Source organism: Bombyx mandarina, chromosome 06 (genome assembly GCF_030267445.1).
Source record: "Bombyx mandarina strain Sakado chromosome 06, ASM3026744v2".
NCBI classification, from domain to species: domain Eukaryota; kingdom Metazoa; phylum Arthropoda; class Insecta; order Lepidoptera; family Bombycidae; genus Bombyx; species Bombyx mandarina.
In genome coordinates, this window is record NC_143213.1 from 7,813,578 (window position 1) to 8,037,262 (window position 223,685).

At 36.2% G+C, this 223,685-nt stretch overlaps 6 protein-coding genes and 4 long non-coding RNA genes across 38 annotated transcripts; 6 read left to right on the top strand and 4 right to left on the bottom strand.

The window, feature by feature from the left end:
• Positions 1–15,321: 15,321 nt before the first annotated feature.
• On the top strand, positions 15,322–39,417 carry tau (microtubule-associated protein tau). 6 transcript variants are annotated; one of them, XM_028169742.2, is made up of 10 exons: positions 15,323–15,464; positions 26,783–26,896; positions 29,802–31,212; positions 31,356–31,399; positions 31,473–31,632; positions 32,072–32,280; positions 33,155–33,340; positions 33,697–33,726; positions 35,281–35,451; positions 35,770–37,008. In XM_028169742.2, exons 2-10 carry the CDS (start codon positions 26,873–26,875, stop codon positions 35,833–35,835), a joined length of 2,301 nt encoding a protein of 766 aa, XP_028025543.2. In that variant the 5' UTR covers positions 15,323–15,464; positions 26,783–26,872; the 3' UTR covers positions 35,836–37,008. The 6 variants fall into 6 exon arrangements, with proteins under 6 accessions (XP_028025542.2, XP_028025544.2, XP_028025543.2 ...); XM_028169741.2 differs by lacking the exons at positions 35,281–35,451; positions 35,770–37,008 and adding an exon at positions 38,122–39,417 and having other exon boundaries at positions 15,322–15,464; XM_089728285.1 differs by lacking the exons at positions 35,281–35,451; positions 35,770–37,008 and adding an exon at positions 34,379–35,269.
• On the bottom strand, positions 18,591–20,585 carry LOC149502816 (uncharacterized). The gene is made up of 2 exons (XM_089728286.1): positions 20,409–20,585; positions 18,591–20,194 (listed from the first exon to the last, which is right to left on the bottom strand). The coding sequence occupies exons 1-2, from the start codon at positions 20,470–20,472 to the stop codon at positions 19,986–19,988; spliced, it is 273 nt and encodes a 90-aa protein (XP_089584412.1). The 5' UTR covers positions 20,473–20,585; the 3' UTR covers positions 18,591–19,985.
• Positions 39,418–40,227: 810 nt separating the features above from the next.
• LOC114239565 (uncharacterized) lies at positions 40,228–137,475 on the bottom strand. 23 transcript variants are annotated; one of them, XM_089728294.1, is made up of 21 exons: positions 137,155–137,475; positions 130,941–131,005; positions 70,937–71,099; positions 69,713–69,959; positions 65,705–65,800; positions 60,288–60,543; positions 59,949–60,135; positions 59,698–59,854; positions 57,303–59,612; positions 56,868–56,991; positions 56,349–56,597; positions 56,156–56,261; positions 55,385–55,637; positions 54,674–55,093; positions 53,830–53,971; positions 49,564–49,672; positions 47,305–47,418; positions 46,136–46,219; positions 44,554–44,706; positions 43,616–43,681; positions 40,228–43,076 (listed from the first exon to the last, which is right to left on the bottom strand). In XM_089728294.1, the coding sequence occupies exons 2-21, from the start codon at positions 130,972–130,974 to the stop codon at positions 42,905–42,907; spliced, it is 5,442 nt and encodes a 1,813-aa protein (XP_089584420.1). In that variant the 5' UTR covers positions 130,975–131,005; positions 137,155–137,475; the 3' UTR covers positions 40,228–42,904. The 23 variants fall into 23 exon arrangements, with proteins under 23 accessions (XP_089584420.1, XP_089584419.1, XP_089584416.1 ...); XM_089728293.1 differs by lacking the exon at positions 137,155–137,475 and adding an exon at positions 131,189–131,354; XM_089728290.1 differs by lacking the exons at positions 130,941–131,005; positions 137,155–137,475 and adding exons at positions 111,082–111,351; positions 111,847–111,958.
• A 1,909-nt stretch (positions 137,476–139,384) lies between these two features.
• Positions 139,385–160,263, top strand: LOC114250826 (lysosomal proton-coupled steroid conjugate and bile acid symporter SLC46A3). Its single transcript, XM_028184864.2, has 9 exons — positions 139,385–139,949; positions 141,611–141,830; positions 142,274–142,567; positions 144,611–144,763; positions 150,052–150,244; positions 152,171–152,272; positions 153,210–153,347; positions 158,338–158,421; positions 159,901–160,263. The coding sequence occupies exons 1-9, from the start codon at positions 139,906–139,908 to the stop codon at positions 160,209–160,211; spliced, it is 1,539 nt and encodes a 512-aa protein (XP_028040665.2). The 5' UTR covers positions 139,385–139,905; the 3' UTR covers positions 160,212–160,263.
• Positions 160,264–165,115: 4,852 nt separating this feature from the next.
• LOC114250821 (uncharacterized) lies at positions 165,116–165,937 on the top strand. The gene is made up of 2 exons (XM_028184857.2): positions 165,116–165,274; positions 165,497–165,937. Exons 1-2 carry the CDS (start codon positions 165,168–165,170, stop codon positions 165,726–165,728), a joined length of 339 nt encoding a protein of 112 aa, XP_028040658.2. The 5' UTR covers positions 165,116–165,167; the 3' UTR covers positions 165,729–165,937.
• Positions 165,938–175,258: 9,321 nt separating this feature from the next.
• LOC149502817 (uncharacterized) lies at positions 175,259–176,977 on the top strand. The gene is made up of 2 exons (XR_016323234.1): positions 175,259–175,377; positions 176,574–176,977. It is a non-coding gene; the product is annotated as an uncharacterized LOC149502817 (long non-coding RNA).
• An 8,447-nt stretch (positions 176,978–185,424) lies between these two features.
• LOC149502818 (uncharacterized) lies at positions 185,425–187,263 on the top strand. The gene is made up of 2 exons (XR_016323235.1): positions 185,425–185,647; positions 186,847–187,263. It is a non-coding gene; the product is annotated as an uncharacterized LOC149502818 (long non-coding RNA).
• A 10,233-nt stretch (positions 187,264–197,496) lies between these two features.
• FaMeT7 (putative proline-rich receptor-like protein kinase PERK11-like) lies at positions 197,497–202,199 on the top strand. Of its 2 annotated transcripts, XM_089728311.1 has the most exons (5): positions 197,497–197,656; positions 198,165–198,386; positions 199,084–199,301; positions 201,421–201,570; positions 201,989–202,199. In XM_089728311.1, the coding sequence occupies exons 1-5, from the start codon at positions 197,647–197,649 to the stop codon at positions 202,076–202,078; spliced, it is 690 nt and encodes a 229-aa protein (XP_089584437.1). In that variant the 5' UTR covers positions 197,497–197,646; the 3' UTR covers positions 202,079–202,199. The 2 variants fall into 2 exon arrangements, with proteins under 2 accessions (XP_089584437.1, XP_028040661.2); XM_028184860.2 differs by lacking the exon at positions 197,497–197,656 and having other exon boundaries at positions 198,155–198,386.
• Positions 202,200–206,864: 4,665 nt separating this feature from the next.
• Positions 206,865–208,190, bottom strand: LOC149502819 (uncharacterized). The gene is made up of 2 exons (XR_016323250.1): positions 207,825–208,190; positions 206,865–207,474 (listed from the first exon to the last, which is right to left on the bottom strand). It is a non-coding gene; the product is annotated as an uncharacterized LOC149502819 (long non-coding RNA).
• Positions 208,191–212,763: 4,573 nt separating this feature from the next.
• Positions 212,764–218,503, bottom strand: LOC114250818 (uncharacterized). The gene is made up of 3 exons (XR_003625065.2): positions 218,115–218,503; positions 215,109–215,454; positions 212,764–213,623 (listed from the first exon to the last, which is right to left on the bottom strand). It is a non-coding gene; the product is annotated as an uncharacterized LOC114250818 (long non-coding RNA).
• Between the last annotated feature and the right edge of the window lie 5,182 nt (positions 218,504–223,685).

Consider the following 223,685-nt stretch of genomic DNA (forward strand, 5'->3'; position numbering starts at 1 on the left):
CCATACAAGCAAGAGATAGACGAAACGAAGCCACTCCAATTCTCACATTTGACTGTGGGATATTTTTTCCATCGCACGACATCATAATATTTACATCTTTCAATTAACATAATATTTATATTACATAATAAGGACGACATTAGATAGAATATATTAAAAAATTCACAATTGACTTCCACGGTGAACGAATAACATCGTGTAATAAAAATCAAACCCGCAAAATAATTTGCGTAATTACTGGTTGTAGGACCTCTTGTGAGTCCGCACCAGTAGGTACCACCACCCTGCCTGTTTCTGCCGTGAAGCAATAATGCGTTGAAGTTGTACTGTTACAAGTGAGACCTTAGAACTCACGTCTTAAGGGAGGTGTCAGCATTTACGTTGTAGATGTCCATGGGCTTCAGTGACCACTCAACACAATGTGGGCCGTGAGCTCGTACACCCATCCAAGCTTAAAAAAAATACCCGTAGCGACAAAACAAAGTATCTGTGACATGTTTAATCATTTAGATTATTGGGATTCAACAAATTAACTTTCAAGGTTGAAATCTTAGTTTTCCTGCAAAAATAAGTGACACTGGTTTTAATGATAACTACGATGATACGACAAAATGTTTCAGGTACATCTCTATATATAAAAATGAATTGCTGTTCGTTAGTCTCGCTAAAACTCGAGAACTGCTGGACCGATTTGGCTAATTTTGGTCTTGAATTATTCGTGGAAGTCCAGAGAAGGTTTAAAAGGATAGATAAATATGAAAATGCTCGGAATTAAATAAAAATAACAATTTTGTTTTCCCTTTGATGTGTTCCCCCCGGACGGATTCCTTTTGTTTGTTTTAACTTTATTTTATACAAAAGTTTAGGTCTTTTATTTATCGATTGAGACACTACGAAGTCTGCCGGGTCAGCTAGTTCTGAATAAAATATTAAAGTTTCTGCCGGTTTTTTTATTAATGTCAAATAAGTCTACACTAATTCATACAGAGCGCACGTTGGTTGTTTATATACCTAAATATTTCCATCACGTTTTTATTATTCGAACTCTAGTAGTTTTGCCGTAAGTATAGTATCAAAGTAACTTCCATGCTCCTTATTCGTTTAAATGATACATTCTGATCAGCCATAACAGGAATTAAATTGGACGATATATTTCGCCCACTGGTGTGTTTGTAGTCAATATAATTGGAACGATTAGCACAATTTAGCCGCGACATTGCGTGCAACTTACCATTCCGTAGTTTGAGCAATTAAGCCCCGTAAAATTGCTTAAAGAAGAATTTGTTTGTTTTTTTTCGATACAAATAATGTTATTTGGAAGCCAAGAAAGGAAAAATGATAATGTATCTTCAAACAGCGATTTTAATGAATCAGATAAATAGAGAGAATAAAAACAAAGCTAAACTTAAAATTGTTGTATATCTTTTCTCAAATTAACTGTGAATAGTTCTTTGTTGATTTTGTAGTTTTGTTAACAAGATAGAAAAGAAGGAAAAAACAGTTTTGTAACTATCGTAATATATTATCTAACTAGGATGGGCAGCGTTCGGGAATCTTCGACAAATCATCTCATTCCAAGTACCGCAGTGTGTTGTCAGTGTTGACATATGGAAGCGAGAGCGTGGTCGCTGACAACGGGCCTTATCAGAAGGCTCAAAGTCACTAAAAGAGAGATTGAAGGGCTATGCTCAGAGTTTTCCTTCGAAATGGAATAAGGGATAAGGAGATTCGCAGAAGAACCAAGGTGTATAGTATATAGCCCGAAGGATTGCAAGATTGAAATGGCAGGGGGCTCGGAACATTGCTCGTAGAATAGATGAGCTCTGGGACCGGAAAGTTCTCGAGTGGCGACCGCGCATCCGAAAGTGCAGCGTGGGTAGGCGGACGAGGTGGATCGACGACCTGCTAAAAGTTGCGGGAATCTGCTGGTTGCAGGCTGCGCAGGAGCGGTTATTGCAGGGAACCTTGGAGGAGGCTTATGTTCAGCAGTGAAGGTCCGTGTGCTTAAAAAAACTCTCATAAAATGTTCATTTTTATTACCATAGATTTTTATTTATTTCTTAATGTTGTCTATTTAATCAAAAACGCTCAGGATGATAGTGAACGCACCATGGTATGTTACAAATCAAAGAATCCATTATGATCTTGCCATAAGAAAAGTCAAAGATGAAGTAATCCATCGAGCTAAAGCCTATGTGTAAGATTGGAAGCCCATCCGAATAACCTTGCTAAGGATTTAATGGACAACCAAATGACTACAAGAAGACTCAGAAGAAGAGTGCCTCGAGATCTACTAAATCTACTGTAGATTAATTGATATGGACATTCCAATGGACATTGTGCATGCACCGCGGTAATTGTTTTTCTCAAAACTACCGTTGAATATCTTACGACAACTTACTGAACAGAATTAACTCAAAAAAAAAATTGTCTTTTAATAAATAAAACACACATTCACATTCATACATCACGCGTTCAAAGGTTTAAATCTAATCAAAACTGGAATTTTCTAATGGGTTACGGATACCGGAAACACGCACGAATCACATACAAAGTAAATGAAATGCTGAATGCGTTCTGTTGGATCCTGCATTTTCATTTTCTCGATACAAATCGTGATCGTATCAAAGCCAAGTGAAATCGAAAACATCGGTTCTCAGTACGATGTACTTGGAGATGTAAATTAAGTGTGTACATCGCCAAGTGAGTGTCCGTGATTTGTCCCGCGCCGAACGCGTGAGGTCGCATATGAATTAGTGTATCGGGCGCGGTCGTATTACTTTTACCTTTACAGTAGGTATAATGTTATCTTTATGAACCCAAACGTACTATTGTGTTATTTAACACATAAAATATACAAATGACGACGCAAAAGTCTTAGTATTTTAGAAGCCGTCGTGGCCTAAAGGATAAGACGTCCGGTGCATTCGTGTTGAGCGATGCGCCGGTGTTCGAATCCCAGGCGGGTATCAATTTTTCTAATGAAATACGTATTCACCAAATGCTCTCGATTGACTTCCACGGTGAAGGAATAACATCGTGTAATAAAAAGTAAACCCGCAATTTTTATTTGCGTAATTACTGGTGGTAGGACCTCTTGTAAATCCGCGTGTGTAGGTACCAACACTCCGCTTATTTCTGCCGTGAAGCAGTAATGCGTTTCGGTCTGAAGGGTGGGGCAGCCGTTGTAACTATACTTGAGGCCTTAATTTATATCTCAAGGTGGGTGGCGCATTTATGTCGTAGATGTATATGGGTTCCAGTAACCACAAAAAAAAAGGTTGTAATGTTTCAATAGCCAATTGTGGATCTTTTGTTTTGAGCTACTGGCGTAATAAAAGTCGATGTTATAGTACCTAATTGTAAAGTTGTAGGTCGTTTTTGGAGTGTCTATGTGCTTTTTTTGTCATTGCCACAAAATGTTATAGCATTTTAATAAAAGCTAAAACATTAATTTCACTATCTAGTATATGTTTAATAGTAGTCTTAAAGCCTCAGGAGCTTGTTCAAAGACCTAAAGGGCGTTACTCATTTTAATGGGTTTTTGTGTTTCTATTTATTTTGAGAAAAGGTAGGAAACCTTGTAGTCGGAATATGAATTTTTTGTCATAGCAAAACGTCTGCCGGGCGTACCAGTATAATATGTGTATATTCCTTTAGTTTGAAAGCCAATTCAAAATATTGTATAATAACAAGTATGAGTTGTCGACTCTCAAACAAATCAATCATATTTTTTTTATAATTCTGATATTAAATTAATATCTTGAAAAATATTAGGAACCTAAATATTTGGGTTATCCAAAAGCTGTTTATGTACATACATGTATTCTATCTTGAGCAACTGTATTAAGGTCTAGTACAAACAAGAAGAATTCTTGCATGAAGCCCTCAATAAATCAAACAATAAAGTCTTGTGCACACTCTTTGCCTTTTGTAACGACAGTAACGCGTTTACTGACTGTGCTCTGTTTACCTGCTGATAAGATCGCAATCAGGTTATCTGAAGTAAAGCAGGACGAATATAGTGTGACCTGTCTCTATACTTCGTATTTCCAGCGATGATGTAAGTTTTAGTTGGATTCCGATTGTAACATACTAAGGTCACCGGTCGCTTGCTACATCGGTATACATAGTATAATCTTAGATTTTACCTATTATTAATGAGATTTATTTAATCGGTTTTCATTTTAAACTTATATAGTTGACCTGCTTTTCTAATTGAGTTTGAGATAGCTTAGTCTATCTTCTATCTATCTATTTATATATATAAAAATGAATTGCTGTTCGTTAGTCTCGCTAAAACTCAAGAACGGCTGGACCGATTTGGCTAATTTTGGTCTTGAATTATTTGTGGAAGTCCAGAGAAGGTTTAAAAGGTAAATAAATATGAAAATGCTCGGAATTAAATAAAAATAACAATTTGTTTTTCCTTTGATGTGTCCCCCGTCGGACGGATTCCTTTTGTTTGTTTTAAGTTTATTTTATACAAAAGTTTAGGTCCTTTATTTATCGATTGAGGCACTACGAAGTCTGCCGGGTCAGCTAGTAGAAAATAAAAGAAATGGAGAAAACTCTTTACTGTTCCACCTCTTAAATTATTAAAAAATTTATCGTGACAAAAACATTTTTATTATTAGTATCAGAAGCAAATTACCTCACGCTACAATGTAAATTATCACAAGAACGAACATGATATAAACAACTCAATTTTTGACAAAGTTTAGCTCTGTATTTTTCTACTTATACGTGTGAGCTTACAAAACGCCTCGTCACCAGAGAAGAGCGAATTTTCTTGATACCGAAATGTATCCACGAAAATGTTATTAATGTATCTTGTAGGTAAATTACGTCATCAATTAATAGCAGGCATAGGAATCAGTCAACGTCAATCGAAGCCTCACAGTTAAGCGACATTAGCTAATTTAAAACAGGTAACGAACAAAATGAGTCAACAAAACGTTTATCTGTATGCGAATGAAAATATCGTATGCTTATTATACATATTTATGAGGAAAGTACTAATTAAAATGAGGTTTTATTATGCAGTCGAAGGTCGTTTTTGATTATCTGCGTAATGTTAAAATTTACGTACGTAGGTACCTATTTTTAAGTAGACATAAAATTTATCATTCAATTTTCGAAGTTTATTTTAAGGCACGCACACTATATTTTAAGGCAAGCACACTTAATTTGATCATGGTTTTAAAGACGACTGTTTAAGTTCCAAATTGGTAAATCTCAAATTTGCAATGCATAATTGAGTGAGAGCGGAGTCATCAAGGGAAAAAAATATTTCCACAACAAATCTAGTCTGAGCTAAGATATAGCTAGAAGATATAGCTAAGATAATAAGTTCCTTTAATGAAAACACAAAAATATGATACAAATGATTTAGTCCGATGATGAATCTGGAAGTGCTTTATTTAAGCTGACGGAATCCCCTCATAGCTTATCGAGTAAACTAATCGATATAATTATTGTTTCGACATTTATCTATTATTCACAAAATTTATTATTCAGTACTTAATATTTGTTTTAATGAAATTGAGCTATTTGGTATTTTATAACCTTTTAGATTTCTTTTTTTAATCAATTTCCATTTAATAATAAACCCAAGACCAAAAATAATTTTCTAATAATTAATTAAAAACTAATTTTAAAATATACGGTATTCATTTATCTTTGTATGTAACTAAAGGTCCGTTTTATTGAGTATTAGCATCAACAGTTCGATGTTTTTAATTGAGCTTCAATTAAGTTTACTGCAAAATAGTTGAAGAAGTGTTTTTGTTATGATATTTTTCCAAATTTTATACTTTAAATGCCTCTCCTGTTAACTTGTAAAAATGTCGCTTAAAAATAATTTCACTACTCAAAAATAACGGGTAGTCGTATAATATTTTCACATTAATAGACCAGGGTAGAAGCCTTTAAAAATAATGAAAAGTGAAAGAAAATAATAGTAGTATAAAACCCATTACAAAAGGAGGGGAATATTATAAAAATGAAAGGAAAAATAATTTACGGGCGATCTGAGGTCGGGAAGGGGTTGGGGGGGGTAGGTTAAGGGTAAAAAACGGTTTTTCTCGATTTCCGGCAAAACTAAAAGTCCTATGGAAAAAAGTCAAACGGCAAAGTTGTAGGTAACAAAAAGATCTAGCACTTTTGTATTTACACTTTTTTCACATAACCTCAAAATTTATGTAAAAAATTAAAAAAACCAAGTTTTTGGTTTTTTATTTTTATCTTTTTCAAAAAAAATTCTTTTTTCACGAAATTTGCTGAAAACTTAGCTTTTTATGTCCCAAATACGCTGTAATTTATTTGATTAGAAATATTTATTTTTTCACCTTATTTTGAATTAATATCGAAAAAGGACCCTAATTTTCAATCGAAAATTCACCCGTCAAAATATCAGCTTTTTTCAAAAAGTTGGTATGTTTTCTGCTCGTTGAAATCTCTACTTTCCGATGGTGAAAAAAAAATATATGTTACTATAGTAAATCTTCTCAGAAAATGCAAAAAATCGAAAAAAACTCGAATTCAAATATATTTTTTTAATTATTATATACAATTTTTTATTTTAAAATTTATCATTTAATTACTCGAAAAACATAAGATTACAAGTGACATTGATAAAAAAAAATTGCAAATCAAAATATACTACTATAATTGACAAACAAATAAGTTAATAAAATTCATATTTAATAAGACATCTACAATATTTGGAGAAAGTTGTCGAATCTTCTTTAAATTATATGCATAGATGCCTATTTATAACTATTTTTAGATAACTTATATACCTGAGTGACCTACGAAAAATTTTAGCACATCAAAAGGTATTTGAAATATATGAAATATCATAATATTTATTGGTGGTAGGATCTCTTGCGGACTCTGCACGGGTAGGTACCACCACCTCGCCTATTTCTGTCTTGAAGCAGTAATGCGTTTCGGTTTGAAGGGTGGGGCAGCCGTTGTATCTATACTTGAGACCTTAGAACTTATATCTCAAGGTGGATGGCGCATTTACGTTGTAGATGTCTATGGGCTCCAGTAACCACTTAACACCAGGTGGGCTGTGAGCTCGTCCACCCATCTAAGCAATAAAATACATAACAATCAGCCAAAAGTTAGTTATTAAAAATATATTTACGATATATATTTTATATATATTTATATATTTTTTATAGATTTTTAATATATTGTTTATGTATTTAGAAATATTTTTTTTCCTGGGAGTAACTAAATTTGTTTGTGCAAAATTAAGGAGATTATTATTTTTTAATAACTAACTTTTGGCTGACTTTCATGTATATTTCATATATTTCAAATACCTTTTGATGTGCTAAAATTTTTCGTAGGTCACTCAGGTATATAAGTTATCTAAAAATAGTTATAAATAGGCATCTACGCATATAAGTTAAAGAAGATTCGACAACTTTCTCCAAATATTGTAGATGTCTTATTAAATATGAATTTTATTAACTTATTTGTTTGTTAATTATAGTATTATATTTTGATTTGCAATTTTTTTCTATCAATGTAACATGTAATCTTATGTTTTTCGAGTAATTAAAGTGTAAATTTTAAAATAAAAAATTGTATATAATAATTAAAAAAATATATTCGAATTCGAGTTTTTTTTCGATTTTTTGCATTTTCTGAGAAGATTTACTATAGTAACATATATATTTTTTTTCACCATTGGAAAAAAGAGATTTCAACGAGCAGAAAACATACCAACTTTTTGAAAAAAGCTGATATTTTGACGGGTGAATTTTCGATTGAAAATTAGGGTCCTTTTTCGATATTAATTCAAAATAAGGTGAAAAAATAAATATTTCTAATCAAATAAATTACAGCGTATTTGGGACATAAAAAGCTAAGTTTTCAGCAAATTTCGTGAAAAAAGAATTTTTTTTGAAAAAGATAAAAATAAAAAACCAAAAACTTGGTTTTTTTAATTTTTTACATAAATTTTGAGGTTATGTGAAAAAAGTGTAAATACAAAAGTGCTAGATCTTTTTGTTACCTACAACTTTGCCGTTTGACTTTTTTCCATAGGACTTTTAGTTTTGCCGGAAATCGAGAAATACCGTTTTTTACCCTAAACCTACCCCCCCCCCCAACCCCTTCCCGACCTCAGATCGCCCGTAAATTATTTTTCCTTTCATTTTTATAATATTCCCCTCCTTTTGTAATGGGTTTTATACTACTATAATTTTTTTGGTTTTAAAAATTATCGACACTGGTCTATAATGGAATTGAGACAATAAAATCAATCACGCATTTTATAGTCCACGAGAACCAACAGTAAATTTTAAAATAGTAAGCGAGATGATATATTTATAACCTTCTGGAATGGTATCGAAATGGATAATATGACATGTGTGAAGCCACAAAGTAATCAATGCTTTAAGAGTGTAACGCGTACTAACCGTTCTAATACTTCAATGTTCTAGATTAATTAGGAGCCGATTGACAACCTATATTTCAGAATGCAGGATTAAATTTGCATAAGCTTTCAGATATAATTCAGTCTTGAATGATAAACGAGCCTGATATTTTAGGAGATATTACGCACAAGTATATTTCTTTTTCTTAAATTATTTTCTAATTGCAGAATGATTATCTGGTTATCGTCGCCCATGGACTTCAGCAATGCCAGGGGCAGAGCCAAGTCGCTGCCTGCAACTTTGATGTAACGATCAACATTTTTATATTCTTTGTCCCTGTCTTCTACCACGAGCGAATTCTAATTGTCACATTACTTTTGAACTAATAAAATATTTACTCTAATTATTGTAAGCATTTGTATGTAGGTTATCTGCGTTTTAAAAACCTGGATAGTATGCTGCTATTCATTTAACATATTAGACCACGGACGTACTCCTCAGAGTATTTAAGATAAAAAAGTATATTAATATTTCACGATGTACAATGTACCTTATTCACAATTTTATTCAGTATAGTAGAGAATAATATTGGATACGTGTTATGATTGAAGCGTAAATAAATCTAGTACACCGCCATCTAGCGGCTTATACTAAATATACTACAAGTTAAATGGTTTGTTTCTTAACTTTATAAGCTTGAGGAAAATAAATAGTTTTAGTTCATTTGAAAGCTAGCAGGTGGCAGTAATCGTATCAAAATGCTCCCAATAATTTCAAAAGTTTAATCTAAATATTAATATATTATTTAGATCTTATCATAACGCTTTTAAGGGCTTAGTATGATATAGTAAATCTTTAATTTTTAAGTTTCAACAGTACCCACTCCTTTTTATTATGCTTTTATTACGTACTAGTGGTACCGCAGTAGTCAAAATTCGACTTTACTTAATTGGAATTGGGTTGAGTTATGTTAAATTATTTTGATTTGACTTTTTGTTAATAATAAAATACCATGTATCAAAATTAATTGGAATTGTAAATTTGTACACTATTATGATTGTATTTTATACTTCTATAATCACAAATTTCGCCATGACTACACTGTAAAAAATATTAACAAAGACAAACAATATTTAATCTATTCTCAATTTGACAACAGACGTCAAGAACAAATGTTTGACATTATTTATGCATGCGTGTGTGCGTCAAATACACCATGTATTTGACGCACACCCGCACACAGTGTGGGTAATGTTGTCTTTATTGATTTAATGTATCTTTTATGCATTATTTTAAAAATTTTTTTTTATCATTGTGCACTTTTTCTCTATATTCTCTATAAGTGTGGAAAATTTCATACTCCTCCGTCCGCGCAATTTTCGTAAAAAGGGATACAAACTTTTTGCTTCACGTATTAATATATGTATACCTAGATGCTAGTATCCGTATTATTAGTATGTACTTAACGAACGAATCTTTGAGCATGATTTTGACTCCTTTCAAAATGTCGGATTAACTCGAAATTAAGTATACTTATTACGGACCGATGATTCAATTGAATTTGAATTCAATACATATTTTAAACAGTTAGACCCGTTATTTACTTTCGGCAGTCTAAACAACAAATTCATTTGAGCACCTTTTTTTTCCCTTAGCAAATTGTAAACTGTTGTATCCAATTAAAAATAGAAAATAAATTTTGTTGTATAAATTTGTTTTTCAGTTCTTTTTAAACTATTATTTATTTTAAAAAAAATTAAAAAGGTCAAAATTAAACCAATGAGAAGTCTTCTTTTTACTAAGTTTTTATTAGCTTGATTCGTATCCATCTAATGTAATGGAATCTTTCAATGCAATTTCAAAAAGCTTCAAGACGATTAACTTTAACTTTTGTTCATTTATCAAAGACTGACTATACCATTTTTTTTGCAAAATTTGCCTGATATGCAAAATTGTTCTTTTTTTTATTGCTTAGATAGGTGGACGAGCTCACAGCCCACCTGGTCTTAAGTGGTTACTGGAGCCCATAGATATCTACAACGTAAATGCGCCACCCACCTTGAGATATAAGTTCTAAGGTCTCAGTATAGCTACAACGGCTGCCCCACCCTTCAAACCGAAACGAATTACTGCTTCACGGCAGAAGTAGGCTGGGTGGTGGTACCTACCCGTGCGGACTCACAAGAGGTCCTGCCCTCAGTAAGTAGTATTAAGTAAGAAGTATTAAGTTCAGGTTCTCATTTTATTTTTAAGCAGACTGTTTCTAATTTTCAACATGTGAACTGTAATAAACAATAAGACTTACATAATAATGAATACAACAGTGGATGAAATAATAAATGAAAATAAACAGACAATTTGTTACAAGCGTAATTTAATTTATATTGCTTTTGAAGACAGACGACACGGCCCACCTGACGATGAGTGGTCGCCGTGACTCACGTTGCATATGCCAGCCGTTGACTATCGCTGAGGATTCTCTTGAAACATCGATTCAAGAAGGACATATTATAATTAAACGTCACCTGGACCCAAACTATTTATGATACGCATACTGAAATATATTCAATATATACAAAAATACATGAAAGACTGGGACAAAGAGCAAACAAATCCGTTTGAATGTTATCTCGATGTCGGAATCCAAACCACGACCCACGGTGCGGCAGTCAGGGGCCCTAACCATTCCGCTACCGAGTCAGTCTTAGCACTCGGGAAACAACACTGATCAAAACTTATACTATAGGTGGGTAATATGTGGAAAAAAGATCTCTGGAAAAGCTTCGTCTTCTCAGTCGTTTGCACTTTTGGCAAAGTGATCGCGGTCATCAGTTCGGGTGGTGGTGCGACTCACAAGACTTCGCCATTCCTCTGGAGAGGCACTCAGGTTTAATATAGAGGTTTCTAGCCGTAGAGATGGTCTCTGCACCGGTGGCGAAATATTACCGACTTAGGCATTCAACAGAGAATCGGCAGCAGGTTTTTCTGGGTGTTATATTGCTCTACTGCCGCTGTCAAGCGACATTAACTGGTAGTAAGGTGATTTGTAAGCGCGCATGTGTAGGTACCCCCATTCTGTCTATTTCTGCCACGAAGCACTCCGATCTGAAGAGTGGGATAGCTGCGATACAATATAATGAGGACTCGACGTCATATCTCAAAGTGGAACATGAGTATGCTCATCTAAAGCAAAAAAGAACAGCGATCATTAAAACACATCGATGTTAATTCAATGCATTATTATCTTAATTTACGTATATATAACAATGATACCGTCACGTTGGTAACAATAATGAATATTGTACTATTATATTCGATTCTACGCAATGACCGACTTAGACAAAAAGTATAAATTATCGATTGACCGATAAAAGGCACCGTAGAGACACACATTTTAGGCAAACGAGTCTGAGCAGCACGCACAAATGTCAAGTAATGTATCAGGACACGCGATACCGAATCGGCTTCCTGTTTGCGAGTGAGCACGTTTGGAACTCACCGGTCGTAATTTTCAAGGACTTAACGGAAACCATAACTCCAAAGTTTTGATGGCACGAAATTTCTGCACGCCCGAAAAAAAAGCCCATGTGCCATTAGGGTTTGATTAAATAGAATGACTTCAATAAAAAAAAAAAAACTATCTACAAATTGTGTCATTTTTCGCTGTTCATAATAAAAATAATATGCTATAACTTAACGAAAGTAAAATTATGTGTTTCAAATGAAATATTAATTAATAAGGATAGATTATTTTCGTACATATTTCTTTTAATTATTACGATTATAAGGAATCGAAGAGGAAAACTTAATAAAAATTTGTGGTCTTTTGAAATTACTATCTAAATAATATTGCGTAAATAGCTTCACATTCTGGTTATTGAGTTGGTTTCCGAGGTAAATTTAAAACTTCGACAAACTTCGTTGTTTAATGTTAAATATTTACACATTTTAATGCGGATTTATACCTCAAGACGTGTATGACGTAGGTATTAAAAATTGTTAAAATTAGATCACTATAAGATAATTAGAAGCATACTGATAGTATTTTGTTGTTTTTTGTTCAAAAAAAAAATTGGCTTGTAATTTTTTTTTTGCCAAATTCTTCGTTCATGTTATCAACAAATATCAACTTACTTCATGAGTTTGGTTTTAGTATCTTCGAAGACAGACTTGTGTGGCTACTGAAGCTTACCGATTTCAGCAGTTAGATTTATTTTTTAAACCCGCTCGTTCGAATTTAGGTGCTTACTCTCCCTTAAACAGAATCCTTTGGGATTACAATAATGTCCACGGTAGCGCGGTCTCCGTCAATGTTCCTTCGGAGTTGTCCGATTGCGCTGAACTTATTTTAAGTGAAATAGATGTTTTTTCAAATTGTCTCACTACTTACAGGAAAAATCTGTCGCGGATCATCTCCCAATTAAATTAATCTTAAGCAATGAATGAAATGTATCCAAATCTTAGCTGTATATTTTATTTTTATTTTTGTTGTTAATGCAATGTCGATTGCACCTATAATTGAGGTGACATCTGCCATGAACTTTTGTCAATTTGTCAATGTTTTGTATTGATGATCACTTTGTTGGTGCAACTTATTAAATAAATAAATAAATAAATAAATAACCTCCTTTTCAGTAGGAGAATTCATATTTTCATAGTTTATGATTGATAAATAATTAACAACGTGTTAATTTTGTTACAGGTACTTCCCCATGTTCTCGTTTAAAATGGTTTGGCTCATCTTCGTCGTTTTACAAGATCAAGTATTGCAGTTTAAGCAATCTAAACACAAATGTGGCTATTTAGTTACTTATTTTTACCATCTTTATACATTTAATAGATACTAATACTCAGCTATTACTCATCTATTATAACATAAACAACGCTTATTGAAAAATATTCAATTGGAAAAAAAATATTAGCACACATCACACATCAAAATAGATTAGTTTTATTTTTGATTCGTATTAACTAATCCGGATTTCAGATATAGATAAATTTAAAAGTAAATTGAAAACGCGTGTGGCTCTGATAAAAATTATCATTTTAATAGATAAAATCGTGTCCTAAATTTTTTTATTATTTAACATTAATACAGTTTACGTATCTCATGTTTAATTTATAAATAGAGATAACACGAATGACACTAATCCTTTTCAGTGCATCGTAATGCAGTTGTGAATATTGGTTATATTTATTTATAGTAACTATAAGCCTATGATAATATTATTTATTTAAGGTTCTCCGTCGAAACTCCTAGAATAATAAAATCTACCTAAATCTCACTGTAAAATAAATATGCAAGTACTTTATAGTCTAAATATAATTAGTTACGTAACTAAGATTTAGTATTTTTTTTAAAGTTCCATTTGCATGCAATTGCGGGTGAGGAAGCTTTTTTTTTTTTTTTGTCAGGAGGAAATCGCCGGACTTCCGCCCTCCACTGGGGACGGCGGGCGGAGCATGTCGGAGTCGAACCGACTAAAACCTCCTGTCGCTCAACAACCAACGTCCAAACCTCACATGAGACAGAACTCATGAAAAGGCAAAGGGGGAAAGCGAAGTGTTTAGTGCGGAGCACATCTCTCCCATCACCGTCCCCCTGGGGACGCCGGACTGGCGGTCGTCGGCGCCACGACCACCAGCCCTCTCGGTCGGCAGGCTATCCGGAGCCCGCCTAGATGGCGCCGGTTAGAGTGAGGAATACCCCGCTGGGTCAGAACCAGCGTGGGTCGAGGATAGCCGGCCTTCCATCACCCGGATGCTCTTGCATAAAACGCGTGCAGAGCAGCTTGCACGACGTCTTCTTAGGTCCCCCTCGCCGGTCCCCAGACCGACATATGAGGGGGACCCGTGGGTGAGGAAGCTTACGGCCTATCTGATGTTAATTATGTAGTTACCGAACCCCGTACACGTCACAGCGTGAATACCGCCACCTACAATGAGACATGAGGTCTAAGCCTCAATTGTTTTGCTTAACAGCTGTTCCATCCTTCAAAGTGGAGCGCAGTACTCATTAATAGCAAAAATAGGCAAAATCTACAAACATCTTTATACATCTTTTTTTATTTAGGAATATATTTCAAAAGTAAATTTTCATTGGAATTAAAAAAATACATTTTCCAAATTTCCATATAATATAGTCAGTATATATTATCTCATAGGGTGTTCCGTTCTTAGGGTGCGCGCGCAAGTTTTTCAGAGCGCAGGACGATTGAACTTTCAGAACCTAAGAAACTTTAGATATGGGCAATTTTTTTATTTAATTTTACTTAAATAAACATTTAACCCCTTGGGTGTTAAGCAATTACTAAACTCACACTGAATAGACATTAGCACTGAATTTCGTTCTTCACTTGAGATGTGCGTTGAAAGTCTTAATTTATTTGAGGTAACTTCGAACCGTGACATCTTATTCGCTTTAACAATTATAAACTTATTTAATTTATTTTTATTATATTAATTAAATTGGCTAATTTGATTCTATTGTACGAAATTATTCCTTAAATGTATAATCGACGCATAGATACGCGTTAGTTTATTGAACACATACTAATTACTCAGTAATGTATTATAATACTACATTATGATCCAATCACGGCATTAACTTACATGACTACAAGTACCCCGGCCGAAATACCGGTTAAGCCAGAAAGGTTCTAAAATTATTAAATCAATTATGTACAATTGATTCTCGGAACTACTGAGTTATTCACTACACGGAATCATACCGTCATTGAATTCAACAAATGATTAGGAAGGATGATCAAATTATGCTGATTTTTTCGCTTTTTAACAAACATTGTGTACCTTTAATATTAAACTTGTTTTTTATCGTATAAGTTTTATTTTCATGAAAATATTAGAAAAACAAAAAAACATTGACGTATCTAAAAATTTCCGAGATCTTCACGGAGTCGGCTTGCCGATAGAGGCCGTACGTATCACGGCACTTCAGGTTAAACTGGCGTCCATTGCGGGACGCACCCCCTTTCAGAGTTTTTCAATATTAATACCCAGAGTTTGAATAATTAAGGGCAGTTCTTTCGTCACTTTTGAAGCTAGGTAAGTCATGCGAAATACACATAGCACTATAGACGCTTCGTATAATTGCATCTCGAACATTCTGCTTCATTCGATCATGTCGGTGTGTCAGTTGCTGGACATTATGTTGTAGATATCGATCCTGTCCACACGAATTATTGCACATGTACCTACATGGACTCTGTAAATAGCGGAGGTTGTTTGTTAGCACACCACCCTGTGCGTGTTTAAGTAAAAGGTACTGCGTAAAATGGACACGCACGATCCATTCGCATCGTACAATACAATTTCGTTTTAGATATTATGTTAACATACAGAATTTCTTTTCAATGATAGATATATCATCATTATGGACGATTGATCCAATCGATCTTTATCGTTACGTCATTTTAGATTTATTTACTTTAAATCGAAAAGAACGTCACAAATACCCATTCAATTATTTCTTGTCTGTATCAATAAGAATGATACAAATAATCACAAATATAATCATGAATACGGATGTAATTTGAAGAACGTAGTTTTTTTCAACGTGAAGCTTATGATTTCGATTTGGCCCCGTAACTGAATGATTTGAACAATTATTTCCTATCACCCTTACTTAGATTTAGTTTTGATTTTCGTTTTTGTGAGCAACTAATCAATCTTTTGGGATTTATGAAAGTATCGCAAAATAAAATTCAAATTCTTAGCTTGTAATTTGTAGTTTTCGTTCGATCAAATCTTATACACTGGAAAAGAAATATATCTACCCGTTTTCAATTAATCTGTAAATAATAATACGTAAAGAGAAACAGAAACTATATTTAACTTTGGAGATGACTCAGTCAGAGTCATGGACGAAAGACATTTGATCTTGAGACAAACACTGTTTATTGGCACCCACAACAAATTACTCTTTTGGTCAGTTTAACTCCATATTACGTACATTACGTAGCTATTTGTTTGAAGGTGAACTGCGCATTCGTGTTTTAAGATATCGTGGCTTTTAGTAAAGTATTAATTGAATGTTTACATTATTTAATTTTTCTGCTTCTTGCAAAAGCATGTACTTAATAGAAACGTTTTAAAGCTATATAAATAAAAACCCTGTGAAATATTATTATGATATTCAAAGCGGGTATTAAAATCGGTATCCAAAAGAAGATTGAAACTTGTCCCATTTTAGTTCTTTTGAACAATATTTTATTATGTAACTATACTTGAGATCTTAGAACTTATATCTCAAGGTGGGTGGCGCATTTACGTTGTGGATGTTTATGGGCTCCAGTAACCACTTGACACCAGGTGGGCTGTAAGCTCGTCCACCCATATAAGCAATAAAAAAGAAAAGAAAAAATAAGGAACATTTGGAACATAATTATGATGAAATATTCACACATCTTTAGCGATGGGTTTTCAAAAATTACCTTCATAGTTGTAGCTCTAGAATGAGTACAAACGGAAGATTTCCGTGTTCTTTGTAACTTCAAGTCTCCAGTTCCACTAGAAAATAATTACTTAGAAGTTACTTAGAAGTAATTATGACCTCAACGTAAGATAAAATAGATAATTTGGAACGTCAAAAAAAACCCACAAAAAATGTTAGGTTGCTTCTTCATAAGCTATATCTCAGAAAACCACTATCATCAAAACAACCGGATCTATGAAGTCGTTGATATTTTTAAAAAAGAACGTTTTTACAATAGTTGAGAATAAAATTTATTGTAACTATTGTTTCCCTCAAAAATTTAATGAAACAACGTGAGAAGTGAATCCATTTTAAAATCGAGTAATATAAATTTAAATTGTATCTTATCTACTTATCACAATTAAAGATAATCAGGACAGCTATTTTATCTTTCACTTTTACCTACGAAACGGTATCATAGTCCAAGAGACTTCTTGAAAAATATCTAATGTCCTATCTATTCTAGTGTAACTAAGCTATTTAAGTTCGGGGTAAATAATTTTAGTGAAGTTTGCGGTAATGAGTCTTTTTTTGTTATTTCGTCGTTCGTTTGTGTTTTTGTTAAAACATTTAATCATAAATAAATTAATTTTAATACATTGGCTTTAATCGGGCCTTCTTTTAAAGTATATTTTCGTTTGATCACCGGCTTTATTCTAAAATTGTTTATGACCCCAACGTGGGTGACCATTTCATTCTAAAATTAAACGTACCACATTTTATTGGAACGCACAAAAAAAAAAATTAAGTAAAGCTCTTCAGTAACGGTATTGAAACTCTGTTTTGAATGTCAAGAAATATTCCAGTTCGGAGAAATTCAAGAGATTACGATGATGTACTTTTATTTCTCACTCTTTGTACAAATTCATTTAAATTAGAATTGGGAAAATACACGTCATTGACCTTGCGCTGTCACACCGATGAAACTCCGTATACCTACCTACACTCATTTTGTGAATCTTTAAATTAAAAGGAACAGGTGTTTTACAATTACGTTAGTCATCAACGTCTTTCGTGACTCAGCAGTGAATACCGAACGAAAACGTAAATACTCACCCCTTTCTTTGTAATTTTATTCAAGATATCAACTTAAATCCAATATGTATTTGTTTAATTAAAAAATTGTTATTGTACATTTTTAATAATTTAAACTTTTAAACTGGGAACAAATCACGCACGGTTATCCGGCCTCGAATTAAGATTCCCTGTGTGTTATGGGTATCGGAGATTGACATACATACTTATATACGTTTAATTACGTATGTACATATATATGAATATATGTACTGATATATGATGACATCCAGACAAAGAGCAAAGAAACCTGTTCATCACATAAAATTAAATGCTTGTCCGATCTGGGAATAGACCTCATGACCCTCGACGCACTGCTTCGCACTGCCCCGACCAGTCAGTATAACGTTAAATTATAATTAATTAATTAATAATTGTAACAATCATAATTCTGAAAAACTATTTTTGGACGCCTGATGAAAGCCTAATCTGAAATTTTGTGTCAGCACTATTCACCTACAAAATAACCCACATTAGTATGTAATATAAACTCATTAAAATGATTTGCCTTTTATTACACTACAAATTTAATCGTAAATCAAAGGTCCATCCTACTAATTGAAGTATAATGCCGATAATAGAACCAGTTAATGTTTAAACCATTATATTAAAACAAATAAACATGTTTAATAATATCTCATTTATTTTGATTCTTTAAAAATATATTTTAGACCTAACCCACAAACATACTTTAGTCATCATCGTGAAAAAAATACAAAATTTAGTTAAAAGTAGATTTGCTCTCAATGAAAACTAGGCAACATAACATGACGTGTATGTATTCGCTAAAAAAAGAAAAGTATGACAATTAAGGTCGCAATATTATTTGGAAGAGAAAGACCCGTGGAATCATGCCTTCGTTAAGACTTCTAATTTGTTAATACTATGTAGTTTTACTTATACTTAGGCAAAAGTTACCATAAGATTGACATGAAACATGTACTTGTTCCGTCAAAAAAAACATCTATTCGTTCTTTCACGTATGGAACTTAATGGAAAAAGTACGTCACATCCGAATAAATGAATAGAATCGTAGCGTGGAACGGAAGGCCTTTGTCTATCGCTTGACGAGATTGGCATTGTGAAGTAATTGTGGTCAGCATTATACTAAAATGTGTTAATTAATCTAAGACTATTCCTTTATTTTCCTGTATTTTCTTGATTATGTCCACATAGGTATAGGTATATTAAATTATTTTCATTTTTTATCAAACGAATCTAATTTAATAAATTAGGATTTAATGTTTTTATCGTTATAATGAACCTTTAAATTATATTCGTGTTAAAGTCATTGACCCATATTTATTTTTGTAATAAATTGAGTTACATTACATGCTTTCTTCTAATTGTACGACGATGTACGTCGCATATTTGCTAGCGTGCTAATGTTATTTGAATGTCGTTGTCACGGAAACCGAAATTATGACTTATTAAAATTTTGTTATTCTTATTTTTGGAGGCGAAGATAACGATATATTTTGGATGGAACTGAATTGAAATTAAATATATTTATTTTTTTGTATAATATATTTTTTGCGAAGTAAAACACGATATTTACATCGGAAGAACTGTTTCAGTCACAAACATTAAATACAACAGAGATCTATTTAGACAAGATGAAAAAGTTCTTACTATCATTTAAAAAAATAGATATGTACATACATAATACTACATTAACAATAAACAATACAGCTGCTCCAATTACAGACAATAACACACTGTATATCTAATCACATATTCTCTTATCGATTACTATCGTCATCGATAAGTTCACATTACGATAGTTACAGCAATCTTTAATAAAACTTATCAACCACAATTTACCGAAAACTGACGCAAATCGAGTGACGCCGAAGTTTTCTCTCGATTCGTCGTCAACGATACACGTACATAGTTATGTATACATCGTGGCATATTTTTGTACGACTCCAAAAAGCCCGTGTTCTGACAAAATGGCATGCTGCCATTTATAACAATACTTTTATTCTAACGTCTCGAGTAGAAAAATACCCTATTCCTTACGGAAAGAACTCGTGGTGTTGAACTTTCGATTGTGGAGGCGGCGTGGGAGGGATGTCCAGCGGAGGCTTCAGTAGCCAAGGATTAGACTTGCTTTGAGGTGTTGCGCCCTCGATTTTCTTCTGACCACCTGAAGGAGTGAGGTGCAACAACGGAAGCTTGCTTTTTGGACACATCGGGGGAACCTCGGCTTTTGGCTGCATACTGCCTGATTCAAAAACAAAAAAGACATTTAAGTTTTTCCAAGCTTAGTTTTATCATTTAGATATCTTTAATTAATACATAGTTAGTACAATAATCCGTTTTAGAAGTTTACGATTTAACCAAAGAATTTAAATTACTACTGAAACTATTTAATAGAAATATATTTCATATTTCGTTATTTCAAAGAGATACTCTAAATAAACAACAACGCAACTTACTGTTTGTGTCCAAATGTATGTGTTTTAATCGTTGCGTGATTTGTTCTTCACCGTTTACAAACATTAAGATTATTATTTAAACAATCGGTCAATTCGACTCGGCGGTTTGATGTGAAGTGTACAATGCTTTAGATTTCTGCTCCGTTTTATATAAAGTCTGAGTCACTTGGCAAGAAAAACTCTATCTGAGACCACGTCACTCGTCGTCTGACGCTGAGCGCTGTGACGCCAGTACCTCGTTCACCCTCACCGCTCTTCATTTTAAACATTGTGATTTATTATATATGTGTGCTGGTTTCTATGTTATTTACATGATTTTTATGACATACGTCTTGGACATCTCAAATCTCTGAATAAAATATAACTAAAATTAAAATCCGGGGAAATAGTTTTACGTATCAATTGTTCGTTACGGCTTGAAGAGTGCGACGGCCGTAATGCATGCAACACAATTCGTCTTTTCACATTAAAAGTGTACAATTTCCAAGAATATTCGAAATTGAGTTATACGGAATCATTTGGTATCACCAGTATTTTTCTCATAATATAAACACTGTCAAAAGAGCGTAGTTTAGTTTTATTTTTTTTATTTTTGGGTAACCTATGTTTTGACTACTATTAAAAAATGAATACATTATTTTATCTTACTTTAAAAGACAGATAACGTAATTGGTAAAATAAGGAACTTCGTTCCAAAATAAAAAAAATAATATTTAAGCTTTTAACATTTATTTAACTAACACTTTTAAAACACTCTCCTGTAAAATGAGTAAGTTTTGAGATTATACAGTTTTAATGCGAGAAGACGAATTGAGACTTTAACCTCAAATCTTAAGATGGATGGCGCCATGCATGGTGCGATATTTATGGGTCTGGTAACCACTAGCCACCAGGTAAGCCGTGAGTTCGTTCACCTATCTATGAAATAAAAACAAATATAATAAAAACTTTCACTATTCAGCATTGGGATATGAGACCTGAAATTCAAACTCAAGTATCATAGTTCGTCTTTGCAAAAATAACTAGGAAATGAATTTTAAGTGAAATTTCCAGTGGAGTGTGAAAACCGTTTATTTAAATTGGCAATTTAAGTCTTTAATTTCTTTTTTACTAGTATGCCATTGGACTCACACTCCAAATAAGTTTTATACCTATGATTTTTAATTGACGATTCTAAATGATTTCATTTTGTCTTGTTCGTTTATATTCGTATTTTGTAAAGCAAATATAATGAACTTTTTTTTCTGCCCCCTAATCCACTAATGTAATAATTAAACCGTCATTTCTTTAAACTCACTCACACATACGTGACGCTGTAATACAAAAACATAGATAGTGAACAACATTATCTTAAGTGATAAAAGTTTTGTATTTGTGGCCATAGTAGACATGTTTTGTATCACGTTGTCTTAAACTAAGTGGCATTTAACTTTTTCACCGCAAAAACAGGTTAAATTTTCTAACGGTTTAGCGCCAGACAGTTTTTTAGAAGTAATTTAGATCTTGAACTGTCTATAATACGGGAAGATCACGGTCACATTTTAATGACGTCTTTTAAAATACTATTAACTAAAAGAGATGAACAGTAGTTATTGCTGAAAAATATCTTTTTTATTTATTGCTTAGATAGGTGGACGAGCTCACAGCCCACCTGGTGTTAAGTGGTTATTGGAGCACATAGATATCTACAGCGTAAATGCGCCACCCACCTTGAGATATAAGTTCTAAGGTCTCAGTATAGTTACAACGGCTGCCCTACCCTTCAAGCCGAAGCGCATTACTGCTTCACGGCAGAAATAGACAGGGTGGTGGTACATACCCGTGCGACCACAAGAGGTTCTACCACCAGTAATTACGCAAATTATAATTTTGCCGGTTTGATTTCTTCTGTATAAAAATGTTTAAAGCACGAACGCTCATTTTATAGAGCCGTTGGAATACATAAATTATTTTACTACGAGCTCACCCTCCTAAAGTGCGTGACTCCCGAGAGAGCCACGGTGTCTGCCAAATATTTTCTTGTGAACTATACGCGTTCAAATTGTGACCTGTATTCATCGAAATCTGTACGCACATAGAGGACTGAAACTTATAGTACATACTAATCAACTAAATATAAACTGAGTAGGAAATAACAAGAATCCAGATCTTTCAGAATATTTATATAAACAAATAAATAGGTTTGACGTCGTATAGATGGTGAAATTATTTCCTTGTTTACGTTTCTTTCTTGACATGTTTTCTGGGAAAACATGTAATTTGTTAACGTTAACTGTTTGTAATTTGCACTTAACTTGAATCGATTCTAGCTGTAAATTTCTAGCATAGCGCCTAGAATAGATAGATCTTATAGGAATTTTTTTGTAGTGGACAACACGTTTTTTGTAACTGAATTCTTAAGTCGCCGAATTGCTTTTTTTTATCCTACCTAAGCTGGTAGCCTAGAGAGGCTATTCCAGCGGAACCTTAACTAGTAGGTGAGCTCACGGGGCTCAAACCTGACGACGATGCTAACACGAACACTAGCAAGAGTCGTGCTTCGCAGAATCTACCACCGGATCGGAATCGCGACCCACTGAGAAGATCCGGCGAGAAACTCAGTGGGCTGTGTCTGAGAGTTAATTTACTCGTCGAGCCCTTCGTCGCAAGCGATGGGTTCGACGAGAACGGTGACCGGTGCTTGAAGTACCTAGAAGCACCGTTAGTGGATCGGGGGGATCCGAGATGACGTGTTTTGGGCGACGTCGACTGCTTTTCATTCTGTCCGCAGGATCGGGAATGTAGTTACCGGCGGCCACGATGAGAAGGTTCTCGTGTCGTGCCGCTTTATCGAAGTGGGGCGAATTGCAAAATAGAAATGCCGCATTTATTACTCCATGAATAATCTTGAATCGGCAAAAGTACAGCGATTTCTTAGATCTCTTGGTGTCGGTAAGCTTGGTGACAATAATAATGCATTCATGATGACTGTCAATAATCTCAATGCTCAGTTTGCTAAGTTACCAGTCATACTGAATAGCGGCGTCAAATATTCCACTTTGACGTCTTTCCCAGTTGTTATTTAATATTTTATCTTTTACACCAGATTCCGAGCGAGCATTCCTATCAAAATATTCATAAAACTTATCAAGGTCGCATTTTTTTCATTTTTTTAGAGTAATTTGCTCTAATCTGTACCACATGCATTTTCTTTCCCTTGATTCCAGTAACCTCACATCACTTTGTAAGAAAGCTCACATCCTCCCGCTACCCAAAGTTCCCAACCCTTTTATCCAATAAAAATACTGTACTTTTTCCATTCGCCCCATTCTATCCAAATTCGTAGAAAATACAATTCAGAAGCAACTGTCTCTTCGTTTTTCCTCGAGCACCCTGTGCGATTCATAAAATATCTAGTTTTTGTTCTGATATCACCTGTCACTACTACAGTGACTACTACAATGACAGGCTTTCCAAGGTGATGGAGCTGTTATAGCGGGTTTCGCTACGTAGATTTAAAAAAATGAAATACAAAGTTATGGAGGCCCGATGCTAGTCACGCGCACTGATTTAGAATTGGGAGTCGACCGCTCCGGTCGGAGGATAGGAGAAGGCTTGATCGCTCAGGTCGGGAGTTGGCAGAAGACTGACCGCTCAGGTCGAGAGATGGTAGAAGACTCCACCGCTCAGGTCGAGAGATGGTAGAAGACTCGACCGCTCAGGTCGAGAGATGGTAGAAGACTGGCCGTTCGTGGGGCGGACGGAACAGGAGAGCTCGGGAATGCTGATCGTGCAGCTTGGTTAAGGCTGTCAGCCAAATAGTATTCATACTCCTGGCATTGCTGAAGTCCATGGGCGACGGCCCTCGCTTCGCTTCGGAAACTGTAATTTATTATTGATTTCTGCACTATTTAATGGATGTTATTATACATATAAACCTTCCTCTTCAATCACTCTATCTATTAAAAAAAATCGCATCAAAATCAATTGCGTAGTTTTAAAGATTTAAGCATACATAGGGATATAGGGACAAAGAAAGCGACTTTGTTTTATACTATGTAGTGATAATAAATTCCATAACGCAATCTCTGTTCTCACATTTTAATTTCTATGCGAAAAGTCTGAATGTGACGACTTGCAATCGCGTTACAAAATAGCGACTTTTACGATTCTTTGGCTCTTTAGCTGTTCTCGCAGTCCATTCTGGAATTTCTTTCTGCATTTTGCACATGCTGGCACCTCTGTTGATGTTTTTAAAGAACGAACAAAGGAATTTTCTGTCATTGTAATTGCTGACGTACATGTTTTTTTTTGGTAAATTGATATGTATTTTAATAGTTACATATTATACCAGATGATTGAATGTATTTGTGCTTATGTGAGAGGGAGAGAAGGAGAGAGAGAAGGACAGAGAGAGATTCTATAAATATATTTTTCTGCTAGGAAACAAGAGCACATAAATACAATAAATGGGCTGCTGTAGTCTGCAAGTGTCTAAACGCTTAATGAAAAAAAAAGTGATATGGTTGTATCATGCAGATTATTTTATTTTTTGAAAGGATCATTAAATTTATCAACAGGCACTTTGAATTAAAAAAAATTCGGACATACCCATTACTTATTAGGTACTTATTGCGTTACATGTAAACACAAAGAAGAAGTGATTGACGTAATCTTGGAAATATAATTTTATGCCTATAATCTTAATTGTAAGGATTATTCTGAGTTCTTAAGTAAGCAGATTTAATATATCTCAATGTGACTTAAGATTAGTCTGATGTGTTTTAATTTTTTTTAGCGTGGGTTCAAATTTTATAGTATAATTGTGAACTTGTTTGGTTGTTTCATTCGTGTTTACATTTGAAGTGTGGTAACTCAGTTGTTTTATATTAAACTAGCTGTACCCGCAACTACATTCGCGTGGAATTTAACAAAACATTACTTTATATTATAATAATTTTAGATTTAAAAAAAATAGAAGTAGCTTATGATACTTCTTATTGCATCAGTCGTCTGCCAGTGGAAGTCCCGTCAACGGTCCAGCCGTTCCAGAGATTAGCCAGAACAAACAGACAAACAAAATTGTAAAAAATGTTATTTCGGTATATGTATACCATATACCATATATACAATCATATGCATGGAGTAAAAAGCTATTTTAATATTACAAACTGTCACTTCGATTTTATTTATTTGTATGATGGTCCATGACTTAATCGTCTTTAACTGACTTTGGCTGTGCCGCTCTCGCACTGTGTAATAATGTTTGCGGGTTCACGTTTTTATTACGAATTGGTTATTCCAGCCACGGGGACATCTTGTTGGGAATTAGAAATGGCGGCGCCTCGATCTGTTATACTAAGAAATTGATATCACTTTTAAATGTTTAGAAGATTATTCTTAAAATGGGTGAAAACATAATACACAAAATGTAGTTTTTAATTCAGTGTCATCGGTGATGTTTCTACCAAACTGATTTGTATTGTAATTTGAAAAAAAAAACTGACCATTCGAATGTGTTGACAGGGTTTTCCGTGTTCAGTACTTTGATATAGATTGCATATATGTAATACGCGACCTAGCCGCGTTCCTACTCGGTCGACTCTACCCCATGAATTGCAAGCGAAGTAAATTGTCTCTTTATAACAAGGTGACACTGTACAAAACATGCATACGTTCTGTCTTGACTTATGCAAGTGTAATGTTAGCTCACGCGGCCCGTACACACAATAACTCTCTCCAGGTCATCCAATCTTGTTTCTGCAGGATAGCCGTCGGAGCACCGTGGTATGTGAGGAATGTAGATTTACACGACGACCTAAAATTAGTACTGATACGTAAGTATCTTAACGAAGTGTCAGAACACTACTTCGACAAAGCGGCGCGACACCAAAGCCCTCTTATCGTAGCCGCCCATAATTACTTATCCGATCGCGCTTAAATTCTCTCAGGTTGAGCCCGTGAGCTCAACTACCCATCCGCGCGTAGCTGAAATAGCCCCTTAGGCCACCATATATGTAGGTATGAAAAAAATATATATGTAAAAGATCACCGACATAAATACATCTCCAGGTCTTGTACAGAGATTTGAATATATACCTTTTAATAGGAAGCACCGAGCCACGACCGCGTCTTGAAAATTCGTATTCGGAAATAATTAAGGTCATTGTTTAAATCAGTTGGAATTTACCGTTTGTCAGACGGTTCTACCAAATGTTTCGCTTGATAGTCGTAATTGTTTCATTGTATCACAGCAGACGCAAGTATTGTAGTTCACGCAGAATCGGACCATTGTCTCACAAGAAATAGAAGCCTTACACCGAAGCACCATTATGGCAAAACGTAGTCTACGTGTTGTTTTATGACTGATCAAATCTTTTTACTATTTTTTATAGTTTCAAGATAAGAAATTGCCTCGTGTGAAGAATTTTTGGTTAAACTGTACTGTTTGAAGATTATAAAATTTAAGTTAAGCCCCGAGAAATATGGAGGCAAATAATGCAAGCCGGGTAAGAGGACTTACGATCGATGTCACCTTGGCACGACCGCAAAACGTAAAAAGCTGCACAAAAATCACTCTTCAAATTGTTTAGAACCTATATATCGTTTTTCAAAGCTTTTCACGGTAATTGCTTAAATTTCCGGCTGAAAGAACTCAATTTTCGACTTTCATTGTAAGTTTGAAGCCGGCTATCATAGCTGTGTAAATCATGGCCATGAAAGTCTGAAAACCGTAATAAGCGTACAAGGGAAGCTTTTGAGTATGTTTATTTTTTAAATAATCGATTAAACAACCCTTAGAAAGTCATACCGATCGTTAAAGATTGCCAAAATAAATTTTATTATTGATAAATCTATCATAAATATGCACAATTCATGTCAGTGCTAGACGGATTGCAGATTTCTGTACCATGTTAGTCAAATGCACGAATCTCGAAGACAATAAACAGCCAGACATGCAATGTTATTGTATTGATGATCGGTTATCTATAAAGGCTGGCGAAATGCTACAGCCTTTTCATGTAAATTTCTTAGATCGGTAAAACTAGAATCACGCGATGAGGACGTTTACCTCACTCAAAACAAGCAAAAACAAGTTAGTACAAAGCTTACTGAATACCTGAATACCTATTGTTACGATGTACATACTAGTGTTATAGTTACGTGAAAACTCTTCAAACTTTTGAACAACTTCAGTGCAAATATTCAAGGCATTGCAGTGCATACAATTCCAATAAAGTGCTAGTAGAAAACAATGAAGAGTCTGCTAAATTTAAATATTAGGGTTGACGCCAAATTGAAATCTAAATCTTGCCAGAAAACAATGTTACGACGAATACTAATTTATACATGACATTAAACAGGGATTTTTTTTAAAGTTTCAAGACTTTATGGAAACGTGCTACACTAAAAAAGCCTGCTTGCGTGTCACGGTCCTATTTCAGTTACAATAAAACCCTGAACAGGCACCATTTTACGATGCTTTTAACGACCACAGTCAATATATCTGATACCTATTGGATGCTACCTACAAGTTTGAACAGTTCTAGTAACCTGGTACCTATGACTAGCCGAAGGTTTTGTTTAATTCATTTTCTTATGTTTTAAGATTAACCGCCTGTCTGACTTTAATTGTCTTTGAGACTAGGCTAGGAATTAATGGATTAAGATAGATCAGAACATCACTGTGAATAAGTCGCAATAGTAGGTCGAGACGACCTGGACCTATAGTACATCATTATGTATATGCAGTCGACATCAGTGCGCCATTTCGCGAAAGCGGCACGACACTAGAACCCCCACATCGTGGCCGTCGGTAACTACATTCCTGATCCTGCGGACCGAATGGTAAACAGTCAACGTTGCCCAAAACATGTCGCTTCGGATCCTCCCGTTCCATTAACGGTGGTTTTAGGTAGATAGCACAAGCACCGGTCATCGTACTCGTCGAACCCATCACTTGCGACGAAGGGCTCGGCCAGTAAAGTAACCCACGGACAAAGCCCACTGAGTTTCTCGCCGGATCTTCTCTTCGAGTCTCGCGTTTCCGACCCGGTGGTAGATTCTGCGAAGCACTGCTCTTGCTCAGGGTCAGTGTTAGCAACTTCGCCAGGTTTGAGCCCCGTGAGCTCACCTACTGGTCTGGTAACGCTGATATAGCCTCTCAAGGCTATCACCATAGGTAGGTATAAAAAAAAAGCTCGACTAAATTCTGATGATGGCTGTTTAGACTGTTATGACGCTAGTTCCAGACCTTTTGATGGGCGTTAGACCTAGACTTTATGTTTCAAAGTAATAATATTCACGTTTGAATGTCAATGCACACTGTTAACCACTTAACATGATATGAGCTCATTCACCAGACTATGCGATAAAAAAATTTAAATACCTTATAATATGTTACTGAAATTGTATGTATATGTACATGAAATAGTTATTTTAATAATGAAATCTGATGTTTAGTAATCCGCCATTAGCTTTAATGTGTGATAAGGTAAATTTGAGGAATGTGTACTTAAAAATTTACAAGCCAATATATGTTTTTGTCTTTAATAATCTTTATTTTTTAAAGTAACAACAACAAACGGTGTAGTTAATAATTTACTACCACAAAGTGGCTTTTAGATATGCCATTGTCACGATACTTCACAATCACTGTGAAATATTTCCTTCCGAAACTAACGTTCTTTTGTTTTATGGTGAGGAGTGTCTATTTTTTCCGCCGACAATAGCTAACTGACTAACTGACCTAATGGCCGACTTTGTGACAGTTTATAAATCTTAATGGTACGTTCAAATCAGCATATCTTGTGCGTTCGAATCTAACATAAAATAAATAATATATAAATCAGAAACAGACTTTCTCTCCTATTAGTAATGTGCGTCTTCATGCGTCACTGACCCATATTATATAATGCAATAAAAATTTATAATTTTAAAATAAGTAATAACGATGAATAAATTTCTATTATAGTTTGGTCACGAAAGTAGGTCATACCTACATACGTAATGGTCCTAATGAAAATAGGGTTTTAATACCATTTTTGTGAAATAAATTATCATTTATAACTTTTCAAGAATTGCTAACGTTCATGTTGTTACCGCTCTATTACAGGTCTCAATATTATTATTTTATCATTGGTTTAAAGCATTGCAACAACAATCGCTTTGATTTTTTCAGGAAATTACACCGGAATTTAACATGGGATTACCTATCATTGTAATTTTCATATAAAAGCCCTCGTAATTGATAAATTTACAAATGTACAGAGGATTTAATTTTTAGTTTGGCTTACTGTGACAGCGAAGTTTTTTTTATAGTTTTTAACTATGTTTATCGTATTTTATTATAAGTAGTTGTTCTTTAGGTCTATTCTTGTACTGTTTTTTAAATAATAAAAATTATTGTCTAAGGCAACGGCAGAGAGCGTTCTCCAAGGCGCTACCACTGGGACAGTCGGTTCCGATTTATCGGGATCGGCGCAACCACCTCCGATCCGCCCACTTATAAGGACAGATTCTCGGCCCAATTTTGCACCACAAGCGAGACCTGCAGCTCCTCAGCAAGGTCAACTTAGACCTAATTTTCAGCCCGGTGGCTTAATAACTGGGCCACAGTCACTCGGACCTAGAAGTGGCGTGTCAGCACCTAGGAATTCGGTTCCTTCAAGTCCACTGGGACCTCAACAAGTAAGGCCTCCACCATTGCGGCCTTTTGGACCACAATCTATTGTCTCTCAACAAGGTCCAAGACCTCAGTCACCAACACTTAGAGCTCCTCCTCCGAACAGTCTGCAATTTGGTCCCAGACAACCTGTCAGTGGGAATATAATAACGCCCGACGGCAACAGGCCTCTTGCTACCCAATTGCCCAACGGGGCAAACAAAAACGGAGCACCGCCAGGGCCTGGGCAACTTCCTCGGCAACCCTCGCAGGGAGCTGAATCTTTTGGAATAAATAAGAATAAAGTCGTCAACCTGGAGAACCAAAGCGATAACAAAAATGAAAATCAAAACGGAAAAGAAGCAGATAGCTTTGACGCGCCGGGGATGGCCAAAGGACGAAGTTATAGTATTGCTGCCGCTCCTGGTGCACCAAGCCCGCTTAAAGCAGAAGATGATCGACGCAAATCGGTTAGCGCCATAGGTGGTAGATTAGATGAGTTTGGCATTCGAAGTCCGGGTCTTGGGCTGATACAAGAGGGAAAAGATAGTAAGGACAATTTGCGTAGTTCAAAGGAAAGTATTCGATCTGTGTCCTCAAGTGATGGAGCTAAAGATGTTGTTGAACGTCCTGAATCGCGGTTGTCAGCAACGAAAATGACCGATTCTTTTATTGGGTGTTTTCCTGCTGCAACAGCCAGTAAGAAGGTAGATGATGACGATGATGTGATTTCACAAAATAATGGAACTAGTAGAAATATTTATATTGATTCTGCTAAAGCTCCAGCTAAAGAAGATTTATCTGAACGTTCACCTTCACTGACTCGCAGTGATGATTCTCCTGAGCCTAAGCAAAATTTATCACAAAGCTCTATTTCAAATAATAAATCGCAAACTATTACACCAGAGCCGCAACGTCCAAAAACTCCGAAGAATGAAGTTAAAGCCGTAACACCGACGCATATTAAATCTCAAGTGAATAACGACCCTAAATTTGTTGCCACTCCGACTAAAGTTGCACCTAAGTCACCAATCCCCGATACAAAACCACCGAAATCTGCGACGCAAAAACCAAATGAGCTTAACACGTCTATTATAAGTTCTGATTCTAAGAAATCAACACCTCATAAGTCCGCATCGGCTCCCAAATCGCGTCAAAAAGGTAAAATTATAAGATCTTAATTTATTTTAATATTAAAGTTGACTTATAGGTGAGCCAAACCTATTTAGGCAATAAATCATATTTACTGTTCGTTTTTATGATTAGGCAGTTTTCTGTTCTACAAATTACAATTTGTTTCACAGAGGGAGATAACGACAGCGGAGTTGACGAATCTACACAAGGAAATGTGAGTAATTAAATGATACTCAAAATCTTTATCATGTTCGATTTATGTGAACGACCTGTATTTTGTTTGCTAGGATCTCAATGGATCTCCTAGCTCTCCGAACAAGAAAATCGTAAACAAAACGCCAACAAAAGAAAAATCGAGTAACAGTCTTAGGGCGAGCCTTTCTCGATCATCGAGCAAGAGTGCAACAGCCAAAACTCCAGAAATTCCTACCCCGACCGAAAAGAAAAGTAAGCAAATGTATTCCTTGTATACAATATAATGAAATATTTTACAGCTTTTTTGGTAAAGTAAATCGCGAAAATATTTATTATATCAACAACTCACGAAATTCGAAGAAAATACTACACGTAATACTAAATGGGCAATGCGATAAAAGACTAAAAATCTTATGACCTAAAATGATTTTTAGGACTTTAAATTTACTTAAATGCGGGCTTCTAAGTTCTCGGTATACAAATCTTACTCTGTTAGAGGCTAGTCAAATGTTATTCCGACACTTAGACTTTTCGGATCTAATGTCATTCCTCTGCCTTCTACTATTTATCTTCACACACCGCGCGCGTGAGTTTTGTAACAGCGTTTGGGTCCTCAAGGGCAGATCTCCTCACAGAAAATATTAGAAACTGCGGCCTGCCCTTAAAATTTTATAACTCTTAAAAATTACAGAAGTACCGATGAATAAAGTTCAAGTTGGGAATGCGCCGTCGCCAAATTTAAAGGCCGTGAAATCCAAGATAGGATCTCTGGATAACGCCACATACAAACCCGGGGGTGGTAAGGTTAAAATAGAGAACAGAAAACTGGAGTTCGGAAACATCACACCTAAAATTGCGGCTAAAAACGAAGCGTACACTCCTAGTGGAGGAGCTAAAAAGGTAAGGTACTATAAAGCGTGATTTTCACTTATTTTGTTTAACTGAACAAATTGAGTACAAGTAAAATATTCAAACTAATGATATTTAGTGCAGTAGATATGATAAAGTATCGTTGTCGATGCAAAATCAAACTTTATCTTGAAATGATTTCATGTATGATAATGGTTAGTGGTGTGGGTACTAATTTTTGTTAAATGTTATTGAATTTAATTAGACAATTTGGCATTTGAGTCTAGGTTTTTTATCGTTCATGATACGCAGCTGACAGTCTACTTGATTTTTTCTAGCTACTATATCCCATAGAAGACTTGAATATCAGAATCTACATTATTTCTTCATGGTGAACATATCGTGAAATACGTATTTCCATTAGACATTTCTACCATTCATAGGAAAATTATTGCTTTCCTACGGGATTCAAACCGCTGCTTTAAGCACGAACATTTCAGTACGTAGGCACTTTATTAACGTGCGTTATTATACGCTATAAACTAATAAACTTCCTCATTCAATAGACCCAGCTATGATTTTCGCCTGTGTCATCGGTATTGAAAACCTACTTAAGATACATGTATCAATGCACCCACGCACAGAATATCTTTTTTTTTTAAATAGCCATGAGTCACAGCCTGACCTTATTGACCAGCAGTCACAGTCCGTGACTACTATTTCAACGAGACAATCAAAAATGAGAAATTGTTTCAACGAATGGGTGTATTTTTAGACAGATTTAAGGATGTGTCTAGTCACATGTGATACATAGCATAGTAGAAAAAACTATCCAATTGGAGTGAATCAACTCATAATAGGTACACTAAAGATTTCAACACATGATATTTATATACTTTTTAAATATACGTTTAATGAAATTCAGATTGTCACTAATAAACTGGAGTGGAACGCAAAATCGAAAATCGGTTCCCTCCAGAACGCTTCTTACAAGCCCGGCGGCGGTGATAAGAAGATCGAAACAGTCAAGCTAGATTTCGGCGAAAAGGCAAAATCGAAAGTTGGCTCCACAGCTAATATCACCCACAAGCCCGGCGGTGGTGCAATCAAGGTAATTAATTACATAGGATTAATTCGATAAAAAAAGACATAAAAATTGATTAACATTCACCCACGTTACTTTATTGAGAAAAATACAGTGAGTATTTGTTTAATTTTAAAGGTAAAAGTAATCTTTAAATTGAGCTTTATGTATCAGATAGATACTACCAACGCCACACGAGTATGTCGGCCTAGTAATTGGATATAATATGTATATTAGACAATTGTAGCTTTAGAAGTTATTTTCACTTTCAATGTGTCGCACGCTGGCCAATTTTACGGTTAAAAGATTTGTATATATCAACAATCAATAACATACTCGTAGATTAATTAATAGTAAAACGATTGAACGCTGTTGTCTTTTAGACGTCATTGGATAAGAACGGAACGAGAACAGTGAGTAATATTTATATGAAGTTTGTGTAGCACATCGACTACTTATTGCACAATTTTATTCTAATACTAGCGGCCCGCTCCGGCTCCGCTCGGGTCTTTAACAAAAATTTCAACGATATTTCACGATGTTTTATTTTTAAAATAGAAGAACTCTTATTGCGGCATAACTATAATAGTTCGACATATGCTGTCAAGACACTTTTTGTAAATAATAATGTGTTCTGCAAAGTCGTAGTACATTATTTTATTCTATCATCAATAGTTTTCGCAGGGCACGCGATGTAAAGAATATTTTAGGTAATTTTTTTACAGATTGGGTTACATTATTGGAGTAAGAATCCCTAATTTTTTTCAAAAAAGATTATAGCTCATGTCACTCGGGAATAGTGTAGCTTCCAAACAGTGAAAGAATTTTTCAAATCGGTTCAGTAGTTTCGGAGCCTATTCAATACAAACAAACAAACAAATCTTTCCTCTTTATAATATTATTATAGTATAAAAGTATAGATTATGGCACGGAAATAAGTGCTTCCGTGAAAATATTAATACGTAGGTTAATGCAACCAACGGATTGACGTCAGATGCTGATATAAAAAAATTAATTAAATGTACATTACGGGGATTATTCCTAAAATGATCTTGTTGTTTCTAGTTTGTTAAGTGGGCGTTGCCAAGATGGAGAGCGTCTCATAAACATTTTTCCTATCATTCTTTATGGAGAAAGGTCAGTTGGGCGCAACTTTGTGCCTGATCGACGAATGGCATGAACAAATGTTTGTTTATATGGAATGATAGGTTATGTGGCTGTCTAATTTTGCCAAAAGTTCACTGACACAATGTTTAGATCAAATAAAATAACTCACTCGTAAATTTGAAATAAAAATAATAAACATAAATAAACTATTGAAATTTTAAATAATAAATAAGCTTGATAAAACGGACAATAAGTTTAATTTTTTTTTTAATTCGACACTGAAAATTGGCACATAAACTTAATATTATCTGAATTAAATTAGGTGAATGTATATCCAGTCGGCACGCGCACACAAACACATACATCGTTTTGCACGCTACGAAATCAATAAAAACTTCTCTACTAAAAAGCTACGAATCGTACACGACAGCTCACCACATAAGTTTCAGCAATACAACATCACAACTCACTGTTTTATTGAAACTTTTACAACACCACTGAAATTATTTTAGTTGAAAAAAATCACTTTTAATTCCGGTGATAGGCAGTTCGTTATTATTGTTACGTGTAACAACATCGGTGACGATTATTATTGACAAGAATATAAAATCTTCGGATGAATTGCAATTGAATTATGTATCACCCAAAATTAAAAACAAATATGTCGTTGAAACAAACATACCGTATTTACCGAGTAAAAAAAAAAAATTTTAAATAGAGTCATCACCTCCCTATGTCCCAATTCGCAATATTTCAAGTTACATAGGCATTTTGTAATACGCCGAACGGATTCTATTTCCTTCTGTTGCACCTTGTGTCATATAGAATTTTATACATCTGCACACCAACTTTCTAAACAGATCGAAAACCAAAAATTGGAATTCAAAGCTCAAAGTAAAGTGGGTTCCTTGGATAACGTAAAACATAAGCCAGGAGGTGGAGACATCAAAATATTTGAAGATAAAGAGTATATCAAGCAGATGACTGGGCAGTCGCCATTGCCAACAAGTCGCAGTCACTCACGGCAGGAGGTGAGGGCTTGAAGCCGGAAGCAGGCATTTTGATCATGGCGTTTTTTGCTTTCTTTGTTTTCTTGGTGGTGGTTAATCACGACCTCATACACTCGTCATTTTTGTTTCAGCCAGAATATTTGTACAAGTTTTATTGATTCAAGAGGTATTCGTTTTTCTCTGCGAAACTTGCAACTCATACATTCATTTTTGTTTTTCTGTTTGGTTTTCTATTGCTCTTGTGTCTAACATAGCGTTTTGTTTTTGTTTGATTTTGAATACGTTTTGTTTTATAATGTTGTTTACGTGGTGATTGTTAATTTATTTTTTCTGCTTTAGAGTCCACTTCCACCAGCTTCACAGCTGCCGAAATCGGACGAAAACTTGAACGAAGAGCAGAGTTAAATCACTACCAGAAAGACCTCGCATTTTCATCTATATTTTAGTCATAAAATGTACTAACAGTCTAATATTCAATTATAGTCCATTGTGTATGTTTTCTGTTTGTTGAATGTATTGATATTAACTAATGTTTGTTGAATGAATGATTTTTGTCAAAATTAAAATAGATAAAGTCAATAATTTGTGCATATCCGTTTAGCGTCTAAATAAGTTTGGATTTTGTAAGGAAGGTAAAAACTGTTTGATCTTTGATTACTTTAGTTAATATGTACTAATTACTTTATTTTTACTGTCAATATTACCTAACCATTATATTACAAGAGTGCCAATTTACTGTATGTTAGAAAGATTGTATTTTATTGGATTATATAAACAAAGCTATATAACTTGTCGACAAATTATAGTCTCCTTTAATTTTCATTGTGTTTTACTTTGTACAGAGGCAGTAAATGCGATTTGCACCTTATCAATGTAAACAGCAACAGTAATAGACGAGAGTAGAGACACAGATTATTAATAGCAATTTCAAATTGTAACGTGCTTGAAACTAATATTGAATTGTATGTTATTATCTTATGCATATTATTATATTATTAGAGAAGTTCTTTTTTTAATTTTTCGTTAATCCCGAATAGTGTAAAATTGCACCTTTGTATTGTACCTATGTTTTATTATTTGGGTAGTAGCCGTTTGAATAGAGTTCTTGACACAGCCCACACGCGAGCAATGAAATACATTAGTTATTGGTATTAAGTTAGTTAATCAAAGTTAGCTTTTTTACAGCTTTAAAGCTCATAGCGTTGAATAAGTTCGCGAAAACTATTTTTTTCGTTCGATAGCTGTGGCGAGAACAGAAGGGGCTCGGGATGGACTGACCAGATTAATAGAATTTAATGTTTTTTATTATTCTAGAAGTACGTGTAATTAGGATTAGGTAGTATTTATTGATTCGATGTTTAAATTAGTCACAAAACAATATGTAACCTAAATTTTCCTTTGAGAATGTATGTCACTTGTATCGCTGAACTATCTAGCTTTGATAAAATATTTTTTACCGCTTCGCAATTACCATTTACATTGGCAACGTAGATATTAACTGTAGAATAGACAAACAATTGATTCGAACATACGTACGTATTACGGTGATTATTTAATACAAGTTTAACATCAATAAAATTTGTGTTTCATTTTCGTTTCTGTAAGGTTTCATCTTAAATGCGACCAGTTTACAGAACCATATAATTTTGTATCTGTACCTATCTTAGTCCCAAACACATGCACCAGCACAAAGTAGAAAGAGGAAAATTCATTTCGGAAACGTAAGGTGAGTCATTTATTCTTTACTATATTTACTTAATTATTTTCATTATCTTTGATGTTAGTTTTGGAAATCACAGTCGTTTTAATTTGTTCACATAGTTAAATAACATTTATCGATGCAATTTCATATTTATGTCGAGTTTTTGTTAATCATTTCACGTTTTAAGTGTCGCTTGAAAATTTCACCAAAATTAAAACAATTGAAGATTTAGTATGGAACTACTTAAAATATTATTCAATCATTAGGTAAACTTATTTGAAACAACGACTTCAAGTCTAAAATTATAGCCGGAAAAATTTGAACTGTTTGAGCAAACAAGTTTATTTATTACGTAGGCCTCTTAAAATGTAAGATAATTGCTGTAATAGTTCGCGTTGACTGATCTCCGGTATTAAATATCAGTTTTCGTCTTACATTTTTTTCCTACCGTTGCTGATAACCTTGAGAGGCTATATCAGCTTTATCATAGCGTGTAGGTGAGCTCTCGGGGCTCAAACCGGAGTGTTGCTAACACTGGCCCTAGCAAGAGCAGTGCTTGGCAGAAATCTACCACCGGATTGGAAACGCGACCCACTGAGAAGATCTGGCGAGAAACTCAGTGGGCTGTGTCTATGGGTTCGTTTTACAATCATCTTGCGAACAAGGCATTTTTTGTATCATTGGACTATTTGCTCACGTATGCAAAAATAGTTCAATTCCATTTTCTCTAACATAATATTGGTTTTTTATTTTATTTTTTATTGTCCTTGCAGGCAGACGAACATACGGCCCACCTGATAGTGAGTGGTTACCGTCGCTCATGAACTTCAGTAATGTCAGGGACAGAACCAAGTCGCTTCCTACCATAAACCAGAAATGAAAAAGAATTATCCTGTTCATTATAAGTAAAATAATAATAATATTAACCTAACAATATATGTTTCACTATATTCCTTATATTGTTTATGATATTTATCATGTGTAAACAGGATTACTACGAGAGTGAATGGGAAGAGGATCGTCCAATCTCTCGATGCAGATCGGCGCGTACCCCTCGTACACCAAGAGCGTTGTCGCCTCGTCGCCATCTCCCTGAGCTAGACGAGGTGTTAGTTCAGCGGAACAATGAGAGAAACAGACGTGCTGCTCGTCCAGTCAGCGCGAGAGATCCACCACGTTCATCGTGTTCAAGACGAGCTTCAATCACACAGCGTCCAGCTTTTTCCATTTATTAACTATTATACGTGCATGTCATGCTTAATGCCCATTAGAAAAGTTCTAGCACCGTATTTTAAAGTTAATAGGAAATTAGAAGTTCACTTTCGTGTTCACTCAAGCTCATCGAAGTTCAGTATTTTCTAGGGTTTTTGCGAGTCGTAGACATAATTAAAAATTAGTTTCAAAAGTACAATATGTCGCGCTTTTTATTGTCATTTTATATTATTTCCGACATTCCGAATAATTTACTGTTTTCGTGGCCTAGGACGACTAGCGTGTTAATCGTTGATATTTGAGCAATATGATTGATTGAATGTTCAACTTTAAATTATACAACAAAATAATTAGTATTCAATAATATTTGATCAAAAGAACGCCACTTATCACTTATTTATACAATTCCAAATGAGTTGAATTACATTTTCAGTTTCGTTGGTAAATTTTAAATTAAGGCTTGTGCAGCCGCAGCTGTCTCCGTGAAATTATTGATTAGTTATGTGATCGAATACACAATTTCAAAGGTAGCGGAATCCTTTAAATAAAAAATATAATTACACACCTTAATAGGTTAACATCGTCTTCACTATTAAAGATGGAGAAACGTAGTTTTAGCACAAATTATATCTGGGCATTGCATTCATGAGATAGTAACTTGTTTTAAAGGAATCGGTAGAAGTTTTAAAGCATCTAAATGATGCTATTAGATATGAGTCGACTATTATCAAAGCCGGCAATGTGACTTTTGGACAATTATTGGTAAATCAGAAAAACGAATTATTGACTTTGTATTCCATTGGCAGTCACAAAACTCTTCTGAACGACATCTTAGATAAATAACAGGTTAAGTATTAACCTTTATTTAATGCAGGTTTTGAACAGTATTCTTTGAAGGAGACGATTATATTCAAATCAATCTGTATTGACATATCAATAACATTCTTTTGTCCAAATGCACAGATTGCCACCTTTGATAATAGACGACTTATATAGTGTTGTTTCAATTGCACCAAAGGAGAAATTGTACGAACATTTAGTACAAAAATGATTAATAAAATGATTCACAAACATTTGTTGTTTTATTCCAGAGGCTCCCAAACTTATTCTGTCTACTGCCCACTTTGAGTATAAAGTATTTTTTAGCGCCCCCTTTTTTCCACCTACTTGAAACCACTATAGTGAGAGCTCAGTCGGTGTGTAAGTCCTCCTAGATGAAATTACAAATCACCTCCTAAGCCTCTACACAACGCCCACATTTTTTTCTGGGTCTCTTAACGCCCCCCTTTAGGCCTACAGCGCCCACAAGGAGGCGTTATCGCCCACTTTGGGAAAGTCTGTTTTATTCGAATTGTTTTGTAATTTGTTATAGAAATGTTTTGTGGGCCCGAATAGTTCGTATCAGAGCTCCATCTATTTCTGCTGCTAACACAGATTTTTATAATCGGATAAAAGTTACTTGTGATGTTAGTGTTATCTAAAAAAGTTGATCGATTGACAAACAAAGCAGAAAATTACACATAGCTATCTTTGTCTACTTACCTATAGATAATATCTTCCATTAGGCATAAGGTGGAAATGATTATATTGTATATAATGGCCGTTCCACCCTTGCAACTATAAGACTACTTCGAGCAAAAATAGACAGTACAAAATGTGTCGATATTCTTTCATTCTTTCCAAAGATTCCTAGTTCAAAGAAAGAAAAAATATTAATGTTAATTACTTTTTAATATTAATTAAATCTGGTTTTATTATACGATTCTATGATTATTAATGAAAATTAGGAAATTAAAATCTTTATTGAAATTATAAAATAATATATCCTTTTTAGTACTACATATTTTCATTAGTACCATTGGAGTAAAAATGAAACAACCATATTTTGATATAATATATTTCAATTGGTGTACATGGTTATGCATTACAATATTTTATCGATTGTTAATTCATTAAATTATGGCACTTAACATAAATAAAATATAACAATACATACATATTCGACAAAAAAAATGTCTAAGCGAAATAAATACATACAATACATATAAATCATTATTAATATTTTGATTTTTCGAAATAAACTTAAATTTAAATATTCGGAATTTCATTCTCAGTCGTTCGTTGCGCTTCGTGTCATGACGAAAGCCTCTTTTTTTCATTATATTTACGTTTATTTTTTTAAGAAAATAAAGTTTTAAACTCAAATTCAACTCATTGATCCCAATCTTTAAAATATAAATAAAAAAAATCTTACGTACGAAAGAAAATCGATAAAATTAACAACCTTTTGTACCTATAAGGACAACTGGCTCACCACATCTAACAAACTTAAGAACGCGCAGGATGTCATTATATAAAAACCTGTTCAACATGATTCAATAATATAAACTGTCGATAAAAACTTACTACTACTATCGACCTCGCTTAAGGTTACTGCCAAGTACATATTGGCGAGAGCTATTTTGCAGAAGCGACAATGTGTCAACTGTCTAGCGATCGCAAAGCTGCGTATCCATTCTATATTTTACACAAATGGTTGATTAAGGCATTTTAATACTTTAACGGCTATCATAAATAAATTTGTGGAAGCATCGACTATATTACTAGTTTATTTAGACGACATAATGATTACTTTGACTAATGCAACAAGCACACACATTATAATGTTTCATAATTTTAATACATACAAAGGCCACATCACATCATTCAGTCACAAAGCGATTTAATGATAATGAATACGATTATTGTTTTATACAAATGTCATTAAGGTTTCTCATCCAGAGAATTAAGCTAAATTTTAACTACGAATCCAGTCGCTAATACTAATTTATTGTATTATTTTTGATAGTTATGGTTCTAATTTGTGTCAACTTACGTCCAAATTAATTTTATTGAGATTTATCGAGTCGTGGAGCCTCTTTCATTCTTTGTTGGTAGAACGCAGTTGGCAAGTAAAAAAGGGCCGCTTTGAGAAAGCAATACTAAAAAGATACGGTTACATTTTGATTATAATACTCGACGAGCACGTCCAACTACGAGAGGAACTGTTTCGTGCTTCATTACATCATCGATATCTAAAACGTTTAATTTAATTGTAAATATAAATACAAAAATTTACATAGATAAATGGATAATGAATGAGTATTAAAATTCATTAAGCTTTCAATATAATACCATACGATACAGCTTTGCGTAAACGATTTGAGCAATGCAATACGATAAATACCAAAAATATCATTTTATCTTCGCTTCCCGGAAGCTATGATATGGCTATTATATCACAATAAAACCAGACTTAGTTTCAGATAAAAATCTGTTTAATGGATGTGCGGCGGCAGATCGACTAAGATACGAATAAGTATTCGTTTGTCGTTCTGAAAAGTACAGTGATGAGAAGGAGGATGGTGTGTTGGATGGGTGCATGCAGTTAGGTATAATAGAATGTTAAGCCCAACACCGCTTTGTCCTTGGATTTTGTGGTAAGCATCAGGAAAGGTACATAGGTGGAGGCCATGCCATTAGTAAAGAAGAAATATTAAATAGTTCACAAATCCCTGTTTTCCGCCTTTACCAGATTTTTGAGGAAGGCAGCTTGGATTGGCTGCATGCAGTTACCAAGTACAGACGTTAATACGATCCGTGGATAACTACATGATGATCGTATCGAATATATCTGATTCGTTTGAAACTAAACATTGTTTGTTGCAACGGTTAATTGCAAATAATAGCACAATATCATATTTATATTTTCCCTAAACATTTTCAACTATGAAGTAATTTGTTTACACATTAATATATTTTACAATATTCAATTATTTTAACATTATCGTTTATGATTAGACATCGATTTAACATATCAAACATCGAATACATTTTTTTATTAAATGTCTTTCTCTCGGCGGCCATAATGATTCACTAATTTAAATACACTAATATTTATTCGTTATATGAGATTTTGTCGCTATAACAACACGTATATAGTACGTATTCTATATCACATATTATCGAGACAAACAATTACCTGCTAATGATTCCGAACCGCCAGTTGGGAACGCTTTCAACATCGCCCGTGAATGTATCTGCAACTTTTGTATCCTATATATTTATATACAGTTAGTTAAGGGTTTGTCGAACCTTATCGTAAGACTAGACTTTACTACAATTCATAAACACGAGACTTCGCTTAAGTGATGTTGAGATTATGTTCGATATCGAGAGACAAGGAAACAACAAAATTAAATAAATTACACAAGAATAGAGTAGACAAAAATCGAACGAATTAAATGTGACATTAAGGTATTAAATATTTACAGTCTTTGAACATTCTCTGAGTTCACCCACTATTCGCACTGGACGCGTTACTTCGACCTAAACACAACGTAATAAAGTTCCATTTTCATATCACATTCATGAACTATTGCACGTTATCACTCAGAACCAACCGACCATAAGTATTGAGCGTCAAAACGCAACACACTTCACGTTAAATTACTTTCTCGCATTGAAGTTCATGCGTAACGGTCGCCAACACGGCTCCCATTCGTGATCAGGAGGCCAATATCAGAAATCCTCTAAGAGCACAGCATCCCTGGGTACCAGACCCTTTTGATCACCCCTGCAGCAGAGTAAGTACTGGTCGTCTACCTCCAAGACTAGCCGGAGACGTTCGCCCTCGTTGAAAGCTAGGTGACCGGAGTCAGATGGCAACCGATGCCATAACGTCCTCACGTATCTGTAACAGATATTCCTGGTCACCGTATCAGGTGTGAATTGAACTGGTTGGTTAGTGTGCGTTATACCGAAGAGAGATTTACCACAACCATTCTACTAGTATATAAGAGATTTGTTTGCAGTGAGAGCTGTAAGCGCGAGGCGATTCTTCCAGCACCGATTCCCTTGGCATGCTCGTTCAAGGCGTGTATACTTCTACTCTACAAGTGTACTCGTGTTTAGTGCATTAGGGTGTAAGGGTAGCTCTCCCGAAAATAATGCAAATGTAGCAAAAATCCATGATATAATTTTAAAACCGCAGCGGGATTCAATTAGATTATCAGTTTTTTTTTTAAATGATGTTTATCGAATGCGCTCGTTGTACTTCAAGTTTTGTACGCTCTACATTCCGGATTCGCAGAGTATTAAATTCCTAAAAATATATTATAAAATCTTAAGTTTAAATGCGGTCGTGTATTATCAAGGTTTTAGATTCGGGAGTGATCGCCAAACACCCTATAGATTTCGATTATAGTTCCCCGAGTTAACAATCAGACTTACTTGTCCACCTTTAGGGCTGTGCCACCACGAGTTCTAGTTGCAGAGGTAGAGACAGCGCGCCGTGACCTTTTAGTATCGACACAACTTATTTTAACTACGGTTGTCAATGACCAGTAGCAGCCCTATTCAAATTGTCTTTAAAAGTTACGCGTTGTCTATGGATTGATTTTTTTAGTTCAAAACGCCATCTATTGATAGCGATATGAAAGCGTTCGCCTTGGTATGTTTGTGTTGGAATCTTTCTTGATTCCGGATCGTGTTAACGTAGACCGTTGGTCACCGTTGAATGCGACGAAGAGTTCGACTTGTAACATAACCCACTGGGTTTTACATCTTCCTAATGATTCGCGATTCAAATTTTCTCTGACAGCCTGTGTGTGGAGCCAGAATTCCCATCAAGGCTACTGCTATATATGTAGGTGGGCAAAAGAAACTACATTCGCAGATCTGTATTTAGAAATTAATAATAATTTTACGAGTTTTCGGTTTGACAGTATTTTTGTGGTAGAATGTTCTCGTAGTAAAACTATTACCATAACATGGTACTTATTCTCGAATACCTTAAATATTAAAGGCTAATTTAAAACTGAAAATCACACAAATATTGGTATTTTTTTTTTGTTAATGCCATGGAATCTTCTTGTTTCTTTGAATTTTTGGAATTTATCATGGGAATAAATGATTATCATAGTAATGAGAGCGAAGGGAGATCTTCTCTTGTCTCGGAGGGCATTAAACTGCTTTCAGACTACGCTATAATATACATAGTATATAGCTCATAGCACAACAATATCGCACACCATACATTGTTATGGACACCTTCACACTGTACTGTACATTAAATTATTAGTTAAGTATACGTTGCTATACTATATGGCATTATTGTATAGCGTAGTCTGAAAGCAGCTTTAGTAGTACGTGGTGCACGTGGAACTTACTTGTTCTTGTGGTGTGAGGTGTTGGCGCTCGGGCGCGTGGCGGAGGAGGAGGCGGCGCGGCGGGGTGCGGGGGGCGGCGCGGGGCGGCCGTACGGGAGGGACGCGGGGCGCGGGGCGGCGCCGCCTGGCCACGCGCCGTCCACGCGAGACGTTCTGGAATGTTCACAGTATTGTGGATCTTATTATGATTTTACATAATAATATATGTTACAATACGGCTTGTATCCGTGGCCTAGAAAGTTTAGTGCAGTCCAGATTTCATCTCATTTTCATATGTTATTGAATTAAAAAAAAAAAGAATGCAAACGCTTTGTGTTTTAAATGAATGATAATAATAATAATACATATTTACTAAACAAAGAAAAAACATATTTCAGGTTATTAATAAAAATAGGTACCTATTTCATATAAGTACCTAATTAGGATTTCTGAAAAATTTACGGAGTGAGCATATTTTAGATAAACCGCTCCCCAAGCACATAAAATATAGCCGTAAATCTAGCTTTAAATATTTAAAACTACAAGTCCAGTGCGTGTGTAGTTATGCAACTGTCGTTCGATTCGATACTGGGGGACAATAATAATTAATATTTCTAGCACGTTCTGGCAGTTATCGATTGCACAAATATTTTTTAGAAAATTTAAACCCTTGAATTGAAATTTATTGAAACTTGAAACGAGTGGGTTTTGATAGCGACTTAACATAGCAATAAATTAGGAGCGCCAAAAATATGACTTCTTTATCAGACTAAAATTGAGATTATTTTAAAATTAATCAATTTAATATAGGTATCAGAGTGAGTGTATCTGCGAAAATGTCATAATTAAAAAAAACATAGTTAATAATATTAATATCCAAGTGTCTGGTAAGATTAAGCACTTCATCGTTAAAATGTACAGTTAATACGAAACGTTTCATGCAGATCATGCTTTTATGCAATCGGACCAGTGATTCTCAACCACTGTGACGGACTAATTTGGGCGCCACCAAATTTTACATTCAAAATTATTACCATACTATTTCACGGATTGTTCTTATCGGTTAACAAACTTTTTTAAGCTTAACGTACGTAACGTAACGTTGTTCGACGTTTCGGATACTCCAGTTATTTAACTTTTAAACTTTACTCCGTCTTTGCGGAAAAAGGGTGCGTGTACTTATGTACGCGCGTAAGAAGTTATACTTTACTTTTATTAAATTTATTTCTTTTTTATTTATTTAAATTTTAATCAATTTGCAAAAAAAATCGATTAAACAACATCCTCAAACACGCATATTGGACATCCCTTTTCTTGACATCGTATAAATTCGGTAATTCTCGGTACGGTTCGGAAAGTTCACCTGCGGCTATATTCAGACTCGCCAAGTTACGTCGGTCGTATTGTAATGAGCGATTTAGTGGGCAACTTCATTCTGTTAATTTTGTGTCACGGTGCGCGCGCATCGTAAAATTTCACTCTCATTCAAAAGGTTGAGAATCACTGATTTATTAGACAAACGGTTAATGACAACAGATTTAAATAAGGACACGAGCGGGTTTATTGTGGTCAGTAATGTTAGATCCCATCTATGTGTACATACGGCGATCTCTTAGAGTTTGTCACGTTTTTAACGTCTTTCGTTCCATCTGTCATCGCATTGGGTCTCTTCGTGTGCGGTATAATTCTGGATTGTGCAACATAAAAACCAAATATAAAAAACCATTGGTGAGGTTCTAGAACTTAAAAAAAATATGTAAATACATAAATTAATTCGATATTGATTTTAAATACAGTGCAACGTTGATATAACAAATCGGAAGTGAACAAGTAAATATTCTTTATATCAAGTAATTTAGTAAACTGAGGTTTGATATATTAAGGTTATGTTGGTTTAGCATTTGTTATAGAGATAAAAATAGTTTTATTCACCTCAACAGTATGTGTTCATCTTGATACAGCGAACAACTTCTACTAATAATGATAACACTTTTAATCAAATTACTGTATGTATTTTATATTTAAAAACAATTAGGTAGGTTGCAATTTTTCTCAAACCTATCGAGACTAATTCACATACTAATTTGAGGTGTTTACACTTTCTTTAATAGTTGAAAATTCGTTATAAAGAGGTTTTTCGCTAGAAATCTTCGCAATATAAAGGTATATTTTGCATAGACTCTTATGGACAATTAAAGGGGATAACGAAGACTTTGTTAAATCGAGGACGTCGTTATATTGAGGTTCGTTATATTAAGGTTGCACTGTATATAATTAGATAAATTTTATTACACCTTCTATTCACTAGAGAAGTGCACACCAACACCTTGAGTGGTTTAAACTAAGATATCAAATGATTGTAACACATAATATGTACCCTTATAATCAACTACAATTGTAACGCTAAAGCATATTTTAATATTTTATAATCCCAAACTATATAATAATAGAAACCGTAACCTTATTAAAAATTATTATAAGCCGTAGGTACATTGAGAAATTGTTTTTTAAGCATAAATTTTGACACCAGAAATAAAGATTATATACTTTTAGTATACAACTATTGGATTCATATTTCATGTATGTATGTATGTAATTTTTTTCGGCTCTCAATACTACTATAATCTCAAAAAAATATTTAATGAAATCTCAATCTAAAAGTTACGACATATTGATATCTATAAGTTACAGGACAAATTTGAATTCGAAACTAGACATTGTGCGTCGAATGTCAAGAAGTTTTATTAAAAAAAAAACAGTCTAAGGAATTACCTGTTGACGGTTTGTGAGGGTTTTTTGTTGGTCGTATTCGTGCGTGAGCTGGCGGGACGTTGTGTGGTCGCAGTGGTCGGTGAGGTACCCTTGCGTACTGGTACCGGGATGCCCCTTTAAAGAAAATGACCAGATGAATAGTCGTGACTCTGCCGTTTATTTGTATAAAGCCAGACTGTCGGATGACATATTGCAAGAGAACTACGAGCTGGGACACACACAGTGCATGTTTGTATCAGTCATACAAGCACCGCTCACCGTCCTTGCCGAACCCATCGCTTGCGACGAAGGGCTTCGCGAGAAAATTAACCCATAGACACAGCCCACTGAGTTTCTCGTCGGATCTTCTCAGTGCGTCACGTTTCCGATCCGGTGGTAGATTCTGCGAAGCACTGCTTTTGCTAGGGCCAGTGTTAGCAACACCTCCGGTTTGAGCCCCGACAGCTCACCTACACGCTATAGATATAACCTCTCAAGGCTATCAGCATAGGTAGGGAAAAAAACATACAAGCGATCTTTCTGGATCGCTTGTATGTTTTTTTGCCTTGACGTGCTTACCCTAGGTTGTTCACTCACTGTTGTGAATATTTTGTTTTATTCAATCTTCATTACATTCTTTTTGTCTGCCTACTGCTAGTAATCTCAAAGGGTTACACTACCGATGTGTAGACGAACTTACGGGAGACTTTACTAACATCTACCCTAGTAATAGCAGCGTCTCGCTGATCCTTTCACCATATCGGAATCGTGACCCATTGAAAAGATCCGGCGAGAAACACAGTGGGCTACATCAGGTAAACTCAACAGTTGCATAAACATTCTATCTCTCGGTTAATGAAAAGCTATTCATTATATTCATTATATTTGGCTAGTCTTTTTATTGATTGGTTTAATTCACTGTATCTAGGAGATCAGGGTCTAGCTTTAAGTATGTTATAGTTGTTTGTTTAGGCAATAGACCACCGAAGTCATGGTCAACGCCTACCAACATGATTGTTTGATTGCCGACTAGATACAGCTCTTATATAGCAACACAGAGAAACTCTATTAATCTGCACATTGGTTTCTGTAAGTAAAGATACTCAGTAACGAGGAAGAACAGAATTGGAAATCACGGTCATAAGACAATCTCATATTATAGAGTAACTAATTGCGATGAAATTTATAAGATGTAGAGTTGCTAAAACCAAGGAAGAACTAGATAGACTATTCACGTCTGCTTATTCGCGCCAACAATTAAAAATACGCTATATATTTGACAGTGAATAAAGTTCTTAAATCGAAACTAAAACAATGAGACAATTTTAGAAGATTAACGACTTTGACCTCGCATTAAAATATTTGAAAAGCAAATGTATTTTATTACGAATGTTGTAAATATATCTTTAGAACTCTTAGTCACTCTAATACGGGGGGTGTTTTGGAATCGTTCCCGAAAGCGAAAACAGGTGCTAGCCAGTGCCGCTGGTACGAAGGAATTAATAGATCGATGAAATGAATTTTAAGAACAATTTCGATGGCACAATCACGAGTCCGTTGAAATTCCAAAAACATTAGTTTAGCGAAATGTTTCGATTGGATATTTTCTTTTAAGTGTAATCGTATCAGTAACACTAACACTAGCTTCTGTCTTCGTTTCCTCACACCCTGTATGTTAAACATTTAGTCTTTCAATTTTGTACTCGTTAATGTCAGAAACACCTCGCACTGAAAAACCCCATTGGATGTTTCTTGTATTAAATTTCTGAAATAGCTTTGTTCTCCTGAATAATAACGTAACGATAATAACGGGACAGAAATAATAATACTGTTCATATGTCACGATTTTCCCGAGAAATCGTTTGACGTCATGACCTACTACAAACAAGCAAATTGGAGTTCCACATAATATCTTTATCAGATAATTCCTAACGTTTCTATTAGTGGCAAGCAGCGGTTTGGCTGTACCTGCTAAAATAAAAAAAATAAAAACAGGAAGTATTAAACTAAGTTTTTAGCCTCGTATGTCAAATGTTAAGTGACAGACTTATTCTAAATCAAATCAAATCAATTTTTTTTTATTCAACATAAATGAATGTAAACAATTGTTGAACGTCAAAAAGAACTACCGCCAATTCACAAAAACTAGCCTCCGTCCTGAGAAGAACTGGCAAGAAACTCAGCGGGCATGTCTTTTTTTTTAAACATTAGATTTTCTTTTAAATTTTTTTTTTTTTAGGTTTTTTTAAACCTATAGAACAACAATAGTAAATCACTGACCGATGCGTGTTCTTGGCGGGAGATTGCAGTGGGGGGGCCTGAGGCCGCACGGGCGACGACACCGGACGCGGGATCTTCGAGCCTCGGGCCGCGGCAGGGGAAGTCTCTCCTGGGAACGAACGTGACGTCATCATTAACAACGTGTACTTACCATTATGCTGCTAACGTAGACGTATTTGTACCTGTCTGTTTCCTCTATGAATATTACTTTTGTATTTTATACGTTGCAATAATTAGGAACGCGAAGTAATTGTGGCCTAAAGGATAGGACGGAAATGTTCATTTCGATTGACTTCCACGGTGAAGGAATAACATTGTGTAACAAAAATCAAACCTGCAAAATTATGATTTGCGTAGTTACTGGTGGTAGGACGTGTTGTGAGTCCGCACGGGTAGGTACTCACCACCACGTTCTGAAAGGTGGGGCAGCCTTTTTACTTTAAAAACTGAGCCTTAAAATTCATGTCCCAAGCTGGTCGGTGTTATTGACGTCGACGATGTCTATTGGCTCCGGTGACCACTTATTACTTTATTTTATTTTATTTTATTTTATTTATTGGGTACCAACATGTTATACATCAGCACAGAACATTACAGGTATCATATACATTGATTTCACACTAAATGCTAACACAATTACAGGTACCGACTGCATGCATAAAAAAAGCGGTTCATTATATAAAAAACAAAGAAAAACTATATATAACATTACATGAAGACCCTACATTATTACACATTCACTACCAAATATACTATTACTTAATTGAAAAAAAACTCATTGAGCAAGGCTGTAGACTTCTCGTCTAAAACTGTCAACAGTGCCAGCAAAAACGTCCAGAGAATACTTGTTATGTAAATTATTTAATTCCCCAACTAGTCTGCTGAGAGGCGCGTTCTTACCTAGGTTGGTGTAGAATCTGGGAACCCTGAACACCATCAACTTCGAAGCCCTTGTCGACGTCAGCGGCACGTTAAAGTTCAGAAGAGATAAGAGATCAGGGGTATCGTATTCTCCGTTAACAAGTTTATGCAGGAACAATAGATCGAGAGTGCGTCTCCGCTCCGAAAGAGAGCTCATGTGGAAATACTTTAACCTCGCCGGGTAACTCTGAATGGTTCTAGCAACATTGCAGGAGAAAGCAAGGTGCCACAGAAAACGCTTCTGGACCCTCTCTAACTTCTTTTTGTACACGTCGTAAAAAGGGTTCCAAGTGACACTGCAGTACTCCAGGGTGCTACGAACGTAAGAGTTGTATAGCAATATTTTTGTTTCCGGTCTAGTAAAGTCCCTGCTGTTCCGCAAAACAAAGCCGAGGGACTTGAAAGCCTTCGAGCAGATCTTCTCAATATGGACGTGAAATCTTAATTCTCTGTCGACTTCTACGCCGAGATCCCTAATACTATCGACCTCTTTTATGATGCTATGGTTTATAGTGTAGTTGTAGTAAGTTCTAGTTTTTCTTCTGGAAAAATGAATTGTATAGCATTTGGCCGGATTGAGGTCCATATTGTTGCGTGAACACCATGAAACCAGGCGGTCAATGTCGTTCTGCAGGAATATCACATCCGACGCACAATTTACAACCCTGAAAATCTTCAAATCATCCGCAAACAGATAATGTCTGCAGTGGTGAAAGCAATCACCAATGTCATTTATAAATATATTAAAAAATAGAGGACCGAGATGGGATCCCTGTGGCACGCCAGAGGGTGTCGAGAAAGGGTCAGAAAAAAAACCCGATGCTACGACCATTGATTGCCGGGCCGAGAGATATGATGAACACCAGCTCAGCAATGGCTCAGCGATGCCGTTATCAGAGAGCTTCTGCAAAAGGATCCTGTGATTCACGCGATCAAACGCTTTGCTAAAATCGGTGTACACAGCATCAACAGCCGAGCGCCTGTCGACCTCAACGGCAATTTCGTTAATGAAAGATGTCAGGTTTGTTGACGTAGATCTAGACTTTGTGAAACCGTGTTGATGAGGGCTGATTAGATTTTTGAAATGCCAAGCCAAAATCGGGTGGAGAAGTTGCTCAAAAATCTTTGCAAATACAGCAAGAATTGAAATAGGTCGGTAGTTCCTGATAAGATCCTTCGGGCCGTCCTTATGCAAAGGAACAATCAACGCCAGCTTCCAATCGCTTGGGAAAACACCGGTTAATAACGATTTGTTGTATATAAGACGCAACGGGTGAGCAAGTACTGTAGCGCATCTAGAAACAAATACTGCAGGAAGGCCATCCGAACCAGCTCCCTTATTCAGATCTAGTTTTTTTAAAGCTTTAAGTACATGTGCGTCATCAAATTGGATAACCGACAAGTAATTATTTAATAATTTTGCAACGTGAAGGGCCGAGGAGGGTAAAGAACTACTATTGTATACAGAACAGAAGCTATGGGCAAAGAGGTACCAGGGGGGTGGGTCATGATTTCGTCCAAACATCTTAGCAATAATAAAAAATAAAAAAGTTACGAGCTTATTTGATTTTCTTTGGTGAATAAAACCTTTATTTGTTGTTGAGAACAAAACCATCAGCAACACCAGGAGCAAAGCCAAGCCGCTGCCTACAGCAAAGTTCGAAGCGTACGCGTGCAAATCGGAATGAATTCACGTAAATGTAGTTCATGTTTTACGTCAATCGTTTTAAATGCCATGACGTTAATCGTCACTTTGTTTTTATAAAAAAATCTATGAATTTTAATCGACTCACACGTACAACATTGTTTGGGTTTAATGTAAAAAAACAACGCGAACATAATAGTTGAATCAACGCGGCAACGCGACGGTAGGATGCTTAAGTAACTACTGTTTGAGTAGTTGCTGTGTATTTCTTTGAATTATATTGTATTTTTTGGTTCTCTTTATGTTATTATAGACAATTCTACTTTACGTGTGCATGTCACTGAACTCCTCCTAAGCGGCTGGACCGATTTGAATGAATTTTTCTGTATGAGTTTTTTGTATGCGTTTGCGACATTTCGCTTAAAACACGACATCTATCTATATCTTAATACGTATGTATACGAGGAGTATGAAATTTTCCACACTTATAGAGAATATAGAGAAGAAGTGCACAATGCTAATTTTTTTTTTTAAATAATGCATAAAAGATACATTAAATCAATAAAGAATACATTACACACTACCATGTATTTGACACACACACATACTCTTTGTTTATTGTCAAACTTTTGTTATTGCTTAAAGTCTGTAGTCAAATTGAGAATAGGTTTGTATTGTTTATCTTTAATATTACGAGTATTTGTCTATAGTGTAGTCTTAGCGAAATATGTAACAATAGAACCATAATAATGTTGAAATTTATAATTTCAATTAATTATAGTCGAATTTCGACTACTGCGGGACCACTAGTCTTTGTAATTGGAGGAGCGTCTTATTTGATATTAGCATCAACAGTTCGATGTTTTTAATTGAACTTCAATTAAGTTTTATTCAAATAGCTGCAAAAAAAATATTTATGTAATTTTTTCACTAATTTTATTAGATCATGTATTGGGAGTTTGGTTTTTCTTGTTTTGTTACACAATATTAGTCCTTCGTAGTGGTAATCGATCGTGAAGCTTTGTTAAGGACGAATTTATTTATTAAATTTTTTTTTTTTTTTAAATGTTCGTGCTTTGGTGTTATACACAAAATAGTACACCAAAGGTTTTACCAATCGAGGTACGGATACTCTCGTGATTTATAAATCTAGATATAACTATTTAATAAATTTTATATTCAAGAAATGTTACATTAAGAGTCACTTCCCGTTAATTGAATTTAATTCATTGTGTCATAGAATTTAATGTGAAATTTGAATTAGTTTTACTTTATTCGTTGTAAAATCGTTTTTGCTACTTTAAAAATATTTCTGTTATTAAAATTCGTTGCTAAAATGATGACGATGTGCATAATCTCATTAATGAACGATTAAAATAATAAATTAGGTATTTTGTATTGAATTATGATTTATAATCTCGTGAAGGATAATTCTCATTTTCGATGGTTCTCAAATTACTACATACCTACTTATAAAACAAAGCCGCTTTCTCTGTCCCTATATCCCTATGTATGCTTAAATCTTTAAAACTACGCAACGGATTTTGATGCGGTTTTTTTAATAGAGTGATTGAAGAGGAAGGTTTATATGTATAATAACATTCATTAAATAGTGGAGAAATCAATAATAAATTACAGTTTCTGAAGCGAAGCGAGGGCGGGTCGCTAGTAAAATAATAAATGCAATTATAAATTCTTACCGGAAGGCGTGACTGGGCTCTCGGCATTACTAAGCATCTCCCATTTGAGTTGGAGGCGGCGGAACTTGCCGGTGGGCGCGTTTCCGCTTCCTCCGCTGCTCGCCGAGCCGGGCCTCCATTGTTCCTCACCGCTGAAGTCCAACTGGATATTCCATATTTCATTTAGCAGCGTTTCTTAATTAATGTATTTTTTTATTGCTTAGATGGGTGGATCAGCTCACAGCCCACCTGGTGTTAAGTGGTCACTGGAGCTCATAGAAATCTACAACGTAAATGCGCCACCCACCTTGAGATATTAGTTCTAAGGTCTCATGTAAGTACCACGGCTGCCCCACCCTTCAAACCGAAACGCATTATTGCTTCACGGCAGAAATAGGCAGGGTGGTGGTACCTACCCGCGCGGACTCACAAAAGGTCCTACCCTACCACCAGTAAATATAAGCAGTAAATATAATTGAATTCAATCAAAATTGCAATTGATTCGTGGTTATGGATTAATTTTATTTTATTGACATTATATTGGTGGCAAACATTTTATACTTTATTATTCAAAAAACGTAAAAAATTCAAAACACAAAAAAAGACATGCACCGTAATTTCAGTTAGAGATCAACTTAAACAAAATAAAAAAATAAATTGAAAAAAAAACACAAACACAAACACACATACACACATCTGTAAACACACGGATCGATAAAGAAGCGAAACGCGCAAATCATATGTTAGAAAACTAACGAAGCTGCAAGCTCAAGCTGTAACTCAACCTGCGAATGGTACGCAAACTCTAAGAAGACTACGGAAAAAGCACAACGCGCGTCGGACACGGAGCCGGGTCTCCAGTTACCTTCGCTTCGCCGCCGGGGGCTCTGGGACACGGTTTGTTAGTCTCTAAGCTATCTGTGTAGTCGTCGCTGTCGTCGAACACTAGTCTGTCGAAGGCCTGCATCAGTTTCGAGCCCAAGTGGACGCCGGACCAGCGGCGGTTCGTCTCCATTTCTATTCTGCTGTTATTCGGGCACATGTCGTGACCTATAGCGGTCGGGTTGACGCAGGACCGCGGCCTGTTCTTTTCAATGGCGGTCTTTACGTTTGCCGAATCGTTTAGCAAGTCGGGAGTCGATGGCTCTTTGTTCTTCGGCTCCCTGTGTCTCATGATGACACTGGTCTGACAGTCGTCGCTGGAGACGCCGCTCGACTGCATCGAGCGCACCAACTTCAGCAAGTTCCGTTGGTTCAGTGTTAGTGGCGGGTTAATCGAAGTGGGCTGTTAAATACATTAAATTTTTAGCGTCATGCATCATGCCTGGTCCGGTCAGAAACGGGTCTTAGTTCCGCGCGCGCTCGAGCCAAGCCTTTATTTGCATTTTACGTAAGCTGTGCACGAAACGCTATAAATATTCCGATTCATATATCCTTCGGCTTGTATAAGCACATGCAATAAACAATAAAATGCAAATAAAGCGATGTCTGCTCCGATGTGGCGCGACTAGGAGACACGGGTTACTGGTTAGATAGGTTTCCGGGCTAGATGCGGTTGTAACGTGCTCGAACTCACCCTGCTGGCGGCGCGCATTTCGTTTTCGATTCTTTTGAAGCTTCGATGGAGTTCCCTCATTTCAAACATGAGATCTAAGGAGAAGGGCAGTAGTTTGAGCGGCTCGAGGCTCGCCAGTAACGTGTCCAGGAGGGCTCGGCAGCGAGGCTCCCCGATGCACCCTGCGAGGACCAGTGAATCTGGCCCGTAATGCTTCGCGAGAATTGATTCCCGTGTTCGAACGTACGACACCCACGCGTCCACAGTCTGCGCGCTAAAACATTTTATATGCACGTGAGTGCGTCATCTAGGTAGACAGTTGCTGTTGTAGGCATATTCATAAAGGATAATAAAGTAAATACTAAGTAAATCGTGAACTAAACTACTTAATTACACAAAGTAAAATTACAAATTGAGACTATCATAATAAATAAAAAAATAGCTGCTGCTCGCGTGGTCCAGGAAAACTGTCAGTGTAGTTTCCCGTGAGAATGAGATTTTTTTTTTTTGGGATAAAACGTAGCCTGTATCTAATCAATCTCTTGAGCTAAATCGATCACTTTAAAAAAACCGATGTTAATCCGTTTCAATGTGAAAGAAGGACAAACAATACACTTTCATATCTCTAATATTAGTATGGATTTAATTGAGATTTCGATCTAGTCTCTCGAAGTTAGTGGAGACGTACACTTTGTGATGCCTATGAACTCTAACTATTTAAAATTAGATGGTTCAAAACTCGCCTTTACATTTAGTGTTATAAAAATAAAATCTAAAATACCAATAACTTACTTGAGCAAACCCAGTATGAATGCATTAAATTTGACCAATCCTTCTGTAACAGCATCTTCGCTGTTGATTCTCAACACCAATTCGTTCAAAGACTTTGTTATTGGACCTGTAAACGTTTAAGTTGAGGATAATTTGTACACATCTGGAGAAGTTCGATACAGACTTAACATGCAGAGTAAAGTTCAATGTATACCTTGTCGAGCAGTAGACTCGACCATTTGCCAAACCGAATTATTGACGGCACCGAAAGATGTCTCTATGTTCTCTTTGAGGCCGTCTCTGAATACTGCGTACAAAGCTGGACATAATGCGTTAAGAGCTATTTTAGCGCAGGCCGGGGATTGTTTCGAATCTCCCAAGAATGCCAGCTCAGCTTGATCGGTCGCCGAGGAAAAGTGCTGAATTAGCATCTCTACGGCATCAGTCACATTCGATACTAAAGCTGCAAAAGAGGTGACGTTATGTGTATTTAAATAAATATTATAACAAACGATCTATTAAAATATATTTACAAAAATGACGCTAACTCAATCATAGAGTTAAAAAAGAAATACAAATTTAAAACTGTTTCTAAATTTATAATCTTTGTTGAAGAAAATAATTTAAATTGTCAACTGACTTTAGCTATATCTTGTTTAGATAGTTATATCTAAAATAGAAAAAAACTTCAGCATAAATAATATAATTATGTCTTTGTGGACAAAAGCCTTACCTCTCTTTTGTGATACATCAATCAAATCGTATTTGGGTCTCCCTTCAAAATGAATAGGGCTGCCAAATTCATCTGGACTAACTTCGACCTCTTCGCATATTGGTATTTCTGCTAAATTTTTGGCCTGAAATTTTGGAGTTTTTAAGTTGAAACGACTTTGTTTTGTATTTAAAACATTATTTATTGCAAAACAAAAATAAGAGGCACATTATTTTGTATTTTACTGCTGGTAGTGAACTGGACAAAATTTGTGCAAACAAAAAAATGGGTTCAACATGCATAATCAGTAGCACTATAAATTTACAATGACAGCTATACAATGGTACTTACCTAAAATGCGAGCAAGTAAAAAAATAATAGAACCAAGGTACTCACAGAACAAAATGGCAAGAGGCAATGGTGCGGCAACTAATAGAACAAAACAAGAGAAGTTACCTGGTAATGCCTCTGAGCCAACACCGCTGATATATTTGGGGAATTTGGCGGAGTAATTAAAGCATCTCCTTTGATTTCTTCTACAGTCTTCGCTTGAGTCTGTAGACTCTCGACCTGAGCATCAGACTTCTGCGCAAAACTTACAGATTTCTTACTATTGCAACTACTACCACTCGATTCTGTGGACCTCTGATTCTCCTCTTGGGAACGTTTCATTTGAAGGAATTTGCTAACCTGATTTCTTACCTTCTGCACTTGATTTTGATCCCACTCGTCCATGTTCTGACAGGTTAAACCACTTTGCTTTAAAAATTCTTCAAGCTGTTGTAGATCGGCGCTGCTGATCAATGCGCCTGGAGGGGGGAACTCTGTGTATTCCATTCGTTTAGTTCGTGGTTTTGGCATTGGAGGAGTGTGAGGTCGGTGTAATTTAATTTCGTTAGATTTCCCAGACTCTAAGCTACTTTCGGTTCCAACGCCCTCGTCCGGGTAGTACTCATTGTAATCAGCATCCTTTTCCGCAGCGTCCAGAAACTGTTGAGATAATCTCTTGGCTGCTAAATCATTATTTTTTCTGTAATCAATATTTTGATTTTGCAAATAGTACGGTTCTTGAAGGGATCTTCTCTTGGTCTTGTGTTCCGTTACTGCGGTTGCGCACGCAATCGGATCTTGCATAAAATCGTCCATTTCAAACATGCTGTATCGTTTGGTTTGTGTGCTTGATTTACGAGTTTTGTCCATGGATTTGCGTAATATACTTTTTGGTAAGGGCGGCCTCGGAGGCACTAGTTCGCCTTGTTTTGGTGGGCGGATTTGATCTGCTAATGACAGAGAACGTCTCGGCGCAGCAGGATTAACTCTTTGTCCCTCGCTGTTACCGCTCGCTTCAGAGCTTGTTGCGCTGTCGTATCGATATACGAATAACGGATTAAAGTTTGTTGCGGGAGCAGGGCTGTTTTGTGCTGAAGAGTCTGTTAACATGGTCGATGAACCCCGGTAGCCGGAAGACGGTTGCGTAGCAGTGCTAGAACTTGAAGAAACAGCTGTAGTGTTGCCAGCCAAATTATTACAATCACAACTGACGGGGCGATTTTTAGATTTCGAAGATGGCGTTACATTACAGAATTTTCCATCTTTTTCTTTCACGTGTTGCATTAGTTCTGGAACTTCTGATAGCATTTGCTTACATTCCATTGGAAGTAAAAAGTTTAAAGAGTCCCAGTCTTTGATATGACCGAGACCTTTCTTTTTCAATATTTCGACATCATTGCACGAGAAAGGCCTTTTACTTTTAACTTGAACTCTGTTTCTTTTAATTTGACTTGATTTCGGCGAAACGTTCACTTTCATTGGATTTAGATAAATGTTCGGTCTTCCGTTTAAGAAGCTTATATCGGGGAGCGTGTAGCTGGGGTACAAAATAAATACTGGCTTCTCACAGTCTCCTTCTTTAAGCTTCTGCAAGAATGAAGGCTCCACGATTTTAAACAACTCACGTTCATAGCGTGAGCTCGAAAGTTGCATGCTTGATGTTTGCATGCTTTTATCTATAGTATCAGTTTCAATATGAGTCGATGTGGCTTTGTGATCACAACACTCTCTTTGTAATATTCTATTCATCCTCGTGATCTGAGTCCCTTCAGACTCGGAACAACTTGAAATACTAACACTAGTAGCTGATGATTGAGAAGAACATGACTTTCTGCTGCTTCTGAACTTTGACGGACTATTCATAATATTTGCGTGCGTTCTTTTAATATGTGTTTTGTTGACAGTAGCATAAAGATTACTTTCACTGTCGCTTAACTTAGCTCCATCTGCTGTTTCTTCTTCTTCGATCAAAACTTCATCATACATTCTATTATTTAAATTTTGTACGTGGAAGAGCGTAGGGTTAGTAGATGGTATTTCTTCATATACTGCCGAAAAGGCCTCATCAGCATTACTGCTTGGTATTTCTAAGGGAGGTCTTCCAGTATTTACAGATTCGGAATCTGTATGTTTTTGTTCTCCTACTGAATCACCACTTTCTCCACCTGAACTAGATGGCCAGCATTCAGATCTTTCCATTTGATCCAAGCTCACAATACCATCATTGCTCTCACTTTTTTGTTTCATAAATAATTTTACCAAGCTAAATGATTGTTTGGGTTGGCTTTTATCTGACGAAGTATGATTTTCTGTAGATGATGTGCTCATTGGCTCCGAATGTTGGCTACCATGAGATAAACGTTGTTGCGACACATCGTATACTTTCATGCAAACCGGCGTACCAGTTAAACGTTCATTGGCAGTAAATGAATCGACCTACAAAAAATAATAAGGTTTACAATCATAAAGTAACACTTGGTTAATTACAATAACTACTTGACTAATTGTCAGATATACACACCGTTGAGTTACTGAGAGCTACTGAGATAACTGAACTATTCATCAATTTTCTCCTATAAAGATTTGGCAGGCTTTGGCTTTTTATGACTGAGTTGTTCATGTCGTTTGTGGCATCAGTTGTTTCATTTGAATCTCCATTGTTATTTCCGGATGGATGCCTGGTAATAATAATAAGAGTGTGAATGGAAATGGAAATGCAACAATTGATAGAACTTATCCAAACTACAACAACAGCAAAACTTTAGTGCTTACCTTCTTAGAGGGGATTGGACTGTCTGCTTCTTAAGCTTACTCCACGTCGTTAATCCTAAGTCACTTCTGGCCATAGATGTACTTAGTTTATTTGTTATTTTCTTACATCTTTCTAATAATTCTAAATTCCTACGCGTTCTCTCATCACTCTCTAACGAAACTGTTTGTTCTTCCTTATCCAATTTGTCTGAAATCACCGCACAAATTAGTATCTTATCGTGAGTAATTGTGTTTTTTTTTATGATTCACTCTGCCTTTTCGCGTAATCGTAAGCTGTTTAACTAATCGCAGGCTTTAAATTTATCGAAATGTTTAGTTATATTCAAAAGTAGTTCGTACCATTGATTTGATTGACGGCCGGTTCTACGCACTCACTGTCCTCAGAATAAGTGGTAAGACTACCCTCAAAGGCGATCGTGTAGTTGTCCTTATTAGCCTGGCAGGTAAGTATAAGATCCTGCTCAGTAGGCAGCTCACAATCCAGACTGTCGACGCTAAAATGGACGCCGTGTATTCCGCCCTCCTTCACAGGCGAAAAGAGCAGTTCTGACTTGCATATCGACATCGTGTTGATCGAACCGACAGATTCTTCACCCTGTATTGGTTAAAGATTTAATAACTTTAGTTCGTAAGTTCTTGACCGCCTCGTAGACTTACACTCTGTAAGGTCAGTGCTCTCGAAGCCAAACTTCAATATAAACAGAAAGTTACCTTTATAAATAAGCAAAGACACAAACAGCTGAACGCTATTTTCTCGTTTGTTAATGAACAGATTTCCTTATTATTTCGTTACTGAATAAATAATGATGTTTTTCATGTTATCAGTAATGTTTTTTTTTTTAAATAATAAGTTATTGCTTCAATAACAACAAAACAGTTAAGTGCCTTTTTCTCCTCTGTAAGTCAACCTTTTTTATTATTATTTTGTAGCTATTGACTATTTTCACAGTAAAATTTGGACCAATAACAAAATAGGAAAAGTAATAAACAAAACGAATCTAAATCTTGAGGTGTCAGTGCTTATGGTTGAATTTCGATCATTGTGCGAATACTAATAGTCACGAATCAGTAAAAATACTTTTCGTTTGCTTTCACTATATCGGTATTTAAAGCGAAGACAGCTGGTGAACGTCCGTGTTGCAGGGAAGCGTTAGATTCCGAACTTAACTGATTATAAATTGTTTTACAATGCGCTCATTGCACAAATTAATAAACATTACTAATGAAGAAATTATTCTAAACCTTTTCTATGTCAATAGTCCAAGGAGGTATTGCAGTATTTCTTCATTTAGACAATAATTTTCTTAGAATACAAATTACTATTCGTTATTTCAGAAATAACAAATGCCGCCATCTGCTCTTCAAACCAGAAAGTATGACTGCTTTGCAGAAATAGTAATGGTATCCGAGCCGGCTCTCAAGGTGCCATGCTACCAGTATTTAAGCAAATTGATAAATTTGTCGGTAGGATTTTTTTACATGATCTCTTTTCTTCGCCGCTTTGTTCGTGAACAAATTTTGGTAAAATTTACTATAGGCTATAAAGTTTACCATTCTCATTAGGAAGGATGTAGCCTGTAAGATTTGAATATAGGCAAAGTCGAATCGGAAGCTAAAAAGTAAAATACAAAAAAATATATCTGGAGACGAATCGAAGCAATGGGAACTGTACGTACATTCTAAGAAGATTTCGAAACATGAGCGCGTGCTAGTTCGAACATAAACATTTACGTCTGTTGTAACTCTGGATGCGGATGCAAGTCGCGTCTAAAAATAATAGGACTGCTTTCACACGCATTAATCGCAAATGCTAATTAAATACACCTGCTTCAGAAACTGTTATAGTCTATTATGTTGATTTTATCTAACAAACAAATTGATTTGTTAATGAAATATTTTGTCCAATCTTTTACACATGTACAGCGCTATAATAAATTAAAAGAAACAGTAAATATATTCGATTTTGTAATATACATTTTTTATGATGAATATTGTTGGTCTGGACTTTATTTATGACACACGCTCATAGTCACACAATATGGCGGCCGTAAAGCGTTATCATCAATTTAATTCCTTTTCCTGCTGAAATGAGGTCACAAACGACACAATCACTCGAAACAACATGGTCGTGTCATTATTTGATTAGGTGTTATGAAATTCAATTTAAAACTCAAACCAAGCAATGAAATTAATGTTAATGAGGGTAGTTTTGAGTAAAATAATCATTAGTAAACGATATGTACTTTAGCATTAATATACAAATAATAATACTCGATAAGACAGCAAATTCAATACTGAATACTATTCTAAAATCAGTTTATATATTTAATTATATTGTTGATGAAAAGTGATCATCTTAAATTTAATAAGATTCTGTGGAGTTAATTTCATGTAATTCCCAGATAACCCTTTCACCGCCACCAAGGTGACCAGCAAAAATTTCTTATTTATAGGTATCGAAACGAAAAGAAGAAAAAAACACATTTTATTAGAAGTCACTGGTTAGTATAAGTTTAATTAACAGGGAATAAGTTCACAATTATAATGACTCACTGAGTAATAACCGGTGTAAGAATCCCAATTGTAATCCGTCACACCCATTTTAAATTCAGTTTATTGGCACAGTTCTTAAAAACGTGATCGTCCACTAGCACTTGTATCATTTGCTAGCTAGCGCCCCAACAAAGCGTCTGTGCATTTTCATCTCTAACTGCGTCAATAAAGTTCACTGTGTCCACTATGCACTCTTATCTTACGCACACATTATTATCTGTAGGGTCTTTAAATTTGTAATGCTTATTATGAAATGCACATTTAACTGAACTCATCGCAAAAGTACACACGACACAACTATCTCAAGAACCCGGGCACGACTGGGGCAGCGGGGATATTAATTTTAATATTAGCCACCGCAAACGCTTCTCAAAGTTAACGTAAAATACGTGTCATTCACGCGGGGTTTAGATAAGAACTGTGTAATAGTCATTGGTACTACCCATTGGAGAGCATCAAAGCATCAACAGCTTATATCGAATGAAAAAGGGCAATAAACTGCTCATTAGCAGATGAGAATCATTAATATTTAATTAGCGAGGTCTGTGTAACAACACATTCAAAGCTGGTTTCCCGATACTGTTCAACTTATTTCAGTGTTCTTTATATAGTTACACTTAAATTTTGTCTGAGGTTTATTTTATGAACGGTTTGAGAATATGTGTCCTATAGAACATACTCATTGGTAACTCACACATGGTGGCAATGTGTTCACAAAATCACACACACATGCGTGGAAGATTAAATATAGCTCACCTACACTGATGTATGAGAGAAGGGAGCCGAGTGTGCGACCGAGGGGGAATAACAAGAACTGTTAAAGTGATTGACGCAATTTCAATGTGAGCATTACACTCACACGTGCATTATTCTTTTAAAATAGTTACTACAACTAGATCCCGCGGGACCAACGTACTTTGCCGCCATTATGCAGGAAGACTATTTGTGAACGTTAGTTAGACAATGGTCTTTGATTTTCTAAACACTGACCACGTGCGTATTCGCGATGGGATTTCTAGAGCTATATGGAATAGCGCAGCATGACGTAGGTCTATAGAGAGGCGGTACGCGCTGCTTATCATGGAATTGCTAAATCGCATACATTATGTATGTCACAATCAAGAAATTATATTTATAAATTGTTTATTTTCACCTACAAGTGACTGATAGATAGCTGTCAACGAATTGAATGACAACTGGTTGAAAATGAAAACAGATTTTAATAATCAAATAATAACAGCCCTCATAGGTAACAGTCTTTTTTTTTTTCGGGCCGGGTGCCTAAGGTATGCGCGATGTATGTGGGACAGTCCGCAGATGCTGGGAGCGGACCGCGGGCCCAAAGAACGGAATTTAGGACCCTGCCCATTAAACCACTTCCCTGTTCTCTTTCACCCTACGTCCGTTTTCCGCCCGGGGTCAGAACCCGATCAGAGTGAGGGGGTACCCACGGTCAATACTACAACCAGACTCACAGCGCTCCTATCAGTCTAACATAAGACAATTACATTGTGCACCAAGGGAGAAAAGTTGCATTTTCTTCCCTGTACAACGGGAGCAAAAGTTACACTTTCTTCCCTTTACAGCGGAACAAAAACCGAACTTTCGACGTCGGTAGGAGAAAAATTATTAACATTCCTCATTGTCGTAACACACGACGTAGGGCTCAGATGATACCGAAATATGTTCCAAGATTATAATATGCGATGATTGGATTGCTGTGGTGGTGATTGCCAGATTCAATAGGAGGGATGGGCTAGTTCTTAACTACTAAAAACTGTTCTATCTACAAACTACTAAACAGACGTGTACCGCTTCGAATGGACGTGAACTCCTATTTATTTAGTAGTTAATAGTCTTAGAGAAGAGGTCTATTTAGTCTATTAACGAGCACAACTGTCTTCTGTGTCGAATAGACGAGACTCAGTTCTGACGCAGACCCTGATCCGGGATTCCTAACAACTAGATCTCAAATTGAGTTACAAACGTTATTCTGCTTTCTTCAGTCGTGCTCAGAAGGATATATTGATGATCGGTACACCGCGGTCAACGTCCTCGCCGAACCTGTCGCTTGCGACGAAGGGCTCGATGAGTAAATTAACCCATAGATACAGCCCACTGAGTTACTCGCCGGATCTTCTCAGTGGATCGCGTTTCCGATCCGGTGGTAGATTCTGCGAAGCACTGCTCTTGCTAGAGCCAATGTTAGCAACACTCCCGGTTTGAGCCCCGTGAGCTCACCTACTCGCCCGGTTACGCTGACATAGCCTCTCAAGACTTAGGTAGAAAAAAAAACCAGCGCGATGATTTACCTCAATAGATTGTATATCATTTTTATGCGGGATGAAAATAGATCTAAAGAACGTGACCCTATTGAATGTAAAAAACCTTGATGCTGCTCTCGTACATTACCGGGCAAGATAGGCGTGAAAAATCGTGGTTATTTTATATTAGCATATGAAAACTTTAAGCTATAATTTTCAATACCGTTTGGTCAAAACTGTGTGAGTTTATTTATTGTATCTTTTGCATTAACTTTCTTAAATAATGCTCCACCAAATGGCAATGATAATAATTATAATATTTATTTTACCCGGATATGCATAGCGGAAATTTAAGAACTACTTGACCTAATATTTTCAATAGACTCAAATACCTAATTAAGAGATATCATATAATTTAATTATATTATAAAATTTTAATAAAAGTTTTTTTTTGGTATCCACTATAGCGTGACCCCTAACCTATTGTAGCAATAATATGTACAGCAAAGATGCTTTTTGTTGTTTTGAAAATGATATCTATTTGAAGTTTTGCGAAAGAGCATGAATCGTGAAATAGGGACGGTGTTCAAAGCGACATCTACTGGAGCATTAAGGAAAGATAAATTAGTACAATCTATATTACACCAAGACCACTAGATGGCGTTGTTTGAAGAATTCACTTCTTAGATATTTCTTTTGACTTGGTGCTTTCAAAATTTTCAAATGACGATCGTGCCTGTATATTGTGGCTAAAATATGAAATTTAATATGAGATAAGCTTTGCACAACAAGCATCCGGCAGAAGGATAAACAATCGATGGAAGAGACAAAGGGGATAATAAGCTTGATATCGCACAACCGATGGCTTATGGGATAAGGTGTGATCTACAGTAAGTAGAGCAGTAAAAAAAAACATTGAAAGGGCAATGTGAGGCGAACCTGCAAACTACTGCCGATACTGATACTGCTGTCGAACCGAAACCTTTCCATGAGAGAGCTAGAGATGCTCGCGAACATCTCGCCTCGGGGGTTACTCTGCAATACACATCATCCACTGATAAATATAATATTAGAAACTGAAAACAAATAAATAATAATAACATAAATAAACACGGTTAATACCAACACCATAAAACAAAAGTATAATTCATAATAATATATAAATGTGAGGTATAGACTATATAATGATGATTTGTGCGGTTTACACTTAGCGGAACCAATAACCATACTTACTCATATCTATACTAATATATAAATCTACTGTAGTTTTTACGGATGTTCCGTTATAACTACTGAACCATGCATCCGATCGACTTGAAACTTGGTATCCATGTAGAAAATACATGTACTTAATGGATAGGCTAAGATTTATATGAATGTTGGATTCTCTACAACAGTTGCGGGGGCGTAATGATGAGAATCTTTGTGGGGTGAGAAATAATAATGTTAATTTTAAATACCCAGCGAAGCGGGCGGGTACAGCTTTATAGTAACATTATAAATGCAAAAGTGTAGATGTTATGTTTGACAGTTTTTTTAGTAGGCATCGAATTTCCTATGTATTACTTACTCTACTAAGATACACCATAAAATCAAAACTAAAATATGAATATACAGATATAGCAGATTCTGTTCTCACATCAGTGAAGTATTGGTGTGATAAGTGGCAGTACTGTGTGTAATTGGTTGTTGTAGTGCAGGCAATCCTTGTTTGAGGTCAAATGATCACGTGTGATTAGTCCCCGATTGTCTTATTAAATATTTATAGTGGTCTCGTACTGATTAAATAAATCTTTCTATATTTCCCATGGCTTTGTGGTTGTTTTTTGTGATTATAAATATTATCTATCTTTCATTGAAATTGTTCTAAAATAATTGTACACACATGATCTATTGTTATTGTTCATTGTCACACCTATAAATACAGGATCTTGATGACCTTCCGAGGTCGCGTTTTGTTCCGTGCATAATGATAACGTATGAACAGATTATCATCGTTTCCGCACACAGTAAATTATGTTGACACTGTCAAGCTTCGCTGCTTCCTTTATTTGACTCTTGTTTTATTAGTACTTAGCTACACGAATACATGATTTTTTTAATCGTTCACTTGGATGATCGAGTTAGCGGATCATTTGGTGTTAAATAGTCACCAGACCCGTAGATATCAACAACGTAAATTTCCTATTATTTACAGTACTTTACAGTTTTCAGTTACATTATTTTTAATATTGCATTTAGAACCTTAAAAGATCTATTGTTTGTATTTTCAATAAACTAACCCTATACATATATTAAGAGTACAAAAAAAGAAGTTCAAAATTATTCAACGACAAACACTGATTTACATGTTATTGTATTTTAATGTTTTATTGTGAATTTATTGTACTGCTATGTATAATAATCGTTTTTGTATGTATTACAAATTTCGATTGACAAAAAAGTTTTTTCATGTATTCATGAATGAATACATTTTGGTTCTCCTATCAATAATTTTTACCGACAGCGAAACTGGCATTCTCGGTGTCCATGAACCTTCTCATCATGGCCGCCTCTAATTACATCGATCCAGACGACGGGGCAATGCACAGCCACCGTCGCCTTAAACACGTTATTTCCGATCCTCTCCTTAAGCCTACAGACCTAACCTACTGAGTTTCAGATCTTCTGAGTGGGTCGCGATACACGTTATTTCGAATTCTCCTCCTTAAAACTACAGACATAGCTCACTAAGTTTCGGATCTTGTCAGTGGGTCGCGATTCCGATTCGGTGAAAGATTAAGCGAAGCACTGCTCTTGCTAAGGCAGATGTTACTAATGTCTTTCGGGCTGATCTTGTGAGCTCGCCCATCACCCACGGGTGAAACCAGAATAGCTCCCCAAGGATATTGGCGGTCAAGTAGCCAAAAAAATTAATTTATCGACGATTTTTAATAATTTAGAGGTAATGTGTTAACATCCAAGCTAATTCAAGTTATCAATATTAACTAACTAACTAATAAATGGAAATGTCAAAACTTGTTGGCTCTGCGATTAAGAAAAATCGATATAGCCAACAAATCTTATTTTTCTTCTATGTGACAATCAATAAGCTTACTCAATTATTAACTAGACGAAAGTGACATAAGAAATATGAATTCTAATGCTTTGGGTGAACACCGCATTCCCCTATCGAATCGCGACTCATAATTATATAGTCCTTTATTGTACAAACGTTTTGACTGTTCATGCCATCGATATATTCGATGGTTCATGCAGGAAGTATATGAAATTTTTGCGCAATTTATTAAAATTTGCATAAAATGTTTTCTATTTTGTTTTATTAAATTCTATTTCATAAAATCAACTCGAAATAAAGACATACGATACTCACGTTGCAAGGTTATAATTACCCTATATGACTTCATCAACGCAAACACACGGAATCATAATCATGAATGTTTTCAGTGAGATATTACTGCTCAGATAAAACTTTTAAATATTTTTGAACACTGGAACTTTAATAAATCTTTGTTTACTAACATTAAAATGTTAATGCAGTTTTTTGAGTAAAACAACACACGACAATAAAAACCAGATAAAACGTACGCAACCTAAATACCCATTTTTGTCAGTAAACATCTGTGCAATTAAAATTTTATTTCTGTGTTGCAAACATACGGATGGCTAGTAGCGTCATTTCGGTTCGATTTCTGTAGAATTTGTTCTTTTGAATATAAAAAAAATACCTACGTGGATGTTATTGCATTTAACTAGTTTCAGCTAGTATTTATTATATACACTTCTATAGAAAAAACAAAAAGTACACTTCCCAAAGCTAAAACGGTATTTTTTCAGTAGTATTAATCTATATAAATTTACTATAATATTTTAAAAATAAACAATATTTGGTAAGCTGTACTAAGTAAACGGTTTTTTTTCTATCTATTCTAGTAACCTCGAGGGGTTATCCTAGATTCACCAAACTAGTTAAAATTTAAAATAAAATTTAAAATGATTATTTAAAATGAAGGCATAAATGTTAGGCGAAATACTTATAGTTGACCGAACTCTTATGGGGCTTAAATTAATTTAACCTCGACTGACCAAATTATAGAAAGCAATTCGAAATTAATATTTGCCTCAATATTCATCAAAGTTCATGGACAAGTTAAAAGTTACATTTCGTTTCATTATATTACAAATTGATTACAGCAAACCTCCTTTTTTTAGGAGTAAAAGGATTGTTTGCTCCAGTAGATAGGCTCGTAATACTCTTAAGGTATGAATCCAAGCATTGCTGCTGATCACAGGCCTAATGGTTTGTATTAACCTGCATGGGGAGATTCAAAAAACCGTCATACACCGACAGTACACAGGCAATGCAGATTGATTCATTGATTGAAGGTAATGTCAATGTGCACAGAATTTTTTTGGCCGTACCCTCGCCGAGAATGGAATAAAACTTTAATGCCTTTAATGCTCTGTTTAATGTCTCTAACCATTGTTTTGTTTATTATAAAATATTTTGATATTAGGAATTCTTGATTAGATTTTTTATCATAGTATAGAAGATACAAAGATGAGTTTTGGTGTCGTCGAAATTTGAATACTTTTAAAATTTATCTCTCTCTGAGTTTACTAATGTTTTTATTCAAATTAACTTTCGTTATTTTTTTCGATACGACAATGTTTCGTACAATTTTCGCGTTTTTTTTCATGGATACGTCGTCAAAATATTAAATCACTAATTCTAATTTAGCACTCATTATTCATGTATAGTCCAGTAAAGAACGAAAATAAATCAAAAACTAATTTTGTGACGTTGTGGTTCTCAAACTATTTTCTATAACGATTTGTATGTGGATGTTATTTGTGTATGAAAGCTTACAGCAATTTCAGAAACAAAAATTAAAAGTGGTAACTTGACTATTTTTGGAGAATCCTAAAGATTTGAGACAGACTTACATCATGCGTTCTGTCGTCGTTGATAGTGTCGTGTGGCAAGTTGGCGGTCATCAGCAATGCATGTATGTCTTCGGTTCTGAAGCTTTCCATGTCGGCCTCCGCGAGATTTGCGTCTAAATCTCTCGCGATGTCGTTATATCGAGACGTGAACTCGAAGCGTGCGGCAAGGTCACTTATGCCTTTGTACGAAGCCGACACGGAGGACAACACTGAGGTGTGGTGGCAGGAGCCGTCTCGGAAAATTGGACTGAAAAGTAAAATGATTGACATTTAGATTATTGTATTAAAAAGAAGACTAGTAAGACATTATGGTTGGCACGCATCAGTCAATAATCACAGATCATAATGTAGAGGTCAATTTATGAAATGATTTTAGTTTTTGTTATGTAGTGCATTTAGTATAAACGCGTATACTTATATAATTTATCATTGTCTTAATTATTCCACCTCCACCACCATACTGCTTTTTTTTTCTTAATACTAGTCTTAATGTATACCTATTATATACTTATAGTATAACCTATTATATCATATTTGAAAAAAACATATTGATTACAGACTTTGTTTCGTTTTTTAAAAATGAATTTATATAAGTGATTCATCAACGTTTTCACAAAAAAGGCAGTACTCAACATGTTCGAATGCGACGTAACAACAAGGATCCTCAAAAAAAAAACATTTTGATGTAACTTGACATTTTAAAATTCTTGAAACCTAAATGCTTCAACGAATTTATTAAAGAGCATTCCCGCGGACCCCAAAATAAATTGGATTGCTGATGATTGACGTTGATAGTCACGGATTAAAATTCTTTTGAGACGAACAAATACCAAACATAAGTTTGTGAAGCGTAACATGATAGGTCTGAGAAGTTTAATTGTAAAACTTTTTGTAGGTTTATCGGAATGCTTTAAAAGGATAAAATTTATTAACATATGAATGTACAGTGAAACATGACCGCTTCGTTTGTCAAGCATTTAGCGAGGTTCGGATTCAATTTATCACTAGGGATCAACATATTTATTAATCAATGTCTTTTCGTTTCATAGCAGTTTCCGTAGTCTAAACATAAATGCTAGTTTAGAGTCATTGAATATAAAATATCCATATAACTGTAATAAACTTTTCTGTCGCCGTAAGTCCTTAAGCAAATTTGTATACCTACCATTTAAAGGCATGCGAAATTTTTAAGTTTTCGGAAATTTCATGTCGAAGCAGACTTACTTGTAGTCAAGGAACCAAAGATAACCAGAATTGTCGCAGTGCGCGTCGAGGTCATCGTGAGCCGAGTGCTGGCTTCCAGCGAGACTGGTGTTGCTGTTACAATCCTCGTCGGCGCCTGCCACGCCGGGGCTTGCCGCCTTCAGCCCCAACCTTGGCGGTGGCCCTGGAAACCAGATGATAAAACCAAATTATTATTATTATTATTGCTTAGATGGGTGGACGAGCTCAGAGTCCACCTGGTGTTGAGTAGTTACTGGAGCCCATAGACATTTACAACGCAATTGCACCTTGAGATATAAGTTCTAAGGACTCAGTATAGTTACAACGGCTGCCCCACCCTTCAAGCCGAAACGCATTACTGCTTCACGGCAGAAATAGGCGGGGTGGTGGTACCTACCCGTGCGGACTCACAAAGGTCCTACCACCAGTAATTACACAAATTATAATTTTGCGGGTACTTCAAGGTACTTCAAGAACAACTCGTTTAAGGCAGCTCGATCCATAACAATTAGGGTACAGTTTTGTTCTCGAGTTGAATGAACAGGATGAAAGCAATCCGAAAATTGCAACATTCCAATCGGACGGCGAATAAAATCGTATCCAAAAATGGTAGGCCATTACTTCAGAGGCTCTCTCCATAATTGTTCGTCATGTTTATTTATCAAAAAGGTATAACCGACGACCAATACATAAAAAATTTGTAAGATTTTATGATATGATTTTTATTTTATTTTATACTAACTGACCCGGTAAACTTCGTAGTACTTCAATCGATAAATAAAAGATCTAAACTTTTGTACAAAATAAACTTAAACCAAACAAAAGGAATCCGTCCGACGGGGGACACATCACAGGAAAAACAAAATTGCGAGCATTTTCATATTTATCTACCTTTTGAACTTTCTCTGGACTTCCACAAATAATTCAAGACCAAAATTAGCCAAATCGGTCCAGCCGTTCTCGAGTTTTACCGAGACTAACGAACAGCAATTCATTTTTATATATATACCTATATAGATTTAAATATTCATTCAAGTTATTTTGTGAAAACTTTTAAATGGCTTTATTATTTTCTATTAATTTAAACAAACATTTATATCAAATTCGCGTAATATCATGTGATTATTGTGACTATGGGACATCGACAATGTCAAAGCCAATATTGTTGTTGTTAACAATAATGTTACATACAGCCAATTGTGCCAAATCCCTTGTGGTAAATAGCTGTGTAGATAGATGTATAACTTTTTTGGACTTCGTAATCTTTAAATATAATTTGAAAGCGTTGAATTTTATAACAGAAAAATTATCTATCTATAGTTAAAACATTTCCTTGGTACAAACAAACTAAGAAAAAAAAAACCAAGTTTGGGTTTAGAGATGTTTACCCTATAAACTTTGTATAATATTAACACACAATCAAATTTGAATATAAATTAATTTTTAAAAGTTTTATCTTTGTATTGATGATGATTTAAGCCTTGACCCGCCCATCAGCCATAGGCCGTTACAATCGATATCATTACTTTGTTCTATTTTGCTCTATTTCCTGACCGCAAAGACGCGTTTGTCCTACATTTACAATCACAAGTGTATATGTGTTATAAGTTATTAACAATATTGATTGTTGTTTATACATTCTACCTACATAAATGATGACGTTAAAACAAAAATTCAAAAATTTTAAATCCATTACGGATTTTATATTGCTTCTAATCCTAATTTCGATAATTTGAAACATTTTCTCAAAAATGTATCATCATTTTTTTTTTAAATAACGAAGGCATCTTACAGAATTATTTACGATTCCAATGACATCTTTCTCTAATAAATAAAATATAGAATAAAATGCTTATTTCACCGCGAATAGAGATTTCATTTATCGTGATGTCAATACATTGTCGTAAAAGACTATTGGTGTACAGCGTCGCGACAGTGGGGCGTAGGAGGGTAGACTGGTCGAGGTTCCTTGTAGGGAATGTTGTTATGCATCCAGAATATAAGCCGCGGTACAAGGAAAACCTATTTCATATTTAAATATCCACTTCGATGCAAGGCCAAGGTAGCGCTTTGAAAAAACAAAATGTGCTCTTTAATAACGGACTAGTTAAGTTTTTATTTATTATATTGTCCGTTTTTATCTCCTCATATCATATCTAACATTTGATTTTCGTACTTATGTATGTAACAAATTATTTTAACAATTTGTTTTTAATAGTCACTTCAATTTTAAGATTAAGAAATGTTATTAAACGTTCTTTTTAGTATTGGACTAAATAATTTGTGATTAGCATCATTGAACATACCAGTAGCTGCCATTGTGTAGACGGTTCGTAAACATTTTAAACGTATACAAACATTAGATTCTCATTACAACTGCCGGTCCCGATTGATTGGAATCACTTTTGATAATTGAGGTCAATAATCGTCACGGTTAATTACTTTAATATACACTTAATATAACATTGGGCTCCCGTACGAGGCCTTTAGACTTAACAAATGACGCAAGTTACTTTGAAACTGACTCATCCAAAGCTATGGCCGTAACGAGAAACGGCTATGACTGTCGTCCTGCGATTGTTTTATTAGAGTAAATTAATGGGACTGAATTTCTGTTTTTAGGTTGCAACCGGTTAAATTTTACGTTTTGACTTGCTATCGATCGCCAAAACTATAATGTGTAATGGTATAATCAGTGTGCTTAGTGCGAGTTTTTTAACGTTCTCGATAGCGTAAAAGTTAACTCAAATTTGTATGCAGCGTACCAATTTGAGTCAACTATTTACGCAACTTTTACGCTATCGAGAACGTTAAAAAACTCGCACTAAGCACACACGTGAGTTGTGAGAGGTTCGGATTTGGAGAGATATAAGCCCCTGCGTCGCCGCCGTCTACCCTTAATAGGATAGCATATCGGCTCTTTTAAGTTTTTGAGTTTGGCTGCAATAAGCATACTGGACAACGGTTTTGTATGAGCTGTCAAGCGGTCCTTATAGTTGGGTGACTATAGTTTAACTTTGGTATTTCCAGATACTCGTGGAATTCCGAATTTCGAAAACCAAGGCGTCGTTGAGAGTACCCTCAGAACTGCCTAAATTCGAGTTTGTTTTAGTGTGGTGAATAGACGCTCATGATTGTATGTTACGTAAATCATTGTTAGAGATCTACAATTTCTAGTGATCAAACTGACAACTCATGCTGTTTAATAAATCCATACTAATATATTGAAGACGAAAGTGAGTTTGTTACAATTTCACGTATTGTTAACTGAACCGGTCATCATGAAATCTTGCTTACATGTCTTCAAGAGTACTTAAAAGAACACAGAGCGAATGTTTTTTTCTACATATTTCTCGCAAAAACATGGAAATGTGAGACTAAAGCGAGTTGAAAATAAACATAATTCCAAGTACCTACTTATTTTAAACCATCAACAGATAACCATCGATACAGGAAATCTACATGACGTGGGTGGACACTCCAGTAACTAAAGGACCTAAGGGCATCGACTATCACGTGCAAGGTATTGATTGTGGTTTGGCTGCGGAAATTGGAGAGGAATAATAGAATGTAAAGTTAAAATAAACTCATGCTCTTTGATAGTTATAAATCTCACATGATACAGAATATTACACGTTCTTATAATATCACAAACATTGAACGAACGAAAACAATGTTCAAAAATAACAAATCCAATTCGATTTGAGTTAAATAGCAAAGAGAATACGGTGGTTGAGTTAGGATCTTTTATTGTTGCATGTTCATACATACAGCATTTTATAAATTATATTCATCAGTAAATATTTGATCGAGCGGTGGAGTTCACAAAATCTTGAATCGTTTTAATTTTAGCAGTAATGAACAAAACTTCTGTTGCAGTATTAAGAGCAGAGTCCAATACGTCTTGTTTTAAGTTTCATCGATAATCTGTAAATGAATTAATGAAAGTGCTCGACTCAAAAATATGTAATTACTTTAAAAAAAAAATTCTGACATCCTGTCTACGGTTTGAATTGTTTCCGAATTCAAATAAATACTGAATATGTCTACATTACAGACTTCCCTTCCCTTGGAATACGCTTCTGTGAAATGATTTGGAGATTGTACGAAATTTCTTATTTGTTTTGATAAAACGCCCCCCAATCTGGTTGGCACCCGGCCAAAAAGTCTGGGTAGTCCGTGTTTTCTACATTATAGAAACTGTGCTCGTTATATTTAGTAATGAGGCGTAAACCCGCGAAAAAAACGCGTAAATGTGGATTTTAACCGTGTTCATGTTTTATGCGCAGCTATTTGTGGCGCAGTTATTCGTAACGGTCCATTTTGTCTCGCTCAGACAGAGGGGAAGTGTCATTTTTCAAAAGGAATTAAGTCACAAACACGTACGTTAATCCTAAATGATAATGTACCGGACGTCACGTCTTCCTATTATTTATCATTCTTATAATAATATAATAATAATTTATAACAGACAACGTCCACAGTGCTAAATCTTAAAAAAATTTTTTTTATCTCAGTTGAGAGTACTTACTGTGGGAAGTGTTGCACAGTTTGTCATTGTTTAGTGTCGTTATTGTAGGTTCTAATTACATTTTCACAATTGACAGGTCTGATTTTGTACTCAGTTTTTGCAATACTTGGAAAACAATTGAAAACGCCCGTGTGATCGTTGACTAAATTGGCCATGAGCGGATAGAGGTCACTTGGCTTGTACCATGGTCCAAGCATTGTCGTTTTTGTCGGGAGCGCGCTAGTGCATAGCGATGAAATTACTTCAAAATTTAGTGCTGAGTAGAAGTCATTAACAGCCGTTGCTGACATTCTATTGCGTCGGTTAGTGATTAAACAATTGCGCTAACGTCACGAACAACTCTGAAAGTTTCTCAATTTGGTGGTCAATTCTTTGATGTATTTCGTATTTTATTAAAAATTATGTTTACCGCCATTAATAAATTCAATAGACTATATTACAATGATTTTATCGTTCCTATGATTTTGTAACCCAATAACAAAAGCAGAACGAAAACGTGAGAATGGTAACACGTCACATAAATACCTTTCACCTCCCCCGTGGGCTAGGCTTTCCTTAAATGGAGCTAGCTAGAACGCCAGGGACCACCGAGCATGCTGTAGAAATACTCGGCTTACAAACCAGACATGTTCCAAGAATGTGTTTAATGTATCCTATAGATGTATTATGTTTCAGTAAACATTACGTTTGTTGCAAGTTGTGTGGCTTGACCTTTTTACATAAGTAAACAACAAAGCATGGAGATAGATTAAGGAATCGAATATCTACTGTGATCATCTCACTATTTACAATTTGGCTTTCGACACTAATATTTGATTCTTATATTAAAATTAGGTCCATTTAGTTAGTTTAGGTTGGGAATAATTTGATTTGTATCACTAGTTACTACGAACCTATATTTTTGGAATTAGTTCAAATTTTATTTTACGGCAATTGATCTCATATTAATCGGAAATGATACATGAACCCAACGATGAGTGACGTTCCATACTGATCAAATTGAACCAGCAGACAACCGGGAAAACAATCAAAATTCATGAGATCATTTTAATCACTATCTCGTATGAGTTTTAAGCGGCTTATTCACTTGTGTTACGTAATATAGTTTCAAAATCTAGATCAGAAGATAACTTCAGTTAATTATTATAATTTTCATAAAATTACTTATAAAATAAATGAGAAAAAGTGCCATTAAGGCGACAGCAATTTTATCTGTGGTCGTTTTTAAGTTCATTTTGTTATTATGTGATACTTAAAATTTTATTAAAAGTAATAATAGCAATATACAGAAACACTTTCCTCTTCGCTTTGCCTCGGCGAATACTCTCAACATAATTAACGGTGATCCTAAAAACAACATTAGTGATATTTTTAGCTTCGCAAGTGACTCATCAGAAAAACGATTCGCGAAACTAAAGGGACGACAAAAAAAGGAGAGATTCAAGAAGGCGCCAGTTAATTTCAACGCGCCTCCACGACATCCAACTCAAAATGGAAGAAAACCAATCTTATAAATAGAATATACTCCGGTGCATCGTGCATGACCAATTCTCTAATAGTGTACTTGATCTTTGAATAATTGTTAATTTTGTGTTTGTATTATAAAGAGATAGACATGTCGGGCTTTTGAAGAGCTTTAACTCACAGCTTTGAGTGTAAAGCTCGCCATCAAAGCATAGCGTCTACTTCTTGTGAAATCTGCAAGAACCTGATCCGTGTGTAGTTTCTTTATGTCTTTAGATCCTCGACTTCTACATTTAATATTTTATATACAAAAGTTTTTGATAGATTATAATAAAGATGTCTCTGTTAAAATCAATCTGACATCTTTGCAATTTTCAATCTCTACGTTCAACTTGATGTGGCAATTCATAATTACCTCTAATCGTTTGTCATCAAATATATAAGCGATTAATATTTAAATTTAAGTATTTCCAAGCAAAGGATTTCCCACTATGTATTTATTTAGAAATACAAATGATTTTACAATGATTATAAACTCATCAATATACATAGTTGCAAAATATGGTCGATACATTATCTCCCACTCATATTGCATTAAATAACATTCGTCTATCAACATTGTCGAGTTCAGTATTACATTATTACAAAGAGACGTCTTTGTAAAGACAACATTTTGAGTTATCTGGCTTCTTAAATCAAAATAGGTTAGATGACCGTTTTTGAAGTCACAAAATACGAATACCTACTTAATTATCTTCAAAATACATAATACCATTGGAATTAAATGGATGAAGCCATACTTTCATTATCTCTCACTTTTGTTCAGATAATGGCTAAATGCTCTGTTAAATTCGACAATTGAAAAAAAAAGGGAGCTCAGACGAGCTGAATCATTTCAATATTTTTATAAAATAAAAAATAAAAACTATTATCATTGGTGGGCGTTAGTCCATTGATTGATTCAATAATACACAAACAAAGATGACTAACGTAATGCTAATCTGGAGTCACGGTCATCTGCGTATGCAGAGACCTGCCACACACCAGCAATTTAGATGCGATACAAATGACAACTTCCTTTTTCGTATTGCGAATTGAATGAAGTGTCCCTCTGTAGACGATTGTAGCAATTTTATTGTTACCACGAGACTTATAATTTGTAAACCAAAGTATAAATAATTTAGATTACGTTTGTATTATTTTCATTAATACTCTTTTTTATTTTCATTGATATAAGAGAGAAGACATGAACATCAGCCGTAGTAACTGGGTAACTTTTTTCTAAAAGAAAGAAAACACTTTAACAAGACCATTATAAGTGGTTTTTTACCTCAGAAAATAAATAAGTACTCAGGCAACTCAGCCTCATTTTTAGAAAGTCGAGATTAGTATTTAGCTATTCTAAGCCAAGAATATAAGAATATTCTGGACTTAATAATCATTTAAAATCAATGAATAATAAGGCAGATTTAACGACAAATCTGGAGCCCTTGTGAGAATTTTAATATCACGATGTCGTCGTTGCCTAAAGGATAAGACGCCCGGTTCATTCGTATCGAGGGATGCAACTGTGTCGGTGTTCGAATCCCGTAGCCAGGTACCAATCCTTCTAATGATGTACATGCTTAGACATGTTTACGAATGACATTCACAATGCAAAAATAGCAACGTGTATAAAAAATCAAACCCCCAAAAATTGTACTTTTGTAATTACTGTCGGCGGTAGGGTGCCGTGTGAGCCCTTATGGGTACCACCACTCTTTTATTACTACCGTGAAGCAGTACTGCGCATCGATTTAAAAGATAAGGCGGCAGTTGTATTGTAAAACTGAGACTTAAAACTCATGTCTCAAGATAAGTAGCGGCATTCACGTTGTTAATGTCTACGGGCTCCGGTACCCACTTTGCCATGATAATGCTTCACTAGCGCATAAAATGAATTTATAATCATTTTTTCTTTGTCGTACAGATATGGGCTCAACGAACTTCAAGCAATGTTGGGAGACATATCACATTAGTAAGATGACGTGGCATTTAATTATCGTTCTGATATTTTGTCGGATGACTCAACCGATTTACATAATGTCCGTCAGTTCGTATACGGTCGCCTAACCCATTGAGCCATGGAGGCTACATTAATTACGCAGATTTCGTTTCTCTTTTTACTAAAAACAAGAGCTATTCGTTCAGTTCAATTTTCTTTAAATTGTAGTGGTCGAATTCGTAAATAAATAAATCTAACTATCAATCTTATTTCACACGAGAATTGATAAACATTAGATAACATGTTGTAATACGTCATATCTCTTTTCGTGAAAATTATAGTAGAAAACAGTATCTTTATTTATAAAACTGAGCAATCAATATATATGATTTAACGTATGACCCCTCGTCGATTAGAATACAAAGAGGGAGTCAGCGGATTGGTTTCATTGTGCGTACATTCAAATTACATGCGTTAAGTCCTCTTACATATTAATGACAAATCAAATTCTATTGTTTAGCACGACTGCACTCATTATTGATTGAATGCATAAAGTTAATGCTACGAATTTAATTAATATGTTTCCATAACTTTTCATTTACATCTTCATGGTTTCCGTTGTGACGATAATTCTTAACTTTTATAGACATTTTCTAATCACCAAGTATTATATCAAGAATCGATTTCTCAGGCGGTAATGTTTATGCGATTAAAAATGGAAATAAATTAGTAGTCCACGGAACTGTTACGGATGCTGTCAAACAAAACGTTTCCTTGATCCTATCTGGTAAAGACTTTGAACGTGCAATACTGGTGGTAGAACCTCTTGTGAGTCCGCGGGGGTGGGTACCACCACCCTGCCTATTTCTGCCGTGAAGCAGTAATGCGTTTCGGTTTGAAGGGTGGGACAGCCGTTCTAACTATACTTGAGACCTTAGATCTAAAGTCTCAAGGTGGGTGGCGCATTTACGTTGTGGATGTCTATGGGCTCCAGTAACCATTTAACACCAGGTGGGCTGTGAGCTCGTCCACCCATCTAAGCAATAAAAAAAAAGTGCATTAAATCTCTATTAATTTTTCTCATATATTACTTTTGCCTCTTGTCCTAAAACTTTTGCTGGTTCTTTCACTGTGAAAATTCAAAACCATCCAACATAATGTATATTTGTAAGCAATACACTAGCGACGTTGTCGTCCTTGACTCGCGAGCTGGCGCCACTAACCGACGCCTGGCCCTGTACCAAACCAGCTTGAATACTATTCCTATTTCGAGAAGAGAAAGGTTCCCAAACCCACATCGTACATTATCTCATTTGTAGAGCTTATGCTACGTTTCGTATTGGATTTTACATTTGCTTGAAGAAAATGCTTTTATAGTTATTCAAATCATGGGCAAGGTTTTCTTGTTAAACGAAATAATTTAATTGAAATAATTTAATATAAACACAAAAACAAAAATTGTATCGACGTGTCGTGCATATTTCAAGTACCGTGGAAAGACATACTTTGATTTATTATTAAAATAGGTACGCGTTTCTAATTGAGAAACTCAACTTTTATTTGATATCAATTTTATCTATATATTAATACGTGAAGCAAAAACTTTGTATCCCTTTTTACGAAAATTGCGCGAACGGAGGAGTATGAAAATTTCCACAATTATAGAGAATATAGAGAAGAAGTGCACAATGCTAATATTTTTTTTAAATAATGCATAAACGATACATTAAATCAATAAAGAAAACATTACACACACTACATACCATGTATGTGATGCACACACGCATGCATACTATTTATTGTCAAACTTTTGTTCTTGACGTCTGTGGTCATATTGGGAATAGATTAAATATTGTTTGTCTTTATTAATATTTTTTTATAGTGTAGCCTTGACGAAATTTATGATTATAGAAGTATAAAATACAATCATAATAGTGTACAAACTTATAATTCCAATTAATTATAGTCGAATTTCGACTACTGCGGGACCTCTAGTTAGTTTAAATAAGTATGTACAATATAACGCGTTTCATTTGTCGGGAAGAAATAGAAACGTACTTATTTCGCGTGCAAAAACAACATACTTACTGTCGTCTCTGCAAAAACATCATATTGATATTTTACTCTTTTGCTGCACAAAAGGACAACCCTACTTTCGGATTTATCATGTAGATAATTTAAAAAAGAAGAAGACGAAAAATATCGTGTTAGGACTATATAGGTTCAAAATTTTCTGTATCGATTCGCTTCCTATTGTTCGCGAAGCAGCTTGCAATTATTGTGTTACAAATTACCGTGAAAGGGTCCGTGATTGTTTGAATGATTGCATAATTAATTGAAATTGCATTTTACGCTTGTCAAATATTGTTAAGAAAACAAGGTTTTTTATCTCTTCTTGCAATTAGGAGTACATAAAGTAATAAATAATGATTAAATTATATCAAAAAGCTACTTGTTTTAAAACTGATAACATAAAACGCAAGCTTTGATCAGAAAATGAAATCTCAAGCTAATGAAAGTAATGTTCAAGCTATTTTTAGGGCAGAGGATCTTAGAGCATTCTTCATCAACTCCTTTTATCTTAGTGGTTTATTCTGATTTTTTTCGGGTTGGTACCACCGTATTTTCAATTTCTGTCGAGAGGCAATAATGCTTAAGAATTTGCTGTGCTTTCTTGACTTTTTGATTATTAGTCGGCTACGTATCTTTAAGGTTTATGTCAATATATCGCACTCTCAATCTTCGTTGTTCACAGAATCTCATACAAGCCAACAACTTCGTACAAGAGGTCTTTTATCTAATTCATATTCTGCAACTATTATTAAGCAAGCTATTATTCTCTGAAATCGTATAAAAAATTATCTTCAAAAAATGAGTTCCCGTGAAAACTACTTTAATACTTTCTTCGTTCAGATCATTATTGTGTTCTTAACGTAATCTGTACCGCCATGGAGAGTATTTATGTAATTATATAATATTGTATGTTGTATAAAAGTAAATCTAATGTTTTTTGCATAACTCTTATTTAGGCTATTTTGCTCAACACCCCATAAATATTTAAATTACAAAGTAGCGTTTGCACAAACCGGTAGGAGAACCTTTGAGGCATTAAGCTCAACATTTGTACTATTTTGTATGTGCATTAAAGATTAAATAAACAAATAAGTTTATCCTTTTGCAAATGCTTCCGTTTCAGAGCTCTGTTACATTGTCATCAATTATGGTCAAACGGTATACCCAAGTCAATGACCATGTGACATGACATGCGCTTCAAATACCGTAACGGCCGTCTTAATAAAGTCACGCTAACAGCGACGAATTTAGGACACTATTACTTGCATTTGAATTTTTTTTCCTACAGTACAACCGATAATCTTTTCTACATTAAAAGATTAAACGTGATCGAATACATAAACCACCGTGGACTTTATAAAAAGAATCAACATTTATTTAATTTCCTGACGTCAAGGTTTGTTCCTCGTAACCGTAATAAGGCTTTGGCGTTGTATTCTGTATGATTGTATCACGGCCATTGCGTGTCCCTTGCATTTCGGTTGCGCTATTCCAGTTTCGTTTCGTGACAATCCGTAATTAATATCAATGTTCGCTAACTACCATCGCTTAGTTCATAAGCGTTGTCAACTGAGTCATCACGCCTAGATATCTAAGTACTGAATGTATTCTGTGTAGAATCCGCAGAATATAGGCCTTGTGGAAAAAAAACTCTCAAATATCGACTGTAGTTGAACTAAAGTATTCCATTATAATAATATCTTATCTTTGAATAATACACTTGATCATAGCTCGTATGTGTGAACGGTATCAATATAAATAATCTAGAAGTTTCCTGATGTGGGAGTGATCACAGAGTTGATTGCCGTGTATAAATAGTCGCTCGGAATACCGACTGGAGCCAGTCGGCGTGGACAATGGATTCCGTAGACGAGACGCGTTCCATATGGATGAGCATGTAAAGGGCCACAATCTATCGCGTCTTTTAATTATCACCAAACTCACTGAATAGGAAATGGGGCAGACATCGCTTGAATTGTTACAACACAAAAGCACGTCTTCGTGACAGTCGATTTAAGACATTCGCATAAATTTATGTGCCTCTTGGATCGTTGTTCATACTTAATTCTTTAACCTTCATATTTTTTAATATTCACAGCTAAAGTTTATTGTTAACAAAATCAACGTAGCGTGTAATTAAAGACTGTTTTATTCGTGAAATCATTTTCGGTCTAATCTAACGGATGAAACTTATAATACTTCACCAACATTCACGACAAACTTACTCATTTATAATATTTTTATGAATAGTCTTTAAAAATGTAAACTTACAGATATTTCGTTCTGTTCTTGTTCTGTTTGTAATTGAATTTAATACTAAGATTAAGGCTTAGTGTCGAAGTGGACAAGATAACATAATAACTTGCTGGAGTGATATCTCTGGATCCCAGACGTCTTATCTGCCGTCACCGCGGCCGCCTTGGTCCGCAATGGCGTCGTTAGCCGCCTCGCATGAAGTCGTGTGAACGGACTCGTGAAGCAATTTGCATGCTGCATACAACGTGCCGACTTAATATGCGTGCGAGAACGCAATGTGCAAGATTATTTTGGGACATTGCATGCACATGAAGACTAGAAAGTTCATTTACCACAACTATTAGAATCTTTCCACCTTAGTTAGCTATTTCGAGATAGTTTATTTTTAATAACGTTACTCAAAAGCAATGTAGACACCCCGAGGCGTGATAATTCGAAAAATAAATTCCAGGAGAGCTAAAATAAGATCGCGTTCTCTCTCACAAGAATCCCACATTAAACTCCAACATACCAACGCCAAATCGAAAGTTCGCCAACATAACCAAATAAAATATTCGCATAGAGTTTTAATATTTTTTAAACTGACCATTATTTAACAATTTTGAACTCTATACCATAGGTATATACAATAAATACTAAAACAATTTTTTAAGATAACAATAACCAACGATCATACAGGTACTCTTTTTGATTTACATGTCTTTAAAAACCCGGAACGCAAGAGTTCCGGGATATTAAACCACTTTAACACCTACTAGAGCACGTTTCCTACGTGTATGTTTCATAACACTTAATAGTATCGAGCTTACAATCCATAATATATTTCACGGCATTTATTTACGAGCATAAAAATCTTTTGCTTCAATTATGTTATGTGCTACCAAAAGAAGATAAAATATAATAATTTAAACAAGCAAGCACGATGAACAACAATCGATAAATCACTCAGGATCGACGTTTAATGAAACAGTTTGAAAATTTATGTTATCAAAATTTAGACTGGCTTTTTTTTACTGTAAACAAAAATAATACGGGACTAAAACAATATTTCTAAGAAGTTTCTTAGGAAATTTTAAGCCTGGATATGGTTATGAACGTCCTGACCGGATTGAAGGTGCGATGCTGTCTTGATTGGCTAGCGATGAGATGCGGTCAACGCCTACAAATTCTGCGAACATCATGTTTAACAAGTTTTGTGGGAACCAAACAGGCCGCGGAACCATAAATTCAATTACAGGTCTTACTAACGGACCACGTCCAGTTTGTAATAAACGACTTAAGATTTTATTTCCGATTCAGAGATACAAAAGATTTACTTAATAAATTCGTAAATAAACTTGTAAAATAAATAATGAATGATTGTGAATGTTTTGGTTATAAAAATCATACTCCAACAAATCTAAACAGATTATTTCATAATTTTATTAGCATTTAATATTCCTTAGAGAATAGGAGTGTGCGAACCCTTCGAGCTCAACCACTTCGACCAATTGATGCTACAGAAAAAAATGACGTATCCTGGTTAATTTTTCTACTTAACCCTCTCATTCATAACATCCTAGTTCCTTTGTCAAAGCGACGCGTAATCATTTTGAAAGATACGAGTGTCGATAGTCAATATTAGGAAAGGAATATCCAATCTCAAAATATATATTAGATTTTATTCATCCTCTTAGCATTCACTGCATGATGATCCTACTTGAAACTCGCTCGATTGCCGTAGTCGCTTTTGCACAGGACGTGGGCGAGAACCGGACTTGTGGTCTTGTTATTTGTTTTGTTGACTGCATTTTATAAATTGGTAGCAATTACGTTTCATAATGGTGAAAGCGTAGTGGCTTAGAGATGCAAGACGCATGGCGATACAGGGTTTTATTAGTGTTGTCTGTGATACTCTTTGTTATTTTTATAAACCTTTATTTTCGGCTATGCGATGTCGATACATATAATAGACGTCATATCGGATCCTCTCGATCCACCCTTACTAAGCACATCAACCACCGGTCACCGTTCGCGAACCAGTCGAATGTGACTAAGAGTTCGAGGTATATGTAACCTAAACCTAACCTAACCTATTCACAATTCAGTAAATTTCTGGAAGTACTTAGGAAAAATAAGGCCTATAATAGCACCAACACTGCGGGTTTCGTGAGATAAGAAGCAGATGCCATGCCAGCAGATATTGATAATCCAGCAAACACTTCACCCTGCATTGTTAGGCAGGAAGCCTATGCCCCTAGGCCCGATCTGCGCTTCCGTAAGAGGACGCGAGATTCCGATGAGTTTCGTAAAAGGCGACTTTTGGCTAAGTCGGAGAACCAACAGCACCGTCCTTTGATTGCTATCTGTTTTACACCAGCATACTAATATTGACAACCAGCACTTAACGACATGATAATGATAATCTAACGAACAAGTCAGTTAGGGAATTTAGCTATTATAATGACATCGCAGTACCTAGGATGTTATTACTGATGGACGTTGAAATTTTACTCACACTATCATATCGAATGAACAAACGAACATGTGTTATCGTAAATATATATCAGTTACATTAGAAATAAGAGAAATCAAAGTTTATACCGCCTCCATAATTGTCATCTGATTTCTATTTTATTTGAATCACCTTGACACTATAATATCGGCTGTTTGTATTCAACACCTTGAGTTGGTGAAATTGTTTTCGTCGTGACTAGAGCAATTGATATTATACATATATTCGTTGAACAATATTACTAGTAATTAATAATCAATCGAAATAAGTTCGAATGATGTCAAACCAAAAAATTATGTATAAAAAAATCCCTGGCTTCATGTCAGAACATTAGGGTATGCTGATTGCTACAGTTTCTCTTTTATTCACTTTGTTATAGCTTAGATGGGTGGACGAGCTCACGGTCTCTGATTTGAGCAATGGCAACTCACAAAGGCACGACTGCTCAAACGTTCTCGTATCTAATTTGTTTGCCCATTATTGAACAAAAGGATCTTGATTATTTCAATTTACAATATTGCATACTCACGCAAATTTCTCAAAGTGGACTTACCTGAAAACATACAATGTTATTTTGTTAGTAAAGAAAAACATATCAAACAAAATGTTAATATTGCGTAGTTGACATTACAGTATATGTTATATCTTTTTTTAGGTTCTACCTTCCACCCAAAACAGCATTCTAGTTGAAACCAATACTCAATAAATAAAAAACACTATTTGAAAAATAAATTTTAACGCAACTTTTCCTTTAATGAAATCATTAAATTTTGTAGGTTAAAAACATTTGTAGTTAGTACTTTGTACAACTGAGGTCATAAATCAGATATTGCGCAATAACGAAAGTTATAACGCTTACATAATTTATTAATTTATCAAACGTTAAACGTGTTAATTGTTGATTCACAGTGATGTCAATGTGATCAATGCATGAATACCATTTACGTTTCCGATTTGTTAAGTAATAGTCTAATAGATAATATCAGGCTCTTCACTGATTACGCAACATCCGGAGAAGCCTAATTAGCATGTATAATAATGGCTTTGTCATGATCTTGGACGGTAATCAACTTTTAATTTACGTAAACATGAACATAGATTGTGAATTTTGATAAGTATTTTATATACCGAAAATGTTTTCAAGGAAATTATTTTTCATTAAATAGTGTATAATACAATTCTGTGATTTTAAGATTTCTTATTAAATATTCAGTTAAAAGTCGCTAAATAAATATGTACAACTAACTCACCAGTGGTATTGATGAATAATTAAATGCAGTCTTGTAATTTAAATTGAAATTAATTGCAGTTTAGTACCTACTACACAATTTACAAGGAAAATTATAGAATTCAGCACACGACCGCAGAGCGGGGCCGGATGAGGACTAAAACGAAAACTACAAAGCGTATCCTTCCTCGGGAAAACTACTGACGTCGAAGGACACACTCCTTTATGTACCAGTTGCTTACCTTGCTACTACTTTTCACAAGTTTGATGGGACGATGAATGTCAATTTGGTTTCAGTGCTCTTAACTTTAAAGTTCATTTTAGCTTCTAAGAAGTGAGCCACGTAAGAAAAGCCACTAAGTGCCTGGCAGCGGTGCATGAAGCATAGAAAGATGCACTGAGAATTAAGACTCAAAAGACTTGCTAGCTTCAGGCAGCTAGCTGTCTAAGAATAAAAATCATTGGATAATTTGTTAGTTTTAATAATTTATTAAGAAAAATATGCTACAAAGTACATGCACTTCTTCCACATATAAAGTTCGATGAAGGTTTCATGTCAAATCTTTCATGCGATTTTTTGGATCTGTTTGCTCAATAGTGTTTTTGCACAGGAAACAAAGAGCAATTAAAACATGTGTAAACATATGCGTGCGATGCAGACTAATGCATCAATAGTCGCCATTGATGCGAGCAGCCCAGCCATTGCATCCGTCATTAGTCTGTATCCGGACAAAAACAACATATTGTATTGACTCGATCAGCATACATATAACAACTTTATTGATACAATTGAAAAATAAAATTATTCACGCTTATACTCATTATAAGAATGTAACCGAGAACATCAAAATAATCTCGAAATAATCGAAAATAATCGAAATTAACACATACCGATTTGAAAATACATATATCTATAATACAGATTTTGGAATGGAGTTGAATTTTGGATCATTTTTAAGCTATTGCATAGCTTTTATCGCGGGCCTTGAGCGCGGCTTACTGTAATCATGAAATTCCGTAACGAAAAAACCTTACACCCTTCACTCCGCCTACCATGTAGCTCGCGTTCAACACATTCACACGTTGCGCTTGTGTAGTGTTTGTGAATAAGCGCGTGGCGTGACGTCACACTGCATGCGCATCATGAAAAATCTGCCCATCTCTCTCTCGCGTGGTCTAGCTTATGAGTTTAAAGGGGACAGTTAAGGTTTTGCTTTTATTAATGTTTAATATAGCGTGGTCTTGTTTTATTATTACTTTAATATTAAATTATCATTGTCTAATTATAATTGCATAAGTTGATAAAAAATGCTATGCAATAGCTTTACCGCAGCAGTTCCCGAGTGCCACACGTTTTTTTTTTTTATTATATTTTTTAACCATATGCGATGTATGTAGGTGTGTATAAGACCAACATTTCTGTTGTTGTAAATTTGGTAAAAAGCTGCAGAATTTGAATGCCGACACAACACACATACACTCTTACACTATTACAAAACTTAACTAAGTCTAAAGACAACTTTAATAATGAAGAATTAGATTCGTGTAATGTTTGATTGCAAGATCGTTTCATTGTCAGACAAACGTTGCCTCGCATCGCCTATGGGTTTTATTGAGAACAATACGTGTCACTCTTAATGCTAAGCAATACATTGTTCAGCCCACATTGCCACTTCTGGCCTACGAACATTAAATTTAAAAGTACGATTAAGCAAACTTTTGATATACTTTAAGAATCAATTTTGTAATCTTGAATTTGTATGAATAATTTAAATAAGTTTGGTATTACATATTTCATTCTGTTGTCCAATGTGCTAGATGTTTGTTCTAAACACTGTTTGTGTAGTGCCCTCAATGTATCATTGAGCCTATGCTAATATTGACGCAGGGGCTACTTAATAAAAAATTGGGGACACGGAAACAAAAACTTTCGCTAATGTCGCGACAGTGTCACTTCTAACGTAATGTGGGCAATATAGTAAGTGCTTTCCACTGTGGGTGTCACTGGTTGTTCATTGTGTTTGGCGAAAGCCGAATAACAACAAAAGATATCGCGTACAAGCTTGCCTACGTACATATTCTCTACGATTATCAGTCGAGAATTTGTATGACTGGACTTACCTAGCTTGCCTTTGCACCTTACATTTTCAATATAGATGACAAATGGGGTTTCAAGAATCGGCATGCAACTTTTAAAATTTGCTTACACGTACAACAGTAGGGTTATGAAAATTTTCAGTCATTATTAATAAACACAAAAGATGTAGTATCAAAAATATGGGCACAACGCTTTCCCTATCAACGTTTTCTTATAAGTATTGAGAGCCGATAATAGTTTTCAACGCAGATGTCAAATGTAATTTTAACAATTCGCATATGTATGCGACTTTCGTGTATTGCTTACACAATTTGAGAGCCAGCGTAAAAAAACATATATGGCTCTGAAACTGTTCAATAATTTAATCAATACTGAGAAAATGATGTTTTCTCAAATATGCAAACACCGCTTTCCCTGTCAATGATTCCCTGCTGATATTGAGAACGCGGCGCAAGGTACAGTTAGTTACGTCGACGCTTAGATGAGTTTCTGTCGATTTTTGCAAATAGAAAAACACGTTTTATGCGACCCACAAAACCACTTCGAAACCCATGTTTTAAGCGTCGAAAGGTTTCACTTTTTCAATTCTAGCTCCTTCAAATTGGTTTGATATAGCTTTTACGTATGCATCTTTCATGTTTCGACATGTCGATAAATTTATTGAGCGCTATCCAATGATATTGTGTGCTATCAAATGAAATGACAGATTGCGTACACATCAATATCATTTATAGAAAGTTGTAGTAGATTATATTTTATCTCCACACGTCGTGTCGACGGCTCTCGACGGAGGAACTTATCACCTGTCTTACCATTTATTGCTTTCAAACACATCGTCGGGCTCTCTCCTTATTATAACGAGTTTCGTAGAACGATTTTTTTTTACGTCCCATCAAATATCGAGGAAATGATTCTTTCAAAATTACAGAAGAATTAAATTCACAGTATTTCGTTCGTGTTCGTGTATTTATATTTATTTATAACGAGGTCTTCTAACCTTGGCACTCGGTCTAATAATAAGTGCTGGCGCAAATATGCAATATACTGGAGGCACTTAGCCAACTTCTAATACAACCCATGCAGTATACAATAATCGTAGTTTTATTTAAATACTGCCTTAATTAATATTTTTGTAATTATTAATTATTTAAATACTTAAAACATTTTAAAGTTCAAACTTGTAAAGTTAAGCAACGTTCGCCCCATGATTGAAATTTGACAATAATCCTGAACAACTCACGATTTAGATTCAAGTGATATTTGATGAAAGAAAATTTTGTTAATCACTAGTAAATTAATAATCGATTGGCAAAAGAGAGAGAAAATGGCAATGAACTTTATTTACGTATTTAACTGCTACGACAACTTACATGTTAAAATTACGAACCAGCACTGAAAATGGAAGACATCTCATTATAAAAACTACATCGTCATCCAACATCTATACTAATATATAAATCTACAGTGGTTTTTACGGATGTTCCGTTACCGAACCATGCATCCGATTGACTTGAAACTTGGTATCAATGTAGAAAATACATGTACTTTTTATTTATTTATTTTTATTGCTTAGATGGGTGGATGAGCTCACAGCCAACCTGGTCTTAAGTGGTTACTGGAGCCCATAGACATACACAACGCAAATGCGCCACCCACCCTGAGATATAAGTTCCAAGATCTCAGTACAGTTACAACGGCTGCCCCACCCTTCAAACCGAAACGCATTACTGCTTTACGGCAGAAATAAGCGGGGTGGTGGTACTTAATGGATAGGCTAATATTTATATGAGTGTTGGTCTCCCTAATAATAATGACAATAAATAATAATGTTAATTTTAAACGCCCAGCGAAGCGGGCGATTACGGCTAGTTATTAATAAAATTGTAGAAGTCAGCGTATCAAATGATTGGTAATCGATAAGTTTAAATTATAATATCTTCGCAGTTGATACGCCCGTTGGCGTTCGGGATCGTATCAACTCGGCTCGACTTTTTTGGCTGGCATACACAAAAAAAAACTCGGAAACGAGCCGAGAGCTGCTCATGGCCACATTGTTTTTGTTCTATGCCCTCTATGCTTTATTGGAGCATGTTATTTAGACGAACCTAATCGCTAGGTCACGGTAGTACATTAGTTCCAGCCTGATCAGACTGGATTTGCATAACTTTGTATAAAGATCGAGATAAATCACGATATTAATTTAACGATCCTTTTTTTCCTCTCGAACGAAAAGTCATTTATTATGTATTCAATTTTTTTTGTTTACGTTTAACACAATCTATGTCGGTTTGAAGATTTAAACCAGAGAAGTAAGAAAGCATATATGTTGCGCGATAATGCGTAAAATATATTTTGTAGCTATATGAAAAATAAATAGGCAGCGGCTTGGCTCTGCCCCTGGCATTGCTGAAGTCCATGGGCGACGGTAACCCCTCACCATCAGGTGGGCCGTATGCTCGTCTGCCTACAAGGGCAATAAAAAAAAAACAACAACAACCATAAAGTGGTCCTTGAATTAAAAAAAAAACATACCTAAAGTGTAAATACCTTTGCTCTACCTTTTCAACAATCGAAACTTCTTTAATTCATATATTCAAAACAATATTGAATTGAACATCAAAATTGAAATAAAATTCAATATTAAGCTAGGATTACCATACAAAAGTATAGACGGACATAATGTGGATTGTGTAATAACCAGTTCGGAAATTAATCATATATAAGACTGTCCTCGTGAAAGTGCTAAATTTATAATGTTTTAAAATCAAATTTTATTACGCACAAGGTACTTTCTATTAACATACATAAGTCATTTGATTTTTTTGTAATGCCGCTTTGATAAGTGCAATTGAGAAATCAGCATTGGTGATTGTGAATGCTGAAGTGGACGTTCATAATACAGTTAAAATAAGCATCCGACATGGTTTTGTAAACTTTCATATTCTTTTTACAGTATAAGGAAATGTGTGATGTCCGAACGATCGTTTGAATAGTGTTTAATTACATTCCACTTGACTTTAGTATAATTATTTACAAAATCTTCTCTACGTGACAGCTTAAGAGTTGATTAAAAGTTAAGTTAAAACCTATTAACCAATACTAGTAGCCCCGCAGTAGTCGAGATTCGACTATATTATTGAAATAATATAATGAAATAATATAATGAAATAATATAATTGAAATAATAAGTTTAAGCATTATTATGGTTCTATCGTCAAACACTATTATATTTCGATAATATAATCACAGTATTCGCCAAAACTGCACTATAGATCAATAATATTAAAGACTATCTATTTTCAATTCGACCACAGACTTTAAACAATAACAAAAATTTCCCAATTGACAGTAAACAAAGAGAATATTTTTATGTATGTGTTGTGTCAAATACATGGTAGTGTGTGTTATGTTTTCTTTATTGATTTAAAGTATCTAATATGCATTATTTAAAAAAAATATTAGCATTGTGCACTCCTTCTCTATATTCTCTATAAGTGTGAGAAATGTCATACTCCTCCGTCCGCGCAATTTCCGTATAAAGGGGTACAAAGTTTTTGCTTCACGTATTAATATATAGATAATTAATTTTAAAAACATTAGCGTTTACGGTATAATGGGCAAGTTACCCGATGTAATTACAAAAGTAATGCGAAATGGTGCAAAAAAGTATTTACCTATTTTTCTAAACCACCTCACTGTCGACTATTACAACCTATTATTAATGCTCGGTACAATGACGATGCGAATATTGTTGTTGGGACTTCTGTATGAAAAATGTTACTGGCGTGATCCAGGTTTTGTCAAATAACTTGCATGTGAAATTAGACCTGTCACGAAACCTCGTTTCCACCTTTCCCTGTTTACAAAGAAAGAAAGCGCTGAATAGCCACCATTGTGTACAATTCGCTCACAACAATCTTTACAGCGATGTCATAACCGACTGCAAATTAATTCAGTATTTTACGATACATTTACCTTAATTCATGAGGATTTTCTTTTATTGCTGAAATTCATTTACATTCAGCTTTCATTTTGTAAATCGCAACCATTTTCATATGTAACATATGAATGAAGCTATTCCGTGGATGTAATAGTGATAATTAAATTTACGAGATCACACTCTTAGTTGATTAAATTAACATTTCTACCACTTCAATACGAAATAATTCGTTTAGGGTTTAGCGCAATAAATATTTAATCTTTATTTAACACTTTTTAGTCTTTTGTGCGTTGTAAAATATTAATTCGTTGTATATGAGGAAACTGATTCAATTACAACGACACTATTGGTGATCCCACCACTATTTGTCGGGTATTGTGTGTCCGAATGGGTGGGTATTTCATACATTACATTGCTTCGAAAACGTCATGAGTTTTAAGTCTCTAAGCACCACCACATAATTACGACGACCTCAAGTCTCTGAGTGAGTGGCGGCAATCACATTGTGATAAACATAGGCTACCGTAATCATTTTAAGCCAGATAGAGCATAGCTCGTTCACCCAACTAAAACATTTAAAAGAAATAATACACCTATAGACAATTCAAACAAAAAACGAAGTATCGCAACGACTGATAAATCTATGTAAATCTAGAACCTCAAAACTAGCACACAAAATGTTGCCAAATTAAAAAAAATGCTGACAAAATTAGGTATTTAAATATAAATTCAACGAAACAGTAGAAAGTTATTTATACTTCTTCTCATAGTTCGAATACATATACGGGTTTCTTGATTAGTATTGTAGTGCTGAACATATTTAATTAATATACGCTTGTTTTATTTACTGAATACGAGCTACGAGTATTCGAGAAGAATGTTTCAAGCTGTATTTAGAATTATTGTCTGATTAAATTACGTATATACTATTCATAATAACTTAGACGGCAAATGAGTGAGCTCAATTCCCTGATTATAATCAGCTATCGGAGTTCATTGATGTCATAACGTGAATGCCTCCGCCCATCTTCAGATGTCAAGTCAAATTTATTTCTTCTGAAAAAACTACTGGTATCGTGTTAGATTGACATAAGAAAAGGTCAAACAAGGTTCGATTTAATAAGTCAGAAAAAAACATATAAAATCAAAGAGTTGCACATCTTTTAAACAACAACTTTAACAATAACAAAATCGCGCTAATTACTTTGCTTGGGAATATTTAATTAAGACTTAAGTACGAGACGGTGATTACTCATCTCTGGGAGTATTTAGAACAATGGGGTTTTATCTTTCACGTTTCTTGAAGCCATGTGACTTACATGCATTGCGACCAGTGGACAAAGGCACTGGTTTAAAACAAAAGACATGAAAATTCAGGTTGTGAGCTAGTGAATAAAACATGCTTGTTCTTATATGGACGTCCACCGTTAACCACTGAAGAATTAGAGATTGCATATAGAGAAACAGAAGACGTCGTTTGACGTTAAGCCAACATTTTTAATGGTTTGTAATACTGCCTGCTTTTTCTTTTATTGTTCTTATCCCACATTACCCGAGGTTAGCGCAGCATGTACTGTATGCATCAGAAGATAAAAATAACAAATTCGCTTTTTTGTATTTTTGGGATCCTGACTACAATACTACAACAAATAATAAATTTCTCCAAATCTAACATAAAATAAGGTTTTTTTTCTTCCAAAAAGCTAGAACTATTTCATTCCAATGGGTTCATATTAATTACTCTTATCTACATAAGATTTATTTGAGATATATTGATCAAGGGCTAGGATTTTCTTATCTTTAATAATTAGAATCGCGATAACAGTATCGTAAGTGTTGCTAGTTCTGAAGATAATCGCCTTGGCCTACATTTTACATATTTACCAGAAACAAACCTAACATAGTCATGTTTTGCAACTTTCCTAAACAGATATAAAATTTTAAAATGGGTCTCCATTAATACCAGAATTAATTTACGATAAGACGTGAGAGTATAATACGGCTTTATATATAATAAATAAATTGACGACTGTTAGACTCGAGATACTAGCATAATCACAACAAATTTAGGTTTATTCTATGTATTGCATTTTGTCCTGGGTAAAATTGAATTTTTTTCTTACAAAGTTGGGGAAAAGAATTAAGTCTAATTTTTTTATAATGCCTAACACTTCACTAGCTACATAAAATCCGTTTACAAACAGGAGAAACTGGTACTTAACTGTACCTATCGACTTTTTCTATGGTCAAAAAACAGGCAATAGAACATTTAAATATCATTTCATCTGTGTACATTCATTCGCAGAACATAAATCATTCGGTCAGATATTTGATGATATTGATGTGTTAAATCTTTCGAAACTAATCGAATACATTCTTTAAAATAGGTTTACATTATGGGTGTGTCGATAAAAGGCCAAGTACACCCGAGATAGGACCAGACCTTGAATACAAAAACGTCTTTCACAAAGATACTGACTCCGATTCCCGGTATTTCCCGGACCCTGTCGTACAGTTGTCGGGATGACTAACCGCTTTTGAAATGAGACGACCGAATCACATAATAGTAAATATTAGTAGTTCGATCATCTATTATCCTCCTTAGCTAAGGCTCATGTTTAAATTTTAAGTGGATTGGGGTATATTGGGGCATGTTCCGAGCTCGCACGCGTACGTACCATAATTCTGCATATTTTTACCGAATAGCAAATTATGCGTTCTGGTTTGATGACTTTGGCAGCTGTAGCCCACTAAGTTTCTCGCCGGATCTTCTCAGTGGGTCGCATTTCCGATCCGGTTGTAGATTCTGCGAAGCACTGCTCTTGCTAGGGCCAGTGGTAGCAACACTTCCGATTTGAGCCCTGTGAGCTCACCTACATGTTAGGGTGAAGCTGAAATAGCCTCTCAAGGTTATCAGCATAGGTAGGAAAAAAATGGCAGCTGTTGTATCAATACAAGAGTACCAAAAAAGAGAGGTTTTAGGGTTGTGGTGCCTATGAGTTCCGCTGATTGTTTTAATCATCTGGTCGTTTTAGCTATAAAATGCTTCAAAAGCAAATCACTGTTCACGTTATGAAATATCTGAATCAATCATCAAAATAAGCTTACTGATCTCATAATTATGATTCATCGTGCCATGTGCACTAAGACTGAACATCAAAAGTATTCATAAATGGTGCGATGTCAGTTTTTATAAGGACGAACGTTCATAATAGCAATAATGTTGTATTCGTGTTATACTTTTTTTTTGTATGGAAATATATGTTTTGGAATACATATATGAGTGGTATGATATTTTTCATCATACCATTTCAATCGTGAATAACAGTGGTGATTTGGCCTTACAAAAAAAAAAAGTATAACCGCGGCTAGTTAAAAAATATTGCTGCCTAATGTTCTGCAATTGTGAATTTGATCATAGATGAACAGACGAGCTCACAGATCTCTATTATTATGCCATGAAGTGGTCACCGTGAAGTAAAACGCATAGACATCGTGAATGCCACTACCCGCCTTCATAAATAGGTCGTAGTCTCAGTATTGTAATAAAGCTTGTCCCGCCCTTGAGACCGTAACACGCTATTGCTTCGAAGCAACAACAAGCAAAACCCGTCCATAAATATTGAAAGTATTTATTATGGCCAGAAGTATGTATAAGAAATTCAGCAAAAAATTTATTGATATACAATTACGGATGGATATAATATCTTAATCTTATCTTATATGTACTTATCCGGCATTACGTCCCTTAGGATTTTTTTTGTGATTTTTTGTTTTATTTTCTTCCGCTCTTTATCGTCAAACATTGCTCGAATGAGTTTTGTAACAGAGTTTCGAGATAAGGGCCTGTAGATATCTTGCTCTAGAAACAGGGGTATCTACTAAATAAACACTAAAAGAAGCTAAGATCGCATACCTTCTCATCGATGGCCGAGCTGATATAACGTTTTAAAATCCTCTAAACTATATTTAGCGTATAAATAAACATAGCTCATGCTATCAGCGGTAGTTTCACGAACCAACATTTGGCATCTGTCTTGAAAGTCACAAAGACCAGGTGTGCTTCACCTTTGTACCGCAGTAAACATCTTTATTTGTATTCGAACCCTGATAATGATACAAACTCGTTTAATTTATACGGAGCTCATTTTACTTGTGATTGCGAAATGGGGATTACCGATTCATAATGTGAAACCTTCAAGCGTCCATTTAAGGAACCGATTATTTGTGGCTAGTGAATATTTTTGGTGTGTGATTGGTGTTTAAAAATTCAATACACATTTTTTTTTGTTATTGTTTAGATGGGTGGACGAGCTCACAGCCCACCTGGTGTTAAGTTTACAACGTAAATGGGCCACCTCATTCTAAGGTCTCAAGTATAGTTACAACGGCTGCCCCACCTTTCAAACCGAAACGCATTACTGCTTCACGGCAAAAATAAGCAGGGTGGTGGTACCTACCCACGCGGACGGAGGACAAGAGGTCCTAACACCAGTAATGATACCACATGATAATGATTATCACATGATAATCTTATACTATTAGAAATTAATATTTGTGGCTTTTTCGCTTACTTCGTGTTTAATGCGCGATTTTTATGAGATTAAATGTAATTGTTAACGTTGTACAAATGTTATTGAATCTTAAGCAAATATTTTTGGCACAACACTGCTAATGCTCCAATGGTACGAGAATAGTTTCACGATATCAATTTGCAGAATAAAATGTTAGAATTATTAATAGTGTAACAAAAAACCTTAAAAATTAATTAAAAATAAGAACGTCCAACTTTAAAAAGATTACAGTGTTTGCTATCTCTGATACGACTTATCTTTTCTGACTCTCTTGATACCAACGCAAAAGAAATTCGTAACAACGTTTTCATTGTTTTGTAAAAGTAATCTATTTAATGTGAAACTGAATGTGTAACATCAATTATTCAATTAAATATGAATATATTCGAATGAAATAATTCTAGTGATAGTTATATAAAACCTATTCAATAAATTATCTAAAACGGCTTTTTGAAAGGCCGTTTAAACATGTAACACCCGATATCGGCATTCATCACACCATATGTCTGTTTTCTATCACTACTAGCGCATAGAATCGAATTCTTCAGCATATTTTTAGATTAGATCGCGTGTTTCACGGTAGTTCACAACTATGAGTTTCATTATTTTTAACACTAAGTATTTTGATATAAGACTAGCAACACCGAAACATTGTTAGCTCCTTTATTGTAAAAATAAATAATTAAAAGACGTTATTCAGTGAAAATATCTGTTCATGATCATAAGCTATTAGTAATTGGTGTGAATAATTTCGTCAACTTACGATTTCAAACTATTTGTGCTTCAAAGAAAAATTACAAGCTCATTTTCACGGTATTGTTTTCATGCTCTGCGGGATATACAATACAGTATCGGCGAACCACGGTTTTCATGAATTGAACTGATTTATCTACACATTGAAGAAAAGTAATAAAATTAAAAAGGGAATTACTAAATATTAAGATACACAGAAAATAAACAAGCGGTTTTTTCATTATTATTATCTTTACTATAAACTACTTTTAAAACCACTTTTACGATTTAATCTTTTATTGGCATTATTATTATATCCGACGTTCTGAATACTTTACAGTTTTCATGCTGACGAACGTAAAATATAGTTTTAATAATGTCTACTACTGAATTTTGAAGTATTCCGTGATTATAATCAAATTTCAAAAACCTGTCAACGGAAATGTTCTCAGGTTTGGTTGATAAAAAACGTGTGTCTACCCAAAACGTAAAGTAAAGTTAAATCAGTTACAATAATTTCAAGGATCATATAACAGAGTCGCGATGGATGCACAAGGGACAGCCTTATAAAGAGACATCAAAGCCCCACCCACATAGAAGATCCGTGAACAAGTCTCTGTTACAAGTAAAACCAATAAAACGTATAGGTTATTGCCATCTTCGTCTAGAATGTCGCCTGCGAAATGTCCGAGTATCGACCGGGCAGTAAAACTGCATGGAAAAGTTGGCGCACCGCCAGCTAATGTGAACGATGCGATTTATTGTTTGCAGAAAGGAAACTCTTGTTTCTTATTCAAGCAGCAGCATCGGGCGCATCGAAAGCGACAACGTTGTAATGCTACTGAATAACGAATAATTATTTCGTGCGGTTGCACGTGAGAGTGCAGTACTGAATGACTAGTCTATTTTTGCTTCATGCAAATTAAGCCTTCGGCTGTACACAAACTTGACTTTCATTATTAAAATTACATTTCACAACAGGTGTTGTGGTAATAAACACTTACCCCGAGGCTTGTGTTTATTCGAAAAATATTTAAGCACCTGCTAATTACGATTCCGTGTAAAATGTCCATGTAAGGTTCATTTTCACAAAATGTACACGTAATGAGTAATTCAAAGTATATACGCTTTTAAAATTGACGCAAACGTTATGAGGTTCCTTTTACCTGCATTTTTGCACCTTGACGAAACTTTGCGAGCCGTTGGTTTTTTTAAAATCTAAAACTGGTTTAGCTGCCTATTCGTTACATTCGATTCGACCTCGTTGCAAAAAAGACCGTGCTACTAATTAAACAGCATAGAATGGATTGCTCACGAAAAAAATCGTATAATGAACGTGATGTGTCATTACTTAGACATTTTAGGTATAGTGAGGGGAACGAAATTAAATTTGACGTTGCCGCGATGGGGGCAATATGCGTGCCCTCGCCCCCGCAAGCTCTCATCGCTAAAGGGCTCTCCTTAGTACGAGCTTAAATGTAACTTTTTAATCGGATTAATGTCACGTAAACTTGATACAAATGCATATTATGCTATATGTTTATTTTGTTAATGTTTTAATTTATGGATTTATTCGGAAACATTTTTAAACATATTTATTAAGGATTCAGAATATTATTAATATTGAGTCATACATTCGATTAAACGGAAAAAAAATACCGCTAAAAACTTTTTTATTATGTATTAAAACTTTTAGCTTCCACGCGATTTTATAAAAATACAGTGAAGCACCAAAAGCGATTTCTCCTCCTCCTTCTCGATTACTGATACAAAACTAATAGAACTTTTTCATTCAGTGTTCCCCTATTCCGTAAATTCCCTTTGCTGATTCAACGAATGGTCCTGGCGGAACAAAATTCGATACACTTGGCAAGTATTTTTTATTCACTACACGACTACTTTTAAGAGGTTAACCGTTGAAATAATATCATTAGACAATCTAATAAAAATTGTAGCACCTATCCAATTACGTAAACTTATTTTTTGTACTATGTCGCCAGTATGGTCATTTGATATTGAAACAGTAGCAAAAAACACCCAACTTAATTTAAATTTAATGATCTTGATTGAAATGACTTCTAGAACACTTTAGAAAGGAACAAAAGTTTTTTTTTTAATTTAATTCAATGATTGCTCATGTAAGATCCCAAACGTAACTGAAATAATTTAAACTCAAAATAAATCTATCCACTTGGCTTAGTCAAAAATTCTTATCTTTCTTCCATGGTATAGATACAGTATCGGTTTTTATGTTACTGCAGGGGGCGATATTTACGCCCCTAGTGAGTAAGACTACGGGTAGGCTCACCCCACCCAATGCCCGAAGCGGTTAATCTTCCGCCCGTAACGCAATTTTTCCAGGAAAGCACGCACTAGCTGATTCATAGGCTGTGGAAGTTTGTCGCCTTAAATAGCGGATGTATAGTTACGTGAATATATTGGCAATCTGTTACCTTCATCACCAAAGACATTCGTTAGAATAGTTTTAGAGGATTACGCGTGTTTCCATCGTTTTGAAAGTTATATTTAGGTATTCACTATTGAGAGTAATTAATAGTGAATCCCTACTAGGTTTTAACATGTGATGGGAGTTTTAAAATTTTAGGTCGACATCATCCAGCCAACGCAACAATCCAACCGATTTGCCTTGAACAAGATTGTAATAAAAAATAATTACAAAAGCGGTCTACGCCATATAATATGGTCACGGTCAACCTTCAATGGCGTTTAGTGAGTACTTTAGAAATTTTCGTCTAAAAATATTTTTCCAGATTTCTCTGCGCAGAACTTATGCGTATTATATACCTATTGACCGTTCATGGCCATGTTCACGATATGGCTACATCAAATGGGCGGCTCTGGCACTTAAAAGATCTGTAAACGCAGCTCTCTGACGAGAGAGGTGTCGGAATGAAGGGTCATCAAGTGTGTGCACTTATTTTTTCGTATAATGACTGGTGAATTTTTAAAAGTGACTATTGGATATTTTTTATCTACATATATTATTTCTCAATTTGAGTAATATTCTCCAAACATGACAGTTGATAATATTGTACATACGAAACGAGCTACATAACTAGGTCCGCGTCTCCTTTGCTTACTCATTGTAATAATTGCTTTTCCTGTTTACCAGATCCGTTTTTATACTTCTCATATAGAAAAGTTATATATACCTACGTATGTACATGACAATTTATTTCAAAACAGTGGTTCTGCATTAAATATTAATGAGGTTATTTTATTATACAATATTTTTCTTAGATTTTTGCGAAGTAAATTCATAATTAAAACTACTTTTACGGTGTAGTTTCACGCTTTTTTTTATTTATTGTTATTATATAATATTATTTTCGTGGGTTTGAATCAAGTTAAAAACAGATTTGAAATTTTTTCGATGTTTGGAAGCATTTTAGTTTCATTTCAAGCAGATTGTCACTCATTAAAAAAAATAAAAGGGTGCGTGTACTTATGTATGCGCGTAAGAAGTTATACTTTATTTTTATTAAATTTATTTCTTTTTTTTATTAAAATTTTAATCAATTTGAAAAAAAATCGATTAAACAACATCCTCAAACATGCATATTGGACATCCCTTTTCTTGATATCGTATAAATTCGGTATTTCTCGTTACGGTTCGGAAAGTTCACCTGCGGCTATATTCAGACTCGCCAAGTTACGTCGGTCGTATTGTAATGAGCGATTTAGTGGGCAACTTCATTCTGTTAATTTTGTGTCACGGTGCGCGCGCATCGTAAAATTTCACTCTGATCAATTTTTCATAACGCGCCTAAAGAAGTATAACTACAAAAATCTTAAAAGCTACTCGATGTAAGTATATGTTCCACTTTTTTACGATCCGTCAAAATTAAATAAGGGCTGACTTACGCAAATACAGTTTCTCGTATAAGAACAGTCAAGATTATAATGTGTACTCGTAGTACGCGATTATGTCACGTGAAAGCACCGCGATTATCGCCTTCACGGGATGACGCGTATTAGCCAAGCGATAATCATGAAGACGTTAGGAAGGTATAGTTGCGTAAATCACAACTTTTGTTGCCAATGAACATGGTAGAAATCAGTCTAAAGTAAATATTTTAATGATCGAGTTCTCATACATCCAATGAAACTGAACTATGAAGCAACAGTTAACCTACCTTTTTTTTTTTTTTTTTTCGGGTAGAGGGCCGAACCTCCTACGAGGTCCCCGCGCAAAAGGGGCGCGCGGGGTATGTGAGACTCAACGATCTGCATGGTGTTGTGAGCAGACCGCGGGCCCAAGGATTTTAGGACCCACCCACTAAACGACTCCCCTGCACTCTTACACCCGACGTCCGATCCCCTCCGAGGTCAGAACCCGGATGAGGTAGGGGGGCTACCGCGGTCAACACTACAACCAGACGGCGCGGCTCACCCCAAGGACGCCCAGCCGACGGAGCCTTCGAGGCGAATCGAAGGCTCTGAAACGTCGGCCGTCTCGGTACGGCAGCCCGTCGGGCCGCCCAGACGGTGCCGCTTGTGTCCCGGAATACCCCGCTGGACCAGAACCAGCCTGCCAGGTCGGGACGCGATACACCGTCGACCGGTCGCTCTATTCACTCCACGGCAGCGCGCTAGAGTGCTGGTAGCGCGCCGCGCGGCCTCACCCCCTCAGGTCGCCCCTTGACCTTCACCGGGGGGAGGCCGCCACCTACAGGGGCCGGGACGTACGGGCGTATTCCCGCCTCCGGCCCCCGGCTCGACGGCGACGGATCGGTGCGGAAAGGGAAGAGCTCTCCCTCTCTCGCTCCGCCGCCTCCTTCTGCGAGATGGTGGACTCGCAGAAGTCGAGCATCGCATTCCAGGACGCGTCGCTGCCGAGCATCGTAGCCACGACGCGCGGCAGCGAGAGGTCCTCTCCTATGACCGCGACGAGGGCGGCGCGCTGCTCGTCAAATCCAGAGCAACGCGCCAGAACAGTTAACCTACCTGAATACAAATTTTTTTTTTAAATGTATTTTGTTTAGATATTTTATTTTATTAATTACATATTTATGTTTTATTTCCTTTTAATAGCTTTTATTCAATAATTAAAAATCAATTTTAATACAAATGATAAAAATTATGGTCACTAATATCTGTAAGTCTGCAGATGTGGCAAATGACACTTGATATTCACCTGGACGGCACATCCTGTGCAAGTCGAATGCATAATTCGATTTTTTACGTAAATACATATAATAATAAGCTTCATGATTTGGACATTACGATCTCTGACATTCAAGGTTAACAACCAGTTTCTGAATTTGTCAGTGGTTATAAATTGAGTAAAATTATTTGCATGAGGCATTTTCAAATTTAAAAAAAGTATTTTATTGACGTTTATTTGCATCTCGTTATTATTTGCATGACCAACTAAAATTTTCCACAAAAATGTTTATTTTCACCTGAATGGGCCTTATACTTTTTAGTTTTTCTCTCTAAAAAATATTCTATTATAATTTAAAACGAGTGAACCTAATTCTCAATCAAAAGTAAATATTACTTTTATTTACCTTCTCCTATTACGACAGTTTTATCTTCTAAATTGCTTTCTCGTAGTAAATATTAAAAAAATATATTTTTAAGTACATATTATTATGTTACCAATATACAATTCTTAATTGCTTTCCCGCGGTAGATATTTAGAAAATCTTATACCTTTAAAGGAGCAATTCTTGTATATTAATATATATGTCTATAATCTGAATCGCGGAAACAGCAGCAACGATTTTCATAAAATTTTGTATACAGGGGATTTCGGGGGCGATAAATCGATCTAACTACGATTTATTTTCAGAAAATGATGTTTTATTCGTGTTTTCAATAATCAACTCTTCGCGACATCTATTGGCGAATAATAATACTATTTTTCTTAATTGAGGGCAACTAACCAGTCATCGTCTAGTATATTTTAAGTACATATGTTACCATGCAATATGTTAACCTCTTCTAAAAATGAGAATATTTAAACATTTATAGGAAAGTATTCTATACTATTATTTTTATAGTTGCTGAAGAAAGGTTCGTCTGATAGTATACCTATTTTACTACCAACACTAAAGTACGCCAGATGACACACGTCTCAACAAATAGGTAGGTATATTTTATGTAACTAATATCACAGCACATATCAACTTATTTTCACTACTAGTCCAAAAGTGGATTTTGAAACCATGTCATCGAAAATAACTTCATGTACCGATCTCCGTATGTTCATGAACTAGCCGTCCGTACTTCACCTTATATTGGGTTCAAGTACGATTTCCGGTCACTCATTTTGATTATACAATTCTTTTCATACGACTCGGAACAAAATTAAAAACAATTAAAAACCGGGTACTATTCGTTTTTTTAAAGATTATATGTTTTGTTTCTAATAACTTTTATTATTCGCTGCAACATTTTATTACACAAATAGGTTTAACATTATAGATTCCAAAACTAATAAACGCAGATATTAATATAGCAACACGATCCTCAAGTCGATCAACTATTTCGAATTTAAACATCACACGTGGATTCTAAATACTATTAAACACTTTCTGAGTTGCTAATATCGAAGCAAACATACTATATTACACCACCGCTGAGTGAGCCGGTGAGTAAGTTGAAAGAATTCGAACACAGCCGCTTTCCGTGACAAAGTTCGGTATAACCATTCCTCAAAATAAGACATAATCAACGAGTAGGTACCCATATGCGATGTTCAACAAACAACTACATGTGTTGATAATCTAATATATAAAATTCTCGTGTCACAATGTTCGTTCCCATACTCCTCCGAAACAGCTTGACCGATTCTCATGAAATTTTTTATGCATATTCAGTAAGCCTGAGAATCGGCTACTATCTATTTTTCATACCCCTAAGTGATTAGGGTTGTCCACCCCTAACATATTTTTTTTTTATTTGGACTTTTTTTTTGTTATAATCAGGTATTATGTGGTTGAATGAGGTTTTGTTATTTTTATTATATATTCCCTCATCGTTCACAGCACTACATACCTCTTTCACTCATTTACCACATCCTTACACACTTACAATAAGTTAGTTTTTTTTTCTATACTAGAAATTCCCTAGAAATCTTATATATGGCAAAACAATGTTTACCGGGTCAGCTAGTTATTTATAAAATATCTGGCGCATACTTACAGATTTTACGACTTATTTGACACACGATTCGGAACGGTACGCGCAAATATTTGAAGCAAATTAGCTTCGAGCGGTAATATTCACAGCTTTCTAATTGGGGAACTTGGTTATTCTTGTGAATTTTCAAAGGTCACGTATAGGACAACGATGTGACAACTGGGAGGGTGGATAAGATATCGATTGAGTGAGGAAACGCTCCCCCTTTGCGTCGAGTGCACTATGACGAGGGTAGCGTTGTAGACAATCTGGCCTAAGTGCTACTCTGTTTCTTCATTTATAAGAGTTTTGGATCAAGTCGATATATTCGCTTTTAAGGTCTTGTTAAGCATTATTGGTAAATCAAAATAATTACAATGTCATTCCATTTCTGACCCTACCGATCCACTAACAGGGCTTTTAGGTATCTCAAGCACCAGTCACCGTTCTTTCTTTGAACCCCTCGCTCGCGATGAAGGATTCGCGAGTAAAACAACCGACAGACACAGCCCACTGAGTTTCTCGCCGGATCTTCACAGTGGGTCACGTTTCCGATTCGGTGGTAGATTCTTCGAAGCACTGCGCTTGCTAGGGCTAGTGTTAGTAACGTCACCAGGTTGAAGCCCCGTGAGCTCACCTACTCGCCCGATTACGCTGACATAGCCCAGTAGATTATGTCAGCCTAGAAAAAAAACCACGATGTTGTCATTGATATTTAACAAAAAGTGGTGCTTAGATGTAAACATGTAACGGAATATTTAACGCAATTTTCACCAACTCCGAGACGTCTGGTTAACTTGAAAATTTGCATACGCATCTAGGACAATGATGATGATGCGGAAACAATTGTTTTATAAATTAAACTTATGATCCAGAACAGTAGTATCGGAGAGAAATAATTAAGTAATTTTAATGTAAAGTTCAAATTTATTTAAGCCTTTTTTAACTATTCTTATTATTTTCTCGTTTGATCATTCCTTTTTATTTTGTTGACACAACATCTAAAAGGTATTTAATTGATTTGCTCAAGCTGTTACGTGTTTTTTTTTTATTTATTGCTTAGATGGGTGGACGAGCTCACAGCCCACCTGGTGTTAAGCGGTTACTGGAGCCCACAGACATCTACAACGTAAATACGCCACCCACCTTGAGATATAAGTTCTAAGGTCTCAATATAGTTACAACGGCTGCCCCACTCTTCAAACCGAAACACGTTACTGCTTCACGGCCAAAATCGGCGGGGTGGTGATATCTACACGAGCGGACTCAAGAGGTCCTCCTGCCACCAGTATAAATACTTAATTATTATCTATAAAAATACTTAATCATACTTAATTATTCATAAATTATCGTTATGTTTACGATATCCGTAGTTGTTACTAAAATTCCTATTCTCAGTAGGTACATAAATATTATTTAAACCAAAACAAAACAAAATAAAACACACACACCTAATTATACAAAGCACGTTTGATACTATTGAAATATACCTTAAAATTTCATAAGAAAAATAATTATCAATAGTATTATTCAATCTAGTTATGTAATCAAGAAACTCGTTTTACTCAACAAACAAGTTAACAAGAAATTTCGTGTTTTAAAATTTCTTGTCGCATTTACACTGGAGGGATTATATGAATATTCAATACAGCAACGATTTAAATTATTTTGATAACTTTCCCGAAGTATCTTAACTTATAATGTTAGTGGTAACAGTATACCATAATATTTAAACCAAGTTTACAACCTCGTTACGGGAACAATAGGAGGCTGTTGAACGCACCATAAAAACATCGTCATGGCACCCGCGTGAATTATAAAAAGATAAGTAAACCGACCATTGTTGGAAGTACTTTAAATGAACTGGTAATCGTTTGTTCCAACGTAATTCATAAAAAGTACTCAAGACCATTTACAATTACTAGTGTTGGTATAATAAGTGAAATTCGATCATAATCACTGATAACATTTATTTTGTTTTGTTGCTATCTTTAACAAAAAAAGGGAAATCGGTTGACAAACAGAGGAGAAAGTAGTTATGTTTATGTTTTGTGTTTTTTTTATTGCCCTTTTATGCAGACGAGTATACGACCCACGTTTTGGTGAATGGTTACCGTCGCTCAAGGACGTCAGCAATGACACCAGGGACAGAGTTGCTGCCTACAGTTTAATCCTCTCCACAAGTCTCGTTTAAAGGAAGACATGTCATAGGGCTCAGGAAACACCGTATAGGGGAGCTCATTACAAAGCCGGATGGTACGTGACAAGAACGATTTCTGAAAGCGCACTGTAGATGAACGCAGTGGTTCAAGGAAGTATGGAGTACTAGGTCTTTGCCTATTGATTCTCAGTGATTCTAGGTAGTATGGAGTACTAGGTCTTTGCCTACTGATTCTAACGCAAAAGTATACTCGTAATATTTATAATAATACAGGGTGGCCCATAAGTCCTTTGAAAAGTAAAATTTGAATAAAACGAACAGGGCGCGCGTGAGCGGTGCAGGGGAAGCGGGGGGAGTAACTTCGGTTTCTGGGAATTTAGTCGCGATGGAGCGTTTTACCGGAGCGGACCGTGCGTTTTGTGTGCGCGAGTTTTATAAAAACGACAATTCGGCAACCGTTGCGCGGCGTAAATTTCGAGAACACAAAGGTTTACACAACTTTGACGACACTCCAACTCTTCAAACGATTAAGAACTGGGTTGCTAAGTTCGAGGAGACCGGTTCGACGTTAGATAAACCGCGGTTGGGTCGCCCAAGGACGTCACGTACGGAACAAAACATAGACACAGTGACACAGTCTATTCGCGAAAATCCGACACAGTCAACTCGTAAGCGCGCCAGAGCATTAAACGTATCCAGGACATCGTTACAACGGATTTTGAAGAAAGATTTACATATGCACCCTTACAAAATTCAGTTGGTTCAAGAATTAAAGGAAACTGACGGTATTCAAAGACAAAATTATGCGAATGAAATGTTGAATCGGTTTACTTCCTTCAATAACATAATGTTCTCTGACGAGGCTCATTTCCATCTTAACGGGCATGTTAGTAAACAAAATTGCCGCTATTGGAGCCCCATCAATCCAAAACTTAAGCATCAGAAGCCCTTACATAGTCCGAAAGTGACTGTTTGGGCCGCTATGTCAGCCCATGGTATCCTAGGGCCTTACTTCTTTGAGGATGGCAGAGGGCGCGCAGTTACTGTTACGTCGGAGCGATATGTGGCTATGATCGAAGAGTTTTTCATACCAGAATTGCAAAACTTTTCAGGCTTTAATGCCAGGACGTGGTTTCAACAGGATGGGGCCACTTCTCACACCTCTAACACTGCTATGCCCGTTATCCGTCAACTTTTTCCTGGCAAAGTTATCTCTAAGAGAGGAGACATTTCCTGGCCTCCACGTAGTCCAGATCTGACCCCGATGGATTTTTTTTTGTGGGGCTACCTTAAGGCTAAAGTATACGACACAAACCCGCGGTCAATTGAGGCCCTAAAAGAAAACATCCGCAGAGAAATGACAAGCATTTCAGCAGTGACGTGCCGCGCAGTCATCGACAATTTTAGACGTCGTTTGCAAGAGTGCCGTGATCGCAACGGATTACATTTAGGAGATGTTATTTTCAAAAAATTATTCCCGTTTTTTAAGCTTTTTATGTAAATAAAAATTTAATTCATAATGTAATTAGTTTTATTTTAATAATTTTTTTTTCATATCAAAGGACTTATGGGCCACCCTGTATTATGTAATTTGGCTGACAAAAAAACATAAAAATAAATGAAAAGGAAGCTCAACCTTAAAAACAAATTCTATCTATTTACATTATTTAATTTAAACAAAACTAAATCATTTGACATTATTTAATTTAAACAAAACTAAACAGCGAGCGTGGACGCATCGCGTGTTTCTAATCAATTTCATTTTTTTACGTACCCCGATCAGTAAGCCCTTGACAATTCTACAATCATCCACATGGAACGCCATGTGGAAGATGCGTATTTATATTATTTTATGTTTATTATCGTGATGAAACCACGCTCGGCCTCGAATATAACAATTGCACCAATGAGAGGACGGGCGCAAGTCATCGCAATTTAAGTCATTAGACCAAGTAACGCTGCGATTTCACTAAGCGAATCTTATTTAAAACGCTCGTATTTTTTTTTTTACTTAAATAACGAACGGTACCACCTTCATAACCATAGGTGTCCACAATACGCCCTAGTACTTACTAGTTATTGCGTAAGATTTTATTTATTTATTTCATAACAATTTTCGGTTTCAACGAGGAACTCATCAGTCAACACGTCATATTAAATCAATCAATACGTATTTATTATACGTACAACGAGTGTCTTACACATTTATGGAAGTTCAAATTTCATTTTACGTTTTCTAGCTTTACGGACACTAAGTTTCATGATAAAGGACTGTAATAGTTGTGATTTAAAAAAAAACGATATTAAACATTGAAATACTTTAATAATTCCAATGACTAACCATTATTTTGTAAAAATGAAAGTTATAGAGAGAGACAAGAGTTCCTTAAAGAATTTAGGTACTCTTGTACGCTCATGCAAAGCCACAGAGCGGCGGGTAAAACAGTGGTGCACTATATAGTTCATTATATAGACATCTTTCACGTGTTTAAAGACACTTAACTAATTAAACGGTAAATGTCTCGTGTGTTCGCAATTTAGCAAGTCGTCCCTTTTATAAGCTTTGACCTTTAGTCTTAAGTTGATCTTTGAGACTAATTTGTTTTCTTTAGCTACGTATTGGCACGAACAATCGGTTTGAACATAGCCGTCAGTCGTGGCATTCACAATGGCATTACATGGTCAATAGGCCGTGAGAACTCGTGAGCATTTCAAGTTATTGGAACTTGTATTGGAATTGGATTCGTCTGGAATCTAGTGTTTTGAATAAGAGCCCGTTTTGGGTGCGCGATGTCGAAGTTAAAAAAAATTGCGAGTACTATTCCTAACATTTAGTATTTCGAATTTCGTTGGACAATCAAAAATTGATTTTGCAACAAAAATGTCAGCACTGCCGTCTTATATGTATATGTAAAAGGTTACTTCCTACAATTTAGCAAGAATTTTCACATTTCTCAGTGACCAACTGAGGATTACCACATGGTATGTTTTGCATGTTTATTATGTAGCTAGATTAGGAATTCGTTTAAAATATCAGACTTATGAATTGTCCCTTTAGTATTTTATTCTCTTTAGACTCACGGTCATTCAGAGCGTTTTGAGTACTTACTAAGTAGTACATAATGAATCATTGATTTGGGGATTTACAATATATTCAAGGTATCTCAATGTGAAATAATTGCTGCGGCTCAGTATATTTTGTTACCATTATGTTTTTAAGCGGTTAGCATTATGGGAGCTCACAATTTTTAATATGAAAAAAATATGTATAAAATCACCTTGGAACAAACAAAATTAAAAATATTTGCATTATAAAAAAATTTAGTTGTGTGGCGAATTATCGCTTCAATATACATTGTCGCGTTTTCCTTAAAATAGTCTACCCGCATGATTTTCCTAATTTTATAGTCCAAAAATTTGTTCAGATTCTCATCTTAAAAAAAAGTTTGGAAGATATTTACCATTCGGACGAAAATCTGTTAATGCCTTGATCCGCATTTTCTTTTCTCAATGTATCCTTTTTTGAATGTTCGAACAGGGTTGCACTAATTAATATCAGACACCTTCATCACTAAACACTACGACACATTGAGGGTAAACACACCTCACATTTCCCGTCTCTAATCGATATTTTGATAAATAAGAGTTAGAAAGGATACAAGTTACTAAGAAAATATTAACAACCACTTTTCACATTGTTTTTGCTCGTGACAAAAATACAAGTAAAGACACTGAAACATGAAATATAAAAACTGGATTAATAATATTACAAGGCGCGAGCCGCTTGATTTGACAGCTGCGAGCGCGCTATCCCGAATTCCCGATTCAAATATTGTTTGGTCCGAGTGAATCAGCAACGGGCGCGCGAGTGAGATAGCGACACAAAGTCAAGTGAATTTAGTCGCGTAATGAGGGACGTGCCGGGAACACTCGGGATACGAAATAGGTAGCGTAAACTTTAATTGACGTATACTACGACCGGCGCACAATAAAATTTTGATACTTCAGACCGTAAATAATACGGGGAAAACTATAAAATTGCAAAACATTTTTTGTACTCATTATTAATTTCGAGAACAATGAATAACGCATTGAGGAACCGCATTGATAAACCAACAACTAATCTACTGATAAAGTTTCAGGGTATTGTCAAATCAAGCTATACGTATTAATGAGTTTGGTCGAAACTTGTAATATTATATGATTGTTGAAAAAAATATACAGACGCTGTTAATCGGATCACGACTACACCACCGCCGTATAAACGTCAAACGCGCAGGCGCAACGCCTGTGACTGACGTACGCATGCGCGCAAACTTCAGACCAGTCTACAATGTCATTCATCATGGTTAAAGTCGGTTAAACTCTCACAATCACCTAAGCGCAAAAGATACCCTATAAACCTAAGAGTTGTGTATTACATAATATAACTAATTCAAATATCAATAAAATGGAAAGCGTTTTTAGTTATTGACAATTTGCAGTAAAATAAATAATTCACACAAATTCTAATTTATAAGAGAAGCATTATTCTCTTTCTTCCTTAGAATGTTTACAAACTACATGTAGATGATTCTAAGTATGTACTTGATTTTTTACCGTAAGAACTGATTTGCGAAGTAGTCAGAAGCTACTTAGTCAGTACAGCAGTAACATTCGGCTAAAAACTTAACGGTATGTTTGCCAAATCAGTCATAAGATACGGACCTGAGTGAATGACCTCACAAAGACACGAATGTTGATTCCTCAATCATGATTATATTGTTCAAATATACGGGCGCTATCTTTTCGTTCGTATCATAATTCATTCTTTAGTTAGTGATTTAGTAAGTACTTAAATCGGGCTTATTAATTCACATAACAATGACTTGAAAGTCGTTCTGCCGCTTACAGAGAGAGAGAGCTGAGTATGTTAAATATCGCGTGTCGTGTCAGAAACAAGGAAATATTTCAGCGATAGGTAAGCATGTTCGATTAAATAGATGAGATTATCAATTGGAATATCTAAAGGAAACTGATATCGGAAATGACGAAACTGAATGCTTATAAACATACGCAAAAGAATATACCTACTGCAAAAAATCAAATCTAGAATCCAGATTTTACGAAGATCGCTTGTTTTTTTTGTTTTTTTTGTTTCTTTTTTTATGATTGAAGTATTTATTATCTACTGGTGGCCTGGAGGCCTCTCCAATTTCACCAAGACAGGTGGGAGAGCAAAGTCTCAGCCAGAAGGGGTGGGATTTGCTAACAGCAGCCCGAGCGTCTCCGAAAGAAACCTAACAACTCAAGAGTAACTGCTTCGTGAATGAATCTACTACCGGATCGGAATCGCGACCCGCTGAGAAGATCCGGCGAGAAACTCAGCGAGCTGATGCATGGACTACACTTGTATTTATCTGTTTGTGATTCATCTACATAGCATTCTTCTGATTGTCTTCTGTTATATTAATGACCATTAAGCTGAATCAGAAAAGTGCATCCTAAAAGTTAGCGATTTACATTTTTATTTGTACATTTCGTGTACCTACTACTTGCAGCTATTTTCATATCCTACTCAAATATTGGTTAAACGTTTTGAACAGTTTAAATACGGCAAAAAATGTCAGTAAAAACACAGGTTTATCGAAGAAGAAATTTATCTCCGTCACAAAAAGTACAGGTAGGTATTAGGTACGTAACGTAATGGATTGTCTACATTTTAATTTAGATCGATAACGTGTAGGTGCCTTGTGTGTAACCGTCAGAAAGCGACTCATTCCATTCCTCTGACTGTACCTACTACTAGACATGTGTAAGTAATGCGAGTGATATTACTCGGGTAATATTACTCTACGATGTAATGCAACATCACACATTACGCGAAGGAAACAAACATCACACCATCACCCAACATGTTTCTTTCTTTGTCGTGTAATGTTGCTTAATACACGAACGGAACCGAGCGAGCGAGACAGACCGATCGACGCAAAATAAATGAGCAAGCGACACGGAATTATTCCTAGTGATTTGGAACCGTATGTCCCGGCCGCTAGGTACATTTTTATACCTATGGTACGTCTGAATTTTAATATAGGTATTTGTGTTTATATTTTTCATGCGGCCAGCCGGTAGTTTCCCGCAAGTACTTACTTAATTTTTTATTCGCAACTTTTGTAAAATCGCTAGTCGCTCGTAATTGTTTAGTAATATTTCATATTAATTTTTGTGTTTGATTTGAATTACTTAAGCACTTGTTTGAAGATAGTTTTATTATTTGTTTTAATGCGTGTTTAATAAGTGAAAGAAATAACGGCGTCTAAATGAAAGTACAGTCCTCCTTGGATGCACTTTGAGGATATCGCGCCGAAACAATGCATCTACTGCTCTCGTATATTAACATTATTGTCGAGCTCAATTTGCAGTCTAAGTCGCCATATGAAATCCGTTCATCCCACAATAAATTATATTAAGTAAAAAATAAAATTATTATATTATTAAGTAAGTCAATCTCTGTCAAGTAATATAACAGTGTATTACAATACAAAGTTCATACTTTGTATTGTAATACACTACTGTAATGACACACCCGAATCATTACCTAAGTGATGTGTATCAACACATCACTTAGGTAATGATTCGGGTGTATAGATACAATGTATTCGTCGTCACAGTATCTATTGAACGCACCGAGTAATGTTAAGAGTGATGTGTAATGTTTTCGAGTAATATCACCTGTCTGTAAAAGTGATGTCATATCACATTACATTGAGGAGTGATGTTTTGCGCAAGTCTACCTACTACTCGATTTGTTGGCAATAACAAAAATACTCAAATGATGTTGGCCCAGCAGGTAGGTATGTTTAGATTTTAGACCAGCATGTTCCGATGTTGGACCAACATGTTTAACAGAATTATGACTTTTGTCGACCAAAATATAAAGCAATTTAAAATGCATGCATGAATAAAGGTTATTTAATAATTAATATGAACAGTTGTTGTCATGTTCCACAAAACTTTCAAACAACAATAGACGATATTTTGGAACTAATGGGCCTCTTACTCTTCAATGTCTATAGTGTTATGCAAAATATAATTACTGTAATTTTCTAGACGTGATTAATTTTCTTTTTAAGTATTACAAAAGTGTTGAGGCATGAAATAAAATTACCAGCCGACTATATTAGTGATCCTTTCCTCAATACGTAAAAAAGTAAAACGCTCTGAAATTGATTATGATTTGGTACTACAGCGCCATCTATAAACTTTGTAGTGAAGCTATTGTATTCAAAATAGATCAGTACTATTCTGTCAGTGCCGGCTTGTGTCAGTCATTCACTATTAACGTAAATAAATGCGTACGGTACCACAGCCAAGCAATAGATGTCGTTGTAAAATGCTTTAATTTTCTGTTAAATTTCTATAATAATATTAAAATTTATTGTTTAGAGACCGTTCATTACACATTGTCATGTTCAGCTCTCGACAGAAACAAGACCAACTAGTTTTTACTTTACTGTTTTACATATTAGATTATATATTAATATACATATATCGATATACATAATATATTAGAATTAAAATTGTCCAAGTAACCGAAAAAACTGATGATAATCTCTGTGATTGATGGCAAGTACCCACCTACTAGGAATTCCCTGTTCGTGTTTAAATATAATTTAGGGTTTATAATAAGGTGTTGTATAGTAAGGTAGACGTTTTGTGAGCCCGCATGAGTAGATACCTTGCCCGTTTCTGCCACTAGCCGTCATGTGTATGATGGGTTGAACAACCCGTTTAAAACATAATGGAAATTCCGACGCCGTGTCTCTTTTTTATTGCCTTTGTAGGCAGACGAGCATACGGCCCACCTGATGGTAAGTGGTCACCATCGCTCATGGACTTCAGCAATGACAGGGGCAGAGCCAAGCCGCTGCCTATCAGATCTCAAGCTGTATGACGACATTGAGACTGATGTCTATGGGCTCTGGTAACTATCAAGCTCGTTCGCATATCTAAGAAATACTTAATAAAAACATACAAATATAAGCTTTTTTCAAAAGGCCAGAATTTTTGTAATAGGTACTAAAGTACGTATACTTACTCAGCTACGAATATATAGGGTTACTTCGTTACGTACATACATACTTATCATTGTGTAAATATATGCGGTAAATGAATACAATGCATTGCAAGTCAATAGAAGAACGTCATCTAGATTGATAAGACCAAAATCAATAAACTTTGGCATAATGCTTACGTTTATTCCAATGAAATTACATATTATAAGGTTAATGGATTGTTTTTTAACATTTTATCGATACGAACCTCTTTTTCGTTTCCGCTTACGAGATATCCCAAAGGCGTTTAATGGTCCAAAATCCTTATTCACATCCCGATCATACGCATTTCTAGTTAATTCTAATATTTTACCAACTATACACAACACTATCGCAATCATATTCACTACTTAACTGCTCGAAATCTGCGATCGGTTTATCGATATTATCTCGTTTCGATTTATCTAAACGGCACAGTTTTTTTCTTTCTCTTCCTATTTTTTAACGCGAACCTTAAATGCTGTTTACTAAAATTTTCATAATACGCCTCGAAAATGGTGGCATGGGCACTTGTACCACACATAACCTTAAGCTGGCTCTTGATAGGCGTGATGTGGTTTTTGTGTCACTTTTTTCACGTGTATGAGTCGTATTGTTGTTGAACCGCGTGGGATAAACGTACAGAGATAATTTATCAGTGCTCCTCTGTATTATTATACGACGCGCGAATGACTGATCAGGCGCATCACGACACCGCGGGAGCCTTGACGTGATTAATTCTAAATAAGGCTAAAAATATACACGACACATACATATTATGTATGTAACAGCTAAACAACGTTACGTAACTGCACTCAACATTGTTTTTTATAAATAGTAATAACAGAAACAAAATATCGTACACTTTGTTTGCATTATAGAATAGAGTTGATAAAAGCAAACATTTTAAAACTGAACCAATTAATATTTGATCACTGTTTCGTATGAACAAAGTTAATAATCGACACTGGAATCTGTAATATTCCGAACTGTATCTACGATGCACTCGTATCAAGGGCCCTTTGTAGACTATTATGAATGCACGCAGTGTGTATTATAATATGCAGCAGCGGTATATTACTAATCAGTATGTCATAAATAAATAAGGTCACACTTTCTAAGCAATGTATTAACTAAGTGCAATACGAATTATTTTCCTTTACCAAGTGTGCCAACTGCCAAGAACCGAGGAGAATGAAAATTCGTTTATCTCATCCAGTTTTTTTTTTAAGCTATTGCATAGATTTTATCGCGGGTCTACTATGTATAGTAACCGGCAAACATCGTGAGCAAATGACCTTGACTGCGCAGAACCGAATTTTAGATCACTTTGGTGGTGAGGGTGAGGCGCGACGGCAGGGGAAATCGTATCGAGCGCGTTATTGGTAGATCAGTCGAACCTTGCGTCCCGCACCGCGCCTTCGTTCCGCTTGCTCCCAAAAGTACGCTTGCGTACAGTGAAAAATCTATCGTTATTAATCGTTAAGTTATATTTTGTTATAATTGCTTGTTGACTTTGTTGCCATTGCTATTTGTTGAGTGTTTGTTGATTTTTTATAAAAAATACACTATGTCGCGACAAACTGGTGTAGTATTCAAAAGAAAGGGTAGAAAAATTGTGTACGACGTATATTGCTTCATTATAAAACAGAGGAAGAATGATATTATGGAAAAAGTAAAACGGACTTCGGAAGCAACAAAAACATCAGTGAGTACTGTTAGGTGCATTATTAACGAAGCTAAAGGCTCTGGCTTGCTCATCGTGCTTGGGACTTCGGGTAAGAAAAGATCAGGGAAGAAGAAAGTTACCGGAATGGATAGTTTCGTTCAATCTGTAATAAAAAGATGTAATCATAATAACTACATAACAAGCAGCGAAACTCCGTACCGTAGAAAGGCTTCGAAAATTTTAAAGAAGATATACATTTTAATGGCTCGGAATGAAGTTTAAGACGAATTATGAAAGAGCTAGGCTTCAGATGGAAAAAAAAAACAGAAAATAATCGGAAGCTGGTAATTGAAAAAAGTAACATTCGATTACTACGAATCGAATATCTTCAAAAAATAATTAATTATAGACAAAAAAGAAGATCGAACCGACCGAGTCGTAAACTACACCGATGAGCCCTATGTCGACTTATCACGATGATGGCGACTCGGGTGATGAAAACAGTGATGATGATAATGGTCAAGATTATGATAACGAAAAAAAAATTACAAATACCAGCTTCGCTTCAACTGAACGAAGACCTGGCAACAGCTCTAGTTTTGACTTAATAGAAGGAATATCTATTTTACCCCAAGATTAAATTATTACAATTATTAACCTATATTTTTTGTTGATGTTCTAATAAATATATAAATAAATACATATGTTGATTTTAATAATTTAATTGCATTATGACGCAGAGTAAATAATGTTTTTGCACGTGAGTGTACCATGCGCAAACTTACCCCCACTACGTCAACAAATGCTCAAGAAGTTTGCCGGCTATTATATCTCGCGTTCAACACATTCACACGTTGCGCTTGAGTAGTGTTTAAAGTTAGAAGTCTAAACACCGACTTATGCACTATCAAAATATGTGATATAATTTCGTGGGTAACACAACGATAGCGCGATTTAGCTTTTGCGTCAAGCGCCATCTATCAGCGACAGACGGAATTGAAAATAGAAAGTTATATCACATTACGTTGGGCGTGCCATTTTCTATCGCTTAGTCGAAGAATTTTATTACTACTCCTACTACTCATTCAGTGATTGGAATGGCATTAAAAATAAATTAGCTAAATCGTTGATTCTGGGCCAATGAGAGTTAGAACTAGCATCCAAAGGCGTGTCTCTATCCCATGTAGCGCCCTCTAGTGAGTGCGCGGTCAAAATGGTATACTCACAATGTAGCAGATTCATTGAGAGATTCAAGTTAGCCCACTGAGTTTCTCGTCGGATCTTATTTTATTGTTGTTTTAATATTAAATTATTATTGTCGATTTATAATTGCATAAGTAGATAAAAAATGCTATGCAATAGCTTTACCGCGGCAGTCTCCGAGTGCCACACGTCTTTTTTTTATTTTTTTATTTATGTAAACATTAAAAAGAAGACATAGTACAGAGTAATAGGAAAATTATGTACAAAGGCACTGCTTATTTCTTTAAGAAATCTCTTCCAGCAGACCTGCGAGAGGATTATGAGAATAATAATTAAAAGTGATGAGTGTGTGTAGAACAGCTAAAATAACAAATACAACATGAGAATTATAGTAATGCACATACCTAGGCGGCACTGAAAATTTCGGGAATTAACGAAGTGACACAACATTACTATTTAAAAATGTATTTATTGCTTTTCGAAGTATTCTCCGCGAAATTTGACACATTTTTCCATACGATGGAACCAATCATTGAAGCAACCATTCCATTCGGAAGTTGGGGTCTCCAAAATGGCCGTTTTGTAGGCGTCCACAGCTTCTTCAGGTGATGAAAATCTCTGTCCACGCAATTTATTCTTTATTTTAGGGAAAGTATAGAAATCATTAGGGCTTAGATCGGGGCTGTACGGCGGATGGTCTAATAATTCTATGTTTTCTTGCTCTAAAAACTCTTTTGTTCTATGCGCGGTGTGAGAACTCGCATTGTCGTGATGGAGGATGATGCGGCGGTTGCAGTTCTCTTTACGGAGTTCAGAAACGACCTGTGGCAAACAAATGCTAGCATACCATTCTGCATTAACCGTTCTTTGTCCCTCAAGAGGAATAGTCGTAACATGGCCGGTTTTGGAGACAAACGTGGCCACCATTTTTTTTGCAACACTCCGTGAATGAACAATTTTTGTTGGCATTAACTCATTTTCAAACACCCAAACTCGTGACTGGTTTTTTGTTTCGGGTTCGTACGCGTATATCCAGGATTCGTCACCTGATACAATGTTGTCTACAGCATTTGAGGATCCTGCGTGGAATCTTTCGAGAGCTCTGACGCACCAAGTAACGCGAGCCGCTTTTTGCTCTTCACAGAGCGAATGCGGTATCCATCGGGAAAACAACTTTTTTACACCTAATTGTTCATGCAAGATTATTTGTATTTGACTCATGCCAATGTCTAAAGTTGCCTGAATTTCGCGGTATGTCACATGTCGATCTTCTTCAATCAGCTTACGCACAGCATCAACGTTTTCTTGGGTGACTGCAGTTTTTGGACGACCTTGACGGGGATCATCACTGAGCTTGACACGTTCACGTTAAAACTCAGCAAACCAGCGATAAATTGTGGTTTTGGATGGGGCTTCATCACCAAATGCAGAAATCATCCGGTCAACACACTGTTTTTGTGTTAAACCACTTCGAAAGTCATAATAAATCATCGCTCTTAAATTTTCTCGAGTCAATTCCATTTTCTCAACGTCTAAACAAGTTCGAAAAAACCTCGTGACAAGACCGAGAATCTTTTTTTAAATAAATAAATGGTATTCGATTTTTAAAACCAAGGAGTTTTCAATTAAAAAGATTTTAATATGACAGGAACAGTGGAAATATTCCATTCCCGATACTTTTAGTGCAGCCCTCGTACACATAGCAAATATTGTTAAACTTGAATACAAAATATTATAAGTAACACAGTATATACGAAGAGTATAGAACAATGATCATTCGGTTGATGAGAGATAGAATTGTTTGACCTTGTATTTAAAAACAGAAACAGACTTGCAAACTCGGATGTCAGCTGGCAACGAATTCCACAGTCTGACCGCGTGCACAGTAAAGGAGTGAGAATAAAAATTGGTTTTGTGGGAAGGGAATAACAAGACAGAACGTTCGTTGGATCTGCAAGGAGGAATGAAAGAGAATCGCTCACGTAAATATAAGGGAGAAGTGGGCTTATGCAGGATATGGAATAGGAGACATAATATTCGAGTATTCCTACGAAGGCGTATAGGGAGCCATTTAAGTTTTTTGCGAAAATGAGAAACATGATCGAATTTTCTGAGATTGTATATAAAACGGATACATAGATTTTGCAACCTCTCAAGTTTATTTGAGAGCTCCTCAGTGGCATCCAAGTAGCAGGCATCGGCGTAATCAATTATGGGTAGAATGAGAGCTTGGACGAGAGATATTTTTGTACGAGGTAAGAAGCCCTGCAGACATCTCAACGAGTGCAAGGCGAAGTGCACCTTCCTACTAATCTCAGCAACGTGAGATCTCCACGAAAGATGTCGATCTACAATAAAACCCAGGTTTTTAACTGAATCGGTTAGAGTTATTTGAGTCCGATCCAAATAAATTGGGGGAGTTTAGGATCGCTGAGTCTACTTCGCAATAGTTTACCCCCTATCGTTATAGCCTGTGATTTTCCCGGATTAATGTGCAGACCGTACGCTTTTGCCCATTCACTGATAGACAGGTCACTGTTCATCGAAGCAATAGCCGATTCAACGTCAGGCTCCGAGAAGTGGCGATATATGTACACGACCCGGTCTGTAGGGCTGTTTCCGAGTCGTGTAATAATATTTTCTGCTGTCTGTTTGTGCGCTGGTAGAAGACGGCTGTTTCTTTCGATGGGTTTCGGCTTCTGTAGCGAGGTTTCACAGGTAACTGTCTGGTTCACTGGTAGCTGATTCACTGGTGGTTTTCTGATAACTGTACTATTGGAGAACTGCTGGTAACTGTTTCTGTCTTGCTGATGGTTCTCTGTCGAAGATTCACTGGGAACTGTTTCTGTCTTGATGATCTGCTGAGAACTGTTCCTATCTTGCTGATGGTTCTTTGTCGAAGATTCACTGGGAACTGTTTTTGCCTATAAATGGCCATCCTTTTATATTTATTTCAGTACCCCATCTCGCGACGCGCTATCGACGCGCCACTTTCGGGGGTCCCTTGATCTGTATGTTACCGTAGTGAAAGCGCTCCACAAATCGTTCCTATTGGTCTATTTACATTCTCTGATCTGATACACTAACATATTGACTATAAAATAACTTAAGATTATACATTTATGTTACGTAATTACTTATGAACTATATTAATTCTATTTGTTTGATAAAACTATTTAAAACCCTATTTCGTCCTGCACATTACTCCCGCCGTGCGAGTCCGTCGCATTATTTCTCGGTGCAGGATGGTCTTCTTCGATGGGCAGGATCAGTAGTTTTCGTACTGGTCTCCGTAGAACTCCACCCTTGGTTCTGATGTCTACGGTGCGCCCCACGTTGTCGGGACCTGGATATGTCGCTATCACTTTTCCCTCGCATGTGTGTATTTCGTGACTGGCACTTCCACTTTTCATGGCGACGCCTCGGCCATGAGGCTCCCGCCGGTGCTGCAGCTGCTATATTTACTTCACCCGTCGGTTCTGTAGTTTCTGACGCCGATTCCGTCGGCCAGGAGTCCTCTCGTTGGCGTAGGAATTCTGTCCCTCTGAACCATCTATGTTCATTTTGGTATGGCATTGGGACGTTTCGGGTCACGTCGTCGGCTAAGTTGTGCTTCGTGGGAAACCATCGCCTCCCGTTTATTGTTGAACTGTCCTCTATAGCTGTCAGGCGTTGGGTAACGTACGGTTTGTACGAGCGTGATCCCGTTCTTGTCCATCTCAACACTATCTTACTGTCGGTCCAGAAGGTCTTCGAGGTCGGCTTTCTTTCGTGTTTTCGACGAAAGTCTGTAGTTATGTGCACTGCAACTTTTAAACCTTTAAAACTGTCTAAGAAGTCGTCTTCGTAGTGTCTGTTCTGTACTGCGACTGCCGCCTCCGGGTGCGTGGCTTCTTGTTTCTGGGCGGTCAAGTTCTTTACATATATTGCTGTGAAAGGAGAACTTGACGCCCCGAAGATCAACGAGGTCATTCTGTTTTCTTCTGGGGGCTTGTCATCTCGCTGATCTTTGTGCCAGAGATAACGGAGCGCGTCTCTGTCTTCAGGTCTCAATTTTACTTGTATGAACATCTCTTTGATGTCTGCTATTACTGTTATATTATGCTGTCTGAATCGCATTATCACTCCTGGTAGTGATTGGAGTAGGTCCGGTGCCTTAAGCAGCATACCTATCATTTAAAGCTACCCCTCTTGTTCTGGCGGCGGCGTCGTGGACAACTCGGAGTTTTTCCGGCTTCAGAGGGTTCACGACGGCGAAGTGAGGTAGATACCACGTTCTGTTCTCTGTTTTTGTTTTCGGAGCGAGCTCGGCGTAGCGTTTCGCGACGAGTGCTTCCATCTGTTCTGTGTATTTCTGTTTCAGTTCCGGATTACGATCGAGTTTGTTTTCTATATTTATCAGTCGCTTTAACGAGTTATTGTAGTTGTCTGGTAGACTGACATTATCTGTTTTCCAGAGCAGAGCAGTTTCGTATCTTCCATCTGTTGTGTGGACTGTATTGCTGTTGAGGATGCGAAGCGCCTGTTCCTCTGGGTCTGTTTTTGGTTTTCTTGGTGTGATGCATAGCGCATCCATAGCGAAATACTGTTTTACCAGATTTCCTATTTTATCATCTTCCTGGGTTTCGCTAGCATGATTTATGTAGTTTATGTGGTGGCCTAGGGTACGAGTGCGACCTCCATGCAATACCCAGCCTAGAGGTGTCAGTGACGCTATTGGCTGATTCCTGTTGCCTCGTCTAACTTTCGAAGCTAGTAACATGTGCCAGTTGTCTTGGCCAATCAGGATTCCAGGTTTCGCGTTCTCGTACGTGATGATGTCACTGATGTCTCGTAGGTGCGAATACTCATCTATCTGTTCCTTTGGTATTGTTTGTGCTGTTACTTGTAGGTCGTTAACTGTTCTCGCTTGTATTATTTCTTTTCGACTGTTGAGGCCTCTGAGCGTGAGGTTGACTCTTCTTGACCTTGTTTCCGTTGATTTTATGTTGTTAATCGCCTGTATGTGTAACGGATCGATTGATTCTGTTATTCCAGTCTTCTTGCAAATGATTTCGTCTATGAGTGTCACCGTCGATCCATCGTCGAGCAGCGCGTGTGTATCAACCGTGCCTATCGGTCCTTGTACTTGGACTGGGATTATTTTCAAATAGGACTGTTTCTGTTTTCCGGTCCAAGCGGAATTAATGTTCTCTGTTGTTTCGTTGTCACTGTTGTCTGTTTTTTCAATTTTTCTGTCGAAGTGTAGCATCTTGTTGTGAGTATATTTGCAATTATTGATGCCACACGTCTTCGGTTTACAGTTGTGGGTTTTATTCTTATACTGTAGACATCGGAAACACAGGTGTTTATTCTTAGCGATGTCCCATCTTGTGTTTGAGTCTGCCTTCTTGAAGATGTAACAGCCTGTTGTGGTGTGTTCAGTGTTGCTACATACCGGACATTTAGCTCGTGATGGCTTCTCACTGACTATGTGCACGTTCTGTGTGCGTCTGTTGTGTTGTGCGGGCTGCGAGTAGTGCCCCGCCTGTTCGGGCTGTGCATAAGGGCTGCACAGTTCGGCTTCTCTTTTCATGAATTTTTCAAATTTAATCAGATCCGGATCCTCCTTCGGTTGTACCGCGGTGAAGTCGTAGTATCGGTAACGCAGTGTTGGTGTGAGTTTTTCTAACATTGTTTTGGTAGTTTCCGGATTATATAAGTAATGTGTGCAATTTAATGCACGAAGCGTAGCTACGGCGTTGGTCACCTTACTGGAGAATATACAAATGTCTCTTGGTGTTTCTGTTAGTCTTGGCAGAGCTCGTAGCGTGTCTAGCTCCGTTATGGCTATCGTTTCCGGTCTTCCGAATCGCGCTTCTAGACTTCTTATGACGTCGGACGGATCAGCATTTGTTATAAGTAATCCGTCAACGGCTTCCTTTGCCCTTCCTTTCAGGTTCCTTCTGAGTCTGTTTATATTTTCTGTTTTTGTAAATGAATTCATCGTCTCGTGATAGGCTGCACGAAAGGATAGCCAGTCTTGGTGATTTCCATTAAATAATGGCAATTCTGTGTATCTTGGTTCGCGGGCGGCTTTGACGGCGAGTGTTATTGCTGCGGTTAGATCTGAGAAGTCTTGTTTGTCGCAGGTTCCCGCCGGTTTTTCATTATGCTGGTCGTCATTTTCTGTTTTTGTGGGTTGGGTTTCCAGCCACGTGCCCACTCTTTCATCGAGTTCTGACTTACTGTATTCTGATTCGCTGTTTTCGTCATCAGATCCAGCTTCGAGCGTGGCCAGTCGGGCGGCTGCCAATTCCACTTGTAGGCGGGCGAGCTCTTCTCTAGCTTTGGCTATCTTCTGTTCTTTTCTGTTTCGCGACCGGTCAGTTTTGACTGTACCGGCGCGCTGTTTTGTTGGCACGTCATTCTGTTTGACTATATACTGTTTGACGGCCTCTGTTTTTGAGTTCCCAGGTTTCTCTGCGAGTTTCGTCGTGGCTTCCGTGTTGGCTGTTGCGCACGATGATTCTGTTGTGGGGGCTACCAGACTCATGACGGTATTCGCGGTTGTTTCTGTCCACATGCTCTGTGCTGTAGCTGTGGTTTCTGAGGGCGGCGACTGTTTTGTTTCGATCCGTCCTCTTCCTGTTGACCGCGTTATCGGCATTGTTCCAGTTTCCTTTTCAAAACGTATCCTCTACCCGGCTCGAGAGAATAATGAAATGTGTCCTCTATCCGGCTCGAATGGACCATGAAATGTACACGACCCGGTCTGTATGGCTGTTTCCGAGTCGTGTGATAATATTTTCTGCTGTCTGTTTGTGCGCTGGTAGAAGACGGCTGTTTCTTTCGATGGGTTTCGGCTTCTGTAGCGAGGTTTCACAGGTAACTGTCTGGTTCACTGGTAGCTGATTCACTGGTGGTTTTCTGATAACTGTACTATTGGAGAACTGCTGGTAACTGTTTCTGTCTTGCTGATGGTTCTTTGTCGAAGATTCACTGGGAACTGTTTCTGTCTTGATGATCTGCTGAGAACTGTTCCTATCTTGCTGATGGTTCTTTGTCGAAGATTCACTGGGAACTGTTTTTGCCTATAAATGGCCATCCTTTTATATTTATTTCAGTACCCCATCTCGCGACGCGCTATCGACGCGCCACTTTCGGGGGTCCCTTGATCTGTATGTTACCGTAGTGAAAGCGCTCCACAAATCGTTCCTATTGGTCTATTTACATTCTCTGATCTGATACACTAACATATTGACTATAAAATAACTTAAGATTATACATTTATGTTACGTAATTACTTATGAACTATATTAATTCTATTTGTTTGATAAAACTATTTAAAACCCTATTTCGTCCTGCACAATATAGCTGGAGATCGTCTGCGCAGAGGTGGAGTTTAGAAGATATGAGCCTAGTGACAGAGTTTATCAACACAGAAAACAGAAGAGGAGAAAGAACACCACCTTTTTTTCCTACCTAAGCTGATAGCCTTGAGAGGCTATATCAGCGTCGCATTAACTAGTAGGTGAGCTCACGGGGCTCAAACCTGATGACGTTGCTGACACGAACCCTAACAAGAGCCGTGCTTCGCAGAATCTACCACCGGATCGGAAACGCGACCCACTGAGAAGATCCGGCGAGAAACTCAGTGGTCAATTCCGGAACCACTGTCCCAAGGTGGTAGCTGCGATCTGGAGTCGCCGATGTAACAACGACTTCTTTCTACACGAGTAGTAGATAGCCGTGTCATCGGCGAAGAGCGCCAGATGGATCTCCTGAGACCGGGGTATATCATTGATATACAAACTGAACAGTAACGGGGAGAGGGTGGAGCCTTGCGGGACTCCGGCTGTTATGTGACGGGGGCGAGAGCGCGTTCCCTTGACTCGATATCGGAACGAACGGTTCGACAAGTAGTCTCGTATGATGAGCACGAATCTGTCTGGCACTCCCATGTTGTACAGTTTGTATATCAAACCGTTGTGCCAGACTTTGTCGAACGCCTTCGACATTATATCGAAGAAGAGGGCTCCTGTCGGGATGAGTTTCCGCCTATTCAGCCCTAATAAGATGTGCTCCGTGAGGCGGTGCACTTGGTGGACGCATGAGTAATTGGCGCGGAACCCAAACTGCTCGTCGATCAATATTTTGTTGGACGCGACGAAGTCCCAGAGGCGTTTACGAAGGAGTCGTTCCTATAGTTTGCCTATCGCCGGGAGGAGACTGATGGGGTGGTAACTCGCGGTATCGTTCTTCGGTTTGCCCGGCTTGTGTATGCCGATAACGTCAGCTTCTTTCCACACCGCGGAAAAGATGCAGTTCGTCATAGCAGCATTTAAGATGGTAGCCAACATTGTTATTAGTGGGGCTGGTAACATTTTTAGCGCGCGATTGCGGATGCAGTCGGAGCCGGGAGCTTTCCGTGGTTGCAGGTTAGCGATCGCCTCCTTAAGCTTGGAAGTGGTAATGGGGGGTAACGCGTCCGAGGGCGGCAGGGAAGCTCTGCGCTCGACCTCCCTGTCGACTAACTCAGTGTATTCGGGGTTCGCGTATTGAATGGTGGTGGTGCACTGCTCTTGCAGTGAATCGGCCAGCAGCTCTGCCTTGTCATCGTCATCGTAAGCCGGTGGTTGGCCTGAGGAGCGTACTAGAGGCGGCATTGTGACGATAGTTTCGGACTTGAGGGTCCTAGCTAGTCGCCAGTATGCTTGGTGAGTGAGCGCGAATTCTTCTAAGTAACTATCCCATTTTTCATTTCGGTCGTCGCTTAGGCGGGATTTGACTTCCCGCTGTAGATGACGCATCCGAATCCGGTTTGAATCCGTGGGATATCGATCGTAGGCCCGGATTGCCGCGTTCCTAACAATTAAGAGATCCCTAAGCTCGGGGGAAAGTCTAATGCGGTGGAAGCAGTCTTCCACATCGACTTGTTTAGAAGACCTTATGATCGCGGTAGAGACGTGTTCGGTAAAGATGTTTATGGATTCGACTGTGTCCTCGGGGGATGGAGTTGAATCCGGGCCGCAGGGAAGGATTGGTGGAGCGGCATCAGCTAAGCACGTGCCCAGCTTCTTCCAATCCACCATGGTCCTCGTGACTGGTCCATGGTTGAGCGGGCGACCGAGCTGCATGACGACAGGTCGGTGGTCTGAGTCGAGTTCTGACAGTGCCTCGATGGAGCGAAAGCGCAGAGTTACGTTCCTAAGCAGTGCCGGATCTATTATGCTCGGACGACGCGCGGTGCTGTACGGATAGCACGTTGGGGTCGGGGGGCTGAATATTTCGAATGTGAGGTCGTCGTCTATGAACGCGTCGAGATGCCCACCGTTCACATTCGTGCGATGGCAGTTCCACCTAGTGTGGTGGCAATTAGATCGCCTGCCAGAATGACTGCATCACCCATACCGAGCAGTGTCTCGAGGTCACTGCTCAGGAGGGGTTTGTCGGGAGGGAGGTAAACGGATGCGATGACGATCGGCTGGTGTCCCGTCAGCGCGATACGGCACACTAACGCCTCGATATGCAAGAGCGAGGGAGTATCGAGAGGGACGCAGTGCAGGGCCCTCCTATAGTAAATGACAGTCCCGCCCTTGGGGGGGCAATTGACAATGTTGTGCGGGACTCAAAACAGGGTCGCGACGACAGCGACAATTCTCAAAATACAAATACGTCCAAAAATACGTCCGGACTTGATGGCGTTGCGAGCGGAATTATAGTCAGGAGTGATCGAGCGGAACAAGTGTTCTCGTGGATGTTTTTGGTTGTAGGTTAACCATCACATACGAGATATGGGACGCAGGCGCCGTCTGTCGGCGTTCGATGGGTTGTGGTGTGGTCTGGTCACGATGGATTAGACGAGAGTAAATAATACACCCATTCAGTTTGAAGGTCCGGTTTATTGTGTATAAGATGTATTTAGTTACAAGACAGTAAGACAGTAGTGCTGAAGAAGCACTTTAAATAAGGCTGTATACATACTTGGATGTTTACACACTACAGGGTCAACTATTCACCGGCCGAGCGGAATACAAGACGAACACTTATCGTGGGGCAGTCGGCTAGAGCGGTCGAATTTAATCCATTGCGTATACGTACCTACCTAAATGTTGTATAGCGTGTCTTGTGGATTCATTAAACCTTCTAATGTAACCGAGTAAAGTACTACTGTGTTTCGTTTCTCCGACATTACCCAACGACGCCCACTGTTTGAAGAAATAAGCATCCCGAACCCAGCCTTGCCTACGTTATATTGATATAATTTGGAAATATGAACTGTTTGTATGATTAAAATCGTATTCAATCTGTAAATTAAATTTAGAAGTCGCATCTCACCGCGTTTGGAACTATAGGTATGTACACTATTTAAACAGTCGTTCATTAATATATTATCGCGTTATTTTTAATTTGGCTTACATTCTCATTTAATATAGCCTTCGATCAACAAGCGGAAGTTTGCTATCGTGACATCCGCACCTGAGTCGTGTGCTAATGTAAAAGAATGTTTTTTTAATTGAATACCTACGTTACATTCCTTTTTGCTTCGTACAATGGTAAGAACTATTACATATTTTTTTGTCTATAGTGTAGTGTTTCTATTTTATTCAAAAGGAGCCCAAATACATTATAATGTGAATGCTATATTATGATTGATTTAGCTTGAGACGACAGGACGAATTCTACATTGCATTGTATTATGTCCGACCAGGCAAACTGGAACGCTTAAGAATTTTGTGAGAGAAATAGGCAAGTATGTAACTTTGGTCTTACGCAAGTAATTTAGATACTTACCTACTCGAGAACCTACTTTTAAAAAAGAAGCGAGACATTACACGATATACAAGTTTTTGACATAGATTTTAAAATCGTATTAAAATAAGAGTGTGTTAAATTGCAAAATTATATAATGAATTGATCTTAATATTTGGATTATGTCAATGTGTCACCCGGGCAAGCCTAGAGAGAAAGGATCTTATACTAACTAACATCATATAATTAACAGCAGTATTTTAATTAAAAATAAATTTTAATAATTTTATATATTAAGAGAAACAGTAACCTGCTTCGAATTCGAATGTACGACTAGACTCGGCTGTGACTGAATTAATTATAATATTTATATATCACTAGCTGACCCGGCAGACTTCGTAATGCCTCAATCGTTAAATAAAAGACCTAAACTTTTGTATAAAATAAACATAAAACAAACAAAAGCAATCCGTCCGACGGATTTTTATTTAATTCCGAGCATTTTCATATTTATCTACCTTTTAAACCTTCTCTGGACTTCCACAAATAATTCAAGACCAAAATTAACCAAATCGGTCCACCCGTTCTCGAGTTTTAGCGAGACTAACGAACAGCAATTCATTTTTATATATATAGATAGATATTAGTGCAGCGGTCGGGGAACCGGGGTAAATTACCCGAAATGGGGTAAAATGAAATTTTGGGGGTAAAAATGAAACTTTTGTGAGTAAAAACTTTATATTGAAGTGAAACTTCTTTAGAATCGTTATGATTTCAAACTCCATGAATCGCACTCCCGAAAAAAATCATTTAAATTAAAAAAGCTTTTTTATGGGGGCTATATATAAAATTTAAACTAGTTTTTCCGTCTCATAATACAAGAATAATATCATATGAATTACAAAATAACAAGAAACTATCATTTACTTATATTTTCTGTGGGCGCGATTCTTTTTCCTCAACTGTATATTACATATATTACTATTATTACCGTTATGTATTACTAGATATTACATTGATAAATTGAATAAATGATGTTTAAATTAAGTTTTTAGTTATTGTTTTCTTTTCTAAATTATCATGGGGGCTATAGCATGAAAGATGCTAAAAAGAAGCGATTTCGTTTTTTTTTTTGTTCTTCGCCATGGGGTAATATCATCTTACACAAAAAATACTTTAGGGTAATAATTAAAAAAGTTCCCCGACCGCTGTATTAGAGTCTCACAATTTCGGAAGTAATTTTTTTAATGATAACCATTGAAAGACGTAATAATTTGAGAAGAGCAATGAGAGAGAAGAGAAATGTAGGTATAGTATATTATAGCACTTAACTGTGATACAGATTAATGTTTGAACATAAATTTTGGCTCCTGGACTAGAAAGTTGTCTATTAAATTTAAGATTAAAGTTACATTTTATTTTAAATTAAAGCTATATAACATAATATACAATAAATAGTGTATTATATTAACTGTGTGTACAAATAAAGAATAATAAAGAATAAATTTGTCTGAGATATAAAGAGATAGAAATACATGTAGTATTAATGTAACGGATCGATTATTTTAGCATTTAATTTTACCGATGTTAACTAATACACGAGATTTTGTGACAAACAAAAAGAATACTAAATACTTACCCAACATTCTATTAGTGTCACCCTTTTCAGTCATGGTCGTCGTCGATATTTTTCATGGCTTATATCTGGAACAAAATTCAATACAAAATTAAATATATACGAGTATGTATTCAATTTAACTAAAATGCGTAACATTCCTGATGCACACGTAGCTCAAGATATTTTACCGAAACAAGATTATTGGCTTGCGTTCTTGAATAGATTGGCTTTGTGTATTTGAAGAATATGTATCGTAAGCCTTGAGATACCTTAGTATTGGACTGTTTTCTCTCCTTGCGGCCAGAAGAAACACAATTAACAAGCACGACACTCAACTTAAGGACATAACACTGACAGCTCGCTAATACTATAACTTCATGTATATATACACAACATAGTACATTTTAAAAGTAAAATCATTATGTTAAAAATATATTTAGAGACTTATTTCTTATTGCGACAGGGGCATCACTGAGGGTTGGAAGGCGAGCCTTGCGGAAATGCACGAGTTCCACCGATGTTGCCCGAATGCAGAAAATGAGCAGGGCCGCATTGAGTTTAAATTACATACGTACATTTGGGAATTTACGAAAAGAATATTGAGTTATCACAACGATTTCGTTTGCCTTAAAATTTTATTGAATATCTAGTAATTTTAATCGTCAACTCACATTGTCTATCAGAACTCTATTAGGTAGTGACTCGCATATTAAATAGTTTTACTATTATATGGCTATTACCTGTAACTATTGATCGATAACTATTTTCAATGACGTTGTGGTTGATGCAGGATTATAGAACAAAAAATAAGTAACAAATAAAAAACAAACTTCTAAAGTAAATGCATATCTATTAATTTATAAAAAAATTATAAATAACACTACTGAACCATGGGATATAGAATTCTGTTTCTGGACTAGGTGCTAATTTTCTCATGCCAAACTCAGTAAAAAGGCAATTATTAGGACTAGTCTTAATTTGTTGAAGTATTAAAAATGTTTTTATCTGGCACCAACTCCAAAAATAACATTTTATATATATTTTACTTTACACAATCTTCTACTCTATACAGCTGCTTAAACCTAAAATTTTGAGTAACCATCACATTAATTTTATGAGCTCGCAATTATGATCGCCTATGCACAGGGCAAGACGTGTCAAGGAAGCCACTACATGGTCTGTGACCGCTAACTGTACAGCAATCGAAATTCGAAAACTGTCAACATTGGACTGTTGGTGAAGGATTGTTTTCATCTTATTATATTATGTATCATTTACATATATTTTATAAACAGCAGATTGGATAAGCCTAAAATATGGTCCACTTTTATGTGACCGCCCACTACAATCCAAGAAAGAAGGAATTTCATTTAAACATATTGCTCCAGTTTTTTCCAAGGCGCCTTCATGTGCACAAGAAATGTTTTTAGAAATTCAGATTAAAAATATAATACATTTAAATAATAAATAAGGCACCATTAACTAAAATGTTCTTGACTCTAGTCAAAACAATATTACTTTGTTTGTCAACCTTTATTTTAAAGGCAATTAAAAAGAAAACTCATTTTGGATTTCATGGGTTTTTTTTTAATCAATACAAAAATGAACGTTTGTAGATTTTCGTTCTTTATTCGAGGATATGACAACTGTTGTTGGTGATATAAGAAAATGTTCTGTCATGTCATGAACATAAAGTAGTGGCGCGCGCGTTATTTCATAAAATGTATATTTTTCACATATAGTTCTCAGTGCTTTTTGCAGGGAAACGTGACCGGGATTCACTAAGTGCTATTGCTTATTTTTAAAATTCAGCATCACCGAGTGATGATTCTCGTATTCTCATATGAATAAATATATGTTACAGATTATAAATAGAGAATTGTTATTTTGCTGAGTACATTCCTGCTTAATGTAGGCACTACCGCCCTGCGGAGAGGTCGTCGCCGTTTCGCCATTTTCGCGCATGCGTCTTAGAACCTTAAACAGGACAATCGCGTGTTACGTACATCATGAGTTGCCATCGCAAATTTCATTTTTTTCCCCCGCCCTGTAACGTAGTTGCCCGCTGTAGGCAATAGTAAAAACAAATCCTTTATATAAGTTGCTTAATTAAATGATCATGGCCATTTTTTGAAATGAATTCGAATTTTACTTAGAGTAATTTTCTCACACTTAGGTACGGATGCGTGCGCAAACATGACGTTTCAGGCGGTACAACACATTGACAGTGCAGTAAGTGGTAGCGATCGATACAATGACGTCACTCCATTCAAAGTCGGCCTAAGCCGGTTTACGCTGCATCCCTGTGGTTAACCCTTTTTAAAACTCTGTAAAGGTCACAATAACCATTCCATATGATAATATGCTGCTATCTGCGTTGATAAAGAAATCCCATAGCTGAATTGAGAAGAGTAGTCTTCACTTTTAACACAAAAACACATATTTCAATAAAAAAAGTACTTACGACACAAAGAGACAGTAATTAGTAATGTTAAATTGCATCTCAAAAACCGATATTTTGTAGAAAGCCCAAGTTTATTTATTATTTAGAAATTTGAATATCGTTGTAATTCGTAAAAGTAAGAACTATGCCACGATACTAACTTTATCTTGAGTCAAAGTCGATTGATACGAAAACTCAAACAAAGTTTAATGAATATAAATAATTTATCGGTTAATGTGATAAAGGTAACGATTTTCACGAGTGTTAGTCATAAAATGATAAACTTCTTAACCTAAGTTATTATATGACCTATTTTATATAACCTTATTAAATTTCCAGAGATGTGTCATAATATTATGTGTAGTTTTAAAACACCTTTTGAGCTATGACTTATTCGTTTTACTTCTTGTAGTTTAAAAACGTTAATTAGGTATGTTACAAAGAACTAAATATAATCAGAAACAGTTTGTGGTAAACCTATTTTTCTTCTTCTTTTAATTAGGGTCGCGAAAGGAATGCCAAATGAATAAAAATATTTGATGTCAAACATTGTTTCAACGAAACATTTCAGGCTGAAATAATAATAAATGCGAAACCTTCGAAATACAATGTATATTGGATAAACGCTTTGGCAATTTTCTATTAATTCCGTTTTATTTTTCATCAAATTGTTTTCGAATAATGTTCGAATTACATTAGCGGATACCTATAACAAAAGTACAAGAACCGTTTTGAAAGAATAATTCACCTAGCTTACCTCATAGCGGCTAAAAAGGAATGAAGCAGACACTCGAAATATAATTGTAATTGTTTATTTTTTATAAATCAGCCCGTAAAACATAGAATTTCTTTTTATCGCCGAATTCAGGGATATCGTCATGAACATCAAACATATTATTTGATGTCTTTCCTTGTGATTATGATCTTAATTTGTCTTCGTACGTTTCATTTTCACGGTCAACAAATTTTACTTGTTTTTTTTTCGACCTTCTTTTTTGAGTTATATATTTTTCTTTTCGATAGAGCATAACTGAACGTATTGTTTAATTTTAATAGTAATTGCCTCGTTTTTAATAACAATTTTTAGTAATACGGCTTGTAAGAACAAATTGAAACCAAAAAGCAAATTAAAAGTATTATTTTTACTTTAAGGCACAAAAACGTTCTCTTTGACGCGATTCTCTTTGAATATCAAGAAAAAAGGAATTTCACTATAATAGAATTTTTTTAAAAGGTTTAATAAAAATACATCTCAAGTCAGTAATTACGAATATACTTCATAGCATATTTTATATTCGCAAACGTTTGCACAGATGAGCACATGATTTTGATATCGCAATGTGATGACTCACATTTCGTATGCTTCGTACATTTCATCAAAACAATTTGGAACACGTGAGAATTTTCCACGTTTTTCATTCACAATATTAAACTAAAACGTATACGTGTTTGTACAAAACGACCTATTTTGGCTCACGTTTCTAAAGAGTTTGAAACTATGATGATGTATGAGTAATTTTCGAGCACGTAAATCGTTCGCAGTCAAAAATAGTCTAAAAGATCTGCTTTTAACAATTAAGTGAGATTAATATTAATTACTAGCTGACCCGGCAGACTTCGTAGTGCCTCAATCGATAAATAAAAGACCTAAACTTTTGTATAAAATAAACCTAAAACAAACAAAAGGAATCCATCCGACGGGGGACACATCAAAGGGAAAACAAAATTGTTATTTTTATTTAATTCCGAGCATTTTCATATTTATCTAACTTTTAAACCTTCTCTGAACTTCCACAAATAATTCAAGACCAAAATTAGCCAAATCGGTCCAGCCGTTCTCGAGTTTTAGCGAGACTAACGAACAGCTATTCATTTTTATATGTACAGATAACATACATTTTTTTTAATAGCAAAGTCTGTTGTAGATATTCGATATTTTTTTATAAATATCTCCAGCTTGACAGCTTGACCCAATATTTGCCCAAATACTTCGTCCCGTTACGATATTTGCATCAATACTATCATTTATATTACAATATAATACGTAATTAAATAAATATCAATCCTATTTTACTTAATATTTGAAGAAAAGAAAATAGTCGCCGAAATCAATCAGCTAGCTCTCTCATGACTAGCAAACAAACAGACATATACTAATTTAACAAATACTGACTTGCGATCAGATCTTCTAACGTTACAATATTTTTTTGTAAGCGTCTTCTATATGTAGAACATTTAGATGCAATTAAAACATCATACAGAGCCTTCTCATAAGCTCTATTGTTTATCATTTTAAAACGTAAATTCGTTTCGACATGAATGTTATATTTAAAGGTTTGGTAACGGTTAATTAAAAACAAACAATAATATTTAGTGATTAAAATAATAGAATGGTAAATAAAGATAAACAGAGTACGTATAAGAAACGATAGCGAGAAAACGTGAAGATGCCATAGACCAGGCAACTAATTATTTGCCACGGCGTTACCAATGCCGTTAATTAGCGAGCTTACAGTAGGTACGCGGGCGCTAAACTCTGGAGTTTACAAGGCCGGAAACATGACATACAAAAATTTATCGAAGATGATTGTGTCTTTAAATAAATGTATGTAAACAGATCTATATCACTACATAGTATAAAACAAAGTCGCTTTCTCTGTCCCTATATCTGTCTGTCCCTATGTATGCTTAAATCTTTAAAACTACGCAACGGATTTTGATGCGGTTATTTTTAATAGATAGAGTGATTGAAGAGGAAGACTTATATGTATAATAACGTACATTAAATAGTGGAGAAATCAATAATAAATTACAGTTTCCGAAGCGCAGCGAGGGCGAGTCGCTAGTACTTTATAAAAGAAGGGATTGCACGGTATGAGGAATTGTGTCAGATGCCGTCTAATTGAAACTTACGCTTTTCTAGAGATCACTTTATAACACATTCCCTAAAACTCATTAACAAGATACCAGTTAAAATCAATAAGGATATGTTCACGTTCCATTTTAATCGCAATTTTAATCGTAAAGCATCGTTAATAGTACTTTTCGTTGATACAATTTGAATTCTCTAAATTATAATCTAATTAAAGTTACAAAAGACGTGATTATGCGGTGTGCATTTTTTGTTTGATAATATAAGCTCACGATCCGCCTGTTAAACAGACATGAATGTTATTAGTTATACCAACACATCTATAGACATTAGACCAAAGACTTCATTTCCGTAGACAGCGGCTACATTTTGCCCCTTTCATTAGCTTCGTGCTAGCACGAGGCGGACCGTGGAAATTATCTTCAGTGGTACATACACAAGAATGTATTGGAGTAACTATAATCCGTATCCTTAAAATTTGATCGCCAGACTATTCATCATCATGAGGTACAGTAGCGCCCTTTGTGTAGGCACATAAAATTGTCGTCATATATCTGAGAAGCGATATACCGAGGAGCTAACTATCCAAGGCCAACAAGCTACCACATTAGGACTCTAACATCCACGCACCATTCAATGTTAATGCCTGAACACGTCATATAAACATCTTCGGGTTCGAAATTGTAATGTTGAACTGCTTTACATAACAAAAACTTAATTAAATAAAAACTGAACACTAAACACATTTACTAAAATAATCAAAATAATAAAACAACATTTTCAAACAAAACATAAGTAAGTACATAACTAAACAAATTTTGGACATAAAATGCAAATGCTTAAAATTTACGGATATAAATTCACTATTCGAAAAAAAATTCTAAATTCAAGAGAAAAGTACAATTATAGAATTTACAAACCATTTTATTCCAAGCTTCAAAACGAACTCGACGGGAATAACACCTCAAATTCACGACACTTCACTATTTTCCTGGATCATAAAATCAGGTGTAAAGTTTTCCAGCCAGGTAATTGACTGTAACCGCGAATATTTGGAGCCGACTGACTGATTAAGGACGTTTTGTAAGACATTGAACGTAATCCACTTTCAAACGAAAATGTTTCGTAATTTTTCACTCACTAGAACACATTTTGCTTCAAATAAACATTTCCGCCTGTAACGTAGCTAGACTATGAACTTGTTTAACCGAAACAGATAGCATTAAATAAAGTTAACGAGAATTCGTTAATTTCGCATCGAGACGGAGCAAATACAATGTTAAAACCAATCAGCCGCTTAACTAAAATATAAAATGTCTTTTGAGGGACGTGTGCACTTTGATTGCAATGAATACGTTGCAATTTTTTTCAATTATTCAATAACTTCTAAACTAAACTTAATTCTAAACTTTTTTGTTTATTTAATTAAGTTTTCTGAAATTACATCGCGTTACTTATGCGGCGTAATTTGCAATTTAAAGATTACAATAGTTTGGAGAAGTGAGTCATGGCAAAACAACACTTCACAGAGCGATGTGTGTCTTCCGAGTAGTGTTAATCACATAATAAGCTGATCAGTCCAAGAGATGCTATTAAATTGACCTAAATTTATTTACATTACAAATTGATGAATTAAAAAACTAAAAATAAGTTTATGGCACCTAAGTAATATATTTCAATAGCTTCAAGTCATGCACTAGTCGCATATCTATTCGAAAAAATTACAACAGAACGTGTATCTCAGGTTTGGTTCCCGGATTACCTAGTGTTAATTGCACACGTAATGAGCGCAACGTAACCGCGCGTGCCGAGCTCAGAGCTAGATTCTCAACTGTTTTATTTTAAAGCTGGCTCCGTATGCTTCGGCCGTGAAATTATTGCAGAGCCGTATCTAGTATATAGTGCTACATAAAACCCAATGAATGTTAAACAATGTCGTTCGTTGACAGCGAACCGAGAACTGTCTTGTTCATTAATTAATCACTAAAGTTTTTCTTTCATACAATACGTAGCGTGAAATCGATTTTCGCAGATCGTAAACTAATGCCTTTTGTCATGCAATAGATACTACATTATATATGACAAGCTAGCATCTCACTTTAAATGTTCGTCTAAAACGCATCAAGGCTATTTTTCAATTCTACATTTAATTGGACTTATCTTTTGGACTGTATAATTGAACACTTAATAAATAGATATTTACTACAAAAATATTGCGTATGTGATCTCTATCACGTAGAGCACAAGTTTAACGACTAAGGAAATGATATGAGTGGATTATAAACTTGTATATCGGATCGATCGTAATGATATAGACGATACTACTCAATAAGGTAACCGCTACAATTTCATTGATTTAATTATATTATCAGTTTCTAGAGGTTCTCATTATCAGGCATCGTTGCTTTATGGGCCATTACTTCAGTAAGGGACTTTTTACTTTTCAAAGCTTAATAAATCTGTATCGTATAAATGTGTCCATTTTTTAGCAATTCTCAAAAATGAATCCTGTGTAACTATTTCTTGTGTTATATTATATCCTCTTTATCCCTTGCACATTGATATAAGCTGAATTAAATCTAATGTTATTTTTATATATTATAAAACCAACTATACGTACCCTTTTATTCTAACTTGAAGCAGTTGAAGAATTCACCGTATGCAACATCATGGATTTCTCCCTATTTTGAGAAATGAGGTTGATGTCCCAATTGCACTAGATTAATCTTATCATCCTAATTTAAATCGGAAAACGCGATAGCTTGGTGGCAATAATAGATAAAACCAACTTAATATCCGTACGGAATTGAAACTAGTTAGGATTGAAACTAGGACTTGAGCCCGTGATTGAGCTTAATATTAAGGTATCGACGCTTCAAAATGAATTTTGAATACCGTAAATGCAGGATTTCAATGCAATATTTCTTTATTACATCCGGTTTATTATTAGTTAATATTAACAGTTTTCAGCTTTAGTTTATATCTAGACTGCTTCAAATGCAATTATTTTTTTTATTACAAAAAAGTTCTGGAGGTAGGTCGTCTGGTGAGTCAGCACGGGTAGGTATCCCCACTGCGTTAATGCGTTTCGGTTTGAAGGGTGGGGCAACCGTTGTACTGTAAAAACTGAGATCTAAGAACTGATATCTCAAGGTAGGTGGCGGCATTATAGATGTCTATGGGCTCCGGTAACCACTTAACACCAGGTGTGCTCATGAGCTCGTCCACCCACCTAAGTAACAAAACCTTTGCGAATTTTCCAACTTTTCGATTAAAACTAAAATTTAATGTAGCTATCGGATATGTACGATTTCTGCACACCAATTGCTACTATCAGCAAGTGCGTCAACTCCAATTGCTGTAATCGTATCAACCGAACGTAATAGCGGGTCTCCCTGCCAGTCGCTAGTATCAACGCGCCGACGAATCAATTATTCTTCGTATTCAGTTTAATGCATCGGTTCATAAAGTTATCATTCGGAACTTACGAGTAGTTTGTTTCCATTCTGCATACAAAATTATCTTATCATCAATATTAGTGTACGTTGTACGCTAGGAGCCAGACGCTTCGACTCATATAGACTGTGATGTGAGCTCTCTTATATGTTTTGTGATAAATTAAACGCGTTCGTGACATACAGGTTAAGGATTAAAGAATATAGAATACAAAGATGACTGAGAGTATGGCCGATATCCACGAGCTGGATAAATTAAGGTTTGTATAAACTAAAACTATTTTAGATGGGTATTGTTTCCATCATAATGAATCTAGAATCTTGGGGGAATTGTAAGAAACAAATATAAGTATTTCCCTAATATTCATATATCAATATAGCACTAAGAAGAATCGGAGTACCAATCTTTAGAAATTTAGAAGTCACTGCGGCTTAAAAGGTAAATTTTCTGATTTAAGCTCAAGTAAATCATACCTTTTTTTCAAAATTACCGTGTAATATGAACCTATTTTACGATAAAAAAAACATCGCTTATAATAATACTCAACGGAGTTTATCCATTTCATATCATTTTGATACCATCCCAAATGCCGAAATCTTTTAGATACGATAGTTTACAAGACTTCGTGTATGATATGTATAATTTGAAAATAACAAAAACCATAATATAGAAATGTGATTAACGGCTTAGTATATGAATAATCTTACTGTGTGTGTTTGAGAATGGACAAATACATTTTGCACAAAATTAGCCCCATGGCCACAGAACCATAAAAAATATATTCAGTTCAGTGACAATTGCACATTAAATACACGAGCCCATGGTACATTAAACCTTAAGTAGACGTCAAAAAAAAGAAACTATTCAGTTTCTTTCAGATATCATGAACACACGAAACACTACATCTTAGATGAAGTACCGGTTACATTTTTTATTGAAATTTCCGTTTCCTCTCAGAATACAGACTAATAAAGACTAAATAAACAAATAATGAAATCATATTAAAGTAAATTTAACTGGGGCATATTGTAATCCCGGATAAGCTAAATGCAGTCATTTGTCCAGTTTGACCGATGAGATAGCCGTGTTAATGCACCATTGAGATTTAGACCTCATGTCCCAAGGTTAGTGGCCTAACCTGTAACCACTTAATGCCAACGAAGCCGTGAGCTCGTTCAATCGTCTAAATAATGATAATAATATATACCTTCTAAAATATAAATCTACCACCACAATATCTTTGTGTTTTTTTTCGCAAATAATTTAAATATTTGTCAGTATTATAAACCATTTATGTGTATTATCTATGTCATAAGCTACGATTTTCGAGTTTTGATTTAAATATTTTTTATGAATAATTTAAAATCATATAATAGGAGAAATTTTCGAATAGTATTCAAAAATAATGTTACTAAAATGAATAGATAGGAGGTTAAGAGATGTAAATTTCAATTTAATTCTCGTCATAAGCAACAGTATATTTAAAAAAACCTAACCATTATATCTCTCGGCTGTGAGTTTAATTTTAACTACAAAACTAAACAAACAAGATTGTAAAGATGCATTGCGGAATTTATTTTGCTATGACTATGTTAGTGCTTGGTGTTCGAAAATCTTCGAGACTACAGTTACAATTTCGCCGGACAATTCATGAATGAAATATTGTACCTACTGTAAAGTAGGAATAAACTTAAAGTCATGATGATGAATCAATGTTCAAATTATCTTCATTTTAATCATCCTAACACGGATTATAGGTACAGTGTTTACTATATCTCTCTTTTGGTTTTCGATTCATGTTATCGTGTGCACAGTATCGGCAGCACACAATACAAGACGATTATTGTTAGTAATAAAAATAAAAGTGTTAGAGAGACGGCGTTCTTAATAGTCACTTAGTTTATTGATATAACTTTATAGTCCAGCAGAAACTGGTGGCAGCGATCGTTGCTGTCACGAAAGAACTCCGCACAAATGGCGTCTACTATTAGAGCCCGCCCTAGTTGGGTCTATGATGGCAATAAATCTTGGACAGACTTCACTTCAGAACTTTTACCTTCGAACAGCTTGCACCGTCGATTTGAATTATACAGCAGACATCTGCGATCGCGGAGTAGGTGAAGAATTCAGAAAAGCTGAGGTAACAATTTCATAGTAGAAATTCACAGTAAATCTCTTTGGAGAATTAGTTGACAATACCTTTCATTATTATTTTTGCCTGCCTACTGCTGGTAGCCTCAAGGGGTACAAGGGTAGTAGAGATACTAGCTTCAAAACTGTATGTGAGGTCACGGGGCTCAGCCTGAGAGATTTAGCTAACATCTGCCCTAGCAAGGGCAGTGCTTCGCTGAATATAGCACCGGATCTGCAGATCGGAAGCGCGACCCACTAAAAAGATTCACTACGGGACCGGGTTACTTACATTAACTTTTTTATATAGACCTTTTTATATAGATAGAAGAAAAATAGTAAAATTTAAGATACACCCAAGAATTATGACTGAAAGAGAGAGAGAGAGAGAGAGACTATTTTTTTTTAATTCAATTGCTGTGCTCTTTAGTCCTTTTAATTTTGCCTTTCCAGGCCGCAAGCCAAATCGTAGTTTCAAGCGTCAACATCAGTCGGAGTTTTATAGGATGTTTACTTTCAACTATAATCCTTCTCTTCGTGGGTCCATGGAGTGACTGTAGTGGGAGACGGAAGCCTCTGCTCATCATGCCTTTAATTGGAATGTGTGTAACGACATCAGCTGTGATAATTATGTTGATATTCCCTGGCGCTTCGACTGTTCTAGTTTTGTACGCAGTACAAATACCAATTGCATTAGGTGGTAACTTTGGACTACTATTGGCCGCCGCTTTTAGTTATCTAGGAGATGTAAGTACTTTAATTATAAAGTTTTATGATAGATTTATCTAAACCACGTAACCGGTGAAACAAATAACACAAAACAAATAATAATATGTATATAATTTAATCATCTTACAATAGAAACAGTTTTGCACTGATAATGTCGTTAATGACATTAATTTGAACAAAACAGAATATTCAATGAGTGTACCTACATCTTTGCGATGCATTTTTACAGAAAAAGCGTGTAGATTCTTAATCCGAGCTCCACCGTCCATTCTATTTTAGTTACAATTCAGGAATTTACGCGTGTCGTCTCGTTGTAACTTCAGGCGAATTACCCAAATTACTAACACTTTAAGGTGACGAAAATAATATTACATAATACATTTTATCTCATTTACCAATATCTCTTTTTATCAAGGTCTTTATAAAATAGAGTAATACAAAGCATAAATCGAGTAATTCTACATACATCATACATACATGATACATGGATCTCAAATACTGGTTGACGAATGTATATTTCTCCATTACCTACTATCTCAAAACATATCAAAGGCACCTCAATAATTCCTATTAACATTCTTCATAGACATTAGTTTTCCAAATCACGAAAATTTGAGAGCATACTTGACTCACAACTATTCAAATACTTACCAAATGTACGTGGCATATGCTGGTATAAGCTGGTAGGTACCAAATGTTCTAAAGAAGTACGTAATATATACTTGACTCGTGTTCGCGACTGACTACCACGACCAATGGATCATTTTACATAATAAAACAGTAAAAAAGAATGAACCATCGCAGGAAGGCTAGCAGATGTGAAAACATTCATATTATTTTGTACGGGTGTAGATAGATGCATTGCATAAAAGGATAGTTTACGACAGAAAATTCGTGTGGCATAATAAAAAATTAGATATTAATATCAAATAAATAATATGTATTTAAGTAAAACTAAAAAAAATACGCTTTTATAGAAAATCCAACTAAAAAATAGAAAATAAATAATAAATTTGAATTACAAAAATATTGTAGGAAAAAAATATTTTATTAAAAAAAAAGCGTGGGGTGCTTTTCAGGATATTATCAAAATAAGAAGAGCTATTTTGATGAAACGCGACCCACTGAGAAGATCCGGCGAGAAACTCAGTGGGCTTTGTCTGTGGGTAAATTGACTAGCAAAACCCTTCGTCGTAAGCGACGGGTTCGACGAGAACGGTGACCGGTGCTTGAGATACCTAAAAGCAATAATAGTGGATCGGGAGGATCCAAAATGACCTGTTTAGGGCAACGTTGACTGTTTACCAGTCGATCCGCAGGATCGAGTACGCCATAGGCTCCGGTACCCACTCGACACTATGTCCACCCGGTCACCAGTCAAAGCAATAAAAATCCTACAAGCCAAAACTCAAGTATTACATACGTCTTTTAGTTCGACGCTTTCAGAACCGGCAAACATTATGACGTAATTTTGTAATGCTGTATTATGTAACATTAGTATTTATTTATGCAGATTTTTTTCTCGTTTTGAAAGATTTATTTATTTATTTTTATTGCCTAGATGTATGGACGAGCTCATAGCCCACCCGGTGTTAAGTGGTTACTGGAACCCATAGACATCTACAACGTAAATGCGCCACACACCTTGAGATATAAGTTCTAAGGTCTCAGTATAGTTACAACGGCTGCCCCACCCGTCAAACCAAAATGCATTACTGCTTCACGGCAGAAATAGGCGGGGCGATGGTACCTACCCGTGCGGACTCACAAGAGGTCCTACCACCAGTAATTACGCAAATTATAATTTTGCCGGTTTGATTTTTATTACACGATGTTATTCCTTCACCGTGGAAGTCAATCGTGAACAATTGTTAAGTACGTATTTCATTAGAAAAATTGGTACCCGGCTGCGGGATTCGAACACCGTTGCATCGCTATGTACGAATGCACCGGACGTCCTAACCTTTAGGCCACGACGACTTCAAAAAAACTTACCAAACATTTTTATATCGGTTACAAAAGCAGTATTTATATAATTTTTGGCGGTGTGTAATGTTACAGGTGTGTCATGCAACAGGTCGAGATGTGACTCGTACAATGGGGACACATCGCGCTGCTATTCAAATAGCACAGGTGGCGGGAGCTGTCAGTGGTCCTCTTCTATACACGCACCTCGGATTCTACGGTGTGTTTCCTCTTGTTTTATTATTGCAGGTATTCTATTTCATTACACATATGATTTATTTTATTTTACGTTTTATTGTCTATAATATACATCCCATCAGCCATTTCAAGCCCAATGCTTAACCTATGTCGCAATAGTTAACAAACCCAGTAATAAAAAAATCAAATTTTATTATATAGGGTGTCCCACAATGGGTAAATTAAGCTACAACTATAAATCATCTATAACTATACTATAACTATAGTGTCATCAATGTAAATCACGTTAAACAAAATAAAAAAAATCTAAATCGTAAGTAGTCGCTTCATACAAATCTGATTCATTAATTGCTTCAACTGTTTCAAGTACCAATTTTTCTAATGAAATACGTACTTAACAAATGTTCACGATTGACTTCCACGGTGAAGAAATAACATCGTGTAATAAAAATAAAACCAGCAAAATTATAATTTGCGTAATTACTGGTGGTAGGACGTCTTGCGAGTCCGCACGAGTAGGTACCACCACCCTGCCTATTCTGCCGTGAAGCAGTAATTTGAAGGTTTGAAGGGCTGGGTAGAAGCTGTAGTGTTAAAAGTGAGACCTTAAAACTCATATCTCGAAGTAGGTGGCATCTACGTTGTAGAGGTCTATGGACTCCGGTAACCATTCAACATCAGGTGGGCCGTGAGAAAAGAAAAAAACATATTTTTATATGTGGCCAGGCTTTTTTACTACAAATCATGTTACAGTACCTTACATAAAACATTATTCAAGGGCGTTAGAATAATACTCGTAGTTTATTCGCTATGTTCAAATAGTCTTCTTTCTTTTTTTTTTTTTTATTGCTTAGATGTGTGGACGAGCTCACAGCCCACCTGGTGTTAAGTGGTTACTGGAGCCCACAGACATCCACAACGTAAATACGCCACCCACCTTGAGATATAAGTTCTAAGGTCTCAAGTATAGTTACAACGGCTGCCTCAAACCGAAACGCATTACTGCTTCACGTATTATATTCATCATTCATAGTTTCACTATTTACTTGGCAGCCTGTTTCTTTCGTCGGATCGATTATCTTAATATACCAAAATTAAACAGTTTTAGATTTAATATACCGTTTATGGGACACCCTGTATAACGTCTATCTCAACCTGCATTTCAAAAAGCAAGCAACATAACTTATTCAGTATGATGTTACTTAGCGTTATTAATACACAATAAGTGCTACAATGTAAAATATGAACTATTGATTACTACATCATCTTTTTTTTCTCACTGTAGAAATCGCACGTGAACAAGTACTTACTATATTTGGGCATATTGTCCAAAACCCACCTTAGAGATTCGAATCATAGTCGCTTGGCTCGATACTAATATACCGATGTTCTTATCTATTAGACCAAAGATACTTGGGTAGGATATACAGCACACAGAGTAATAACAAGTACTAGTGGTCCCGCAGTAGTCGAAATTCGACTATAATTAATTGGAATTGTAAATTTGTACACTATTATGATTGTATTTTATACTTCTATAATCACAAATTTCGCCAAGACTACACTATAAAAAATTTAACAAAGGCAAACAATATTTAATCGCAATTTGACAACAAACGTCATGAACGAAAGTTTGACAATAAATAGTATGCATGCGTGTGTGCGTTCAAATACATGGTATAATAGCCGGCAAACTTCTTGAGCATTTGTCGACGTAGTGGGGGTAAGTTCGCGCATGGTACACTCACGTGCAAAAACATTATTTACTTACGTCATAATGCTATTAAATTATTAAAATCAACATATTATGTATTTATTTATATATTTATTAGAACATCAACAAAAAATATAGGTTAATAATTGTAATAATTTAATCTTGGGGTAAAATAGATATTCCTTCTATTAAGTCAAAACTAGAGCTGTTGCCAGGTCTTTATTCAGTTGAAGCGAAGCTGGTATTTGTAATTTTTTTTTTCGTTATCATAATCTTGACCATCATCATCATCACTGTTTTCATCACCCGAGTGATCGTGATGAGTCGACATAGGGCTCATCGGTGTAGTTTACAACTCAGTCGGTTCGGTCTTCTTTTTTGTCTATAATTAATTATTTTTTGAAGATATTCGATTCGTAGTAATCGAATGTTACTTTTTTCAATTACCAGCTTCCGATTACTTTCTGTTTTGCATCTGAAGTCTAGCTCTTTCATAATTCGTCGTAAGCTTCATTCCGAGCCATTAAAATTTATATCTTCTTTAAATTTTTCGAAGCCTTTCTACGATACGGAGTTTCGCTGCTTGTTATGTAGTTATTATGATTACATCTTTTTATTACAGATTGACCGAAACTATCCATTCCGGTAGCTTTCTTCTTCCCTGATCTTTTCTTACCCGGAGTCCGAAACACGGCGAGCAAGCCAGAGCCTTTAGCTTCGTTAATAATGCACCTAACAGTACTCACTGATGTTTTTCTTGCTTCCAAAGTCTGTTTTACTTTTTCCATATAATTCTTCCCCTGTTTTATAATGAAGCAATATACGTCGTACACAATTTTTCTACCCTTTCTTTTGAATACTACACCAGTTTTAGCGGCATAGTGTATTTTTTATAAAAAATCAACAAACACTCAACATATAGCAATGGCAACAAAGTCAACAAGCAATTATAACAAATAACTTAATAATTAATAACGATAGACTTTTTACTGTACGCAAGCGTACTTTTGGGAGCAAGCGGAAAGAGGGCGCGGTGCGGGACGCAAGGTTCGACTGATCTACCAATAACGCGCTCGATACGATTTCCCCTGCCGTCGCGCCTCACCCTCACCACCAAAGTGATCTAAAATTCGGTTCTGCGCAGTCAAGGTCATTTGCTCAAGAAGTTTGCCGGTTACTATATGTAGTGTGTGTAATGTTTTCTTTATTGATTTTCTTCTTCTTCTCAGTCGTGTCACTCTTGACAGAGTGGTCATGATCGTCATGTAGTGTTGGAAGGGGCAGACTTGATGCGTCTCACGATGTCGCGCCATCTCTCCCTGCTCGAGGCCATTCTAATATTATTGATTTAATGTATCTTTTATGCATTATTTAAAAAAAATATTAGCATTGTGCACTTCTTCTCTATATTCTCTATAAGTGTGGAAAATTTCATGCTCCTCCGTCCGCGCAATTTTCGTAAAAAGGGATACAAAGTTTTTGCTTCACGTATTATTATATAGATTTATAAAAAAGATTCTCATTGATGTCTAACGATTCCCATGGAGTTTTCTTTTACAGTGGAATGCAAACCGCAATCATCACAGTGGATAATAATTAAACTACTTTTACGGTTTAATACAGCGTTAATTATTTTCATTCGATTCCATTCGTTACTGGTGGTAGGACCTCTTGTGAGTCCGCGCGGGTAGGCACCACCACCCTGCCTATTTCTGCCGTGAAGCAGTAATGCGTTTCGGTTTGAAGGGCGGGGTAGCCGTTGAAACTATACTGAGACCTTAGAACTGATATCTCAAGGTGGGTGGCGCATTTACGTCGTTAATGTCTATGGGCTCCAGTAACCACTTAACATCAAGTGGGCTGTGAGCTCGTCCACCTATATAAGCAATAAAAAAAAAAACGATTAACGAAGTTTTTTTAATACTTTAATTTAATTTTCGTGCTTACGGATAAAAATATGATTACGACTCGCCAGAACCCAATTAAATACTAGACTTAGATTATCTAATAGTTCTTGTGGAATTCAACTGGTTTCTAATATTAAGGAAAGTGTTTAGGGCGTTTAGTAATTAGTATACGTGCAATTGAAACTACACATTTAAATATAAAATTTTGAAAATTTTAAACCTTAAATTCAAACATATTCACGATTTTTTTTTATTTGAATGATTTAGATATGTAACTGTATATATACATATAAATATAAATAAATTTGTAATCTATATCTATATCTATACTTAATAATATTATAAAGAGGAAAGATTTGTTTGTTTGTTTGTTTCGAATAGGCTCCGAAACTACTGGACCGATTTGAAAAATTATTTTTCCATTAGAAGCCGACATTGTCCCTGATGAACATAGGCTACTTTTAAAAAAAAAAAATATTTTTTTGGTTTCATGTGTGTTTTAATGTTTCCGAAGCGAAGCGAGGGCGGGTCGCTAGTTTATCTATATATTAATACGTGAAGCAAAAACTTTGTACCCCTTTTTACGAAAATTGCACGGACGGAGGAGTATGAAATTTCCTACACTTATAGAGAACTAGCGACCCGCCCTCGGAAACTAATTTATTATTGATTTCTCCACTATTTAATGGATGTTATCTATACTAATATATAAATCTACAGTGGTTTTTACGGATGTTCCGTTATAACTACCGAACCATGCATCCGATTGACTTAAAACTTCGAATCCATGTAGAAAATACATGTACTTAATGGATAGGCTAATATTTATATGAGTGTTGGACTCCCTACACCAGTGTGGGGCGTTAATGATTAGAATCTTTGTGGGGGTTAGAAATAATAATGTTAATTTTAAATGCCCAGCGAAGCGGACGGGTCAGCTAATTATACATATAAACCTTACTCTTCAATCACTCTATCTATTAAAAAAACCGCATCAAAATCCGTTGCGTAGTTTTAAAGATTTAAGCATACATAGGGATATAGGGACAGAGAAAGCGACTTTGTTTTATACTATGTAGTGATATAGAGAAGGAGTGCACAATGCTAATATTTTTTAAAAATAATGCATAAAAGATACGATTAAGATTATATCAATAAAGAAAACATTATACACATTGCCATCTATTTGACACACACACATATGTATATATACTCTTTGTTTATTGTCAAACTTTAGATAATGCTTAAAGTCTGTGGTCAAATTGAAAATAGGTTAATATTGTTTATCTTTAATATTATTTGTCTATAGTGTAGTCTTGGCGAAATCTGTGATTCTAGAAGTAGTCTTTGACAATATAACTAGAATAATGTTCACACTTATAATTTCAATTAATTATAGTTGAATTTCGACTACTGCGGGACCACTAGTTTTTATAAACGTACAAAACTGTGACGACAATAACAAAAATACTTATAATGTTCTAGATTAAATTTAATTATAATTTTCGATTATTGATTACTACCCTACTACCCCTACTACCCTACGGTTACCACGGGGTCAAAGTTCGATTTCCAGATTCTGTATTCGAACGGATTACTTGCAAAATTCAAATAATGAACGTGAGATTAAATTGAAAAACTAGTTTTAATTTCATATCGGGTGTTCCTTCCATATGCTGTAAGCATCATATAACTCGTAATACCTTTGTTTATTTCAGATTTCATCTCTTCTATACGTGCAATTCGTAATGCAAGATGTGAATGTTAACACCGAAAACCGAGTGTCGGTGTTTAATTGGAAGCTACCATTGAAGGCGTTCAAAAGCTTAATAAAGAGCCGGGAAGGACACAAAAGGAAAATAATATTACTCATGTTGCTTGTGTCTCTCGGAGATAGAGTTCTACTATCAGGTACAAAACGTCTTGTTTGAGAAAAAATTGAAATTGAAGAAATTGAAAAAAATTTGAGAACAAACAAAAAAAAAAAAGCCCGCTGAGTTTGTTTCGCCGGTTCTTCTCAGGACTGTGGCTTTTTTTGGAACCGGTGGTAGAGTTAACATCGTTATTTGTATTTTGACAATCAACAAGTGTGTCATAGTGACATCTAAGTTGAAGTCGTCGTGGCCTAAAGGATAAGACGTCCGGTGCATTCGTATCGAGCGATGCACCGGTGTTCGAATCCCGCAGGCGGGTACCAATTTTTCTATTGAAATACGTACTTAACAAGTGTTCACGATTGACTTCCACGGTGAAGGAATAACATCGTGTAATAAAAATCAAACCCGCAAAATTATAATTTGCGTAATAATTACTGGTGGTAGGACCTCTTGTGAGTCCGCACGGGTAGGTACCACCACCCCGCCTATTTCTGCCGTGAAGCAGTAATGCGTTTCGGTTTGAAGGGTGGGGTAGCCTTTGTAACTATACTGAGACCTTAGAACTTATATCTCAAGGTGGGTGGCGCATTTACGTCGTAGATGTCTATGGGCTCCAGTAACCACTTAACACCAGGTGGGTTGTGAGATCGTCCACGCATCTACGCAATTAAAAAAAAAAATAATTCGTCCAATTATGTTCTGCTAGAAAAATAATTTCTGATTGTAATAGCAATTTCGTTTTACCTTAGTTTTGCATTCATAATGGTGGAAGGTAAATGATGAATACGTATGTTGGTGCTATCGTCTTATCTATTTCTACCAATAGCAATCGTATGTTTGGTTTTCAAGGATTCCGATTTTTTTTTATTGCCCTTGTAGGCAGACGAGCATACGGCCCACCTGATGGTGAGTGGTTACCGTCGCCCATGGACTTCAGCAATGCCAGGGGCAGAGCCAAGCCGCTGCCTACAGTCTCTTTGAACTACAGTCTCTTCCTCTGCCAGAAAGCCTATTGAGATGTTTTTATATTAAAATAGCTAACAAATATATGCAGTCACGAACTAACTTCACGGGGAAGGGATAACGAACGTCGTAGGGAATTGTAACAAAAGAACAAAAAAAAAATTATTGTTTAAAGTTTTAGACGAGCTTAGGGCCTGCCTTATATAGTATTAAGTGGTTACTGGAGCTAATGACATAACGTAAATTTGGCTACCGACTAAAAATGAAGTCGAAGATCGAATTTGATTATGACTTGATTTTGTCCTTCAAACTGGAATGCAAGATTGATTTTGAAACAAAATAGTAAGTTCCTGTAGGGTCGGATTTGTGGTGTTGTCCCAAAACTACCATAAGATACCCAAGAGAGCAAAGCCACGGCAAGAACTAATCGTGTAAAATTCTCTGGTCGTTGCTGTGTTCAGACGTCTGGTATATTCGTATCGAATTAGGCATTCCGTCTTAAATGGCTCATAACACAGTATAGACCAGGGATGATAATTTTAAAACCAAAAATAATAATAGTAGGATGAAACCCATTAGAAAAGGAGGGGAATATTATAAAAATGAAAGGAAAAATAATTTACGGGCGATCTGAGGTCGGGAAGGGGGATGGGGGTGAGTTTTTAAGGATAAAAAAGGTTATGTGAAAAAAGTGTAAATACAAAAGTTTTAGATCTTTTTATTACCTACAACTTTGCCATTTGACTTTTTTCTATAGGACTTTTAGTTTTACCGGAAATCGAGAAAACCCGTTTTTTACCCTTATAAACTCACCCCCATCCCCTTCCCGACCTCAGATCGCCCATAAATTATTTTTCCTTTAATTTTTCTAATATTCTTCTCCTTTTCTAATGGGTTTTATCCTACAATTTTTTTTTCCACTTTTTATTATTTTTAAAGGCTTCTACCCTGGTCTAGTATACGATTATACGACAATAAACATTACGTTTCATTTTAGCTGAGGTGCTAATCGCCTACATGTACTATAGGTACAAATTTCATTGGGACGACATAATGTTTGGCTCGTTTTTGGCATATAAGAACATCATCAGTTTCTTTGGTGAGTGCTTTTAATAATATAGTTACATGGGTTGTGGTATCAAGCTCGTTTTTGGCTTATAAGAACATCATCAGTTTCATTGGTGAGTGCTTTTAATAATATACATGGACCGTGGTATCAAGCGAACGGTAGAAATAAAGAAATAAGGCATTATTGATGTCGGAATGAACACAAGCTTTGAAAACTTGGAACACTGTTTGTTGCGTTCAAATAAATTTACATATTCAAGCCGTTTCGAGTATCGATTGTACCGGCATTACCAGAGTTTGAACTTTGGTAAATAGAATTCAATTATCTTACGAAATATATCTATATATTAATACGTGAAGCAAAAACTTTGTATCCCTTTTTACGAAAATTGCGCGGACGGAGGAGTATGAAATTTTTCACACTTATAGAGAATATAGAGAAGAAGTGTACAATGCTAATTTTTTTTTTAATTATGCATTAGAGATACCTTATATCAATAAAAAAAACATTACACACCCTACCATGTATTTGACACAACACATACATAAAAATATACTCTTTGTTTACTGTCAATTGGGAAACTTTTATTATTGTTTAGTCTGTGGTCGAATTGAAAATATAATAATATTGTTTGTCTTTAATATTATTGTTCTATAGTGCAGTTTTGGCGAACTGTGATTATATTATCGAATTATAATAGTGTTTGACAATAGAACCATAATAATGTTTAAATTTATAATTTCAATTAATTATAGTCGAATTTCGACTACTGCGGGGCCACTAGTAATAATAGTTTAACAAACAATACCGTTCGCTGTACTAAAAAAAACTAAAAAGGTATAAAAACTATAAACATCACTCTATCGACCATATTAAGACAAATCTAATATCTGATTGGTTGAGATAAAATTTTCGTTCCGCTTTAATTTGAAATGTTATCTCGGAATTAAAAAGGCTCTTTTTCCAGGTACATTATTAATATTGAGTCTGCTGAAGCGACGCTTGAAACTGTCGGACGAGATGGTAGGAGTCTTCAGCTGCCTGTCAAACATATTATCTACATCTGGTCTCATTGCCACCACTTACACTTACTGCGTATTTATGCGTTAGTATATATATTCTTTTATTTTTTATTACATAGATGGGTAGACGCGCTCACGGCCCACCTGGTGCTAAGTGGTTACCGGAGTCGATAGACATCTACAACGGCTGCCCTACCCTTCAAGACGAATCGCATCACTGCTTTACGACAGAAATAGGCAGGGTGGTGGCACCTTCCCGGCGACGCCGCGACGGCGAGCCTTCGGCGGTGCGGTACCGTGGGTTTCGTGGAGTCGGAGTGGTGGGGCTCGATGGGGTTTAGTCGGTAGTCAGTTTTGCGGGGTAGCTCTTGCGTGGCTGACGCCGTGCAGTGCCTCGTGCGCCTTTCTCAAGGCGTAGTCTCCCGGCAGGAATTGGAAGAAGAGGAGGAGGACCCCTGTCTTCTTCTTCTCCCTGTTCTTCGCTGGAGGCGCCGGAGTTCGACATAACCCGGTTTCTTACCCCCCTCGACCGGGTATCCGTAAACGGATTCCCCAGAGTTAAAAAAAAAAAGGTTGGTGGCACCTACCCGCGTGGACATACAAGAGGTCCTACCACCAGTAAATTTCAAATCGCCGCTTATTTTCTATGAAAATAGATAAAATTTTAAATTTTAGGGTGACTGTGAATGAAATATGTGAATGAAACATGGAGCGGACATCGAAATATTACGTGCAACCGGTCCAATTTCAACGCTATTCACAATTGAAGAGCCGTTGAAACGAACAATTTCCATCCTAAGTGTTTCGTCTTGGTGGAGACCTATGTCCAGGAGTGGACGTCTGTGGGCTGATAGAATAGAAGCGTTTCGTCCTATGTGAGAGCCGTACTATGCAATTTAGTCTAGTTGTTTATTTATACTCTCGCATTTCTTACTAACTGTGCAGTTAGTAGGAAATTCGGGATCAGCGCATATTTTTGTTGTTGCATTTGTCTAACAATTTTACAAGCGGTTGCCTTAGCACTAAATCCAAATTACCTACTTCGGTGCATGTCTCAATCGAAGTACTTAAATTTCACGAGCATCTGCGTATACTGAAAATTTAGGTATCTTTGTTCACAAAAAAAATTCGTAAAAATCCAGGGCTGTCGGTTTGACGTCAAAGTTTATTGGTTAGTTATAGGCTCCGAACAGACTTTGATACAGAATTAAGGAATAATTATTAAAAGACAAATAAATATGTAATAAAACAACATCATATTTTAGATAAAGAAATATAGGGGAAGTAGGGGTGGCATAGCGATAACTTTAAAGGAAATAATAAATTGATTATATATCAATATATTTTTATGAGTTAAAAGGAAATAGAACATTTAGGCTACTTATAACTTAAACTAGTATTTGGCATATAATTTGGTGAGATAATTAGTCAAATAAAAAAAGTATGAAACCCTTAACAAAACTCCATCGTGCCATAAGGGGACAGTATGGAGTCATTGGAAGATCTCGTACTAATTTTATTCTCTGTTGAGAATTAGCATGACAGGCACGGGAATACCAGCTGCAATAAAACATATCTCAAATTTCACCAACTACTCTCACAGCTTACCCTTCTTTATTTTGGTGACATGACCCTCCAGTGTGGTCTGCTGAAGACTGTACAGTGAGAAACTTTTCTGCAGCTCGCTTTTTTGCTCAAAACTTTATTAATGATCTATTTCATGGTCTTCGCAGATCAATTACCTTTCGTACTTTTTTTCTTTTTTTTTTTTTATTGCTGAGATAGGTGGACGAGCCCACAGCCTACCTGGTGTTAAATGGTTACCGGAGCCCATAGACATCTACAACGTAAATGTTGCCACCCACCTTGAGATATGAGTTCTAAGGTCTCAGTTTTAACACCCGATTCTGCAGAATAGCCGTCGAAGCACCATGGTTCCTGAGGAACGTGGATCTCCACGATGACCTGGAGTTCGACTCAGTTAGTAAGTATCTACAGTCGGCATCGCTGCGCCATTTTGAGAAGGCGGCACGACATGAGAACCCTCTCTCATCGTAGCCGCTGGAAACTACATACCAGACCCAGTAGACCAAATGGTAAACCGTCGACGTCACCCAAAGCACGTCATTACGGATCCTCCTGATCCATTAACGGTGCTTTTAGGCACCACAAGCACCGGTCACCAACCTCGTCGAACCCGTCGCTTGCGACGAAGGGCTCAACGAGCGAACTAACCCATAGACACAGCCCACTGAGTTTCTCGCCAGATCTTCTCAGTGGGTCACGTTTCTGATCCGGTGGTAGATTCTGCGAAGCACTGCTCTTGCTAGGGTCAGTGTTAGCAACTCTCCGGTTTGAGCCCCGTGAGCTCACCTACACACGCCAGGGTAAGCTGAAATAACCTCTCAAGGCTATCAGCATAGGTAAAAAAAAAAGTTTTAGCAATACAACGGCTGCCCCACCCTTCAAACCGAAACGCATTACTGCTTCACGGCAGAAATAGGCGGAGCGGTGCTACTTACCCGCACGTCCGTCCGTACGGGTAGTAAGTAGCACAAGACGTCCTTCCAGTAATTACAAAAATTATAATTTTGGGGGTTTGATTTTTATTAAACGATGTTATTCCTTCACTGTGGAAGTCAATCGTGAACATAGAATTCGTAAGGAAAATTTCTTAATGATCGGTTGTGTAGTTCCTCTTCCCTTATAAGATACAAATATAAAAAAGGTATTATTATATTTGATGTTTTTCTGTGATAATAACTGTCGTGATACGATAAGCGAAAGCTACTCTTTAGCCAAAAGACCACGACAAGTCCTTCCCCATATCACTTGCTGTGTGCATTGTGCAATACGCTAACAAATATGAAGAAAAACTTGACTAATTCTCGGACACGATACGATAAACAAGATTAAAAACAACCAACATTATTCATAATCCGTTTGATGACATTTTACTAAATAATGAATCATTAAAATATTTTCGAAATTGGAATTAAATGAATTAATTAAATAAATGAATTTAAAGGGTGGGACAGTCGTTATATGGACTATTCAATTGAGACTTGAATTCTTGTGATCTCTATGGGATCTGGCAATCACTCTAAATCAGGTTTGACTATGTATTTTTTTTATTGCTTAGACGGGAAGAAGAGCTCACGACCCACTTGGTATTAAATGGTTACTGGAGCTCATAGACATCAACGTAAAAGTCACCACCTAACTTGTGAAATGAGTTCTAAGTCTCAGTTTTGTAGTAAAACGGCTGCCTTACCCTTCAAACAGAAATGAATTAAGTACTGTTTCACTGCAGAAATAGACAGGGTGGTAGTACGTCCTACCAGTGAGGGCTCATAAGAGACCGGTCTATCACCAGTTTTTATTTATTTATTTTTTATTGCTTTGATGGATGAACGAGCTCACAGCCCACCTGGTGTTAAGTGGTTACTAGAGCCCATAGACATCTACAACGTAAATGCGCCACCCACCTCGAGATATAAGTTCTAAGGTCTCAGTATAGTTACAACGGCTACCCCCACCCTTCCAACCGAAACGCATTACTGCTTCACGGCGGAAATAGGCGGGGTGGTGGTACCTATCCGTGCGGACTCCGAAGAGGTCTTACCACCAGTGATACCACCAGTTGATTGCACTTAAATTAAAAACGTGCTTATTATTTCCATGTGTCTTATAAATATAAAATTTACTACAGCCAACAGAGTTGTGATCTATTCTTTAAAGAAAATGCTATTATCGAAATATATTTGTTCTATATATGGGTGTCAGAAATTCAAAAAGCTCACGATAGCTCGGAGAACCGCTGAAAATTATTCTACTGAAATATTGCACTATTAAGTGATGAAAATATGATAAAAAGTAATCCCTTTGTTTTGTGTTTAGTATTTTGTATTTATTAGATACATGGTAATGAAATTCGATCATGCTTCGCTGTGACAATATAACAACGATTTATTGAAACTAGACACGATACACTTATATTACATTAATATATTGCACATCAACAACTTCTGCATTAATTATTTTAATAAATTTATTACTGGTGGTAGGACCTCTTGTGAGTCCGCGCGGGTGGGTACCACCACCCTGCCTATTTCTGCTGTGAAGCAGTAATGCGTTTCGGTTTGAAGGGTGGGGTAGTTGCTGTAACTATACATGAGACCTTAGAACTTATATCTTTTTTTTTATTTATTGCTTAGGTGTGTGGACGAGCTCAGAGCCCACCTGGTGTTAAGTGGTTACTGGAGCCCATAGACATCTACAACGTAAATGCGCCACACATCTTGAGATATAGTTCTAAGGTCTCAGTATTGTCACAACGGCTGCCCCACCCTTCAAACCGAAACGCATTACTGCTTCACGGCAGAAATAGGCGGGGCGGTGGTACCTACCCATGCGGACTCACAAGAGGTCCTACCACCAGTAATTACGCAAATTATAATTTTGCGGGTTTGATTTTTATTACACGATGTTATTCCTTCACTGTGGAAGTCAATCGTGAACATTTGTTAAGTACGTATTTCATTAGAAAAATTGATACCCGCCTGCGGGATTCGAACACCGGTGCATCCCTCGATACGAATGCACCGGACGTCTTAGCCTTTAGGCCACCACGACTAAAAGGTGGGTGGCGCGTTTACGTTGTGGATGTCTATGGGCTCCAGTAACCACTTAACACCGGGTAGGCTGTGAACTCGTCCACCCATCTAAGCAATAAAATAATAATAATAATAATAATTTCCATTAGAATGAATAGCTTAGGAACGCATTGGAAACTAATCAGTACATACAAACATTGATTTTTATCTTAATAGATTAATAAATAAACATTTACGAATCTTATACGCTTCTATACAAGTCAACCAAATAGAAGCTATAAGGAGATTAAGAAAAAAAGCGGTTTTAAATTTCATGTATTTTTCGCCATCTATGTATAAGCGCAAAAGTTCGTCTATTTCCCGAGCTTAAATGTACTAGCGGTACTGCATACTACGTAAGTATCTTACCATTTCAAGACCAGGCCACCATTAGAAAATCATATTGTCTTGTTTTCAGTTCCTTTGCTCGGGATAATATCTCAAGGATCTCAGGTCGTCCAGAGGCCGCTACTGAATAAGCAAATTTTACCAACTGAACAAGGTGAGTTAGCTTTACGTAAATAACTTATGTCATTATGTAAGCAGTAACCGATACTTCTGATCTAAGCATCCAGTTGAAAAAATTCATGAAATGATAAAAAAAAATTTTTTTGCAATCAACAAATACAGATTCCGCAATTTCAAAACTGTATCAGAGATATATCTTCTATTGTGAAATAAGATTGTCAAGACAAATAGTTCCTTATCGTTCGATTTGTATTTTGCAGTCGGTTTTTCCATTGTCACATTGAACATGTACAATGACATCGTGCAATGTCGTCGTAAATCAAGTTATTGATAATAATACTTTCTGAATTAACAAATAAAATAAAATTTGATGTGTTGCAATCAGATACACTTAAATAATGATGGCAATCATTGAATGGCTTTAAACTAATCTCAGTCATAGAAATATAGTAGTAATAATTAATATATATTTTTATACGTGTTTTTGTTTATTGATGATGTTGTCAACTATTTATATAATATTTGTACCTATAATTGTGGTGACATTTATCAAATACCAAGAGTATACTTTTAGCGAGTTATCTCCGAATTATCAGGATCAGTTTGTTGGAAAAAATAATTAAATAAATAAATAAAACCAAATACATTATTACCTCATACTTATTCTTATCTCAAATTCTAAGCTATTAATTTAATCTTCGTATCTAAATTGTAAATTTTCGCTTATCAAAATTCGTTATCAGATATCATTTATAAATAGTCAATTTATTACTTTCAAATTGTTTAGTTGGAATTTTTTAACAGCTCATGGAATAAAATTAGAAAATAAACAATGATTCCGAAGCATTTGCGTCAAAAAAGGAATATTTACTTAAATAATAACGTGTCGTATAATATATCTACGATAATTTATTGTTGTATTCTTTTAAATTAGCTGTCGTAAAGCTGTGAGCTCTTATGTGTTAGAGATTACCCACATACTATCTATTTTTACCGTGAGGCAGTCACGCGTTCTGATATAATATAGGGAGGGTGACATATTACAATAAAATTGAGACTTTGAACTTACGTCTCAAGATAAGTACTAGCATTCACAGTATCATATATATTTATAAATATATTTAACACAAATTGTGGTAAAATGCTAAAAAAACTTCTACTTTCAATATTTCCGGAGTGGCTGGCTACTAATTAACTTATTAACTCTTTGCTAATTTTAAATAATGTGCAGGATATTTCTGTGCTGGAAGTACAGGATGATGCCACTGTCCTTTCTATTTCAGGCGCAAACTATCATGCGACACTATCGAGCATTTTATAGAAGATAATTAAACCAAATGATAGCTGTAATTATAAAAAACAAAATCAAAGGAAACGTGATAAATATCTAAAACTTTACGAGTCGCTTATAGATATTTAAAAACCATTTACATATCAAAAGAATAATGTAGAGGAGTTGTCATAATAAAATATTTCGATTAAGTTTTTTGATATCTAAATTTCGTTTCAACAGGTAAAATATACAGCGTTATGGGAGCCCTCCAATCTGCAATACAGACATTATCGTCGCCGCTATACTCCCTGCTATACAGCAGAACTGTCTCAACGTTTCCAGATGCTTGGCTTCTGCCGGGATTGGGACTCGCGTTAATACAATTAACAGCATACTTAATAGCGAGGAGATTACGTCTGAAATCAAATGTCGCAGACAATGATCACATGAAAGTTAATACTGAAGATTGTTGTTTAGATATAGAAGACAAAGTTATTAAAAATGATCTCAGCTCTGTCGAATTAGCGTCTGAAAAGTGTGCCGAAAAGTAACTAGAACGATTTTTGTAATTTGTTTCATTTTATTAAATATCTCAAATTCAGATCGATTTTTATTTATATTTTGAGTTCGTTGCATTGGACTGATGGTTGTCAGTTTGTCTGCAATATGACATGAACAGAATGATAAAGATATTTTTAAATTAAAATGCACTTTATCAAGTAATTAATTTTCGTTTAGAATCTATATTTAATTGTAATGTAATTGATTTTGACATTTACAAGTTTTCCACTTAATTACAATAAACGATTGGTAAATTTTACGATTATTGTTTAAAGCTAAAAATTGTTATACCTTGCAATGTGAAATATTGAGAATGGTCGAAATGAAATGTAGTCAAATAAACCTTTACTTTGTTAACATAGGTAGTTATTTCCACAGCTTACCTCAACTCACTTCTCTACTCACTCACTTCACTACTAAGTATTTCATTTAATTTTTTTCTTATCATTCGAAAAAAGCAGAATCTTCACTACATAGTATAAAACAAAGTCGCTTTCTCTGTCCCTATATCTGTCTGTCCCTATGTATGCTTAAATCTTTAAAACTACGCAACAGATTTTGATGCGGTTTTTTTTAATAGATAGAGTGGTTGAAGAGAAAGGTTTATATGTATAATAACATCCATTAAATAGTGGAGAAATCAATAATAAATTAGTCTCCGAAGCGAAGCGAGGGCGGGTCGCTAGCTATTAATATATTATCATCTTAAAGTATTGCATATAACACAACAAATGCATATAAGTGAGGAAAGAATCCCTTTGTCATGACACTGTACAAAACTTAAATCGTTCCGTCATGACCTATGCTAGTGTAGTGCTCGTTCACCTGGCCCGCACACATTTTATCTCTCTCCAAGACATCCAATCCCGTTTCTACAAGATAGTCGTCGGAGTACCGTGGTGCATGAGGAATGTCGATCTTCACGACGACTTAAATTTAGAACCGATACGTAAATGTCTTAAGGAATCGTCAGATCGCTACTTTGATAAAACAGCGCGACAAGACAGCTCTCTTATTGAGGTTGCTGCTAATGATATCACCAACGAAGGCGATATTGTAAGGCAAAGCCGCCGGATCTGCAAACTAGCCCATAGACACAACCTACTGAGTTTCTCGCCGAATCTGGATCGCGATTTCGATCCAGTGGTAGATTTAGGCAAGTACTGCTCTTGCTGGGGCCAGTGTCAACAAACTGTTACAAGATACGCCCCGTGAGCTCACCTACCATCAAACTAAACCAAAGGCAAAAAATTCGGTGGCTACCGAAAACCGTTAATTTATTAACATTTACGGCAAAAAGTTTTTATTTAATTAAAAAGATTGTATTTTAATCAACTCGAGATTGCTATTTGATGTCATGAACTAAACATGTACTAGATTCCACTGCGTATTTTTTATTTACATTTATGCAAGTTGTACTGACTTGTATTTTTCGATACCTAGTCGCGGCCTTTTGAAAATAGAACGATTGGTACCTGCCTGTGCGATTCAAACACCGATGCATTGCTTGATACGATTGCACCGGACGGCTTGCCCTTTCTCTAACTCCACAGGGATTGCCTCCCGGATTAGGAGAAGGGAATCTCACATCGCCGATTACCTTCTTCAGCCAACCCATACCCTAGGTCAAGGACCTGGGTGTCACCCTGACTTTCCGCCCCCATGTAAAACCAGTCTGCAAGCGTGCCGCGTTTCTTCTCGACAGACTCTACCCCATGTAAGCGGAGTAAATTGTCCCTTCGGAACAAAGTGACACTTTACAAAGCTTGCATAAGGCCCGTCATGACTTACGCGAGTGTGGTGTTCACTCACGCGGCCCGCACACATATAGAGTCCCTCCAATCCTTACAATCCCGTTTTTGCAGGCTAGCCATCGGAGCTCCGTGGTTCGTGAGGAACGTTGACCTACACGACGACCTGGGCCTCGAATCGATCTGGAAACACATGAGGTCAGCTACGAAACGGTACTTCAATAGGGCTGTGCCTCATGATAATCGCCTTATTGTTGTCGCCGCTGGCTACACTCTGAACTCTGATCACGCAGGAGTCAGTCACCGTCGACGCCTTAGATACATTCTTACGGATCCATCAGATCCCAGGTCGTCGTGTAGGTCAACATTCCTCAAGAACCACGGAGCTCCGACGACTAACCTGCCAAAGCTGAGAACTGTCCGGGCCGCGTGAGTGAACACCACATTCGCGTAATTCATGACGGGCCATAAGCAAGTTTTGTAAAGTGTCACCTTGTTCCGAAGGGACATTTTACTCCGCTTACAGATCATGGGAATAGAGTCTGTCGAGAATAAATGCGGCACGGTCGCGGACTGGATTTATATGTGGGCGGAATGTCATGGATCCATCCAGGGTGACTCCCAGGTACTTGACCTTCCTGACCCAGGGTATAGGTTGGCCGATGAGAGTGAATAGGGGTGTGATGTTTCTCCTCCTAATGTGGGAGGAAATAAGCGGTGAGTTTCCCCTATGAAATAACACTGGTGTGCTTTTCGCTAGGTTGATGTCTATGCGCCATTTTCGGAACCACTGTCCGAGGGTCAACGCTGCGTGCTGGAGTTTACTCGCGATTAGGTACTTGTTTTTACTTGAGTAGTAAACGGTTGTGTCATCAGCGAATAAGGCTAGCTGGGTCGGCGGCGACGGGGGAATATCGTTAGTAAATAAACGAAATAGGAGCGGAGAGAGAACGGAGCCATGCGGGACTCCAGCCGTGAATGGTCGCAGGGAGGAGCGGGTTTCCTCTACTCGATATCGAAAAGAGCGGTTCGATAAGAAGTCCCGTATGATGAGCTTATTTAGCTTTAACACTAGAAGTAGGGACCCCAGAAGTAGGGACCGCAGTCGTCGAACTCAGTAAAGAGTGCGACGTGCAACCTAACCTATACCTAAACCTTTTTACTGGTGGTAGGACCTCTTGTAAGTCCTCACGAGTATGTACCCTGCCTAATTCTGCCGTGAAGCAGTAATGCGTTTCGGTTTGAAGGGTGGGGTAGCCGTTGTAACTATACTGAGACCTTAGAACTTATATCTCAAGATGGGTGGCCCATTTACGTTGTAGATGTCTATGGGCTCCAGTAACCACTTAACATCAGGTGAGCTGTGAGCTCGTCCATCAAAGCATTAAAAAAAATTCACACATCAGCTCGAGATCAGTAGCATATATTATTCGTTAGTATAAGTTATTACAATTCCAAGTTTTGTTTAAGGTACCTTATGTAAATTTCTTTAAGTTTTTCTAGGTATGTATATTGTTTTCCGAAGAAAAGCTAATGGTATTTCGTATGACTAATGAGCGGCTAATCGATTTATCACGGTAGGCTAAATGTATTTCATTATCTCATGCTTAAATCTGTAGAATAAGTTATATAATAAGTTCCCATAACTTTCCAGTTTACAGGTAAATACGGGTATACAACCCAGCCTATTTTTGGCGTGAAGCAGTAATGCGTATCGGTGTAAACGGAAAGGATGGAAGAGGATACCAGACGAGCCGTGAGCTCACCTACGTAGTGCAATAAATACTCTTTGAAACATATTTTTTTGGAAATTTTATCATTAAAATTACGATAAAATCCTTACTATTAAAACATTAATCTGCTGAGTAAATAAAATCATTTATCACAGAAAATAATCGTTATTTGAAATATAAAAAAAAAACAAATCGGTATAATCCGATAATTTTCCTCTTTATTAGAATTATTATGATGATTCAACAGCACTACACAAACATATTTGTTTTGTTTTAACGAAAGAAGATATCCGACAAGGGCCTCTGCATCGATTTCCTGTATTTAAAAGTCACGTCTCAGTATCGAAAAGATAAAATCTTAATTAAGAATGACTTTGATAACGCAGAAGTAAAAGCTTACTAGCGATAAATATTTTCAAATTGTGTAATTGTAGTAATTAGGGCTATATCGATCACACCGAACAAAATAAAGTATACCATACGAATACAATGGATCAAAATACATAAATGAAACAGATAAATTAAGAGGGCAGTGTGCGGAAATTTATTCTATCGTTATATACTGAATTTTCAATAAAATTTTTGTGATGTCATTTAAAATTTTGTGATGCCTCACGCTAAAACTTTTTAATAGGTACTCAATTTAAGAAAATATGTGGATAAACACAGGAGAAAATGGTAGGTACTTAGATGATTTGTCTTTGCCTATTTAAATTGTTTTAAGGATTACTTCATTAATTCATTAAAGGTTTTGCATTCAACGGTCTCAATATAGGATTTGCTCCTGTTAGGCATGCAGGATACACATTTAACTGGGTGTTTTGACATTCAGCGGCAATCATCTAATGTCTGCTACAAAGTTGTGAAGAAATTGTATAGTTTGCCAGAAGCGCTCACTAACGAACTATCGGCAGAAATACTCCTCAAAAAGAAAGTAAAATTCATTGGACGTAACGACCACCGGTCTTGTGATTTAGAATAAAAAGTGTTCAGGAATTTTTTATTTATAAAAAGTAATAAAAACCACCTATTTTATTCGACTATATTAATATTTGAAGACGGCACTGTCACTATACGAGTACACCCTCAAGTCATTGGACTTGCTTAAATTTGCTTAAATTTTACACAAAACACCTTGAATTAAAAATGGTTACATGCATTGGTTTTATTATACATACCATGAATAGATGTATGTGTTATTCGTTCCTATACATATAAATAAAACACTCTTATAATTTCAAAGGATTAGTTGCCAGAAAATCACCCTTAATTCAACTGCCATTTTATGAATGTCATGTTATTAAGTATTGCTTTTAAAAACAACCAGTGAATACAGAATAAAATATATCCTTATAATTTAATATACCAGCGTATAGTCAAATCAGATGAGATAGCAAAACATATCTTGCTATGTTTTAATCCGATAAAGCAAAAGTATAAATAAAACTTACGCTATGAACAAATGCCAGTCGATTGCAACGATCCCCATCTAGAACTTTCAGAAGAATTCTTCAAGTTCACATTGTGTTTATCTAATCAGCTGTCCGGTTGTCCAAATCAAATTATCATGTGAGTATCATGCATAGATTCTAGAAATTATTGTAAAGTGTCAAATGAAAGTGAGATGATTTCAAACGGTTTTAATTACTGAACTAAATTTGTTTTACATAAGTGACAGAACTGACTGATATATGTATATGTACAACTAATTAGTATTAGTTTTAATTTTATTATAATTTATTTTATGAATAATTAAAGATGTTCTAAAACAGACTGTTTCAATGTTTACAGAATGCAACGTCCATCACAAAATACCGGCTACCCAAGCATGCCCACTATGCCAGGACAGATGCCGCCAAATCCCGGGTATGGAATGCCCATGCAGCCTGGACCTGGTTTCCCGCCCGGTCAAGTCCCACCACAGAACATGCCACATAACGCATGCTTCATGCCAGCAGCTACAATCCGGAAAATAAGCAACACAACCCCGCCACGTTTCGATCCCAGTTTTCAGCCAAAATAATTTGTTAAGCCGAATCTCTCTTGTAACTACATGAATAGTAATACATAATGATAAGCCGTATTTATATTATATTTAGATTTTCAATGTAAAGCAATTGATAAATAATATATAATGTAAACGAACATCGATCGATATTTATTGCAAGTCGGTGAAGCGTAATTAAGTTTAATATTAAATATAATAAATATTTCAAGTTTCGAATTTATTTATTTCGGTGTTTTGATTTTCTCTCCAACTATCAATGTGAATTACGTAACAAAATTATATAATGGAATTTTCCATTTAACCTGTCAGTCTAAAACAGATTTAATATTATTAGGTCTTTACCTACAATATTAGCATTTAGTATAAGAAAGTTAATCCTTTTTATTATTATAATAAATTTTTATTTCCATTAATCAACCCGTGGCATCGATGCATCTCTGTGAGCTCAGTGGTAATTTGTTAATACCCTTGTTGAAGAAATCAAGGGTACGGGAGCCAACTAACTCTTTAAATACATTTTGTACTGTCTCTCGGAATGTTTATTTTTTTTCCTTCTAAGACATTGTCCAAACTTCGCAAAACGTAGAAGTCTGTCGTCGCAAGGTCTGTTGAGTACGCTGGATGACGCAAAACTTCTAAACCTAGCTCTAGTAGCTTAGAAAATGTCTGTTGTGCCGTATGAGGTGGACCGTTGTCATGTAGGAGCAGGGGAGACGAGCGATTAACGAAGGCTGATCTGATATTTTAGAGCTCCTCCATCGTTGTGTCCAGTTCCTCACAATACACAAGAAACTGTGATCATTTATACCAGCACAAGACCACCAAACAGTATCGTAAGCTTCCACTATCCCCTTTCATTCCCCGTTGATGGCTTTAGTTTTCGGGCGACCACGGCGTTCATTTTTTAGATCATAAATTTCATGTCGGTAGCGTTGCATATCAAGCCAATAAAGCCGAGTTCACACGGCATTTTCTTGCACGTTTTCTTTGTATTCGTTATTTTAACGAACAATCGCCCGAGTGTTCATACGGTAGATGTTCTCTATCTCGTTCACACGTTCATTTTTACACGAATGAAAATATACCATATGAACATCCGGGTGATTGTACGTTAAAATTACGATTACAAAGAAAACGTGCACGATAATACCGTGTGCACGCAGCCTAACGAGCCGTGCGTCCGTTTGTAGTGTACACTCCATACACGTCATTAATGTTGTCAGCCGTTTGTGCGGCGTAATTGCTAGCGCGACGAAACTCGTATTTCATAACTGTGTTTTTATCGTGTCCATATTGATGAAAAAGATAAACATATAGTGAAAAGAAAACACTAAAGACTAAATTTGAAAGTATAATTCCAGTTTTTTTTAATAAAATTTAGAACAAAACGAAAATCAGTATTAATGGGCAGCTTTATCGCTTACAGGGAATTCTTCGAGTCGGACTCAATTCTATATGAGTTTTTTTTATTTATTTTTTATTGCTTAGATGTGTAAACGAGCTCACAGCCCACCTGGTATTAAGTGGTTACTGGAGCCCATAGACATCTACAACGTAAATGCGCCACACACCTTGAGATATAAGTTCTAAGGTCTCAGTATAGTCACAACGGCTACCCCACCCTTCAAACCGAAACGCATTACTGCTTCACGGCAGAAATAAGTGGGGAGGTGGTACCTACCCGTGCGGACTCACAAGAGGTCCTACCACCAGTAATTACGCAAATTATAATTTTGCGGGTTTGATTTTTATTACACGATGTTATTCCTTCACCGTGGAAGTCAATCGTGAACGTTTGTTGAGTACGTATTTCATTAGAAAAATTGGTACCCGCCTGCGGGATTCGAACACCGGTGCATCGCTACATACGAATGCACCAGACGTTTTATCCTTTAGGCCACGACGACTTAAATCAGAGCCATAAACGTAATGATATGCACGCGTCACGGTCCCACCAATATCTTGATACTTTAGACAGGAAAGAGTGACTGCTACTACAAAACAGAAAACAGCTTAGAGATAGTGTAGACCCGTTCGACTTACAATACGCCCGACCCAGGAACAGTCAAATCTTTTTTTCAATTTACCCAGTACCTCGCGCACCACCTGTCTTACTTTAATAGAACTAGGACAAACTAGAACTATCGCAAACAAAAATGCGTAAGCGCATAAACATTCGGTGTCAGAAATATTGACGAAGTGATCTAGCGAATGATATTGGAGGTTGTATAACAAAGTCCCAGAGAAAAATAGCAAGAAAAGTGCTTCTCAGATATCTTAAAGTGTGTTTTACGCAATACTTTTTTTCTGTGAAACGCTTTGTGATGCAACGTTTCCTTTAACAGCTTTTAATGTTAAGCCCATCATTGCTTTTATTTTTGTTTTATTGTTTTTATGAGTAGGTTTTATAGTGTGTCATTATTACGATTAAGATAAGATATATTTTTTCCTTGTATTATAATTTTAATACAGGACGATTCACTGAACCTTTAGAGCTAATCATAGTTTTGATTTTTTAATCCTCAACTTAATCCCCAGGCTTTTATCATTATTAAAGACTTATGACGGCTTTAATAACCTATCAATAGAATAGGACAATCAAGAAATTTATCTGATTTAAATAAAAACATTCAAGACAAGAAACTAATTATGTTAAATACATATTACGCAATATCACATGTCAAACAAAAATTTATACATCATAATCATCTTTATTGAGATTGCAATTCTTGAGATTGCACTTTACTACCATCAGCAATGTTACTCTACCTAAATACCGTCAAGTTGCACAGCTAATGTCTTCGGTAACCTTTGTTCCTTTTCAAAACGGCCATTACTGAATGATAAGCCCGCGATAAACATACGTGAAACTAGTTGCACAAACACGTGACATGGACACGTGTGATTAGAGCTAAAGAACACGTGATTGACGCCATTTCGCTTTAGATCCGACGTGGAATTTGAATTGCAAAACTACCTTAGGTTAAATACCTGGTAGCTACCGCAGAGGCACTCCCGTATAGACGAAAAGAATTTAAAAAGGTAAAAGCTACTGAACATAATTCGTAGTGCTACTACGAATGAGTTGAGATAGTGCAGTAGACTAAACAACTTAGGTGATCGGGGTCATGTACCCGTACCGCTCATAAATAATGAGACAACAGTGTTGTAGAATTGTCTGATAATGCTCTAGAACGGTATGCACGTTATCTATGGATATGGCCTTTAATATTATATATATTAATAATAATTAAAAAATACAACTGAATATCGATTGGTTATCAACGTTGAGTTGACAATGAAAAAATAAGAAATGAAATACAATGGTACTTGGAAAATATTTTTTTATACTATTTAATAGTTTACCATTAACTACGATACAATTAGTTAATTACGATTGCAACATTTCCATCAAAGTTTTCTCTGGCAACGAATATTTTAAGTAATTGATTTTGGAAAATAAATAAAATTTAAAATAGTTTATATATTAAACTAAATAAATGAATAAAATTCGCAAGGCGAAGCGCCACACATGAGGGCACCCCCGCTTTGGCTGATTTTTTATTATGTTCGTGGTTGCCTATTTCTGCTGCGCAGCAGTCACATTTTTCGGCTTGAAGAGCGAAACAGCCGTCATACAAGCTGCAGAGCAGATATTATTACCTATTACCTGCAACCAATGCTTTCGGCTGCAGTCCGTCTGAGGGGATTGTTTCCAATTCTTGCATTATAGCATTGGAATTTGGACACTATAGCCTTTTAAAAGAGGCTTAAAAATTATTGATTTTGCTGCCGACTTTACCATAGTTCGTGACCGATCATTAATTGAGCAGCACTGTCGTTTAGCATCGATGACTATAAAAAATGATTTTTTTAGTTGTTTACTAAAGATTAGAATTCCAATAAAAATTTAATAAATCCTCACTCCCATTTCGTGTTCTCTTTAAAGTTATAATATGTTTTCTTAATTCTTTCTTGTAAGAGATAAATATAGATTCATATGTGTTCAAGCTGCCGGCAACACAAGATTACGGTTTTACTTATTATTGATGTTGTTCCACTTATTATTGATGTATCAAGACAAAAAGTATTGGATGTCAGAAGAGGTTTGGTCTAATGTAAGTTTACGGAAGGAACTTAAATGTGGCGTAAGATCTGAAAAATTCGTGGGAGAGTACTCACCACTCACGAGTATAATTCAAAGACAATGTAGAAGAGACAAAAACAAATTTCTAGAAGATATCTGTACTGAAATCGAACGTCACGCGGACAAATATCAAACTGCTGATCTCTTCCGTAAGGTCAGGCAAATAACGCGGAAGTTCAAACCATCTTCGTGGGTGATAGAGGACAAAAATGGGAACCTTATACATGAAGTTGCCAGAATAGCTGACAAACTCTAGATGGTTGGGAAGGTGGCATAAAGATAGGCGGAGTAAAGATATCGAATCTCAGGTACGCGGACGATACCACCCTCTTCGCTTCATCGGAAAATGAAATGGCGGAGCTACTTTACAAACTGGAAACCGTCAGTATGGAAATGGGGCTTGCTATTAATAAATCCAAAACCAAGCTAATGATCATTGACCGTTTCAAAGCTATCTAACGCAACAATTTCTACATGACTACGAAACCGTAACCCAGTTCCCATACCTTGGCTCACTGATTACCACCAAAGGAAGTAGCGAACCGGAAATACGGAGACGGACTGGCATAGCAAAATCTGCAATGACCCAACTGAGCAAAATTTGGAGAGACCGTAATATTACCCACCGGACTAAAATATATCTGGTCCGCACCCTTGTCTTCTCCATTGCTCTATACAGTGCAGAGACGTGGACGCTCAAAGCCGCAGATAGGCAGAGAATCGACGCTCTTGAGATGTGGTGCTGGCGACGTGTGCTACGAATACCATGGACGACCCGCCGCACCAACATATCTGTTCTCAGGCAGTTAAAAATATAAAAGATTCCACGTCTATCCACAACCTGCCTACAAAGAATATTGCGGTATTTTGGTCATGTTGCACGCAGGGATACCAGCAATTTAGAACGCCTTGTGGTGACCGGTAAAATAGAGGGGAAAAGGCCTAGGGGTAGAGGTCCCAAACGATGGCCGGACCAAATAGCGGAGGAGCGGAGAGGAGGAAAAACATATGAGCAACGCAACGATATCCTATCATTTGTTAAAATGTGTCATAATAAAACAAATAATCACCTAATATAATAAACATGAAAGTATTACTGCGAAATCAATCTTATCACAAGCATACAAAAATTAAATCATACATGAATTCATGAATAATAATGAAACATAAATACATTATCTAATTTCTCAAAAAAAAAAACTTTTACGAAGACTCATAATGAGTTAAATCTGTTCGTTTTATAGAAATTCCAACACCAAAGCTGTATTTTCTTTCGGTATTTCTAAGCGGAATGGTAATGATAATGTATTTGGGGGAAATTATAACGCATGCCATGTAAGGCGACTAAAAGATTTACAAAAGAACGGGTTGCAGTGGTCTCTGTTAGCACACTACAATCACGACCCCACATTTACAGGTAAAAGCGTATTGTGATCCCGCACGGCTAGGTAACACGCTGCCTAATTCTGCCGGGAAGCAGTAATGCGCTACGATTCAAAGTGTGGTACAGCTACTATATTTACAATATAGCGGCATTCATGCTATTGTAGGGGATCACGTCGGGGTCACCAGTGTGAGGTTTAGTTGATGTTGAGGGTTTATTGTGCGCTCTTCTCCGAAAACCTCATCGGAGTGGTCAATAAAACACTACGTATTAATTACATGTTTATTCGCGTCAGCGACCGCGGTGGATCGCTGCACGTTGACCACTGACTGACTAACGTATGCTGCTCATTACTATATGCACAATATCTGCATAGTAAGCTAAGCGGGGCGGGGTATCATTCCCCTACACTATGATGTTTATGGACGTCAGTAACTTTATCACCAGACTAGCCGTACTCGCTTGCTTCGCTTGGTATTTAAAATTAAGATTATTATTTATTGTCATTATTATTAAGGAGTCCAACACTCATATAAATATTAGGCTATCCTAATGGATAGGCTAATAGTACATATTATGTAGCACTTAATAGTACTTGTATTTTCTACATGGATACCAAGTTTCAAGTCAATCGGATGAATGGTTCAGTAGTTATAACGGAACATCCGTAAAAACCACTGTAGATTTATATACTAGTATAGATATAGACTAGTATAGATGGGCCGCGAACTCGTCTTTTATCTAGCTTATTTTAATTAATAATTTGAACTATAAAAACGTTGCCTCTTTATTGTATAACATCATCAAGCCTAAATTGTTGAGTAATACTATTTTTCTATGAAATCATCGACTTAATAATATTTTGACGTTTTAAAATCCAACTGTAGTTTATCCTGTTGAGCAATTAAAGAATTAATCCATGATAAATAAACATAATCATGCCATACTATCGTGCTAACGCCGTTGTTTGCATTTAGCTTCCGAGTGATATTTTTAGAAATAGAAACGATAACAATAGCCGCAATGTCTCTTTATCACAGAATTTGCTAAAAATAATAATATAGAATTAGAGTTCAGCACCTGTAAATTTATTTATTCTCTTTTGTCTTGAACGTGTTTTACTATGTTGTGCGACAATCTGTCTCCATAGAAAGGTACAATACATTATTCTAGTGAAGTAAAATATTAGATCAATCGCCTTTTGTGAAAGTTAAAAACTTACGAGCAGATTTTCAAATTGGAAACAGTAACATGTGCTAACAACAAAAAACTAAATAATAATATCATACGACAAATTTCTGAGTTTTAATCAGGTACTTAGTACGTAATAGTTAATATGTAATTTAAAAAAATTTAAAAAAAAACACACTTCGGTAGTTAGCCGAACGAAAAAGTAAAAAGTATAAATTATTTTAAATAAACTAAGTTTGTTCTATATTGATGTACCGGATATATCTTAACGAAGTCTTTTTTTATTATATTGTCTTGGATTTTATATATTTGACTAGCTTTTGCCCGTGATTTCGTCGGCGTGGAATAGTTACTTTGACATAACGCTAAATTTTACACGCCCCTTCATTTACGTAGAAAGTGAAAACATTTTTGAATAATAGAATGTTAAGGAATTATTTAAGGTACCAAAATCACACCTTTTAACCGACTTCAAAAGAGGAAGTTATTAATTCGACCACAATTTTTTTTTCTATGTATGTTCACTGATTTCTCGAGAAAGCTTGAACCAATTCTGATAACTCTATATTCTTTTAGGGTAGATTTCCTGAATGCTCCTGTAATCGTCAAGATCTGATGATGGTATCCTGGAGAAATCCAGAAAAATCTTACGTACTTGGGGCAAAACACTAACATGTCTTCGGGTATGAATAATCGTAAACCCTGACGACCCTCGTCAGGATAATGGAACAAAAAAAAACAATGGATAAGTTTTTTTTAAGAATGAGGGATTACTGGTGCCTCGATGATCTTTCTAGTTTCATCAGGACAAGTGGACGAGTAGAGGCTCAGCCAAGAAGGGTGGGTTTTGCTACCAGCTGCCCGAGCGCCTCCAAAGGACTAACAACTCAAGAACAGCTGCTTCACTAATGAATCTACTACCGAATCGGCGGCATCGATAAGGCGATTATCATGACGCATAGCTTTATAGAAGTACCGTTCCGACGCTGACTTCATGTATTTCTGGATTGATTCGAGCTCTATGACTTAAGTTACCCGTCGAACTTCGCTTACGCCCGGTTCTTGGAAAACGGTAACTGGTGCTTGAAATGCCTAAAAGCACGGAGTGTAGATCGGGAGGGTCCAAAATAAACTGTATGAGGTGACGGCGACTGTATGTTGTCCGGATATGTAATTAGATTCAGCCACGATAAGAGAGATACTGTGTTGCGCCGCTATTCCAAAAAAATCTTCTGAAGATACTTACTTATTGGTTCTAATTTACGGTCACCATGAAGATCCTGCGTGGATTTACTTATACTTATATATTACCTATATACTTAGTCTGGCCATAAATACTGTTACAATTAAAAATTAAAAAAATTCTATTGCAAATAACATTTATTACTTTTACAGTATGTTAGAGTTAGTTGTGTTATACATAAATATAAAAAAAATTAAAGTATAAAAAGCTTATTCGAAGTGGTCTCCATTGGCTGCAATACAGTCCTTTAAACGTTGAGGCCAGTTGTCAATAGAAGCACGCACTCTTTCCATGGGAAAAATTTTCACTGCCAATCGTACGGATTGTTTTAGGGACTCCAAATTATCATGGCGTTTAGAGCAAGCCGTACTCTCTAAAACTGACCATAAATCATAATCCAGCAGATTAAGATCGGGACTAGACGACGGCCAGTCTTCAGCTCTGATGAAGTCCGAAAGTTCGTTTCCAACCAAGACTGCGTAGACCGAGCTTTATGACCTGGCACCGAGTCTTGCTAGAAGGACCATTCTTGATTATTGAACATGGTGTTGTTAAGGGGCTTCACTACCTTCTCAAGAATGGTATCTTGATACACTTGTGCCGATGTTTTGATACCTTTTTCACAAAAGTATGGCTCAGTCACTCCTTCATAGCTAATACCCCACCAAGCCATCACTGAAGTCGGATAGTGCCCACGTTGCACTCTGTCGACTAATTGGGAAGCTTCCTTAGAGCTTTAAGCATAAATACGGTAATTTTGTTTGTTAAAATGTTGCTCAATTGTAAAAAAAATCTCATCCGTAAACAAAAAATTTCTATGCCCTCCCTTTGCGTACCACTTCAGTAGTTGTTTCGATTTTACCACCCTATTCTCTTTTAAATTATCAGTTAAGAAATGACCAGTACGTCTCTTATAGGCTGCAAGTCCTAAGTCATCTTTTAAAATACGCGACATGGTTCTAGGTGCTATCTTCATCTCCCGAGATAAAATCTTTTGCTTTCGGACAGGATTTCTTCGAATTCTTTCCCTTACTGCTTTGACCACCTTTTTCGTACGAACACTACGTGGACGGCCAGATCTTTTTCTGTCACAAACAGAGGAGGTCTCATTGCACCTATTAATAGCCCGGTACACAAACATTTTACTAATACCAAGCGTATGGAGAGTTTTAAAAATTGCATTTGGCCCATACCTATTTTGTGTAATGCAATCACAGCGATTCGGTTCTCTTTATCACCCCACTCCATTTTAATATCGCAAAACATTGTACAATGTATTGGCGCCAAAATGAGAAAACTCAATGAGCAATCATATAAAAATGACAGATTCCAAATTCAAATGTAATATTTTCTTTATTTTTAATTGTAACAGTATTTATGGCCAGACTAAGTATAATGTCTCCATAGGCTTTAATAATCACGTAACATCTGTAAGTTCTACTATCTTACACCAAGGAAAATTAAGGCAATAATCTCTACGGAACTCTTCAAATAATATTGACCGATCCAAAAGAAATTTCAGTTTCGCCATTTGCAAAAAGAAACACATGGCGATAATGATTAAACTGATAACAGGACCAACAAGACAATAGTATATAAGGTAGCTTTGAACACTTTTCCAGCAAATTAATAAGCAATCGCAAACAACACCTTGTTTGAAGGGCCTCATTTGCGAATTCAGTCAACAATTGAAAATAATGTAAGTATTACTTTGCTTAATGCGAACATTGATGTTTTGGTTTTTTATTTATTTATTAGATTTACGTAATCGTAGATAAATCACACACGTCTATTTAGCCCTAAACTAAGATTCCCTGTGCTACGGACCAGAGATATACATAATAATAAAAGTTGTAATAAATAAAAATAGATAGATTTTAAAAAGCCAGATAAAATTGGGGTGGGCCGTCTTGAGCTCGGCGAGTAAATTAAACCACAGACACAGCCTACTGATTTTCTCGCCGGATCTTCTTAGTGGGTCGCGTTTTCGATCCGATGGTAGATTCGGCGAAGAACTGCTTTTGTTAGAGCCAGTGTTAGCAACACCTCCGGTTTGAGCTCCGAGAGCTCACCTAAATGCTAGGGTAACGCTAATTTAGCCTCTCAAGCCTATCAGCATAGGCAGGAAAAAAGAAAGAAAAAAAGGCGTCGGTAGGCAGCGGCTTGGCTCTGCTCATGGCATTGCTGAAGTCCATGGGCGACGGTAACCACTTACCATCAGGTGGGCCGTACGCTCGTGTGCCTTCAAAGGCAATAAAAAAAAATTGAGCCTACACGAGTAGGCAGCACCATCCTGTCTATATTTAGCGAAAATTATTAATTGCATTTCGGGTTGAAGAGTAGAACATTCTTTATTCTATATAGTTGAAACTTAGATTCATGTCTCAAAGGGGGTGGTGGCATTAATGTAGTGATGTTATTAGCTACGGTACTTCACATAAGGGACCGTGCGCTCATTCACCGACTAAGAAATGTACTATATAAATAAATAAAAACCTATTTGCCCAAAGTCTTAATCAAAACCACGACGCTCTCGGAAGCAATAAATAGTTTTAACTACTTCACCACCGAGTAAGTCGTCTTTAATTGTATCCTTAATTCATACTCATCCATCTCACTTTACTCTGTGAGAGAAAGAGACAGAAGGGAGAATTTGCTTTATTGTATACTAAAATAAACAAAAACTTAAAATAATAAATACAAAAATGTACAATGGGTGGTCTTATCGTTAACAGCGATGATGGTTAACAGCGATGGTTTTATCGTTTCTCTTCCATGATGCCATCTGGTTGTCAACCGTCAATTTAGCTAGTTTTATCCAATTTAATTTTTAATATAATTAATTAATTATTTAATATAAAATTTATTTAATTTGTATTTAAATTTTACTTTTAGAATGCAACGTAATACACAAAGCTTTGTTGGAGGTTGCAGCAGCCCGCAGAACTACAATCAAGGTAGTCGTTTCTGCCTCAACAGACCTCTGGCACAGAACGTCTCCGGTTTCAGCCCATCTCCTCACATGCCACAGACGTACCAGCCACATGGTTGTTTTATGACAGCCTCGATGATTCGTAAACTCAGCAATCCCAACTCCGGCGACAAAATTTAACGACCCATGTTTCAAATGATCATACTAAAGTGAAAAAAATTGTAGAAAAACTGGAATCTCTATTGTGATAATGATAATACGGCTACTGTTTAAGTTAAATTTCATGTGAGTTATTTTTAGTTTTAAATAAATTACGAAAAAAAAAATGTAATAAATAAATAATATAATAAATAAATAAATAAACATTTATCTATATATTAATACGTCAAGCAAAAACATTGCACCCCTTTTTACTAAAATTGCGCGGACGGAGGAGTATGAAATTTCCCACACTTATAGAGAATATAAGATAATATAAAGATCCAGAGAAAAACAGCAAAAAAGTGCTTCTAAAATATCTTATAGTGAACACACTATAAGGATATCGTAAAACATACGCAACACTTTTTTTTCTGTGAAACGCTTTGTGATGCAACGTTTCCTTTACTAGCTTTTAATGTTAAGCCCAGCATTGTTTTTATTTTTGTTTTATTGTTTTTATGAGTAGGTTTTATAGTGTGTCATTATTACGATTAAGATAAGATATATTTTTTCCTTGTATTATAATTTTAATATAGGACGATTCGTTGAACCTTTAGAACTAATCATAGTTTTGATTTTTTAATCCTCAACTTAATCCCCAGGCTTTTATCATTATTAAAGACTTATGACGGCTTTAATAACCTATCAATAGAATAGGACAATCAAGAAATTTATCTGATTTAAATAAAAACATTCAAGACAAGAAACTAATTATGTTAAATACATATTACGCAATATTATGACATGTCAAACAAAAATGTATACATCATAATCATCTTCATCATCATCGCAGTCCTTCACCTCTGTACATAGGTCTCTTCCAATTTACATAAATGAGGTCGGCTTTCGGTTCTCCTCATCCACTTCATGCCGGCTACAATTTGCAAGTCATTGCTCCACCTGACTGGGCAGAGTCCTGCATTACGGTTGCCGATGCGCGGTCACCACTCAAGAACCCATATTCCTCTGCGATCGTCAGTTTTACGGCACATATATCTAGTTCACTGCTACTGCAGCTTGTTGACTCTCTAAGCTACACATGTGGACTTTAGTTCTCTGTCGAATAACCTCATTCCTGATTTTATTTATTTTTCCCTTACTTATCCTTTATCCTCCAGAGAATCTCTGAGCCATCTCTTGGAAAGAGCCATATCTTTCCGTGACACCTTGAGGTGATGATTTTTTTTTTATTGCTTAGATGGGTGGACGAGCTCACAGCCCACCTGGTGTTAAGTGGTTACTGGAGCCCATATAAGTTCTAAGGTCTCAGTATAGTTACAACGGCTATCCCACCCTTCAAACCGAAACGCATTACTGCTTCACGGCAGAAATAGGCAGGGCGGTGGTACCTAGCCGTGCGGACTCACAATAGGTCCTACCACCAGTGATTACGCAAATTATAATTTTGCGGGTTTGATTTTTATTACACGATGTTATTCCTTCACCGTGGAAGTCAATCGTGAACATTTGTTAAGTACGTATTTCATTCGAAAAATTGGTACCCGCCCGCGGGATTCGAACACCGGTGCATCGCAACAACGAATGCACCGGACGTCTTATCCTTTAGGCCACGACGACTTCAAACTAGCCATAACTGTGAGCGTTCACGTCCTGGTTCCGTTGATATAACCATTAGGACGGACTGGTTGAAAGCTTTCGTTTCCAGACAGTGTAGAATGGCCAACGAAAAGATTCCACGTAGTTGTCCAAGCGCTGTCCAGTCCAGCTGGATTTTCTTCTTAGTTGTCTTCTCCAAGTTGTTTCAGCTCATCTGCAACATCTGCCCGAGGTATAACAACTTGCCCATAGGTTACCGCCTTTTACGGCAACTGAACCAGTTCTAATGTAACCATTGAACATAACTTATATTTATCGCGCGCCTTTCAAAAACTCATGCTTGGTGTTCGACGGTTACAGGATCCCTTACACATAGTTAAGTCAATGCTGCCACCTTGAGAGTGAGGTCAAAATGTAAATTATATTAAAATTACTGTCACACCCTCCTAAGATTTTTTTTCCTACTTAAGCTGGTAGCCTTTAGAGGCTATGCCAGCGTAACTGAGCGAGTATGTAAGCTCGCGGGGCTCTAACCTAAAGAGAAAATTATCAAAATCGTTTAATGGCAAATATAGGTAGGACTGTACTTAGCGGAAACTCTTGAGATTGCACTTTACTACCATCAGCAATGTTACTCTGCCTAAATACCGTCAAGTTGCACAGCTAATGTCTTCTGTAACCTTTGTTCCGTTTCAAAACGGCCATTACTGAATGATAAGCCCGCGATAAACATACGTGAAACTAGTTGCACAAACACGTGACATGGACACGGGTGATTAGAGCTAAAGAACACGTGATTGACGCCATTTCGCTTTAGATCCGACGTGGAATTTGAATTGCAAAACTACCTTAGGTTAAATACCTGGTAGCTACCGCAGAGGCACTCCCGTATAGACGAAAAGAATTTAAAAAGGTAAAAGCTACTGAACATAATTCGTAGTACTACTACGAATGAGTTGAGATAGTGCAGTAGACTAAACAACTTAGGTGATCGGGGTCATGTACCCGTACCGCTCATAAATAATGAGACAGCAGTGGTGTAGAATTGTCTGATAATGCTCTAGAACGGTATGCACGTTATCTATGGATATGGCCTTTAATACCTAACCAAAGCGGGGCCATGAACTCGTCTGGTCATCTGATAAAAAAATACAATTGAATATCGATTGGTTATCAACGTTGAGTTGACAATGAAAAAATAAGAAATGAAATACAATGGTACTTGGAAAATATTTTTTATACTATTTAATAGTTTACCATTAACTACGATACAATTAGTTAATTACGATTGCAACATTTCCATCAAAGTTTTCTCTGGCAACGAATATTTTAAGTAATTGATTTTGGAAAATAAATAAAATTTAATATAGTTTATATATTAAACTAAATAAATGAATAAAATTCGCAAGGCGAAGCGCCACACATGAGGGCACCCCCGCTTTGGCTGATTTTTTATTATGTTCGTGGTTGCCTATTTCTGCTGCGCAGCAGTCACATTTTTCGGCTTGAAGAGCGAAACAGCCGTCATACAAGCTGCAGAGAAGATATTATTACCTATTACCTGCAACCAATGCTTTCGGCTGCAGTCCGTCTGAGGGGATTGTTTCCAATTCTTGCATTATAGCATTGGAATTTGGACACTATAGCCTTTTAAAAGAGGCTTAAAAATTATTGATTTTGCTGCCGACTTTACCATAGTTCGTGACCGATCATTAATTGAGCAGCACTGTCGTTTAATGACTCGACTCGAATCGATGACTATAAAAAATGATTTTTTTAGTTGTTTACTAAAGATTAGAATTCCAATAAAAATTTAATCAATCCTCACTCCCATTTCGTGTTCTCTTTAAAGTTATAATATGTTTTCTTAATTCTTTCTTGTAAGAGATAAATATAGATTCATATGTGTTCAAGCTGCCGGCAACACAAGATTACGGTTTTACTTATTATTGATGTTGTTCCACTTATTATTGATATATCAAGACAAAAAGGATTGGATGTCAGAAGAGGTTTGGTCTAATGTAAGTTTACGGAAGGAACTTAAATGTGGCGTAAGATCTGAAAAATTCGTGGGAGAGTACTCACCACTCACGAGTATAATTCAAAGACAATGTAGAAGAGACAAAAACAAATTTCTAGAAGATATCTGTACTGAAATCGAACGTCACGCGGACAAATATCAAACTGCTGATCTCTTCCGTAAGGTCAGGCAAATAACGCGGTGATAGAGGGTGATAGAGGACAAAAATGGGAACCTTATACATGAAGTTGCCAGAATAGCTGACAAACTCTAGATGGTTGGGAAGGTGGCATAAATATAGGCGGAGTAAAGATATCGAATCTCAGGTACGCGGACGATACCACCCTCTTCGCTTCATCGGAAAATGAAATGGCGGAGCTACTTTACAAACTGGAAACCGTCAGTATGGAAATGGGGCTTGCTATTAATAAATCCAAAACCAAGCTAATGATCATTGACCGTTTCAAAGCTATCTAACGCAACAATCTTCTACATGACTACGAAACCGTAACCCAGTTCCCATACCTTGGCTCACTGATTACCAACAAAGGAAGTAGCGAACCGGAAATACGGATACGGACTGGCATAGCAAAATCTGCAATGACCCAACTGAGCAAAATTTGGAGAGACCGTAATATTACCCACCGGACTAAAATACATCTGGTCCGCACCCTTGTCTTCTCCATTGCTCTATACAGTGCAAAGACGTGGACGCTCAAAGCCGCGGATAGGCAGAGAATCGACGCTTTTGAGATGTGGTGCTGGCGACGTGTGCTACGAATACCATGGACGACCCGCCGCACCAACATATCTGTTCTCAGGCAGTTAAAAATATAAAAGATTCCACGTCTATCTACAACCTGCCTACAAAGAATATTGCGGTATTTTGGTCATGTTGCACGCAGGGATACCAGCAATTTAGAACGCCTTGTGGTGACCGGTAAAATAGAGGGAAAAATGCCTAGGAGTAGAGGTCCCAAACGATGGCCGGACCAAATAGCGGAGGAGCGGAGAGGAGGAAAAACATATGAGCAACGCAACGATATCCTATCATTTGTTAAAATGTGTCATAATAAAACAAATAATCACCTAATATAATAAACATGAAAGTATTACTGCGAAATCAATCTTATCACAAGCATACAAAAATTAAATCATACATGAATTCATGAATAATAATGAAACATAAATACATTATCTAATTTCTCAAAAAAAAAACTTTTACGAAGACTCATAATGAGTTAAATCTGTTCGTTTTATAGAAATTCCAACACCAAAGCTGTATTTTCTTTCGGTATATCTAAGCGGAATGGTAATGATAATGTATTTGGGGGAAATTATAACGCATGCCATGTAAGGCGACCAAAAGATTTACAAAAGAACGAGTTGCAGTGGTCTCTGTTAGCACACTACAATCACGACCCCACATTTACAGGTAAAAGCGTATTGTGATCCCGCACGGCTAGGTAACACGCTGCCTAATTCTGCCGGGAAGCAGTAATGCGCTACGATTCAAAGTGTGGTACAGCTATTATATTTACAATATAGCGGCATTCATGCTATTGTAGGGGATCACGTCGGGGTCACCAGTGTGAGGTTTAGTTGATGTTGAGGGTTTATTGTGCGCTCTTCTCCGAAAACCTCATCGGAGTGGTCAATAAAACACTACGTATTAATTACATGTTTATTCGCGTCAGCGACCGCGGTGGATCGCTGCACGTTGACCACTGACTGACTAACGTATGCTGCTCATTACTATATGCACAATATCTGCATAGTAAGCTAAGCGGGGCGGGGTATCATTCCCCTACACTATGATGTTTATGGACGTCAGTAAATTTATCACCAGACTAGCCGTACTCGCTTGCTTCGCTTGGCATATTAAAATTAACATTATTATTTATTGTCATTATTATTAGGTAGTCCAACACTCATATAAATATTAGGCTATCCTAATGGATAGGCTAATAGTACATGTTATGTAGCACTTAATAGTACATGTATTTTCTACATGGATACCAAGTTTCAAGTCAATCGGATACATGGTTCAGTAGTTATAAAGGAACATCTGTAAAAACCACTGTAGATTTATATACTAGTATAGATAAAGACTAGTATTTTTTTTATTTTTTTATTGCATGGTTGAACGAGCTCACAGCCCACCTGGTGTTAAGTGGTTACTGGAGCCCATAGACATTTACAACGTAAAAGCGCCACCCACCTTGAGATATAAGTTTTAAGGTCTCAGGTATAGTTACAACGGCTGCTCCACCCTTCAAACCGAAACGCATTACTGCTTCACGGCAGAAATAAGCAGGGTGGTGGTACCTACCCGCGCGGACTTACAAGAGGTCCTACCACCAGTAAAAACTAAAAAGTGTAGACTAGTATAGATGGGCCGCGAACTCGTCTTTTATCTAGCTTATTTTAATTAATAATTTGAACTATAAAAACGTTGCCTCATTATTGTATAACATCATCAAGCCTAAATTGTTGAGTAATACTATTTTTCTATGAAATCATCGACTTAATAATATTTTGACGTTTTAAAATCCAACTGTAGTTTATCCTGTTGAGCAATTAAAGAATTAATCCATGATAAATAAACATAATCATGCCATACTATCGTGCTAACGCCGTTGTTAGCTTCCGAGTGATATTTTTAGAAATAAAAACGATAACAATAGCCGCAATGTCTCTTTATCACAGAATTTGCTAAAAATAATAATATAGAATTAGAGTTCAGCACCTGTAAATTTATTTATTCTCTTTTGTCTTGAACGTGTTTTACTATGTTGTGCGACAATCTGTCTCCATAGAAAGGTACAATACATTATTCTAGTGAAGTAAAATATTAGATCAATCGCCTTTAGTGAAAGTTAAAAACTTACGAACAGATTTTTAAATTGGAAACAGTAACATGTGCTAACAACAAAAAACTAAATAATAATATCATATGACAAATTTCTGAGTTTTAACCAGGTACTTAGTACGTAATAGTTAATATGTAATTTAAAAAAATGTAAAAAAAAACACACTTCGGTAGTTAGCCGAACGAAAAAGTAAAAGGTATAAATTATTTTAATTAAACTAAGTTTGTTCTATATTGATGTACCGGATATATCTTAACGAAGTCTTTTTTTATTATATTGTCTTGGATTTTATATATTTGACTAGCTTTTGCCCGTGATTTCGTCGGCGTGGAATAGTTACTTTGACATAACGCTAAATTTTACACGCCCCTTCATTTACGTAGAAAGTGAAAACATTTTTGAATAATAGAATGTTAAGGAATTATTTAAGGTACCAAAATCACACTTTTTAACCGACTTCAAAAGAGGAAGTTATCAATTCTACCACAATTTTTTTTTCTATGTATGTTCACTGATTTCTCGAGAAAGCTTGAACCAATTCTGTTAACTCTATTTTCTTTTAGGGTAGATTTCCTGAATGCTCCTGTAATCGTCAAGATCTGATGATGGGATCCTGGAGAAATCCAGAAAAATCTTACGTACTTGGGGCAAAACACTAACATGTCTTCGGGTATGAATAATCGTAAACCCTGACGACCCTCGTCAGGATAATGGAACTAAAAAAACAATGGATAAGTTTTTTTTTAAGAATGAGGGATTACTGGTGCCTCGATGATCTTTCTAGTTTCATCAGGACAAGTGGACGAATAGAGGCTCAGCCAAGAAGGGTGGGTTTTGCTACCAGCTGCCCGAGCGCCTCCAAAGGACTAACAACTCAAGAACAGCTGCTTCACTAATGAATCTACTACCGAATCGGCGGCATCGATAAGGCGATTATCATGACGCATAGCTTTATAGAAGTACCGTTCCGACGCTGACTTCTGGGAAAAATTTTCACTGCCAATCGTACGGATTGTTTTAGGGACTCCAAATTATCATGGCTTTTAGAGCAAGCCGTACTCTCTAAAACTGACCATAAATCATAATACCAGCAGATTAAGATCGGGACTAGACGACGGCCAGTCTTCAGCTCTGATGAAGTCCGAAAGTTCGTTTCCAACCAAGATTGCGTAGACCGAGCTTTATGACCTGGCACCGAGTCTTGCTGGAAGGACCATTCTTGATTATTGAACATGGTGTTGTTAAGGGGCTTCACTACCTTCTCAAGAATGGTATCTTGATACACTTGTGCCGATGTTTTGATACCTTTTTCACAAAAGTATGGCTCAGTCACTCCTTCATAGCTAATACCCCACCAAGCCATCACTGAAGTCGGATAGTGCCCACGTTGCACTCTGTCGACTAATTGGGAAGCTTCCTTAGAGCTTTAAGCATAAATACGGTAATTTTGTTTGTTAAAATGTTGCTCAATTGTAAAAAAATTCTCATCCGTAAACAAAAAATTTCTATGCCCTCCCTTTGCGTACCACTTCAGTAGTTGTTTCGATTTTACCACCCTATTCTCTTTTAAATTATCAGTTAAGAAATGACCAGTACGTCTCTTATAGGCTGCAAGTCCTAAGTCATCTTTTAAAATACGCGACATGGTTCTAGGTGCTATCTTCATCTCCCGAGATAAAATCTTTTGCTTTCGGACAGGATTTCTTCGAATTCTTTCCCTTACTGCTTTGACCACCTTTTTCGTACGAACACTACGTGGACGGCCAGATCTTTTTCTGTCACAAACAGAGGAGGTCTCATTGCACCTATTAATAGCCCGGTACACAAACATTTTACTAATACCAAGCGTATGGAGAGTTTTAAAAATTGCATTTGGCTCCATACCTACTTGTGTAATGCAATCACAGCGATTCGGTTCTCTTTATCAGCCCACTCCATTTTAATATCGCAAAATATTGTATACAATGTATTGGCGCCAAAATGAGAAAACTCAATGAGCAATCATATAAAAATGACAGATTCCAAATTCAAATGTAATATTTTCTTTATTTTTAATTGTAACAGTATTTATGGCCAGACTAAATGTCTCCGTAGGCTTTAATAATCACGTAACATCTGTAAGTTCTACTATCTTACACCAAGGAAAATTAAGGCAATAATCTCTACGGAACTCTTCAAATAATATTGACCGATCCAAAAGAAATTTCAGTTTCGCCATTTGCAAAAAGAAACACATGGCGATAATGATTAAATTGATAACAGGACCAACAAGACATTAGTATATAAGGTAGCTTTGAACACTTTTCCAGCAAATTAATAAGCAATCGCAAACAACACCTTGTTTGAAGGGCCTCATTTGCGAATTCATTCAACAATTGAAAATAATGTAAGTATTACTTTGCTTAATGCGAACATTGATATGTTTTGGTTTTGTTTTTATTTATTAGATTTACGTAATCGTAGATAAATCACACACGTCTATTTAGCCCTAAACTAAGATTCCCTGTGCTACGGACCAGAGATATACATAATTATAAAAGTTGTAATAAATAAAAATATATAGATTTAAAAAAGCCAGATAAAATTGGGGTGGGCCGTCTTGAGCTCGGCGAGTAAATTAAACCACAGACGCAGCCTACTGAGTTTCTCGCCGGATCTTCTTAGTGGGTCGCGTTTTCGATCCGATGGTAGATTCGGCGAAGCACTGCTTTTGTTAGAGCCAGTGTTAGCAACACCTCCGGTTTGAGCTCCGAGAGCTCACCTAAACGCTAGGGTAACGCTAATTTAGCCTCTCAAGCCTATCAGCATAGGCAGGAAAAAAGAAAGAAAAAAAGGCGTCGGTAGGTAGCGGCTTGGCTCTGCTCCTGGCATTGCTGAAGTCCATGGGCGACGGTAACCACTTACCATCAGGTGGGCCGTACGCTCGTGTGCCTTCAAAGGCAATAAAAAAAAATTGAGCCTACACGAGTAGGCAGCACCATCCTGTCTATATTTAGCGAAAATTATTAATTCATTTCGGGTTGAAGAGTAGAACATTCTTTATTCTATATAGTTGAAACTTAGATTCAGGTCTCAAGGGGGGTGGTGGCATTAATGTAGTGATGTTATTAGCTACGGTACTTCACATAAGGGACCGTGCGCTCATTCACCGACTAAGAAATGTACTATATAAATAAATAAAAACCTATTTGCCCAAAGTCTTAATCAAAACCACGACGCTCTCGGAAGCAATAAATATTTTTAACTACTTCGCCACCGAGTAAGTCGTCTTTAATTGTATCCATAATTCATACTCATCCATCTCACTTTACTCTGTGAGAGAAAGAGACAGAAGGGAGAATTTGTTTTATTGTATACTAAAATAAACAAAAACTTGAAACAATAAATACAAAAATGTACAATGGGTAGTCTTATCGTTAACAGCGATGATGGTTAACAGCGGTGGTTTGTCGTTTCTCTTCCATGATGCCATCTGGTTGTCAACCACCAATTTAGTTAGTTTTATTTAATTTAATGTTTAATATAAATTAATTACATAATTCTAAAAATTAAATTGACTTAATTTGTATTTAAATTTACTTTTAGAATGCAACGTAATACACAGAGCTTTGTTGGAGGTTGGAGCAGCCCTCAGAACTACAATCAAGGTAGTCGTTTCTGCCTCAACAGACCTCTGCCACAAAACGGCTCCGGTTTCAGCCCATCTCCTCACATGCCACAGACGTACCAGCCACATGGTTGTTTTATGACAGCCTCGATGATTCGTAAACTCAGCAATCCCAACTCCGGCGACAAAATTTAACGAACCATGTTTCAAATGATCATACTAAAGTGAAAAAAATTGTAGAAAAACTGGAATCTCTATTGTGATAATGATAATACGGCTACTGTTTAAGTTAAATTTCATGTGAGTTATTTTTAGTTTTAGATAAATTACGAAAAAAAAAATTATGTAATAAATAAATAATATAATAAATAAATAAACATTTATCTATATATTAATACGTGAAGCAAAAACATTGTACCCCTTTTTACTAAAATTGCGCGGACGGAGGAGTATGAAATTTTCCACACTTATAGAGAATATAGAGAAAGAGTGCAGAATGCAATTTTTTTTAAAATTATGCAATAATAATACATTAAATCAATAAAAAAAACATTACACACCCTACCATGTATTTGACACACACACACATACACACACATATATATTACCTATATATACTGCTTATTGTCAATCTTTTGTTATTGCTAAAAGTCTGTGGTCAAATTGAGAATAGGATAATATTGTTTATCTTTAATACTATTTGTCTATAGTGTAGTCTTGGCGAAATCTGTGATTATAGAAGTTTAATAGTCTTTGACAATAGAACCATAATAATGTTCAAACTTATAATTTCAATTCATTATAGTCGAATTTCGACTACTGCGGGACCACTGGTACATATAATATTCATAACAGTAGTTTTCTCAGTTCCAATGTAGGAAGTTCACACGCTAAATGATACTTTATGCTTTTGAATATATGGCCATATACTTGATCGCAAAATAAGTTGAGTACTACACATATTCAGTATCAAAAATATTGAAAGAATGATACCTTTAATTTAAAAAAAAATCAAACAGCCAAATTATTTATATTTAAGATTTTAATCTGAATAACGATCCACTCGCCTTGGCAGGTGTGGGTAGCTCAGAAATAGAGTCCTAGAGAGATTCTTTAAGTTAGAAGCTAGGCATTGAAGTCTATTATCGATCATAGCAAAAAATCGTCGTTGTCACAGCGTACGTGATAAAGAAAATTGTTCCTTTGTAAATAAACTTTATCTACAAAACTTGGTTACGTTCGATCAGGATCGCTGCAAGTATGGTGCTTCTAATGCTGCCCACACCCACATAGCTTTCCAAACCTTGTAATTCCGTTTCTTTAGATTACCTCTGATCGCTATTTGTACCTTAACAACTATTCGCGATTCCGATCAAGATAGATTACTCGCGAATTAGCTGTCCTTGAGCAGTTAGGCCTCTTACAAGTTCCGGCGGAACTAAAGTTTTTCGGGTAAACAGCAATTCCTCCATCTTAAAAAAAAATTATGTCGTCTCGGACCAGTATTAAAAATCTGACACCGGAAGAAAAACTCCATTAACGGTTTGTGGCGTAGGATAGACCTTAGATTAAGTAAATGGGACTACAATTTTATCATTATTCACGTTTACATCAGTCTTCGTTAACCTTTTAATATACGATTGGTTATGAGATCGCCTGCTCATCTTAGTTACAAGAACAAGGCAACACTACTAAATTTTATGCGCCTATACTTATAAGGCTGCAACTTGTCGACCGGTTGGAAATACTTGGAATTATTAAATTATTACCATACGAAGTTAACTCGAAGTAACACGAAGCTTAGATCTAAATTAGATCTATATACGAGTATTTATATGGATGTGTTTCAACATTAGTCTATAAGATTTTAGGTGTTGAGATGGGTAAGCGCATTGGCTATCTCTTAATAGGTCTAGGACGAAGTGAGAAGCAAATTATTAAATGAACTCATATTGAAAACAAGGAATGTAAATGTCAAATTGTAAAACTAAGTACCTAATCTATATATTAATACGTGAAGCAAAAACTTTGTATCCCTTTTTACGAAAATTGCGCTGACGGAGGAGTATGAAATTTTCCACACCTATAGAGAACATAGAGAAGAAGTGCACAATGCTAATATTTTTTTAAATAATGCATAAAAGATACATTAAATCAATAAAGAAAACATTACACACACTACATACCACGTATTTGACGCACACACGCAAGCATACTATTTATTGTCAAACTTTTGTTCTTGACGTCTGTTGTCAAATTGAGAATAGATTAAATATTGTTTGTCTTTATTAATATTTTTTTATCGTGTAGTCTTGGCGAAATTTGTGATTATAGAATTATAAAATACAATCATAATAGTGTACAAACTTACAATTCCAATTCATTATAGTCGAATTTCGACTACTGCGGGACCTCTAGTTCTTTTTATTATTTCAATGATAACAGGAACATATTTTGATAATGATTTGATCAATGATCATGATTTTGATGATAATATGTTTTAGTTTGATTATTTGAAAAACGCTTATTTTTACGTGTATCTTCACATCACTGACATATCTCATCTATTCATCGCGGATTATTCAATCAAAACTTGGAATTCCCATTTGTATTTGATTTCCGTTTTCCTTTTTTTCGGAGTTTCATTTTCCTTTACTTTGAAATACAGCAAGCGATTATATAATTAAAAAAATATGAAATTACGTAGTTTAAAAAGGGTTTCTTTAACAGTTTTGTGGTATTCAAATGGTACCCGGCCCGCTCTATAGACGCATAGACGAGGTTCGACACCCAGCCAGAAAATCAAAGTATGTATAATATGAGAAAATATTTTCTTAATTAGGAAAATTAAAATTATTTTTACAACGTACTAAATTTTACCAAAATTCAAGTACCATCATATACATTACACAAATATTATTGAGCCATGAAGTATTTTTATTCTATGCAAAAAATGATAGGCGATCTGGCAAAATAGAATAGGAATTAGTAGAAGAGTTAGGGACATAGGATGTCAGGTCATGATGATTATGATGATAAAGGTCCGTTTCAGCTACGACGACTTACTTCTGCTAATGGGTGTCGTATAATTGGAAAATCGTATCAATAGAAATCAAATGAAGCGGACTGATCGAGATGTACTTTTATTTGGAACCACATTTAATATTTGGTATATTAAATTGTAGTATGTTTATATATGCATACAAAGTCATATGTAATCTATATAAGTACCTATATTTAACATTATGTGTATTCTATAATACTGAGATGTCACTTTAAGGAAGATTTTTGTTTTGATTCTGTTCTTTTTTTTGTTTTTTGTTGTTGTTTGTTATTCTTTTGTTAATGCACCTACCATGCATTATCTCTGCACCACCCTAAGGTCGACTGGAAGAGAATGCCCGTGGCATTAAGTCCGCCTGTGTACAACTTTTGTTTTGTGCAAAAAGTATAAATAAATAAATAATATTTATAATGCTAGACTTCGACTGAGAAGTAGATGAAGTGTATGCTGAGTTGTAGGTGACGGAATTTCAAATCCTGTTCCCCCTTATTTATTCACAGTGCATTATCTACATAGTTAGGTATATGTATTAACAGAAAGGACAAAGGTTACTCTACAATTATTTAATAGTAAACTCTGATGAATTAAAACAAGGAAAAGAATCATGCTTTTAGTTTTTTTTTATTGCTTTGATGGGTGGACGAGCTCACAGCCCACCTGGCGTTAAGTGGTTACTGGAGCCCATGGACATCTACAACGTAAATGCGCCACCCACCTTGAGATATAAGTTCTAAGATCTCAGTATAGTTACAACGGCTGCCCCACCCTTTAAACCGAAATGCATTACTGCTTCACGGCAGAAATAGACAGGGCGGTGGTACCTACCCGCGCGGACTCACAAGAGGTCCTACCACCAGTAAAAATTTAGATTTAGTACACAGTTTAGTAATTAATTGAACTGCATCGAGAAACCAGAATGTAGTGGTTTCTGGACTACATTACACAGAGTATTATATGATGTGTGACAGCGAATAGCTTAAGGGGGTCAAGGGGTAACAATTACGACTAAGTTGAGCATCAACATTTCTAACTACTTATGATTAAAAAAAAATAACATAGAAAATCAAACCATCACCGAAGCGTATTTTCTGGGTGTTTTTGTTAAGATATGCATTTATGTAAGAGTTTATGGCATATACATATTATATATTATGTATAACGAAGAACGTTAGTCCAATTTTCGTAGACGTGAAATCTGATGATCTAGATTGAAAGAAGAAACTTCAACTTTATTGAATGGCGGAATTTCATCAGATATTTTTCATTTTCATTATCATTCAATCATTTCATTATTTTTCATCAGATAGCAGCTTGTCCGACTACGATACAAAAAAAAATGAAATACTAAATGAAAAAGAACAGATAGCTCTTTCAAGATAAAATATGAACATTTGTTATCAAGAACATATTTATAAGCCCAGTGGTAATTCGCTTAAATTTTAGTTGCCAATTGAATATTGAATAGTGATTGTTGAATTTAAGGCGCTAAAAAGAACACCAGGTAAGAATCTATTGCAAACCTCAAGGAACATATATTTGAAGAATCTCCATCTATTTGAAGAATCTAGCCCGAAGAACATACAACTTTTGTGCCTAAGAATTTCAGTTTGGCACTTTGGTATTTCTACCTGTAGTTTCACACACTAGTATATACTTCATTTTTATTGTATTAATTTAAGTGGTTTTTTTTCATATTTATTCAAACAACAAGACAAAAGATTCGTTCACTGTAGCGATCGCGTAAACCTATGTCTTTAATGGGTTCAACTCACCCCATGCGAAGACCTGCCCCAGAGAACTTTCCACTACAGGCACAAGTTTTTTGTCACTTCTACTTAACTGGGACAGGGACATTGATGGCCATTATATCCCATCCTGGGTTCTTTCATCCATATATACATGCATTCCATAAAAGGATAGCATGTCATTTATATACAGAATGAAAAGCGTGAGGGAAATCACCAGACGTTGTGAATGCAATGCAATTTTGGTCATATTTTTGGAGCAGCAGCCATCAATGTCGACTGTGATGCTGCGTTCAAAGGACTATCAATCCACTTGCAAGTCGACGGAATTACCCCATGCCAGACCCTGTCGAAGACCTTCGTGATATTAAGGCCTATAAAGAAACCCTTTCTCATGCTCTCCAAGAATTCAACCCAGCTTTGAGTGAGGTAAACGCCAGCTGAGCGTCAGTGACGGAATCCGTACTATCTATCACTGAGTGAACTGGCAATTCTCAAGATATTTAAGGAATTGGGTGTCTATTATTCGCTTCATCACCTTGCAAACAAGGAAGTTATCGCCATAAACCTGTAAAATAAGAGATCCTGCCGGTCACCGTTCTTAGGGATAGGGCGGACAAGGGTGACCTTCCACGAAAGTGAAATCCTGTTGGGGCTACAGGAGAAGTGAGCACATGTGTCAATCAGTTATTAATATAGTCTGAAAATGTAATGATATATTCTTAGTTGTTTAACCAAGATCGCTTCATCGTGGCACGTAATAAACTTTTAAGCAACTGCACTTTCTTTCAGCGATGTCAGGACCAGGAGACAAAAATAACCAGAAGCCATTTCGCCCGCCTCCGTATGAGAGGCCACATGCTCCCCCGGACAACAACAAAGATCGTCCGAGGGCATGAAGCTCGAAGTTTTACACGTAGAAAGCATCAGCTGTAGCAGGGGCAAAGACTTATGCTAATTTAGATTCACGATAACTTTCACATCGTTACGTATTTATTGAAGAACTAAATAATATTTTAAAAACAAAACTCGCTAAATTACTTAGAAATAATATATAAGAGACATACATACTTATATATGAGAAGCATACTTATAATATATAAGAATAACATAAATCTTAGTCAATCATAAACAAAATCTCTTTAGTTACTTATCAGATGCCAAATATGGGGAATCCGGTTTGTGATAAAAAAAAAACCTAATACCTCAACGTTTTTTTGTTTTAAGATAAGTCCATGCCACATTTTGTAGTTCTGTGTACAAAAGGGAAAATATATTGATTATAACGTCTTATACATGGATCACTTACTTTTTGTTCGAAAAAAATGATGATTCATCGAACTGTGTTGAAAACTTATAACTTTTATTATCACTGTGCTAATTTTCTTCTGTATGTTTTTTCTTCTAAGAATCTAAATTTTAGACTATGATAACTTTTTTCATAATTATTTTTCGAAGATTTTTACTTTCCGAAATTGTTTATAAAAGTTTATTGTGGAATATACATTTGTAGTTGATCGAATTTTGTCGAAATAGACTGTAATTTAACATATGATTTTCATTTCTGTATTTACCATAGTTTTCAAATTTAAATGTAGAATCTCAAATATGGAATCATTGTTAAAAATACTAGTTTAGTTGTAAATAAAGATACTGTACCTGGATTTTTTTTTCTCTTTTTTCTATTTTTTTTACCTACCTAAGATGATAGCCTTGAGAGGCTCCAAGGAAATGATTGAACCTGTCATATCGTATTTACAATAAATCCGCCCGCCACCGGAATAAAGTTTATCCACAATAACTAGAACCACTGTGAAACACAGTACGTGATTCCAGATACGTTTTTGGCCACGTAGCATGCGGGCTTACAATAAATTTCCTTCCACGATATTTCTTGACCGATATGATATGTCTTTTTTCAAACGAAGCAGTAGGCAGCAACCTTGCTGACCACTGGTGTCCATTAGCGACGGTAACACTACCGGTTGTTCCATATGCTCGTCAGCTTACTAAAGCAATAAAATAAAACACTGCTTAAAATCACTGGTAATATGTGATGTAAGTATAGCTGACATTACCGCGTAAAGGAAGGTGAGGTAATAACGTTATCGTCGCCTGCAACGTAGTTGTACTATTGTGGTGGTTGTCACGACTGGGCCATTCACGTGTTTAACACTTTAGCTACGGCAAGTAAAATCATAAGCCTCCATCTGATGCGGCTGCGGATCGAAATGCGCCCCTAACGATATTTCTACCAGTGCGTCACTGGTATTTCTCGGCCCACCAGCACTAGGGTAGATTTAAATGCTATAACTTTACGAGAACTTATAGTATATAGTTGTCGGTATCGAACTCTTACTAACACCTGAAGTAATCGGGCCGCATCAGTGAGAGGGACATAAATTTTTTTTCGTCCACACCAGCTGAAGATACCGCGGCGCCGCGGCGTGCCAATATGAGCCTGTTCCGCAGTGAAGGTGTTAATCTATCTGCAAAATCTACTGATTTCGTGATCTATGATAATTTAGCATACCGACACTGATAAATATAAGATATTTTCTTGTAATTGGATGGCTAATAAAATAGTAAAAAACAAAAGAAATAAGAACTGGAAGAGCACATAGGACAGGTGTTTTTATAAACATAGGACTTACTTAGTTCATTCTTTTTCAAACAAAATAAATTAAGAACCAAGTGTATTGCTTTGAATCACCGTGAGTTAATTTTATTTCTATGCAGCTAATAAACAGCGGTTAGATTCATCAAACTGGAACGATTTGCGTCAGAAAAAGCAAGATTCGAACGAACTTATAATAGGATCTACATCACTAATAAACTAATAAGTATACTGTTCTCTGTTCAAAAACTTATATATCACTAATATTGATAAATAAGTTATAAATATGTAATCTATACTAGAGGTCCCGCAGTAGTCGAAATTCGACTATACCTAATTAATTGGAATTGTAAGTTTGTACACTATTATGATTGTATTTTATACTTCTATAATCACAAATTTCGCCAAATTAAAAAATATTAACAAAGACAAACAATATTTAATCTCAATTTGACAACAGACGTCAAGAACAAAAGTTTGACAATAAATTGTATGCATGCGTGTGTGCGTCAAATACATGGTATGTAGTGTGTGTAATGTTTTCTTTATTGATTTAATGTACCAAATATGCATTATTTAAAAAAAATATTAGCATTGTGCACTTCTTCGCTATATTCTCTACAAGTGTGTAAAATTTCATATTCCTCCGTCCGCGCAATTTTCGTAAAAATGGATACAAAGTTTTTGCTTCACGTATTAATATATAGATACACGTGACGTAAATGGTATTTTTAATATAAAGCAACTCAGTTTATGCTATAGCTTTACTAGGCTAAACTTTTTTTTTGTGAATAAAATAATACATTATAAATAAATTAATGAACTACACAAATGTTCCTTTCTTAAAAACAGAATCTAAGGTTTGAGCTGTAATTTTGTTTAAAGCCATAAGTTAGGCTCATGGTCTGAAATGACGATTTAAAGTCTAGATGAAGGAGGAAGTTGCGCTTTGTCAGTGTCATGTACAAGACTGATTTTTTTTTTATTGCTTAGGTGGGTGGACGAGTTGTTACTGGAGCCCATAGGCATCTACAACGTAAATGCGCCACCCACCTTGAGATATAAGTTCTAAGATCTCAGTATAGTTACAACGGCTACCCCACCCTTCGAACCGAAACGCATTACTGCTTCACGGCAGAAATAGGCGGGATGGTGGTACCTACCCGTGCGGACTCCCAAGAGCTCCTACCACCAGTAATTACGTAAATTATAATTTTGCGGGTTTTGATTTTTATTACACGATGTTATTCCTTCACCGTGGAAGTCAATCGTGAACAGTTGTTGAGTGCGTATTTCATTTGAATAATTGGTACCCGCCTGAGATTCGAACACCGGTGCATCGCTCAACACGAATGCACCGGTCGTCTTATCCTTTAGGCCACGACGACTTCAAAAAATAATGAATAAGGCAAAAAAGTGGAAGGTACGGGAAACTGATTATATAGTTTGACGAATTTAATCCTTATTAAAACAATATTCTTCATATTTCAACTTTATAAATTTACTAGATGCATTTTATCAGGCGCTGTAATAAAATATATCAAAATACACTTCGTATATTTTCATCAGGCGTTACAAACATCGCAATATCTTCAATGTTTTTGAAGTTCATATAATTTTATTGTTAGTCGTGAGATGGCGTAAAATTTAATAACTTATGAACTATCAAGAATTAAACGTATTTATTTATTTTTTAGGTGTAGGTTTTACACGTAAGCGCTTGCGCATGCAATTATTGCATTACGCTGCACCAGTTGCCCGGCGTCGGTCTTTATGTAAACACATGTACCATCTTACGGAATAAACGGTATCTTTCATTACTGTGCATAAGTTATTTATTATTGACGTCACTATCGGTAACAACATCTACAGAAGTGACCCAAAATTAGGTAAGGGTCCGAACCTCATACGAGGTGTCTGCACTCAAGGGGCACGTGGGGTATGTGGAACTTGATGGTCTGCTGATGTTGGGCCCGAGGATATTTTTAGAGCTTTACCCATCAAACGACTCCCCTAGCACTCTCTCGAACAACGTCCGATCTCTGCCCAGAATCAGAACCCAGCCAGAGTAGAGGGCTTATGGGGTCAACACTACCACTAGACTCGCATTGCCACCCCTGTGACGCTCGACCAACGAATCCTCGGGGCGAAAGTACGTCGACCGTCTGGGTACGGTAGCCTATCAAGCCACCCCAAGCGGTACCGTTAATCTTCCGGAATACCCTGCTAGATCAGAACCAGCCTGTCGGGTGGGAATGTAATACACCGCGAACTGGTTGCTCGCAAGAAGTTCCGTAGAGCTGCTTTTTTTTCTACTAATCTGATAGCCTTGAGAGGCTATTTTAGCGTAACCTTAACTATTAGGTGAGCTCACGGGGCTCAAACCTGATGACGTTGCTAACACGAACCCTAGCAAGAGCCGTGCTTCACAGAGTCTACCACCGGATCAGAAACGCGACCCACTGAGAAAATCCGGCTAGAAACACAATGGGCTGTGTCTGTGGGTTAATTTACTCGTCGAGCCCTTCATCGCAATGTCGTTCGTTCGATAAGAACGATGACAGGTGCTTGAGGTACCTAAAAGCACCGTTAGTGGATCAGAAGGATTCAAAATGACGTGATTTGGGTGACGTCGACTGCTTTCCATTCTGTTCGCAAGATCGGGAATGGTAGAGCTGCCGTCACGCAGCGCACTATGGCGCAGGTATCGTCGCGCACTCGCTCCCATACAAGTTCAAATGAAGTTCGTACCTGAAGCTCACCCTGCTGTATCGCACATGCCTTGAACTCCCTGTGACAAAGATAGAGCAATGGCAGATATCACCCGGGTTATTTATCTTATCTATCTCCGGGAGTTGCAGACAAGATTAGCGATGTATTTAGACGCGAGTCTATGATATCGTTCCCGTGTGAGGGTAGCTGGAATAGCTCCTTAGACTACTAGCAAATAGAAAAAATCGCTTTATAGACTATACAAAACATTGAGCCAATACCTATGATCTGTAAAGGGTAGCACTGCTTTGCTAATAGGTAAAATAATATTAATTAGCCACAAGGGCCCATCATAGGCTTTATCACAAGCAAAACAGTTTTCAATTTCTCCTCATTGTTTGAAATTAATTTATATGTAGCTGAATAATATGTTATTCGGTCTACTTGATAACGTTTATCTAATCAATACTTACATCGAACTTTCTGCGTTCCATTGCTATGAATCGCGTGAGTCACTTGAAACAAATATATGAGTGTTTGAGTCCACATTCGCAGTTCAAATTGTATGATTGTCTTACCATCATAAAAAACATTGATTTCTGTGCGGTTCTAAAATAAGTGAACGTATCTCTAAACAAAAATGTCGAACAGTGAGTACCTATAATAATATATCGTCTTTAAAATTGTTACGCAATAATATAGTTAATGCTAGCTCTTTGTCTGCCTGTCGTACGTACAAATTTCGGAACTTTTTGGATTCTCTGTACATCTGTTTCTTATTAATCTCTTCTCTTAATCTTAAAAATATCTTACGCTTAAAATTACTAGAAAATTGTTTTTCAATCCGTTCGACCGCACATTTATCTTGAAATAACATCTAATAAGATACATCAAAAATACTTAGAATTCTTTAGTTCTGCTAATTTAAAGGCAATTATTATTATTCTAATGCAAATCGGACTACACCTGAAGACGGAAAACAGGACTCACGTTGTGATGTATAGACATTGCAAAATCCATATTGACTCGATATTATCGATATATTCTCGATATAGGAAAATCGATATTCTGGTCTTATTTTCGATTGCAGGTTCCTACTCAGTCCTAAATTATATTTCAAATTCGATTAACTAACAAAATATATTTTAATGATTTCAGTTCCACCGAATGGTCCCCCGCCTCCGCCGCCCTATGGTTATCCACCCCATCCTGGAGGATTCGCGTATATACCCATGCCGGCTCCAGTGATGATGCCGATGTACCCGCCGCCTGCACCTGATCCAACACCGAACCCCACTTACGTCACTAATTATTATTATCCCCATGCGCCTCCACCACCACCTGCTACGACTACGCCGGACCCAGTCAAAGTTGTCGAAGGTAACCTATTACGATACACGAATTAAAAGTCTGTGTACTAAATCTCGATGAAGTTACCTTATCCAACAAGTCTCTAAGGTAGCATATTCACAGCTTAAATTCTGCAAGATGAACGTTCGGAATGCAATTCTTTTAATACGTATAGATTATGAAGAATAGGTTTACTGGTGGTAGGATCTATTCTCTCACAAGCGGACTCACACCACCACCCTGCCTATTTCTGCCCTGAAACAGTAATGAAGTAGTAATGCGTTTCGGTTTGAAGGGTGGGGCAGCCGTTGTAACTATACTGAGATCTTAGAACTAATATCTCAAGGTGGGTGGCGGCATTTACGTTGTAGATGCCTATGGGCTCCAGTAACCACTTAACACCAGGTGGGCTGTAAGCTCTTCCACACATGTAATCAATAAAAAATAAATAAATAAATAAACATATTCTAAGACAAGATTCTTAAAATTAATTATCTAATAAATAAAGCATAGGTATAGGTAGTGGTTAAGTTACAACTTCAAAAAAGAAAGAAAAGATAGACACTAATTCACATGAAAGGGGAATCTGTACTGATAAAAGTGATAAAAATTTCAAGAAATATGACTCACATGCCAACTACTAAAGCTGTTGTATTGTAGAATTCGAGAGAAAATTTTATTATGACATATATTACATACAAGTTTTCATACAATAATAATATTACAGATTCAAACCCAATTGAATGGGTTCAGTCATCGCCCAACACTGCTTCAACACTCACACATAGAGCATTCGTGGCTGGTAGAGAAGGCTGGGATGGCAGCCCTCTCTGGGTGATCAGATCGCATCATAGCGGAGAACTGATCCCCGGGAAACTAGCCATCAAACACCGATCGGCTTACATACCTCACGCGGGAAAAGAAGTCCCTGTCCATAACTTTGAGGTAAATAAATATCGCCGGTAAAATGTTCATACCTAAAGCTCACCCTGCTGTATCACACATGCCTTGAACTCCCTGTGACAAAGACAGAACAATGGCAGATATCACCCGGGTCAGTTATCTTATTTATCTCCGGGAGTTACAGACAAGAAGCAATGTATTTAGACGCGAGACTATAATATCGTTCCCGTGCGAGGGTAGCTGGAATAGTTCCTTAGACTACTAGCAAATAGATAGAGAAAAAAAAACGCTTTAAAGACTACAAAACATTGAGCCAATACCTATGATCTGTAAAGGGTAGTAACCCGGAAACTAGCCATTAAACACCGATCGGCTTACATACCACACGCGGGAAAAGAAGTCCCTGTCCATAACTTTGAGGTAAATAAATATCGCCGGTAAAATGTACTAAGCTCTTTACAGATAAGCTTTTTTTCCAAAATTACAAATCTCACTTAACTTATTTTATCCGCACGGGTAGGTACCACCACTCTACCTATTTCTGCCGTGAAACAGTAATGCGTTTCGGTTAGGAGGGCGGGGCAGCTATTGTAACTATACTGAGACCTTAGAACTCATATCTCAAGGTGGGTGGCGGCATTTACGTTGTAGATGTCTATGGGTTCCGGTAACCACTTAACATCAGGTGTGAGTTCGTCCACCTAACTATGCAATATAAAAGAAAACTTGTGAAACAACAAAAATGGTGATAGGATATATTATATGTACTTTACATAGGATATTACACGTTTTTAGGGATCCATCAGATCCAATAACCCTTGCATTAGACACCTTTAGATTGTCAGATCTAAAAGTGTCTAATCTAAAGGTGTCAACTAGGAGTAGGGCCCCGATAACCGTAGTCGTCGATCTCGGCAAAGAGTTCGACGTGCAACCTAACATAAACATCAGCCCGCTGAGTTTCTAGCCGGATCTTCTCAGCGGGTCGCGATTCCGATCCAGTAGGAGATCATTCGCTTTTTTTTTCCTACCTATTCTGATAGCCTTGAGAGCTTGAGAGCTATTTCAGCTTCACCCTAACGTTTGTAGGTGAGCTCACGGGGCTCAACCGGAGAGTTGCTAACACTGTCCCTAGCAAGAGCAGTGCTTCGCAGAATCTACCGCCGGATCGGAAACGCGACCCACTGAGAAGATCCGGCGAGAAACTCAGTGGGCTGATCATTCACGAAGCACCTAGCTACTCCTGAGTTGTTAGGTCTCCTTTGGAGGCGCTCGGGTAGCTATTAGCAAACCCCACTCCTCCTGGCTGAGCCCTCTGCACGCCCACCTGCCCTGGTAAAACTCTGCCTGGAAAGGCCTCCAGCCACCAGTAATCTCTCAAACACAAAAAAATAGGATCTTATACCTAAATATAATATAGTATAATAGACCGTCGTTTAGTTATTACCTATACTAAAATAGTTTTTTTTGGTAAATATTTTGTTTTGCTTTCTCTCATGGTTTCTCTGTTCTCTTTAATCGTTCATTTTGGTTAATTATTATACGGTTATCGAAACATAAAACTCAAAGAAGCTCTAGCCACGTTAAGACTACCGATAGAAATCTGAATTTCATAGAAATATGCTCGCAGAGGCCTCGCAGCGGAAGTAATAATTAATTAATACCCTTTGGGCTTACAGTACGCAGATAACGGTAACGCAGATTTTAAATTAATTAATATTATTATAGATAATTATAGATAACTAGGTGACCCGGCAGACTTCATAGTGCTTCTTTTGTACAAACTTTTGTATAAAATAAACTTAAAACAATCAAAAGGAATTCGTCCAACGGGGGACGCATCAAAGGAAAAACAAAATTGTTATTTTTATTTAATTCCCAAAATTTTCATATTTATCTACCTTTTAAACCTTCTCTGGACTTCCATAAATAATTCAAGACCAAAATTAGCCAAATCGGTCCGGCCGTTCTCGAGTTTTAGCGAGACTAACGAACAGCAATTCATTTTTATATATTATATAGATAGATTTATATTTTGTAGTTTTATATTTTACAATACAATGTTACTTTTTTATAGCGGAGGCCACTCGCGAATGACACGTGAATGTATAAAATATCAATTTATTATTCCATTACATACATAATTGGTTAAATTTTATAGGTTCTCTGTGCTCCTGGAAACGTCCTACGTTGGGTACCTGCATCCAACGGTCAAGTTCCTGTAGGTGCGATTCCAGCTGGCAACTCTCATAGCGGAGAACCCTTGTATATTGCCAGGGTCAACCACCTGAAATCTGTTACACCTGGGAAGGTTTGTTACCATTGCTATAATCATATCACGGTGATATAAATATTGAAATGTCTATCTGATTTAGGTACATTTAATCAAAGTTGTCAATGAAAAGAGAAAAATAATATAACTTGATTTTTAAATTTCTCAAGACAGGCAAAACTGCAGCTAGTAATAATTATGTATTTACATAGATATATAAATACACCAGTACATATTAAATAAAGGAATATTCAATACAAAATAATATGGGTACGTTTTGAAGGGTACTCAGTATTCAGACTTAAATCAAGCTTTATGGCGATAATTAAAATATACAGACTCATATATAAATATGTAAATACAATTAATTTTTAAAGAATATAATTTCCGAAATATTTATTAATTAATCAGAAATGTTTCATTTTAAATAACAGGTTTTTATGTCTTTATTTTTAAGGTTCATCCCAGCCACGGATGTTGCTATATCTCCTTTGGAGGCGAAGAAGTCCCCATGAAGAATTACGAAGTGCTCTGTAAAATTGTGTGAAACATAAGTATTATCTGACTTATCCAAAGAATATTTGCGATATTTATAAAATTGCCGATCTTAACAAAAATTAATAACAATTTTTTGCATTATCAAAATAAACAAAGTTGAAATTCGGAAATACGTGTAGTTTTATTCAGATATAACAAAATCCGGTTTAAATCAGCATGAATGAATGATTCTTAAATTGTATACTTTTTACGTTCTACTTGCAAGGCAAGATGATGTGAATTAAGAAAATAAAGATTTTATTATTTCATTTGTGTTTATGAAAGACAAAACTCTTACTTCCTACCTGTTTCAAATACATTTTCTGGAACTATGTTACATGGCTTAATACATAGCGATTAATTAGAAGTATTTCAGCATATTTTCTCTACAAGATAAACCGACATATCGGTCCCACCGGTGCACTTTCTGCTTCTTATTTTGTTGTTCTTCTGCGGCCAATAAAGTCATCATCATCAGCCTGTATCTCTCCACTGCTGGATGTAGTGGCAGTGCCCTATGACCTATGGCCTTTCCCATAGTCCGCCACAATGAACGATCCTCCGCCTTCCGCATTCAATCTTTCCCAGCATACTTATCGCCGCAAGTCATCGGTCCACCAGGCAGGGGGACGCCCAACGCTGCGCTTACCTGTACGTGGTCTCCAGTCTAGAACGCGTCTGCTCATCGGCCATCGGTTCTGCGACATGTATGTTTGGCCTATTGCCATTCAGCTTGCTAATGTTTAGGGCTATGTCAGTTACTTTGGTTCGTTGACGGATTTCCTCATTTCTGACTCGATCCATCAAAGAAACTCCGAGCACCTTTCCATAGCACGCTGAGCGACTTTGAACTTACGGACCAGACCTACGGTCAATGTCCACGTTTCAGCACCACATGTCATGATCGGCAGTACGCAAGCGTTGAAGACTTTTGTCTTTAAGCATTGCGAAATTGCTGAATTCGAGATATGACGGAGTTTTCCATATGCAGTCCAACCCAACTGTATGCGCGCGCCTATCAGCTTCCTCCTCGAAGTTGGCCCTGCCTAGCTGAACAATTTGACCTAGATAGGTATATTCAGACACAACTTCGTGTACCGCGGATTCGACTACTATTGGTCCAGAAATGATTGGTCATTGAACATGACCTGAGTTTTGTCCAGATGAATTCCCAGCCAATACGTCGCGACGCCGCATTTAGCTCACCTAGCATACAGCTGAGATCCTCCAGTTACTCTGCCATTATAACGACATCGTCCGCAAATCGGAAGTGTGAGAGATACTAGCCATTGACATTGATGCCCAGCTTACTCCAGTTCAGTCTTGAAGGCATCCTCGAGAGCAGCAGTGAACAGTTTTGGTTCGGCGATATAACATCAAATTTCGCACCCCTCTGTGAAGCTCAATCGGGTTTGTCAGCTGGTTTTGGATCTGGACTGTGATTTTGGCGGCTTTATATAAACTATTCAACACCTGTCAACACCTCAAAGTACCGATTATCGACTAGGCATCGCTGTAAGTATTCCAGAAGAGCCCAAGCTTCGACGGAGTCGAAGGCTTTTTCGCAGTCCACAAACGCGAGACACAGAGGACGATTGTATTCTTCAGTCTTCTGAATAACCTGTCTCAGCGTATGGATGTTGTCTGCCATATTGTAGCCTTTGCAAAACCCAGCCTGCTTCGGAGGTTGGAACTCGTCAAGTCTAGAGGCCAAGTGATTCTAAGGACTCTCGAGAACAGCTTATAAATATGGCTAAGAAGTTAAATAAGCCTGTAGTTCTTGAGCAGAGCACGGTCTTTCTTCTTAAAGAGAAGAGTAGGTACCCTTGCTCCAGGCTTCCGGTGTAGTCGTTTTTTGGATGACGATGTTGAACGTTGTGCATAATTGGTTGAGAACTGGTGTACCACTTGCCTTCAACAATTCTGTACTGATTCCATCATCCCCAGTAGATCTGTTATTTCTAAGCTGTTTCCCAGCAACCACTATCTCCTGATAAAGTGATCGCCAATAAAGTACAAAAACGAAATGCAAAGGATAATGCCCATTTCCAATGGGCGTTTGGGCCCCTAAAAAAAATTGTCGGGTGATGATGATTTTAACTTAATTTGATAGACAAATAAATATCGTTTCATATTCAGAAAACGATTTTTATATTCTCACCCAGGTTTAATAGAAATCTGTTTTTTTCTGCAGCTAAAATTAAGTTGTTAATTGTTTTCTTCGAAATCAATAATCGCTCTCATCATTATTTACAGTATTAAATAAGTTAATTGTGGTTAATGTTGCTAGAAATAAGCCCTTACGTACATTTTATTATTATTATATCCTCATAATAATAATAAAATGAAATGAAATCCGGAAGCCGGCAACGATATTGTTGTTGTTGTTTTTAAATTCGACAACAAGCAGGCAAAGAGCGTAGCCTATACAGCCTAGTCTGTCATAGTTATATTTTTTATATATTTTTTATGTTAATAAAAATCCGGTGTATTTCTTTTTATTGCTTTTTGGGAGTTTTGACGTCAACTTGATGAATAGCACATTGAGTGAGCGTGAACTTCCGCAACCTTTTATCTTGAAAAAAAAAAAAACAGTCACTGCTATGTTAGCCACAGTTTTATTCCAATGCCTCAATAATCGTGAACAACGATTATTGACATTTAATACACAAAACAACACCCAATTTGTGTATTAAACATCACAATAAGCTATTAAAAAAACATAAAATAAAACTTCAAGTGACGCTTCACTCGGGTTGCTGTCAAAACTCTCTGATCATATATAATAAGAATAGAGTAATGGTAGGCCATTGAGATTTTTACTAATGGAATCATTAATTTCAAATTCATGGTTTTAAGTAATAATTAATATTACAATACATAAATATTGAATTGAACAACAATAAACTAAAAAGTCTGTGAATTATAACCATTAGCAATTTTTTTAATTTGTTGTTCAAGTCACAGACAACTCTTTCGTTTGTCAGCATATAAGTTTACTATAAGGCTGTATGGGCTAATTTTCCCTTTGTCTATTGGCGAATTTAAAAACTATGGCACTCAGTTTTGGGATGTTATCAAATAAGTAATTTATTTTTTTGTAAAACAATGCCAGGGTGAAAGAAATGTTGATACATAAACTAAACAACATGAAAAAATAAGGCATAGTTTTTCAAGTACAAATAGTTTTGTCATGAAGTTGGCCCACTTTTGGGCATTGTCCTTTTAATGGGTGTATCTAATCTAGTCTGGTTAGTCCAAGAAGGGATTTTAGATTACGAAAACATTTCTACTGGAATTCAACGAACCTTCAAACATCACCTTGAGATGTGAGTAGGTACTAAAGTCTCAGTATAATTACAACGGCTGCCCCACCCTTCAAGCTGAAACGCATTACTGCTTCACGGCAGAAATAGTCAGGGTGGTGGTACCCACCCGTGCGGACTCACAAGTGGTCCTATCACTAGTGTTAACAGGCACATTGGAAATTTAATTATTAATATGTATACGCGATAGGTAGACGCAGAATTTCTAATCCATAAACGTAAAGCGTATTGTGACGTAAATATGCGATTTGATTACGCTTTTTAATTGGCCACTCTAACGTTCCACTTATAAAACGGGAATTGGAGCCTATACGCACCACACAGAGACTCAGGATTTGTCTTGGTGTGGTGTGGCGCCATCAGCGGTAATCTATTTTTTTATAGTGTTTTTTTTTAAATTGTATTTTTAATATCTGTTTTTTAAAATATTGTGTAATTAATAAGATTTTAAATAAATATAAATAAATAATAATAAAAAAAATTGTTTTTTTTGCTTTCATTTATGTAGAAAAGCTGACGGCCCACTTGGTTTGAAGTGCTTACCGGAGCCCATATAGGTACGTCTACAACGTAAATGCCGTCCACATCCTTGAGACATGAGTTCTAAGTCTCAGTTGCGACCCGTGCGGGCCTGCAACATGCCTTACGACCAGTAAAAGGTCACCACTCTGCCTATTTGTACCATGTAACATTAACGTGTTCCAATTTAAAAAGTGGAGCAACCTTCTAATGTAGAACTAAGACTTAGAACTCATGTCTAAGGGTGCCCATATCCGAACCTGTGGACCGAATGGTATACAATCGACGTCGCCCAAAACAAGTCATTACGGATCCTCCCGATCCATTAACGGTCCTTTTATGTACCACAAGCACCGATCACCGTCCTCGTCGAAGCCGTCGCAAGCGACGACGGGCTCTGCAAGTGAATTAACCCATAGACTGAGTTTCTCGCCTGATCTTCTCAGTGCAGCAACACTCCCGGCTTGAGGCCCGTGAGCTCACCTACACGTCAAGGAGAAGCTGAAATAGCTTCTCAAGGCTATCGGCATAGGTAGGAAAAAAAAAAAGTATGGGTGGCGGTATTGCCGCTCTTGATGTTTCTTAGCTTCAGAAATCCATAAGACCAGGCGGGCCATGAACTCGTTCACCCGTGTTAGCAATAAAATACAGATAGATATACATATATATGTAGCACGTCCACTTTTAGTCGTTGTCAAACCAATATCAGCTATGTCTACTTTTTGAAGAACTGGTCTATTTTGTTATTTGTTTGAGGATTTGCACAATTCTAAATTTTTAATATTTTTCATATCGATTTTATATTATGTAATTACACACACCAGATTCACAGCAATGATATTTTTATATCTATATTTATGTTAGTTTTGACAGCTTGACAGATTTATATTGTATCTTGAGACATCACAGTTTTTACAAATACCTAAATAAAAAAAATAAAAGAATCAAGTGTTATTTTTTATGTATTTTGTTTATTTATACGGTACAAAAAAGCATAATGGTAAACGTAAACAATAAAAACAAAATTATAATAACAATTGCCTATAATTAAATGTATCTGAAACAGGATCCAGAGGGCAGGCTAAATGTGTATCGGAATCTGACGGGAGCTTGACAGATATAACAGCATTGTATAAAAGATGCCAGCATGACGATGGATAAATTTACAAAATCTTGTTTGCAGCTGCAAATGAAGATCTTGAATCAGAACAATAAAATCGTATCTGCTGTTTGCGAACATCGCTTCTATGCGGATCTTTATTCAGTAATTCAATATTCTTCTTGAGAACTCGACTACAAATTTTCGATCAATGATAGTCGCTGAGACACCTATGATTAATATGATTTAAAAATCGAAATGTTAAATTAGAAAACATGAAAACTGTAAAAACTTTACTATCGAGGATAGGTAATGTTAATGTTATCTAAAAGTAGGGCCGCTAGGAGGTCCGTCCACAACATTAACAGAAGAAGGAAGTTCCCAGGCTTGGCCGGGATTATCGACTACGTTCACACCATTATCCGACGACTCACAACAACTGCTGCAGGCACCCATTTCGATCTGGAATTCGAAAAACTTAATGTACCATTACGGTTAACAGTCAACATGAAACTATGTATTACTATGAAACAGGAAGATGAAAATGGTCGACAACATCAATAAACAAGTTTAAAATTTATTTATTACCAAAAGATTATTCGCTTGTCTTTTTTTTTCCACAGTAGAAAAACGCCGGATCCCCACCCGCACGGGCTTGTCTTTATCGATATATCGGAATTTCTTTTAAAAACCCTTCAATAATTAAGTAGCGTCCGTCTAATTGGTGGTTTAATAATCACAAAACACACATTATGTTTCGGATACATACTCAAAATAATTTAATCGTACAATAAATTAAATTTTTAACTCACATGATCGTGTAAGTCCTTATTCGTGAATATTTGAAATGTGCGATTGCACGCAACTAAAGTGTACGCCGGTTCTAGTAGATTAGCTGAATATAATATCAACAATTTTTTTCAGTATTCTTCGTAGAGTCGCCGTCATATTATTATCTACTTTTGATAAACTATCAAATGGATGATCTAAAGGCTTGAATACACTAAATACAATATTTTAGAACTTATTTATTGCGGTCGTAATTATTCCTCTATTTCATAAATAAATTATCATAATGTGTTTTCCGGAAATTTTGATAGACAAAAACACAAATGAAATAAAACCGTTGACTTCGGTGCAATGAACAATATCGTTGCACGTACCTATTGAAAAATAATATTGAATTTCATAGGTTAGGTTCACTCTTAAATTTCGATGTGAAAACAGCTTTAGTATTTATTTATCGATTCTTTAATACGATAAAAACAATGGTATCTCACATTAATCACGGTTCCAAGTATTATGTGGAACAGATAAGGAAACAAGTTTGACGCTCCTGCACTAAATTCCTTTGCCTGGCCTTAAACTTACAGTAAAGTACAGAGCATTAAGTTTACAGATAAATTTTCAAGTTAAACAGTCGAACACGTCTTTGCAGCAAATAATAAGTGTTTTTCATTAGCATGAACAAGCATTAAGCCTTACTGTACAACCTGAACGCCGCCACTTCGATACTATTAAAGAAATCATTACATCAAAAGTCGGAACGTTTATCTGCACCGTAGAAATAGGCAGTACTGTGCCTTCGAGCCATTGGTGCCCATAGCAGGTTACCAGTAAAATTGTTTTGGCTGTTACTTCATCATATTATTATAAGTTGTTGGTAAGCTTTTGGTAGGTTGGTAAGTTGGTCGACATCAATAGTTGAAGTAGTTAGGTACGCCTTGATATAAATATCAATACAAACCCATTAATTATCTTCTTGAAAATCTCATTTCTTAGTATTTCGGTATTGGAGAATGACAATGCAAAAAAAAAAAAAAACAAAGGAAAGGCACTTCCAATTTGTATAGGGTACTCGTGTCGGCATCTATATCTATATTAATATGTGAGGCAAAAACTTTGTACCCCTTTTTACAAAAATTAGGAGAAGGAGTATGAAATTTTTCACACTTATAGAGAATATAGAGAGGAAGGGCAGAATGCTAATATTTAAAAAAAATTATGGATTAATCATACATTAAATCAATAAAGAAAACATTACACACACTACCATGTATTTGACACACACACATATACTCTTTGTTTATTGTCAAACTTTTGTTATTGCTTAAAGTCTGTAGTCAAATTGAGAATAGGTTAATATTGTTTATCTTTAATATTACGAGTATTTGTCTATAGTGCAGTCTTAGCGAAATCTGTAACAATAGAACCATAATAATGTTGAAACTTATAATTTCGATTAATTATAGTCGAATTTCGACTACTGCGGGACCACTAGTACATTTAATTACTACTTACTACGTTATAAAACGAATGGCTAATAACATAAAAAATAATTTAGCGTTCGGCATCCAAATCTCGAATTCGATTGATACAGATCCAAGCGCTTATATCAGCTTACAGTGCTGCTTATCTACATATTAGTCATAAAGTGTAAATTGTGACGTTTATCAAAATGTTTGGAACGGGAAATTTTCATTAGTCATCAAAAATTTAAGCGGATAATACTGAAAAATACTCAGTATTACGCAATTTTGTTATTCGTGGTATGTAGGTATGAGTGTGTAAATCCTCGCTGTGTTTTTCGGTACTAAATAAAAGACTTTGCGTCAATGCCTACCATACAATGACGTCAATAATCCTATAGAAAGATTGTTATGGGTGCAGTCATGCTATCATCCGTGGCACTAAAATCCAACCTTCCCTAACACTCAAATAAACTCCGGCTTTGTAAACGTTGGGTTGTGGTAGTGATCGCAACATAACTCCCAGTTTCTTATTGAGATGTGAGGTCAATGTTTCACTTGGATAGTATATCGATTCGCTTTTTACCTGTGCGTTCTACCATAATCGGCAGCACAAAGGCTCCTTAACAATCTGGAAAGTTAAAAAGCCCGCGCGCATTTCCTACATATAAAAAGACCTGTTTATGCTAATAGCATACGAAATTCGTAAAACGTAAATATATGCTTAAATAAATAATCAACACCGAGACAAAGGGCCAACAAATCTGTTCATAGCACGAAAGTTTGCCCTGTGTTTGAATTTAACCCACGAGCCTCGGCGCAACGGTTAGAAGCACTAACCACTGCACCACCGAGTCAGTCAAATGGATGTTTTCTATTGCGTTTGCAGACCATTAACGACACTATAACGACACACTCTCGGAGTTCTAACTTAGGGGCGTTGCTAACACTAGCCCTAGCAAGAGCAGCGCTTCGCAGAATCTACCACCGGATCGGAAACGCGACCCACTGAGAAGATCCGGCGAGAGACTCGGCGGGCTGTGTCTATGGGTTACTTTACTCATCGAATCCTTCGTAGTAAGCGACGGGTTTGACGAGAAGCAGTCCTGCAATGTCAGTTTAAGACTATTAAAAGTAAAGCTGTATGTGAAATGAAGACAAAATTACAGTATAGATTTACTTTCGTCTAAGGTTAAGACCTTGTTTATCTATAAATACGGTGACCATTTGTACTGTTTATGGCATACAGTACGTAAAGCATAAATGTCTTGTTTTTTTTTTATTGCTATATATAGTTTGGTGGACGAGCTCACAGCCCACCTAGTGTTAAATGGTTACTGGAGCCCATAGACATCCGCAATGTAAATGCGCCACCCACCTTGAAATATAAGTTCTAAGGTCTCAAGTATAACTAGTCAGGTCATAAGTATTGTCACACAGTAAAAACTTTTCTTTTAGAATGCTGGCCACAAAAAAGTTTATTGAATTCGAATTTCGAATTGTTCATGAAAATAAAAATGTATACCTTTAGAAATTTTACTCATTTTTAAATATGGAGTGGACGCTTAAAGAAGACCGTGTTGCAGTTATTGCGTTGCATCGTTGCGGTTACGCGCCAATTCAAATTTTTAACATACTGAAAAATTTTAACATAACCAAAAGATTCGCTTATCGTACCATCAAACGATACAATGAAGACTCTAGTGTAGATGACAGGTCAAGAAGTGGTCGCCCTCGGTCTGTTAGGACTCCAGCACTGATAAAAGCTGTGAAGGCGCGAATTCAAAGAAATCCCAAACGTAAGCAGAAACTGTTGGCCCTTCAGATGGGGTTAAGCAGAACCACGGTGAAAAGGGTGTTAAATGAAGACTTAGGGCTTCGGGCATATCGAAGAAAAACAGGACATCCTTTGAATGCTCGTCTAATGGACCTGAGACTGAAGAGATGCCGCGCTTTGTTGAAGCGGTACGCGGGAAAAAAATATAGGGAAATTATTTTTTCGGATGAAAAATTTTTTACCGTAGAAGAGAGCCACAACAAACAAAATGATAAGGTGTACGCACACAGTAGTGAAGAAGCGAGCAACCGTATTCCGCGTGTCCAACGAGGTCATTTTCCATCCTTGCTCATGGTATGGTTGGGAGTTTCTTATTGGGGCTTAACAGAGGTACATTTTTGTGAGAAAGGTGTAAAAACGAATGCAGTTGTGTATCAAAATACAGTCCTGACGAACATTGTGGAACCTGTTTCTCATACCATGTTCAATAACAACAGGCACTGGGTATTCCAACAAGATTCGGCGCCAGCTCATAGAACGAAGAGCAGACAAGACTGGCTGGCGGCGCGTGAAATCGACTTCATCCGGCACGAAGACTGGCCCTCCTCCAGTCCAGATTTGAATCCGTTAGATTACAAGATATGGCAACACTTGGAGGAAAAGGCGTGCTCAAAGCCTCATCCCAATTTGGAGTCACTCAAGACATCCTTGATTAAGGCAGCCGCCGATATTGACATGGACCTCGTTCGTGCTGCGACAGACGACTGGCCGCGCAGATTGAAGGCCTGTATTCAAAATCACGGAGGTCATTTTGAATAAACTTTAGTGTCATAAGAATCTATGTTTTGTTAAGTTCATTTTGGTATATGAATGGTTACATAATGAATAAACTTGTTTCAATTATTTTACATTAAACATGTGACAGAATTTATGACCTGACTAGGTAGTTACAACGGCTGCCCCACCCTTTAAACCGAAACGCATTAGTGCTTCACGGCAGAAATAGGCGGGGTGGTGGTACCCACCCGCGCGGACTCACAAGAGGTCCTACCACCAGTAATTAAGCAAATTATAATTTTGCTGGTTTCATTTTTATTACACGATGTTATTCCTTCACCGTGGAAGTCAATCGTGAACATTTGTTGAGTACGTATTTCATTAGAAAAATTGGTACCCGCCTGAGATTAGAACATCGGTGCATCGCTCAACACGAATGCACCGGACGTATTATCCGTTAGGCCACGACGACTTCTATTTGTACTGTTTTCTACTGTTTTTCATTGAATTTTAAATTATACTGAAATTTAATATTTGTATGAAAAAAATTAGTTTAAATGTGTAATAATGGCGCTCGCAAATAATCGTTTAGAAAAAAATATTTTGTGTACATTAACTTTGGACGAACCTTAAGCATAAAACACATACCTAAAGTTTTACCGATAAAGTAGACTAGTCATTTTAGAAACATCATAGTGACATCTATCGCTAAGCGTCATATAAAAAAAGTAACTAAAGTAACCTATACTATAATGCTCCTTCTCCTGTTTTTTCATACAAAAATAATGGTCTCTATACCCATCCAAGAGTATTTCTTTCTTCGACCCCGTTTGAAAAAAATTATGGAATGCATATTCTATTTCAGGTCAATAATCGTTTGAAAAGTAAAAATATAATATTAAAACACTTTATTACTATTATTAAACAAATAAAAGTTTATGGATATAATTTCTATATTGTTTATTATTTTGTTTTAAAACAGCATAAACATGAATGATATGTAGGTAATGATTTCAAAGCCTCTTTAAGTCTGTAAGTACTCGTTTGTATGACAAATTATCGTGTAAAATTAAATAAGATGAAATAGATACAAAGAAAGAACATAAAAAAAAATAACAAATTAATTATTAACGATTAAGTTTCAAAAAGAAATTGACAAGATTATTCCTATCTAAGAAAACTAGCTTGACTGAAATAATAAACAGCATTATCCATTATATAATTTTTTAATAAAACTGTATTTCTTAATATCGCATAACTTTCAATGCACTTAAAATAAATACATCATAGATTTAATTTCAATATTTTACTAAATTAATATTGGACTTAATAATGTCCATCAATGGAATTGCCGCGTTCTCTCGATATCAGATTATAGTTAATGATATGAAAATATAAATAAATACTTATGTCCCTGTAAACTAAATTTAACTAAATAATGTAAATAAATAACCGTAGTATTGAAATGAATTTTGTTCCGTCTGTCGCGTCCCTCACATTATAGTCTTATAAACTGAAATGCATAATGGTAATATTTTTTATATGAAAACCAGTAGCGTATTTTAACTTAAATTTAAAATATTTGGTTCTACATCGCATTTCAATTTTTAGGGAAACTAATCACATATTCAGTATATATCTATCTGTATGGAGGTGGTGGTTGGTTGATGATGACGGCTGGTTGATTCGGTGAAGGGTGGTGATGGTGTATCACGGTGGTCCGCTGCGGAGGATCACCGCAACAATCGCAGCAAAGGCACGGAATGCAGCAACAGCAACAGGGTCGACACGAGATATTGCAACCCATTCTGAAATTATAGTAACAATAATAAGTAAAAGGTTTGATTAACGGAAAGCGCTTGATAGGTTCCTCTATCAATACAGTATAGATTAGGCACTTCACGATTTAACTGCACTGACATAGCATACAGTTTTGTAGGAAATATTATTTTCGATAAACACGTCAAAGAACATATTAAGTAATAAAATGTTTCTCAAGACACACATTTTGTGAAAGATTTGAATGTAATCATTGTTCCTAACTAACCTTCTAAGCAGTTTTCTCTTTAACAAACCAGTGATTAAAATGAAATGTTCGGACAGATAATGTTCGATACACGGTGATAATATTTTATGATACCTTGTTTGTTACGATTATAAATTATCAGGGATTTACGTCGTTCTTATATTATTTTTATAGTTTTATACTTATAGATTTGCTGATAATATAATATTATTACAGGAAAATATAAGTTAAAATTTTCTTTTCCATTAAAATATTAAAAAAAAATTCGAGTGTTAAAAGAAGCTGACTTAATTTACAATATTTATTCGGCCGCTTTTATTCGTTCATGATACACAGTCCGTTATTTTACAAATAACCTAAATAACTTAACCTAAACATATTCGCTTTTAGACTAAGGAACTGTTCTTAAGTCAGCTCACGGGGTTCTAATCAGATGACGTTGCTAACACTAGCCCTAGCAAGAGGAGTGCGTCGCAGAATCTACTACCGGATCGGAATCGCGACCCAATGAAAAGATCCAGCGAGAAACTCTGTGGGTTATGTCTACGGGCCAATACCAAACAATGACACATACCTACTATATAGACTAACGTTACTACTATTCACTATAGATAAGATAAACACGGCATGTAATTATTTTATTATTTACTTTAATAAACTTATTAATGTTCTGTGTTCTAGGTAACTACTTAGAATATAAAAAAATTCTCCTTACAAATATTGTCAGGAAAATTTGTTATTCAGAAATAGCATCGTAATTTATTATTTCGTAGCCAGACTAGCTTAGGCCTACTAAGTAGTTACCGTCGCGGCGTCGGTCACGAATTTCAACAATGCCAAGGGAATAGCCAAGCCGTTGCCTACTGCTGAATATTAAATTACTATTAATTTACTTTTTTGTGTCCATACAAACCTCCTACTTACCCTTTCACTTTTTAGCTACTAAGCCGATTACCATAAAATTTTACATACACGCTGTCAATGGTACAGAAAAGACAATAGGTACCTTTCATCCAGAAAAAAGTGCTAATCTACAGGTTAATTACCTGTACAACAGGTACAGGTTCATATTCTTAATTATCACCACTACTAGATATTCCACATTCCATTACCGCAAGCTTTTAGGGCAGCAGCTATATTATAAAGTGTTGTATCTTCTTTTTAGCCCGAGTAACTTTAAAATAAAATGATATACATACATATTTGTATGTGCCAATGCAAAGCGTAATAACCCTATAATTTATAAGAGGCCGTCCACTTAACTCACCTTTAGAAACGATCAATGGCTTTTCATCGGTACGATGGTGGTTGAGGATAACCCGGATATCCTGGTTGCTGGTGTGGAGGGTAACCGGGATAGCCTCCGTCTGGTGGTGGAGGGTAGGGATATCCGGGTTGAGGTGGCTGCTGCTCGATTATCACTGGTGGATGATGCACGTGGATAGTCTGTGGTGGCTGTTGTTGTTGTTGCTGTTGCCCACAGGCGTTCGGGCACAGACACGGAATCAGACAACAAGCGCTCAATGCTAAACAGCAGGGGTTTACACACAGGTCACAATCCCCACAGTCGAATGAAAAACAGAGACCCATCCTCCTGTTATTCGGTTTTATAACTAAAATAGACGAAAAGAACATTCAATATATCCGTAGCATATTAAATATTGCAGGTGACACCCTTATCTTTTACGTACAAGTAAAATGAATTGGAAACTTAATTACAAGTAAATAAGTTCTATATTTGTATTTACTTAGTTTCAAAATGGCGTAATGTTATCTAGAACACTTTATCACAGTCGACTTTGCTTATCTATTGATAATGTGATGACTGCAAAGGATGTGTGTGAGAGAGTAAAAGCTGTTAAAACAAAAAATTCTGACACTTCGGACTTAACTAGATCAATCGAGATAAGCTTTGATCCCATATTGAATGTGGAAACAAATATTAACAGAAACTTAATTTATAAGTTGTATATTGTTCATTTAGAATGAATTACAATTACATGGTTTTTTTTAACCTAAAAAGCATTCTATTTGAATTCGATTCGATAAATAATAAATAAAATAACTTTCTAAAAGGTAACTTAAGAGATAACAACTATTATATTATTATTTACAAGATTGCAAATATATTGTAATTTACAGGTTATCGATGTTAGGTATATTGTAACGACTTTTTGCCCTACCTAATCTCTGGTTGTCTGGGGGGTATTCCAACTTTTCCGGTTTGGTAGGTGAACTTACGGGATCTCAACCTAAGAGAATTTGCCAACACTTGCCCCGGCAAGAGTGGTGCTTCGCTGAACCTACAACCGAAATCGCGACCCACTAAGAAGATCCGTCGAGAAACTCGTCGGATTGTGTCTACGGGCTAGGTTGTTGGTCGAATTATTTTTTGACGAGTACGATTACAACAATGACCGTGTAATAAGTATGAAACTGCCCTTCAAACAAATATACACGAATATTTCTAAGCAAAAACGAACAGAACGCCGGGACCTACTCATAAGAGTTCAGAACATATACCTACCTTACCTACGCCTTCAACCTACCTTACAACTAAAAGTAGAGAAAAATGCATGTACATTTTATGTACCTACAATACGATATTGTTTATATTGTGGAGTATTTATACCTCATACAAGATACGTAAGGTAACTTAGCTATAAGCTACCCGAGAATCGGAAGTCCTCACCAATTACTGTACAAATACTTATATAGTCTTGTAAATTTGTTTTTAGTTTTTTTCCGATTAGTTTTAAATCCAATTAATTGTAAAATACTTTAATAAAGAGGTGACATTTAAAGGAGGCTGACATCATTCGTATGAAGAAAAGTAGGTAACACTAACAATTACTAATTATTTAACATTGTAGATAGGTGCGGCGAGTTAACTGCTACGTCGTTTATTTTTGAGTTAATTGAGTTAATTAGAATACATATTAATATTCAATTAAGTAAAGACTAGCTATATTATGATCTTTATACCTAACGTGAATTGTGACGCAAAATTAAACCTTACATGCCTTTTAGCAAGCATAGCTATGTGAGATGACCGCCCAGCTGATGATTAGTGGTAACGGAAACACTATAAATACGGAAAATATTCGGCGGAAAACCTAAATACTAATAAGTGCATGACTAAGCAACGACACGTCGTCAGCCTAAGAATGATTAAATGGAAATTACGTTTCACGACCGTCAATAATGAGGTACACGAAGGTGGAGGCGAAGATAATCTATACTAATATTATAAAGAGGAAAGATTTGTTTGTTTGTTTGTTTCGAATAGGCTCCGAAGCTACTGGACCGATTTGAAAAAATCTTTTTCCATTAGAAGCCGATATTGTCCCTGATGAACATAGGCTACTTTTTTTAAATTTTTTTTTTTTGGTTTCATGTGTGTTTTAATGTTTCCGAAGCGAAGCGATGGCGAGTCGCTAGTAAATAAATAAAAATGCTATCATGATACTTCAAAGCGAAACACTTGATAGCCATTGTTCAATTGTGATAAAAATATACAAGCCAGCAGCAACAACTTGGCGGGTTTAACGCCCTAAACAATACCTTCGGGTGATATTCACGTGTATTTAAAATTTCAAAACATTTAACACTGTATTCTAGAACATGACAAATTTTCTTATTTTACATGTTTTTAAGTACATGGCGTTTCATTGTCCGCGGCCAGCGTTCGATTTAGTAAAATAATCAAAGTTAAATTTGGATTTTATAAACAGTACAATAATACCAATTACATGGCCGCTTTGATTCCCCGTAAATATCTTGCCTGTGGTATGGTTGTCTGAAAGACTTCGCTGTTATCTATAAACATGACCGTTGTTTTTTGCACTTAGATATAATATTAATTTGCCTTCTTTAGGGATGTAACAATTAAAGTTATGTTATATAAATATCTATAAATATGATGTGTATAACGAAGAATATAAATACTGTTAAAAAAACAACAAAACATTTGGAAATTAAGTTATACTACTTCTTATAGCCATATAATGTCATAGTTCTGATTATTTAATATACGAGCTATTAGATTAAGATACTTTATAGTTACATAGGTATATAGTTTTGTAACAAAAACAATATAAGGTAATGAAGTGATTTCACAAGCACCATTTAAGGCGAAACAATAAAACAGAATTTGATCACATGATTAATAATAAGATTGTTTATCTGAAATTAGTGGACGACCAAGCATTTGTTAGTATCAGCCAAAACCAAATAATTTTGCGAGATTTTTAAAGACCAGCATAAAGCTTACCTGTAATGAAATAGTTTAAAATAAATAACAAAACATGGCACCAGTTTCAACCTTCACGGTTAATATCACAATACGAAGAGAACTGTGTGACTCAAGGCGTTCGTTTATTGTGGTTTGTAATACCGCTCCGTTGGGAAAACTGCGATGACGCGAACGCTTGCGCACTAGTTCACTGGAATAGTCTGAGCTGCTCTAACCAGACCTAATAGCATGAGGCAAGAAAAGGACGAAATACAAAGAATATCTACGTTAATATGGAAAACGAGAGCACGAATAAATGTTGATGCACGTAGTTGCTTTGAAAAAAGCAAATGTATTTTGTATAAATTTGAATTTCAAATTTCACTGGCTTCAGTACGTTCGACTACCAGAGCAACTATATACATCACTAAATGCATTATGTTTTAATTTTCATATAGCACATTAAGTAAATACCTACGTCATTATCATTCACATTTACCATTCACATTTAATTTTTTAACACGATAATTAATTGACATGCAAATCAACTACGCTTTCTGAAAAGCACTCCCGTATTTTTATGATAATTATTATTATCCCGTATTTTTATTATATAACTAGCTGTATCCGTCCGCTTGGGTGGGCATTTAAAATTAACATTATTATTTCTCACCCCCACAAAGATTCTCATCATTAACGCCCCCGCAACTGGTGTAGGGGGTCCAACACTCATATAAATATTAGCCTATCCAATAATTACATGTATTTTCTACAATTCTACACGGATACCAAGTTTCAAGTCAATCAGATGCATGGTTCAGTAGTTATAACGGAACATCCGTAAAAACCACTGTAGATTTATATATTAGTATAGATCACTTTTTTTTAGGCAAATGAAAATGTAAGCCACCTACAAAATCACAGTTCGTACGTTTGAAGTTTTTGGTGAAAATTCTTGAGCCCAGTGAAGCTGAACAGGACAGGTCGATGGAGGCCGTATCATGGTTAGCGATCACAAGGTTGAAATTGATTTAGTCACACTTTTCCGTGATGTATTGTTTTCATAGACTGCTCGAACTGTATTGTCTTATTTTCTTGACTCTGTTTATGAGTTGTTCTTTTCCTGCCTACGCTAGTAGCCTTGAGAGGTTATGCCAGCCTAACCGATCGCGTAGGTGAGCTCACGGGCCTCTAACCAGAAGACGTTGCTAGCATTAGCCCTAGCAAGAGCAGTGCTTCACAGAATCTACCACCGGATCGGAAACACGACCCACTGAGAAGCTCCGCCGAGAAACTCAGTGGGCTTGTTTGAGACAATAACTCATTTCTGTTTTATGATCTCCGGCTATCTCCAAGTGATTTTTCCCACTCTAAATAGATATATTGACCGTTGGTTAAATGTGTTTCTCACTGTTTGTGTCTTCCATATTGACATCACTGTAGCGAAAACATAAAATATATGTGTGTATATATGTAGGTACTATAATAAGTTTTAATACAGTAAAAAAATTAAATTACGGGGTTTCGGAGAGACAAAACACTTTGGCGAAAACGAAAAAGGAAAGATCTTCTATCGACAGGGTGTTGCTCTCTAGACCGATGGTCCGAGTGGACATTGTTGGGTATAGGTACATGCAAGCGTAACTTGTAAATATCGTTACTGCGATTCAGGTTTTTGTCCGATTTCTCCCATACTATGCTAGCTGCCTCTACGAGGTGTAAACGGTGGTTTAAGAATTTTAATATTTTATAATCTTGCACATAAAAATCACACAGATATGTCAGCATAATCACAGTAATCTGGAAATCTTATCTTAAGCGCACAACACGTCACACTCAATCAATGCCAAAACTTAGCTCTAGTGGCTCACTCTGGCTTGATAAACGACCATAACAACAATGTAAAGAAAAAATATACAAAAGTTATGAGCTGCGATGATTATTCCCTGATCGCTCTTGCGGAAACAACGAGGCCCTTCGTCAAGTCAGTGAGATCTGAAGAATCGAACCGTTACAAAAAGAAAAGATACAAAAAGCTAGAAAAAACGGAAAATTACGACGAAAGAAAGCACCAATACCTTCCCAGAGTACCGGGAACTCGAGCATCGTTGAATCCTATTAATAATCTACGTAATTGTTTTAGAAAACTTAATTGTTTTAAAAGTGAACAAAGTGAAGAAGAGATGCCAATGGTGGAGATACCGCGACATAAGAGCATTGATATCGGCGTGGGCCTGGCTCGGAGAGTTTCTCTTTTTCTTTTCACAAGGCGAACGGTATGTGTGCATCCGTATCATCCTTTTACTCCAGAACAGACAACAAGAAAAATACATATCTTCCTGGATGAAAAATAAATACAACGAAAATAATGTTTTTCGGAAGCTACTGGTAAGTCCCGGCCACGCTTCGTTATGAATATCAATAAATCTATGAATTATGTACCCCAATTTATTTATAACTACTCGCACGCCATCTGTGGTGCGCCGATGACACTATGCCGAAAACTTGTCAAGTTCCAGCAACTCAATAAAGCACAAGCCATAATTGTAGTGTACTAACACAAAGAGTATTTATTCTCTACGCTAGAAGACTGCCGCTATGAAAGAAGTTTCAACTCAAAGAAGACCTCCAAAAATTATTATTCATTTTAAACAACGGAAGTTTAAAATTTAAATCATCTAGGTGCCGATTTGGTGGTACTCGTTCGCGGTTATTCTTGAAACCTTTAATAACATTTATACATATTTCAATGTCTATTCGAGGTACTTTTGAGTATGAGCTTATGGAATTGGATTTTAGCAATTCTAGTACTATGAAAACGCAAAATACGAACATTTAAAAGAAAAACGATGATGAAATTATTTGGAAATGAATGGAACAGGAACCTAATTTGATGGAAAGGTAAACACAGAGTACTAACACAATTAAATGAAGATTTATTAAAATTTCTTAATTGTAAGTTGGAATTGTAAAATGTTTAAATTAAACACGAGATTGAATCCTATTGTGTTTTGGTAATTTTTGGTGTAACGGAAAAGACTGCAGGTGTATTCGTATCAAGCGATGAGACTATGTCGTTGACGGCCGGTGTTCGAATCCCGCCGATAAGTTTAATTTTGTCTAAAGGCATACGTATGTACGCCTTTAAGCCACAATGAAGGAATAATATTGTTACAAAAATACTGATGGTATGGCGTATTGTAAGCCCACACGTGTAGATATTTCATGTAATATATGTGAATACCAATTTTGTAATACGGGCTGTTCTGTGAATTTTTTTGTTTAAACGAAAATGAAATGTCTAATTTTCAATAGCTACTACTTACAAGTTGTCAAAATAGACTGATAGCTCCGATTCGGGTTTGATTACATTTTTCCTTGGTTTACTATTTGAGTGCGTCAAACAGGCCATCATCGCGTGTTGCAGGTTTAAAGTTTGATACTTTGTAGCCATTTAACTCAATTAGTTCGCAACATTTTCTTGGTACCTACATAAAGAGTGTTTCCATTTTCTAGTAATATCACTCTTACTCTGTTCTTAATAGGTTTAAGTAGTCTTTCTTTTGTTTAGACGGATTAACATTCTTACAAATTTGTACCTGCCTGCGGGATGCGAACACCGGCATAGTCAAATCACTCGTGACGAATGCAATGGGCGTTTTATCCTATAGGCCATGATGATTTCAAATTACATAAATATCACGGAACCCTTACAACTTCGTCCTATCCTGTTCGTTCTGCAGTCTGATTATACATTAAGACAAGTATTAATAAAAAAGCAGTATGGTGGTGGAGGTGGAATAATTAAGACAATGATCAATTATATAAGTAGGTACACGCGTTTATACTAAATGCACTACATAACAAAAACTAAAATCATTCCATAAATTGACCTCTACATATATTTGATAATTAAATATCTAAACACAGAACCGAAATAACTGTGTGAAACTTAAATGTTAACATTTGAAACATTTCGTATATATTGTCACAAACCATAAAAGCAATATTATTGAAGTTTTTTTTTTTATAACGCGTCACTCGGCCTTCTTCCAGCCTTGATGGAGCTCTCTAATCCGAGCTTCGTACGCAGGTTGCTGAGTGACAAGCTATTAGTAATTTACTTTTTTTATTGCTAGATTGGTGGACGAGCTCACCACCCACCTGGTGTTATGTGGTTACTGGAGCCCTATAGACATTTACAACATAATGCGCCACCAACCTTGAGATATAAGTTCTAAGGTCTCAGTATAGTTACAACGGTTGCCCCACCCTTCAAACCGAAACGCATTACTGCTTCACGGCAGAATTTAGGCAGGCAGGGTGGTGGTAACTAACCGCGCGGACTCTCAAGAGGTCCTACCACCAGTAATTACGCAAATTATAATTTTGCGCGTTTGATTTTTATTACACGATGTTATTCCTTCACCGCGGAAGTCAATCACGAACATTTGTTGAGTACGTATTTCATTAGGAAAATTGGTACCTACCTGAGATTCGAACACCGGTGCATCGCTCAACACGAATGCACCGGACGTCTTATCCTTTAAGCCACGACGACTTCATTTACGACGAATTTATCACCAACATTTGTTCTCATCGTCTAAGACACCTCGAAATACTATGAGCTTATGTTATTTAACAGCGTGAAAGCCTTGACTTAAACCAAAGTCTGTATAGTTCATACAGTCGTGTGACGGGGTCAAAACTGTATTCTCACATGTCTTGTCTCACAGTCTTCAATATGACTAGTTCAACGGGTACATATAAGCCATATTAGTTTTTCTGAGAGCAAAGTCCCATTCGAGACATACATTCACTGTTACTTGGTGCACAGATCCCATTCCAAACACTTATTTTTATTTGACACTTTAGCCCACGTTCTAAGACGACGGAAATTTTAAAATGATTAGAACATTTACTATTCGAAAGGTGACATCGAAAATACCATTTATAACACTGACTGCCATGTAGGTGACCGGTGCCCTACGTGGCGTACTGAAGTAATTAGATCGATTTCTGTTACTAAGCGCCTAAATTGCCATACTTTGCCTTCTTCTGTTTTTAATGTATGTAGTATTCTAGATCTCTTAGAAATAGAATTAATTCTCATTGTCTTCGGATTCGTCTTTCTCAGAGTCTAATATATATTCTGTCGACTTAGTTTTTTTTTTAATTGCCCTTGTAGGCAGACAAGCATACGGCCCACCTGATGGTGAGTGGTTACCGTCGCCCATGGACTTCAGCAATGCCAGGGGCAGAGCCAAGCCGCTGCCTACCGTTTAATACTCTCCACAAGCCTCGTTTGAAGAAGGACATGTCATAGCGCTCGGGAAACGCCGTGGAGGGGAGGGAGCTCATTCCATAGCCGGATGGTACATTGCAAAAAAGATCTCTGGAAACGCACTGTGGATGACCGCAGTGGCTCCAGGTAGTATGGATGAAATCTACTCCGGTGGCGGGCGGTGCGATGGTAAAAACGAGATGCCGGTATCATCTCTAACAATTCCTCAGAGCACTAGTAACAGAAATCGACATTAGTATTACTATGATGTGTGTACTGTGCTGTACCACATATATAAAGACAAAGCCAAACAACCTTTCTGTACG

What these genes read in the sequence shown, in the direction of transcription:
- LOC149502816 (XM_089728286.1), bottom strand. Translation starts at nt 20,472, where the DNA reads ATGTTTGTAAACGGTGAAGAACAAATCACGCAACGATTAAAACACATA. An exon ending in CATACATTTGGACACAAACA is followed by an intron (nt 20,195 to 20,408) that starts GTAAGTTGCGTT and finishes TTTTTGAATCAG; the next exon opens with GCAGTATGCAGCCAAAAGCC.
- LOC114239565 (XM_089728287.1), bottom strand. Translation starts at nt 116,057, where the DNA reads ATGATTGCGATAGTGTTGTGTATAGTTGGTAAAATATTAGAATTAACT. An exon ending in GGCCGTCAATCAAATCAATG is followed by an intron (nt 60,136 to 60,287) that starts GTACGAACTACT and finishes CGGTGATTTCAG; the next exon opens with ACAAATTGGATAAGGAAGAA. An exon ending in TGATGTATCACAAAAGAGAG is followed by an intron (nt 56,598 to 56,867) that starts GTAAGGCTTTTG and finishes CCTCTTTTGCAG; the next exon opens with CTTTAGTATCGAATGTGACT.
- tau (XM_028169741.2), top strand. Translation starts at nt 26,873, where the DNA reads ATGGAGGCAAATAATGCAAGCCGG. An exon ending in CTAGTGGAGGAGCTAAAAAG is followed by an intron (nt 32,281 to 33,154) that starts GTAAGGTACTAT and finishes AATGAAATTCAG; the next exon opens with ATTGTCACTAATAAACTGGA. An exon ending in CCGGCGGTGGTGCAATCAAG is followed by an intron (nt 33,341 to 33,696) that starts GTAATTAATTAC and finishes GTTGTCTTTTAG; the next exon opens with ACGTCATTGGATAAGAACGG.
- FaMeT7 (XM_089728311.1), top strand. An exon ending in CCCAGTCAAAGTTGTCGAAG is followed by an intron (nt 198,387 to 199,083) that starts GTAACCTATTAC and finishes ATAATATTACAG; the next exon opens with ATTCAAACCCAATTGAATGG. An exon ending in AATCTGTTACACCTGGGAAG is followed by an intron (nt 201,571 to 201,988) that starts GTTTGTTACCAT and finishes TTTATTTTTAAG; the next exon opens with GTTCATCCCAGCCACGGATG.
- LOC114250821 (XM_028184857.2), top strand. Translation starts at nt 165,168, where the DNA reads ATGCCAGTCGATTGCAACGATCCCCATCTAGAACTTTCAGAAGAATTC. An exon ending in TGTCCAAATCAAATTATCAT is followed by an intron (nt 165,275 to 165,496) that starts GTGAGTATCATG and finishes CAATGTTTACAG; the next exon opens with AATGCAACGTCCATCACAAA.
- LOC114250826 (XM_028184864.2), top strand. Translation starts at nt 139,906, where the DNA reads ATGACTGAGAGTATGGCCGATATCCACGAGCTGGATAAATTAAG. An exon ending in AAGAATTCAGAAAAGCTGAG is followed by an intron (nt 141,831 to 142,273) that starts GTAACAATTTCA and finishes TTGCCTTTCCAG; the next exon opens with GCCGCAAGCCAAATCGTAGT. An exon ending in AGATAGAGTTCTACTATCAG is followed by an intron (nt 150,245 to 152,170) that starts GTACAAAACGTC and finishes GTTTCATTTTAG; the next exon opens with CTGAGGTGCTAATCGCCTAC.